The sequence below is a fragment of the Haliotis rubra genome, unplaced genomic scaffold (assembly GCF_003918875.1).
Source record: "Haliotis rubra isolate DU_JTF1 unplaced genomic scaffold, ASM391887v1 Scf37, whole genome shotgun sequence".
In the NCBI taxonomy this organism is placed as follows: Eukaryota; Metazoa; Mollusca; class Gastropoda; order Lepetellida; family Haliotidae; genus Haliotis; species Haliotis rubra.
Window position 1 is genome coordinate 449,042 of NW_025767046.1, and position 288,358 is coordinate 737,399.

General features: G+C 39.1%; 3 protein-coding genes and 1 long non-coding RNA gene across 4 annotated transcripts; 2 read left to right on the plus strand and 2 right to left on the minus strand.

Moving 5' to 3' along the window:
* Window positions 1-53,096: 53,096 nt before the first annotated feature.
* Window positions 53,097-191,735, plus strand: LOC124285799 (contactin-associated protein-like 2). Its single transcript, XM_046722066.1, is given in 37 exon segments — window positions 53,097-53,362; window positions 79,871-80,228; window positions 106,146-106,319; window positions 108,372-108,623; window positions 121,346-121,455; window positions 125,453-125,610; window positions 129,262-129,270; window positions 139,504-139,658; window positions 160,559-160,878; window positions 161,708-161,841; window positions 162,420-162,529; window positions 163,326-163,559; window positions 164,157-164,391; window positions 165,606-165,754; window positions 166,128-166,274; window positions 166,553-166,732; window positions 167,161-167,292; window positions 167,294-167,390; window positions 167,998-168,102; window positions 168,277-168,419; window positions 168,824-169,084; window positions 169,715-169,867; window positions 170,341-170,520; window positions 170,948-171,082; window positions 171,485-171,656; window positions 172,169-172,257; window positions 173,456-173,541; window positions 174,754-174,786; window positions 178,630-178,774; window positions 180,199-180,386; window positions 180,786-180,951; window positions 181,647-181,871; window positions 182,588-182,643; window positions 184,088-184,199; window positions 186,058-186,167; window positions 188,041-188,139; window positions 189,273-191,735. Coding segments are annotated over 36 exon segments (5,658 nt in total). The 5' UTR covers window positions 53,097-53,362; window positions 79,871-79,888; the 3' UTR covers window positions 189,537-191,735.
* Window positions 191,736-198,252: 6,517 nt separating this feature from the next.
* On the plus strand, window positions 198,253-211,639 carry LOC124285912. Its single transcript, XR_006900909.1, has 3 exons — window positions 198,253-198,384; window positions 202,288-202,289; window positions 211,629-211,639. It is a non-coding gene; the product is annotated as an uncharacterized LOC124285912 (long non-coding RNA).
* LOC124285911 lies at window positions 206,148-216,451 on the minus strand. Its single transcript, XM_046722192.1, is given in 5 exon segments — window positions 206,148-206,501; window positions 206,503-207,147; window positions 213,074-213,120; window positions 214,980-215,179; window positions 216,428-216,451. Coding segments are annotated over 5 exon segments (1,188 nt in total). The 5' UTR covers window position 216,451; the 3' UTR covers window positions 206,148-206,228.
* A 3,375-nt stretch (window positions 216,452-219,826) lies between these two features.
* LOC124285909 (midnolin-like) lies at window positions 219,827-266,037 on the minus strand. The gene is made up of 7 exons (XM_046722191.1): window positions 265,699-266,037; window positions 230,086-230,173; window positions 226,314-226,370; window positions 225,541-225,813; window positions 225,104-225,254; window positions 224,441-224,611; window positions 219,827-224,116 (listed from the first exon to the last, which is right to left on the minus strand). The coding sequence occupies exons 1-7, from the start codon at window positions 265,908-265,910 to the stop codon at window positions 223,794-223,796; spliced, it is 1,275 nt and encodes a 424-aa protein (XP_046578147.1). The 5' UTR covers window positions 265,911-266,037; the 3' UTR covers window positions 219,827-223,793.
* Between the last annotated feature and the right edge of the window lie 22,321 nt (window positions 266,038-288,358).

Sequence of the window (288,358 nt, forward strand, 5' to 3'; positions counted from 1 at the left end):
ATTACTATATTATAATGTGATGCGATGTTTTGGTTTAGATTCATATACCGTTCTCAAGCCAGAGTGAAGTACTAAATTGTACTACAGTTATGCTGCTGCTGATGATGATATTTTACGTGCGCTTTCCGATACGATGTGTATTCTGCATACGGAATGGCTCTGCAACTCAGTGAGTGAGTGAGTTTAGTTTTACGCCGCTTTTGGCAATATTCCAGCAATATCACGACGTGACGAGCGAACGCTTTAACCACCAGGCTACCTCACCGCCCCTTCTGCAACTCAGAACAAACCTCTTTACATCCAATGGGGATTAATATAGACATGATGGTATGCATGTCAGTGATTAACAACACCATCTGTGGATATTAGTAACTAATACATCACTACAATTAAATGTTTTGTTTGTTACCAAACTCAGTAATAAGTCAGCTATATGGTCTGTAAATAATTGAGTCTGAACCATACAATCCGGTGATCAACACCATGAGCATCGATCCACACAGCTGGGATACGATGACGTATATCGCAACCAAGTCAGCGAGGCTGACCACCCGATCCCGTTAGTCGTCTCTTCCGACAAGCATGGATTGCTGAAGAACAATTCTAACCTGGATCTACACGGGTCGCTTAACTATGAAATACCCGTGATGGCAGGTGATGGTCGCGAAAAGATGCGGGTCGTTTGTTCACCAGAGTTGAGTTGAGTTTATTTTCACGCCGCTTTTAGCAATATTCCAGCAATGTCACGGCGGGGGACACCAGAAATGGGCTTCACACACTGTACCCATGTGGGGAATCGAACCCGGGTCTTCGGCGTGACAAGTGAACGCTTTAACCACAGGTCTACCCCCACCGCCCTCGACCTACAACTCAGATCGAACCTATTTACATCTAATGGGGGTAATGTAGACAACATGATGGTATGCCTGTAAGTGAATAACAACAACAACAGTGGATATAGTAACTAATACTTCACTACAATTAAATGTTTTCAATTTGTGACCCTATAGTAACGCACATGTCTGTGTAGGTTACATGGTAGACTAACAACCAGTCTCTGAAATGATCATATCTTATAGAACAAATGCTCATAGTAAAAAAAATAAAATATAATGAAAAGTTCCCTGAGACTTTCTTCATTAAGCAGTGGAAATCTAGACTTGCCACATTGTCTAGACTTGCGTGGGCTTTCTTGGATATGTTTGGTACGGGGTCTGTACGAAAGACTAGTTACATGTATAAATGTATAATCTCTTTACTTATAAAATACTTTTCTTATATATATGTATGTGGTGCAGGATACTGTTTACCTAACAGAATATTGTTACTGTAAATACTTACTGATTTACAATGTGTTTGAACAATGTGTCACACAATAACATAATCGTTTCAACGTCGCTTCATAATATGTTTTCAAAGTTGTCATCCAGAAAGTATCCAGCATTTATATGTTGTGTACTGTGTTTCTTAATCTGATCTGAAATATACGATGATTCTTTTTGAGGAACGTTGACCTGATTCCTGCCTATCTTATCGATCCAGTAGTGGAACTAGTTTATAGGGAAACATCTACATACTAAACTATGCTATATATTTAGAAGTCTCGAAGATGATTGGACAAACAGATATGAACATCATAACTTGGTTGGTTGGCCTGTGTTTAACGCTGCACTCAGCAATATTCCCGCTATATGGCGGCGGTCTGTAAATAATCGAGTCTGGACCACACAATCCAGTGATCAACAGCATGAGCATCGATCTACACACTTGTGATATGATGACATATGTCAACCAAGCCAGCGAGTCTGACTACCCGATCCTGTTAGTCGCGTGGGTTTGCTGAAGAACAATTCTAAACCTGATCTTCACGGGTCACGTCATAACTAACCAATTTGGTAATATATTATACACAATTAAATTATGATTACCAAACTTATATTGCATAAGGCATATTTAAATTCCCTGAGCGCATGTACACAAATAGATGACAAAACACTCCGCTCCCAATGCTGCTATACTCAGTAACTTCCCGAGGGACCTGTATCTGAAAAGGTTGCTTGGCATTATACTATGTGGCTAGAGTGGCTAGAGTGACTGAGTTTAGTTTTACGCCGCTTTTAGCAATATTCCAGCAATATCACGGCGGGGGACACCAGAAATGGGATTCACACATAGTGCCCATATGGGGAATCGAACCCGGGTCCTCGGCGTGACGAGCGAACGCCTTAACCAATAGGTTACCCCACCGCCCCCTTTGTGGCTAGAGGTGATACCGGTTTCCATTCGATAAGTAGCAGCAGCAGTTGTAGTGCAACATGTAAAATATAAATTAAATTCATGGCATGTAGCATCCATTGGCTTATGAGAAATACGAAATACGTTTCTACATTGTATGCCGTCTTTAAACCAGTCTAAGTAAACTTAGGATCAGTATTATTCGTTACACTGCTACTGAATAATACTGAGCCTAAGTTTACTTAGACTGTCTCTAAACATCTTTAGAAAGCTGAATGATTTTGATTTTTTTATCATTCGTAAAGAATACAAACCTATCCGTATAATTAAAATAATAAAATAAAGTATTGTGCTCCAGTGCCGCTTTTGAAAAAATTGATGAAATTAATTGATTAAATTTTGTAACCATATTGATTTACATATTGTTGGATAAACGGCATTCATTAGAACGCATTTCGCCCAAACGCCGAGGAGCAAGGCAGTCTGGATTGTCCCCACGTTCACTAAAAATGCTTTGATAATTATATCTTATTTTATTTCACACTCATGTAGATGAAGAAAAATAATCCGTAGAGGATGAAGAACTGTTTATACAAGAATAAATGAGTGAGTGAGGGAGTTTAGTTTTACGCCGCACTAAGCAATATTCCAGCTATATGGCGGCGGTCTGTAAATAATCGAGTCTGGACCAGACAATACAGTGATCAACAGCATGAGCATCGATCTGCGCAATTGGGAACCGATGACGTGTGTCAACCAAGTCCGCGAGCCTGACCACCCGATCCCGTTAGTCGCCTCTTACGACAAGCATAGTCGCCTTTGTGGCAAGCATGGGTTGCTGAAGACCTTTTCAACCCCGGATCTTCACGGGTCCTATACAAGATTAAAACACCATCTCGCATATACGGGAGTCGAGATTCTGTTGATGTTCTTGATTGTAAGTATTGCTCTCATGAGGATCAGGGTTAGACTTTGCCTTGACAACCCACGTGTGTCCCAAGAAGCTACTAACGGGATCGGTTGGTCATGCTCGCTGACAGGGTTGGTGAATGTCATGTAATCTCATTTGCGTAACTTGTCTGATCCAGACGCGATCATGTACACACCGCCGTCATATATGGCGCGACGCAAACAACATAGAAGTACAACTATTTAATCACGAGGTTGCAAGCAAGATATTATTATTTTATGGTCGCTTGTGCAGGTTGATTTTATACTTTGTGAATGTTCAATACGAGGGAGAAAAACATGGAGAAAACTTTATAAAAGAACATTAAAAGTTCGGGTATTTGGTCAATGAACTGTTTCAGAGTTGTTACATTGTACATTGTTTGGACACCACGCCACGGAATCCAAAGAGCCTGTTTTCCAGAGGTGAGGGACAATATTACTTGTGTGAAGCGTACGTACAATATCAGTTACACCACCGGCACATTTCGTGATCATTTTCTGATTTTTGGAGGTGAGGTGAGGTGAGGTGAGGCGAGGTGAGGTGAAATTGGGTTTTACGTCGTGCTTGAGAATTCTGATTTTTGGAATTGGATTAGAAAGAACTGGTAATAAGCGATGAACAAGTGCTGCTGTTAGGGTCACCATTTTCATAAATATCGCCATGTATATCGTTACTTAGAAACATTCTTCAAGTTTTACTAACGGAGTTAATTTGGAGCACAAACTGACAATGCATCACATAATTAAATACTGATTTTAGGTTAGCTGGACCCCTTAAACCTGCAAGTATATCAACCATTAACTTATAATTGTTGAGTGTAAAAGTTGAGTCTTGATTGGTGTAGTGGTTAGAGCGTCCGCCCGGAGAGTGGAAGGTCGCGGGTTCGATCCCCGACCGCGTCATACCAAAAGACGTTAAAATATGGTACTTGTTGGTCCTTGCCTGGCGCTCGGCATTAATGGGTACAACAAGGACTGGTCGGCTCGGAGTCAGTATAATGTGTCTGAGTGGGGTATTCATGCTTCACTGCGGCATGGTATCTCAGTGAGCTGGCACTATAAAACCAGCTTCAGTCTGGGCTAGTACAAGAAGCCACACACACACACACACACGCATGCACGTCGTCATATGAGCGAAATATTCTCAAGCACGACGTTAAACCCAATTTCACCTCACCTCACCTATAACAATGTTATTTACTGTTGAGCGTTTCTAGGACTACAGTCCTGCCCCACAACGAAGCACATGTCATACATGTGGTCTCACCTTAGGCAAGTGAGTTTGTTCAAAATTGTCCCTGTTCACTCAGCAGAAAATGGGTACCCGGTGGGATAAGTAATTAACCTTCTAGCGCCTCACAGGCAGCTTGGGTTATCCGAGGCAATAATGTGCAGTGATTTGATTGTAAGCTCTATGACCTAATGAATGGAGTTTAGCGCAATTTAAATGCACATATTATTATTACTAGAATAAAGAGGAGGTTTTGAGCAGTCTAAAATATAATTTGGTCTGCTTGGTTCTAACAGAGAAATTAACGTGAACACCGGATAATCTGATTCCTAAAAATAAATAAAATACAATTACAGTTTTTATCAAAGAAGCATGTAAGGGGTAACAGCTATGCATGGATGATGACAAGTCTTACGCTACTACAAGTTATCTGCCCTTTGCTCTACAAACCCCGCCGTTAGAGCGGGAAAGCGTGGGCCACATACTCGCTGTAACGCGACTGACAGCTCAATGAAAACAGCAGCCTTCCCTCTTCGGCATGACACCGACTAGTTTAGTCTCAGTGGTTATTGCTTGAGGATACTTGTTATTGTTGCAGCGCTTCGGGTAAGTCTTTTTTAATGAGTCTTTATCATCAAACGACATTGTTATTGTGTATATATTTCAGAATATTGATAAATTTACCTGTGACATAGCAGGAATCACGAGAAATATAGGAGATTCGCTATGCTATCATCCATGGCATTTGAGCAGGCAGGCAGAGATCGATTTTTGAATGGAATCATGCATTGTCATTCCATCATTGCTGTGTCGTGCGCGTGTCCCACTTGCTGCACGCGCATTTCGTTGCATGGTTGAAAATTGCCATTGTCTGTGAGATTTGTTCACGCTTTGCCCCTCTTCTTCCACACCTCGTCGCATCAAAACACGTTAGCCTATTATGTATGCTCAATAAGCTCGTGGACACTGGTATTGGAAACGTTGACTTCGAGGAAAAAATGATTATCGGGAAGGTCAGTTTGGGGCGATATTTTCAGGAATAAATGCCCAAAATACTGTTGGCATGGATAATGGATCAATGCTGAAAAAAATGGAGACTGGTTCCAGACAAAAAAAGGTGAAATTGCAGAATCCATATTCATACTCCAAATCAATGGGCAATATTTAATGCAAATGATTATGGATTTAGGATTAGCGCTGTGTATTGCATTTCAATTAGCACAATAACATTAATTACAGTTACTGGACAGGGTTCGAAATGAATGTTCATCCACAATTCCGGGACCAGTAACATTCAGGAAGGAGTGGCAACATTGCGTAAAGGACTACCAGTTTTACCATTAGGTAGAGACAGCTCAGTAGCATATCAATCAATAATTTTGAAAGACTGGTGAAAATGTACATCTATTTCTAACTCTGTTCTAGTACTAAAACAATATTTTCTTGTTCTTTTTAGATGTCAAAGTTGTCAATCTTAACATGATTCATGATATAGATATTTCATATTTTCAATGAATTCAGTGTTTATGGGGAAATTCTCTTTGAACCGTGGTGCCCCTTTGTGAGGTATTTAGCATGGGATTGTATGCCATGACATATATATATAATATTTCAGCATGGATACTTGTATGACTAACGCATAGTATACTGGTTGTATACAACAGGACTATGCACATTCTCATTCAAGCATGAATAAGCACCCATAACCTTGTTAAGCAATCTCATTCAAGGCTATGGTAGGCTATACACAAAGTGTGATCTGTTTATGAGAGCTTTGTAAAGTTAACACCACCAAATGGTCTGTCAATGGTTACTTGTGAAACAGGAGGCATTGTCCATCGGCATGCCTCAACGACTTGACCACCATGAGTGGACAATCAGTGATACACTTGAACACACTATCGTTATTGTAACATTTGATAAGAGAATGTGCTCTTTGGGGCATGTGTGGTCTCTGAATACATGTATCATTATTACCCTTAAGATAAATTTGTCGAATTCTGATTGGTCGATAGCCAAAGCATACCAAACCATGTTGGTGGATTTGCCAGGGTGTACGAACCGTACACCCCATCAAATCTGTCATGTGACACACTACACGGGTTGTACGAATGACCTTGACCTTATATGGAATGTGGCTGCCAAACGGCTGATCGCTTCGAAATTTTAGAATTGGCGTATACAATTATGAGTATAAACAGAGTAATAAAATTGTTGTCATAATTTCTTATTTGTTTGTGTCAATAAATGTATAAAAAAAATAAAATGCTTCTGTATTTCACTTTTCGTTTAACAAAACCTCAAATTCGATAATTTATTTCATAAACTAAGCCATCCCGAGTTATCTCCGTTTATGACAGTTCAGGAAAAATCATGGCGAAACGTTTTGCGTCTCATTCTGCCGATGATTGAATGTTGTTGTTTAAAGATAAGCTAAATATGAAAATCTTAAGGGTAATAAATTCGTATCAGGAAATACAGAATTTACAAGGGTCTTACAGTCCTATACACCCTTTCAAAACACCGTGTAACGAATAATAGCAAGTTGTCTTATTCTTATAAGACTGTAAAAATATATCTTGTTTCTGGTGTTAAGTCAAGCATAGTGTATGTTTTCAAACCTGCATAACATGTACCAGTGTTGAGATGAGTCAGTATTAGGTTTGCTCGTTTAGTGAATGAGTGAGTGAGTGAGTTTATTTTTACCCCGCACTTAGCAATATTCCAGCTATATGGCCGCAGTATGTAAATAATTGAGTCTGGACCAGACAATACAGTGATCAACAGCATGAGCATCAATCTGCGCAATTGGGAACCGATGACATGTGTCAACCAAGTCAGCGAGCCTGACCACCTGATCCCGTTAGTCACTTTACGACAAGCATAGTCGCCTTTTGTGACAAGCATGGGTTGCTGAAGACCTATTCTACCCCGGATCGTCACAGGTAGCTCGTTTAGTATTTGGGGAAGGGGGAGACCCAGTTGTCAAAGGAGCCATAGTTTGCTGTACACCCCAGAAACCTATAATCATGGGTTCAGTTCCTCGTTTGCTCTGATTGTCGTGGTAGGTTTGTCAGCATTATACTCATTAGGGTTAGCTATCGATATTGATTATAGAAATTGTTAATTATTAAGATAATATTGATTGATTATTGATAAAATACTTGAGAAACTTTGAGCAAAAATATATAATGAAGTCCAAAAAATCAACATGTTTCATGTCACCAAGGAATTGTGATGCATTTATCTAACATATAGGGGCTATGGGGTAGCCCTGTGGTTAAAGTGTTCACTCATCACATCGAAGGCCCGGGTTCAATGTTCCACATGGGTACAATAATTATATGTGGAGCCTGTTTCTGGTGTCTCCTGCCGTGATATTGCTGGAATATTGCTAAAAGCGATGTAAAACCCAACTCACTCACTCTAACATGGATTGGTGGCACAAACATGATTCTGAGCATAATTTAGTAGTTGTGAATAAAAGGTTACTTTAATTTTTTTGAATGTGTATTAAATATTTATTTCCTCACAATAGTTTAAGTAATATATTATTGATTACAGAGTTGTCATTTTGATAATCGTTAATACTATTGCCCATTAATGTTGCCAATTATTGTTTTTTATCCAGTCTTAATACCCATACTGGACGGTGGGGTAGCCTAATGGTTAAAGCATTCGCTCGTCATGCTGAAAAACCAAGTTCAATTCCCCACATGGGTACAATATGTGAAGCCCATTTCTAGTGTTCCCCACCATGATATTGCTGGAATATTGCTAAAACGAAACTCGCTCACTCACTCACTAATACCCATGACAGTCCTAATACCCATAAACGTCTTAAACCTCCACCACCTCTGCCTTTCCTCTCACATCAAGCTGACACATGATATAACCTTAATACTGATCAAAGTGGGTAAACCAACTTACACACTTCATACTGTGCCAATCTGAGGCCCTTTACCATTTTGACATTAAGACAGATAACCCTTGACTTTCATGCTTATTTTAACATGTGCATGTACACTATATCTATTCATAGGAATGTGCCCCTGTCTATCATTGTATTTTGTGCATGCCGACTTTTCAGTTTGGTTTTGATATCATCAGTCTAAGATTTGTTTAAAATCTGTCTCATGAGGTATAATAAGCATTATGTCATGGTCCCAGTATCTTGTGATGTTCTTGTATCCTGACCTCAATGTCAATGAGGGCCGTGGGGTAGCCTAGTGGTTAAAGCATTCGCTCGTCACGCGGAAGACCTGGGTTTGATTCCCACATGGGTACAATATGTGAAGCCCATTCTGGTGTCTTCTGCTGCGATATTGCTGGAATATTGCGAAAAGCACTCAATGTAAATAATAAACAACTGACAAGCTTCCAGTTTACCCTGTGACAATAAAAACCTTTGCATGGATGCATTTCTGAAATATATTCCTGGAAATATGTTCACACTTGTCCATATTAGCAGTAATTAATATTTTAAAAATTGCAACACAGGATACTTTATAAAACCATTTAAGTGGAACCACAATATCTTATTGGCCCTTCCGTGTCTGTATCAGTTTGCATGCTGTAAGCCCAGCCGAAGTGGAGACAGGTGTTTGTGCTGTATGTACAATGACCTACTACACTGTTAATGCCTTGCTACCAAAGTGTTTATGAAATTTGATGTGTCTCTAATACTGGTAGGTGTTAGTGCAATGACTCATGGGCTGTCACTCACACAGATATGTCAAATTCTCCATTACCCTAGGTAGCTTGAGACAGGAGTAAAGCTGGTCCTGCGTGGTTCGTCCTGGTCTCATCAGTGCGTGGCTATCAGCAGACTTATCACAGTGATGAAGGGATATTAGCTGGGAAGGCTCCTTTTACTCTAGCATAACAGGGAAAGATCATAAACATTCGTATTGCTTGCTGGTGCCATATGTGATATAATATGATAGGTATATTCAGTGTTTGTATTCAAGTAAAATAGTAGTAACTGACAGTAGAAAGAGCTCATTTTTGTTTTTTAATGAATGCACTTTAGAAATGTTATGTTTTTCATTCATAAGTACAGGGATTTATTGTAGACTAAGAGCCCAGGCAAATCGGGGGTGGGTGTGTGTGTGTGTGTTTGGGTGGGTGTGTGTGTTTACAGTCATAGGTGAAAATTGGGAAATGTCTTAATATATTCTGCAGGGGCGGTTGGGTAGCCTAATGGTTAAAGCATTGGCCGGGTTCGAATCTCCACATGGGCACAATGTGTGAAACCCATTTCTGGTGTCCCCCGCTGTGATGTTGCTGGAATATTGCTAAAAGCGGCGTAAAACCAAACTCAGTCAGTCAGTAATATATTCTGCATTCAGAATTGTATTTTGAAGTTGTTTCCAGTGCAAGAATATATATCTTGAGTATGGGTCTTAACACACACTCATGTACACACACGTACACACCCGCACACACAGACACTCATACATGTATGAATTCTTTAATTCCAACTTAGGAACTTTTTATGACATTTGCTGCAGACAACTGAATATCGGTCTGAGCTGGTCTCGATAATTGTCTGAAGTAGTCAGTTCTTGAGCTGTTTAACTGTTATTGTATAATAGATGCAAAAGTTTAATGACATGGACATTTATTATAGTATCCTTTTGGTTGATGATGTGAAAAGCCTTTTCTTATGAAGGTGAGCATTATTGCTCTTGAAGCTTGGCAAAATTGTGAAATATTTTAGTGCCATTTTATTGGTTTGAGCCACATGTCTTTCATTTTATGTCTCCATGAAAATTACAAAGCATCTGGAAAACGCCACCTAGTGTCTGATTATTGCACATGTCCGTATATGTGTTTTCGACAGTATGTATGTATATGTCAAATGTGTAGGTGTATATTTATTTAATGCATTGTTAAACATTGAAGGGGCCTTGTAGTCTGTAGTTTGTGATGTTTGAGTCCAGGAACCCCTAAATATTTAGCTTTATACATTAAGGTAAGTAGATGTGCCCTGCGTCTTTCATGATTAATTGTGAATATATACTATTCAAAATAAGTTCAAGAACGTCTGATTTTTTCATATTACTGTGGTGAATGTGTCGTCATGAATTAGAAATTGGTTCATATCCTAAATCATTGGCTAATCGATTTATGAAATGTCCTTTTAATAATAATATAGAGAAATACTGTATAATTGCCTGAATGCTGGATGAAATTATGGCATTGTTGTGGAATGTAGTCTGTCATACAGACCTTGAAGCAAATATATCCAAGAAAGCCCACGCAAGTCTAGAAAATGTGGCAAGTCTAGATTTCCTCAGCTTTAGGGATGGGGAGGCGGTGGGAGCAGTAAATATTCCTGTCACACACAATTAAAGCAGTAATGGGTGATAAGAACCTGTGTACATGTTGTGAAATTCCAAGAAATTATCCCTCTGCAGATTTGTTTAGTCTCTGAATATGAAGAAAGTCTCAGGGCTCCTTTTCATTATATTTTATTTTTTTTACTATGAACTTTTTTCAGTAAAATATGTTCATTTCAGAGACTAGTTCTGAAAATGAAAAAAGTGTCAGGGCTCCTTTTCATTATATTTTATTTGTTTACTATGAACTTTTTTCAGTAAAATATGTTCATTTCAGAGACTAGTTGTTAGTCTATGTGGAATGGTAAGCTGCCTTTTGCTTCTGCTTCTATCAATATCTTTGGAACTTATTCTGAATATGAATCTATCAACATTCAATCACTGACTGAACTGGATTTGTTATGAATTTTTAATTTTTTTATTTTTAAACAGAGGTTTTAATAATAGAGTGTTACTGGGCAATACTATAAGCCTACCACTACTAGATCTACGTTGAGTTTTCCTCAGTGAAACATTTCGATGCATCCAACCTTTTCTTTGCTATGTTGTATAATGATAATTTGTCAGTCTTGCTTAACATCGAGGTGTGCTGTACATATGTAAAGAGATGTCACACACCCTCCAGCCATATTCAAAAGGTGATAATAACCAAAGTTCTATTGAGACCGATCGACAGTGTTATACACGTTAAACTCCCTTCAGTGCTTTCATAGCAGATAACACAGATAGCTTAGGCCTCATATTATGTGTCTTGGATTAACAGTTCTGACCAGGAATATTTGTGTTGATTATTATACAGGTGAGACCGACAGCAAATGTGATATGTTGATACCGAGAGTGTTTGTACCTGTCGCTGAAAGTGTGGAAAATAGGCTTGTTTATGTACGAGTATCATAATTCAATCGATCCTGTGAATGATAAATATATGTGAATGCCTAGTGGTAGGCTAAGTGGAGGAGATGTGTACTTTTACAGGTCAAAGGTTATCTGAATAGTAAAAAGTAAGTACCAGGGTAGCTGCGGAATTCAATTAATTTCGGAGTTACAACCATGCCGGCAATTAGTTGTTGATAATTTTCATTTGAAAAGATTTCAAGTTCAGATGTGATCAAAGAAAAATTTATTCAAATGTACTAATTATGTTGCTGATGTTTGTTACTTGTGTTTGAGTGCTGATACCTGTTTCTTGCCTTCTGTGAAAAGTCAACAAAAGTAATTTATTGTTAATAACTTGTGTATTACAATACCCTGTAAAGACAGCATGGACAAAGTCAAATTCAAGGAAATTCATATAAATGAATCAAATTATGGAGATAAAAATATCAGTGTTCACAGGAATTAAAAAATACTTGGCATAGTATTTTCTCCAGTATTTTACAAGGCTTCAATAAAATGCCCTAGTTTTCCTTCTATTATTTTAAGAGTTTTTTCTTCTAATTTATTTCCAAACTGTTATCAAACAAAGCACGCATACTTTGGAGAACATAATGAGGTACCTTTAACAGCGTAGAAGATTGTATAGATGCAAGCTTCCATGTAACCCAAGCCTTGTATCACCTGGCCACTTCTAGCTGATAACTCCCCACTTTTTAATACTTAGGACTTTACACCCACATCTTTTATTATGCTTCTAACATAAAGGCCTGTATATTGTGGAATTAACAGCCGCAAGGCCAAGTTTGAGGGTACGCTAGCTGTGGTTTACTGCTTGTTGACTGTTTGAGTAAAGCCTGTGTTCATTGTACCGATTCATTGCATTGAAATGCACGGGTGAGAGAGCTGACATTAGTGTAAGATGAAAATAATGTTTGGTGTTATTTTTGCGAAAGAATGTGTTCAGCCTCTGTGATTTTTCGGTCCATGTTGCAGAAAGCAGGTGTTGAATACTGTTGTGGGGATTTATAAGCTACAATGAAATGGTGACATGTCATTGTTGCAAAAAAAGAATACTGAGTTGGAGAATGATTCAGTGTAGTCTTTATAGGTGTGACGATACAGAAATTTCACGATACGATACATATCGCGATATCTTGGAATGATACGATTCAATTCGATGCATATCACGATATGCTTTCTTTAGTTATTTTCTTTAAAAAATCATATTTTAATAGCAAGAAATATTGACATAATCGTCAATATCTAATGAAAATTAACAATTTTAAGGTCAACGATACATATCACGATATGAAAGAACGTATCGATATATTTATCGTCAGATAAAGTATCACGATTATCGATACTACGATATATCGTCACAGCTCTAGTAGTCTTGCACAGTTTTCAGTGATATCACAGTTATGTTTTGGCTCAACTTTTGTCTTAGTCTGTCATACAGACCCTGAAACAAATATACCAAATACAGCCCAAATGAAGAAAGTCTCTGGACTCCTTTTTATTATATTTTATTAAAATAATCCAGGAATGATTTTTGCTGTAAAATATGTGTATGTTCATTTCCGAGACTAGATCTTGTTCCATTCTGCTTAAAACAAGAGGTTGAAAGCATGAGCATATATCAGTGATATCATTGTTACAGTTGATATCATGTGATAGAGTGTTCCCTGAGGGGATGCTGGTTAGAATTGTTCCCCACGAACCCACGCTGGTTTTATTGAGCCACTGTGAGTGTTTGAGCAGACCCAATCACCTGGTAATAGTACACTACAAGGGCAGTGGGGTAGCCTAGTGGTTAAAACCTTTGCTTGTCACAAGGAAGACTTGGGTTTGATTCCCACATGTGTGAATCCCATTTCTGGCATCCCCTGCCTTGATATTGCTGGAATATTGCTAAAGAGTCTTAAAACTAAACTCACTCACACTCTCATGGTAATAGTACATGGGACATTGTTCACAGTATCAAACATTGCTTGATTGTTTTGTCGAGTATTGTTAAGAGTCTGTTGTAATTTACGGGGGGTGAGAATTTTCAGCTTATCTGCAGAATTCTCATCCCTGCATTAGGATCCCTGCAGAATATTGCTAAGAACTGGAATCACTAAATGGCATCTGTTATGGTTCATAGTGACATTCATGGCATCAGAATGACAATATATTGTATCTCTCTGGGCAGGTTAACTGATTCGCATTGTACCATTTAGGTGTTATTGTAAATGTTGTTTTTGACAAAATTGCAAAATCCTCAGAGATGCTAAGGTCATTAAACAAGCTGAAAAGAAGGAAAATAATCGTTCTTGTGTTACAGTTGGCTATTGCCTTGAACCAACTTGAAATAATATCTTTTCACATAATATCCTTTCAAAGATCATTAAGCTCTACTGCAATTTATCACATTTGGAAAAGAGACAGAATCAATTGGAAATGTCATGTCATCTGATGCAACAGCAGACATCTCAAAGTGCCCCACCACTTCTCAAAAACCTCAAATTGTGACCTTTCTGTTGACCTTTGTACAAAGGATAAGCATAAGCTAAGGGAAAACTGATCTTTCTGGAAGCTTTGTCAACAAGGAAAGCAAATAGGTACTGTATCGTAAGATTAATGGCCCATTATCGTCCTCCATCTTGGGGTATGTGTTAAACAAAGCAGATGAGAAGTGGAAGGGGAAAAATGGAGGGTCTTGTTTGTGTTTGAACTGTTTAACCTCCCTCAGTGTTTTTTGGAGATTATCTGGCTGATGATCAGCAGAGTAAGATGCTTTACACAGCCAGATTTGATGGATTATTTCTACTCACACCATCACCATTGTCATGAAGATCTCCAGAAAATGGAGACGTTTTTGCTTTTTGAACTTGTTTGACAGCTGTTGGTAACATAATGATTTGTGTAGCAGTTCCAGTGACTAATTTTATGGATGTATAGATTTTAAGGCACCAACTGAAAATATGGAGAACAAAAATGTTTCAATGTATTTTCTAGCCCAACAGAGTCATTTGTATCCACTGGGTGAGAGTTAGAAAGTGTAGGTTAGATTTTGTGTAAGCAATACAGGGGCAACATTGACTTGACCAACTAAACAAATTGACAAGCTTGCTTTGCATAATCAGGTATGGTCATATGATTGCATGAACCAAATTATGATGATTGCATAAAGAATCACTTCGTGGGGCTTCATTACTGAATCAACCTCAGTCTACATGCAACCTCAATATTAGAACTGGTATATGCATTTGTAGAGTTGTCAAAACACAGCCAGTTAACATAACAAAGCTTAGGTAATGGCTGAGTTTATCAGTGAGCATTTTGGACATTTTAACATGTTCACTTCCCTACAACTGTCATACAGTCTACATACATACAGAGTGTGGCTTTACTCATTAAACCCAAAGCCAGTCAAGTAAAATTGTTTGGTCAAGTGAACTAACGAAATTTATGACTCAAAAGTGTTTGTCACAGACTGAAAGTATCCAGACATACCTTTGCAATCAGATCCATTCTTAGCTTTGTTTGCCACTATCATTAATGTCTTAATTACAGACACATTAGATCCACCTGCCCTTATCACACGTCCAGCTACTTGCTGGTGGTGAATCACCACTGTGGGCAGTTTAGTCCAATGTGTCTATTTTAGAGTAAGCCATTGTGTCCAAATCCTAAGATTGTCCCTAAATATCCCTGAACATGCAACAGAGCCATGGGGGATGAGCCATGAATAGCCAGGTCACAGGGAGAATTTGTCTGGGATTTGTACTGGCGATCACTCCTGGTGTGTACTGTCTGGCTCTGTGTAGTGTCCACTGATTGGCTCCTTGTGGATCCCAGTGGCTCCTAGTATTAACTGGTACTGTAAAGAATGTGACCAGATGGCTTTGAATGGACAGATTTGGGATTGTGGTTGCTCATGGTTTGTTGTGTAGCTCTGTATAGTGTCCTCGGATGGGCTCCTTGTGGTTCCCAATAGGCTTGTGATGGCTCCTAATATTAACTGATACTGCAAAGAATGTGACTAGATTGCTTTTAATGGACAGATTTATGATTGTGGTTGTTTCTGGTGCATGTTGGTACGATGTCCACTGAAAAGCTTGTTGTGGCTACTGATAGGCTTGTGGAAGCTACTGATAGGTTCATGAAAGCTCCTGGTATTAACTGGGCTGATAGAAATGTGGCAAGATAATTTTGAATGGACAAATTTGTGGAGATTGTTGTCTAGGTCAGTATAGTGTCCACTGATTGGCGCCTACTGGCTTCTGAAGCAGTTACAGAACTTGGCAGTAGTCCTGTAGTCCTTCCCAAAGTTTCCAGTAGTTAAGGTATCATAAGGGCTAGTATAAATGTGCCAGTTTTTATGAGTTCTGTTATGTGTTATAATTTTAAGGACTAGTGGACTGGAAATGTTTTTGCCATCACTTGTGATGCCTCTTATTAATTAACTGGTGTAGCTAGAAATGTGGGCAAATTTCTTCAAATTACAGATTGGTGATCACTCTGGGTGTTCATTGTCTAGCTCGGTTCAGATTGGCTGTAGACTGGCTCCTGATATTAACTGTAACTCTGAGAAACTTTGGCATATGGCTTCAAATAGACAGTACAGCATCACCTGTGTGTTGCTGGGCAGGTCAGGATCCGTGGTCAGTTGGCAGGATTAATTGCCATGTAATGATGGCCGGAACTGATAAGAAGATGCCATTCAAGAAGGAAACTCTATTGATTTGTGAGGCTTGATGAGGTGTTTGATATCATATTAGCAAGCATTCAAGCAACAAAGGACAATCAGAGCCATGGGTTTAGGAAAGTCATTTTCAGTTAGACATGTTCAGATTGATTTAAAGCTAAATATGGAATGAAGGATTGGGAAAACTGTCTCTCTAACAAATCAAAGTATCGTCTGAGTCTGTGCTTTGAGTCTTTGTCCGTTGGTATCAGCATCAACTGGAATTGGTGTTTAATGTTCTGTTAGCTGAGTTTACTAAGACACAACAGTCTTAGGTATAAGCAGAGTAGTTATAAGCACAGCCCAGTGATGACAAATCCGCAGATTAAGCCAACGGTCTGAAAATAATCACTCACCTGCTTTGTCTGTTACTTCTGTTACTTGTAAGAAAGATTAAACTGACATGTGTGTTTAATATTCTATGGGTCCTGTTCATTATAATGTACAATGTTTATCGCCATACAGGTTCATATAACAATATTTTGTGTAGATCTGTAGTGCGAGATTATGGCTGGATGTATTGCATGTATATTTTTGTTTCAAATTTTATTAAAAGTATCACTGTCTGTGCTTAATACCGTAGGTTTTACAAACTAAACCAAATTTGAATAGAATTGGGCTTCAGAACAGTTATAGTCGCAGTGATGCCTATACTATTTTCATTGGTAGGCATTCAACCTAACTGTAAATGTGTGATAGCTGATATTATTCACTGTATACATGGAAATCAAGGCTTTTCCCTTTGGCATACTGAACCCATTAATATCAATTATACATTGATAATCCTGGCTGGCTGCCTGTACTATGTAGACATGTATATAGCGTATCATCTTGGTGTCAATAACTTACGATCATCCAACATGCCCATAACCGCCGGCACCAGGTCGCGAGTAACATACTCAAAATGCAAATTTTATCTACTATGTCGACATGTAAATATCCTGTCATCTTGGTGTCAATCTTGTCTCTATCAGTAACACAATTGAAGCGAAGCATTCTGTGACAGTTTCTTGATGTGCAAGAGAACCATCAATGCTACTTCCATCCCATCATTCAACAGTACCTTACGATCATCCAGCAGGCCCATAAACCGCCGGCACCAGGTCGCGAGCAACATACTAAAAATGCAAATTGCTATCAGTATCAGTACTTATCCAATTTTCACTCTCCTTTTGGAGGCGCATTATTTTCGTCATCGATGCCAATTGTGTCTAGAGAATAGAATTGGTAATTGGGGAATAATTGCAGCAGCCCGTTATGCAAGAGTAGGAAATTGTATTTCTTATGTAGGATGTTTACAAGTAGGTTGGAGAGTCAGGGTCATGGAGTAACGAGACCCAGTGGCTGGGATAGGTCATTGTGGACTACCTTTTGTTGTATGAATAATTCAAGGCTCCGAGTACAGGACGGCAGAAAGCATTTGATGTTATCAGACATGCGATTGGTGCCTTGTAAATTATTCGAAAGAGGTCGTCACCAATGAAGAGGTTTCTCTCTCTTTTTGTGTGTTGGAATCTTTTTCTACTTTTTGCTTGAATTTCGAAGTTTTCTGATGATTTTTTTCTATGGAAGGTTTATCTTGTGGTTGCTTGTTGTCGTGGAGTTGGTTAATGTTTTGTTGTGACTGGTTGTCATGGAGAGGGTGAATGTTTGGTTAAGCAGGTTGTCATGGTCAGAGATTCTTAATGTCTCACTACAGTCCATCTCAGCTCGCTACACAGTCAGGCCTGTACCAGTAACACCAGTGATTGACATCATGAGCATCTCACCCAACTATCTGTACTGGAAGGTGACAATTGTTATTGATTATACCAACTGCACAACATGTGGTACAGACAAAAGCCTCCAGACTAAACATGCCAATATTATCGCTCAGCAGTATATTTCTGTTGGTCGTATAGCTGAAAAAGCCAATGCTTACTAAAATGACGACATTCTTACCAGATTTGTGGACATGTATCTAATGTTACAGAGAGCATTTATGAAGTTTATTTACCAGAATGCCACTGATATACACCATTGATCAGTATTTGATTTGAGGGTTAGAACTTATTACTTGCCAACTAGCCTGTGGCTAGTACAAATTGTTCTGGGCTATTACAAATGTCTCGATTGTTTTAACTTTACAATATAATTTTATTTCACCCTGGCTAGTAAAGCCATTGAATTTATTCTCACCCTGATTTATATTAACAACTAACTGACTAACTGACTGAGTTTGGTTTTACGCCGATTTTAGCAATATTCCAGCAACATCACGGCAGGGGACACCAGAAATGGGCTTCACACATTGTACCCATGTGGGGATTCGAACCCGGGTCTTCGGTATGATGAGCCAACGCTTTAACCACTAGGTTACCCCACCGCCCCTGAACAACTAACTTGTTAAGTTGTCATCACTGTGGGCAAACATTAATGTGAATTTTTGTGATAATATTTGTATTTTCAGGGCTTATTTGGTAAGAAATTCAATATTATTTGCTATGATGACAGTGTAATGTCAGATACAGTGTCTAAATTTTAACATGCTTTATATTAACTTCCACATACATCCTTTGTGGCATCCGCTTTCATGGCATACAGGACGCATGAATCATAATCTTTCACCAACTATAAACATGATGATTAAGGGAACATGTCGCCAGAAAATGTTTTAATGACCTACATGAGTCAGATATAAACATAAACACGTGTAGTAGGCTTTACAATATACTGCTCCACTTTTGACAAGGATATTTTTTATCTTTCCATGACAGTGAGTAAGTGAGTGAGTTAGCAATAACACAAGAAGTGGGCTTCACACATTGTAACCATGTGGGAGTAAGTTTTATCTTCGCCGCTTTTTAGCAATAACACAAGAAGTGGGCTTCACACATTGTAACCATGTGGGGAATCGAGCGTGGGTCTTCAGCATTACGAAGCAAACGCTTTAACCATTAGGCTACCCCACTGTACCCTTTCCATGACAGAACTACATCTCATATGTCAAGCGTATATTTAAATATAATGACACATTGTCCTTATCAGAAGTTGAGTAGAATACAATATTCCATTCCTGTTGGGGTCGTATGTTTAAAACTCATGTTTATGTCATGATTATCATGTGGTTGATAATTGTCAGATGATTATCAAAGCCTTCACAAAGAATACAACATGGCCGCCAAAGGTTGGCTTCCCTTCATGCAGTATTGTCAGTTGGCACTGTCATCAAGTCAGTGTGTATTGCGTTAAGTGATGTTATTACTGAGGATGGTGATGATATAACCAGTTTGAAATGTCAACAGGATGCTGATAGTGTGTAATTATTGTCTGTAAATACCTGCATAATTTTCCGATGTAAACAATAGTACTTTGCAGAAGTATGCAGTACATACTGAAATGCCAGGAGCGCTTGGACAGAAAACAAATGTTGGAATTCCATTTACACAGTATGAGAAAACTAACATCAGGGAGTGCTCCCATAGTTTTGGTATACATGGGACTTCCTTTGTCTTTAGCTTTTAACTCTGGCGTGAAAGGGCCCCTCTGACCTTCATGCTTAGTTTCTAACACACTTTGGTGCGATGAGGTAGCCTTGTGGTTAAAGCGTTTGTTTGTTACACCGAAGGCCCAGGTTCATGTCTCCAGATGGGTACGTGTAAAGCCCATTTCTGGTGTCCACTGCCATGATATTGCTGAAACATTTCTAAAAGCAATGTAAAACCCAACTCACTCACTCAAACACTCTTTACACAATTGTTATGGCTATGTACATTTGTCGCAAATAAATTGTTCAAAGTTTGCAGTGGAATAATTCTCCCTTTTATGCAGCTAAGCATTGTTTTGACCAGGTTTAAATATTGCCTTGCTTGAGGCTCTGGTATTTCTGCCTGATCGGCCAAAAAGGAAGCAACACTTCACTGATTGATATAAAACTGATTAATATGATACACAAAATCTAAATATTATATGAATGAACATTTTATTAATTGTTCTAATTATCTGATAATCTGAACATTTTACAGTCTGAGAAGAGGCGATGGACCATGTTTTCAGTTGTCCTGTGTTTATGAGCTGTCTGTGTATGTCTGTAGTAAAATTAAGTAGTGATTTCAGTTGTATATGTATGTAGTCTTATAACTGCAGCATTTCAAGCCCTGGGCCTAGATTTTTGAAGCTCTCTTAGCACTAAGATAGTCGTAAGTGCCTTACATTAACATTAACGCCAAGAGAGCTTTACGACTATCTTAGCGCTAAGAGAGCTTTGAAAATCTAGGCCCTGAGTCACATGATCAAAACCCGACTCGTAGACTCTGAAGGAGCAGATTCATTTGTGAAGTCATGAAAATACTCTAAATTAACGTAGGCCTGATGTCAATGTGCATTTGTACAATTATTGTCTCTAAAACTTTTGAGCGGCAAACTTTTGACTTTGAGCATTTCCAGTTATCCTGACTGAGGAATCTGTGTGCAAAGCCATGTGCAGTTCAAAGGTTACATTTCATTTGGTCTTGTGAGCTGAGCTAATAAAACTCCCATTATTGACACTCAATCTACTGAATATGTTTGAGTTTCAAGTAGAGCGTGTGGTTGTCAAGATTGTGTTTTACAAAATTAAACTGCATGTAAGACTGAAACTCAGCAATTTTGAACTGACAAGCTTCCTACAAGCCTGCTCCTTAAACAACACTTGAGGATCACGTTGCTCCTCAGAAATCGCTTTGCCAGTTAGACTGTGAAAGGTGTTAATTAGGGAAGTAGCATGTCATAAGCTTTGATAAGCTGAAGAGTGCACAGTCAGCATGTAGGTGGTATGGATGACGGTATTAACAGTGCGTGATGAGATTATTATGGATTACATTGGAACTCATTGGAACACATTTGATGTCTCCTGTTGAGCAGTTTGATGAAGTATGTGAAATCGTATGTGTATGATAACTTCTCTACAAAGAGTTACAGAGGCATAATTCTTTTCCTATTCTTTTAACAAGGATTTTGATGATTCTGCTTGATTGTGAGTGAGCTGGGTTTGAGAACTCTTTCACTTTTATTATGGCGTGTCGGCTGTGTGTGTAGAAGCTCGTGTGTTTCAGGTCCTAAACACCAACCACTTTGGGAAACACGTGAACATGAGTGTGGTTGACAAACAAAAATCAGGGGTGGAAATAACCCATTGCCCGTCGTCCCAGTCCAGTGTTTTTTTTCTGTAGGGCAAGCAAATTTGTATATGATGCTGTGTCCAGTTGACTTTCCAATGTTAATTATGTTGCTTATTTAAAAATCAACAAGAAAATCGGCCGGTATAGTGGAAAAATCATAAGGGCTAGTGATTTTACATGTGCCACTGTACTGGAGCATACTAGCAGTTTTAAAGTTATTTCCACCCCTGAAAATTCTTTCAGGGTGAATCTTGGATTTGAACCCACAGTCATAGGAGTCAGTATTATTAAACACCAAGGCACAGCTCTGTAGAGCAGGATATGGTAGCCATGACGATTGGGGCAACTAATTCTGTAAGGTTCAGTGACAAGCTTTTAGACACATCTTTATCTGTGTTAGACAGTTTATGATGTAGAACAAAGGTTACTTCAGAACACTACTGTATGATTCCCAACATGGCTGCATTACATGTCTGGAATAGAAATGGGAATGGAATGGCTGTACTTGTCCTAGTTCATTACTGTCATTCATCATCCGACCATCTTTGGGATCATTGCTTGTGCATTTTTTTTTTTTTCTGGCTCACATAAGATTTGTTACACTTACCGTAACTGTGACTGTTGTTAAACCATATGCAAAAGTGGTCTTTAACTGACGTCCACCCACTTACTTTGTTATGCTTCAATAAAGAATGGTGTTAAGTTACATTCTTAATGCATGTTATCGTCAAAAATATTAATATTTTAGCTGTTTTTAAAGACATAAACTGGGGATATTGACAACATGGATAGATTCCAACAACTTTGTGTAGACAATGCTGTATTACCTCTTGTGAGACTATTTACCTGAAGACTTGAGTTATTAACAATACCTGCTCAACTCATCATAAATTCCTTTAGAGAAGGTAATTACACGTTTATTTTCGTGAAAAACATAACCTTCCACAAAAAATATCCATGTCATATTTCATATCCTGCAAAAGTATGTAAGTGTGTTGAAGGCTCACAGGTTCTGTTCAGTGGAGCAAGCAGCATAGCCAGGATGTGTTTTAGAAGAAACTACAGCAGTGGTCCGTGGGGAGGTACTACACATATTTCTGTTGTTGGATGACTTGATGGAGAGGGAAGGCTGAGGGGAAGGAGACATGGCTGAAGAGATAGAATGTTTATTTTGTTAATGTTCTTGGGAGGATGTTTCTTTGGCAGCTTGTAATGGCTGAGGATTTTTATTTACTCATTTACTTATTTGAGGAGCATATGGTGTTTTTTTGTTAATAGACAAACTGGTTTGGATGTTGTAATGTGTAATCGGATCTGCAGCTTTAATACTTTTGAAAAACAAAACACTCTTTTTCATGACAGACTCCTCCAGCCATCACCACCAAATCAGACAATAAAAATATATGAAGTTACTGACTAATATTTGGTGTCAAACATGTGATTCCATGACTGTCTTGAGTGTAGGCATCTTGTAAATATATCAGTTTTATAGTGGAAGGACTTCAATTTTATAAACTGGAGACTGAAGTTAACATTTTAAAGTAAATTTATCTTACATAACAGTTGTAATATGGCCATGGTATTTTAACCTTGTGGAGAAAGTCTGATTAATTTCTGTGAATTCCTTTAGGAATGCGATTTAAGCTGCGTTATTTTCTAGCCAAAATATATAACTACATCTGTTTGAAAGCTGTGAATTCTGCTGACCCTCAGGATGTCTTTTACAGCAGACAAACTGTATCAAGCTTGTGCCAGGACTAGTGCCAAGTTTGTCCCTGTATCTTGTATATGCTACCAAGGGCCTTTACCTGTGAAAACCATTGGCTAACTTTTCGAAAGATAGGTCAAGGGAATGATAACGCTTAGGCGTGATATATTTTCTTCATGGTTGGAGATCTAAGTTTCCTGGCTATTTGACGCAAGTATGGGTTTATTGGTGCATTAGAGTTGAGTAGAGGTGAATGGTGCCTTATATTTTAGTTCTTTCATGTTAGTCATACTCTGATCTTAGTGAGTGAGTGAGTATGGTTTTCCACTGCTTTATCGCGGTGGGGGACACCAGAAATGGGCTTCACACTTTGTACCCATGTGGGGAATCAAATCCGGGTCTTCAGCATGACGAGCGAACACTTTAACCACTAGGCTACCCCACAGACTATCGCCATATAGCTGGAATATTGCTGAGTGCGGTGTAAAACTTAACTCACTCACTCACTTACTACACTGATCTTAGAGGTTTAGATACAGAATGAGTAAAAAATAATTATGCAGTCTGAAAAATGGTCCAGAATATCACAGCAGCCTGTCTGTATTCAGGTCAGAATGAGCAAACTAATGGTTGACACCGATCTATGCTGTCAACCATACTTTCAACCACTGACCTTGCCTTGTCTCATAACCATCCCTGATAATCGCCACGTGACGCCACGCCACGCCACGCCACGCCATGCCATGCCACCGCACCACAGCGGCGGTGGGGTAGCTTAGTGGTTAAAGCATTCGCACATCATGCCAATCCATGCTATCAACCATTCTGTCAACCACACCACACCACACCATACCACACTTATTTCACATGGATGCAGTCATGTACATTTGCCTTTTTGAAATTTGTGCTTAAAGCTCAGGAAAAGAAGAAAAACAACAACTTTCTTGTTATTTCTAATGTCATTTTAGATGTATATTATTGTTAAAAGTCTCACCACAGTACAAATTACAACTGAGTCATGGTCATCACTTTCACCATAATAGAATGGTATGATAGTTTATTGATGTTGAAGCCCCTTGTGTCAGCCATGTTCGTGTAGGAGACAGCACTGTTGAGGAAGCTGCCCCAGTGCGAGATGACCTCGGTGACATTTAATTGCACAAATTGATGGGCGGCAATCATTAAGGCTTCGAAATCCTCCTCCAGCTTTTGATTGGAAGGTCAAACGGGCAAGGATACCTGCCCTCAGCAGTCTCTGCAATGTTGAAAACTGTAACAGTTTAGGGGAACATTTTGTGCATTTAATAGTGTAAATGGCTTCAATTGATTTCAAACAAGTTTTTTCAGTAGCTCAGCAATTCAGGCTGAGATATATTTTTGGACTTGCTCGGTCATGTTTGGCCACATATTTGTCTTGTTTCATATTAAAGAATTTAATTTTGGAATTTCAGAGAGACATTTCACTTAAAGTATGAAATTTGTGGCTTTGGGATTATTGATTGATTCTCAGATGGACTTTGACAGCACTATTTTTGTAAGAAGGTTGGGAGCAAAGATGGAGATATTAGGCTTGATGCTACTGGTGTCTTGAGGGCTAATGGTTAAAGTGTTTGCTAGTCAAGCCGAAGACCTGGGTTCGATTCCCCACATAAGTACAATGTGTGAAGCCCATTTCTGGTGTCCCCTGCCGTGATATTGCTGGAATATTGCTAAAAGCAGCGTAAAACTAAAGTCACTCACTCACTTTTGTTTAGTCATTTTTGTTAACACTTGCGTGGTCTAGTGGATAGTGCCTGGACAGAGTGGAAGATCAGTATCAGACAGCATAATGCCAAATATAATCTTTTGATGTATTTTGGTATGAGATCGGACCCATGACCTTCCACTGTGCACCACAAGACAACAAGACTTCATCACATGGAAAACTTTTTTCTCTCATTGGGTCATCAGATTTTGAGGACTTTGACCCTCTTGTGGTTCTCGCAAGACATCCTGATATAATGCTCATATCTTTGCTGAAAGTATCTGTAACCTGTTACAGCACAGCACCCAGAGGCCATATTTGGTATCGAATGATGATGGTCTGATGTAAGTACGACTGCTAAGCTTGAGGGTAGCATTGGAGATAGTGGGTGCATAAGAATTAATGTATGGGCTTGAAATCAGTGATGCATAACCTGATACTGTATTTGTTTCTTACTTCGTGTAAAAGGAATAAATCAAAAAGAATATTGATCATCCTGTCCCAATTGGTTGTTATATGCTGACTGTACATCTTTTTTATTGTTCCCTGACAGTTACAGGATTGATTTTAAAAATCGACTTCACATACATGAATTTGGTTAATTGGAACTGAAACATTTGTATGGACAACTATTAAAAATCACTTAACAAAGGACACATGTTTTCTTGTCCTATTTAGATGAACTATTGATTAATATAATTGATTCCTGTGATCGATATTAGAATGCATGAGTTTAAAAATCTCAGTTACAAAAGATTTCACACATTCATTGACCCAATACTGTGGCTTGCACCATCTAACCTGGGTTGTAACCAAGTATTTATTGACCAGTGTCCAAATTATCATAGTAATGGAGACAGTGGACAGTTGACTCAACACTTCAGTATCCATATGCTCCAGCAGACGTCAATTTACAAACTAGCCGTTTGCTTGTGTTTCTGATAGCCTCTGCATACACTGCTGTTGTATTTAGAGGTTACATTTGTACAACTCAGGGCAATCTAGTTACCTTAGACTTTATTGGGAAAAAGGAATTCATGTGATATGTTAGTGTGGATGTGATTGAATCTTTTAAAATTCTTGTTAACATGGGTGTATATTAACTATTTTCTTATGTATTTTTTTTGCCAATTTTTGATGGTTTTTGGTATTTAATTACATTGTTTTTATGTTATTCAGTAAATTAAGAACTGCTTTGAAAATAGCTCCATATTATCGTAAATCTGTCTAACATTTTGGCTATGATTTGAAAAATATCCCATTTTCAATGGAATTGCTGTTAGGATGACATCATCGATAATAATGAGCATTGACTATCTGGCATACCATTCAGTTTTTCTGACTCACAAAACAAATTGACAAGATTTCATCATAGGATTGGCACTTTATTCAGAAGCCTTCTATGAACCTTCTTTATCAGTATCTTTCTGCCTAGGCTGATAATCACAGTCGTAAAAGTCACATTGAGCTCCACATCAATTTGTGAACAGGAAAAGACTTGCACAACCCATCAAGACTTCTCGCAACTGATTACGTAGAATGCTTTAACTCTCCATGAAATTTCAGTAATCGAGTTTTTCATCCCAAGGCGTTCATTCTCGATCAGTAGTTTTACTTCCAGTACAAAACTGATCCAATTAGTGTTCTAATGAAACCCACGAGGTGTGATTATAAATTCAGGCAGACCTGAGCATTCCAAGTAAATGAAATTAGATCATCCAGCTGTTGACAAGAGGTTACGGTTTTATAGATTACCCAAAGGGCTTTCTGCATCTACCATTCCTCATAGGGCCACCATATACCATTGAAATCATTTCAAGAGGTGTTGACTGTTTTAAATGATTTATGGCTCATTTATCATGAGCTTGAGTCATTGTGTCATGCTGATACTTGTATTTACATCACTGGTAGCTTTAATTTACTTGGGTACTTTCATGGAATGGTGTACAGAACTGTCCTCACAAAATTCCAATTTAAAGATGTCCGTCATAGTAGCCATCTTGAAACTGTTGTTCCTGGCTGGCACAAATATATTTCATGGTAGAACTTTTTGTATGAATTTACAACCTTTTTGCTATATTCAAGCAATACCATGACAACAAACATCTGAAAGTAGCATTCAGAATTGACAAGGTTTTGTTTTTTCCAGTTTTTTTAATTAATCGCCATACGTTTCATGTGTATGCCTTTTTGCAGAGCTTGAGTGAGGGAACAGTGAACATGATTCTTCAATATTAATGTATTTTTTCATAGTTTTTAGCATATGCCAGCATTCCATCAGTATTTTTCTTACCTTCATGGAAAATACTTTAATTTCATTGGTCAAGGACGCTTTAACAAGTTTTCGTGTCACCCCTCCGAGGAGGGTGACAACTGGAAAAAATATTACCCACTGCCACGGTAACCGCCAAACTCTCCGCCGAGAAGCTGTATCGCTAACAATTGTATGGCGTCATAATATGACGCATGCAGTGCCCGGAGTTTGAAAACCGTTCGAATAGCTGTTTTTGAGTTCACTATGTAGACATTTATTTCATCGACTTTCACTGCTTTATTTAAACTATTTTATACATGTAGTTGGTAGCGATCTTCAAAATAAAATAGAATGATATTTTGTACATTTAACATGGCAGTAAGATAGATACGTTGTATGCTTTTCCCTACCGGCTCGGGTAACACTGCTACAAAGAGGCGTCCATCAGACCATGTTACCCTCGAGAGAAGCATACAACTTATAGTGTACCTGTTTCTGAGAGTGGATATTAAGTTTTGCCAGGGTTTGCAGTGTGTCGACAACACCCCCAATTAGCACTTCCTGTTGCCACTTTCTCCTCTTTTTACATAACTGAAATGACAGCAGACCAAAGATCTATCACTGTTTACTTGTATGAGATTAAAAAGATTATCAAAGTGTTATCAACACACTGGTAAAAGTCTTGAAATGACCTGGTCATTGTATGATGAACTGAAGAACACCAGGTTCATATATTTGTGTAGTATATCATCTTATGTCTCTGTCTTAGGAACCATTGGCTGTTTTTCATTTTCAAAACTTCAGTTGATAGGTATCCAAGGTGACTATGAGAGCCTCAAATTGGCCTTGAATGCTTAACGATCATTTGATCAACTGTTTGTGATAATTATATGTCTGCCTGTCGGTACACCTCTGATTTATATCTCCAGCAAGTTGCTGAACATGTTTCCAAACTGCATGAGTGTCTGAGAGAGCATGTTGTGGGATGACTGAAATACTGATGGAAAGGTCGGGGCATTGGGGTAAACAATATTCACTTATTCATGGTTTGGTGAAACTGTGGTGTTGTATTGCAACGGATGGATGCAGCACAGGTGTCATGACAGTATGCTGGAGGTTGGATGAACGAGCTGTGCTCTGTCAGCTGCTGCTCTAGTGTATGCACACTAAGGATCCTGGCTGCCGTTGCACAAAGCAACCTTAGCATTACGACTGTCGTAAGGCTGTGTTACGCTATAGGGGCTACGATCACCTTAGGCTAAGATCGTTTTGAACAACAGCACCCTGTTTTACGCAGTGGAGGATAGTTGTATTTTGTGATAATATCCTTAGTAAACTGTTGTCTAGTAACTTTCTCCTTAATCATGCTTGTGTTCCAGCTTCACTAACATGCTGTATAGACGATGTGATGAATGTCATTTGAAGGCTTACCTTGTGTTTACCTTTACTGGTAAATTGTCAAATTAGAAGTGGTTTTTTAAACATGATAAACACTGAGATTTACCTGGGCCTCTTGATTTGTTTTTCAAGTCATGCTGAAGTGGTCAAATGGTTGAAAATGTGTTTTTCAGGGGGAGACAACTTGATCAGCAACAAAGTATGAATGGGCTTTTCCTCATTTGAAAAAAACAATGTCGTGCCAAGATCAAGGTCACCTTTGAGGTTATTTTGAAATATGGTTGTATCATTCATGGCCAATTAATGTTACACATTTATTTGTAGAATCCTGAGATTGGGTATTTGCTGGATATTTAAGTGTGATTTAGGTCAAGACCTGGACTAGAAGTATCTGGTATGCTTAGACTTTTGGAGCTCTAAGAAAATGTTCATGATGCGTCTGCTTCTGTTTTTAGCAAGTGGTTACAAACAGCTATAGTTAATGGCTGAAATTTCAACCCTGTTAGTCCTGACTACCTGATACCTGACTATAACCCACTGACCTTTCGGCCAACTCATCTCGGTGTTTACAGTCTCGATTGTGGGCAGACGGATGACAAGTGACAATGTCAGGCAAACATCAGATGATTATTGTATACCCAATGACCAGAAGTTGGCAGAATGTTTGTAAACCTTCAGAAAGGACCTATTTGACACATACACTTGACATTGGGGTTAATTGGCTTGATACCCCAAGTTGTGACCTGTCACTGGTCAGTAGATTAAGAATATATCCAAGTGTCCACTTACTCATGTTGAGATTCCTTCGGCTCCCCTTGACATTTCAGAAGCAGGGTTGTGTTAGTAGTTTCAGCCATTGACATATGTTCCCCTGGATCAACTTCATGCTTGGCATCCTTAAACAAATTGTTGAAGCACTACATGTAAAAGGTATGGTTAAAAATACCGCTTTCCCTGATTTCTTGCCCCTGCGGGGATTCTTGGTTATAAATGTCTCTGACTGCCTGTGATTGTCATACAAGTGATGTATCAGGTGGTCAAGCTCAGTTTCTTGGAAGATTGCATGTCAAAGTAACCAGATGGTACTGATGCTTGCATGGATCATCATTTGTTGGTTTGCCTGTTTCAGACTGGATTATTTGCAGTTGTGAGTGAGTGAATTTAGTTTTATGCTGCTTTTGGCAATATTCCAGCACTGTCATGGCGGATGATGCCAGTAATGGGCTTCACACATTGTATCCATGTGAGGAATCGAACCCAGGCCTTTGGCATGATGAGTGAACGCTTTAACCTTATTAAGCTATCCCGCCGCCCCTCAGGCAGTCATGACATAGCTCATACTCACAAGACTGTGTTAAAACTAACCTTGTCTGTGTTTAAAACCTTTATTTAAACAATTTCACTACAAATCACTTAAAAACTTAACACATAATTTTGATGTATGCTGGACAAAGCAACCATATCAGAATATTTATTTTGGCATTGAAATCAAAGATCAAATTTCAAATATTCCTTCTCAAACCCCAAACGAAAAGCAGAATAAAGACACTGAACTAAGAGAAATGTGTCTCAGTCCCATGGCTATGTTTGACCCAGTAACACCTTGAACTGATTCCTGTGAAATAGCCACAGAGTGAAATCCAATATCACACAGGAGTGATTCCTACATCAACAGTTAGTTTACACTGACCACTGTAGTGACCATCAGGGTTGTCCAGGGCAGCTTGTCATCAGAGGACACCTGGTAACAGTAGGTTAATGAGTTAGCCCAGTGGTTCAGGTGTCAGGTCATCATGACAAAACCCAGGGTCAACTTCACACATGTGTATGATATATAAACCCATGCTTGGTATGTCATTTGTTGGATCTGATTCGTAAGATTCCTAAGTGTTTTAAAGATATTAAAGAAGGTCCACAACAGATTCTCTCTGATAATAACTTACTTGAGTGGCATTTTAGGAGTTGGGGTGTTTGATATTGAAGATTTTTTATTGATAACAACTTCTTTATTTTGTGAGTGCGACGTTTCTGTACAGATTCTTGTACCATTGTCAAACAGGAATGCTTCAACACAAATTCTTGTACCGTTGTCAAGCTTGAATGCTTCAATACAAATTCTTGGACCGTTGTCAAGCTGGAATGCTTCAGTACAAATTCTTGGATTGTTGTCAAGCAGGAATGCTTCAAGACAGATTCTTGTACCGTTACAAGAATCTGTATCAAAACGTTGCACTCATGAAATAAAGACATTGTTATCCATAAAGTTTATTCAATACTCTCTAATGATAGTTTGCACGAGAGTTTTTTCTTCCACTTCTGGCTGTGTTCTTATTAATCAGAGACCGAATACATGATACAGGGTTTCATATTTGAAAACTGTTTTCGTATACATCAGTTTTAAGCACAAGCCAAATGGTGCCACAATATGTAGTGTTGTGTGAACATGCCAGTGTTAGGGTAAGAAATTGTGGCAGTGACTGGTTCCACTGGTGCGACCTGTATGTGTGTTATCTCTTACCATATAGACAGTACCTAGTCAACCAGCAGACTTCACAACTGGTCTCTTACAAAGCTGCTTAGAACACAAGCCTAACACAATAAGCTGCCTTATGGGAACACATAGGTGTCAATATGTTACAATGTAATGTGTGTGTTATGACATACTCAAGACAGGAACCTAGTCATATTTCACATGGGAAAACAGCTCCTTTGCATATGCCTGTTTCTACCACAGGCTAATTGATACTGCAGTATACAAGCTTGTGTGAACACACTTGTCCTGGGGGTCAAAGTATGGCAAGATTCAGAGCAAATTTACACTTTGGTTTGACCAACAAAACTCCACTAGCCCATAAACTCCATCCATGTACTTAGCACGTGTTGACAAGTTTTCATCAGGATTACAAGGGGTTTCTGTGCTGCCCAATTGTTTTGGCAGAACGGCGCTGGACATTGATCGTGTTGGCGTGAGCCATGTGGGATTTGCACGAGTCCACCAGAAATGTAAAGCAGGGCAGACCGTCTGTGTCACATTCCCCTCAAAGCATGGGCGGTCGATTGTCACCATCACACCAAATGGTTGGAGCTTCTGTGATCATATGAGTGTTGTGTCCAACATTCTGGTGGAGACCGTTGGTCATGCAGGATGGTCATGTTCGTCAAGGACACAGGTGGCCAGCCCTTGAAGCTGGAACATCCATTACCACTATTTTGCTCTTGTGTCTTGGACTCTTTGGTAGTACTACATCATTGTCTGAGATATGTTCACCTGGAGCTGGTGCTGGTGGTAGTTTGATCCGAGATCTGTCTGTTCTTTGACAGGCTAAAACATCAAGGGAGGATGTTTTTTGTTCTGATTATAGGGGAATTGAACCATCTCTTGTTGCAGCTTCAAATAAACACTATAATTGAAATCCTGAATATACTTCCCTTCCTTAAAACACATGTATTTATGGAACTGCTCATGTGAAGTTAATACCTTTTGACTTGATGCAGCTTCTATGTTGCCAGGTAACGGTAGTTATGATATATAGTTCGTATTCAGTTATAAAGTCCGCTGAATAATAATATTGATGCAAAGGAATGGTTTATACACATTCTGTTTCATATTCTGAAAGACTCACATTCCTCAAGGTTAAATGAAATATCAATATATAAGAGGCAAAATGTTAGTTTTATGTCACCTTACTGACTCCAGATATCCCCATTCAGCACAATTTAGCCGCAGTAATATATCTCTGTGATGCTGAATGTAAACCACTTTATTTCCTTTTTTGGCAACAGATAGTGAGGGTTGTCACATAGTGTTTCCTTAAAAGATCCCTGATCCAAATCTACATGGCACTTAATATGCTTTAGCCATGTGCGTGATCTAATGACAAATGCAAACTAATTCACTTCCTAAGACAGTTACCCTTTGAAAACTTATATTTTAGATGGTGCTACAATATGTTTTGTTATATATATAATTACATAGAAAGTTTTATGAATGAAAATAAGTACACATACTTGAAGGCAACCATTTAACGATTCATCTACATTATGGCAAGGTTCAGGGGTGGAAATAACCCATTGCCCGATGCCCGAGTCCAGTGGTTTTTTCTGTCGGGCAAGCAAATTTGTATATCACAATGTACTGGTGTCCAGTTGACTTTCCAATATTAATTATGTTGTTTATTTAAAAAATCAACAAGAAAACGGCCGGAATAGTGGAAACATTATCAGGACAAGTGATTTTACATGTGCCACTGTACCGGAGTACACTAGCAATTTTAAAGTTATTTCCACCCCTGAAGGTTGTTAGTGGGTTATGTTCTGAATCAGAAATCTGTAAGGAAAATTCCTTGAGACAGGTAGTAGCTCTAAGTAGCAATATAACAATCATTTATTGGAGTGAGTGACGAGTATAGTTTTACACTGATTGTAGCAATATCATGGCGGGCTACACCAGAAATTGGTTTCACACATTGTATCCATGTGGGGAAGTGAACCTGTGTCTTTAGCGTGGCAAGCAGCTGCTTTAACCACTAGGCTACCCTACCGCCCCTCATTTATTGGAAGCAACACAGACACATGGTTACCTCAAAGTGCAATGTAGAATGTCATTTCGTGTGATCCATGCCATACTTTAGCCTGGACAATGCACAAAGCTTGAAACCCAACTTACTCACTCACAAAATTGGTGGTACCATCAATGGTCTAGATATTTTTGATAGCTGTGGTCTATATGACTGTAGAATTGCTGACAGACGTGAAACCTTTGCCCTCAGACCAGAACCTTTTCACTGGGCCTGCACCGGTTGACATTTGGCGAACATGTAAGAACTTAAATCACCAGAACAGTTGAAATGCCATATTATAATTTCCTCATGTCACACAACATCTCCATCAAAATAATCAACACCTGCTTATAAGTATTCCAAATATGGATGAGTAAATTTGAGTTGGTTAAATAAGGATTACATTGTGCGACATTTCAATGTATTTGAGTGTCTTTGTGAAGCGTACATGTAACGACAGTGCAATTTCCACCAGCAAGCTGTCGACACGAATTTATTTACTTATCTTGTTGTATACGCTGCAGGCTCAGAATAGCGTCCTTTGTTGCATTATAATAATTAAACTGTGAAAATCAACACACAAACACAACACAAGGTGAAAGTATGAAATATGCATATAAAAATTTCCACACTTCATGTAAGAATAAATGATGGCATTTCGTGAATGGCACATTTTATGTACTTCTTGCGTGCCAAAAGGTTTCGCTTGTTTGAATTAAATATTGTGTAAATATTTGTTTTAATTGCCTCGTGAATTTTTGTTGTTGATACTAGCATGTTTAGGGTGCCGAGTTAACTGATTAACCAAACAAGACCCTTGTGGTTTAGTATAAATTAGAAATGTCAGTTGTTACAAAAACTGGCTTTGTCAAGAAACTGCTGAAAAGAAATTTCATTTTAAAAAATTAATCTCTTGGGCATGAACCATAGAATAAATCTGTGTATGTCAAGTGTATGTAGTGTTTTAAAGTTATAAATCTAAACAGAAACTTGCTATATGTTGATTTGTTAAAGAAAACAAAACAATTGAAGAAGATAATTATCAGAAGAATGATGACTTTTTGATTATTTTAGTGAAAAAATGATAAACTTTACCTTCATGCAAAAGCTAGTTTTATTGTGATGTAAGTTTTTGTACCACCCACCCACCCTCACAAACAAAATGCTTGAGAATAAAAGTAAAAACTTCTTTCAGGAAATCAGTTATTTTCACTTTCTTTAACGGATAATCCTGCTGTACATTTTGCAAAAGTTGTAAACAACCTTAGACAGTAAATAGGATAAAGCGTCATAAAAGATTAAACAAACATGTTTAATATCATAAATTCATTGTTATAAAACATGAAAATAGCTTTGAAAATTATGATCAAACAGAAACAGTGGTTACACAGTGAGAAAACAGCCGATTTTGATATTGATATAAAATGTCTTTCAAACAAAGAATTTTTCTCACCTGTATGCACCTGAAATTCTCTTTGTCTTGTTGCATTCAGGTTGTTACCAGTCAGGCAATAGCTTTATTGATCAGCTGTGGGGGATATTATGAAAACTCTAGCAGATGAGAATATCGAATCAACCATTGCGTAAACCTTTGGGATTAAATACAAGGATGAAAGTGTGGACAGCTTGATTAATAGACATCAAATATTGGTGGTGTACTAGGGCTCAATATTTTAGTCTTCATGGAGCTGGATTGATAATTTTGTTTGTCGATTTATGTTTCGCTGACAAATGGCTTAAAACTGATATGATTGACCTCATCTGGATTGTTTTCACATGTCATCTTGAATTATTCAAACATGCCAGTCGATTTGATTAATGCAAAGTCCGGTTTGCAGTTTAACCTAATTTATGAAAATTGTATTGTCCGTCTGTTGGATGATGTAAACTCAACTCGTGACAGAACAAGTTCATGAATGGAGTTCGGCAGTCTTCATTGATTTAATGTGATGCCATTGTTTGTGTGTCTCTCTGTCGTAATGTAATATCCATGTAGAAGGTATTTTCCCTTCTGATTATTTAAAATCTATTAAATAATATACTGAATCTTCTGGGTCTGTCGGGTAACCTAGTAGTAAAAGTGTTCCTTCGTCATACTGGAGATCTGGATTCAAGTCCCAACATGGGTACAATGTGAAGCCCATTTCTGGTGTCCCCTGCCGTGATATTGATAGAATATTGGTAAAAAAGGTGTAAAGCCTCGCTCACTGACTTCTTCTTTCATTCCATCATGACCTTGTTCAAATTTGCATTGATCAAATAATGAAAATATGATGTCCTATTCAGTTCCGTATTCAGCTGTGGTCTGATAGATTGAGCGGCTGCTTGTAGAACAGAATTTCAGTGATTCAATCCCTGACCACATTGTTCCAAAAGACATTAAAAGATGGTACCTCTTTCTCTGCTGGCTTGTGGTGAATCACTGGTCAGTTCAGAGTCTGTACATTTTGTTTTAGTAGGGTGTGCATGTTAAACTGTGACATTGTATCTAATTGGGCTGGCACCATAATACTTTCCTTAGTCCAGACAATTATAAACAAAATCCTACCTAAATGCATGCTTAATACTGTACAAGGGCAATAATAGTGAACCAACATTAAACCTCACCTGAGCTAATCAGAAATGATTTCATTTATATTCATATATGTCGCAGGGTCACATATTGTATGCTTGTCGATAGAGGCGACTAACAGGATCGGGTGGTCCGGCTTGCCAACTTGGTTGACTCATCGTATCCCAATTGTGTAGATCGATGCTGATGCTGTTAATCACTGGATTGTCTGGTCCAGACTCAATTATTTACAGAAGCCACCACATAGCTGGAATATTGCTGAGTGAGGTGTTAAACAACAAACCAACCAACCAGTCACATACCGTAGGCCTGATTATGCTAGCAGTCAGACAGAAAATTAGACTAACAACTTGTCTCTGAAATAAACATATTTTACTGAAAAAAAAGGTTCACAGTAAAAAAGAAAATATATAATGAAAAGGAGCCCTGAGACTTTCTTCATTTTCAGCTGAAGCTGTGGAAATCTAGACTTGCCACATTTTCTAGACTTGCCTGGGCTTTCTTGGATATATTTGCTTCAGGGTCTTTACGAGAGACTAACAGAAAATGTACAGTCTTGTCAGCCAGTGCAAGCTTACACACATCCAATATCTTGAAGAGATTGTCCAGCCAGAGATCTTGCATGGTGTATGGACGGCACAAGAAAGAGCATGGGTCTACAAGACTGAGATATTGCATCACCAAAACACCCATATAAGTGCCTACACTGGCAGCATCCAGACAGACAGTGCACATTTTCACATATTCCCCCCTAAACCTGACAGGTGTGTGTTGTATCACCTGTGATAATTACCACAATCAGGTCTGATTCTCAAGAAAATATAATTCTGCATCTTGTGAAACTGTTGGTAGTTATTAGGAGTTTGTAATCTTGAAAGTATTTCACAGCATTGCTGAAATATTTGAGGTTGATATTCATGCAGTTGGGTGTTGTTTTATCATCATGGAATAACTCCGGATTGATTTCGACAATTTTATTTGTGGTACAGATAACATCGTATGTAAGTGTACTCGGAGTGTTTAGTGAGATATGTGTTCAGGAATGTCATATAATCATCATTAGTGATCTTGTTATACAGTATAGTAGCCTAGATGGCAGATACGGAGGTCTGTGTTCATAATTGGGCAGTTAGGTCATGTTATTGCTAGTTTGGCTGTGGAACTAGTGAGATTTCCCCATTAGGAGCCCAGCCTGAATAGGTCACCAGTACTCTGTTCTGACACCCATGGTTATAACAAAGAAGGTCCCCAACAATCCATTCGTGTTGTAAACTAACCAAATAATGACTCAGTTGTCAGCCTTTGTTACTTGGTGGTTTGAGTGTCACTGTAACCTGACAGGATGGATCGTTGCTCATAATATCGATCACTGGATTAATTTGTCCTGGCATGATTATTTACAGGTAGTCGTCCATAGGTGGGAATATGACTGAATGGGATGTTGAACAACATGCAAACTAATTTAAGAGCAAAAAGTGACTGATTATGGATGGTGTGGTTTCAGAGAGGAATATTGCTAGTTGTAGATGAATGAAATTCTTTCTGATCTAGGGGTGGTGGGGTAGCCTGATGGTTAAAGCGTTCACTCGTCACACCGAAGACCCGGGTTCGATTCCCCACATGGGTAATGTGTGAAGCTCATTTCTGGTGTCCCCCGCCGTGATATTGCTGGAATATTGCTGAAAGCGTCGTAAAACCAAACTTACTCACTCACTCTGATCTAGAGTTGATTATTAATTAGCTGCCATGGGTTCAAATAGTAGAAAATGAAAATCAATGCTGTTGTTTCTTTGCAGACTTTGAACTGGGGCTTGAATCTGGGTATAACTCCTTATTAAAGGTTAGGGGCGGTGGGGTAGCCTAATGGTTAAAGCGTTGGCTCGTCACGCCGAAGACCCGGGTTCGAATCCCCACATGGGCACAATGTGTGAAGCTCATTTCTGGTGTCCCCCGTCGTGATGTTGCTGGAATATTGCTAAAAGCAGCGTAAAACCAAACTCAGTCAGTCAGTATTAAAGGTTAACGTGTTAGTCTTAATGTCAGTTCCTTGCCTCAGTTCTTAGCCTCCCATACATTAAACAGTGACTTTCAACGTAACACTGCTTGGTGTAACAGAGACTTGGTCTTGTCTTTTGCTGGTTTCGATGGAAATTGTCAACTTCACTCTGTGAAGTTAGCTTCCATGGTTTTGTGCAGGGTTTAAATTACCATATTGGAAGCGTAATTAAGTCTGTTAGTTTTGGTCCAGCAACACCAGATGCAATCGACTTGGTGCCTGAAATCAGGGGTTAGCTATGTCCGATAATTTGCTTCATGTGTTGGGAGAAGCTATGACTAAGTTGACCTCGTCAAGTTTGGTTCATGAAATTATCCAAGAAAACATTAAACCTTGAAAATGATGGTGCAATCAAGTTTTTAATATGCTCTTTTCAGAGTTCTAGTTTTCTTGAAATATTGATAATTTGGGGTAAATCGTTAACCAAAAACATTATTACACTGTGTTATAGTTTAAATTATTGACTGAAAAACTTGTTTCAGTGAGTGCATGAGTCATGCATACCAAGTAACTGATTCAGGGTTTTACAAGATGTATGGTGTGGATGCTGGGAAAAATATATTGCTTTCTGAAGGACGCACAATGATACTCTTGTTCCAATTTCCAGACAACAAATACAAAGGAAGTGTAATAACAGTAATTATCACACAGTACATTATAGTCTGTCTCACAGTCCCTGAACCACATTATTTTCCCTACTGCCAAGCCCTATCTGCAGTGTTAAAGCCCTAAAGAAAGCAAGTCTAGATTTCCTCAGGTTCAGGAATCTGAATCTCGGGTCTCCCTGGGGCTCCTTTTCTATTTATAATAGGTTTGTTTGTTACTATCAAAATTATATCTATTCAGTGACTAAGCATTATTCTAAGTACAGTTCACTACACATTTCAGTGCTTCACAGGACCCTTGAAATAATTGGGTCCCTGACGTCCCTGTTTTGAAATTAAGGTAGGACGGTTTCATCCTTTTACTGTGGTATTCCTGGGATTGACTGTGACCTTGACCTCTCTAGACCAAGGGCAGACAATCAAGGCCACAGGTTCTATTGCATGGGTTCTGTTGCATTGAATCCTTAGTAATCCTTTGCGTGGCTGATTGGATCCTGACAGGGCAGCTTTGAGGGAATTCAGCAGAGATTAATGTTAGGTTATCAACACATCAGGATATGCAGGCACTGAAGCCAACATGGCCCGGCGCGTCATAGCTGTGGGGTTACAAAGGGAAAGAGACGGAAATGAAAAAGATGTTGCATTGAAGTTACAACAGACTGCATTTACCTCTGGGATGACAGTGGTAGTGTTTGGAGCTTACTATAGGGATGGAGATACCAAGATTTATTGATGTGATGTTTGCACTGATGATGATGTGAGGATGATGATGATGATGTTTTGTTATCCCTGATTGATAGAGAGTTTAGACGAAGATGGTGATGATGAAAATGACGAGGATGATAACAAATATGATGGTGATGATGATCATCAGATGATCTTGATATTTAGATTGGAACCTTATAACTTTTCAATGAATTGGTCAGTTAGGTCAAGTTATTGAGTCTGGCAGTGTTCCCCATTGGGACCCCAAGCAAATAGGTCAACATTATTCTTCTGTTATAACATCCACTGGATTCTGTGTTTGAGTTGTAGTAAACCTATGATGGTCATGAGAGGATCGGGCAGTTTGTCCTGGCTACTTGGCTGATGGTGTGTCATCATACCTTGATGGCGTTGCAGTATAGATCACCGAGTGCTGTTTTCCATAAGTTATTCATGATAGCACCAGACGTGAACAGGCCCTTCTTTTGTTTGAGTTTTTGTCAAATTTTAGTCTTTTTATCATTTATAAAAATACAATTTGGTCAGGCATTATTTTGAATTATGGAACAGGTGAGTTGGAGACTCGTGTGGAGCTATTGTTAGTATTGTTCCCTGTAAGACGCATCAGTTGTTCCTGGTTATGAGTCGCTTTGCGATTTCCTGTTAAGAACATTTTATGACTAAGGCATAAAAAAACAGGGCCTGATAGTGCTTTTTCTGATGAATATGGCATGAATTATTTGCACCAATATCATAAAACGCTGAATGATCTTGATAATGGTACAATTCCCTTGTTCGTGGTCATGAGGATATGAAAAATTAAATGGTGCGTTCATTTCCTGTTCTGCGTTTAATTTGAAATAATTATCGATTGAAGAGTTTTCCAATAACATTCGAAGTGATCAGGATTGAGTTATTTTATGTTTGTTAATATTTGGTACAAATTGCATTTTAAGGGTTTTTATAACACAATTCTAGAATTAGCTGTGATGGGTGTTTATCAGTTTTTAAGAATACTCTTGAAAGAAGTCGGTGTGGAGAATGTTCTGTGGATTGATATTGCTGAATTTTACACTCCCATGAATGTGACAGCTAGTCCAACATTTAGAATATAAATCTGTAAATTTGAAAAACCTAAAATAGATAATTCAGGTCATGACATGTTTTACAGAACTTATCAAAATAAAGTTTCAGTGTTTTGTCTCATGATTTTCCATTCTGTTAGTATTTATCAATCATCATTGATCATAATCAAATCAGCCATCATGTTTGACTGCCTTAGTCAAGGACAGAAAAGATGTATGTTGAGAAAAGTGGTCATTTAAGGATTTCTTATTCTGTCAGCAGTACAACGTTATTGTTTTGGAGAGCAAAAGAGTCATGAACAATATTCTTATGTAAAAAAAAAGTGTTTATATAATTTATTTATTGATGAAAATTTTGAATATCATGTGACTTAATTCACTGGTGTATTAATTGTAATGTATTATAAGTAGCAACTAAATGTAGTTTTGTCCCCAGCAGGCTGTGCATGGTGTATGAAGTGACATCAATGAGGATGACTTTGTTGATCACCATGTCGACATGAATCTTTGTTTGTTCACCATGGCGATATGGATATTTGGTTGATCACTATGGCGACATGAATCTTTGGTTGATAACCATGACGGCATGAATCTTTGGTTGTTCACCATGGCGTCATGGATTTTGGGTTGATCACCATGGTGACATGGATCTTTGGTTGATCACCAGGACGACATGGTTGATCTGGATTTTGGTTGATCATCCAGTTGATCACCAGGACGACATGGATCTTTGGTTGATCACCAGGACGACATGGATCTTTGGTTGATCACCAGGACGACGTGGATCTTTGGTTGATCACCAGGACGACATGGATCTTTGGTTGATCACCAGGCCGACATGGATCTTTGGTTGATCACCAGGATGACGTGCATCTTTGGTTGATCGCCAGGTCGACGTGCATCTTTGGTTGATCACCAGGACGACATGGATCTTTGGTTGATCACCAGGTCGACGTGGATCTTTGGTTGATCACCAGGTCGACGTGCATCTTTAGTTGATCACCAGGGCGACCTTGATCTTTGGTTGATCACCGGCGTGGATCTTTGGTTGATCACCGTGCATCTTTAGTTGTGCATGGATCTTTGGTTTAGACGACATGGATCTTTGGTTGATCACCAGGTCGACGTGCATCTTTAGTTGATCACCAGGACGACGTTGATCTTTGGTTGATCACCAGGACGACGTGGATCTTTGGTTGATCACCAGGATGACATGGATCTTTGCTTATGATATCAATAATGATTCAGCTTATTGCTGAGTGTGCATTATGTTCAAAGAAAAAAGGCATAATTTGTCTTGTAACATGTACATTCACAACGAAACCGTTATTGCACATTCCACGGTAGGTCTAATTATCCAGTGATGCCAACTACCACAAGAGTTTGATCAGTCTACAGTCATTGCCAGTCCTACCACAGGCACAATTATCCAGATATATACCAAATATCACAACCTGTTTCAAGAATTCCGGGACAGAATCGTCTCACTACAGATGATTGTAAGAGCTTAATGGTCAGCTTGTCATAGTGGTTGACCCAGCTTAATGTGTGTTACCCTGAGAGCATGGATCGTCCCTCATGTGAAAAGCTACTCATTTGTCTGATGCCCAGACAAGGCTATTTACAGGGTGGCCTAGTTGTTATTGCTGGAATATTGCTGACTTGTAATAAACAACATTCACTCAGAAAATTCAAGGATAAATCATGATGTTCCACTTTTGACATAAGCATGTGACTTCTGCCTTACGTAATCTAGGTTGGGATTTATAAAATCCTTAAAAATGATGAAATTATTATCCCTCCTAATGACTTTATTATATGATAGGATTAGGTCATTAGCCAAGTGCTGTTGGAAATCCTGAAAAATCAGAAAAATATGCCTCTCAATATGAATCTGTTAGGCAACAAAGCACAACTAAGTGCTGTTTTCCCACCCAGGACTAAGAGGCTTATATGGACCCAGTAGTCGCACATAAGTCTGTAACAGGATCGGTTTGATAAGTTAATTATCATCCAGGTTGGCTATGTTATTCCTGCTTCTATAATGACTGGTAATGTCTGGTGTATAAACAGATTAATTCCCACGTGCCACAGGTCATAGGTGGGCCTTTTTGGCAGGAAACTTCATCAGGGATGGGATACTGTGTTTGTTGGAAGAAAGGATTGGGGCTGTTTGTTGTAGGTTTGGAGATATTTTCTTTGTCTATGTGATATTATATGTAAACAGACTTCTGTAGTGTGGCTTGACACTCATTGTTTGGAAGTTAATTGTGGATGGAATTGATATGTCAGAGGGCTTGACTGAATGGCATGATGGGATTGTTGGGTCAGTGTATGGAAGGGGACCGGAAATATGCTTCCTTTGATATATCTGGGATTGAATCACAGATTTTTTACTGCTCATGATCCCGAATTTTTCATGTTTGTTATGAATTTGCAGCTAAAATATGCTGTATGATTTCATCCATTTACAAATAATACTTCAATGTCTAAAATAAATCCACATGGGCACAATGTGTTAAGCCCATTTCTGGTGTCCCCCGGCGTGATATTGCTTGAATATTGCTAAAAGCGGCGTAAAACTAAACTCAGTCAGTCAGTCTAAAATAAATCAGAACAACCTAACCACAATACATGATAATAACGAGACTTCAGTCATTATCTTGAAATAATCTGCTTCAAACATGTCTTGTTCATCATTGAATGAAGTGTATTTATAGTGTTTCATCTGTCCAATCGAGATGCTAAGAAAAGAAAATGTATGATACTTTATGAATGACAACTTCTTTATTATATCATGTTGTGACATTTTGGTATGATTTCTTATACTGTTGTCGAGCAAGAATACACCCTTGCTTGACAACAGTAGAACCTGTACTGAAACGTGACATAATAATATGATAAAGAAGTTGTCATCCATAAAGTGTCATACCTTTTATTATTCATAAATTTCTAAAATGCCATCAAATAAATCAAGATGCTGTGATTCAAATAGAAGGTTTGTGGTAAAAGTAAGTTTATGAATCGCGTGACTGTATGGTACATTAGATGATTCATATTGTCAGGCTTTCCTTATTTCACAGCCAGAGTAGCATAATGAAATACTATCTGTGAAAGTTGGCAGGTACAGACTCACCCTGTATCGTGCATACCCAGAGTTTGATTTCTGCTTTTTGAGTAGTTTAGGTCTCCTTATGTAGAGAAGTTTTATCCACATAATAGGCAAGTTTTGATAAGGGTCAGACTTTCATGGGATCAACTTGTTCTTATCACATATATATTCTAATACCCATGATTGAAACTAACAGCTATTGCCTTAAGGACTACTGCAAGTGTACAAGGGGCCCTTACAATTGAAGGTTTAAATTGCACCCTTGTCTTTGATGTTTAATTTCAATCACTGCCTACCATGTGTGTCAACATCTTCACCTTGTGTCAATGCCATGATATGAATGAACACAGTTTGTGACATTAAAAATCAACTCACTCACATTTGATGAAAGAAAGAATTTGTTGGGTAATTGGAGGGATGGATTGATGGGTCAATGTACTGGGCGAATGGCAGTTCACAAAATCAAAGGGTCCTTGGGGGCTTGAGATTTGCTTCTGTAGTGTTTGACTTTAAAAATTAGGTTATGAAAGACCCTTTGACTTTCATGCTTCGACAAATGGATGGAGATTGATGGATGGTTTTATGGATGGATAAATCAAAATTAAATACATGAAGAAAATGTTTCAATCATTGCCAGTAAACAGGAAAGAAATGAATGAAAGAAAGAAATGGAGTAATATGTGATGGGTGCAGAAAAAAGTTTAAGGTTTTAGAGGAAATATACATGATTGAAAAATGCCTTAAAAGGTTATTCAGGGCAATGGATGAAGAAAGAGGAAGCAGTGAAAGATTGATCAGCCGTTAAAGGTATTGGACTACCTTATATGGCTAAATATCTTAAAGAAAGCACCTTGGTTTTGAAAGATATTTATCAGGGTATCAGATGTTGGTTCCTCTTCTTTTCTTTAATGAGATCGTGACAGATTGGAATTATAAGAAAACCAGTTGAACAGATTATTTGAACGTAGTGAATCAACCCTGTTCTTTGGAACCGAAACTTCTTAGACATTGATATTCCATTACAGAAACATCATTCTGATCATTTATCCATAATGGAATTGCCTTTTCAGTGAAAACACAAATCTGACGAGGAATTTAACACCGCTGAATTACAATTGCACCGATGTCATGGATTGAAACGGAGTAGTCAACAATATATTATCATATTTTACTCGTAAATATCAAATTTACCTTATGAAGTTGCGTATTTCTTGCTCGTTAAAGAGCCGTTATTCTGCCAACAGCAAATGCGAAATCCAGGCTGCAAGAGGATCAATATGCTGTTTATCAGCTATTGGATTTGATATTTTGCTAGAGAACCACGGTTATCGCGTGACCTTATTCGCAGAGATATTTACCCTCCTGGGCGCAGCAAAGTCTGTATCATGTTGATTTTGTGGCATTATTTCTGGAAAATATCAGTGATTAAGCTGTAATTTGAAACCAGTTTGTTGGGTCAGTTTTGCCTGTTTGGTGTTGTTATCTGATAATATGACACTTGTATGTTAATATTAGATGACGATTTCAGCAATCACATAAAGAGAGTTAAATGTCATAGTAGAACATATTTCTCCAGCATGGTATTGGAGCAGGCATACAGTGGTTGATAGCGTGAACACCTGCCCATGCCACTAATCTGTTCACTCAGCAGTTAATGGATACCTGGTAGGATGAGATGGCAGTGTGATTTATTCTCCGTATGTGATGTGAAGTTGGTGGGGTAGCCTAGCAGTTAAAGCGTTCGCTCGTCACGCCAAACACCTGGGTTCGATTTCCCACATGGGTACAATGTGTTATGCCCATTTTTGGTGTCCCTCACTGTGATATTGCTGACATATTGCTAAAAGCAGCGTAAAAATATACTCACTCAGTTATGGGATGTATTTTCTTCAGGGAGCTGAGAATGAAATATTGAGGGCACACTGATCCATAGATCATTGTAATAATAATGCGTTGCTTCAGGCATACATTGCAAATGGAGTGCTGACAAGCTGATTGTGTTTATTGTTTGTAACAATAATAATTCAACCAGTTACAAGTTGGTCTTTACAGTCATCGAGGTGAGGCCTAATGGTTGGAGCTTTTGCTTGTCATACCTAAAACCAGGGTTCAATTCCCAACATGTTTGTCTGGGTTGGTGCCACAACACCAGTCCTTCTCCATATATGCTTATGCTATCAACCAGTTACTTGTCATGCCCTGATTCACCAAGATTAGATTTAATATTGTGATTGTGTTGAAAGACATCATTCGCTCAAACTGTATCAAAATAGATTGAAACCATTGAAATGAATTTGTAACATACTGAGAAATAACTATCAGAAATTGCAACTAATCTAAAGCTAGTTTTAAAAAAAGTGATTTATTGCAGACGTCATACATCACTATTTAACCAGCAAATATATTGTCTCTAATTTATGTGATCAATATCAATTTGCTTTTATTTTATCAGCTGATATTTGTAAGAAAGATATGGCACATTTAGTAATGATGCCACGATACATCGATACTTTTTCTAAGACGATACAATTATCGATACATTAAAACTATCGATATTTAGTTTTGAAAGTATCAGTTTAAATATGTTTATGTATCGTTTATGTTTTGCAAGTGTATCATGTTTTTTATGTTATGAGAGTTATAAATGATTATTTTTCATGCACAAAGATGGGAAATTAGAACTTTTTAATCTCTGAGAATAAAAAATGTTGATCTTTTCATTGACAATTATAAAATATGAAATATTAATGTTCAATTTGTAACTAAATTTATACAATAATGCTGTGAAAATAGGTGTCGTGATGTGTATCGATTCATGAAACTTATGTATCATGACATCCCTAACATTTAGCCCTATTTCCAGAGACTACTATATTTACGAGAGAACCAATTCTAAACAGCATCTGTAAAACTGATAATGCAAATGTGTAGGATCAAAAGGGTGAAATCTAGCATAAAGGACAAACGTTTGTCAGTTCAACCACATATGACAAAGTGTGACAGAGCTGTGTCAATCTTCACCATGTTTTTATCATAATCCAACAGCAGGTGATGAAATATGTGTACATATGTCGATAAATAGGAACCGTAGTGTAGACATCACTGTTGCATAAAACCCCTGTAGTTCTCCGCCAGTGTTATATTGATTATGTCATTAGTTAGTTGTAAGGTAAGTTGTACACAGATGGTGCACCATATGACCTATCAATAGTCGCTGAATCATTCATAAGGTTCTCTAAAGACAGGTAGTTGTTAGGTAATCTGTATTGTCAATGGCTTTCTCCTTACTGGATGCTATTGACTGGCGGAGACTCGAGAGAGTCGGTTGGTCTAATAGACACCATTGTTATAGTATTGGCCTCAGAAGTCTGCAAATTTAGTGGTTTCAAATTGGATTTGAGGGTTGTAATTGAGTTTATTGATGAATCAGTTTTGAAGGAATTGCAATTAATGCATAGATTGATTAGAAATCTACCGACCTGTTCTCGTTGTTAGTGATATCTGTGATTGTGTGGATATTATGTCAAGGAGGTGTATTGATGTAAGTGAATATGATAGAAAATGCGTGTTAGCTACAGAGACATGGCGTCATTGCGTGGCGGTTATTTAAAGCTGGACATTTCCTGCCTGCCGATATGTACACTATGTCCCGTGTGGAAAATTATCTTTTTTAAATTAGGCTTTTAAGTCTTGAGCAGGAGAAAAATGTATTTCAGGGAAAATACCAAATTGGGCTTTGTGTATTTAGGGTGTTTGGGTAGCCTTGTGGTTACAGCATTCGCTAAACACACCAAAGGCCCCTGTTTGATTCCTCACTTGGATGCATGAAGCCCATTTTGGGTGTTCACAACTCACACTTTTCGCGAATCTCAAGTAAAATTGTGCTTGATACGTGATACCATTTGTGAAAACTTCCCTTCTATGGAGGTGTATACAATAGCAGTGTTCAAATATAAGCATAGGAAGGGTTGTTTTTATAACCCTCACATTGAATGTTCAAAATACAATAGGAGCAAATCTCAAGGCCACTATGACACCTTCCTTAACACTGCTCCCTTAAACTCTAAGTATTAAAAGAGAAAATTATTTGTATGTGAAAAGATTGTTGAAATTAAGATGTTTGTCTTTATTATAGCCCCGATAAAAGCTTTAAGGGTCCTTGTATAAATAGTATACCTGCAAACACTAATATGTGACCTAATACTCGTATCTTGTACATAGTATCACAATGATCAAACTGTCAGTGAATCTAACATATGGAAGATGATGAAAGGATCGTAATATCAATACAGACAGCTTTGTACTCTACTCTTGATGGTTTATTAACTATTGATGTTACAGAGAAGATGGTTAACAATAGGATGGAATACTTGTTGAATATTGCAGAATAATTGTCGCCATTTGTGTCAGATGGCAACTCGCTTGTGGGTCAGTGTGGCCCCTAGACGTCTAATTGGCCGTGAAGCAAATCCACTTTCTCCAGGAGTAGCTGTCTGTTCTTGTGAGCATAGCTACGATTGTGGACAAACAGACGCCAATATTTTATGAAAAGCATGGGCCATACACTGCAAACTTTTACCTGAGCTATTCAGCTTTGTTGACAGATTAACATGGATTTTGTGGTGGTTGACTCGCAGGCATGAATGAACTGAAAAACACCAGTGAACGATTTTGTGTGTTCCCAACGGCTGGTCAAAAATCTGTATCAAGTAACCATTATTGTTGGCCTTAATAGGTGTGTTGAGTGAATTGAAGAGAGCTGTTGATGGATTTATGTATTGTACTTGAGTATTAATATTCAAAATGGCTGTGTTGTGTCTGCATGTCAGAGCAGACGGGCAGAAACTAGGATGAGGCAATATCTGTTCGAATGTCAGCTGTAGGCAGGTAAGATGCATTATGTATTTTACTTACAGTGTCATTAGTATTACGATAGAATATAATTGTTTTCATAACACATTACAATATACAAAATACTGTATTATATTACTTAAAATTGTGCTTATTATTAGAGCTGAATTGCTGCAGTAATTAAACTGTCAGTCAAAATCTCAGGACTTATGTATGCTGTAATAAGAGGACAACTTGGTTTTTCAAGATTAGCCTGCAAGTCAGTTAGTGTTAGGAACTGTAATATTCTGTGGTACTGTCCTCAAATTTTAGTGAAAGAATGATATTTTTCTGTAATTGATTCAAAAGTCAAACTACGATATTTACTTCATCATTTTCAATGAGCATTTCTTTTCTGCATGCACATAATATGTGTAAGTGTGTGTCTGTAAAGCCCTTATAATGTCTGCCGTACCATCACTGAGATTTTGTCACTAAATGTTAAGTAGTGTGATACACATATTTCCACAATCATTGACCAAAAGTGGAACATTTCTGAGTGTTTATGGCAGACAGAGAACTTATCATATCATGAATTCATGTGGTCAGTATTTCAGTATGAGTTTGTTTTTCACCTTTCCGACAATGATGAACAAAATGGAGGATACTGTGTCTGGTGTCTTGTGGAAGAAGAATAACTGATTAAATATAAAATCCTCACATAGTTATTAACTGTATTTGTACAAACAATCTATTTTCTGCTGCTATGCTACGTGTCCCCAAGGCAGAGTTACACTGAAGATCAAATTAATGTTTCCATATACATGTCAAGGATTGTTGTAGTGCCCTTCTGCCTGCATTAGGGGTGGTGGGGTAGCTTGGTGTTTTTTTTAAGGGGGATGCCATCATGGTGACGACCAGGGTTTAATTCCCCACATGGGTACAATGTGTGAAGCGGATTTCTGGTGCCCCTTCGTGGTATTGCTGGAATATTGCTGAAAGTGACGTAAAACCCAACTCACTCAATCTTTGTGCATTAAAGCATGCTAAGTTTAATAGTTAATTACAACACTTCTGTTCTAATAAAAATAAAACTACAGATTGCACTTTTTGCCTATTATTTACACAAATAAACTGCTCCTTCACTTTTGCCAAAATGGTGTATTGACAGTTTCTTAAGAGGTGCTATGTCAACTAAATTACTTTTTTAACAAGTTTTGACAATGAGCTGAAGATGCAAGCCTGTTCCTGCATATTGTTGTTGGTGTTATTTTTGCAGAAATTAAAGCCTTCTGAATCAGATATAATCATTGGGCTTCATTGATAAATGCAAGCAAAAGGCTGATTTTAAAAATCGTGTACAGATCGATCTTGTGAAAAGTTTCCTCACCATGACAAACATTTAAAACGAAACTGCTTACAGCCAACCATGTATTTTTTCGCCTGAAAGTAGATAAAATGTCATTCATTACCGGGAACATTTCAACAGAGGGGAAAAAGGCTGTAAAGACACTCGGTCTGTTTACAAACCTGCTATCTCATCACATCGGGAAAGGTTGTATCACCTGTCATTCGGCTTTAGTGAATGGATGTCTAAGTCTAGTGACGTCACCTTTCATCGTAGCAAAGTGAAGCTCCACACAATTTGAGTGTGTGGTTATTGTAGAAGCATCTTGCATCATTTGTTGGTACAGTGGTCATGTTTTATGGAGTTTCTTGTACAGGCAGACATTATTAACGCCAAGTGACGGACATATATTTTTGGATGTTTCATTTTAGATGTGATAGCTGCGTGATGGATGTTGGAGATCTGAAAGTAGATCATTCAGTGCATGGTCGGAAAACAAGTCACAATAAGAATTAATGGAGCCCCATCTAAGCACTTATATTCAGGTTTAGCAGGTGTCCTCTAATCGGGGGACATTAGGGTAGCCTAGTGGTTAAAGTGTCCTCTCGTCACACTGAAGACCCAGGTTTGATTCTCCACATGGGTACAATGTGTGAAGCCCATTTCTGGTGTCTCCTGCTGTGATATTGCTGGAATATTGCTAAATCTATACCTGCTCACTCCCTCTAATCTGATTCAAACATCATTAATTTCTTTGATATTATTTTCAGACCATGATTTAATAGCATCTAATATTATTTTTATTAAATGTATCCTGCAAATGTTTCATAACCTTTGGATTGTATATTTGTAGTTTAATCTTTTGTGGACGTGTTGAACCTGCACCCATTTTAACAGGATGTTCGTTGGCAAAAGTTACTCTGTTCATACCATGTGACATGTGTCTGTGTGTGAAGTAGGTGTATTGTGACGCCCCTACTATGTGACTTCAAGCATTCATTATCCCCCGCCGCGCGAAGCGGGGGATATAGTATTAGGCTCCGTCCGTCCGTCCATCCGTACGAATTGGAATATCTTAAGAACTGTTGACTGGATTCTTTTCATATTTGGTACCTAGGTTCATCACAGTAAAAGAAGTGTCCCAGTCCTTTCCAAAGGTTTGGTTGCCTTGACCTTCATTTCAAGGTCACGAGGGGACTTTAACGTTTTACCCTTGTCAGCGAGATATCTCAAGAACCGTTCAATGGCTTTTCTTCATATTCAACACCAAGCTTTATCTAGGGAAGGCGCAGAGCCCAGTCGATTTTGGTGAACTTCACATAATTTTAAAGGTCATGGTGACACTTTGAAGATTTCAACATGTTAAACTGCGTGTTAAGATTGTCAGCGAGATATCTCAAGAACAGTTCACTGGATTTTCTCCATAGACTTTCAAGACTTCCCTTGAATATTTTTCAATAAGCAATTTCTTTATTACTATCTTTGCATATTTCATACACTTAGACATTCATGTCAAGGTCAAAGTGAGTCTTGAAAATATTTGAACAACTACAGAGCAAGATATCAAGAGAGGTTGACTGGTTTATGTTTTTATTGACATTTAACTTCATCTTAAATTACGATCTTCACTTTCATTACTTTTTAAGTTTGATTTGATAATTTGCGGCGGGGGATTATGTCACCTTAGTGACAATGCTTGTTGAATAACCATAAAATCATGCAATATGTTCAAGTAAGTCTCGTACAGAAGCTAAAATTCCAAGCAAATCTACCATACTCTGGTATGGCTGTTTTTCTTCAGTTTCTGAAAATGATGTGATATTCTGTGATATGTTAAAATCTGTATTAACCTGTCTTGCTGAGAGTTGGTATTCTGTGTTTGCATGGGTCATGTGAAACTGTGACATTGTATCTGAGTGGGCTCATTTCATGCTCATGCCATGGGAACATCTTCCTTATATTTACAAGTGTTTGTCTTTTCTCAGAACATGACTGTATAGAACAGTACATACAATACCTATAGGACTTGTACCAGTTTCTAAACCACACATCCCTTTATTGTGTTGATATCTGGAGTGATGAAGAACGCTACAGGGGTGCTTTAGAGCAGCTGGTCCTCTGGCCCGTGACTGGCTAAAATTGTAGAGGGCCAGTTATTTGAAATCAGTGGCCCAGTTGATTGATATTACACAGTGACAAATGAGTCAGGAAAAATGTGACTCTCACAGCGTAGTTTCATGAACTCTGTTCTTATTGCCACACTTTAATGGTCTTCAGTGTGTTATTGTAGCATCATAATCTTTTTGAGCATGTTAATGATTATAATATTAGTTGGGATTCTGCAGATAACCACTCAGGCAAGGAAAATATTGTTGCCATTAGTTACAGATAAGCTGGGCAGGACAGTGTTTTATCTTAATGGTAGCAATTACATTGTAATTCATGCATCTTATTTCCAAAACAACGCTGCACCAGTCAAATTTGTTTTGTCAGATAACATTGGCTAATTGTCATTAATTGACCATTTATATTTTTCATATTTATACATACAGTATTTATCTATTTGTGGCACACTTGGCTTTTGTAGTCCAATGTGATGTAGTGGTGATGTGTGTAGAATGGGTATTCCATTTTGATGTAGTTATGTCATGTGGTACTTGAGGTTCTCCAGCCTTCTGATATTGCTTGATACCTTCCTTTAAATTATCATTTCACTGTGCTTTTTAATGTATAGTTATCATGATTTGATGAACATCTATAATCTTACAGGTGGTCAAAGGTGGTGAAACTGATCACTTATGATAATAATCGCCCTCCTACATGCAAGATCTTATAACACCCTACACTCCAGCGCGGTCTCTCAGATCTCAAGACAAAAGTCTTCTCAGTGTCCCAAAATACAAGTTGCAAACTTTTGGCAGCAGATCTTTCAGCGTTCACGCAGCTTCCCTCTGGAACTCACTACCTCTCCATGTCAAGTCATCTCCTTCCATCTCCATCTTTAAATCAAGACTCAAAACATTCTTGTTCAACCACAACTAAATCTTATAACACTTCTTCCTGTATATAGTGTACATATTTACTGTTGCGCAAAGAGCATGCCCTTGAGGTGTGGAGTTACTACTGCGCTCTACAAATGTCCATATTATTATTATTATTATTAATAATAATTATAATATTTTGCCTTATTTATCATGCAATAATCATCAAGAATGATATGAAGATGTCAGTGGTTGAAACAAAGGAATCTAGGGTCTTTAGGTTCTTCTATGGTATATTAATCGAGGGACCCCATAAATCTTAAACTGTTTTCATTATATGGGTAAAAGCAAGGACAACATGACTAATATGATAAATATCAAACACTGCAGATGTACATGCATTTAGAATAAAAACTATCTTTCTACACAATGTTACAAAGTTTCAATGCTGTTGAAAATTCATGGCATGCAGCATGTACACAAAGTGTTACGGGAAATTAAACTCTCATACAGCCACAAACGCTATACACAGTTCTGCAATGAATGGAGGTAAGGTTATAGACGCCGATCAAGCCTGGTGCGCTTGAAGGCAGTTCCCCAGGTAAATCGTCAGCCCCAGTCCAACACTCACTGCTTAGCTTGATAGCGATAAAGCCAGCGGACCACTCATCCTTACCAACTAAAATATGTGACAATACCGCGTACTGAAGGGATACACAGAGCGTGTGTAACATCGCTAGATACACATAGATTTCACCCCAGTGGAGTGGATTTTACTCCATGGAGAACACGCCGGTTATGTTTGTACGTTAAGGAATTGTACTTGTACGGAAGTCATGGAAGTGGTGATACTACACGTCTCATGATATGTCAAAATGGGATTTACATTGCAGTCCAGGTATGTTTTTCTCGCTTGTGGAGGGGAGTTTAATGTGTGACAGACTTTGTGGGTATTGATCGTAGTGGATGTCAGGTGTGGAGTTTGTCGAGATGTAGTTAGATGTGTTGTTGGTTACGCAGTTGGTTGATGTGACTGTCCATCTTTCCAATGACTGATAGAGACACTGTGGAGAGTCAGTGTGGATTGGAATCTATTGTCAGGAAGGTAATATGCTGAGGATCTCAAATCCAGTTTCACTGAGAATAATTTGGGTTATTTGCTATGTTTATAAGGATTAAGGATTGGTAAGATTAATTTTGATAAAAGAATGTATTTCCTCGCAATTTAGTTTTCATATATGTTCATTAATTTCAGTATACTACTCAGAATGAGTTAAAGAACTCATAGATGAAATATAGTGATGTTAAAAAATGGCTGCTTTTACTACATGAGAGTTGTATATTTGATGAGTTTAAGGACACTGTGAAAATATCCCAAAGTATTAAAAATCTGTAAAATTTATGACAATAGGGATTTATAGCTACAGTTAATTTTAGAATATCTTTATGTATAACACCTTACAGTTTTGAATGATGATATACAATGCAAACAAGAGGTGCATGTTGACATGTTTATTTGAGGTAGGGTTCACTGCAGTTGTTGACATACTCGTGTCACTTGTGAAATATGGAGGAGGATTAAGATAAGAGGGAATCTTACAAGCAGATCACAGGGTCATGTGTGTGAGGTGTGAGATGTTGGTGCTGGGAGGAAGAGGGCTTAATCTTGAAACTTAGAAACACAGGTGGGCACACAGGCCTGATATGGTTTGGTACTGAACAACTTAGGTTGCTGGACTCAGGCTTATCCCATGGTTTGCAGGCTCTGCTTTAGTGCTGTCACTGATTAGGTTTTGTAGACATCCTCTGTGGGTCAGTGGATAGAGTGTCTGCCCAGAAAGCAGTAGTACAGTGTTTCGATCTCAGGTGCTCGATACTGAAAGACATAACTTATTATCTTACCTCACACATAAATGTCGCTTTCTGATTGGCTGAGCGTTCTTCTATTACTTTCAGTGTACACCACTTACAAGCGAGTAACATTTCAATGTACCCCGCTGTCAATGGCAACTCATTTGGTACTTCGTGGTAGTAATTCTTTATCTCGAATTACATTGAATCACGTATGATGTACGGAAATTCCCGATGTTTTGCGAATGCAAATCGATGGAAGGGAGATAACTCTAAATCTGTTTTTCTTGTCACCAAAATCTAGCAATGACTACAAAAAGATTTGTACCCGTGCTTCAAACAATTCAAAATTAACATTAAGGTGTTCGGTAAGATAAATACATTGTTCACTGGTCCCTTGGGGCCCATGGGTTGATGTATAATCGATGTTTGTTTATGTTCCCCTCGCTCAGGGAACATAACAAACATCAAGGGTACATTAACCCATGTCCCCCTCGTGACCAGTGAACAACTTATATTGTTATCCTGCCTGAATTTTGAGGATAAAACAAGGACAGGTCAGCTGAGTGTCAGTACACAATGATTGAGTGAGTGAGTGAGTTTAGTTTTACGCCACTTTTAGCAATATTCCAGCAATATCATGGCGGGGGACACCAGAAATGGGCTTCACACGATGTGCCCATATTTGGAATCTAACCCGGGTTTTTCGTCGTGATGAGGAAGCGCTTTAACCACAAGGTTAAAATTGTGTGGTTCTTTTAATAATATTTGAGCAATATTGAGCACCAGAAATGGGCTTCACACATTTACCCACGTGTGGAAACACACCCTGATCTTAAGCATTATGGTATCCGTATTTAACTGTGGCAAAGGGATCTACAGAGATAGCACTATAAAACTGGCATTGGTCCAGGTTAGTACAAAGCTACGCACCCACCCACCCACGCATGCAGACACACACACGCACGCACACTCGCACACAACCATGCATGCACTGTGCTATATTTATTGCAGTAATCTTGAATGCAAAGTTAAACCCCATTTCAGCTGACCACATGAATGTTTTATCAACACATTCATATTTCTTCAGACTGAACTCTGATACTTAGGATTTTGTGATTTCATAGTTAGAATGGAGAGTTGCATCCCTCAGTCGTGTCAGGAACTGAAGATAATTATTTGTATTTTGTTTATCTGCTCCATACACAGACACATGATGAACATCCTCAAAGTGGCAACAGCCTGTGGTCTTTATTTCCACATCAAGCTGACACAGTGTGATATGGGGAAATACTGTTCTAAGTAGTGTAAAACCCTCTCACATTCAGATCTTCTGGTTTTTAGACAGTTAAACAGACAACCCCCTAGCCATACTGTCACCTTCTTGCTTGAAGCAATAATCAAGATAAACTGTTATCGCCTGGATACTACAAGTGATTGAACACGGTAAAGATTTGTCCGACACTGACAACATCTGCCACGGAAACCTCGTATCTTTTACCTTGAGAGAGGCCAGGGTGTCTGATGACATCAGAGTGAATTGCAAGTCTTTCTCAACTGGACCTAATCTCATGGGGAAAAAACGTGAAGTACCGGCCAGTTCTAGTGCTCCAAGGTGATGGAGCTATGCTACATTATCGATGGCTCCGGTTTCAAGGATCTAATGGCCCTGAGCAAATATGACGAATTAGCACTTAACATTTCATTTGAAAAAACAATGTTTTTTTGCATATGTAATCATTGCTTCTTGAAATGTCATGTTTGTCAAAAAAATGGATTGTTTATTTGAGGATGGAAATGTAGGTCATCCTGTTGCGGAGAAAGTATTTCAATAATTTCCTGTTAATTCTTATTCTCGTTAGTTGTAGTTTCATTGAAGTATAAATTTATGAATTTCAGGTTAGTCGTCCTATGCCATTGCAAAGTTAGTGTCAAGTTTTGTGTTGTGTTGGTAATATTGATCAGAAATATGACTGATATGCTTATGTAGAATGTTCTAATGGAAGTGTTAAGATCCTTTTCATATTCATGAGAAATCTCTGCGAAAAGCAGAGTCAGTTTACAATTCCGACTATATCATAAGCATGTGTGTTTATGAATCACTATCAGATTATGAGGATAATGGGTGTTCCCGTAAAGGTGAGCATATCCTGCCACAGCAGTGGAACCTATTACAGTCATATGCAAAGGTTGTCATTTGTTCACCTGAAAAAATCACAGAAACATATGGTTCCCGTTAAATTAGGGAATTGCATCACATTATTTCCATTTAGCGACTGATTTTGAAGAAGTCGGTCAATATTTAATGTAGTGTACATCTGTGCTAGGAGCTGTACGTCCCGTATGCACTTCACACAATATGTTGGTTGTGCATGTTCTGCATTGTAATGCCATCGTTGGAGCCTGGTCTGAACGTTGATGCTGTTGTCAGGAGAGTCTGACTTGTTTACAATGATGAGGAGGTCGTTGCAGCCACATCTGCACGTGTGTTACAACTGCAACCTGTTTCATCTCAACGTATCCACACTTACATGTGCAAGATCAGAATGTTACATTGGGAAATACCAGACATGAAATTCTGCAGTGTATGTGCATAAAAAAATGGAAGCAGGCACAACAAATTTTGTGTAGATGTCCAGGGATTGGGAAAGGCAGGGGCCATGGGCCATTTCGCACACAGGAATAAAAAACGGCCCAATAAAATTTTGAAGTTTACTATTGATACAAGGGCAGTGGCCCATTCTAAATTCAGAAAATGGCTAATAATCCTGAAAATGGCCCATTGTGAAAGTTCTCTATCCCAATCCCTGGATGTCTAGCAAAAAATGCATAAGTTGGTAATGATTTAAGAAAATATCCCATGCACAGTTCAAGCCTTATTGATCGTCTAGTTCAGTTTAATTCTAAGCCTAAGTTAAGTAGACATTTAAAGCCTAAGTTAAGTTGACATTTAACTTCATCTAAGTTAAGTTGACATTTAACTTCATCTTAAACTTTCATTACTTTATAAGTTTGATTTGATAATTTGCGGCGGGGGATTATGTCACCTTAGTGACAATGCTTGTTACATTTCTTTCACATCCCATGGTTTTACCTGGGACCCATATAATTGAAGGCCTTTTGTCCCCTAAATAAATACCTTTGGTTTGCCTCTGTTTCTGCCTTTGAGCTGACTTGTGCTAAATATTTGGTCTTCAGCAACCCATGCTTGTCATAAGCTGCAACTAACAGGATCGGGTGATCAGACTTGGTTGACACATGTCATTGTAACCCAATTTCATGGATCGATGCTCATGATGTTGATCACTGAATTGTCTGGTCCAGACTCGATTATTTACAGACCACCGCCATATACCTAAAATATTGCTGAGTGCAGCCTTAAACAACAAACTCAGCTAATCAAGGTATAAAAACGATTCGAAAGTAAACAAAATGTCTAATGTCTTTTCAAGTTACAATTCAACTGAATTTCGGAAATGAAAAAGACGTGTCAAAATGCCACTGGTATTGGAAGGGCAGCCAATTTCCTTCTCTAAATATGTTTAGATGTTTAGACTCACCATGTTGGGCTAGGAGGACCTGACATTTGACTCAGAAACAATAAACTGTTTGACCGGTCCATACAAAGAATGTCACATCCTGTTGTTGTGAGATTAGACCAGTTGCCCGAGATGTAGCACACTGTCGAAAAGGTTATCCTAGCCACTTACAATTACATAGTTATGATTGTGTGTGTGTATTTTACAAATATTTATAGAACCTATTTATTGACTATCTCACCTAGTTTTGATTTTCTCTTTTCAATATGTTTTGACTGTTATGGGGTGTTTTCTTTTCTTTTGAAATACAAAAATACTTGCTTGTATTTATCATCAGCTTTAGGTGTTGTATGTAGAATATTTTTAAGTCAAACAGTTTTAGCTTGCGTCAATCTTACTGAATGCCAAAAAGGATAGTGAAGTATTCATGTCAGCGAACGGAGGTTTCCGAACCTGAAAGGGGCACAGGTGGCTATGCTGTCTGGAGCTGAAATTCATTCTGCAGAGTTGTCACATAGGAAACCTATAGTTGTAGGTTTGAATCCCAAATTTACCGTGATTGTGGTTCTTACTGAGGTTTGTCAGCACAATACCCATACTATTGGGTTTATCCAAAGTGGTTGAAGGCACAGTCTGTTGCATATACTCGACTCGTCTTTTAGGAAGGTCATGTTGCAGAACATAGGAAAAATCTCACTCAAGTTCTTTGGGATGTTAAATATATCAACACAAATTTATAAATTTTGGAAACTCTTGCTTGCCATGCAGTTTGAGAAATGTTGTGGACAAGACATGATGGTGACATTCTTTTTATCATGCTAACCTTTACAGTTTGTAACAGTTATAACCAGTGTCTTAGTAAAGCGATACAGTTAATTAGCTTTATTTGCACAGATTTGTGATGTCATTTGAATATGATGTCATGGCAACTGATGACATCACAATAGTCTGCAATGTATTGTGACACACCCAAGCTTTATCTCTTGCAGAAGCCTCTTTTGGAAGATAGCATTTTGGTTCCCCAAGAAAATACTTCATATTAGGAAGCCAAACAAACCTTTCTAGAAGTAATATGTCCAAAATTAGGTGGCTAGACAGCCAATATATCAGATAGTGCAAGTCATTCTATTAACTAGATTGCCTCTATATTTGGCTGAAATTACTCAGAAATTGAAAGGATACCTAGACAGTGCTTACTTTATCTATAAATATATCTATAATATACCATCAAGGTATACATTTGTAAGCTCCACCTCTGTTTTTGTGTTTTTGACGGGATCGGGTGGTCAGACTTGCTGGCTTGGTTGACACATGTCATCGGTTCCCAATTGCACAGATCGGTGCTCATGCTGTTGATCAGTAGATTGTTTGGTCCAGACTCGATTATTTACAGACCACCACCATATAGCTGGAATATTGCTGAGTGTGGTGTAAAACTAAAACTCACTCACTCACTTGTGTTTTTATGTTGATACAGTAACTTGGGGGCAAAAACTATTTTATCTTGTTGTGTGCATCTTGTGTCTGATCTTTTTTGTCAGTAGAGCATATGCCCTCATTATTAATGGCTGTTTTTATTAAATGTTTTGTTACAGATCGGTATTTTTTTTAAGACTGAAACATCATCTAGTTTGAGCAAAATATCAATGTAGAATTGATGGGCAATGAAAAAATATTTGATAGGTTAACACATTGTGAGAGAACTGAAAACTAGTTGAATGGGTTTCGAAAAGTTAAATTATTGATGAATTCTGCAGGCTTCAACTGGGGGCTGCAAATGCAAATACTCTGTAATACGTCAACTTTTTTCTCTCTGATATTCTTCTTCTTAATAAAAATAACTTTTAGTTTATCTTAAAATCTTATTAACTTGGTTATTGTTGTGTACTTTTTTCTTCTTAAATTATTTTGTTTGTCTGAATAATATCTTTCAAGGGCCAATATTGTATTATTTACTTAAATTACCAACCTTATGTATAGCTTCTTGTATTGTAATTTGAACACTACAGATACTGTGTAAAACTATTTTCTAAACGGTAAGACATTTACAGAAATCTTGATATTGAAAAAGAAATTAAATTGTTTTCCCAATTTAGGCACACTAAGATTGGAATCCTTAATAAAACCTTACTGAAGTGGTTTACAGTTTCAATGCTAATAATGAAATGTGCAGGGAATGTTTTGTTCAAATTGTTAACTGTTGGTGTAACCTGTTTATGTCTGATGGACAAGATCTAACTTTATACTCTCCCGGAATACTTTTGAATGGTTTAAATCTATAATTATTCATCCATGAAAAGTGTCACTGCTTTTTGAGTCATATCTATTTCTGATCAAATTTAATGACCTCTGTGATGATTCATAAAGTTTAAGAAATATTTTTTAAAATTGAAGACTTTGTTTTAATTAATTTCATCTTATTTCCATTTTGGTTTCATCTCTCCAAGTCCTTGAGGAGAGGTCTCTGATTGAATATTTGTCACCAGAATCAACCAGATTTCCTTTTTTCATGCTTTGATAACCTTTGATTGAACTCTGTGGAAGACCCATCCATATCGAGATACAAGTCTGGGAATACAAATCAGTCCAATGCAAACAGAAGCAATGTAAGCATTTTCTTTTCAATGCTTTTAACGTAGAAACGTTCACACTGCCGACAAATGACTAAGCAAATTTTAAGCCAAGCATCATCAGTCCTGGAATGTGATTGAATTTTGATCTTCAGATCTAATCATTCTGTTTCACTTTCCATCTGCAACAAAGCTTGGGAAGAGTTGTTCATGAATCGGGCAGATCGGAGGAATGTCCCATCGACGATTTTCTAACTTGTACAAACAAGACTAGGGGACGGAATGTGTACAATGTTCATTGATCTGTTTTCGCTTATACATTTCTTTTCCAAGGGGGACTTGTTAAATTAAGCCCACAAGTGTGCGATTCAAATTTAGCAGAATGTGGACGTAGTTTAGTTGAGCTTGGCAGGAAATTAAAGTTTGTCCTTATAATGCACTGCATTAACCTGCTGCTGGACTTGAGATGAGGACGACAGTATGAGGGTGCTCTGCGTCTGCCTTTGTTTCAGCATTCTTCGTGTTCAACAGATCTTTGTCATTTGGATCTCCAAGGAGATGTTTATATGAAAACCAGGGAGAGTATTCGGTAGAATTGGGAACTGGTTGAGACTTCCTCATAGATTTGTCATAATTGGTTTTATCTAGTTCTTGAAAGGCATCAAGAAGTTGGACGAACATGAACATTGACATGATCCCTAAAATGTGTCATGTCTTCATGGTTCAATTTAACAGGTTAATGGAAGAACCCTCTTTAACTGTAATTTTAACTTGAGGAATCAAACTCTAAACATGGTTACATTTAAATAGGAAATGTTCACAACATTTTTCTCCACAAGTGTTTGATGACAAAATTTTGACAACTAGAGAGCTGATGAATCATTGATTATAGTCCTTCCGAATATCACTATGCGTGATTATAGTGATATATTCGGAAGGACTATAATCACGCACAGGCCAACTGACGAGCAATCTGATGTATGTGAAAGCTATTCTTTCTGCAAGTCTAAATATTGTGTTATATTTCAGGCAGATGATATATTGCTGACAGTGCAAAACAACATGCATTTGTGATGGAGGTTTAGATTAATCACACAGGTTGATTTGAGCAGCCCAGTCTGTTGGGACTACTGCAGTGCAAGTAAAGGTTGTACAGAATGCTGAAAACTCATACATATCCCGAACAGTATCTGTTTGATGTTGATATAAAGAAATATCATAACTCAATGGCACGACTTCTACGTTCACCCTGTGATCTTTGCATCAAGACTGGGTGATAAAAAGAAACTCTAATGTTATTTTGGGTTTGATTGTTTTTTATTTGTGTGTGTACTGGCACAAAGCCAGAACATAACGGTAAAACAAGTAATATCCATAAAAAATTCTAGTATATATCAACTAGCAGTCGATTGTTGTATCAATGATACGAACAGTGTCTCAGATTGACATGTAAATTCTTCAAAGTCATCCAAGGTTTGACAGCCACAACATGATGACCAAATATGGAATTTTGATTGACTAGCTTTTGCTTCAAGATGACCAGAAGTTTGACACATCAAACTTGATCGCAACTGTGTTTGACTGTAATTTTAGAATCAGTGCAAATGATGAAACACAGCTTTCTTGGGAAATGAAGACACCAAAATGAATATCCACCTTGAAGGATTAGTGCAAAGGAGGGATACTGTCACATAAGTGCAAGGAATATTTGTATGGCAGACGCATCTGCATTCCATGTTTGATTCAAACATCTTCACCTCCTCTCCATATCAAACAGTATTTATTTTCTTCTCCTTTTTATCATATTTCATGCAACGCCTGTTTACTTTAATAGGGCCTATGTATGTACACAGTGTTTCGAGGCTATGGCATACATCGTGAATGATGACGGGGTGATCGCTCACATCTACATCAACATTGCATGTCTTCTACTCTGTCCTGCAAACTCCTGCAGCTTGCAGGTTAAACAATCTCGACATACCAATGTAGGTTTATGTCAGCACCTTGAATGACTCTTGTAGGCTATGAGGTTAGGAAAGATTAGCTGTTTGTTTTCTTCAATATTTCCTTGTATTGAGATGTGTTCTCTTGCTGATCTTGTTTGCAGGATTTCATTTCTTTTTGGAAGTTGGTGACACAACTCCAAATCAAATACCTCCTTGTCATGCAGCCAGAAGAATGTATTCTTAACACGTCGTTGCATGTCAGGAATCAAAACTGACACAATGGCATCATGCAGAACTCTTCTGAGTACCCAAATAACAGATAACATGGATAGGCAATAGTCCTGCCTTCATGAGATAGGGAATTATAGGTGTTATCACCATTTTCCATGGATAGGGAATTACAGGTGTTATCACCAATTTCCATAGATTATCCTAGGTTCCAGTTCGTGACCTCGGCTGTGAGGCTGATAATCACATGGGATCAGATTTTCCAGAAATGGTGAGCTACAGTCCTCATATCTTTAAGTGATGCCATGATATCTTTAAGTAATGCCATGATAGTGAGACAACTTTCTAAATTAATCAGAGGATTACTGGTTAGAATACATCCCAAAAATCTATGCCTCGTGTTCAAGATGGATAAATGGATAGGGTGGTCAGTGATTTGATTGGTTGCAAGTCATTGCACCCCAGTGTTGTGGAACTTGCTCATTGTATCAATCACCAGTTTGCCTGGACTGGGCTGTGAGGATGGCATGGCATCATTTTGATTCATATGACATCATGTTTATAATGTTATCCTGTCATAATTAAACCAGTTCATATTTTGACTCAGCATAACGAACCGCAAGTCAAAAAAGTAATGTCCCCAATCAAACAATGCAAGTTCAAAATTGAAACAAGACGCTGAAGACTCGGGACATTTCCTTGTGGACTACTGCTCTTATCATAAGGCACAAGTAAACACTGTAGAACAAAATTATTATTGCTGAAAATGAAAATGTTTTTCCTACCCAGTATTTTTTCCAAGAATGAAGAACTGTATGAATTCAACCTTACCTTGGACTGAGTCACCAAGAGTACTACCAAGTGACATGGTGAACATGTAAATAATCACATTACTTTTTCTAGAGGTTGTACTACTGACTGACTGGCTTATTGTCCGGTTTGTCCTGAGTAACACACACAGTGCCCTTCAGTATTCATTCACTGATATCGTTGTCGCCTGTAGGTAAATACCCTTATGAACAAAAGTAAAAGGACTGAAGTACTGGGCGCAATCAAGAGTGAACCACATTTCAAACCAGAATCATGGTAATACTGACCACAACGCCAAAGAAAATAGCATCATTACCGTTTCTACACCTTGGACTGTTTGTTAAGATTTAAAGAAGGTTACATTGTGTTTGTAGAAAGCAAAGTTTTTCATTTGTCTTTAGATGGTAGTCTTGAACCTCTCCCTCTGACAACTTCCTCAGCCGCTGTTGACACAGATCCTGCAGATGTGCGTCTCAACAATTACCTTTTGAGGTCGCCTGCTGACAGCCCATTGGTCAATATTGGGATTGTATTACGTTGGGTTGGCAATCTAATGGACCTTGTGTCACTGGCCATCCTTCTTTCGGCCGATCCTTTTGAAAAAGTCTGCATTTATCATGTTTGTGTACTGAGTTACAGGTTGTGTTGCAATTTTTTCAGATTCACAGAAAGGATTCCTCTTCCACCCACTACTCTTGATTATGTACAGAGATTTAAGGGGTATGGGAATCTTTTCTTCCTTGCTATGGATGAGTTGACAGTTTGGATTTTGACATTTGCTTGATGGCAAGTGGAGTACAACAAGGTTCTTGTCTTACTTCATGTGTTTCTTTCTGCTTTTATTTTATTTTACTTGAAGAGTTGTATCACTTAATATTGTGTGTTCTAACAGATATTCAAAGTTTTACTATTCTGTGTAGATATATCTGTGTGATTGCTTTTAAGATTTGTATGTCTGAAATAGGATTAATCTGTGAAAATTCATGGAGATGTTTTTGCTGTTATGAAATTCGATCCTATTTGTTTTTGTAAATATTTGAAAACTTTGCTTAAGGTATTTGAGGCTTCATTTGCTTTACATTACGGACATTTATGGTACCCATGTAGGGGATCAAACCCAGATCTTATCTGTTACTGGTGACTGCACTAACAACTAGGCTAAACTTCTGCCCATTTGTAACAAGGAAGGTTGAAGTTCTGTATAAACAGTTCCATAAAACACAAAATGTTTCTTTCCAAAGTCAACATATGAAAAAGATTTCTGTTGCGCCAATGTGAAAGTTTAAGAATGAGATGTTAGACATATTTTCAAGAATTGCATCATGTTTGGGTTGTTTACAGTTCGTCTGCTGGTTTCAACCAGTGTCACAGAAGTTCTGCCTGTGGGGCAATCTCGCTGTACGGCCTTGTTATAGAAAATCCAGCACTGGCTTGTTCTGAAACAGCTATCTGTGTATTGTAAGACTTTGTCCGGAGGTATAAGATATTCCTGCTTTTTTTATTTTTCTAATGAATAATCATAATTCCTGATACTCGGAAGGTCTGTTCGTGGAATATGTCAGAAAGTCAGAAATGATGTCTGTTGCTAAGGCTACATACCTCCGGACATGTGGTATTTGCTTCAGTGAGTCTAGTCCTGAAGCTTATATATATATATATTGCCAGAGACTAACCAGTCTCAAATAGTTGTTGAAACAGAGTCTATTGGGTGTTACAGGTAAAATGGGGATAATGTTATGAATTGATGGGTGACAGGTGTCGGATGACAGCTGGTGTTCAGAAAAAGGGTTTGCATGTGCTGCATGCACCTCACTAGGTACGGATGTGTCAAAGTTGCTATTGGTTATATCACATTGAGGGTTCATTGAGTTTCTACCGCTTGCATCCTTTGTATGTTTGTTTGTTGTTGCCACTCAGCAATTTTCAATCTATATGGCGGTGGTCTATAAATAGTCTAGTCTGGACCAGACAATCCAGTGATCAACATCATGAACATCGATCTACGCAGGATGATATGTATCAACCTTGCATCCTTCTGAGACCATTTTAAGATAATTAAAGTTGGATTTACTTGAGTTAGTCCAACTCTTAGAAATTGATTAGTGCATGGACATGTATCGGACAAAAGATATGTGAGACAGCCCCTCAGTGAGGAATATAGCTGATTAGTGTTTCCTGACACAAGTAGGCCTAGAAACGTTAATCAGTGGCATTTGTCGTCCATGATGAAGAACGATACTGATTAGTATTGTGCGATTGATTCCCAATATATGGGCTGCTCTGCGTATCTTGCATGATACATGTTTAATGAAAACAGAACCTTTAATGAGGCAGAAAGTTAGCCATGTGGTTAAAGCATTCTCTCATCACGCCAATGACATGGGTTCAAGTCCCCACATGGGTACAGTGTGTAAAGCCCATTTGTTGTGTTAGAATATTGCGTTTGTTAGAATATTGCTAAAAACAGCATAAAACCTCATTTACTCACTCACTCACTGTTATGCTAAACAATGAGTTGTTCACTTCACACTGGTGAGTGAGTGAGTTTAGTTTTACGCCGCACTCAGCAATATTCCAGCTATATGGCAGCGGTCTGTAAATAATCGAGTCGGGACCAGACAAGCCAGTGATCAACAGTATGCGCATCGATCTGTGCAATAGGGAACCAATGACATGTGTCAACCAAGCCAGCGAGCCTGACCACCCAATCCCGTTAGTCGCCTCTTGCGACAAGCATGGGTTACTGAAGGCTCATTCTAACCCGGATCTTCACGGGTTTCACACTAGTACACTAGTCGGAAGGTTTTTGAAATATATACTCCCAAGAAAACAAACAATGCTAATTGTCGCAATGAAAGCATCAGCAGGTCATGTTGGCATTGAGTCTGTTTGCTACAAGTGGAAACGTAAAATCAATTATGAGACATCATTATCTCGCTCTATCAACATATGTGGATCACAGTGGAGTTTAATGCTCCTTGTAATTAATAAATTGTGACAGTTACATCCCGTGTGGTTTAGAAGGGATCTGAAAGTGTGATATATTGTTTGTGAACAATGAACACTGCCAGGACCGGATGACGAACTCTTGACCTTCACATTGTTGGTGTCAGATATGTTGACCAGATGATGCTGACATCGAGGTTAGGCAGACATTGCACGCAACCTTTCAGATTTCATTAATAATTGATTGCATGCCACTTTCCATCATGAATTTCCTATATGATATGATATTATACATTTGAAGCAGAACCACAGTAATGTATTTCAAATATTTCCAATTTTAACTAAATCTGAGTTGGGCTGACTTTTTAATTTTTATTTTACACATTGCAGTGTTTGAGATTTAGGAGGGCCTGGGTATCCATTACAGCTTATTGCAAATACTATTAGCCCAATCCTGTAGCTTGGGTTTATCTTCAATAGAATTTGTGTTAATGTTTGAAAATAGTTAACTTGCTAAATAGAAAGACTTTTTACAAGACTTCGGTTTGTGTTTGGGGCTAAATCACAGACTGCCCTTAGATTTTCGAATACAGTAGTTAATCTCAATATCTCAGAAATATTTATTGTTAAAATCAGCATTATGACAAGGATATTGTACATAAATTGTAACTCTGGCATACCAATATTGACTAGTGAAAGGGTGATATATAAACTAAGTAGTTAAAAACATTTGTTCAAGAAAACTAATTTGTTTTTACCCATGTGGGTACAATGTTATCTGGCATGTATACATCTTCTTGGTTATCAAGAGTGCTGATTATCACTTACAATATGCAGATAGATAATCAGAGCTCAATTATCAATCAGTCATTGATTGTAATCATATACCCCACCACAAAAAGCAAGTTCGATCGACTGACTGATTATTCGATCTCTCCAACTTCTAGAGCTGCTGGTCAAATGATTATTTGATCAATTATTCCAGTACTAGTTAATACTAAATAACTAATGAGTACTAAATAATCTTTCATTACAAGAATCTCCATGTACTACATCTGTTAAACTCCAGAGGGTTCATAATGATCTAGTCAAGCAGTCCTTGGTGATGAAGTTTGTCCTTTATAAACTTACGAGTACCGCTGCGATTTTCCTATATCATCACTAGCTTCACTGCATGTCAATCGATGTAGAACGAGTCACATGGCGCATCTAAATGGTTGGAGCAAAGCTCACAGTTGATGTATTCGTACCTTTGTTACTTCAGTGTTATTACATCAAGTAAACTTTCACTAACAGTTTCCTTGAACAATCTCATTTTTGTCAAATTGTCACGTATTCATCTTGGTTACTGAAATATAGATGGCTTCACTACCATGTTGTATTTTCACCGAGAACCAAGAACATGAATACATGACACTATAATCTTCCATGTAGTCTGAATAATTCTCAAAACTGACTTGAGACCTAACCTTGCTCAAAAGTTACTACATGCAGATAAAAATTGAAAGAATTAACTTTGTAAAAGATCACCAATGAATGGAGCCATTTCCGACGTGAAATATGCATCAAGAAATATTCATGCAAAATATGGACCTGATTAAGGATGTCCTCAAATGTCGATATGACAAGAACTTGGATGACAGATTAGAAGCAAAAGCCAATCCCTCTCCACGACAATAACGAGGGTGTGGGCAACTCTTCCTATTGTTCCAGGGAGTGTCTTGATAATGTCATGCCGACCTCCACTCCTTCGGATCTTCAGAAGCTGTACTGAAGATGAGGGCGTCCTTGCATCTGGGTAAAATGGTGAAGTGTCTCCTCTTCTAATGCCCTGCTGTTCATTTCCGCTGTGAGGTACGGCAGAATGAGCTGCCGTCTATATATACAATGTGACATTTGTAAAGTGGTTATTTACGATGGTAGACTGCATGGGCTGCTTGAGTAATTTGTATTGATTGTGGTGTGGAAAATGGTATATTAATGTCACATTGACATGTAGTGGAGATTTTTTCATTGACAAATGGCTGTGTTCAGCCCGTGACGGATCTGGGCATGACTTGGGGATGCTGTAAGTATGCTGTGATTGTCCCCTGATTGTGCCGGTAAATCGAGATGGGATCTGGGAACTTATGGTGCCAAACTATGATTTCTGTAGGAGAAAACCGCTGGATGTATGAGGATCATCTTTAGTTTTGATTTAAAAGGATAGAACTTAGTAAACCAATAGAACCAATAAACTTAAAATCAAGTACCATTTATCTGATTGTGTTCGCGCTATGGATTATGTCTCATTCTAAACTTTATCATATGAAAATTGATATTAAAATATTCATTATAATTATTTTTATCTGTCAACAGATTCATGTTTTATAAGACAGCCATACAAATATGCCTGAATTTCCTGCCAGGAAATAGAAATACATGGATCTAATGATGAAGACTAGAAATGAGCTATTGAAAGTGAAGGACCAAATTTTTATTATTTGTATTTTGATTGAGATCTATTTTAGAAGAAGCAAAACCTTAAATGTGACATGTTTTTTAGTTCATATCTTGAAATATGTTGCATGGCAAATAAAAGTGGAGACTGAAAAGGGTTTGCTTCTGAAAAGAGAATAACAACTTCTGATAAGAGTTTGTGTCTGCTAAAAATGAGACTTTGGGAGATAAGAATACACTTGAGGACTGGTCTTAAAACCTTAATGGCCATGTGTGTCACATGTTAATTAAACTCTCATTTACACTCGCGTAACCTTGATTCGTGGATATAAGGGAAGTGCGGCGAAATTCATATCTTAAATGCACGATATCATTTTGTATACACACTGCTTATTTTATTCATTGATTCAGCAAACTGAAAATGACTAATATTCCACTCGTGAATGAAACGTTTGTTTACGGAAGTCATTTGGAATCATCACCCATTCATGTGCCCACAAAATGTGACGTCACCTTGTTTTGTGGATTACGTAGTCGGTAACTTTATACCACTATGTACGACAGCCAATTGCAGTAAGTATTGACACCAAGGAAAGCAGACAACGAGAAGTGAGAAGGTTAGAGGTAACGGTATCTTTTTTACTTGACATTTTGTACAAATAATATTTGGTAATGGTGGCATTAGTGATCTGGGGCTATTTATCTCAGTGCTGGACAATTAATTATATTTAGTGTACTTGCGTGTAATGCAGAGATTTGGAACGTTTTTGTCAGCGAGGCATGGCATTGTATGTACATCAAAAGTACCGCTTCGAGACGTCAGTCGAGACTTAATTTACGAGCTAGCATGATAATTACCGCGATCCACGAATCAAGGTCATCCACGAATTTAGGTAACAGTTCAGTATATGTTGCAAAGGTTAGGTTGATAGGTTACCTGTGCATTCAACACTCATGCAAAAACAGGTTGTGTCCATCAAACACTAAGGTTGAGTGTGCTTAGTGTCAGGTAACTCAGATAAGATACAGACATAAATAATGTATGTGTAACCTGAGAAAGTGTAGAAAACAGCATAATCCATAAAAAGAAAAAAACTTTCCCTGTGCAGTTTGATCTTACCACATTAACAGGCTGTTGGTTGATGTGGTATAAAATTTGAAACGGTTTTTTTATGCACAGAATCAATATTCTGTAACAGTTTCAATAATATTTTGTTTCATCATCTCTTGTTTGCATTCAGCTGTATTCACACAAGATACCTTTCATCAAATGTGAGGAGTAGTGTACACATTCCAAACAGTGTGAGGAGCGGTGAGGTAGCCTAGTGGTTAAAGTGTTTGCTTGTCACGCCGAAGGCCTGGGTTTGATTCCCACATTCGCTCAATGTGTGAAGTCCATTTCTGGTGTCCCCTGCCAGGATATTGCTGGAATACTGCTAAAAGCAGAGTAAAACTAAACTCACTCACTCCAAATAGTGTTTTAGGCCTCATCCAACAAAGCAATCATATAACTACAGCAGTCAAGTCGATTTTCAAGTCTGTGTTAAGATCGCCTTAGCGATGTAATTGCTTTGTATACTTGGGCCCTCCTTGTCCATATAAGAAAGTGTATTTCAAATCCCTCCCCACATACTATAGCAAGTGATTGTTTCATGGAGTCTAAACACACATTAATTCAATGCCATTATTCAAAAGCCAGGGTAAGAGCCCTGTTCCCTGTGGACATTAAAAAAAATAAGACAGCATATTAAGAAGATTAAGACTCCTTTTGGAGATACCTGTAGAAAGACATACATATTGCACTGGTAACAGCTGAAGGGATTTCCTTTCATTCAAGGACAAACCTTTTCATGAATTATTCTGCTTGTGGGAATTCCTTTTGCTAACCACCAAAAGATGAAAAAAAGGAAAGAATTTAATCTTTTATGACTTTCATTTAGATGAAAACTACTGGCACATTGGGACCACAGACCTGAAGTATGAACAATAGTTGGTATACACAGTGTGGGAATTTCTTTCATGCACCAGGATCTCATCCTGCCATTGTTTGCAGGTTTAGGCGAAATGGTTCCACTCTTTTTGTAGCATTAGTGCATTACTTGTTCATCAGAGAAATATTGCTGGTATTGCTGGTATTTTGTTCATTGCTGTTCAAGTTTGGGTCAAGTTGATCAGAATTCATTGTGGCACTATGCCAGGAAATGCATTTTTGTAGACACCAGATGGCATTTGGTGTACACTCTAATGAACTTATTATGCAGGTAGCATATGGTTTTCCCTCTGGGTTGATTGGACTATTTTGCCATTAACCCTTGTTTGAGGTGAAAGGGGTCAGATGTATGGCTGATCAGTGCCGATGCCTGGGCAGGACCGTTCCCAGTATCTGTGTGTATGTCCCTTAGGGGATTTTGGAACAGAATAGGTTCCAAGTATTCCATGGTTGTCTTTCCCAGGTTGTTTCCTAGATCAGAATTGGCTGTTGGTACCCCTTGCTTGTGTTCTCCAGCTCGACTCCAGCAACAGAAGTCACTGGTACTGCCAAGCTGCTGTGAAATTTTTGTCAGCATTTGGTTGGTTCCTGCAACAGGCTGCTGTGAATGTTTTGCCAGCATTTGGTTCCAGTGACAGAATTCACTGGTTCTCGCAGGCTGCTCTGAATGTTTTGCCAGCATTTGGTTCCAGCGACAGAATTGTTTCTCTGGTTCTCACAAGATGCTGTGAATGTTTTATCAGCATTTGGTTTACTTGTTCCCACTGTCATCCCATTGGTTTACCTCTTGAATGTTCATGCACAGTGGCATTATGTTATATTAACTCTTTGCAGATCATGAGTTAATTTTATGGAGCAGTGAGCTTTTTCAGTACAGCCAATTTTTAGCTTCAGAAAACTTCTGATGAAAAATGCTGTAAACAACATGTTTGAGTATTCACAAACTGCCATAATATTGCAGTACTCTGGTGTAAAACTGAATTTAACACTGAATTTAAATGAGCAGATGTGACATTCCTATCCACAAGTTAATGGAGTCATTAATCAAGACAACTTTTACATCAACCAAGGGCACATAATCCAGAACACCAGGTGAGGTTATTAATTTCCTAGCATGCACCACTCGATCAACAGTGCATCTTGCATCACCGAATTGTACAGACATCAAGGTGATCGTGTTTATCACTGACAGCTGTTGAAGTACAGGCGGTTTGATGGGTTAATCTGAAGTGAAGGTCAAGGTCATTGCAGCAGATAGAAAATCAATCGTGTTCTGATGAGTTCCGTTTTTGTTTCAGTAAAAGTACAGGGTTTACTGTCAGTATTTTAGATTCTGCTTTTCTTATGGTCACAGAACAAGGACAGTGTTGTTTCCCAGTAACACTTTCTTTCCTTTTCAATTTTTTTTTTTAATAAAGAATGTTGGGTTTTTTTTAGACCCATTTGATTTTCACATAATTAAGGCTTACTAGAGAATAAGATCTATTTCATTGATTATCTGATACTGTAAAAGTGTCAGTGATGATTTTTTATGAAACTTTCCAGAATAAAAGTGGGATGGGATTTTTCCGATGCAAATGGCATGACGACATTTTCAGGATCGTATCAATACTAGCAGGTCTCCATTAAACTTAAAAATATATCTGCATAACATTTTGGATCACAATCAGTCTGATACACTGCTGAATTGGTCTGCTGAAAAATAATATTGAGAGGCAAGTGTGTGCCAGTGGACTGAGGCGTTTTGTTCTGGCTGGTATCAGTTTCAACTTCCCTGACTGCCTCTGCGGTAAAACCCGTGAACAGGCCTACCAAAGAAAACTTTCCCACTGTGCAGAAAAGCCCACATTAATCGTGGAAATAGCAACATAAACACATTACCTCGCTACTGAAACAGTAAAAACGGCAACGAAAAACTATGAAACTGCAACATTTTTATATCAGCGAACTTTGACATCTACTGCGCATGCGCATTATGATCCGGGCTTCTTTCCAATTTCCGAGCAACCGTGAATCGCCTCGCGTAGAAAAAGTATTAAATTGGTCGAAATAATTGCTGTCAGTCGTTTCATACAAATGGAAAGTAAACTAAACAAGTGTGCACACAAGTATCATGATGATAAATGCCAAATAACACAACAGAAATACTTAAAACGGAATGTAACTTTTGTCAAGCTGGAAAATGTCAATATGCGGTCGAGACTTCCTCTTCCATGTGCGCATGCGCAAAATGGAAGTTGCGGGCTCCTTGTTTTATGATGCAGTGTTAGCGATTTAAAGTTGCCGTTTTTACTGTTTCAGTAGCGAGGTATTATTTTTAAGTTGCTATTTCCACGATTAATGTGGGCTTTTCTGCGTTTTTCTGCACAGTGGGAAAGTTTTCTTTGGTAGGCCTGATGAAGGTCCGTGTTAGAATATTGATCTTCAGTAACCCATGCTTGTTCTAAGAGGTGACTAACTGGGATCGGGTGGTCAGGCTCACTGACTTGGTTGACACCATGTCCTTCTATCCCAATTGATCAATACTCATGATGTTGATCACTGGATTGTCTGGTCCAGACTTGATTATTTACAGACCTCTGCGATACAGCTGGAATATCGCTGAGTGCGGCATAAAACTTAACTCACTCACTGTGGTCAGGAGGTTAGAGTAGCCACCTGGAGAGCCTGAGGTCAATATTTTGAAGAAGTGCAATAATGTTAAACCACATCTCACCTCACCTCACCTCACCTCACCTCGCTCAAATTGTTTCCTGTCAGCTCCAAGATTGCCAACAAGTTCAATGTTTCAGTTGTATGTAATCAACGGCCATGTACTGGGTGATCTATTCAACAATAGCATGATAGGTAGAGAGCCATTAATGTGTTGTTGCATGCGATCATCACAAACTCACTGGCTGACTGACCGCCTTAAAGTTGAGGGCAGTGTAGTGCACTGTCCCTGTTTTATTCCTGGAACTAGTTGCAAGGGTAGGTTGCAATATAGTACGTGGATGTTGTTCAGTGCAAGTGATAGGAGTGAGTGAATGAGTTTGGTTTTACACAATTTTAGCAATATTTCAGCAATATCACAGCGGGTGACACCAGAAATGGGCTTCACACATTGTACCCATGTGGGGAATCGAACCCGAGTCTTCGGCATGACGAACAAACGCTTTAACCACTAGGCTACCCCACCGCCCCACAAGGGGTTGGAATTCTGTGTATGAATGTATGATTCCCAGTAGAGCTATGTGGAAATTGTTTATTTGTCATCCAGATTATAAGTAAAGTGACTGATGTCTTTACTGAAGTCACCAAAATGTCTGCTTCATCACCATTGGCACAGTGGCCTGGGGTTGGCTAAAAATACTGATAGTCTGAAATTGTTGATGTTGAAAAGTTACTAATGATTATCAATATGAATATTGGTTCATCATTATGTCCTTCACATAATATTTAAGGTCACGACGACACTTTGAAGATTTCAGCATGTTAACCTGAATTGTCAGCAAGATATTTCAAGAATGGTTCACTGGATTTTCTTCATAGACTTTCAAGACTTTCCTTGAATGTTTTTCAATAAGCAATTTCTTTAGTACTATTTTTGCATATTTCATACACTATGACATTCATGTCAAGGTCAAAGTCAGTCTTGAAAATATGTGTGTATTTGAACAACTAAAGAGCAAGATATCAAGAGAGGTTGACTGGTCATGTTTTTGTTGACATTTAACTTCATCTTAAACTTACATTACTTTATAAGTTTGATTTGATAATTTGCGGCGGGGGATTATGTCACCTTAGTGACAATGCTTGTTTTACTCAAATTTATTTTTCCAATATTTATTGATAATCGACCAGCATCTTTGTATCTGTCATCATTCAGTTTCTGTGGCAACAAGTTATATATCCTTCTTTCTATACACCTCCCTGTAAGTCCGGTCGATATGTATTTCTTCTCTGCTTCAGGGTACTTCTTTTCCTGGATATCATGTCAAGCCCACATCTGTCAACGTAAAACCTGTGGTTCAATTAAGTCAATACATTACTTGGAAATCTTTCAGGTGAAACTGGTTTTAGGTCCCTCTTGTTTAAACAGTCAATTCACAAAGGAAAAGATCAATGTTATTGAGAACACAACAAATTCCTGTTGATTAAGATATTTTTGTTTACCTTTTTTTAAGATTTTGTAACGATTAATTTTGAAATATTTTAAGTATTTTTGCTAACATAAGAAATGTATAAAATGAATCATAATCTAATGTCAAGCTGCAATACATTTGTTTTTCCCCAATAGAATATGTCTGATATTTTGGGTCAATAATAAATAATGTTTAACACAGTTCTTGACTTTATTGGCGTTATCTGGGACGTGCCTTGGAGTTACTGGGGCCAGTTGGGTAGCCTAGTGGTTAAACCATACAGCGTGCATTGGCGTTATCTGGGACGTGCCTTGGAGTTACTGGGGCCGGTTGGGTAGCCTAGTGGATAAACCATACAGTGTGCATTGGCGTTATCTGGGACGAGCCTTGGAGTTACTGCTACATATCGGTTGAATCCAATTTGGAACTATTGATTGTGCACACAATTAAATACAATAAAACTGTAATGCATGGACGGATGCACACACTCTCACTCACTCACTCACTCACTCACTTGGAGTTACTGCTACATATCGGTTGAATCCAATTTGGAACTATTGATTGTGCACACAATTAAATACAATAAAACTGTAATGAACGGACGGATGCACGCACGCACACACTCTCACTCACTCACTCACTCACTCACTCACTTGGAGTTACTGCTACATATCTGTTGAAGCTAAGATGCAACTATTGATTGTGCACACAAGTAAATACAATAAAACTGTAATGAACGGACGGAAGGACGCACTCACTCACTCACTCACTCACTCACTCACTCACTCACTCACTTGGAGTTACTGCTACATATCTGTTGAATTCAATTTGGAACTATTGATTGTGTACACAATTAAATACAATAAAACTGTAATGAATTCCTGATGACTGCCTGCCTCATGTGAAACAACAGTGCTATTGATCCTAATGAAGTATATTATTTTTGTCTACAATATGCTGCAAACAAATCCTAGGCCTTCAATCGATGTCTCAGCCTTTGATAGTGTTTACCTTACCCATTGTGTAACGTTCCCTGGAAGGCGGGCCAATTTACTGTGTCATCCACGGGGAATTCTTCTCATGGTCCCATTGCCCTCTACCTGGTCAGAATCTAGGGCTCTTGGACCATTGCTGGTGATGGGAGAGTATTGAATATGTAAGTATTTTGGGGTTATGTTAGCATAACTAGGGGCTTCCCTTGCAGTCAAGCAAGGCTTATGCTGATAAATTGTGTCATAATACTCAGTGTTCGCAAATAACGTCTGACCCTCTGACAAAGCGGGCATATTCGCCAACGGTCCGATAGAAATCTACAACCCTCAGGCCCCAGTGTCTGACTGTATATTTCACAATAACTTGACTGACATTGTTGTATGTGACATGTTTCACTTGTTTGCTGTTAATAAATCTTATGTTAATAATTTCAATGTCAATTATAAGAAATGTTAAATCTGAAATGTGTGTTCAAGTTTTATTCTATGGGTCCTGTGAAGTTTCGATGGATCAGACAGACATCTGAAACTTACAGGACCCAATGTCCTGTTACTTTGAAACACCATTCGTGACCACTGAATACTGGAAGGTTTCACATTCAACAGTTTCACATTCAACAGTTGGGGCTGCAGGGTTAGTTCACCATTATTGGTCCCCAGGAATCTGTGCATTTTGCTCCTAATATCAATCACCGGTACAGACTTTATATCTTTATGGCAGCATAAGTATGTTAGTGCTAGGCCGAGATAAGCAAGGCTGGTTAATCTGACATTGCCTGCATGACTAGGGTGTAATGTTACACAGAGACAACCACCCTATGCTTGTAGATTAGTTTGGGTCTGAAGAAGCAAGGATGGTGATACTAATGAATTATCTCATATGACTTTATAGTGGCCCAGCTGCCTGGTATGTTTGTCTGCACAATGCCTTGGTTAACGTCTGGGACCTGCACCACTTTCTCTCACTCACTCACTCACTCACTCACTCGCTCACAAGACTAAGCAAGGATGAAAATACAATCCAGATATTGAACTGTGTAATATGATAAGAGGGTACAAGCTATCCAGAAGCAGCTGGCTCATGACAGATTCAATAGGTGTCCTTTAACTCCATGGTGGCAGATTCAATTGAAGCTGCCGCAGCGATGATGGTGATACTGATGAATTGTCTTGTGTGACTTGGGTGTGGAATAACACAAGTAGTCAGGTCATGATACAGATGACCTTGACTCTTTTATGGTTAGTAGTCCAATCATATTGCAGCACAGTGTTGTGCTGTGTATTTCAAACAGATGTACAGAGAAATATGGGTGAACGTGCTTTAGTTAGTCTGCCAAAAAGGTTGTAAAGGCTGTTCTGATGGCTGAATTTTGCCAGGTAAATTTCTGTTCCCAGATGTCTGTTGTGTAAACATAAAGTATGGTTGTGTGACAAAATGTTTGGAATGGAGGTGCCCAATTCTGCTGGTCAGTTTAGTCCCAGGTATTTTTTATGTCAAGTATGATAGTTCATGTTGAAAAAAGGTTTGGGGTCCATACATTTCATTGAGGGTCCAAGGTCATGTATAAATTCCTAGGTATTTTTGATAGCAAGTATAACAGTTCATGCTAAAAAAGGTTTTGGGTCCAAACATTTCATTAAGGTGACAAGGTCCAAGGTCATATATAAATTCCTAGGTATTTTTGATAGCAAGTAGAACAGTTCATGCTAAAAAAGGTTTTGGGTCCAAACATTTCATTAAGATGACAAGGTCCAAGGTCATATATAAATTCCTAGGTATTTTTGATAGTGAGTATAACAGTCCTTGCTAAAAAGGTTTTTGGTCTGTACAGTGTTTTTGAGGGTCCAACGTCATATATATAATGATGGCAGGGTTGGAACTTCACACAGTATAAATTCCAGTTGGTCAAGTACAAGTTTCCCAATATTACCGTTATGTTAACATTATAGGGGTATTTTTATCTTTTCCCAGACTAGACAAGCTTTTACATTTGGTACAAACCTTGTTTTGATAAGGTGAACAATATCACCAGCAGCAGATGATGGGTAATTATCAGGGATGTCTGTAACCCTGACACTTCGTGATACAGATGTGTCTGAACTGCCAGTCAGCTCAATAGGCAGCAATTAGTGGCCGACCATGCTTTTAACCTCCAGGCAAGGCTGAACTTACTCTGTAATACAGACCCTGAAACAAATATATTCAATGTAGTATATGCAAGTCTAGAATGTGTGACAAGTCTAGATTACCACAGTTTCAGTTTCTGTGAAATGAAGGAAGTCTCTGGCTCCATTTTATTGTATATTATTTGGATTTATGAAGTGTTTTTCCTGTAAAATATGTTCATTTCAGAGACTAGCCGTTAGTCTAGACTGAAGTATGTGGGTATGTGGATGCTATGCATTTTCAGCGTTATGATACTTGTCAAAACTGTGACGGAATCCTGCTACAGTTCATGGATTGGAACTTGGTACATGCGACAGTTTATGAACTGTTTTCATGTTTCATGTCAAAACGGTGTTGAATTAAAATAGCGGACTATGACCCAGATAGCATTCGGACGTTGGCCCAACGTTGGCAATGTTGGCAAAACCATTGCCAACATTGGGCCAACGTCTAAATGCTATCTGGGGATCACATGTTTCAAACACTTACGAAGTTTGTTGTTTTTTAATACACTGGGCATGTTACCAAGTCATTAAACAAACCTAACATATTGTTTACATACAGGCGTAGATTAGATGTTGCCTGTCAAGGATTTAATGTGGAAATATGTTGAATCCCATTTCATGCTGATAGAATTACACTGCCTGTTATATTGAGATGTATTCAGGTGGAAAGGTGGGAGAGAGATGAGGTTCTAGTGTTCTGAATTTGATTTCTACCTGAAATCACCCAGGAGCTGTAAAATACCATTAGCATTATCCATTGCCCAGTAGCCCATCTCACACTGGAGTTGTTTTACAAGTGTGACAATGATTAAACCTTCAAACAGGGAAGAGTCTCATTTCTCTCAGCAGTTAAAGGCATGGTATTAAAGTTGGAATTTGTATTTGCCCCATTTAACATATTGTAGACTGTTTTGGGCAGGTGCTCAGGGATGGTCTTTTTTCTGTAATTAGCTGTGGATAATGTATACCACGTGTTACATTGCAGTTGGTAAAAGTATTACCAAACATTATTCTACATCCTGTTTATCTTGAAACTACCCCTTACCAGACCCTGGTAATCTGGAAACTTCCCTTTTCCAGACCCTGTTAATCTGGAAACTTCCCCGTTCCAGACCCTGTTAATCTGGAAACCCCACCTTCCAGACCCTGTTAATCTGGAAACTTCCCCGTTCCAGACCTTGTTAATCTGGAAACTCCCTGTTCCAGACCCTGTTAATCTGGAAACGTCCCCGTTCCAGACCTTGTTAATCTGGAAACCCACCTTCCAGACCCTTTTAATCTGGACCCCGTTACTCTGGAAACTCCCCCTTCTAGACCCTGTTAATCTGGAAACTCCACCTTCCAGACCCTGTTAATCTGGAAACTTCCTATTTCAAACCCTGTTAATCTGGAAATTGAGGTCTATATTGTCACTGATCTTCAGCAACCCATGCTTGTTATAAGAGGCTACCAACAGGATTGGGTAGTGGGGCTCGCTGACTTTGTTGACACTTGTCATCGTTTCCCAACTGTGTATATAAATTTTCATGCTGTTGACCACTGGAATGTCTGGTCCAGACTCGATTATTTACAGACCACCGCCATATATCTGGAATATTGCTGAGTGCAGCATTAAGCAACGAACAAACTACAATTTGTGCTGACTTTGAGTTGGTTATGTCCTTTCCTGTATCATTTGTGGCTTCAAAATAATTAAGATTTGAGCCACAAAACAAATGCTTGCTAGCAAATGTCATGTGGATCCACAAAACTGTCAGGTATTTGACAAGTAATATATCCTACTTTGTTGTTATTTTCAGATAATGGTTTGATACAGGATGCACCCACTGTTAACCCTGTGTAGTTTGGTACTGGGACTACTGGCCTTCAACACACGAGGGGTTAATACTGCCGCCAACTCCACCACCTGGACCTTCAATGGAGTGGCTCACCTCACATTCAGGCCAGACTACCAAGATGACCAGAGCATTCATCTCAAGTTAAGATTTCGGACACGACAACCAAATGGATTATTGTTTTACCATTACCTGAAGAGTTACGATGCCAAGAAATTCCCGCTGTTAAAGAGCTACGAGTTGTTCGCTGAAATACGTCAAGGATATGTGCGAGTTGGGAGTAACTTTAATCAATATTCAGATGTTGTTCCAATTGGATCAGGTGAGTTTGTTTTAAACCATTTTTATTAATCTGGAAACCATTTTTATTTCTATTTTTTTAAACCATTTTATATTTATCGGGATGAAATATTACATTTACATATTGTAGAATTTCTGCTCATGACGTAGTCACAATTGTACATTCGACTCTGCATTTAGCAGAGATTTCTTATGAATGTGGAAAGGTGAGTGAGTGAGTTTAGTTAACGCCTCACTCAGCAATATTACAGCTGTATGGCGGCGGTCTGTAAATAATGAAGTCTGGACCAGACAATCCAGTGATCAACAACATGAGCATTGATCTTCGCAATTGGGAACCGATGACATGTGTCAACCAAGTCAGCGAGCCTGAACACCTGATCCCGTTAGTCGCCTCTTACGACAAGCATGGGTTACTGAAGGCCAATATTCTAATCTGGATCTTCACGGGTCGAATGTGGAAAGGATTTTGTCGCTTCTATTTTCAATAATGGAATGTGATCAATACAGTACAATGGACATGGTTTTGGATGATTAATCGTATCTTGTGCTCAGGGTTCACATAAATCAGTTTCAGTCAGATTTATCTAATTGTCGATGCGATCTTGATGCACCTTTGTAAATGTGAGGTCAGATTGTCTAGTCAATAATATAATATTCTTTACCCAGTTTACTGACCTTAACGATTGATTTTGAAACGAAATGACCCAGTCGTTGAGAATGTCTGGAAGCCAGTTACAGAATTAGATCTTATGCAATACATTTGAGGAGGTAGACACATCGACAGGCTTCTCTTTGATCTGCTACAGACGACTGACTTTTAATACCACATTGATTAAAGAGGGTTTGTATGTATAGCTGAGTGGATGAGGTGTTCATTTACTACTGTAGGGGATTTCTCTTACATGGGTACAATCTCTGAAACCTAATCTTGGGGCCCAGCTAGAGGATTGAAGAATGATGGCCAAAACAGCATGTAACACTTCCTGTATTGGATGGCTCAGGTGGCTGAGTGTTTCTGTTCACTGTTGAGAATTGAATTAGGTGGTGAAGAAACCTGTTTTCAGCTCAAGTTCCATATTACACTCACTCACTCACTCACTCACTCACTCACTCACTCACTCACTCGACCGCCTCCGTGGTGTAGTGGTTAGAGCGTCCGTCCCGAGAGCGGAAGGTCGCGGGTTCGATCCCCGACCGCGTCATACCAAAGGACGTTAAAATATGGTACTTGTTGGTCCCTGCCTGGCGCTCGGCATTAATGGGTACAACAAGGACTGGTCGGCTCGGAGTCAGTATAATGTGTCTGAGTGAGGTATTCATGCTTCACTGCGGCATGGTATCTCAGTGGGCTAGCACTATAAAACGAGCTTCAGTCTGGGCTAGTACAAGCAGCCGCACATACACATACACACGCATGCACGTCGTCATATGAGCGAAATATTCTCAAGCATGACGTAAAACCCAATTTCACCTCGCCTCGCCTCGCCTCGACTCGCCTCACTCACTCACTCACTCACTCCACTCCACTCACTCACTCACTCACTCACTCACATGAAGTAATTGAAATGCTAAATTTCTCTCAGTACACCAGCTATCGACCAGCATGTTTTGCTGTATGGAAGAGGCCCACAATCCTGGGTTCAATTAAGTATTTTTGTTAGCTAATAGGGGCGGTCGAGTAGCCTAGTGGTTAAAGTGTTGGCTTGCCACGCCGAAGACCCGGGTTTGATTTCCGACATAGGTACAATGTGTGAAGCCCATTTCTGGTGTCCCCCGCCGTGATATTGCTGGAATATTGCTAAAAGCGGCATAAAACTAAACTCAGTCAGTCAGTGTGTTAGCTAATACCTTGAGCACATAACCCCCTCATAATGACAGATCCCATTGCCCACTGACAGACACGTCTAAGTTTCACACAACATGTGCCCACATGATGAATACTGTGTCATTTCCACTTCTACCCTCACTGGAGCAGACGTTGTCATATCTACAGATACTACTTCCCAATCAACTACCTCACTGACAGTATTCAAGATTCTTTCAGAAATGTTTACTAACCTCAGAATGAGCTAGATATTAGGCAGTGAGACTCTTTTCATAGATTCAATGAGTCTTTCAAGCTTTGGGTTAAATAACTGAAAATAAACATTGAAATTCAGAAGGCATCATTAGGACACCAAATGATACTCCAGATGTTTGTGGGAAATTGGTTTGCCTACAGCACAGTTGGTATAGCTGTTAAGGAGCAATTAGAGTGGGCCCACAGGCGCTGTCTGACCAGCAGATCCGCAACAATTAGTGTGCACTGGACCTACATTCTGTGGGGGAATTACTTATTCATTGACTGTTTCCATGTATCCTGTGAGGTTTGCAAGTGTTCACGGTTAACACCTGGCTACCTGCCTTGTTCTGCCAGAGGGAGTGCCATTCGGGTTTAGATCATTATTTTTCATGCAACCCATCTTTCAAATTTAGTGTGTGCCAAGCTAACCTTGGTTAGGCCTGTAATGAATATAACTGAGGTCCCATTCAGACTTTGGGTAACATCTAAACTAATTATCCTATTTCCTGTCTGAATCCTGTCGTTTCCTTTGAGATTCACTAGAAGAATTTACTTTTTGTATCCTTTGAGAATGAAACAAGACTTTTATTTAATTCCGTGAAATTTTCTTTAGTAAACTGACCAGTAGCACCTTTCAGTTCACTCTGAGGGAACCTATACGTGGGTGAATATTGATGAACACAGTGTTGTAGCTATTCTAGTGGCAGCTGTCAAATGAAATACCCTCATGTTGTTGGGTAAAATTTGTTCTTTTAAATGCCGGATTTCAGTGATGAAAATAGAAGCCACACGGGAGTAGCAACATTCAACACTATTTGATATGGTTAAAAATAATAACCCCTTTCCTCAGTTCTGATGTCAAAACTTTCCCGGAAAGACTTCCGACCGTATCCCCCCTTAAATTTCATTTACATCAAATCATATCACCTGAATATATATATATTCCTCTTCTGATTAGAATGAGTTTTAACATGTTTATTAAATTGTATCTGAACATACTGAAAACATATCCAACTTCTGAAAATACTAGGGGTAGCCTAGTGGTTAAAGCGTGGTTAAAGCGTTGGCTCGTCGCGCCAAAGACCCGGTTTCGAATCCCCACATGGGTACATTGTATGAAACCCATTTCTGGTGTCCCCCGCCGTGATGTTGCTGGAATATTGCTAAAAGCGGCGTAAAACCAAACTCAGTCAGTCAGTCAGTCTAAAAATGCCAGTCAAAGAAATTTGTCCTCATTGTTAAAATGTAAGGGGGGATACGGGCAGAAGTCTTACAAGCCATAAATGAAGCAAGTCTAGATTTCCTCAGGTTCAGGTCCTGAATCTCCCATCTCACTGGGGCTCCTTTTCAATTTAAATGGGTGTATTTGTTATTATAAAAATTATATATATTCAGAAAGGGTAGTCTAACCAGCTCGCAATGCTGCTGATCTGCTGGAAAATAGGAATCTACCATTTCTAAGAGACACTGTGGCCTTAAACTAGGAAACTTGGTTTTCACCTGCTGACCACAACCCTTCAGTCATCCCATGGACCATCATCTGAAAGACATTCTTTAGTGCCTTGATTGCTCCATTGTTTGGGGAAAAGGTGGTCCATTGGCCTTGAAACCGAACTCACTCACATAATGTCTTTGTGCTCTTTGGCATTGTGCATAATTAAAACACAATTATCACTTATTCGTTACATATAATATACATTGCTGGTTATGAAAAAACATATAAACAAAATTATAAGCGTACAGTGCAAAAGTGCAATATTTTGTACTTGGGTTTACATCCCAAGAAACGAAGCAGCGGGATACCGAACCCAGTCAGAGCGGGTGGGTGTGCACTCAAGTGTAACGGCTGGTTCATTTGCAGATGCCCTCACGGCTCATTGTGTGTGTGTATATAGAGATGTTGGGTTTTGTTTGGTGAATTATTTGGACATTCCAGTGGGGAAATCTACAATCGGTGACATCCTGAAGTCCAAGGAAAATGGCTTACCATTCTGAAGATTCTACTGTGCCCTGTCTCCGGTAAGCAAGAAACGCCAAACATAAAGAAAATGGAGGAGGCTTTTATGGATGAATGATATGACCAGTAAGAATGCAGCTGTTAATACCGACGAGATGTTGATTCTGGAAAGCTTAAAGACTTCGTGACAAGTTGTCAATTAAGGATTTCGCTACAGATTCTCGTGGATGGCTTAATAGGTTCAAATCTCGACACTCGATTTCAAGCAAGTGCTCCAGGGTGAAGTGAGCCAGTGCAGAACAAGACTGCAGTCATCATGGAGGGGAGGAACTGAAGAAAGTTTTGCTTTAAAAGCAATTTTGCGCTTTTATTTTCAACATTGATGAAACAGGACTTTTACAGATTTAGGACCGAATTACACTCCTAGCAACTAAAGCCACATACCGGTGTGAAACGTCAAAGGACAGAATAACTGTGGCATTGTGTGCAAATGCAAGCGGAACTGTAAAAGTAAAGCCATTTGTGATCGCTTAAAGGCAAGAAGACCGAGGGTGTTTTTCGGACGTGATTTTAACCTGCAGAAGTCTATGTGAGATATCGACACAATACAAAGGCGTGGGATGACAAGTGAGCTGTTTTTGTGATTGGTTGTTGTACTTTGACAGACAGATGCGGTCACGTGTGGACGCAAAGTGATTTTGTATTTCTCGGCTAACGCTTCGTAAGTCACAAGTGTGCTTCACTAACTTAAATGTGACCTTTGCATTTTTGCCACCAAACACAACGTCACATATTCAACCGATGGATGCAGGGATAATTTCGGACATTTAAAGCATACTACAAGAGATCGCTTGTGAGACATTACATCACCTGTGCCGGTGGAGAGGCGACCAGAAACTGACTGACTGTGAGACAGGCACTTCTCTTTGTGAAAACTAGCTGGGACGAAGTTAGTGCGCAGACAATTAGCATGTAAATACATGCTCATATTTTTGTGTATAACATTTTGCAAAACAGACATCATAACGTGTCATGTGTTTAAGTATCACACCTGCATGTCTGTGTAATTACATAATGTGACAGAGACCGAACTCGGGCCATTAATCAATGCGTTTTGTTTATGGTGTATAGCCTGATAGGTGTTAAGTTCAAATGGCATGTGGTCAGTGATCGAAGTTGTGTATTGAATATTGTCATTAGCAGACGGGCAGGCAGACACATAGGTGTCAATAAAACAGACATTGAGTTTTGTCTGTGACAACGACATATCTATTTCACAGTTAGAAATTCTGTCAACACTCAATAATGGCATTGCTTTTAGTATCGAACTGAGAAAGTGACTCGGTAAGAAGAACGTGTGGTGAAATAGACAAATGAAGTTATATAAACAGTTAAATCGGTAATCTACTGTCATAACATATGAAGAGCTCGCCCTGTGAAATATCAACAAAACATTAGAAAAATAGCTCACACCAAAGCCTTCACCGAGTATTCACCGGAAAACCCGCTTCTAAGCTGCGCGAACCTATTTCACTGCGCATGTGCTATGACCGCAGCCAAGCTGTTGAAACCACTTAAATTCCCCCAAGCGCTTGGGGAAAATTAGTGAATCGTTTGAATTCCGATTTCGTGCGGGTTTTTTCATCGCGTTAGTTTTCAACTTTATAAGTTGAATTTGCATTTTTGATGATTTGTTTTGATAGGTCCATACCGAAAGCGCAAATTTTTATTTGACAGATTTATATGAGGATATATTTATTCATACATTATGTGACATTTTTTTTTTCAATACATTATTTTACATTTATTCATTTATCGTTTATGTTATTTGATCATAGCCTAGTCCCTGCTCAGCCAATTAACATCAAAGGGGATTAAGTGTTGATCAAAGATCAGGAGAACCAAGCTAAAGATAAGTAGGGGGGATTTAGTCCGTTTTTTGCCAGTTCTATGCCAGTTTACATAGCGAAAACAATCTTCTCCAACTCTTCTGCAAATTTTAATGAAGCTGTTCTATCAAAACATAATAACAAGGATAAAAGAACCTTTAATCTAAAGCTAAAGCTGGGTAGGGGGGATTTTGTCCGTTTTAATGTTTAGGATGGGGGGAATTATGTCCGGGTGGATTTTTTTGGGGGATTTTGCCCTGGATTCAATGACCACATGTTTCTCTTCACATTTCCTTATCCCATTTCCTTCTTTGTCATAACATATTGTGTTTTTAAATAATAAAAGGTCAAAATATTCCATTTGACTTAATGTATAATTGATTACTCTGGTGTGTTATAACCAGTATAGTGAAGCAGATGGTTTGTGTCATGTTTAATATTTCTGAAATATGAGCCTATTCGTTGTGTGCCTGTTTTTAATTATAGAACATATATCTAGTTTCGGTTGTAAAATTTCAGAGGGTAACATGTTGAAACGAATGCCTTTTCAAGGAAGAGTTTGTGCATTATGTTAATTGGGGATTGGATAAATCATTTATGGCCTAATTTATGAGGACATCAGCCGTATGTGAGCTGATCCATATCATGGCATGCAGTTTGTATCGATTACAAATCATCTCAACTGGTGGCACCAAACACAATGCAGCACCATCTGCCCTCAGATTAACAAACATGGATTGGTCCAATGCTTTGATGTGGACAGTCCCATTTGTGATTGGAGGGATGGATAGCAGGATACCTGTTGTTTTGGTTTCATGTTCAGCCACCTTTCAATATAATTCTGCTGGATAATGGGGTTAGAAATTAATGGTTATTTTCACTTCACGGAAAACATGTAATGAGCAGTTATGACACTTACGATCTAGCTGATTGTCAACTAATGGCCTTGGACCCTGAGCCTATACTTATGTCACTGTGACCCACTGTACTATAATATTGGTTATAGAAATTAATGGGGTTGGAAATTAATGGTTATTTTCACTTGTCTGAAAAAAAAATATTGTGTGCAGATATGACCATTATGATCTACCTAATTTTCACCTAATGTCCTTGGACCCTCATCCTACATTTATGTCACTGTGACCCACTGTTTTATAATATCTGATAGGAAACACTTGCAAAACTAATCAATCAGCAGTTATTGCATGTCCTTCTGGCTGTTACGTTGAGTTATTCCCCATGGCCATAAGTGTACTTCAGCATGTAGTGGCTGGATTTACATCATGTTGTACAAGGACGCATAGACTTAAATAGCTAAAAATAGTCTTTTTATACTCATCTATCCATAAAACAATATAACTAATAAAAAAGTTATCCTGAAATGTGTCCTTGACAATTCTTTACTTTGGGAGTTTAGGCAATCTGTACTTGCCCAATTATTCTAGACTTGATTTACAACAGTTTTGAGATGTTTGGTTTTGGGTGAGGGAGACAGACTAAAATACATACTACATTCTCGCATGTTAAAGAGATAGTACCAGCAGTTTCTACTTGTAAATGATTCATTCAGCATAATCTTCAACCAGATAAATCTGTGTGTAGACTTAACATTTTCAAGAGCTAGCCAAGTGGTTAAGGCATTAGCTCGTCACGCTGACGGCCCGGGTTCGATTCCCCACATGGGTACAATGTGTGAAGCCCATTTTTGGTGTCCCCCTGCCATGATGTTGCTGGAATATTGCTAAAGGAGGCGTAAAACCACACTCACTCACTAAAATTTTCAAATAATAGGTAATGACATTATGCACCAAATGATTACTTTGTAACACATTAGATAGGTAATATTGAAAAGAAAATAGTGTGTGGAGGTATGTTTGAAAGTTGCAATTACGATCCATGGACTGGCAGCGCCGTATCCATCTTGGATGTCAAGTTTTGACAACAAGCATTGCATGAGGCTTTCCTCCAATTTTATAATGAATTTCTCCAAATGGAATTATTATTAGTTAATTTGCTCCACAATGACTGACCCAGCTCCCCAGTTCCCAAAGCCTGTAAAACTGCGTAAGGTGCGGTAATGTCACCTTGTGTTATCATGCCCTAATGGGAGGGATTGTTGCTTATACAGTCAACCACAGCTTTACTTCATCCTTTCCAGGCTGGCCGCCTCTGTGGTGTAGTGGTTAGACCGTCTGCCCGGAGAGCGGAACCTCACGGATTCGATCCCCGGCCGCGTCTTATGAAAAGACATTAAAATATGGTACTTGTTGGTCCTGCCTGGCGCTCGGCATTAATGGATACAACAAGGACTGGTCGGCTCGGAGTCAGTATAATGTGTCTGAGGGGGGTATTCATGCTTAACTGCGGCATGGTATCTCAGTGGGCTAGCACTATAAAACCAGCTTAAGTCTGGGCTAGTACAACCAGCCACACATACACACACACGTCCTATGAGCGAAATATTCTTAAGTGCGACGTTAAACCCCATTTCACCTCACCTCACCTTTTCCAGGCCACCTTGATAGAGTTAAATAACTTGTGACTGTGGAGTTTCCACTCACTCAATGACTTTACACCAACAGTATGTAAAGCCACATCACTTCAATTTGTTGTGCAGGGATACATCCCTTTGTTGTACCAGAATGTGATCATATGAGAATTGTCCTTTTAGCAATGTTCCACAAAATCATGGCACAGGACACCCAAAAAGGGCGTCAGACAATGCATCAATATGGTGATGATCATGTGATGTTCAGCCCACATTCGGGGCGGTGGGGTACATACAAAAGTACATACATAATTACTACTACTACTACTACTACTTTGGGGTGGTGGGGTAGCCTAGTGGTTAAAGTGTTCGCTTGTCATGCCGAAGGCTCGGGTTCAATTTCCCACATGGGCACAACATGCAAAACTGGTGTCCCCCATTGCTGGAATATTTCTAAAAGCTGCGTAAAACTGACACTCACTCACTCTCTCACTCTGATTCTTCATGCCTGCATCCCTTCAGGCTTTTCTCCCACATCACAGATACAAAGCATTCCTAGACTTGCTCGGTCGTGGTTCTATGGCCAGTGTCAGTATTGGCTCTCCTCCCACGTGAAGCAGACACTGTGGGATATTACTGAAATGCTATTGAAAGCAGCATTAACTCCCTATTAACTCCCAAATTCTACATGTACCTTCAAATTATAATGGATGTCATCACCATAAAGCAACCCACACCCTTTCCCACAACACATCGAAATTGAAAAGATTTGTATCACTACACCAAATGAAACATGAAAGGAGTTTCTAAACATTTTCGTGAACTTTAACTTGTACTGAACCCTGGATACTGAAAGACTGATTCAACCAAGCCTTGCTTGGTGGTGCTTGAAAACAGCCTTTGTTGTTCGTAGGCAAGGGAACTCCAAACTTTTAGGCAATAAACTGAAGCGTTTCTATGCTGGGTAAATACATGAAACACTTCACAGGGATGCCACGTTAAACTATGTTGTGATTCACCCAGACCAATATGACTCATAATTTAAATTTATTGTTAGATATAAACAGATACAAGACCTTGGGGTTTTTTTACTTTTTTTTTACGTTTTTTTCTCAAGTCTAAATATTAAACATAAAGATGACACATAGGTTGAAATTACATATAGGTTGAAAATACTGAACAAAATAAAGGTATATAACAAAGGATCAACATGATGATTATATTTTATATATTTTTGGGGAAAACTGAGAACACAATGTCATAAACCTTTTCATTTCGTACATTTTTACACCAGTAAACTTGACAAGCAAATGGAAATTTATTAATATCCTGGGTTAGAATAGATCTTCAGTAACCCGTCCTTGTAAAGCAATGCTCATGATGTTGATCACTGGTTTGTCTGGTCCAGACTCGATGATTTACAGACCGCTGGAATATTGCTAAGTACTTCATTAAGCAACAAACAACTCAATTTTGATAAGTAAAATCAGACATAAAAATCTGTTTAAATATACTATTGACATATTATGATCATTAGTTTTATGTGTAATGGAAAGGAAAAACACCCCTTTCAAACATGGAGCAGTATACATATCTGTCTCTTCCTGCGTGAATACAAATGTTTTCTGCAGTATGCCTCCACAATGTTGTACTGTCACAACTGGTAATTAACAGGTAAAATACCTGTCTGAAGTACAGGTGTGTCACCTGTCTCGTTACAGGTGAGAGCCTGAGCACCCACCTCATACATCAGAGTTTGTATGAGAGGATGGACACTGTTGGGGGCACAGTAACAGTGAATGTTATCACCGAGAAACTTTATTGTGTGTACTCAGTCGTTAATACCCTTGTTCATGGAGACTTACGACCATGTCATTTGTATAGAACCTGCTGTCTGTCACACTGTATAGGTGTAAGCTGGGGGCTCACTCAACATGGGGTATATTACAGGTAAATTGTCAATGAATATGTCAGTGTGTTGAAAGGTGCTGCTGATCTTATCCCACTTGTAGCATGCCATGGCCATGGCCATAGTTTGAGATTTTTGTGGGTTTGTTGTTCATTGGGCACTTGGCAGTATTCCAGATATGTGACCTTGTACATGATAAGGTTTTAACTGAACAATCCAGTGATGTTATTATAAGAAATGGTCTATGAATACACAATGCCATTTAGAAAGTGGTCAAATGTAACATATGTTATATTTGGGATTATACTTTCTTAGTAAAGTACAGATTCTAGAACTTTTGTTGGGTTGAGTCCCATTCAAGATTCAAACCCACACCCTCAGACTCAGACGCAAAGTCAAAAGATGTTTATTGTATTTCAGGCCTCAGGCCCACATACATTGGACTAGAATACAGAGATGATTTTAACTCAGGCACCTAATCTTCAGCACACAAAGTCTATGTCATCAGAATAGGGCCTGTAAGTCTCACGAAGGCACCAAGCTGGTTCCCGGCTCCCTTTGAGCGCACCAACTTGTGATATGCAAGACTGGGTCCGGCTTACTTCCGGTATCAGATTTCTGGTGACAAGCATGTTTTCAAAAACCAGTCCTGGTTCCAAATTGTGCAACTGCCAAATTTGACTTACTGGACCGGACCAAGTTTTACGTTGTTTGTCACGGGTTTCGCAAAGTGCTGTGACCCACTTACGGGCCCGTTGGTTGCTGTTTACTGGGCAGGGCTGGGTACAACCTCACTCAGTAATATTCCAGCTATATGGTGTCAGTCTGTAAATAATTGAGTCTGGACCAGACAATCCAGTGATCAACAGCATGAGCATTGATTTATGCATCATGAGGATAGGAAAATCACAGCCATGTGAACAAGTGAGACCTCTAGCACCTCGATAACATGACATGTTATCAGTCAAGCAGACTGACAGTTAGTCCCAGAAATACTTTTATCTTATTCAAAAATATGTCTAAAAATAATTCAAATAGTGCCCAGAACAATCCTTAATTTTAGAGCTAGAGTCTATTTTTCACTGACATATGTTAATACAATCTTTACCACATGATTCATGAAATGCTGGATAAGCAGTTTGCAAAATTAGGCCGAGTGCAAAATCAGAATTTTCAAAGGCTAGTTTTGTAATCAAAGAAAGAAGGGACCTTGTTTGATTTCCCATTACAGCTCTAATAGCAATAAAAGCAGTTTAGGTTAAAAATAGGGGCCAAAGGCACAATTATTCTAAGTACAGATTTGCTTGGTCTTACTAGAAGCATTTGATTTTGTGTTAGAATCCAGGCTCACCCCAAAAGACCTAAGTATTTAGGTTTGTGCTCACTCACTCATTAACTCGCTCGCTCACTCACTCACTCACCCACCCACTAGTTACACATTGAAGCTGATTGCTGAATCTGCATTAAGGACAAACTTCAAGTTTCAGATCTTTATCATTTTAGTAATACAGACGTTTCACTGTTTCTCAAAGGTATTATAAGATGTTGGTCAACACAGAATATTCTTCCTTCACTGTCTGTCTTTGTGTAAGTTCAGATATGTTTCGTCTGCAACAGAACTATTCGTATAAAAACAATGGAGGTATCATACTCCAACTATGGCTTTGCCAACATCCACAACAGACAACTTAGACATTAAACTTTCTTCTTGTATGACGTATTTTCAGCTCACTATGTAAATATATCGTAGACAGATAATAATTGTTGCAGACCAAGTTCGAATTGTTAACATGGAAAGGTGAACCAGTTCCTCCAAGTTGATTACCATTCCACAATCGTCAGTCAAAAGTTTGAACATTTCTCGTCCGTTATTGTCTAGCCTGTCACTGGGGGATTTTTTGTCTTCAAGAAAATGTTTTCCTGGAATCTGTTACCTGGAATGAAGAACTCACCTGAGAGAGAAAACATCTGAAGAAAATACAGGGCAATGTTTTGTGAACCGTAAAAAAACACAGTGACAACATTCTCTAAGTTGTAGACAATCTACTTTGACTCGAAACAGGTAAAACCCACAATGACAACATTCTCCGAGTTGTAGACAATCTAGTTTGACTGGAAACCACATTACCCGTTTCTCTAGTTGCATCAATGATGTGAATGGTCGCAAGACTCCTGGGAACGACCGGTCGAGTGCTGAATTCTAGATCAGGGAAAAAGGGATTTGAGATGTGGCGAGGTCACAGCTGGTGACATATTTAATTGTCACATTTAAACACACGGTGATAGACAGGTAAACAACTGTAACATTAACACTACAGTGCTTTAGATGCTAGGGGATCTATCTAAAGAAGGCTTTAGCCTCTCTAAGCTTTAATCAAGCAGGTTGTTGGTTGCCACTATGTCCAGGTTTGGTTCCTGGTATGCAGAGATTGAAACGTGGATCTACTTGTAATTCTAAAAAAATGAAATTTGTTTGTATTTATTTTCTTGGTGTTCATCTTGTGATGAAATTGTTTGCCTCACAAGTGCTGAAAGATTACATATCACAGGTGACCAAATAAAGCAGAAACAATTAATATGACATGGGAGGGTTTTCTTGTCAATCATAATAAACAAGATCTTTTTCAGGGATTTCATTGAAGATGTTTTTGAAAGTTTTGATGCAGGAAGGTTTCCTTCTTAATACCATATATTTCAATTGTAGAAAGGTTACAAAACAAGAAACATTGAGACTTTTAGCAGGCTTAACTAGCATTTAAAGTATTCTATCAGGCATAATGGACAAGTACTTTTATGAGGCAAAAGAAACAGAATTATTTGATGTGACATAAGAAACGGTTGTCAAACATCAATAACAATTTATTTGCAAACTTGTCAGTGACAGAAAAAAAATAAGGTTTTTGAATGTTCAAACTTGGAGAATAAAAAGTTGTGTTAGCTGTTGAGCTTTAGGAAAATACCGGAGATGGCGTGTCTTGCTGTTGACAGATGAACAAATCAAGACCCATGCTGGAATGCTATTTACAAGGTTCACACTTGTATTTAACACTTTAAAATCTAAATTAGCTTGAACAATATTGGTATTTGCTTAGATTTACTGATCTGATACTTTCACAGTGAGAATCTTTGTTTGAGATTACGATACATTTTACCCAACATTCTTGCCATTTCTATCCTATTTGGCAAATTCCAAAGTGTCAATAAAATTGTATTTTATTTGTGTCAGTCAAGTCAAGGGCAGATGAAGATAAGATGGGAACAATGGAAATCTGTTTGTCTGTTGATGTAATGGAGGGTAAATATGTTCAGATTAAATTGTGCTCTGTCGTGTTGATGAACTTTCTGATGTTGTTTAATTATGTTTGCATAAGACACATGTAGAGGAATGTTGTTTCCTTGTTTCCGCAATCAATATGTGAAATGGCCAGTTGATTACACTCGGGGTTGCCGTGTCATCGTCAGTGACGTGGGTCTGTTTGCGAAGCAGGCCCTCGTGGGTGTTATAGGGTGGAACAGGTCGCTTGTACCCAAATCTTTTTGGTATTTTAGGATTCAAGATTTCCCCAGAACCCAGACTTTGTTGCTGTTCTTGGACACCAATTTTTTTTGGGTCATTCCAGGATAGGATAGGTCCCAGTGACCAAAACCTTAAAGGGCTTTATGAAGCCCCTTTCTGGTGTCCCCCGCCGTGATATTGCTGGAATATTGCTAAAAGCGGTGTAAAAACAAACTCACTCACTCATGGGCTTCAAGGCAAGGTCCCTGTACCTAAACCTTTTTCACATTTCATGAAAGAAATCATTTCTCTCCCACAAAGTAATTTTAAGCACTCTGGAGTACTCATGTTTTACTTTATTTGCTTATAATGAGGGCGGTGGGGTAGCCTAGTGGTTAAAGCGTTCACTCGTCACGCTGAAGACTCGGGTTTGATTCCCCACATGAGTACAATGAGTGAAGCCCATTTCTGGTGTTCCCCGCCGTGATATTGCTGGAATATTGCTAAAAGCGGCGTAAAACCATACTCACGTAGATCACATGCTTATAATGAAGCTGGTTTTGTATCAGTACCTGGTAACACTACTCCATGTTACTCTTAGTGAGTGTTTTTATGCTTCTTTTAGCAAAATTCCAGAAATATCATAGTGGGGGATACCTGAAATGGGTTTTACACATTGAACACATGTGGGAATAGAACACAGTCTTCAACATGACAAGCGTGATCGGTTTAACCACTTGGCTACCCCACCGCAGCATTTGTTATGTGAAATAGTACATCAAACATCATGATGAGTACATGAACAGATTGCCCAAAGAGTTTGAAACTGTTACGTAAACTCAGTTAGATACGTCGTCCTCAAAAAGATTGCTGTGATAAATTTAGAAAGTGCAGAGGAGTAATATCATAATTTGCTATTGTCAAGACATTGATCAAAGACTAAGTGTCCCATGATAACGGTTCTGTTTATTAACTACTTCGTGTTAATGTACCTGTCATAGTTCTTGTCAGCTCTTTCCCTGAAAGGATGATGGCCACTATAGCTGATTCCTATGTGCCTTGAGCCAATTTGGACTGAAGTTGGCTTTCAGGTGGAAATTAAGTTACCGAAGCTTTCACCATTTCAAGAAAAGTTCATTAATCGTGTTTGAGACCCAAGCTGTAGCTTAACAGGCGTTTCTTTGCACCAATGGATGTTTATGCCAACTGCACATTTTGAGCGCTTGGGATGAAAAAATATGCCTTTTCTTTGTTGGTGGATTGCACAAAGTGGTGCATAGTGGTGATTTATTTGGCACTCAAGGTGACAGAATCCTGATGAGTGAATGTTCCTTAGAAGTTCATTGGATCTTTCTGCCGGTGCCTTTCATCACAAGATGGAAATGTATGCTAAAGAATATACATATAGATCATGTAATATAAGGACGAACTTATGGATGAACAGCTTCTTTATTCATGTAGAGTCCGCCCAGAGAGCGGAAGGTTGCGGGTTCGATCCCCGACCGCGTCATACCAAAAGACCTTAAAATATGGTACTTGTTGGTCCCTGCCTGGCGCTCGGCATTAATGGGTACAAGGACTGGTTGGCTCGGAGTCAGTATAATGTGTCTGAGTGAGGTATTCATGCTTCACTGCAGCATGGTATCTCAGTGAGCTAGCACTATAAAACCAGCTTCAGTTTGGGCTAGTACAAGCAGCCGCACATACATATACACATGCATGCACGTCGTCATATGAGCGAAATATTCTCAAGCACGACGTTAAACCCAATTTCACCCTCACCTCACCTCACCTCACCTCACCTCACCTCACCCTCACCTCACCTCACCTTTATTCATGTAGATCATGGATATAGATAAATTATCGATGTGATTATGATCTAAGAATCAAGAACACAGTTCTTGGTTAGCATCAGACAAGTGATTAAAGCTTTGGATCGCCAGACTGGTCAAACTTTCCACCAGATTTTCAGAGGAAAGTTGACCTGATATCGGTGTTAGTTACCCACTTGTTTTGTCTTTGTGACAGAATATGTAGTGGGGAATGGGTTTTATGTTGAGCCCTCTAACCTCAAGTACCAGTAACTATTATGGCAGAATGTAGATTCATCTGAGCTGAACTGGAACCAGTAGTTACAAATCTTGTGATTTTCAGGGGCGCAGGGTTGTGTCCCTTAGCTATAGGAGGATCTTCTGATCATGTGTCTGAATTCACCACTTTAACTTAAGATCATTGGTTTGTAAGCACCGGTTTTGTATCTGAATTTGAGGGGGGTTCCCTTTACAGAATGAAGACATGAGATGGTGTAACTAATATAATGTTCAAGCTGGTATCTTATCTATTTATGGCCTAGATTGACATGACCAACAGAGAACAGGCTCAGGATCTCCTATGGTGACCTGTGAGTGGATGAACATGATATGAGAGCTTAGACATAGGGATTTCCATGAGAGAAAATGTAGGTAGATTTCATACAAACATTGATAACATCACAGATGAAGAGAGATAGAGCCTTTAGAATTCATGGAGATTAACAAAATCCTGAATTTGAAGCAAGGAAGTTAATCTTTCAGTCAATTTCCGCAGTTAAGACTCCACAGTTGTCTAATCTCCTCAATCACTTCACTGCATTAGTACGAGTAAAACTACGACTAGTCCACAGATCTTTTCCAGCTAGTGTTTCATGTAAATAACTACAAGTGCTCATTTCCAGGCCTGAGCACACATTTATTCTTCTTAGTAAATAGCAAGTCAGTATTATTTCTGATCGTGGATTCAGTTAGTAGACTGTTCATCTTCAGTACAGTCTGTAAATATAAACTTCAACACCAGAGAATATTCAGTATCAGTTATCATCAAAAACAGATTCCACTGGGCATACAAGGCAAAATAGTGACGAACAATGAATTGCTGAAAACCAGTAGTGTTTGCGAAAAGTCTGTCTTGAGATTCTTGAGAGGCATTGAGAAGTTGGTGAATAGATATAAGACCAGTATATGGATGGCAACTTCTTCTTTATTAAAAACTTTAAACTGAATCACCTGAAGAAGGGGCAAGAAGTAGCCCAGAAACGTCATGTTATACAATAAAGAAGAAGTTGCCATCCATATACTTGTCTTATATAAATCTGTCTTGATCTTCTATTTTCACTCACAATTCTTGCAATTTGCATAAAAAAGCAAGTGATTACTGCCCAGGCTGCAGAAAAGTACTGCTTCCACGTGATGGCAGTCTGTAAACTCTGTGTTCTTGATCACACAATTTAGTGATAATGACACACAAACCATAGACATGTTAGCAAGTTTACTGTTTTTGTTGAAACTAAATATGATATTTAATTTTTAAACTGCGTCTGCTGCATACAACTGAATTAAGTCAAGGCAGGACAAAAAGTATGGGTGCAATGACACACCACCAGCTTGGCACATGTAGTCACGTGATCACATTTTTAGTCAGCTATCAAATAGAGGAGTCACAACATGGTAGGACCAGGATACGATATGTATCCTGTAGGGCTGCGGGGCAGTGGGGTAGCCTAGTGGTTAAAGCGTTCGCTCGTCCATCCGAAGACCCAGGTTCGATTCCCCACATGGGTACAATGTTTGGTGTCCCCCGCCGTGATATAGCTGGAATATTGTTAAAAGCAGCGTAAAACTGAACTCACTCATTCACTCACTGTAGGGCTACAACGATTCGGTTCGATTCATCGAAAATCGAATCTTGACACCTTCGTTTCGATTTTTGATATCCATCATCACTATTTTAATTCGATATTTGAGAACTTTTCTGTGTTTAGACTTCATGTTTTATTTGTTTGAAAAAGGTTACATCATTTAAATTCATGATTTCCTAGTCTTATGTTTTCTTTAATAAACTCTTAGAATTAAATGAAATCTGATGGTTTTACTTGTATGAAGAATCGAATCAAAAATGATCGAATCGAGGTCTGGGTGAATCGTTGCAGCCCTAGTATCTTGATAATGTGGATGCAATATCAGTGTGCACGAATAATAGTGTCGGACCCTCGGACAATTACGGCAGATTCTCTGACAGTCCGATAGAAGCCTACATCCCACTAGCCCCAGTGACTGACTGCATGTTTCACTATAACTTAGACTGAAGTTGTGCTGTTTATAAATAATATATTTCAATGCCAGTTACAAGAAATGTTAAATCTGAAATGTGTGCTTAATTTTTATTCTCTGGGTCCTGTGAATTTTCAGTGGGTCAGACAGACATCTGAACATTACAGGACCCAATGTCCTGTCACCTTGAAACACCATTCGTGGACACTGCAATATTATGGTATCACAATACAGTACTTCGGTTTCATAAGTGCATATTTCTTTCCCTTTATTGTCCAGAAGACCCACAAATCAAAATCATTTGTAAATTTTCAGATCAATATGACTACTGAAGTGTTATGTAGAATCTCCACAGCACCTTGGTCATAGCACTAAGGTCACATTGTTGAATAAGACCCAATGACAGCTGTAGCAGAAGATAGCTTTATTAATCACAAAGACAACTAGGATATGGTAGGCTGTGGTGGTATGCTGGGTGAACATGGTATGCATGACATCAACATACCTTCACTTCATCTCAGTATCCAATCCATTTTCTGATGAATGGCGTGTTTCATAGATAATACTGAACCTGAAAGGCTTAAGCATTCCTTCAGAGAGCTATTTTGTGGAACATTGGCTTTTGTCTTCAGACTTGTATTGTCTATGGAAGTGTTCGATATAAATTATCATATTCTGTGACTTGAACCAATAGTCAGCATTCAGTCAAATTGCTTTTTGTCAAGTAGGTTCAGCTCACAGTCACTGGTTATGCTTGTCCTTGTAGTCTGATTGCACAGATTGATGCTTATAATGCCAATGACTGTATTGTCGTGTCAGAACTCGTTTACTTACAGACCACCATGTAACTGGAATGTTACGGAATGTGGAGTTTTAAGAAATGGAACACATCATTTTTTTACATATTTTAACATTAAGAAACAGTAGATGTATTTTGACAGGTAAACTCAAAAGGTTTTGTCAAATACTGTTATCAGTAGGATAAAGTTTGAATGGAAGCATCAGAAGAAATGTTTGTCCAGGAGATGGTTGTCATACAGATGACCCAGTCAGGACTTCAGGGTCATTGAAATGCTTCAGACCCATGTCTCTTGCAGGATCCCAATTAATTTAGGATTGAATGGTGAGGATATGGGCTCTGAGTCATTGTTCATCAATAAGCTGGATCAGAGTTCTTTCAGCGATAGATCTGTCGGGCTCTGGTTTTCCCAGCCACTGTGACACAGCTGGAATATTGCTTGTTGGGGCGTAAAACAACGACAACTCACTCATAGCAGTCTGTCTTGCCGTCCTTATACTATAAAATTATTGGCGTAAACGTTTCCCTCTGGGTTGTGCTTGCCATTTCCTCCTCCACTTCAAGGACTATTGCAGACTATCCCTTGAAAAAAATAAATAAAGGGGAGATTATTCCCTTTGGTAGTATCCTGATAAGCAGCAGTTATGTCCCTTGACGAGCTCTCCCTGAAGTCCACATATTGCCACTTCATATGTTCCTCTGTAACCACCAAGTGCAGACATATGTGCAGGCTATCTTTGGAAAATGTTCTCATCTGGGTTTTTTCTATGGTTACACTATACTTTTTGTCTCTTCCACTCAGTCCTTTCTCCAATCGAAATAAAGCCAGTCTCGATATTCAACAGGTTCTGATTCTCTAAACTCACTTGGACTCAAAATTACACATTTTCGTAGATAATGTGTCAGTCCATCACTCACAGCTAACAATACAGTCCCTGTTCATAACCACCCACAAATCTTACATGGATATTAAAGCAATTTGTCAGAATCCCTTGTGGTAAGTGTGGCAGGTATTTCAAAAGCTGCCCAAAAGGCAAGACACGACTTACTTATTACAATCCTACCGAGTGCTGTACCCAGTAACAAGTCTGCACCAGATGATACATGTAACACCTTGTCATTGTGGAGCATAACATCACCCTTTGTGCGGAGTTATGTGTGGTGACGACATGTCGCCTCTGAGGTTTAGATGGCTCACATGAAATCAGTGGCTTGTGGGATATCTTCCAGTCGATCACCCCCTTCTCATTACCTGTCTGACAATGAACACTTGTTCCTTCTTGTCCTGTGGATTAATAGGTGTGAGGGGACCCAGTACGTCATCAGTGTACTCTAACAAGTGTATTGAATATAATGAGTAGACCGGGTGGCCCGGTAGTGGAAGGTGGAGCAATTTGAAGTGCCAGGATATGCGGATTGTGAGTTTGAATCCAAGATTTTTCACAAATGTGATATTCGGTAGGTCAGCATTAAATGGGACCCGTGAAGATCCGGGGTAGAATAGGTCTTCAGCAACCCATGCTTGTCGTAAGGCGACTAACGGGATCAGCTGTTCAGGCTTCCTGACTTGATTGACACCTGTCGTCGGTTCCCAATTGCGCAGATTGATGCTCATGCTGTTGATCACTGGATTGTCTGGTCCAGACTCGATTATTTACAGACCGCTACCATATAGCTGGAATATTGCTGAGTGCGGCGTAAAGCTTAACTCACTCACTCACTCACTCAGCATCAAATGGGAGTCTGAAGTGTGTCCGTTACTACTTTCTGCCCATGTTTGTTAGACATAGTGACATAACTGAATACTGAATATTGGTCAAAGGGCATTAAGACAACTCACTCACGCACTGTGTATAGCATCTAAATCAAAAAGTTGCTGCTGCAGAATGAAGTGAGTTGTGACCTGCCAAACACATGGAGAAAATCTTAAAATAGAAGATACCAAAGCTATCATTCATTTGTGCCATGCAATTATTTCAGGATAGAAGAAGTGCCTTGTTATCGGATATGACTAATAGAGCAGGCAATCCAGTGGTTAAATATCTTACCTGCTGCCCTACGTGTTGACATTATTCAAGATTGCCTCCATTCTGTGTACAATGTGTAATGCCCATTTCTGCTCTAAATCTCTCTCTTTCTCTAAATCTCTCTCTCAAAATCTTTCCAAATTTCTCCCAAAAAGGTTTTTGTACATTTCTAACTTCACGTGCAGCAATTGGTTTCCATAGCCCAAGCTTCATTATTTACAGATGAAATTTTCCTGATTGCGGCATCAAACGTCTTGTCTCTTTGTTTGGATATATATTTTCAGATGAAATATATTTACGTTATAGACACGTAAGTCTTCACAGTGAATATGTGGGTGATTATGATGGCATTTCTGATTGCTGTAATGGAATTACCCTATCTAGTTTACATAGGAGCACTGAAATACACTATCTGGCCTTGGATAACACATCTGACTAGAACATCATGTGCAGAGCTTGTGGAATAGGATATGTTGTAGTCATCGTTTTATGATTAATAGAGGAAGATAGCTTCTGTATTTACAGAACACTCTGTGTATGCAGCAGAATCTACACATACACATGTTCGGTTTTATGAGTTGTTGAAGTTTGCCTCTGTCAGGGGTGGAAATAACCCACTGCCCGACGTCCGAGTCCAATGGTTTTTTCTGTTGGGCAAGCAAATTTGTATATCACACTGTACCGGTGTCCAGTTGCCTTTCCAATGTTAATTATGTTGTTTATTTAAAAAATCAACAAGAAAACGGCTGGTATAGTGGAAACATTATCAGGGCAAGTGATTTTACATGTGCCACTGTACCGAGTACACAAGCAATTTTAAAGTTATTTCCACCCCTGTCTGTTTACCTTGTGTGATTGACTATTGTGGAAATCTTGAGAAAGTTATCTTCCAAATGTAAATATTTTACCTAAAGCTCAGGTCCAAACATTCTGGTGTCCCCCGCCGTGATATTGCTGGAATATTGCTAAAAGCGGCGTAAAACTAAACTCAGTCAGTCAGTCAGTCAGGTCCAAACTAAGCTGTAAACTAGTTGTATCAGACCAGTTATGTTTACCTACGTTTAACTCTTGACCTACAAGTAATACACATCCAGAAAACACTGAGCTATATAATTTAGTGACCATGAATATTTTGGAGAATAGTTTTTGTAGAAAGACTATCCATACAATATCATAAAATGAGTCCCCAAATATGTGTTTTCCATTTCATTTTGTTTCCGTACAGGCAGGCACAAGCTTACAATGATCATGGTGGTATGAAATGTTTGTTGGTTTGGAATTCAAACCAGCTGAGAAACTCACTCATTAAAAACAAATAAGCACATACATTGTCAGCAACAGAGTAGGTTTTGACTGGAAAGGATTTCAAAACAATATTGTCTTTTATTCTAGTTGTCATAACACTATCATGGTATTCTCCTGGTTTGTGATTTACAAGAACTCTTGTAAGGAGTCAGCCATCATTTCACAGTTTGTTTGCTGAAGTGTTCTTCCTGTAACACTTTCTGTTTACTATCCCATGGCATATTTACTACTGCTGTTTTCAAGATATAACCATGGACATTGTTTACGATTATCAGAGAAAACATGGAGAAAAAATAGGTGAGCATTTACCAGACATTAATTTTCTTAGTCAGTAACAGTTTTGTCCACGTCTGCTTCATCCAGGAGTTTGTTTAGCTGCAACTGCAATGTAAATATTGGGATTGGGCTAATGGCTTCAGTTTCAACACACTTTTGATGGTGTTCCTATGTTTTAGTATTGTTGACACTAAACCATAGCCAAGATCATGTACATTATACTAAAAACATCAAAGCTACAAAAACACAGTCAAGTTCATGTGTATTGTTACAAGACAGATCAGGACTGCTAGTTCTAATCAGGCAGATCATACAGCAGAGAATGCACCTAGGCACAAACATAAAGATGGACACAGAAAAATACTATCATTTCATCCTGAGAGAGGCACAGTGATACTCTTAGTACAAAATTCTTCAAAAGGAATATATAGTAAGTTCCTGTTATTAAATTGCTTGATCGGCATTCTAGAAGTTTGTGTGTCAAAAATGAAGCACACAATTTTATGGATGACAAGTTTTTGTTCATTGCATTGAGAAACGTTTCAATATGGATTCTTACACCGTTATCAAGCCGAAAAGGTGTAAGAATCTTAATTGAAATGTCGCTCAATGCAATAAACAAGAAGTTGTCATCCATAAAGTTATATGGTTCACTCCTGTTAGTAAATTAATTATCTAATCTTAGAGTAGTCACTACCTCATTTGATTTCTTTATTGGACCCTCATATTTCCTGTCAAGACCGCCCCGTGAAGATCCAGGTTAGAATAGGTCTTCAGCAACCCAGGCTTGCCACAAAAGGCGACTATGCTTGTTGTAAGAGACGACGTACGGGATCGGGTGGTCAGGCTTGAGACATGTCATTGGTTCCCAAATGCGGAGATCGATGCTCATGCTGTTGATCATTGTCAGGTCCAGACTCGATTATTTACAGACCGCCGCCATATAGCTGAGTGCAGCGTAAAACTAAACTCGCGCACTCACTCCTGTAAGGACCCTAGAAATTAGTATTTTGATGTATAGCTCTCACTCACTCACAACTCTGCAAGATTTGGTTTTACTCATTGTAAGTAATTTCTCTACCAAAAGCTTAAACGTTCACAAGTCTCCAGGATAATAATTTATTTTTTAAATAATAATTTCTAAAAAAAATATAATAACAGACTGCTATGCTGTCCGCCTATCTAGACTTGCCTCTTTAATGGATAGAATTACTATTCATCCATGGGATTAGCATTCAGGACAGCCTTGGAGCAAGGCTACCAAAGCTTTGAGATCAATAGATAATACTAATTGGGATCAGGACCAACCTTCAGTTTATACAAACACCCGAGTTTTTTAACTGGGTATTTAAAGTAGGTGAAAAGTCTAATGAACTTCTTATCCTTATAGTAACTATATAGGCACAAAAAGGCTTCAATATGTAGTGGGACTTCAAATCCTGTTGACTGTGTCAGTCTGTCAGCTGTGACCAGTGAAGATTCACAATGGAGGCAATTTTGCTAGCAGTACCACATTACTGCTGCTGACACTGTGGTGATATATCTCCCTAGGGGGTGATTGGGGGGGTCTAGCTTGTTACTGGAACACACATAGGATCACAGTATGATGTGCTGCGAAGGAATGTCTTTAGCGAGGGCGGTTATGGAATTTGAGATTGTCTGTTCGATTCAATATTACACTTTCAGTGCTAACTCTGGTGTGAAATGATTGATATATAAGTACATATGATAAGGCAGATAATTTGTTGGGGGTTGAATGGGTGGACACAGACTTCATTATATTCAACTTTTTGCTGAAGATAGACGTATTGCGATATGTCATGCTGTGGTACCACTTGGTGCACCACTCATTATAAAAATGTGTACGGTTATTTTAACATACTGCATTTTATACTTCAGTAATTGATTGGCTAACCAAGCGATTTGATTTTGTTTCCAGTTACTAATCTGTACTGAAATGTTTTTATTGTTGTGTACAGTTTCTACTGATGAGGTCTGTTAAGTTAGGGTCAACATATACTACTCAAGAGAAGATAAGGACATCCAATTATCTCATAGCAGTATACAGTGGAAACCTGATAAGTAAAATTTCATGGGACTCGCCAAAATTGTTTACTTATCAGGTATTTTACTTATCCAAACTTATAAAAACCTGCAAATGACAACCATATGCATGTATATGTATGCATATGTAACAATGAACAACTTATCAGGGCTGGCCTCCAGTTGTCAGTGTATTGTCAACTGCTTGACGCCAGCGAGCTGTAAGTAGGATGTTTGTTTGACTGGAGACTGACACGGCTGCCCCTCATGTCGGATTATGTGGTGGTCGCTAATTTAGTTATCCAGTCTCTTTTGTTAAGTAATTTACTTCCAGGGACCGTGAGAAGACGTTTAGTTAAGCGGTATTGTTTACTTATCCGAGTTTAGTTAACCAGACTCTAATAGTAATAATTAATGAAGAAATTTGCCGGGACCAAAGAAAAAGTGTTTACTTATCAGGTCTGTTTAGTTAAGCGGTCTTTACTTAGGCGGTTTCCACTGTACTTCATCTATCATGGCATAACAGTTTAACAATGATAATATGAAAGATTCCAGTGTTCCTAAACTTATTTGGAGTAGTATATTTGCGTACCCAGTTTTTTTCATGTGTCAGCACCTTACTTCTTGTGTGTTATAGTAAATGTGTGAGATGCGTACGACTTTGGGCTTTCTTCCACATCAAGCTGACTACCAATGAAACAAAACTGGATGCTGTTCAAAGTGGTGTTACACCCAACTGGCACTCACTCTGATACTACTGTCTGTACAACTAACTGTGACACTGCTGTAATCTGTCACTATTACTCGGTGTTCATTGATGTTCAGAATGTAAGATATTTACTTCTGATTTTGGTGTAAGGACTGGTGATATTTCTTTTTCAGGCTCATTCAGTCTTACCACTTGCTTCAGGTTGTCCTCCCATGATAAACAGGCCACTCTATAGATGTCTTTTGACCTGTACTTAATCACCATCATACATCATTAGATAAATACAGGGGACACGGTAACCTCGCAGTTAAACCATCATCTTGTCATTCCAGACCTGGGCTCACTTCCTCACTTAGGAACTCAACATGTGGAGTTGCCCATTGCAGGGCTCCATTTAAGAGATGTTAACCTCCTTGCACCAGGTGCAACCTAAGATAAAAACCTAGTTGCACCAGCCAAATTCCAGTTGCAGTGCTTTTATTGCAATATGTAATGAAAGAAATATGCTATTGAATTATTTAGATGTTTTATTCAGAAGTTTACCCACTTAAAAATTGTTAGACTAATAACTACGTTGCACTTTGTACTATTGGGTTGCACAGTGCAAGTAACAAAGCACGAAATCGAGCCCTGCATTGTTGTGTCACTCACCATTAGTCACTCACTCATATTATTATTAACAACAGGGTAACCTAATGGTCAAACCAATAGCTCATGACACCAATTTTGTAATATGTTTTGGAACATAAATATAATTTGTCATGCTCACTTTAAGTGTACCTGCCTTGAAATGGATGGAATATTGGTTGGAAAAGACCATATTCACCATTCTATTACTCACGTGGATATTATCATTTCAAAATGATGTTAATCATTCTCTCTTCTTTCCAGCTCTCAACAATGACAAATGGCACCAGCTTGAAATATTTTTGGATACCCGGTCAGGGGAGATAACTGTGACCTTGGATAACAAGAAGCAAGCAAAAATCCTCGAAGCATTCCAGAGAGGCGGGGCGAAAGATCTACTGAAGTGGTCGGAATTAGATTCAGAGATCACATATGGAGGTAACACAACTGTTTTAGAGATTCACTTTGTTTATATCTGTGGAGTCCAAAATAATAACATAATGACACAGAAAGATGTCTTCCTTTTGAGTTTACAGAATTACCGTATTTCCTCTAATAAGTGCCGGGCCTCTAAAAAGTGCCAGGGGTAAAGCATCTCACTAACAATTACTTTAGTTACACACAATAAGCTCAAAAACGCAGCTGCTCAAATAAGCGCCGGGTCTGGAGGTCCGTTGAAAAAATAAGCACCCGGGCGCTTATTAGAAGAAATACAGTACCGGTACTTTACACCAAATGGTGTATTTACAGGCTGCAATGATTTTGCTGGAGTATTGTTGACAGGGAGGGAAGGAGGGGAAGCATGTTTCTATTCAACCATTGATCATTCAACAACCACTATAATGAGAAAACTGTTCCATAACAAGCCGTTATAGCTTGCCAAAACCTGTTCTACGAAGTTGAAAAAGAAGGAATTGAGATGTACATGTTGCGAAAGTTGTCAGTTGCATGAGCCATGAAACGAACATCCTGTTCTTCACAAGGTCCATGGCTGAGGATGATTTGCTTTGACTGTTGTGACACCGAAACATAAAAACTGTTGTTTTGTGTTTATTTTGTCTGTTTGAAGTTCTGCCATTGATTCTCGGTTTCAATGAGGTGTAGAAACAGAGTTGGCGATATAGAGAGATGGGGATATAGTATGGCTGCCGACACCTTGTTTGTGATTCTTTGCCATGATATGTAGCAAGAAGCTTTGTAGAAGATATGGAATGTGGTTTATGAAGTATGAGAGATTGTCACACCTTTTGTTTGTGTTTGGGTGTTCATGCCCTCAATGCACCAATGAAGCTGAAACATTACATGTTTTACCAATCAATAATGAACATAATTTGTTCTTACTGTTCAAGGGCGGTTAAAGCGTTTGCACCAAGGCTGAAACATTACATGTTAAAGAACGCTTGCTCATCACGCCGAAGACCTGGGTTCGATTCCCTACATGGGTACAATGTGTGAAGCCCATTTCTGGTGTACCCGCCATGATATTGCTGGAATATTGCTAAAAGTGGCGTAAAACCATACTCACTTACTCTTGAGGTTCAAAATTCCAAGTTTGTTGTTTCCGAAAAGACTTCTTCATGGCCATAACACAGACATCACATTTTAAATGGACTGAAATTTGGTACATGTGAATTTAGAAGTGGAGCTCATTAGGTATTTATGTATGATATATTTTGAACTTCATTTGACCATTGCACTTATACTGTACTGCAAGCTGAAACTTATGGAGAGTTCCTTTCAAAATGTAATGAAATGTGGTATGTATGTAGTTTGTGGGTTCTTCATGTGTTGTTTTATATGTCTGTTTTTATTTATTTGTATGTGTGTATTTGTGTAAGTTATGTGAAATTTCATATGTTGACCATACTTATTGGGGACTATTGGAAAGTGGTGCTCATGTTTGCTGACTTCATCGCTGCATGTATTTGGACTGAAATTACTTAAATTGATGATCATGTCAATGACTGGAGTGTGTAAGAAGAACTTTACGAATTTCTGTGTTGTAAGCCTTCACTTATCAATACCATATGACAATATCATAACTCTTCATATCAATTACTTTCCATTAGGCCTGGGATGGGATGGGTTGAATGAATGTTTTAAACAGTGATCTGCAGGATGTCAAGTAGTCTGTCTCACAGTCCCTGAACCACACTATTTTCGCTACAGCTTAGCCCTCTCTGCAATGCTAAAGCCCTAAATGAAGCAAGTCTAGATTTCCTCAGGTTCTGAATCTACCATCTCACTGGGGCTATTTTCAATTTGATTGTGTTTGTTTGTTACTATCAAAATTATATATATTCAGAGAATAAGCGATAGTCAAGATGTCGTGAAATGGTCGGCTATAAGTATTTGAATCTGGACCAGCAAACCAGTGACTTTCCCCCACACAGCAGCAGAGCATACAGTGTGACCACCCAGTTCTAATTTCAGGTGGATCTTACAAACATAAGTGACGTATTCTTCACTCATGTTCCTTGTTTATTTCAGGAACTGAGGAACAGTCTGACAGTGAGTTTTTCTACTTTGTTGGCTGTTTATCGGACATACAGTACACCCGTGAGGATGATATTCTTATAGCCATCCCGGTGGATGAGTCCAATAGCGCCACCGAGGGATGCAGTGACCTGTGCAAGGGAGATAACCAGTGCCTGAATGGCGGAACATGTGTCAATCTGTACACCAGCACGCGATGTGACTGTTTTGGGACTGAATATGAAGGGGAACGCTGTGATAAGAAAGGTAAACCTAAAGTGTCTATCAAATATTTTCTAAATATGTTACAGTTTTTGGTTTTGTATGCAACACAATTAGCTTGCTGTTCTCATTGCTTGTTTGGGTACCATTAACACAAAGTCATTGTTTCTCACCTGAAGGACAGCACCAGAGATAGCCTTCACATCAAACTATAAGGCTGGAACACCTGATGCTACACATGACCTTTTATTACTCACCCGTGGAAGATACTGCAGTGTAATATTTTTACGGCAATATTACACTAGTGTAATACCGCTAGACGTATGACGTCATAATGGTTCACAGTTATGACGTCACAATGCTAATGCCGCTGTCGCAATGGTACTAGACCTTGCTGACCGCCTCCTTGGTGTAGTGGTTAGAGCGTCCGCCCAGAGAGCGGAAGGTCGCAGGTTCGATCCCCGATCGCGTCATACCAAAAGACTTTAAAATATGGTACTTGTTGGTCGGCCTGTCTGGCGTTCGGCATTAATGGGTACAACAAGGACTGGTCGGCTCGGAGTCAGTATAATGTGTCTGAGTGGGGTATTCATGCTTCACTGCGGCATGGTATCTCAGTGAGCTGGCACTATAAAACCAGCTTCAGTCTGGGCTAGTACAAGCAGCCACACATACATATACAAACGCCTGCACGTCGTCATATGAGCGAAATATTCTCAAGCACGACGTTAAACCCAATTTCACCTCACCTCACTTAGACCTTGCTTGACTCACGGAAAGCTGAGAGTCATCACACTGTAGGCAATTTCGCCGCAGTTTCTATCAATTTATGTTGGAGAGTAATAAACAGAATACTAAACTCGCTTCCGTGAAATACAATTTTTATTAAACTCGTTAAAGACTTAGTATCAAACTTCGCTTTCACTCGTTTGATACCAAAGCATTAACTCGTTTAATAAAAATGGTATTATTGGAAGGTCGTTTAGTATCCTCCATATATCTCACAGTGAAATTTCTTTTGCATCCATCAAAAGCACAACATCTTGATCAAAGCTGTCTCAAAGTACTTTTTGAAATAATTAATAATGCAAGCATAGTGTATTGCCATTTTGAAATGGCACTAAAAGCTACCTATAACACAGGGCACATTGTTTCTCGACTTGGCAAAATGCCTGTACATGCTCTATATGTTTAGCTGATCCACATGATGTCACCCTGTATTGTCCTTGGAGTGAGTGAGTAAGTATGGTTTTACACCGCTTTTAGCAATTTTCCAGCAATATCATGACGGGGGACACCAGAAGGGGGCTTCACACATTGTACCCATGTGGGAATTGAACCCGGGTCTTCGGCATGATGAGCTAACACTTTACCACTAGGCTACCCTACCGGCTTTATTGTCCTTGGAAGAGGATTTGAATCTGTTATAGCAAGTCAGCCCTTGCATAGGCAGACAAGGTGAGACGATCTGGAACAATAAACTGCTCATTTCTGTTGCAACATTGTGCACTGTTGAAGAGCTGCGGATGTTGTAAAACAGGTTGTGGGAACAATGTGTGAAACCCATTTCTGGTGTTCCCCGTCGTAATATTGCTGGAATATGGCTAATAGTGGCGTAAAACTAAACTCACTCACTCACTTCTGCACAATATTCAGCAGTTTTTCGAGTTTATATTAAATATTGGCCAAAGTGGCACAGTGTGATGTGTGCAGGGACGGAACAGAGTTAGAGAGTATCCTACCCTGATAGTTTGGTTTGTTGTTTAACAACGCACTCGGCAATATTCCAGCTAGGTGGCGGTTATATGATAGTATTGAATGTTGTTCATGACATGATTCACAGGATCGTCATGATCATATCCACACTTGAGTGTGTTGTATAATCTGAAATATTGATGACAGACAGTGGCAGTGGAAGAAATGTTGAGCATGATAAATATGTAAACGGTGCATCCAATACTTCTGGAGTTGAACTCAGCAGGGTTCATTGTTGATAAACAGTACTCCAGTTTCCTGCATCTCATTAAAATTCAGCTATTTCCCTGTCCCACCTTCCGGTGAACTGTGTTTTATGAAATCACAGGTCGAAACACTTATATATCATTTATAACTTTATAACCTTTGCCTAAGTGGTGTCAAATGTGGGTTTGAGTTGTAGCTTATGATATTTGTTACAATGGGAACATTGCTTGAGTTCACATGTGTATTGATGAGACAAGGATCAAAGTCTGATACCATATTAAATGAAATTAATGCCCCCTCGTTAAATAACTAATCTCCGTTACTACAGTATTCAATATATGTACCCTTTTCACCTTGCCACCATATAGGGGTTTGGGTTCAGAATAGATCCCAGGCACTCCAGTCCTCAGTGTTACATGCATATTAAATGAATCAAGTGTCCAGGCATGGTGATTGGTTGATTGTGCGACATGATGATAATAATAATAACATATTTGTACCCCGCATATATCCATGCCTAAGCAAGCTCAAACCGCACAAGCAATCTGATTATTATTACCCCGGATAACCCAAGCTGCCTGTGAAGCGCTAGAAGGTTAATAGACACATGACTTATCCCACCGGGTACCCAAGCAACAGCTGTTCATAATATCACTGGTTTGTCTGGCCCAGACTTGCCTATGTTTAATTCCATACATGGGTACAATGTCTGAAGTCAATTTCTAGTGTACACCATCATGATATTGCTGTAGTTTTGCTAAAAGTGGAGTAAAACCATATTCACTCTCACTACATCAGACTTAGTTTGTTCCGTGCTTTGGGGATAATTTTAGAAACTTGCTGACTTTAAAACTGGAAAAAAAACTTGTGTTTGCCCACTTATACTGAATTCTACAGAACATGTATCTGTAAAATATCATCCAGTTTTGTCTGAAGCACTTCAGATCACTGTCTTTGTAATGTATTGGGTATCAGACTAATGGTGCCTAATAAACCTCAAGGTTAGTTTCAAAGATATCGCATGGTGGAAACATCAAGCCCTAACTTGTTTTTTATTACTTTTTCATTGTATCAGTAAACTTTCATTCTTATCACATCGATGACAGATATACAGCTTTGCATATATAGTACTGCTTTATGCATGTGTTCTTAGAAAGATACGGATAATATGATTATGTTGTTCAATTACCTGCACAGGCTGCAACATTTTGTTGATTTATTACTGAGATAGGAAAGATATCTAATGATTTACAATGGTACAGTGTAGACATAGGTAGGGACTAGATGCTGATTTATCTCCAGGTAATTCAGTGTTATCAAGGAGATGTTTGACTGTAGGTGCGTAAAATGTGATTCCAAAGGTTGGCGCTCATGAAAGTCTGCCTATTTCTCATTGTTTGGACTTGGTTACTCTTATGATTACTTATTTATTATATGAAGTAACCTCCATGAGAACTCATGTTACAATTGGTCCCCAGCAGTCTGTTGTCATGAGATGGATTAATGGATATGGGGCAGTGGGGTAGCCTAATGGTTAAAGCGTCCGCTCGTCACACTGAAGACCCGGGTTCTATTCCCTACATGGGTACAATGTGAGAAGCCCATTTCTGGTGTCCACTGCCGTGATATTGCTGGAATATTGCTAAAAGTGGGGTTATACCATGCATGCTCTCTCACTCACTTAATGGATTGGGATCAGGTGCAGTGATTTTGTGTATGTCGTGACCTTGCACCTCCAAGGCATTAATGTTCATAATACCGATCGCTCGTCTAAGTGCAGCATTAACAACGAATCAACAAATTGTACAAATGTTAATTTCTTCATTTTGTTGTCACTTTTTTGTCATTCTGGACACAACATCCAATGAAACATGTCCATCCAGACGCAGTAGGTGACTTGTTTATATACAGGACTGGCGCCAAGGATAGGCAGTATTATAAGGGTTTTAGAGTTTTGTATAGTGTGCTTATTGAAAGAATGTACTTACACATAGAATGATATGTATAAAAACGGCTTGTAAAATGAATGCGTCTTGTCCACAGAATAATGAGTAACGACCACTGATCACAGTCGCTGAAAGGCTGAAAAGTCATGGGTGTGCTGGCTTGTACATGAGCTGAACAAACCCAAGATGTTTACCTTACTATATGAGACTAAAGTGCTCTTTAAAACCCTCTTGTCTGTGTCCAATACAGGCAGCCTCTGTCAGCCTATTACCCAGGTCAACTGTAAACATGACACTTGTGCTCACCGATCGCCACAGATAACTACAGGTTACTCCCACTAACTGCTTGCTAATCACCCAATGTCAGTGTCAACAATTACCTGCACACTGCGCTATTTCCGGCAATTTCCCACCATCTACAAGGATCAATGCCAGTGTTTAACGACTAAGCTTACAACATCCTCTTGTGCCAATCTCCTCCCCCTGCAATGTGACGCCCCTTGTTCTTTGTCCCCTGTCGTATCCCCTGTAGGGCTGCTTCTTCCCTAATCTGTTCAGGGGATTTAAGATGGCCGCCATTGTTTTAGAGTTTACTTGATGGTGTTGTTATTCCACGTGTACCAGGTTAGAACTGATCTTCAATAACCCATGCTTGTTGTATGAGGCGACTAACAGGATCTGGTGGTCAGGCTCGCTGACTGGGTTGACTCGTGTCAGTGTCAGTATCCCAATTGTGTAGATTGATGCTCATGCTGTTGATCATTGGATTGTTTGGTCCAGACTCGATTATTTACAGACCGCTGCCATATAGAGGGAATAGTGCTGAGTAAAACTAAACTCACTCACTCACTCACTCTCACTCACTGCCATGCTCAGTCTGTGCTAAAACCTTGCACGTCTATCAGACTTATCTTGAATTTTGCATAATGTTTTTCATTAGAATTTACTCTTAGCATATAGACTAGGATGAGGTGACCTTACTGGACACAAAGGGATTTCACCAGACCAGGATCCACTTGCACAAGCCTATGTTAAAGTATGGGAGTTAAGATCACCTCAGTGCTAAGATAGCGTTGTGCAAGTGGAAACTGGTCTCAGGACTATAAACATCTGGGACAGTGGTCTGTTAATGATTAAGTCTGGACCAAGCAAACCTGTGACTGACATAAAGAGCATCCATATCCTCTGTCCACACCTGATATGATGGCACACAATAATCAACAATGGTTTAGTCAGTCATGGTATACTGGAGCCTGTTCTGCCCTAAAACCACCATAAGTGATCATGAATGGCTGCAGAAGACTGGAGTGAGCACTAGTGATAAAGTTTCACGGATGATCTAGACAGGCAGATGTCTTTCTGGAAGTACTTTCAAGGCATCTTACACAGTTTAAAAAAAAAATGACAGCACAAGATGATCATAGCGGAAATGGCTATGTATATAAACAGGAAACTCATTTAATTTCAGTTTGTCCAATGATATCTTTGCGACTTTTGGGGGTTGGGCACATTTGGAGGAAGAAACATTAAAGCTGTATATTGAATGAAAGGTACCGTATGTGCCATATTAAATGCCTAGTACTCAGCATAATAATCTAAGCCTGTGGCAGGAGGTGTTTTCACAAGTATGTTGTAGATGTTTTATGAAAACCACTGAGTGGAGAAGGGGTAAATATTGTTAAGTGACTATTATCCAAACAGATTCTGTTTTGTCCACTAGAAATACATGAATATTAGCCTGCATTATCTTTGAAATGTTTCTACTAGTCGTGTGTGGTTACAAGAAGTGCCAATGTCAATGTTGTAATTGCTTATTACTGCAAATACAGTTCGTAAATAACATTTCTTTTTTCATAAGTTGGTTTCAATGAGTGAGTGAGTTTAGTTTTGGCGATTTTAGCAATATTGCAGCAATATCACAGCAGGGGACAGAAATGGGCTTCACACATTGAACCCATGTGGAGAATCAAACTCAGGTCTTCGGCTTGACGAGTGAACTTTTTTTATCCATCAGGCTACCCACTGCCCCATGTTTGAATAAAAATTCAGCCTTCTCTAAGTATATTGGATGGGGAACAATGTGTCAAACATCCCAGGTGCCTCCATCAACACCTCTGTTAAGTATTATCTCTGAACATTAAACCAGTCTGGAACACCCACACATGTGCACACATCTACGCACAGCTCTTCTACATATGTATTCACAGTCTTTCGGCCATTATGTCCAACCCAGCTACATGCAGCGCTTCCATTTAGTTAATGACCTTTAAACGAGAACAAGGCTTGGCTGTTTAAGAGATGAGCACATGGTGACGGTATTAAGACAAATTCTTTCCTTAAACTCCCATGTAAGTTTTTTTTTCTGTCTACTATTTCTGAAATTGGTGTGTACATAAAAGTTAATTGCCCATGTCTGAGTTAAGTCAGCTAGTTGTAATTATAGGTTGTATGTTAAAAGTTTAAGGACAACAATTTAACAAATTGTGTGTATTCAGAAAATTTATCCTATAATTATGGGTTGGAGTCAAACTTACTTCAGTGCAGATTTAAATTTTGTTACATTAAGGATAAGATAAACCTTGCTGTCTTGCATTATTAGCCTGAGTGCACAATGACTGTATCTTTGTGTTAAATATGTTTTTCAGTCACATAAATTCAATTAGCTGGTTATTCTTAGAATTTTCTCCAGAAGTAGTTTTATGATTAGGATTAAGTTTACAAACTTAGCAGCAGCTGGACAATTATCCTTGCTCAGAGTTTCAAAAACAAGAAAGACATTTTGGGTTTTCTGTGTATTTTCAAGGTAAGATAATGTGTGATTTCAGTCATTGTTAAAATATATCTTGGAACTTTGGCTCATGTCATTAATCTTGAATTTAGAGTTGTTAAAGGATTCATTGATTTCATCAAAATATTGCATGTAGATTATTTTCAGATTTGTTTTGTTGTATATCTGTTTTCTCTGCACATTTGTCTGCACTGTTTCTGCTGAGGAATCTGTGCCCCATAAACCCAGACAGACAAGCTGTAATTGACTGTCTCCTTTCACTAGATAATATCTTGCACCAGAGCCCCCTGACACAGCCCCGGGGTATAAAGCCTGTATATCCCACCTCCAGTGTGAAGTGCATGTTATATACACTAGGCATGGTTAGGTGAGCGGGTCAACTTGGTGTTGGGATATTGTTGTGTTTATCGAGGCTCAGTCAACCATGAAGATCAGACCCTGATAACGGAGTATATTCACACTTAGAAAGCCAGGAGTCATATTTGTTGTGTAATGATAGCTTAATGATATGATGTTTTGAAGCGATATGAGCCATTTGATACCCCCAAAATGATTTGACAGGATAGACTGGGCTTACACTTACATAGGCTTGTGTGGAGATCTTAGTGGAATCTGGGTTCAGGATCAGGGTTTATTACACCTAGATTATTTTCATTACAGCAGTAATGGAGTCTGTAGTTGTAGTGATATGATTGCCTTATCTCCTTTGCTTCCACAAGCGTTTATGATAGTATGGGGTCATGATTGGTTTAGGCGAAGAGTTCTTTATAGGGTATCTGAAAAACATCCAACACTTAGGGGTGGTGGGGTAGCCTTGTGGTTAAAGCGTCCGCTCCTCATGCGAAGACCCGGGTTCGATTCCCCACATAGGTAGAATGTGTGGAGCCCATTTCTGGTGTCCGCTGTGATATTGCTGGAGTATTGCTAAAAGTGTGTAAAACCTTACTCACTCACTCCTACACTTAGGGTATAGTTTATGCTTGCACAAGTCTCTCTGAAAATGGCTAATAGTTTAAATAATGTCTCTTACATAAAACAAATAGTAAGAAAAAGTTCTAGACATATCCTGATCAAAGACTCAGGCGTCTTTAGAATGCTGGCTGTTCTGTACTTGCTCTTTAGAAGAATAGAATACTATACATCCATGCACTTTTAATACAATACAGACTTCCATCTCACCTCCCAGTGACTGAAATGTGAATTTTTATGTCCAGCAACTAGTTGTAGAGGTGATTAAGCAGATTATACAAGTACTTTCCAATTATCAGTGACTCCGGAAACCATGTAATGGAGCAGAATGCTTAATAAAGTCAATGGTGCATGTAAAGATTAAAGTTCTAAACATATCCTCATATTTGCAGTAATGTGTGTTAATGTGTTCTAAGGTATGTTTCAACATGAAAATCTTGATACAATTTTCTGCTTAAGGACTATGTAATTATTTAAACATTAAGAACGATTAAAATTGTCTGTAACTAGAAACATTACAGCTGTTAGTCATTAGATCTAGACTTGTGAAGGTCTGAGTTTGAATTGGTCTTCAGCAACCCATGCTTATTGTAGGAGGCATCCAACAGGATTAGGTGGTCAGGCTGGTGCATGTCATTATGTCCTTGTGGTGTAGATCAATGTTCACACAGTCAATCACTGGATTGTCTGGTCAGGACTTTCTTATGTGCAGACCACCACCCTATTAACTGTAATGTTGTGGAGTTTGGCATTAAAGAGCAAACATAATTAATTGATAAAAGAAGGGAACATGTGACCAAGTGATCAGATTCACTGGACAGAGTTGCATCCCTTTACAGAACCAGGATTCACTATTCATGGGTTTCAATCCCAGATCACCCTGCTTCTGATTCCTGGTTTGTCAGCACTGTTACTTGTCATTGGCTTCAACAAAACTTTAACTTTAAAGATCTGCAACATTTTTTTACTTCCTCTGCAAAGTTGACAAGTAAACATGTAGTTGAACTGTTGTTTAAAAAAAGCATAAAATGCAACTCTTTAGGATCAAAGACAGTGTAGAACTAAAGAATATACCTGTTGAGTATTAATTACTGTGAGTACTTTAGATAATGAAGGTGCTGTCGTTGGTGTGCCATGCCCCCCCCACAAAAAATAAATAAATATCTGAACAACTTTTTTTTTTTTCTGAAGCTGAACCCATCTATTTCAGAGGTAATGAATGACCACTCAATCAATAAGCATTCTGAGGAGTTTGAAGTTGTACTATATCATGGTTATACATCTGAAGCACAATCAAAACCAAGCTGTTTGTTCTAACTATATACACTTGTCTGCATTTGACCAAAGACAATATCTTTTGTATGGAAATAACGATGGATATTTTCAGCCACCCAAACAGAAAACCAATCAGAAATTCTAATACATTCAGTTGCTGACTGTTGAGCACATCTTGTTTATTAATTGTCATAGAGAGCATCTGAGTATAAGAGAATCTTAAAACCCAATTCTCACACAGATTTATTTCTCATGGTAAGGATACACTATATCCAAATCACAACCCTGGGAAATGAAACTGGCAGCCAAACGGAAAGTGTAATCTCCATCAGTATGGTCACAAAGAAGGTACTTCCTGCCACCAGCCCTGTTGGGTCTTCTCCACCTAATTCGGTACCAAGCACAAAGTGGCCCCGATGAATCCATGGTCATATTAGTTAATGAATTTTGGTGAGGAAATTGATAAAATTACCCAAGAGAGCCTGTCGTGTCTACAATGGGAGTAGTCTACGTGTGTCTACCTGCAGTCGGGCTGAGTGATATAATCCAGGCCTTGGTTGTATCAGCTGGTGGCATGAAGGAGGAGGATGTTCCTGGGAGTGAGTGATGAGGACGGGTGTGCTGGAAGAAGTGTGTAGGTGGCATGTTCTTGGGAATTGTCTGAAAACAAAACAAGTTGCTGATGACGAAGGGTTCCAACCTGCTTCAGTTGTTGTTGTTGAACACCACACTCAGTAATGTTTGTGAACAGTTAAATCTTAGCAGAACCAGAATCTGCTATTTATGGGTTTGAAACTGAGATTCACCCACTCATAAATCTTGATTTTTCAGCACTATGTCAGTTGTCATTGGTGTCGGCAAAGCTTTGAATAATACAGAACTGCATCACTTCTTGCTTGCATTCCTTAATGGGCTGAATGATGGCCTGCTCTTTGTGACATGTCTGAGAATAAAAGTGGCTGATAGTGAGTACGTGAGTGAGTTTTGTTTTATGCCTCTGTATGCCACTTTTAGCAAAATTATAAATAATATATTAATGTCATGATGGGGAACACCAGAAATGGGCTTCACACGATGTACCCTTTTTGGGAATGGAATCTCAATCTTCGGCATGACGAGCGAACACTTGAACCACTGGGCTACCCCACTGCCCGGTTGATAGTGAGAGGTTTTATCCTTTTCCAGTTTGTTGTTTAACACCACAGTCATGTTTTCTAAATAGTCAGATCTGGACCAGACGAACCAGTGATTGGTTGTATGAGCTGTCAGGTTATGCAATGTCATGCAAACAGTATGTCACCAGTCATGACCATTTGTATATCCGGTATGCTGGTGTCATGACCTAACCTGGCATTCCGATGTGAGACAATATCACAACCTAAGGCCAATGTAACTACTGTGATGAAGTCTGACCATGCATTCATTTAGTTACCATGTCAACCCTATGCATGTCTCAGATGTAATGTGCACAACCTTAGTGCTAAGACTATTGTAAGTCTATGTTAAGGTGTGTGATCTGGTCATGGTCCCACAGCCTTAGTGCTAAGACTATTGTAAGTCTATGTTAAGGTGTGTGATCTGGTCATGGTCCCACAACCTTAGTGCTAAGATTATTGTAAGTCTATGCTAAGGTTTGTGATCTGGTCATGGTCCCACAACCTTAGTGCTAAGACTATTGTAAGTCTATGCTAAGGTTTGTGATCTGGTCATGGTCCCACAACCTTAGTGCTAAGACTATTGTAAGTCTATGCTAAGGTTTGTGATCTGGTCATGGTCCCACAACCTTAGTGCTAAGACTATTGTAAGTCTATGTTAAGGTATGTGATCTGGTCATGGTCCCACAACCTTAGTGCTAAGACTATTGTAAGTCTATGTTAAGGTATGTGATCTGGTCATGATCCCATTTTGGGAATTGAACCTTGGTCTTTCAGGTTGAATAGCGAATGCTTCAACCATAAGGCTACATCACCATTCCGATCAGGAGCTGACCAAGAATGTCAACTAGCCCAAATAGAGATAACATATAGCTGTACTCCCATCTTGTCTGATATTGTACCAGCCCTAAGGTTAACTTGCTAGGAATGCCAATTAACCAGAGCTTTGCACCCCTTTTGGAAGGGTAGTAATTGCTAGGGACTTTTCCCAGAAGCAATATTCAGTGCTTTGATGTTGTATACAGAATGAGATGCTATAGTATACATTTACTTCAGTCAGTGCTGAAATAGCATTGGGAAACAAGCCCCTGGACTGACTGACTGACTGAGTTTGGTTTTACGCCGCTTTTAGCAATATTCCAGCAACATCACGGCGGGGGACATCAGAAATGGGCAAAAACAACCATTGTGCCCATGTGGGGATTCGAACCGGGGTCTTCGGCGTGACAAGCCAACGCTTTAACCATTAGGCTACCCCACCGCCCCCAAGCCCCTGGAAATTGTGATAATTATGAGTCGAAACTTTAAAAATAGTTCTAAGTGAAGTTCTTGTTGCTGATGAATTGGTTTCCTTGTGACATTGAATAATGATAGCATAATTTGTCAAGTCTAAATTAGCAAAACAAATCGAAAACTATTTGATGTTATTTTTAGTGTTAATTATTGACGCATTGATCAAACATGATTTCATAAATAAAGGAATGAAAAATGTTGACATTGTGATCCAGACTAAGCAGCAATCCTTCCCATGTTCAGTCTTGATGGCAACACCACTTGTTTATTTCCTGTGGTATAATTAATTATATATACCAACATACATATCTTGTTTCATTTCATCAAGGCCTCAAACAAAAGGCATGAATTTCAGAAAGAAATAGGATCGTTACGTAAACAGGCATTGAGTCAAAGGTTGATGACACCTTTTAATAAGATCCCATAATTTATTGCATACTGTGGGGTTCATGCTCAGCTGAAGAATAGAGTCTGTGTCATGCATGGGGTATGAGTGATTATCGTGTGATACAGGAAACTGCAGGACAACTGATAGGATGTTTGGGATAATGCTGTGATATAATCAGCTAAGGGGAATTGACCATGGCCCTTTGAAACCTGAAGGTGTCAGTGTCTCCTATTGGAAGGGAATATGTTGTGTATTGACAGCACTGTTGTCCTGGGAGTGAAGGAGATCTTATCCTGAAGTCAGAAGTTGTCTGTACCTGATAGGGTACAGATGTTACAATGCTGCAATTTGTTGTACAGAGTTATCTCCCTTGTGAGTGTCAAAAGGCTCTGGCAGTGGGTTTGAATCGCGAATTCATCCTGATAATGGTTCCTGGTTTGTCTGCTCCTCATTGGTTTCACCAATCTGGTTAATGTATAAGCCTGGCACCACTTGTTATAAAGATCACATTATGTTGTTATGAAACTGAAAGACTGCTCAAGACATGTTGAAATTAACTCACTCACTCACTCACTCACTCACTCACTCACTCACTCACTCACTCACTCACTCACTCACTCACTCACTCACTCACTCACTCACTCACTCACTCACTCACTAACAGCCTGAAAAATATTGAAGTAATAAAAGTCTAAGGTTGATAACAGTGGATGAATCTATTGCTCTATACAATAAACAAGAAGTTCATTGGACCTGATGAAGGAGCAAGAAGTAGTCCAGAAACGTTGTGTTGTAATTAATAAAGAACTTTAAGAAGTTGTAAATCCATATCATTGTATGCTTTGTCACCAACTTCTACAATGCCTATCAAACAATTCACCAGAAAAGTATTTAGAGACCTTGATCTGAACATTTGGTCAATTCGAATAATCTTGAACATGCCATTAAACCCTATTTCACAACATTAACAACATGTTTGTTGTGTTATTCAGGTCCGACTGTGATGACATTCAGGGGCTATGAGTGGGTCACCTACCAACTGTATGAGAAGAAAGAAGATAGATTGGTGGCCGACAAAATTCGAATCTCGTTTGAGTTCAAGGTAAGTGATTTAAAGTATTGATGAAAAGTTTTTCGGGTTCGCTTAAGCTGTGTTCATATGAACACAAAGCATGATGGCTGTTAAAGCTGAGGATGGGGGTGTTTTATTTAATAATTGGTCTGGGCGAGGACTGGACTGAACTGGTAATTACTCTTTAAAAGCAGCAAATGTGTAGGTGTTGAACAAATGTTTGTTCATAGAGAGAAGCAAAGGAGCTATTTAATGTCACAGGTTCACATATGATGCCAGAAGTTGACTTGTTTTCCTAAAATTATCACGTTTGTATTGCAAATTTGCAATCAATCAGACTGATGATGATCTGAGCCCAGGAGTATAAATCCTTTCACTTCCTAAAACAATGATTTACATTTGACAGATCATTGATTTCTTAATACTTGAAGCATGTTGTGGTTTGTAGGACCAAACAGGATCAGCTTTTTTTTGAGCTGGGATGTGATTCTACTCACTGAACCTTGAGGAATAGATTGACCACGTGGGCAGAATTTGTTACGGCAGACTGAAAATAGTCTTTATCATGCATGCAGTTGATCTCAATTGCCATCATTCAGTATGCTGATCTGCCGTCTGCTCTTCAACATTTGACGTCTGCTCTGCTACAGACATGCGAAAACAGTTAAACTGATAGCTCAGGACATGCAAGACAAACATTAATGTTAATGACAGTCTGTCTCCTCTGAATATTTATAGAAATAGGAAAACAGAGGGAAAAAACCCATAATATAACCTTAAGGAAGCCAGAGAAACAAGACATTTGTGATGGGGTCATTTTATTGGTTGATGGTTTGAATATGCACCAGTGTGAAGGCTTGGTAGCAATATAAGCCCTGTTAGGGTACATGGAAAGCTCTCACAGACATTGGAATGGTAATGCAGTTCCTGGAAGTAATACAAAAAGAAGTCTTAGCCATTTGAATGCCTTGACAGAGGTGGTATGTGTTTTGTCAATGTCGCCCATTCAAGGACATGGCATTCAAACCAGATTAAATTACTGAGTGTTGGTGGAGTTTCTTCTGTACCAGACCACTTACAATCAATGTCTATATTGTACGTCCCAACTTCTAAAATGCCACTCAAAGAAGTCAGACCGCTCACATTGTTTTAATCCTGATATCAGAATCTGTCTGCCAGGATCAATATATTTATCTGAATTCATATCATGGAACATTGGCTGAGGAGAAAAAATATGAAAAACTGTGAAAGCATGAGAAGTATTTGTGAGTGAGCATGGTTTTACCAGCATTTACTTTTACAAGTAAAATTGTTATTTCTATTAAAAATCTTCTGACTAGAATTTTTAGTTTCTTTCATTGAGTATTAAAACATTCATGTTAGAATTTGCAATGCAAGCATTTTAAAAATTATTTCCTTTCAATATGATATAATCCTTATGAAGTGTGATCACATTACACTGTCATGTGTGGTCCAGTAATACAGATGATTTATAACTCTACACACAAACAAAAAAACAAGCTGTGATCTTTAAGCCAGGTTTATTTTTCCAATTTGCAAGTGTGATTCTCCTTTTATTTATAACACCTCAGAGATAAACCTGAGACTTTTATATCCTGTAGAATTTATATGCTCTCCCTTATCTAACAAAAACTATCAACCCTGCTAGTGAAGAAGAAACACACTTCTCCTCTGAACAAAAGTTTTGGTAAATGGATTAAGCAAATCAATTTACATTGAAATGTAGTTTAGGTTCTATTTTAAGGCATTGGGGATGGAATGATTTTGCTTAATCAGTTCTCCTGCTGGATTTGGAGCTAGATAGATCAAACTGTGATCGTAGTCCAGTGGTTTGAGAATATTTCTTTGTGTCCAGATTAAATAGATTTGGAACACAATTAATTTAAACTTTAACATGAAGTAGAGTATTAGAATGTTGAAAGTTGACTGGCACAGCTGAATCCCATCAGAAACATGAATTATGACTGTTTTGGCTTTACAAATTGTCAAGCATTATTGATCATGAATATGTTTGTGCTGTAATATTTGATCAGTCAGACCATCTGCCTCAGCTTCAGGTAAATGATGTATTGAAAATGCTTTATAATGGACAAAAGTGGTGAACAAAGTTAGATATTCATCGATATGACATTGAAACTTGGATTTTATTTAAATCAAATTCATGATTTTTGTTAATGTTTCTCACTTTACATGTTCTGAGATATAAACGTACCGGTACAAATATTCTTTTCTATAATCATGTCACAAAGAGGCATATAGAAATAAGGGGTGTGTTATCATGAAGCAATGTTATCGTGAAGCAGACCATATTGAGGGTTTATCACTGGGGCTTGGCAGGGGGATGCACTCTGTCCATATTTCTTTCAAGTGTGTCAATAAAAAACCTGTTCTGGGGAGTGGTTTGTGACACAGATGAACCCATGTCGCTGGTGACTGTTCGTTGTAGTCTAGGTGCCGCTACTGTCTCTGATCTCCTTTGTACAGGTTTCTGGGTAATACAGGTCTTATATCACAGTGATCATGAACAATGATTGGATACTTGAGGAGAAGTGATACAGAGCCCAGGGGACAACCTTGTGGGATGGGTATCACTAACTGTGACTAGTTTTCATGATAACACTCACTTAAAGGGACTTCTGATGCTTCCCAGAACTTTGTGAAGGCTATGGATAAGATTACCATTTGATAAAACAATTAAACATAATAGATTTAAAGGGTAGTTTTTTCTCCAGAAATGAAATATTGGGTTTAAATATCAATGTTTTCACAGCTTGTATCAGAAGTGTTTGTGTAGTCTATTGTCTTTGTTCTGATGATTTAAGTTTTTAAACCAAACTAATTTTTTAAAATTAATTATTGATCATAATGCAAGCTCATGCACAAACAATGATCAATGAAGGTAACATGTTGGGGATTTCAAAATCACTTGTGAGAAGACAAAAGTAATAGTGGCATGGCTAGTTTCTTTGAGTGGCATTTTAGAAGTTGCAAAGTACAACATTGAACAAACTTTATGGATAACAACTTCTTTTATTTCTTGAGTGTGCCGTTTCGATGCAGATTCTTGTACCATTGTCATGCAGGAATTTCTTGTTATCCATAAAGTTTGTTCAATAATGGTGTAGTGGGTGCCTGATATTCCATCTCACACAGATCATTCCCACAGCACCTCATTAATAATACAGCTGTCAAATTTTGTTCATTCTCAGCTTCCTGGGGAGAACACAATACATAATAAAAAAAGCATTGTTTGAAATCAAGGGGTCCTAGGGTCCTCAAGTTTTGCTTCTTATGAATCTCAATCTTGGGTCTCTCCCCGAAATATAAATCTAAAATTTTAACATTACGCCTGTGATATGGATATCTAGTATTATGTGTTTGATTTCAAACACCTGACAGTTGGTATTGTAGTTTCCCATCAGTAATAACATAGCTTGTCCAGATTGATCCATTCATTTTTTTTAAAAATCTGTGAAGGATGTAATAGTTTCTCATTGCTGAAAAAAAACAGAACAAAGTGTCCCTTATAGGAAATAGTAATGCTGGAGATTGAACTGTACTATTTTACTTATTCTGCATTAGAATTCTGTGTAATTTTGACAAAACCCAAAGTTGTTTTCCACCATGCACAATTTCATAGACAGTAATCTGTTTGTGAGTGAGTGAGTGAGAATGGTTTTACACTGCTTTCATCAATATTCCATCAGTCAATCAGAGCGGGTGACATCAGAAAGAGACTTTACACATGAGGGAATCCAAACCCAGGCATCTTAACCATTAGGCTACCCCACCACTATTAGTCTTAATGAGTGGCGGTGGCGTAGCCTAGTGGTTAAAGCGTTCGCTTGTCACGCTGAAGACCCGGGTTCGATTCCCTTATGGGTACAATGTGTGAAGCCCATTCTGGTGTCCCTCACTGTGATATTGCTGGAATATTGTTAAAAGCAGCGTAAAACTAAACTCACTCACTCACTAGTCTTAATGAATCCTTTTCTTCTGTTTTCAGACTGAGCGTGGTTCGGGAGTGTTGTTGTACGCAGTTGGGGGCACCCCATTCCACACCCACGTCACAGCGGCCATCAACGTGGGAGTCCTCCAAGTCTCCATCGCCATCTCTGACACTGACCTCGAGTTTGCCATGGGATTGGGGCTCGACAATGGCAGGTAACCTGACGATTGAGCTCTTTTAATCTCTCTGATCTCTCCACTTCATATTGTTTGTTTTGCCGTACAGGTGAGAATAGTGTCAAAGCTCAACAGTTTGTCAAGACTTAATCAGTCCTATCAGAAGGGTGTTCATGTTTGTAGATACTTACTAAGATAATCATATCATTTACAACAGCTAATGTAGATTCCATTGGCATGTAGACACCTAAATCTCAAGCTTTGAAGCTTTAAAGTTCCAAATTTTGTCAAACATGTTTTTAGGGATATTGTACCATATTTAATTATTTATTTTTTTTTACCAAGAATGACCATTAGTTTTGAAGCAAGAAAGAAATGCTTTCAAGTGAATACCCATTTGGTACACAATACAAAAAGTGATTATGTGATTTAGGTGAAAATATTTTGGTTATCATGGCTAATCTTCCTGGCTCCAAACAATCCCCTAGACATTGTTTAGGACAGTGAAAAGAGATCAGAGCTAGTCTTTAGCCAGACATCTTGCTGTGTAAAGATGATTGTTATTATAAACACGACCATAGGATTTCCTTAGTACTGCTGCTTAACACCAAACTGTAAACATGTCTTGGTGAAGGAATCCTTTGTGAATGTGTGTTTTGTCAAAACATGCCATTTCCATTGACTGTGAGATGTCACTTTGTTTGTTCATGATGGAAATATTCAACAATAAATGGTTTTCTGAGTATTTCATGAATATTCAAAGAAGATAACATGGGTCAGATGTTAAGATTTCTTCAGAAAACAAGTAACAAGAGTCTTGTTCAAGTCACTCTGACACCTGAAAGGAACACTGCATTAAGTATACATCACATTTGTAGGCATGGGAATGGATGAGGACTACTGTCAGAGTCATAGGAAGTAAAATATATTCACTTGCCTTTTAAAGATCAAAAGTAGATTTAGATGGGTGGGTGGATGGGGTGGCGCACATACATATTGTGATGAGTTCGTCTGAGGAAATATGACAACACTATGACTTACTAATTAGGTGACTTATTTTCAAAAAAAATTCACAATTACAACATGAATTTGCAAAAACAATAAGGCATCTTGCCTATTTAAAAAATCAAAATGCATCTTTCTTTTTTTTAAATTATTTTGTTTTGTTCAAAAAGCAAAATGTATTCTGTTTTGTTTTAGTTTGTTCGAAAAGCAAAATCATCATAACTCATTTTTATTTTAAAATAAAATATAATTTTAAAAAAAAATTCCCATAAGCAAAATGGATCATTTTATTTTCCTGAAAAACTTTTTGCATGGTTGCTACTTCTTCTTTGATGTACAGGTAGTTTGGGTTTTTTAAGAATCCTATGTCCAGACCCTGGACCAATCTCCTTTCATGACCTCACACAAAGAAATGTCTGTAATTATTTCTTGTCATCCGTATAATTAGAAAATCTTACACCTACTTTGACCATTCCTGATAAGAATAAGGAGGGCTTTTATGATCTGTTAATAATCACATGGTTTATGTAGCCAGGTGAAAGCCTCTGTGCCAATTAGGTGTGATGTTTATGAAATTGACCTGTCCAAGAAATGGGGGTTCATGAGGGTAATAGCCTAACGAGGAGAGAGAGGGGACATAAAACGATAATCATATGAATTGAAAGAGGTCAGGGCAATTACCTCAAAGGTCAAAGAAGGGTAGATAACAAAGACAAATGTTTTTTGTTCCTGTCAGATTAGTTGAGAGATGGCAAAGTTCTATTGATCTAATTATCTGTGTGTTTTTCTGATACTGGTGCAAGTTTTTGTGATTTGTTACAGATCAAAACTTTGGATTTGAATTCTAGAATCATAACTACTGACTGGTAATAAAGTATGGTAATTATAGAGTTAGTATTAACATTAATATCATTGATAGATTTTAAAAATTCTTTCAAATTTTCTAAAACAAATCATATGTTGATATCAACTTCTGGCATAAATATTTGGAGTCATTAAGTCTCAAACAGACATGTTAAATAGGGAAAGAATATTTTTAACTTTATATATTAGGGATGTGTATTAGAACCTGTATCAAATTATGAAGCATTTCCAAGATACTTACGTATATACAGGATACTTTGACATTCAGATTGGTGCTTAACATAAGAACTTGAGCTACATCCTCTCTATGCAGCAAGATGGTGGACTTCTGCTTTTGTTATGATCGGAAATAATTTAGCCAGAAAATACTTATTTAAAAATTCATATAACCTTTGCAGTTTGCATTTAGACATACATGGTCTATTTTTAAAAAATTGGCAGCGTTGTCTTATTTGCTTCAAATTGAGTAAATCAACATCAGAATGATCAAAATGATGCATTTCTTTTCACTGTCAGTATATAAGACTCACTGCTGATTAAAATGGGCAGTTGATCAGAGTTGACCATCATCTGGTCATGGTCAGCTAGTCTGTAGTTCCAACTGTGGAGGGCTGTCACTGTATTGTTTTAACTTAAGGGCTTAGTCTGAAATGATCAGGTTGATCTAATGATGCAAAAAGTGACAAATCTACAGCCATTATGTCAGGGCGGAGACACGTCTTGGAGCCTGGTTGCATGTCACGGACAAATGTCATGCCCATGAAATGTGTACAACAGAAATTATATGTTTGTTTTTTTCAAGCTGTCATATACAATATTGATGTCTTTGTTTAGGAAATGATGTGTAATTATACTTTGTAATTTGTAAGTTATACAGTTTTTATAACTTTCTTTTGTAACCAGTTTGATGTATTGTCATCTTAAGACATTTGAATAATGTGATTCAGCAAAGTTATTAAAATGTGTGAGTTGGTTGTTTTTACATGATATGATTGATTTTGGTACATGATTTGCCTTTGAATATTAAATTTTATATGATTACAAAATTATTTTATGAGGTCATATTATAAATTTTGGTACAGGAGATTCCATATAACCTAATAGTTTAGCCAGAACATTTCAGCAAAATCCCACTGAGACTCGAGTTACAGCAGGTCTACAGCACTTTTCTATTTTGTTGTGAGAAGTAAAAACATTGAATTCGGTAGTCAGGCCCAACTGCTGCTTATGTAACATTGTGCAGTAGTGGCAAGGAACGTTTATTAATACTATCAACCAATGGTTTGTCTTTCCAAGATGCTTATACGAGCAGAAAATGTACAAATCTTGGCTTTGGGTTTGTATTCAAAGGCATAGAAAGTAACTGATCCACACACAGGAAAAGAAAAGATAATAGAACAGACTTGATAAATTCATACCACTAAAAAAATGTCAAGAAACATCTAATTGTTTCACTGTGCAATGGCACACAGAATTTTGAAAGAATCAGACAGTCCAATGGTCACTATTGATAAAGACTTTTTCTCTTTATCTGATATTCAAAATGGCCACCATGGTGTCCATGTTGGATTTCCGTACTTGTCTTTTGTAAGCATAGTGAGTATACAGCACCTAGGCCTGTCAGCATTATATTGTTACCTCGTCTGTTTACATTTAAGGTTATAAGATTTTAAGGTGAGATTTCTGTATTTTGCAAAAATATATATGTATCAATGATAAAATGAAGAAGAGGGCACTATTTCCATGAGGTCTGTAAGTTGTTTAATTTATTTCTTTTTTATTTCATTTGTTTTATGACTTTTGTTTTGTTTTCTCAAACAGATCGAAAAGGTAAGATGTTCATTTCATGTTCCAGCATTGTTTATATTCCCGTTTCACTCCCAGAATAACATCGGCGTTCATCCTGTTGCTCATCCATCCAATCAGTCATCAGTCATGGTTAAATTAATGTTGTGGTAATTAACATGGCCATATTAACATTGTGGGTGTATATGTATTTGTCAGGGTTGGTTTGTTGCTGAGTGATGGGTTAACCAAAACATTTTTTATTTTATTTTTCAAAGATGTTCATATTTATCAATTTAATTATAAATTGAAATATTTTAGTATGAAACAGAAGGAAGTTGTCAATTTTGTTATGTTTAATAAAAACAAATACAATCAGTGCAAAGTCTATTGCTGATCGATATCAAAATAATGTGATAACTTGATGAATTTTATCACCACTGGTGAACAGTGATCCTTTTGATCAGTGGTTGTTTTAAGACCCGGTTCGATTCCCCACATGGGCACAAATGTGTTTTGATATTGCTGGAATATTGCTAAAAAACTAAACTCAGTCAGTCAGTCCTTTTGATCATGTTTTAAACTATTTGAACAAATAATTCCATAGATTTTTGCTACTTAAAAGACATTGGTACAGCTCAAACCTCATAATTAATAACCGTGACTGGCCTTTGATAAAGCCATCATTGTTTAATTATTAGAATCCTTCTAAAATATTCTAAAATATATTAAGGCAGGAGGGTTTTTTTCAATTTGGAATTAATGTTTTTAATTATCTGTTCAAGGCTTTTCTGTCTGTTAACTGTGAATTGATGTTGTTCACATGAAATATTTATGAATGTATGCAGGCTGTTTCTTATTGACGGGTGGGATGGTGGGGTAGCCTAGTGGTTACAGTGTTCGCTTGTCTCGGTGAAGATCCGGGTTCGATTCCCACATGGGTACAATATGTGAAGCCAATGTCTGGTGTCCCCCCTCCATGATATTGCTGAACTATTGCTAAAAGCAGCATAAAACCACACTCAATCACTCACTATTGACAGGCAGTGATGGAAATCTTATAGTGGCTTAAGATTACAGCTTTCACAGAACCCTTTAGCAGATGGATGACAATTTCCGATCTGAAACATTTTGAGATCTCGCTGCAAGATAAACAACCCCATATGTACGAAGAATATCCTTTCCATCAGTTGAAAATATCTTTGAAGTTAACATCATTAGATAGTAATCTGGCCCAGTAAATGAGTAAATTGTTTCCTTTTCAAAAGTATATCCCTTCATCCACCTGGCAAAGTGATCGCTTCACCGTGACCTCATCTGTCCTTCAGTGAATGAGGGAGTATTCAGAACTGATTATTTCTGCATCTGCTAAACCTGTGGTGTCCACGTGTTAAGGAAAGTAACTTCTTTTTCTAGTTGAAACTTCAGTATCTAAATTCAGAACATCGAAGATAACAATCCTGCAGACACATTTTGAAGAAGAAAATAAACCCAGACAGATTTAATAACAGTCAGAAGAGTCTGAAATGTTAAGTGAAGAAGATGTCGATAGATTTGTAAGAAATGTTTGATGATCACTATTCACAAGAATTTATCTCTAATGGATTTCTTGTAACATGCTTTCATCAATAGCTCGGATCTGATATTCAAAATGGCCACCATGGTGTCCATATTGAATTTCTGTACCTATCTTTTCTAATATGTACCAATGTCTACATTTATGCATAAGTTTTAACATAATCACAATTCCAAGATGTTTTATGAATGAATGGACACATTTCATGTAGGAATTCAGCCTTGGTGTAATATATTATTGTGTTCAAAGTATAAAGCAAAGCTTAAGGGAAAGATGAGTGTCTTGTTCGTCCTAATCGCTTTGATCTAATCATGCTGGGTCTGAGGCTAAACTACCAGATTAGTGCTACCATTATATGTCTTTAATAGATTATTTTGCTTGCTTTACAAAATACAATCTTTTGTAGGTGTATTAATCTGGTAGTTTAGCCTTAGTGCTAACATGGAGGAGGCTTTTAAATACCTCATTTATATTTCCTTTCTGAAGTTGTAATGATTAAAGATTTAAGCTTTTCATTGAAGCTAATTTGATATGATCATTCAATTACATGAGTTTAAAGTAAAAGTAACAGTTTGGGAATATCTTAATTTATTTAAGCTGTGAGATAATATTTTCAGCGCAGCATAATGGTGATGGGGCCCCATTTCATTTACCAAACCTGTAATATTATCTTCTTTCAGAGAATTAATACTAAACCTTGTCACTTCTTTTACAATTAACTCGCCTTTTGTGCACCCAACAATGTGCTAACTTTCCCAGTTCATTAACACTTACAAACTTGTTGCACAGAGTGTTTTCCTAAGTACTTTATAAGCATACATGTTGCTAATCACTGTGTGCTGTACTAGAACACGTGGGAAACCTTTAGCCCTTGTTACGGGAAGTGATATTGGCTGAGCAACTGTTGTTACTCCCAAACTTGAACAAAAACATTGACAGTTGTACCGCTATGCTAACCGTGATGATCCGGGTTAGAATTAATCTTCAGCAACCCATGCTTGGCACAAGAAGCAACTAAGGGGATCATTTGATCAGCTTACTTTCTAGGTTTGTCTGGTCCAGGCTCAGTTATTTACAGATCACCATCATAAACGGGAAGATTGATGAGTGTGGAGTTTCACAACAAACTAACAAAACAAACTATGCTGATCCAGAAGATGGGTTATTCAAATGAAGTTAACTTCTTTCATATCCCTGCAATTTGTTATGCCATGACAAACTGATTATAGTAATGTGAAAGGACATGTCATGGCTTGACAAATAGTGAGTGAGTTTAGTTTTACGCCGCACTCAGCAATATTCCAGCTATATGGCGGTGGTCTGTAAATAATCGAGTCTGGACCAGACAATTCAGTGATCAACAACAGGAGCATCGATCTGCGCAATTGGGAACCGATGATGTGTCTACCAAGTCAGCGAGCCTGACCACCTGATCCCATTAGTCGCCTCTTATACCACAGTAATATAAAAGAATCAGTGGTCCTTAATTTGTTTTGAATAGTATGTGATCCCATCAGTTTATTCTTGTGAAGGGGACAGTTGTAGAAGGAAAAGTCAAAGGAAAAAAGTCATGGAATTTAGTAGGAAAAAATGTCATAGGAAAAAAAAGTCATAAAGTCAGTATTGATAATATATTTATTCAACAAGTCATAACGATATCATTGATAGCACCATGACCTTATTCTTAGGACTTATTTCCAATCACAAAGGTACCCTAACACTGCAGATGTTAATTTGCAGTTCAGAGTTGTGTCCCTTAGGTTTTCAGACGTGATTGTTGGTTGCAACTCACTGGTGAATGTCTAAACACCCATCACCCATGTGGGTTTTTCTCCCACATCAAGCTGACAATTCATTATATAACAGATACTGTTCAAAACTCTCGCGTGTGAGCTGTCTGATGGGATTATTTTCACTTTATCTCAATGATTTACTGACCCACGCTCTAACTGAAGTGAAGAGCCAGAAATAGGTCTGTAAAATTATGGCCATGTCTTCAGTAAACAGGGCTTTTATTGGTGGACCAATCATGAAAGATGACACAGGTGCCTTTGCAGAGTTACTTCCCTTAGACATGGCAGAATCCTGTGATTAGAAGTTCAGATCCCATTTCTTCCTGAATAACCTTCTAGGTATTTCACACTATAACCATGCTTGTTGGTTCAACACAGTTGTAATTATCGAAGACCTGGATCGCTTCAGGGTTTTCCAACTACTTCAAACTGACTGGCTGCTATACAGCTGAAATACTGTTCTATGCAAAATTTAAGAAACAAATTGTCCTCTGTTTCTACATATGTTTCAGGAAATTAGTATATTTCTTAAATACTATATTTGTGAGAAACATTTATTTGTAACAAATCCGTGATAACAATGAGGTAATATGACTATTTCATGATATCACACCATTACGATCACATCCATCATTTCCTGTGGTTGTCTTATCATAGCATGACAAGGTTTTAAATGTCCTACATGCATGGTACTGTCAGTTCCAATATACATCCATATATGGTACTTATTTACATATCAGTCTCAGTCAATCAAAAGCCTTATCTGCGTTACACAAATGTCTTTCAAATGCATAAATTCAGGCATACACTGCCATCTATTCTGCTTGGGATCTCAAGAATAGAAGGTGTTAAAAATTCACGAACCAATTATATAATATATCTATTTCTTCAGTATATTTCTTAATTTTGGTTTGGTAGACATTTTTATCAGTCTTGACAGATCTAGACGTTAAGGTGTATCGAGTTGAATATGGGTGTATATTGCGGATAAGGTGTACATATATATTCAGATAAGTTTTCACCACATAGGTTTGAGTGTGCATTGCACAAAACTCTTTCTGAGTAATTGTATATAGATTTTTTCTAGGTGTTTAATTTAGAAATTTGTTTTATTTCATAGCCTTAGTAGGATATATGTTTGTTATCTCATGTGTGTATTAGTTGTGTATTACTACATCTTCCTGAATCTACCCGTGAAGATCCGGGTTAGAATGAACCTTCAGTAACCCATGCTTGTCGTATGAGGCGACTAACGGGATCGGGTGGTCAGGCTCCCTGGCTTGGTTGACACATGCCATTGGTTCCCAATTGCGCAGATCGATGCTCATGCTGTTGATCACTGGATTGTCTGGTCCAGACTCGATTATTTACAGACCACGGGCCATATAGCTGGCATATTGCTGAGTGCGGCGTAAAACTCAACTCACACATTCACTATTCCTGAATCATAGGAGTTTCATGAATATAATATTGCAGTTTTCACCCTTGCTGAACTAGCTTGGATATTTTACATCCCAGTGTGCCACATATACCTCTTTTATAAGTTATCTCCCTTCTATGTCCTTCCTATATTGACCAATCAGATCCCAGCTCATGTGACTTGTATTTGCTAAGAACAAAATGGCAGTGTATAGTCAACACAACTGATCAAGTTTATGAAAGTATTATCACATTCCATGTGAATGGAAGCACAATGCTTGAGCACAGTGATTAAGAAGGGGCAGGTTGAGAGTACATATGCCTTGTAAATCAGGCAGTTGACTGAAATCCACATAGCAGTCTCCATATTGTTTACAAACAGGATATCGATTTTGTTACCTGATTTTGATTGGTTTATATGTAGATTCCTAAGTCCAGCCAAAATACATCTCCCAAATTCCAGCCTACTCAGCTTGGGTGAAAACAAGACTGTGAGAGTGATTGAACTCCTTCAGGAAGATGGTGTTTCTTGTTCTTGCAACTAGGGCCTTTACATACAGGTTGTAATCTATTGGGGCAGTTGGGTAGCCTAGTGGTTTAACCATTTGCACATCACACCAAAGGTCCAGGTTCTGCTCCCCAACAACATGTGAAATCCACTTCTGTTGTCACAGGTGTGATACTGCTTGGATAATGCAAAAAGAAGTGTAAAACTATATTACTTCGAAGTATCTGAAATATTGTGTACTTTGACCCTCAACATTCTTCAACATCTTTTGAGATGTTTTCCACAAGCAGGGGAATCTTCTAAGAACTGCTTAAGAAAATTGGTTGTATAGATTATATTTATTGTTAAGCTATTAGAAGACGTCCGTTGAATTTTCTGACCAAAGTTATTGTCTGCATCTTACATAGAAGTTATCAATATTGACACACAAAAATAAAATATTTCCTTGGTGGAATTCAATGCTTAATTAAACGGTTATCCTTGCATGAAATTGGTGACTGCAAAATTAGCGATCACCATTCTAAAAAGCACTGGTTTGCTCTCACATACTTTGTTGGTTCAAGGCAGGCCGAACCGCAATATATCCAGCTTAAACATAAGCTTTAAGCCATTGAATGATAGAAGATAATGGCATATATATGTTAGACAAACACTATACGATGGTGCTATGATTTGCCTTTTTATTCAGTCAGCTGGCAAATTCTTTGTCAAGCCTGGTTCATGATTCTGAATTAATATAAATTCCTGAGTATATTCTCTGTGGATTGAGTCTGTTTATATTGTATCATGAAATACTTGCACACATTATGATGAAAGCTATTTGCATGAATACTTAAATTAACATGCTCATGAATTTATTCTATTGATCTTAACAATCATTTTTGTTTATGTAATGGAATATTTGATTTTTAAAAATAATGTTAAGGTCACTGCATGTTTTCTGCAAGATGGATGCATATTTCCAAGCAGGTCAGGTAGATTAAACAAAGTAAACAAGAATATATGAATATCTAGACTTTCAAATATTTGTATTGTTCCTGGACGTCTGGTGCAACTGGTACCTGTATTTTCTCACCAAGGGTGACAGTTTGGAGAATTCTGTAGATTTGGAATTTGCTTGAATGGTTGATGAGACAGGTGGCCCAGTGGATTAAGATGACACAGCTTGCTGTACATATACTGGACAAAATAAGTTAGGGATATTGGTATTTTTATGACTGATATTTTATCAGTGTGTCAATGAATAAATAGATCATTATTCATAATTTCAAAATTTTCATATATCCCTAACTATTTTTGTCCAGTATAGTTTAACCCTGGGGCAACATAGAATGACTGTGGATTTGAATCCAGTGGTGCCCAGTTATGTTGCTAGGTTTTTCAGCATCATAGCCATGTCCATCAAGGTCGTAAACTTCTGAAACCCAGGTAGGCTACTTGCTAAAGATGCTGCAGTTCGCTGTACAGAGCTGTGGCCCTTTGACAGCACAGAATGAATGTGGGTTCGAGTCCCGATTCCCCGAGTATGTTTCAGGGACATGTCCATGCATCAGTCCTTGAATAGTTTGATCAGCTAGGTTCTGGTAGTTCCATAATTATTCAGCTAAAATAGTTTTCAACTCTGGGTTGCAAGTAGGGTTGGGTAGGTAGCCCAACAGGTTGTGCATTTGCTGCACATGAGACAGGTTTGAATCTTTACATTGGTGTGTGCAATCTCCATTCAACCCAACTAGAATGCCACATACTGACTCCCTTCATTGAATGCCACCAATCAGAAAGTACCCTGGGCCTAGATTTTCGAAGCTCTGTTAGCGCTAAGATAGTCATAAGTTATTGTTAATGTATGGCACTTACAACTATCTTAGCGCTAAGAGAGCTTCGAAAATATAGGCCCAGAAGATTAATTATCTGCCAATGATGATGGAAACTGATCGACTAAAATTAACCCGAACAATCCAGATATGTTTTCAGAAACATCCCAGTGATTTACTCTAGTGGGAAATATGCTCTCCTTTGAAAGATTCTGTCCATTGAGCTCATATGAGCCATATTCTTCTATCCTTCAGAGAACAAATACATGTCAGTTGAGTCAATATTAAGTATAGTCTAGTTGTTCCTTCCCTAATTATATCACTCAATTTTTGCTTGGGATATTCTGAGTTTCCAGATGGGGAATAAATCTGACTGGATGTTTGAGAATGCGATTATGCGATTAGGATGCAATCCAGGCTGGATGTGATGCTTCATTTTAGCACTATTACACAAAATGTAGCATGGGATCCTGCAAAGTTTTGGAGGATTTTCACAGCATCACAATAGGTCTCACACAGCAGATGTTGGAGACACAGAATGGGCGGAACTTAATCTTTGTTCCCCAAAGACTTCTGTTGTCTTCTCTTACCAAGATGAAGACAAAATTACTTGTCTCAGATTCATGATTTGAAACTACTACTCAACTTTTGATAAGGCTACTGTACTACCTCCCATTCAATCAAGTCACAAGACAACAATGTATGAAATGTGTACTTGTGTTCACTGAGAAATGAACCTTAACATGTGTCAGTTCCAGCCCAAATCATGTCCTATTTGTATGACAATGCATCCAAACAACCAATCAGATTTTTCCCCACCTGGACAAATATCCCTATAAAATGTTGAGTAGAATAATTATATTTACCTACCCCTCATGGAAGGCCAGCAAGGCAATATCCATGATTACCAGGGATGGTGTACAAATTTCCCCACACGTATGATTTTATTTTCCCCCCCGAGGGTAATGGATTATTTCTCTAATCTTTATTCAACAGTTCTTACTGAGCAGGATCGTGTCTGTGATTCCTTGGGGATCACGTACATGCTTCCTTCCCGATTCTGGTGTTCAGGGATTGTTCCTAGTTGGTTTCATCTCTAGATGGGGAGGAGGGTTTTTGTACGAGGCTGGGATGCAGTTTTACGTTTCATGTTTTGGTACAGTGAAGACAGAGTTGACATAGATTTAAACTTCTTTTTCTTTCGGTGCGAAACTTTGATGCATATGCATGTATTGGTACTTTTATCCTACCAGGGATATTATGGATTTCAACGGGTTTATTCGTTCAAAGTGTGGGGCGGTGAGGTAGCCTAGTGGTTAAAGCGTTGGCTCGTCACGCCGAAGGCCCGGGTTCGATTCCCCACATGGGTACTATTTTTGAAGCCCATTTCTGGTGTCCCACGCCGTGATATTGCTGGAATATTGCTAAAACTGGCGTAAAACCATACTCAGTCAGTCGTTCAAAGTGATAGATGCAGAAGCTCTTACCTTGGCAATCAGGTGATGTTAATTGCTAGATATTGGCATCTGTATAGAAATCTGTATTTTCACTCTGAAAGAAAGAAGTTAATGAGTTGAAATCTTTAAGTCTACTATCGTTTACTTGATAAAGGTATTAGCATATGTGTCGAAATGTTGCACTGAAAGAATTAATCAGTTGAAATCTGTTCGTCAACCCAATCTTCTCAGCTTGTAACATGTCACACAAACATGTTACTGATACAGACAGTGTTTGTTCATGTGGAGTATGTTTCTGCATGTGCGGATTGTTACTTCCTGTATTGCTGTGATCATCTCGTACAGTAACGTGATTGTTTGTCACTTTGGATTGTTTAATTATGTGAAAATGCTGATTATGCAAGCTGTGGTGATTAACTTTAAACATCAATAAATTTTTATGACTTTCAATTATGATTATGAAACAGCATCTCAAAAACATTATTTCACATGTCACAGTTGAAATAGTATGTATGTTACCTGAAATCAATATGTTGAAAAGTTTATCTCGAAGAACCTGATTTTTGTTGAGAGTACCTTAATAGAAATGGTACATACAATAATAGCTTCATTTAGATCTTCACATATTGGAGAAGAGTTTTCAGCTTTGACCTTTCAGAGATATTTTGAACAAGAACAAGATGTAAGTTGATAATATGACATTTACAGAGTAATTTTTCAACATGCAGGTCTTCTGTCGCTATATTTACAGATGTCACCTCCATTTCTCTTGAAAATATCTGAGATGGCAATAAGTGCTTTGGTTTGTGTTGAAGAGCAATAATACTGATTTTTGTAAATGTTCTTTAGGGATGTTCCTGTCAATGATTTATATAATTGAAAATAGGTTGGTCGGAACATTACTGAACATGTGATCAGTAAATATTCTATTTAAAAAATATTTATTTCTGTAAAGTATGTTTGCAAATTTACAATGTAATTCTAAGTTTTGTTGATTTATTGGGAATTTTTCTTCATTCCCTCAACGGATGGTTTTGGCCTCATCTTTTAAGAATGATTCAGATCAACGTCTTACTTCATTTCACTTTGTAGACACTTAGGGTTGGTAAACATAAAGTATTGTGTCGTATTGTATGCATAATGTCAATAGTCTTCCTTTTTCCTTGAAAAAGGGTGATATATATTTTGATTTATCATTCTCAACAGAAAGAAATTGACATATGGAAAACAGCGCAATGTTGAGAATGTGGTAGATGCAAGGGCAATATAATATATTTCTGCACTATTTTACATTTCTATTCTCTGGAATAGATCTTTCTTCATTTTAGCTTGACAGAACATGCCATTAATGTTTCTTGTTAAATCTTATCTGTTTTCAGGAAGTCAGTCTGCTACAATACTTTCAAGTTTTGCCTTTAAATATATCCTGAATACACCATAAATTTCCTCTATTTTTTCCTATCAGATCAACATCAAGAAGAATGTTTCCAGGGGTTTTTTTTCGAGGGGAATGTACCTACAACATGCAAGTCAGATACAAGTGTTTCTGTAGGGACAGCATGTTCAACCTACTCAGAATACACTAAATAAAAATGGATGTCAAAGAAACAGGTATAAAAAAGGACATCTTCTGCACAAAGAAACCAATTCCCTCGAACCGTGCCAGGTTTTATTTCCCTGTACGATGTGTGCATGCAGTGTTTTGCTGTTTCAGGTGGCACAACGTGACAATCAGCCATTCCAAGCGAGATGTGGAGGTGTATCTGGATGGGGAAAGACATCACAAGCTCATCAACGGAAGCCAGTATTTCATGACACTCGATCCTAAGGTCTACTTTGGAGGTGGACACAACTTCGTGGAAACCAGAGGTAAATTTAATTTTGAATTGAAAGTGGTTTTAAGTTGCAGGAGAGGATGAAACACACTGTAAGTATTTTCAAATGAGTGTTCTTTTTATGGTGTGGTGGTGTGTGGTCCTGTGCGTAGAGCTCAGGTTACAAATCAGTTGAAGTTAAGCAACGTTGGGCACGGAGTCCTTGGATGGGTGACCGTGTGTAACAGCTTGACTCCTGAGAGTGTCTGACCGCCTCCGTGGTGTAGTGGTTAGAGCGTCGGCCCGGAGAGTGGAAGGTCGTGGGTTCGATCCCCGACCGTGTCATACCAAAAGACGTTAAAATATGGTACTTGTTGGTCCCTGCCTGGCGTTCGGCATTAATGGGTACAACAAGGACTGGTCGGCTCGGAGTCAGTATAATATGTCTGAGTGGGGTATTCATGCTTCACTGCGGCATGGTATCTCAGTGGGCTAGCACTATAAAACCAGCTTAAGTCTGGGCTAGTACAAGCAGCCGCACATACACATACACACGCATGCACGTTGTCATATGAGCGAAATATTATCAAGCACGACGTTAAACCCAATTTCACCTCACCTCACCTCACCTCACCTCACCTGAGAGTGTATAGGATTTCAATCCTGTCCCACCTACGAAGCACACGGGATACATGTGATCTCACCTTAAGCAAGTGAGTTTGTTCATAATTGCTTCTGTTCACCCAGCAGAAAATGGGTACCCGGTGAAATAAGTCGTGAGACTATTAACCTCCTAGCAGCTTGGGTTATCCGGGTTATCCGGGGTAATAATGATCAGATTGTGCGCTTTGAGCAGGATATCTAGCCTGGAAAGGGCGTGTTATAAATATTCTCATTATTTATCTCTTTATTGTCGTCATCATAGACTGAAAAGGGTATTATGTGGATAAAAGTGACTGTGTGAAGTTAATTGTCGATTGTGGCTCATGCTATTGACGACTGGTTTATTGCTCAGACTAGGTTACACACAGGCAGCTACAGTAATGTGGTTGAATTGATGACGAACTTAAAATATCATTAGGGAAGATGGGGTAGCCTAGTGGTTAAAGCGTTTGCTCGTCACACCGAAGCCCCGTGTTCAATACCCCACATGGGTACAATGTGTGAAACCCATTCTGGTGCCTCTCGCCATGATATTGCTAGAATGTTGCTAAAAGCAGCGTAAAACTAAACTCCCTCACTAAAATATCATTCTCTCACGCAAGGTCATGAATAACACGTGCTTGTTTAAAGAATATTTAAAGACAGATTACTTTGAAAGATTGGGCTAAACTGTAGATTGTTCGGGCAAAATGTTGTCTTTTTTGTTGATTGTAGACCATTCTATTGCAGTGGATTGTTACTTGTACAACCTACCTGTGAAGATCATGGTTAGAATTGGTGTCCAGCAACACGTGCTTGTCATAAGAGGCGACTAACAGGCTTGCTGACTTAGTTGACTCATAACATCATATCCAAATTGTGTGGGTCGATGCTCATGCTGTTGATCATTGGATCGTCTGGTCCAGATTTACCCGTGAAGGTCCGGTTAGAATGAACCTTCAGTAACCCATGCTTGTTGTTAGAGGCGACTAACGGGATCGGGTTTTCAAGCAATCTTTCACTCAAAAAAAGATCCTCACAATAATTATTGAAAATTCTTTCTTTGAAATGAACAAGCAAGCAAGACTTTTTAACCCAGCAGGTCAAAGAGAGCACTGTCATGGTCTATCATGGTCTTGTTTTGTTGTGGATGAAATTAGCTTCTCATTCCTACACGTGAAATAACCACCAGCGACAGCATTCTGAAGTAGTGGAGCTGTCAATCAATACAGGAAATGGATTATACCTTACTACATGAAGGAAGAGCAGTACTTGCAAAGAACCAGTTTGTATTGAATTCATGTCGGGAGGAGTATCAAAGTTTTGATTGATTAAGTTCAAAGGATGTGCAATGGTGTTTTGTGTGAAGTCTCAAAATGGAGGATGTTTTGTGAGAAATCTTTAAATGGAGGCCATTTTGGAGACACTAGAGTGATTGAACTTTACTACTGCATGTCTGAATCGTGCTAATAGTTATGGATGATCTTATCCTTCCAGCAATTCTTTACACTCATAACTGATGTGTGTTCTAAGTGCATGTATCATTTGAACAATGCGAAAATGAAATATATTTTTCAGTTGATTGTGGAACGAGAATGTAATGACGTGAGTGTCATTAATAACTCATTTGGCAAGATTTCCTTTCTTTTTCCAACTTTCATGATATCAAAGAGAACAGGGAATTAATTGTTTCAATTTGGCGAGGGAAGGTGACTTTAGTGTTCTATTCATGTAATGCATTATACTCTGAAACTGTGAAGTCCTTGCAACCAGGAAATAATGTGAATTAGGCCCAGGTTACAATTAGACTTTTGAAATCGTTAAAGAAGGTTCATGCTTGGAATTTAAATCTTCTGTTGATGTTGGATTGTGAGGGTTTGTGTGATTCCAATTGCCAATATGAGCAAGTATTTTAGTAAAATGAAGGTACATGTATTTGATTTGGGGTTGGATGGGGTGGATTTGTATTTGTGGGGTGGTTGTATCATGGTCCGTCACTGGATCAAAGCATTAGAGTTCTGAGCCCTGTGCCACAAAGCTTTGATTGTTTTGTAGCTGGTTGGTTAAGGTGTTTGCTTGTCATACAGGGTTCAGTTCTCCACATGGTACATTGTGTGAAGCCTATATCTGGTGTCCCCTCTGTGATATTGCTAAAAGTAGCAAAAATCCTTACTCAGTCACTCCACAAAGCATTTGCAGAGCTGAGGTGATCGTAAATCGGCACTAAAGTATGCAAGTTACGATCACCTACGACTACTTTGTGGAAGGAGGCCCAGGGCAGACGGCAATTCATTTGCGAACATAAAGGCTCATCATCTTAGATGAAAGGAGAACCAGTTTCAGATAAATATTTTCTCCTTCATGTTGTAGGTATTTTACCTGATAGTCCATGTCACAGTTAGTTTTGGTGAAATGTTAGGAAAGAAAAATGCCAAATAACTTATATTGGTATGAGCGAACATAAAGGTTCATCATCTTAAATGAGTGGGGACCAAGTTTCAGATACAATTTTCTACTTCATGTTGTAGCCATTTCACCTGATAGTCCGTGTCACAGTTAGCCATAGTTTTGGTGAATGTTTAGAAAAATGCCAAATAACTTATACCACTGCTGGTGGTTTAACGTTTGCCCAGCCACCAAGTTGTCTTTGTCTTTGGGTGTGTGGCTGGTCGGTGTAGTCCAGACAATCGTCCTGACAATCACATTTGATTGGTCAAACTGTTGACCACTGAATGCACTGGTCAAGAGGCATTGTGCAGGAAGTTATAAATTGTTTTAATTATAGATGAAAACACTCGTTAGTCCCTACAGCTTGGGGAAGACTGGTCCCTTCATGGAGAGAAGTGGTTCTCTTTTGATATTCTGGTGTGTCCTTAATCAGCCATTTGTTACTGGATGTGGATGAGAATCTCATTGCAAATGGACATTTGTGCGGCAGTGGGGACGCTCATGATTCAAGGATGGGGATCTTGATTTGCTCATCAATTTACACAAACTTACTGCAGGTTTAGAAAAGAGCATTCTTATTGTGCAAATGAAAGGCCCAATTATTTAGACGTAATTAAGACACGATGAAAGGAAGTAATTTTTGAAAGTTTTCCGAGGTATATCATTATAAAGAGCTGTTCCTGAAATGAGTTAGTTTCTGCGTCTGCTGGTGATGATTAAATATATTTATTAGACATTGGGACTCTGATTATTTGGTGAATCCATGAAGGTGCCTATGTCTGTTATATATGAACTGAAATGGTCTTTCATCTTAACCTGCACCATCTTTGAAGCGTTGATATTCCAGGGGAATTATAGGTTCGAATATGTCCCTAGCAATCTATACTTCTTGTAAGAGGCAACTAACTCGATCGTCCTGGCGATTTAGCTGATTGCATATCTTCATATTTCAATGGCAATGGGACATTTCTCATATCAGCCACTTGCTTGTCTGGTCCTGGGTGCCATTTTACAGATCAATCTTAGAGCTAAGGTCATCGTAACTTGCAGTGTTATGGTTGTACAACGGCACCCTGGTTCAATTATTTACTGCCCTGATGCACCTGGCATATAAACAGTCTGTTGAACTCTCCACCACTGGAACTTTCCTTAAATTTCCTTTCAATCAAACCCAGACTAATCAACTTCGCTGTGAGAAATACTCTGGGGCATAGCATTATAAAGAAGCATATGACTGAGAAATTTTAAAAAAAGATACAATAAATGCTTTTTTAATTTTCCATTTCAACATCTTGGTGATCATATTTTGATTTGATTGAGCAGAGTGGAACATAATTATAGAAGTGAATCGATTTTGATCAGCTATGCTGCATCTTTCATGTGCAAAATTTCAGAATTCATGTGAGCCTATTGCTCATTTATTGAAAATTGGGATGAGCTGTGTGTCCTTGTGACTTCCACAAAGTTTGGATGCTCTACTCCAAACAGTAATCACATTTTGATCCCAATTACCAAAAAAAGGCAAATTGAATTTCTCAAATTAGTTCCAGAACTTAGCCAGGCATGCATTAAGGGGTTGAAAATAACAATGCATAATTATTTGTTCCAGATGACATGCCCAAGAGTTAATTTATTCAGAGCCTTTGTGCTGTAACATTCTGGGCAAGATTTTTGGTGGTCATGAGCTTCCAATCACTCCCACGATAATGTAAATACATTAGGAGAAGGCTGGTTCATACCTAGGGGGTCGTTTGCAAAGAATATGGAACCTCTTCAGGGGACATGATATCAATTTATGACTAGCACAATGGAGGTTTGGCCCGACAATAACCGTTATCAGTTGGGAAGATGATCAATAGTTCATCTGTAGTCACTTTGCTGATGAAGTGTACATGGATGTTCATATAGACCTGGGTTTGATTACTGTGTGCTGACATGTTATTGATTACACGGGTTACTGAACTCTGTGGCTATTTGTGGCGACTTTTCTTGGAAGTGACTCGGACCAGGCCTCATTCTTTAAAGAGTTGTTAGTGCTACAGTTATAGTAGCTCTGATGCTACAGTTATGCTACAGTTATAGTAGCTCTGATGCTACAGTTATAGTAGCTCTGATGCTACAGTTATAGTAGCTCTGATGCTACAGTTATAGTAGCTCTGATGCTACAGTTATGGTAGCTCTGATGCTACAGTTATAGTAGCTCTGATGCTACATGTACAGTTATAGTAGCTCTGATGCTACAGTTATGCTACAGTTATGGTAGCTCTGATGCTACAGTTATAGTAGCTCTGATGCTACAGTTATAGTAGCTCTGATGCTACAGTTATAGTAGCTCTGATGCTAGTTATGGTAGCTCTGATGCTACAGTTATGGTAGCTCTGATGCTACAGTTATAGTAGCTCTGATGCTACAGTTATAGTAGCTCTGATGTTATAGTAGCTCTGATGTTACAGTTATAGTAGCTCTGATGCTACAGTTATAGTAGCTCTGATGCTACAGTTATAGTAGCTCTGATGCTACAGTTATAGTAGCTCTGATGCTAGAGATAGTAGCTCTGATGCTACAGTTATAGTAGCTCTGATGCTACAGTTATAGTAGCTCTGATGCTACAGTTATAGTAGCTCTGATGCTACAGTTATAGTAGCTCTGATGCTACAGTTATAGTAGCTCTGATGCTACAGTTATAGTAGCTCTGATGCTACAGTTATAGTAGCTCTGATGCTTTAATGTAGAGTTACTACGCTCATATACATGTGAAAGTCCGGGTTAGGATGAATCTTCAGTAACCCATGCTTGTCGTAAGAGGCAACTAATGGGATCAGGTGGTCAGGCTCGCTGGCTTGGTTGACACATGTCATCGGTTCCCAATTGCTCAGATAGATGCTCCTGCTGTTGATCACTGGATTGTGTGGTCCAGACTCGATTATTTACACTGCCGCCATATAGCTGGAATATTGCTGAGTGTGGCGTAAAACTAAACTCTCACTCACTACTACACCCATATAGTTTGCTTTCTGAAATTGATTACTGTGTGCTGACATTCATCTTCCCATCCATTTACCCACTCACTCACTTCTCAACCAACCCACCCATCAACCAACCCACCCATCGACCATCACCATCACAATCACCATAGAAACATTTATATAGTGCTAAAATCAGATAAGCACTGCTCTAAAGTGCATCTATACAGTGGGATTCAGTAGGCTTGGCTGAACAGATGTGTTTTTAGTCTGGTTTTGAAGAGTGAGAGTTCTTGTGTGGCCCGTATGTTGAGTGGGAGTTTGTTCTATAGGAATGGTGCTGCTGATGCAAAGGACTGTTCACCGTAGGACTTGATTCTGGAGGTTGGTACAACAAGGAGATGGCTATCAGCTGACAGCAGACAGACTGGTATGAGCGCCCTAGCTGGCTGCTCCTCAAATGAGCTCTGACCCATCAACCAACCCATCAACCCACCCATGCACCCACTCATCAACCAACCCATCAACCCATCAACCCACCCACACATCCACACATCCACCCACCCACTCACTCACTCACTCACTCAGTATATAAATGCAATGATCTTGAATGCATTGCGTGGCCCCATCTCCCCTCACCTCTTTAAACCACAGCGTGAACCACAGCAGAGCTGTTACATCCCAACTGTTACTGTCTCCAGTGTCATGAAGGCCGAGGTCAGTCACAGCACCAAGGACAGTTACATACAGGATCCTATCTGACTGTACCATGATAAACTCAATTATGGTCAATTTCTGTAGCAACGTGTAATGAAACCTGTCTATAATCCTGATTGATTAAACCATATAAACAGACAGCGTTCAGCTGAGGCCTCCTGGTGAACAGGTTCCAGAGCAGCCGTGTCTGTGGACATCATCTAGGTCACTGTGGCCCTGAGATTCCAATAGACAGAGATTTATAGTCTGTGGAGTTATCTTCCAGTAAGAAGATGCCACACAGTGCTGATAGGCTGACACAAGGAGATGAAGTACGCTCGGTCTCTGTCATTCTGTGACATGTATGTAACTCAGAAGACACAGTGGGCTCAGTTTCTGATTTCAGTGTATACTCAGGGTCATAATTAAGGCAACTATCTGAGATCTGAAGACTGAACAGCTTTTGATCTTTGGGTTGATTTTAATCTGTTGGTCATAGATATTTGTAGCACAAGATGATATTAGATGTTGTTTAATTTTTCAAAGCATTGATACTTCTTTTGTATTAAGGGGCGGTGGGGTAACCTAGTGGTTAAAGCTTTTGCTCGTCATGATAAAGACCAGGGTTCTATTCCCCACATGGGTACAGTGTTTGAAGCCCATTTCTGGTGTCCCCCTGCCATGACAAGGCCCCAGCTGAATGCTGTCTGTGATATTGCTGGAATATTGTTATATGTAGCATAAAACTAAACTCACTCACACTCACTCCTTTGAATTAAAGTATGACAGAATTGTAGAATAAAAGTCATTTAAAGCTCATTTATTTCTCTTGTTACATGTATTTAGTTTTAACCTTTGTCATTTTGTTATCCCCAAAATGTACATCAACATCATTGGCTCTTTCTACTGATCTTTGCAAATTGGCTATATCCTGGTGCGATGACTAATCATGGCATTTGATCTTGTCACTGAATAGCAAATGAAGCATGTCTGTCTGATGGGAAATATGAGGTAGTTCATCAAGTAAAGAAAGAAGAGGACACATGTTCAGCCTTTGAAATTTGTGCTAGTCCACTAGCCTGAGGCTACTAAATTGTGCTGAGGGCAAGTAAAATTGATAACTAAATAGAATTGAAACTAAATGAAATGAAACTGTAAAAAGTACAAAAAATTCAAACATTTTGTCTGGACTCTGAGGACCAATGAAATTAGGTCTGGCCTAGTTTTAATATAGTCTTCTGAGCCTGCACATTGCCATTTTGTCTGCATTAAATTATGTCAGGAGTGATGTTGGAAGGGGGGTGACGCAGATAAACTTAACTAGCTTCAGACTGACTGAGTGACTGAGTTTGGTTTTACGCGGCTTTTAGCAATATTCCAGCAACATCACGGCGGGGGACACCAGAAATGGGCTTCACACATTGTACCCATGTGGGGATTCGAACCCGGGTCTTGGGCGTGACGAGCCAAAGCTTTAACCATTAGGCTACCCCACCGCCCTAACTAGCTTCAGACCAGCCTGGGGTACCTGGAACTCCCTTGGTCCAGGGATCCACACTTGGTCATACCAGGGACATTACATTGACATTACTTGTTGCAAGTGTATCTCAATGTAACTCAATATGTTTACTAAAGCAAACTGACCAGCAGAAGTCCTTGACATGACCATTCAAGTGCCTTGACCAGTCTCTTCTGAAGGTCATTCACAGGTCATAATCAGGGCAACACAATAAGGAATATTGTGGTCAGTAATAACGTGCCAGCTTTCACTTCAGCAAGACTTGAAACTAAGGCCACTAGAAACTGATTATCAGATTTTCATCCAAATTTCTCAGAAGGGTAGGCAAAGCGTTGTAAAGAATATTCTTTTAAATAATGGATCAAGGCATCTTTGTCACACACAAAGCATTATTACTTTGTAGGACTTCAAACATGGTGTAGTTTTTCCAGTAAAGAAGGAAAGAAACATGTTTCTTCATGATTTCATTGAGTTAGGAAACAAGATAATTGTTCTCACTAAGCACATGAAGCTATCTGATTAATAATGACTTCATCATGATTGTGTTATTATCCCCCGCAAAGCGTTTTGAAGGGGCGGGGTATTAAAATGGACTCCGTCCGTGCACATTTGTCTTTTCCGGAGCAGAACTCTAAAACGTTCAATATTTCTTCACCAAACTTGGCACATACATGGATCTGGTGGTGTACTGGTGCCTTATGGTAGTTTTGGAATTCTGAATTAAATATTTTTGGCATTTCCATGGCAACAAGTTCGACTTTGACTGAAATTGGTCGTAGTGCTCTTTTCCGGAGCAGAACTCTAAAACCGTTCACTACTTCATCACCAAACTTGGCACATAGATAGATCTGGTGGTGTACTGGTGCCTTTTGGTAGTTTTGGAATTCTGAATAAAATATTTTTGGCGTTTCCATGGCAACAAGTTCAACTTTTACTGAAATTGGTGGTAGTGCTCTTTTCCGGAGCAGAACTCTAAAACCGTTCAATATTTCTTCACCAAACTTGGCACATAGATAGATCTGGTGGTGTACTTGTGCCTTTTGGTAGTTTTGGAATTCTGAATTAAATATTTTTGGCGTTTCCATGGCAACAAGTTCAACTTTTACTGAAATTGTGGAAGTGCTCTTTTCCGGAGCTGAACTCTAGAACTGTTCACTATTTCTACACCAAACTTGGCACATAGATAGATCTGGTGGTGTACTGGTGCCTTTTGGTAGTTTTGGAATTCTGAATAAAATATTTTTGTCATTTCCATGAAATATTTTTGGCGTTTCCATGGCAACAAGTTCAACTTTTACTGAAATTGGTGATAGTGCTCCTTTCTGGAGCAGAACTTTCAAAACCTTTCAATACTCTCCTTCCACTTTTCTATATACACACCTAAATATTTGACATAATCATAACTCGTAGACATAATCATGAAGAGTATTTTGCCATTGCTGGGGATATTGATGACTTTGTCTTCTTGTTAAAATACAAATGATGCATTGTTGTTTGAAAGGACTACATACAGATATGCTTTTCCTGATCCCATTACTGAATAACAAATGAAGCATGACTGTTTGATAGGAAACATGGGTAAACATCAAGTAAAGAAAGAAGGGGACACTATGTTCAGATAAGACATGCTTACCCTTATCCTGAACAACCAGTATCACCACTAATTTTCAGTTTTCACCAGTTTTGCCTTTAGTACAAAGTGGAATCTGTTAAGACAAATACCTGAGACTGGTTTCTGTTGTAGACAAGTAGTAAAAGAAACACTAAGTTTAAATGAAAGAGTACAGGAAAGAACAGCATTTGGTTCATCAGTAGACACTGGGACAAGAATACAATCTTAGACACTATTTGGGACAAGAATACAATCTTAAACACTGTTTGGTACCAAAGCAGGCATGGATGAAAATATAACTCATTTTGGCCTAATGGCATCTGACCACAAAGTCACTGCTGTGAGCCGGCACACTCCACTGGACACAGGCGCTGTGTTCCAGGCTTAGTAACCATCATCACCTCCTTAATATCTGCTCATTAAGGCCGGTTATTGATCACAGCTTCTTGTAGACAAGGGGAGGATTTGTCAAAATCAGATGTTTATCGGATGGGTGCTTCCATTTTTGAAGTGTCAGAGAATGGGTTCAAAGGTTGGACATAATCAATCCTGTGCTTGTTGGGGCTTGGACTTGACCTTGACTTTATGACACAAGTGACTTGAAATGATGGATGAAGATTGTGAATATTATGTAGCTGAAGGTTTGGAAGCTGTTCATCTAAGTTTGTTTTTGAGGTGGACCCAGTTACACTTGGACTTCAGCAACCCTTGCTTGTCATAAGATTGGGTGGTCATGCTCGCTGACTTGGTTGATACATGTCATCGTATCGTAACTGTGTAGATAGATGCTCATGATGTCAATCACTGGATTGTCTGGTCCAGACTTGATTTTTTACAGAATACTATCATATAGTTAGAAAATTTCTCAATTTGTTGTAACAAAGGTGGAACAATGTGAAAACTTTCAATTACACCAACATGCGTAGTTCATTCTTGGAATACACCCATCAACCATAACGCCTGAGAACACTTTGCCTTTTCTTTCGGTTGCTTATCTGCCCATGTCTTGCCTCCTCTTGTCTTGGATCATGTCTTGTTGAACATTGCACGTTTGTTGAAAGTCATTCACATCTATTTATACTGGACAAAATAAGTTAGGGATATTGGTATTTTTATGATTGATATTTTATCAGTGTGTCAATGAATAAATGGATCATTATTCAAAATTTACATATATCCCTAACTATTTTTGTCCAGTATATTTGCTAATTCAGGCCAAATATAAGAAATGTTGTGGTTCCGATTACACCTCTTTAAAATTTAGGGTAGGTAAGTAGGAACCCTTTTCTTTTTTTAATACATTTTTATTTTAGAAGTAAAGTATGAACTAATAACACATTTATCAATGTGTAATTGTTTATTCAATCAAGTTTGCGGACATCATGTCGATTTTCTCTATCAGAATGACCAATGTCCATTGGTGCCAGGGAAAAAACAATGGTATCTGAAAGCTTATTTTATTCATATCTCTTAAAAATACTAGGGTCGGCACCAGAATTCGAGGGTCAGTCAGGTAATCGGAACCACAACATTTGGCCTCAGTTGTTCTGGTCATCATGAATGACTCTTGACAGCAATCAGCCATTCTGTTGAAGACCTTTCATGACTGATTAACTTAAATATTTGGCTTCCAACAATATCTGGCATGTAAATAGAATGCAAATTGATTTCTGACCAGTACTGTTATGTATCAGAAGTATCCCGTCAACATGAATATGCGAGAAAGTAGCCATCCCTGAGCTGTAATTACCTGTATAGAGTTGCAGCCCAAAGCCATGCCAAGTTCCAGTGGTTGTGGGATCAGCTTTCAGATAATAATAGTTTGTTGTCAGGATGATAGGATGCATGTTGGTTTCCCCAAAGCGATTAATGTCTGTGCAGGGGTGTGGAAAATCAATGTTTTAATAGTTGCGTGATGTGGCTGGACATCCACAAAAATTATCTTCAGTTGTCCATGGATAACCATAAAATTAAGTAGTTCTTTAATGAAATATTTGTAAAAAGTCCTAGTATAGCTTTGAAAAGTGACCGATTCCTTGTTCTGATATTTATGATGCTTTAGTACTCTGATTGGTTGATTAAAATACAAGGTAGATAACTGGGCTGCATGTAGTGAGAAGTTGACAAGTTGTACATGTTACTGGCTGATACAAAATGATAGTTTTTGTGTGATTATGGCCCATCAATAGATATATCATTATTTGTGGTGGGAAAAAACATTGCTATATATAAAACATCCATTGATGTAAAAACTGAAATGTTTGGTTGTAAACAGATGGATTTTGCTTCAAAAAGAACCTTGGTCACCCAAGCAGACACATTATTTGTTACTCCGTACAATATGGGTCTGAGGACGTGTTTTCACACTTCTGTAATGATCCAGGCTTTCTTCCCACAAACATCAACATGCATATAACTTAACTCAAGTTACTCACTCACCTCAGTATGGATGTTACCAAAGTTGCAGAACCACTTCAAAATATCTTGTTTGAGTGGCTTTTAGAAGTTGGTGTGGTGAACAAACGAGGAGAGTTCTATGGATATTGTTTAATATAACATGAGCAACGTTTCGGTGTAGCTACTAACACCATTATCAAGCAAATGATGATTACCAACGATGTTAGTAGCTTCACCGAAACGTCGCTCATGTTATATTAAAGAAGTTGTATATCCATAGAACTCTCCTTGTTTCTGTAAAATATTTAACAAAAATGGTCATGGCAGACGGTAACTTTAAGGTGGCATATCATGACAGAACTGAAATACTGTCAAGTCTGACTGAATCCAAGTCACTCTCTCTAAGACTTCCACATCTCAGATATATATGTTGCTGCTAGAATGTCTGTGTGGCTGTTGGTTTCTGTGGTACAGTGAGGTATGCCTGACTTCAAAAGGAGGCTGCACCTCGTCCATCAAGATGGCTTGCTGGAAAATGCTTTGAAGATGTTGAATGGAGTACGGAATCATCGAAACACTCCTTATTTGAATGATTTACCATTTGAGATACATATGATAATAAACATGGTGTAAAACATTGTATGACGAAGAAGCTTATTTCGTAAGCTTAGGCCAGACCAATTTTATTTTTTGTTTTACAGATTCACCTGTCACATTTCCCTGCTCAAAAAAATATTGGCCAAAAATGTAAACTCAAAAGAAAATCTTTTTAAGATTGCTTTTTACCCCATATACACTTCATTAACTGCCAAAAGTAAAATACTTTTAGAATTTAGAAGGAATATTACTTGGATTGGTGATTTTATTTTTATTTTCTTTCCCTCCTGCCTTTAGGTTTTCTGAGGATAAAAATCCGTAAAACAAGAAATAAAATTGGTCTGGCGTTATCATGGAATCAAAGGGATGATATGCTGTTGCAACAACCAGAGTTTTTAGTGTCATTTTGAAACTCTTATGATTTTGTGTTACAAGTCCCTAATGTGGCTACTTATGGTCCTGTGCACAGCACTTACATCACAAGTCATGTCAAGTTAAGCAATGTTGGTAATGAAGAGTAGTTGTATGGATGACCCTGTTCGTCAGTTTGACTTCTTAAAGGTTCTGAGGCCCTAGTCCCCCTTCTGAATTACATGTAGTAATGTCGAGTCTCCTTGGGTGCTCAAAACATGCTGCTCGTAGCTAGCAGTAGTACAACTGGGTACTAGTAGCATGAGATGGTAATATGGCGGTTAAGCTAGTGCCTGGAAAGGCAGTATGTACTCCCTAGGGAGTTGAGAATGAGAATCCATTGACCAGGTAATAAAGTTAATGCTTGCACATAGTGTATGAAGGCTGGGACAAAAGTACATACATAATTACTGCTGCTGCTGTTGTTACTGTTACTACTACTACTACTACTACTACTACTCGACTAGTCCAGACTTGATTGTTTACAGACTGATGCCATATAACTGGAATATTGCTGAGTGCAGCGTAAAACTACACTCACTCACTACTACTACTACTACTACTACTTCAGGCTCGCTGACTTGGTTGACACATGTCATCGGTTCCCAATTGTGCAGATCGATGCTCATGCTGTTGATCACTGGATTGTCTGGTCCAGACTCAATTATATTTACAGACCGTCGCCATATAGCTGGAATATTGCTATTCGTGCGGCGTAAAACTAAACTCACTATCTGACTCACTATTACTACTACTACTACTACTACTACTACTACTACTACTACTACTACTACTACTACTACTTTCAGCCATTGGAGTTCATGCTCCATTTCTAAGAGAAATATGAGATATATTGTTGAATTTGTGTCCAGCATTGGATGGGTGGTTATGCCGTTTGATGATAATGATGTATCATTTACTGTTTATAAGAACTTTGTTTGATCCAGCAGAATAAAGGTCATGTGATGTTCATGAGCGAATGTGAAATTGGCCGGACGTTTCACCAAGGGTCAGCAAGATAAACATTGCATTAAGTGAGAGCGGTTTAGAAGTGGAGTTTGATGAGCAGGATATGAGTGTTTGAAGATGATAACCTTGTGTATAGATTGTCTGTGTTAGACCTGATGTCAGTAGAGTCAGTGTTCCTGGATGGTTGGAGGTGATTCATGGAAGAAGGAAGTCCTGGATTTGTTGTTAGTTTTAGGCAATCAGTTTTTGGTTTTGTGGGTCACAAAAGGTCAGAATAGAATTGAAAGGATGGATGGATTGGTTGGGAGGAAGTGTGGGTGAGTGAGTTTTGTGCCGCTTTTAGCAATATTCCAGCAATATCACAGCAGGGGACACCAGAAATTGGCTTCACATATTGTACCCATGTAGAGAATCGAACCCGGATCTTCGGCTTGACGAGCGAAATGCTTTAACCACTAGGCTACCCCACCGCCCCAGAAGGAAGTGTGAGGCTGGGTAGGAGTGGTGACTCACTGAGGTTTGATGGGAGGAGATGGGATATGGTATGTCTGGTTAAGATGGGAAGGATATTGATTGTTATCTGTATACAGATATTGTTGCATATACATTTTCTCCATACACTAGTTGCCATCTCATCCATTGAAAAGATCGGAGCACAAATAAAAAACATGTCTGTAGCCACGTTACATAAATCCATAATCTAAACCATCTGCAACTACAACCACCTCCAGCTTCACCTCCTCAACCACAACGTGAAACGGAGTCATCACCAATGCCTGATCAAGACTTCACTGCAGTCAGCTACCACTAAGGCCAGACCAATTTTATTTCTTGTTTTACGGATCCGCCTGTCATATTTTTTAAAGAATAAGAAAAAAAAATATAAATTAATTTTCCCCGCTCAAAAAATAAAATCCTAATGTTTTTATTGGCCAAATATGTAAACTTGCAGAAAAAGTTTTTTTAGATTGTTTTTTGCCCCATATACACTTCATAAATTGCCCAAAGTAACATACTTTGAGTATTTAGAAGGAATATTACTTTCACTGGTGATTTAAAAAAAATTCCCTCCTGCCTTTAGGTTTTCTGAGGACAAAAATCCGTAAAACAAGAAATAAAATTGGTCTGGCCTAATGACAAAATAAAAGGAATGAGTGTAATATAAGTTGGGAATTAACCAAGACTTACTATATTAACGAGAGTCAGAACACAGAGGTTAATAAGAAACATGAGGACGTCAGTCGGCTGCAGCAGAGCAATGGACACATCAAACAGTCAGGAGCTGGGTGATGCACAATACAAGCAAGATGCTTGTCTCTTTAATGTCTATTCCCATACTTTCTGTGGCAAGGGCAGGATGCAGCTTGCTAAGTCTATCTGGATTGCTAATTGAACACAACGCCTAGGAGTTGAAAATATATGTGTAAGAATCATATGACAGTGTTTTAGTGATCTTGATAGACTAAAGCTTAGTCTCTGAATATATGTAATTCTGATGAAAAAACCCAAATAATTACTTTTAAATTGAAAAGAAGCCACAGTGAGATGGGAGATTCAGAACCTGGGGGAATCTAGACTTGCTTCCTTTAGACTTGAGCACTGCAGAAAGGGCAAGACTGAAGGGAAAATAATGCGGTTCATGGTCTGAGACAGACTATTATCTTGAGTGAGACAGTGAGTGAGTGAGTGAGTTTAGTTTTACGCTGCACTCAGCAATATTCCAGCTATATGGCAGCGGTCTGTAAATAATCGAGTTTGGACAAGACAATCCAGTGATCAACAGCATGAGCATCGATCTACGTAAGTGGGAACCGATGACCAGTGTCAACCAAGTCAGCCAGCCTGACCACCCAATCCAGTCTTACGATATGCATGGGTTACTGAAGATCAGTATTCTAACCTGGATCTTCACGGGTTTGATTGAGACAGTGTGAGAGACAGTTTTGTTGAAATTGGGCATCATCAATAAGTTTCAGTACGCTTTTTAATGTGTTACTGCTTATGTCAGTATCATGCTGTTTTCTATTTTCATGTTCATTTTTATTGTGTCTTGTGTTACTTGCAGAGTTCTTGACAAATTGTACTTTATACTCATGTCAGTGGATTTGGATTTCCTGTTTTGGTAGAGGTTTAGATTCATGCGTTGGATGATTGTGATGAAAGATGGTCTTAAATACATTTGAATATGTCACTCGTTCCTTTAGCAGTTGTTATATTTTTTGTGTTTGGATTGAATGCTTTAAAAATAGAAAGTGATCATTGAAAATACAATTGGTTGGTTGATTTGTTGTTTAACACCGCACTCAGCAATATCCCAGCTAAATGGCGGCTGTCTGTAAATAATCGAGCCTGGACCAGACAATCCAGTGATCAACAACATGAGCATGATCTACGCAATTGGGATACGATGACATGTGTCAACCAAGTCCGTGAGCCTGACCATCCAATCCCGTTAGTCACCTCTTACGACAAGAATGGGTTACTGAAGACCAATTCTAACCCGGATCTTCATGGGGTTTCAAAAATAGAAAGTGATGCTTTATTTAACATTAGGCTGAATCAGCTGACCCATGTGAGGATCTGGGTTAGTCTTCAGCAACTCAAGCTTATCGTAAGAATCAACTAATGGGATTGGAAGGTCAAACTTGCTGACATGGTTGATGGATGTCATCATGTCACAATTGTAGATCGATGCTCATTATGTCAATCACGGGACCGTCTGGTCCTGTATCAATTACTTACTGACTGCCTTCATTTATCTTGAATATTTCTGTATGTAAATAACAAAGAATCAGTCTAGTAGTTGACCAAAAAAAATTAATATTTAATCAGGTAAGAGGTCCAAAATTTTAGAACGTTTACAGTCATCTGTTTTTGAAAACAAAAAGCAAGGTATTGGCCAATCAGGTTTTGATAGTGGATCGTGTAGAGTCAGTTTTAAGGCCACCAAAATGTCATCTGCTCCTCCAGGGTATCACTGTCTGCAGCAGACGGCTGATAAAATCAGTATCGCTTTAGGGAATTACAGTGGTTTGACTCTAGGCTGGCAGCCGAAGTTATAGAAATATGCCCTCAAATGTGAGCACTCTCGCTGGTGTGGACCAGTTACGTGATAAGCTTGTGCAAATCCTGTAAGATAAATAAAGGTCAAATTGCCTTTGAACAAACATTTCCCATTAGATAAGATATGGTTATTGTCACAGAGATTCATAATTCTTTAGGGAATGGGAAATGTATCATTGTATTGGGACATTAGGGAATTCTAATGGAACAGGAATTGTGATCACAACTGATTATGGTGTATTGTCAGGAGAAGATGTAGATTGATCATAGTGCCATGTTATTCAAGATGGTCGGCTCTTTATTTTGTATTCCCATATTTTCTATGTCCAGGGCGGATGGTAGAATGCTATGTCTTTCTGGAATGCTAGTTGAATCCTACACCAAGGAATAGACAATATTTGGGGAATAAATTTATTTTAGACAGTATTTTAGTGATCTTGAGAGACAGATATTTTAGTTTAAAATGATCATCTTTAGTGAGCTTCCTATTTTCAACTTGTTACATAAAGTCTGTCTTTGTCCAAAGATGAAATCATTTCGAATTTTGTAAAGAAATAGTGACCATATATCATATATTTATGCCTATTTGAAGTCATTGTATATTATTGTCTTTCAATTTGGTAGTCCAGCCTTGAATGATCCTGAATTTGGTAGTCCAACCATGAAAGACCTTGAATTGGGTACTCCAGTCTTAAAAGACCTTGGATTTGATAGTCTGCCCTTTAATTTTCTTTGGCCGTAAATGTGTATGTCAAGTCCTGAAAAAGCCTTTGACTTGCGTAGTCCAGACTTACAAAGGCTGTGGCAATTCTAATACTTAGTATGAAATTGACACTGAAATATAGTACATGTATGGATGTCCTATCTAGTACATTTGAACAGACACTGGATTCTTTGAGCCATGGAAAAGGTGAGCCATGGAGTGAAGAGGCCTTCATGCCTCAAGTTTGGTATGAACCTTTTACAGTATCAGAGAACAGACACTCAAGTAAGATTGGAGGCTAATGAGATCTCATTGCAGACTAATCTCAGAGTGATACCATCCACAATGTTTCGGTAGTTCAAACCGACCCTCTAATTATGAAGTCAATCACAATAATCACAGAAGATAATATATTCCATGTGAACTGATATTGAAAGGTGATGGTTCCAAAGTGGCAACATTTACCCATTAAGACTAAAGCCTATATTTAAGTTGGACAATAATGGTGTACTTCTCTTCCCTTTGTACGATGTAGCCATTAAACAGGTCTTTGTATTGTATGGACATTCAGCTGGCCATTGAAATACACTGACCACTTAGAAATCAACCATTATGCTAATCTCTAACTGAATGCTTCCCACCCCTTGTCTCAAGGTGTGAACTGTATCAAATTGCGTAGCATAACAAATACAAATTTGACTGATGTTGAATAATTTTATGCCATGCTTCTCAGCACACAATGAGAATAAATCGTATCAAAATTCCCTCAATTCTCATTCCCAAATTCATTATAAGATTAAAATGCAGATTTCCATTTCCAGAAAGCTTTATTCTAATTTTGGCTCTTTGATCTTAAATTAGACATTCTTTTGTCAAAAGCTGAATGTAAATCAGCCCTTAGTTTGTAATCAGTTAAGTGATTGTAAGATAACTTGGATTTCGGGCCATCAGTCAGTCACCTCACAAAGGTCACTGTTGATGCTGAAGGTGAGGTTTGGCCGATCTTACCATTTCGAGCTGTCCAAGCCTCCCAGCCAGGACATAAATTTCTAGCTATCTCACGAAATCATCCCAAAATGACGGAAATCATCCCAAAATGACGAGTGATTGTTAATTTATGACAGGCAGGTTTTGACAGTGATTGAGATCCGTGCCGTGTTTGTATGGATTTAATTGAGCACAGATTTGAGCTCCCATGCAGGTTTCCTTCTTTAACTTATCTCCTGTTGAAATCAGTTGAAGTTTGACTCGGCTGGGATATTAAATCATTGGGGTGATAGAGAAATTACTGGATTTGACAGTAATTGCTTCCAGGGAGTTAAATGACGACATTAAGGTGTCATTTCATGGATGTTCTTCATTCTCTTGGCAAACTCATCATTATTGTCTCCCCAAACTGTATTGAAATATTGAAATTGTTTCTGATAGATTAAATTTCACTTGAGATTAGATGTAATCTTTGATTGTAGCTAAACTAGACTGAAACTTTGTACGTGAAAGATGAGGCCATGTTATCATGAGCTGCTAGGATGATATAACTGAGGATGATTCCGGGAATGGTAAATATTTGAATCAGTATTTAGTGCCATGTATATGTTAATAATTTAATAAGTACACTGAACAAGCAAGTTATGGATCAGGAATATATCGGGGGAGATGTATATGAAATTGAGTGATCCGTCTTCACAACAAATAATAGATAAGTACATACATGGTTCCTAAATATTTTGGTTTGTATATATATGTATGTAACTATGCATATGAATGTTTCCATTCTTTAATGATCATACTAAATTCGAAATGTTAAAACAACATAATAAGCTAATGTAGACAAACTTCCTGTTTTCCAAATGGATGAAAAAATCCTTGAACTCAATATTGGAGTACTTACATGTATTTCAGTATTTAAATAAAATATGTTCACAATACAGAGGAAAATACAAAGTTTGAAGGAGTTCATTGGAATTTCTTAAAGTCTCAATATCCAAATGCTGCTGTTGAGTTAGTCTAATTGTTTGAGCATTAGCTTGTAATGCCATGTTCTTTGTGGGATGCCCTCCTGCCATCATCATCATCATCATCATCATCATCATCAAGCTTCCCTTGGGGTAGTCTAGTGGTTAAAGCGTTGGCTCGTCACGCCGAAGACCCGGGTTCGAATCCCCACATGGGTACAATGAGTGAAGCCCATTTCTGGTGTCCCCCGCTGTGATTTTGTTGGAATATTGCTAAAAGTGGCGTAAAACCAAACTCAGTCAGTCAGTCCCTAAGTGAATCCTCTTGGTTCTCAATTCACTCTCACACTCACTCACTCACTCAAATATTTACTGTATTTAACAGCTCACAATGAAAGGCATGAGCAATCCAATCCTATTGTCATTATAAAAGTAGTGATCTGGCCATTTGCTAATTCAGTGGCTCTCACTGACTGGCGTCAGTGTTTATACACATGCAGATAACTGTTGATAATTACTATCGTAAATTAACGCAATAATCTCCTGCTTCTTGGATAATTGAATCACTCACACTAATGAAACGTGATTGGTAACTGCTGCCCAAACAGATCACATTGGTTTGTATATTAGATTGTGATGATTGTGTTTGCTGCAAAAATAATTTCCTTAGACCCTTTGTTATTTGAACATTGAGTGCCTTTAGAAAGTGGTTAAATGTAACATGGGTTATATTTGGGATTACACTTTGTCATTGGGATCCACAGTGGTTGAGTGGGTTGGATTGCTGTTATTGTGTGCTGGTGAGTAGGTAGGTGCCTTACACTGAGAGTTTGGGTTCCCAAAAGTTTGAAGATTAAGGCACGTAATCAGCAGTCTTTGATTTGATCCACTCATCCACCACAGCTTTTAGTCCTTGATTTACCCAAACCAGTATACTCCAAGAGGACCCTCAAAATGTTGACCATTTTAATTTGTTACAGGTCTCCAGGTGACGCAGACATTTGTGGGATGTTTGAGGAACGTCTACTTCAACGACTTCTCAGTCCTCCACGGCCTCCGGACCACAAACTCTCAGTGTGCATACCATGGTGGCTCCACCCCGGAATTTAAATGTGACCCGACCCAAGAGATTCCTTTCACCTTCCCCAGGTCGTCGTCGATGTTGCGACACAACACTCGTATGCTGCAGAATTTGACAGTGTCGTTACATTTCAAGACAGTCAGGAAGAATGCATTGTTGTTCTACGTGGCACTGATTTCAAAGAGGGATGGTGGCGCTTATGACTTTGGTTTCATCGAGGTACAGAAATGTCACTTTCTTAAAAAGATTAATTTATTTTCTTTGTATGTACCTTTGAAAACTACTAGTATGTGGAGTGAATAGTTTTAGAACTATACACATATTCTGTAGGTAATGGGTGTGTATTTACAAAGGCAGAAGCACTCAACTGTGTTAGCCTTGCTGCCAATACAATCAAGATTGCAAGAGTTATCTCCCCATTTCTGCTTTGCTCAAGAATTAGATAAGCAACACAAGAATCTGAGAGATGTACAATTCTTTTATGACATGATTTGCTGAATGCACAAAGAAAGACAGGGGACTTATTGGGTTGTCCATTGTCTACAGTTCCGTTCTCGGTCTCTTGTACTTGATGCATCAGTCCACCCTCTCATAAGAGGGATTCCCTGCGAAGACCCTGGTTAGAATTGATCTTCAGTAACCCATGCTTGTTGTAAGAGGCGACTAACAGGGTTGGGTGGTCAGGCTCGCTGACTTGGTTGACACATGTCATTATACCCCAATTGTTTGGATCGAAGCTCGTGATGTTGATCACTGGATTATCAGGTCCAGTCTTGATTATTTACAGGCTGACACTATATAGCTGGAATATTGCAGAGTGCAGCATTAAATAACAAACAAATTGGGATGGGGTGGGGGGTTCCAACTTCATTGATCCCGAGAAACAATCACATGATATGCTTCTCTATACTGACCCTGGGTTTGAACAAGCTTGAATACATGGTCACTGATGACATGTTTATTAGTCACTGATGGATATAATGAGTTTTTGTTGTCTCGGTAAATGAGGATGTATAACACTTGTCCCCATATGTTGCTCTTGCTGCAGGTGTGGGTGAAGAATGGCCTGCCCCTCCTGTACTTCTCCCCCTCCAATGACCCCACCCTCACCCAGAACCTCACCCTCCCAGCTCAGGTCAACAATGAACAGTGGCACTCCCTCAAGCTCACCCTCAAAAACAAGTAAGATGCTGTAACACTGAAGAATAATGAGAGTAAACTGATCTATTAAAAAATGTTCGAATACTAGAATATCACTTGTTAGCCTGTTGATATTTGTGGTAGAAAACAATAATTTGTGCACTTAATGATATTTACCTACTGGAATATGTTGAAACACTATAGAAAATTTATAATAAGCTGATAAATATGTTTGAGTGCTGTAGAAAAACATTAGTGTGCCTGTTGATATGAATGTTGAAAGTTTCTTACCTCTTGTGTAATATTCCATGACTGATGCAACAGTTCATTTAGAAGTAAATATTACATACCAGGTAGATATTTTGATGTTAATGTCATCAACAGATATTTACGATCACACTGTAGTGAGGGGCTGAATAATTAAAAAATGAAAGTGGACTTTCCATACAAATATAGGTTTATAAGGCTGATAAAATATGAGAAAACTGTTTGTTTGCTCAGTGTGTTTATGTATTCATAGATGGTACCAGAATATAATCAACAATGCTCAACAAACCAGGACAGACATTTCTTAACAACGCCAAAAAGCATGTCCAATAACATCTGTTTTCTCTCCCCAGCAAAGTCAAGATCAATGTGGATGAGACAACACGGACCACTACCCGATATACTCAGACGCTACGACAGCGTGGCAAAATTGTGCTTGGGTATGGACTCCGACGATACAAAAGTGAGTGACAAAATATGCAGAAGGCTTCTGTTATTCCTGTTTTGGATTCAGAATCCAAAGGCCTGCAGTACCCAGCAACCTTTGCTTAACTTCCTTTAGTGGCCACATGTAGTGGGTTGCTTGACTAATGCTTAGTCCCTGATAAGGCTGTTACGATTCACTCACATATTCGGTGAATCGAACCGTATCCCTTCATGAATTCAATTCGTTATTCGTGGCCACCTGAACCAAATATTACCAATTATTTACGATTAAGGGAGCATGTTTTACTTGAATTCTTATGTCCATTTTCAAACTAAGATATGCAAGAATGGAATATGTACTAGCATATGCAGTCATGTTTGTTTGCCAAGGCCGCGCACGGTACTGTCACCTTTAACTATTACATACCAAATTTGAGTGTCATGAGATTACTGGTTATTGCTGTGACAAATTAAAACTGTCAACATGGGCGTTCCATATTGTGCCTCAATCACTTAACTACAATATTGTATTCATGAAAAATTATTCGTATTCGTTACCCAATATTTGGATACATATCATATTCACCACATAGTGTATTCGTTGCAGCCCTACTACCTGAGTACATATGATTCTGATAATAAACCCATTTAAATTGAAAAGGAGTCCCAGTGAGATGGGAGATTCAGAACCTGAAGAAATCTACACTATCTTCATTCAGGGCTCTAGCATTGCAGGGAGGGCAAGGCAGTAGGAATAATAATACGGTTCAGGGACTGTCAGACCAACTAGGGGGTTACAGATTAGCTGTAGTAATGTGATAAATCTGTTTCAGATTCTGAAGGGTTTGTGGGCTGTATGAAAGCCATCAAGATTCAAGGTGAGAAGATTGACCCCATCACCACCATCGACTCCAGCGCTGCTGTCGGCATCAAGCTGGACGGCTGCCACCTAATCAACTACTGCGCTGCTGACAAGATCTGCGAACACAACAGCGAGTGTCTGTCTGACTGGGATGGAGTACAGTGTGACTGTCCCAAACACTATGAGGGGAAGGCTTGTCACTTCTGTGAGTACACCAGACTCTTGTCAACTGTGTCATGTGCTGCTTCTGGAAAAAGGGAGGGCTGTCTTTAACATTGTCTTCTGCTGCGCTTCACTATGAAGAGTTGTGTCCCTTTACCAGGATCTGCCAATCATTGGTTTGAATCACTGATTATGAGCAGACAGCCTATCAGGTTAATTATCTTTCCTGGGAGTCTTTTTTAAGTGCTAGGTTTCAAAGTGGTAGTTGCACCATATTTCAGTGTGCAGAGTTATGTCCCTTGGTCAAGCTTGGATCTGCTGATTATGTCTTCAAATGCCATGAAATACCCAAAATACAAAATACAAAAATGAGCCAATTCACTCACCCACAAAGTGAACTTTCTCAAACTGTATTTGAAGTGCAAATAGAGAATTGCTCTCAAATGAGTCAAAATCTGTATAGTTGAAAATGACAGACGAAAAAATGATAGACCTTGACTTCAAACATTTTGTGATTCTTGAATTAAGAAGCAGTTTGTGAAGAATTTTGACATTTTATAAACTTTCATTCTGTTTTACTAATGACCTGAAGCTTCCTCAGGTAGAAAGATTTTAATTTTTCCTTTTGTTTTTGTTGCAGCCAAATATCCAAGAACATGTGACTCTTACTTCCAATCTGGTCGCAACACGTCTGGTGTGTACCTCATTGACCTTGATGGCAGTGGTAACCTTGACCCTGTGTACGTCCAGTGTCACATGAACAAGATGCACAAAAACTACATGTACGGAGAAACAGTGATTGACCACAACTTCCGTGTCAACACCACTGTGAGGGGGAGCAAAATGAATGACGTCCGCTTCCATCTTGATTACAGGTGCTGCCTCAACTTGGCTCATTAGTACAATATGAATAAGGCACTGAAGAGCCTAACATTGTCAGTCATGGCTTTAGCCAATAGATGTTTCACATTTGATAAAAAAACCAATTCGGTCGAAAGAAAAAACAATTCGGTCGACAGAAACCGACAAGACCAACCAAAGTAACCACTTTTGATAGAGCTCTTTTCATCTTACAAGACACTCAAAAGGATTCTCAAATGTCTTGTGTATATCTAAAAATTCATATGACAGGTTATCCCTTTGAAAAGCTGGGTAGTATATTCTTTATGTCATCATGTACAGTGTGGATCAGATCAATGACTGTCTTGCCAAGCAGCTATTTAGTTATTTACTGACCAAAATGGCTCAGTTTGTTTTTGTGAATATTTAGTCTCTGTGATTTACAAATATTTTCTCATAATCAAATCAACCCATAGAAAATGCAGAAAATCAGTCATGCGACTAATACTATTTCTCATAAACCACTGATTGCATAACAATGTAAAATGTTATGCATCTTGTGAATCTTTATTGCTTATTTTGAATAATTGAAAGTAAACTTTTCAAAGTAGTGTTATCTTGCATATCATCGTAAAATGGATTGAATATGGAGTAAACATTTTTAAAACATAGCTTTCATTCTACTGTGATATAGTTAGGAATACTGCTGGTACTTAACTTCCTGTTATGCCATGATAACATGATATTCAGTTCCCAGACTAATGCTCTGAATATGTATGATTTTGATAGTGACAAATAAAATTAAATAAAATAAAATTGAAAAGGGGCTCAATAAAATAAAATTGAAAAGGAGCCCCAATCAGTTGGGAAATTCAGAACCTGAGGAAATCTAAACTTGCTTCATTTAGAGCTTTAGCTCTGCAAGGAGGGCAAGGCAGCAGTGAAAATAATGTGGTTCAGAGACTGAGGCAGACTATGTTACAGTGTTCTTGTTGTGTGATGGAAACTGGATTATCTAGATGTCATTAGATTAACTGGTTGATCTGCTCATGTGTAAAACTCCCTGTCCTTTGGTTCAAGAAAAGTGTTGAAATGACCCTAATCACATATGTAAGTCCTAAACTGCCAACTTTCAATGAAAGTTACTTTCAAACTGACTTATACCAAATTACAGAGGTATGAGCCGAGAGCAGCTGAGGACTCTGACACTGTTCTCCTACAAGTGCCGTCAGCACATCGCGTACCGATGACGCCAGTCGCCACTGAAGCCAGGGATAAAGACTTGGTTCAAGGCGGCAAACGGAGAGATTGTGGACTACCTAGGCAACCAGAAGTCTGGTTACTGTGAGTGTGAGGGCAGGGACACGTGCGATGGACAGAAGTGTATCTGTGATCAAGGTACGTTATACAGCTGGGTAGTATGGAACCCTCAACTTACTTTTCTGGTGTGTGCACCTCCATAGGTTCTACATGTTGAATGTCCCCAGTGAAATATACCGGCCGTAAAACAGGAAATCATTCAAATATCAAGGATTGAAATCACTGATGAACAAGAATGTGTTTGTTTTCCAAATGTAGTAAATCTTAGTGAAGTCTAATGAGTCAGCTATTGTCTCCTCCTCCATCTCTGCAGAGATAATGCAGGAAGGTGATTTGTTCATTCAAGACATGCTTTCCTTTGAGAGCAACTTATACATGTTAAGAGCCTGGTGAAAATATTTACTTTGATGTTGTCTAGCTTCTCACAATTTTCATTGTTGGTTGTTATCAGCTTCTGATGTGTGGAGGGAAGATGTTGGTTTCAACGGAGTCAAGAGTCAGCTGCCATTGGTGGACATCACTATCCTCCAGAATGAGATGGAGTACCTTCAAGGGGAGGCAACTCTCTCTCTTGGACCTCTGCGCTGCTGGGGAAATGGTAGGTTTAGTGGAAGAGATTCTGCATGGTGACTCATATAATGAATTAATAATTAGATTTTCATCCAAGGCTGTTGCGTGCACATGTAAAAATACAGATAACATTTATATTTAATTGGTTTATATACGTTACATGTTAGACTTGTAGGTGGTATTGAGTTTTTGATGAGCCTAATTGAATAATAGAATTTAGGATAATATATTTCGCACTGAAACATTCCACTTTGAGCTGCGAAATGCAATACAGCATGTGGTCACTTGTATGCATCTGCTTCCAGTGAACCAGCCCCTGGACCAAGCAGTCACCATCACTCAGGAGAACAGCTTCATCACGGCAGCGGCCGTGGGTTCGTGGTGATCTCTACCTCAGCTTCAAGACGCACCAGACAACAGCACTGCTCATCTACCAGAACTACACAGACACCAATGCCAACAGATTCTTGATCAAGATTGTAGATTGTAAGTTATTCCTTCATTCATATTTGTAGGACAGTGGGGTAGTCAGTGGTTGAAGTAATGTCTTTCATAAAGAATGCCTGGTTTCATTTCCCCCACATGGGAACGTGGGCCTTTTGGTGCCCCCTCTGTGATACTGCAGGATCATTGCTAAAAGGAGCTGAATATCTTAATGATGACACTCAATAGTATCAGCATAAAACAAAACCTATCAGCTTGGAATCGGTAATCATGCTCTTTGTCTGAGTTAAGTGCCCTTATTAAACTCATTGGATTAACTCAATGAAAATAGCATAAGTCAGGAGTTGAACAAGCAGCTACACACATGCAATCATATATCTGTGTAACAGAAATATTCTTCATGCTACATTAAACCCATTCATTTAAGCTTATATATCACAGTAATATTGTGGACTCGCTTCTTGTTTTAGCTCACCAGGTGGCGTTCTACTTCAACATCAACGGTCACCACATCTCCCACTCCCTCTACACAGCAAGTGCCCTGGACGGTGATGACTGGCATACCGTCGGTATTGAGAGAGACCCCTACAACATCCGCCTGACGCTTGATGGGAAGAGACAGCTCGTGGAGCTGCCAGACCCCCTCCAGCAGCAAGATGCCCTGTTTGGTGGGATGCTTATGGTTGGGGATACCAGAAAGGTGCGTTTTGTTGTCATGGAAACATTTCAGCAATTCCTGGAACCATTTTAAATGTAGATCCATATTGAGGGAAGAATGATTGTTTTTTGTATGTATCTTAATTGATGGATGCTCACACAGTTGTTTCTTATCAGTGCTATACATCAAAGATCTGTGCCCAAACTGTGGCCACTGGTATTCCTCAATAAGTGTGGGTGTAATGCTTTCATGCTGGCAAAAGTACATGAGTGAGTGTTCCATTTGAACATGAGCACATGGAGGCGGAGCATTTTGCATAATCACATGACAGAACATTTTCTGTAATCACGTGATGGCGGAGCATTTTGTGTAATCAAATGACAGCAGAACATTTTGTGTAACCAATCACACTGGCAGAACATTTTGTGTAATCACATGATGGCAGAACATTTTGTGTAACCAATCACACTGGCGGAGCATTTTGTGTAATCAAATGACGGCAGAACATTTTGTGTAACCAATCACACTGGCAGAACATTTTGTGTAACCAATCACACTGGCAGAACATTTTGTGTAATCACATGATGGCAAGACATTTTGAGTACAGAGGGTTTCAGGTTTCATGCGTATAACCTTGTGTCGTATTTAGGCTGGCGGAGAAGACAGGGGAGAGAACTCCTGGTTTTACTGGCTGTATCCGAGGTTTTCTGTACAATGGGAAGTTCCAGGACTTGGAGAAAGCTATGGATGCAACGTAAGCTCCTGAGGGGTCTTGCTCTTATCAAAGTAACATAACAGTACAAGAACCAGTATTTGAAAGTCATTTGGACTTTTAGTCTGAAAAATCAATTCATCATGAGACAAATATATCATTTTGTGTGTTGGGCTGTAGACCTGTCAATCATGAATATATTGAATGGATTTGCAGTATGGGTGGCGTGTCCCGAGGGTGTATGTCGTCCTGCTGGCCCAACCCATGTGATAACAGCGGGACGTGCGTCGAGTCCTGGGGCTCATACACATGCAAGTGCAAGGAGACATGGTCCCATCACGGCATCAACTGTGAGATCGGTAGGTGCAGCAGACGTCAGGGTGACAATTTGATATTGAGAGCTGATCTCTTAAGCTCAGGAATGATATTGAATGCAAGGTCCAAACTAAATAAAAAATACTCCTGAAAAATACTAGTATACAACTGATGTAATGTCCATGTTTATCAAATTTTGGACATTTTGCTTCTCAAGAACATTTTCCAGGCTTAAAATCCCATGTAACAATAATTTCAGCATTGTTTTACAATGTTAAACATGTTTAATATACCCAAGGATCATGATTTCCTTCAGTCACATTGCAACAAAATCTTTGTGCTACTGCTAAACATAACTTTGTTTAGCAGTAGTGAGAACTTAGATCTGATTTTGATTTGATGGAATTTGTTTCCTTGGACATGCGGATCATTTATCTCGTTTTCCCAGACATCAACCGTGACGCAGTGACCCTCAGCGGGAACGCAGCTGACAACTCCTTCCTCTTCTACAACATGACTTCCCACCCGGAGATCCTGATGGACACCATCATCCTGAGTTTCCGGACGTTCCAGTCTGATGCCCTGCTCCTGTATGCCCATGACCACCTAAATAACTTCGTCCAGCTCAAGTTGACGGGCGGCAACACCATCACCATCACCTTCAACTCCTACAAGAACATCATCAGCGACTCCATCACACTGAAAAATGGTATGATCAACGTGTTGTACTTGTTGACTTGATTTCTTTAGGAATCCTTGCGTCTTGATTCTTTGAGGTCTGGAATTGAGATAATATGTCTAAAGGCCTCATCATATTTCTAACCAATCGTTATTAGAAGCACCAAGTAAATTGCCTTATAATTCATCTCTTTTCACATTTTCCAATAGTTGAAATACAATAAATTGTTCAGAGGAAACAATTTGTACATGACCTGTTTATTGTCAATAAACAGTAAGTTGTCTCCCTTCTATGTTGAAGTTGCTGTTAAGACCACAAGCACCGAGACCTGTTATAATTGAGCTTCTCGAGGCATTTGAAGTTATCACATACTGTTAGACAAAGCTACTAGTCTTCCAAGCCTAAGATTTAGTGAAAATTTAGGGATGCTTTGCTTTCTCTCCAAATATATTTATTTCACCTGCACCACCAGCCCAAAATTAGCTGTATTTTCATTGAATGGTGACTACATTTGCATATGCAAATTTTATTGGCTAGCTGGTGATTCTTTATCACACAACCGTGAAGAGGGCATGAATTATGTACCTGAAAATCTGTACACACACTGAAATACATGGAGAAAAGGACCATGTTATTAGCCGATGGACATTGTTTTCCCAGAGGTGCTGAATGATGGTCAGTGGCAGCAGGTGATAGCAGAACACTTCTACAACTTCACCCGGCTGCATGTCCACAGCGAGACCAAGGTCATCCAGGTTAAACGCTACAGACTGGACAAATATGCTCGTCGGCCATTTGACAGATCAGAGAAAGGTTGGTCAGATTCGCCACTAGATGAAATCTTGATCAGATGAAAAATGTTCTTATTAAAGTGCAGTAGTAAACATGGAGAGAACATGGATGATGATGATTTTGGTGGTGGTACGTCCTTAGTATCGAGATGACACTTTGAGAGTAGACACACACAGAACATAGTATCATTGGTTTGACTTGCTCTAACTGTTATTAATGGGGTGTTACTGTCGGTTCAGTTAAGACATGATAATGATGATGGTGATGATGATTTTGGTGGTGGTACATCCTTAGTATCGAGATGTGTGTTAAGCCCATTTCTGGTGTCCCCCGCCGTGATATTGCTGGAATATTGCTAAAAGCGGCGTAAAACTAAAACTCAGTCAGTCAGTAGTATCGAGATGACACTTTTAGAGAAGACACACAGAGAACATCTGCTAACTGCTCTCAATGAAGTGTCATTGTTGGTTCAGTAACGACATTTTGATTTTCAGAGGATGTTTTAATGGGCCGCCCCATGACAGAACCAGCACCTTTTGTCAACCTGTACGTGGGCGGTGTCATGGATGGCGTGACCTTCATCCCATCCCTCAAGGGATGTATCCGGGGACTCAAGATCGCAGACAATATCATCAACTTGGGAGAGAAGGCTCGCGAGAAAGGAAATTATTCAGGTACGTCATCTTCTGAATTCACATTAGAACAATGACATTGTAACTGTGGAGTAACTTTTGATCAAAATTATTGTTTGAATGACTAAATGCCATTCTGAGATGTTTTCTGGGTTTTTTACCTGTTTCAAAATGAAGGTTCAAATAAGGTGATGGAATTGCCTATCTTACAGTTTATCCAGTCATTAACTTCAATGGAATCACAGAGGAAAGAACCTGCAATATGTGGAAGTCTAGCATAATAATCTCACTGAAGTTCATTAATGGCTTTAGTATAAAAATTACAATTATATAACCATGAGATTCAGGTTCGTAATGCAAGTAAGATAAGAAAATTGTTCTTTAACAAAAAATGTCATGCTTTATTTTGATTTTACATTTTTGGGGGTGGCTTTTTATGTTAGTTGCTGTAATCGGTTGTTTGCTCCAGTTGTGCATCCCGAGTGTGAGGCTGGTTGTTACGAGAAGACCTGCTACGAGGGCTATTGTGACGAGCACTGGAAGGATGCTGAGTTCAAATGTGACTGCAGCGAGACACAGTACACAGGAACACACTGTGAACTGGGTGAGTGTCTTGCTGCTTGAACAATAAGGGCAGGGGTTATAGCGTTTGCTCGTATTGTCAAAGATCTGGGTTAGAATAGGTCTTCAGTAACCCATGCTTGTCGTACGAGGCGATTAACGGGATTGGGTGGTCAGGCTCGCTGACTTGGTTGACATCGCATCCCAGTTGCGTAGATTGAAGCTCATGCTGTTGATCACTGGATTGTCTGGTCCAGACTTGATTATTTACAGAACACTGCCGTATAGCTGAAATATTGCTGAGTGTGGCATTTAACAGCAAACAAACAAACTTGATTCTAATCCCATCTAATGTAATCCATTATGTTCAGTGATTTCTGGTAGGAAGGTATGTTCTCAGCAATAAGCAGTGATAAATTCTTCTGCACTTACACATGATTTTCAGAGCCGTGTGCCGGAGTTGAGGGAAACACTGTCGTGCAGTACGGATTTACTTTGGAGGAAGCCAATCAGCATACTCGTCAAGAGCAAGTGTCCTTGACCTTCAAGACAACAGCGAGGATGAACGGTGGTGATCAGCAGGCTGCATTGGCCATGGTCTTGGTGCAGAGTTCTGTGTAAGATATAGTCGTGTCATCTTAACATTTCTTACCTCGGACAACCTCGTTACCATATCAGCCTGGTAGCAGGGTTGACATGTTTATCATGTTTATCGAGGTGCCCAACCTCAGATCGGAATCGCAGTGGTTGGAATCCCAAACCAGAACTTGACATTTTGTGGCAGCAACACTGGCACCCAAAGTGGGGCTAAGCACACTCAAATTCGACAAAGTACCCAAGTATGAGAGTATAGCAGTGTGTGATTTCATCTCACCAATGACTACTGTTCCTTCAAGTTTTTTATCGTCACGCTGAATACCCGGGTTCGAAGCCCATTTCTGGTGTCCCCCGCCGTGATGTTGCTGGAATATTGCCAAAAGCGGCGTAAAACCATACTCAGTCAGTCAGTCAGTCAGTCAAGTTTTTTAACTTGGACCATTTTGTTATTAAAAAAATTCTAGTGTATTATAGTGATGTCACTTTCAAGAGATTTTGTCCAGTTTTCTGTCAAAATGTAGTTTTGTTTCAGGACAAAAGACTATGTTTTGGTGTGGTATGAACCAGGCTCCTCACAAAGAGGCTCCATCGTCATAGAAACCAACCAGGCTTTTGGAGTGTGTAAGTACCTGGTGTACTGGACACCTGTACATTTTGATTGTCTTTACAGAAACATTTCAAATTCATCCAGCACTAACTTGAAGTTGATAATTATAGTCAAATATTCAGTAAAACATACTGCAACACATTAGGGTTCTTTAGAATGTCCTCCCACATTTACAGATTTTTACAAGGACGTGAATAAAAATCTTCTGTGACAAGTGGGATAAGGATTATATACCCTTGTTGTCTGGTCACATTTTCATGGCATACCACTGATTTTATCATGGGACCCTCTATTATCGCGGTAGTTAATGTTGTCGCCATCGGGATTATGAACGGCTACTGACATTTAGCATGTTATATATATTTTCAGTTGACTGATGTTTAATCTTCATTTCTGTCACAAATAATGTGACACATAGTCGCAACTCGTTTAATACCATTGCGGCAATTCCGATTGTCTCGTTTGACTCGGAAATTGAAGCAACTCTATTATCGCGGTATTGCTATTTTTTCACTATGGCATGCGGTACAAGCAAATGACACTGTGAAACGTTTACTAAGACAAGTAACAAATCTAAATAGTTTGATCATTAAAAAATATTTAGGAATTTCATTCACATTAGTAATATCATCATGTTTTTAACCCAAACATCTGAAACTTCTACTCATTTGGATACAAGGCAACAATAACGTTACAAACTATTGTTTTTCCGCCTTAAAACGTACCATGCAAGTTGCTGCCATGTATAGAGTGAAGTTGTTTAATACGTCACTTCCTGTTATATTTTTAGCACGGAAAATATGCAAATAACCTTATAGTTGTGGCAGGATTACTCTTGACGTAGTAAGTTTGATTCATGCTAGATGTAATGGCAGTAGGGATCATACTAGTTTCAAAATGTTCCAGAACTTATGGAAAAGATGAATGCTTTACTACTACGATTAGACATGACATTCAAATGAAATACATGACTTTTTCAAGAGCGATGAATATATTTTACATAATTTGCATATGTAAACAGCCAATGTGGGGGCGTGGTGTTTCTGATTTCCCGATGTTTTTGCGTGCCGCGATAATAGAGAGTCCCAATATACAATAAGTTGATGTAAGTTGAATAAGTGTTTAAGGCGACATTAAAACTCACTCACTCATTCAACCCACTCACTCAGGGATGAAAATGTAATAATGAATGTATCATGGTTTTATGCTCAGATCGGATGAAGGTATCTGGAAACTTCGCTAATGGACAACCACACAGGATGACCTACAAACGGAGTGGTCCGGAAACGGTTTTGACCGTAAGTATGCAATACATGTTGTCGTTCTGTTACAGGTATCCATTTCATAGAATGTTTGATTATATAATTTTTCTTGAAATAACAAATTGCATCCCACTTTAATTCCAAATTTGAAAGTTGAAACCCTTAACGCATGGTAAACCATTAAAAACTTGATTTGACTAAAGTGTTATAATCATAATTTTTATGTGATTGCATGATCTTGAGGAATAGTTATGCAAGTATATATGGTGATGATTTCAGAAGGGATATATATATATATAACTATCAAATCATATATGTAGATGGAGGTTAGAGACGATATATTGATAACCTTTTATCATATGTCTTAGATCAATATCCATCATATATGCTTGTTAGGACTCCCATCTTCCTGCATGAATCATGATCCATATTCGTTTCATGTTCATTCCCATTTTTAGTTTAGCTCTGTCAAGAAAATTTCTCTCTGACCATATGCTTGACTGAAATCTGTTTGAAATATTTTCTGCTTTAAAATGACAATGCTTCAGTAAAATAAAGTGAAAGTTTTTTGTTTTGATCAATGTTGGGCTTGCTTGTGAAGTAAAGTATATATGTTTTCAGTTTTTGTTACAGTTTTGCTCCACAAAAGAAAAGTATATTGTAATGAAGTTATTCTTCAACAACTTCTTATATATTTTTTTGTACAAATTGAAAAAAATTCCTTTTAGACTTTACAAGTATAACATTCAGTGCTATTTGATCTGAAAATTGAAAATGATAAAGCTTAGTACTATGGACAATGTGGTCTATTGTGATGCATTCTGTTGGCTGATTGAAAATGCCTCACACTGCCAACAAAATCAAAGAAATGTCCATATTTAGATTTTAGGATATGTAAGAACCAACATCATTTCATTTTCATTCATTTACATGAACACATGTTACCCAACTCTTCATACTAAATAATATTGCCGTTAGTTATATACCTAAATCTGCTCGCTCCTTGTTTGAAAACCCAAATATATACCCCTCATTTAAACACCCAGATCCACACTCCAATCTTTGAACACCCAAATCTACTCTCCTCGTTTGTACCCCCAAATCTGTATGGAATTACCCTAAATAGACTGCTCAAATATTATATCCCGTATGTTATTATCGTTTTACCCTGTATGTTATCGACGTTTTACCCAGTATGTTATCGACGTTTTACCCCGTATTTTTAACTTTGCTTTGCTAACACAACAGGTGACACCACTAGACAAATATGGATATGAAATAGTAAGTACAGATGAGTTATGTCATATATTCATATTGCTATTTGTGCCAACACTGCTGTCAACAAGAGGCCCACATTTGCTTGTTCATGAATGCAATATGGCCGCTGCTCGGAGGTGGGTTCTTTATGGGCTGACAAACCCACAGCATCAACAAAAGATGACATATCTGCTTGTTCAATTTTATCTGTGCGGAAATGTTGCCCCACTTCTAATCTTAACTCCGTACAATCCTGCTTTTGTATCTCACCCTTTAATTGTTCCAAGCAGTTACTGAAATCTGTTGGAGGCAAAATTGTATTTTATTTCTGAATATTTGTTACCAAATTTGAAGTTTATTAAACTATAATCTAGGATATAAATTGTTTAATAATAGATTATATCGTGCACTGAAAATTCAAATATTCAGCTGTTATTTAAAAAACCCATCAGTTATCAGTTCAGTATGGTTTGAAAATGACGATAATGTGCTTTAACTCTGAGTTTTGAATTTCAACTTGCCAGAGTACACCTTCACATGGGGCAGATAGTTTTACGCCTTGTATTTTCATGGGTTTACGAGCAAAATGTTTAGTCTGAATCATTGTATGCAGTGCACATTGTAGCTATGTGTGTACACACCCCTTTGTCCCTCACTGATGTCTTTACCCAATATTCTTGCTGCCTTCGCTTACCTCCCCTGCACAACACTCTCCTTGCTGCCCTGGTCACAAATGTCTAATTCTGCTATCTGTCAAGATTTGTCAAGTTTTAAACTTACCTTAATTCATAAATAAACAAATAAATAATCAGGACCATTAAAATATTTCTATGGACTGGACAGACGAGGTGTAATTAAATGTTTCTCAGGCAAGTAGGAAATTTTACCCATCGGAATTAATGTTGCCGTGATTTTTTGTCATGTATATGCCAACCATCCATTTCTGTCATACTCATTTTCAGCATCATCACTGAAAAAAAAGTAAAAACGAAACTTGGGTAATCCTAGCAATTATGTCACAAAGAATGAGTTTATGGGATTTCCAAAATGACCACCATGGCAGCCATCTTGACAATATCCTTTCAGTCTGTTATGGGTTTACATGAGTCATGAAATACATTTTGAGATGTACCAAGTGGTGATTTGTTACTGTGCTATGGCCAGTTGTTAAAACATTATTTTAACCTTTACATATTTTTCATTTTGGAATTTGTGGTTGTTTTTTACAAAAATTCAGATGAGCCATTATCAAAATTGTGCAAAGGGTAGAATTTTTAGTTATTAGTCATGAAATAATTTGAGGATTAATTGATCTAATCTTTTTAAGATATAAATTCAACAACTACCCAATATGTAGTCGTTACCAAATATACTCAATCTCCTGAATCATGTATTTTGTTTTTATAACTAAACAGACACTTATTTCATAAAAGAATTTCAAAGCCTGTTTTGTACCATTATCATATATAATGCTGAAGTGGTCTTTAATTGATAATTCCTGCAGCCTGAGAAACATTTTTTGTCTTATTACCTTATCAAAACGCAAGTAAGGGATATTAAGAAAACTCACATACTATTCCTTTCCTTGTTTCAACAGTTATGCTTCAGGTAAAATCATGCCTGTGTCCAGTTAAATCTGATTCAGTACCTCAAAAGTTTAAGAATAATCTTTTGATGACTGTTTATAAACATAAGCTGCACCAATCTTCTTAAAATCTGTTACATTACAAATGAATACATGTGATGTAGATTATGATATTCATGAATAAATATACCATCACGAATCTATGCAACTCTAGCCATTCATCATAGTTATCATGTAGACAATAGTTTAGTTCAAGTGCTTCAGCCTTATCAAAATTATTAACAATTCTGACAGTGTTCTGTTGCTTTCTATGTTATATCAGTGAGACAAAATTACTCTACACTGCAATCTAAATTGAAATTTTTGCATAATTTTTTGCATGTTTGTAATAGTTTTGTTATTGCTTGTTATCTGTGACGGTCAAACACCTGAAGGTGAAGTGCTTCTGTTTGGTGAATTCAATCATTTGTTGCACATTGATTATAAAGAAAGCATTGGGACACTGCCTGGTCTGTGAATAATTCTGATGGGGCCTAGTACTTCAAATTGCTGTGCTATCTTGTAGGAGGCTGATTCTGATTGGGCAATAGTGCATCTGTGCTTCAGATCTGATTGGCTGAGCTTCTTTCACTCATCCAGTGTATGAGATGTGGGCATTCAAAGGATTAGATCCTCTCTAACCTTAGGGATGTTGCCATGGTGATTCTAGTCCCTCTCCCCAATGGTTGTAGCAAAAGGCCGACCTGATAATTGGGCAGGTACAATATTGGATGATGTGTGTGATACCCAACATCCTGGAGTGTTCCTACTGTCAACTATGGCTTAATTTTCCAACTGTTGTAAGGTAGCTGTAATATTGCTGATAAAATAACAGCATAACATAACTCTCATACACTCACTAAACATCACTTTATGTCTTTCCGTAAGCTGGAATAGCACAGTGGTTAAGTGCTAGCGCATCATGCGGAAGACCTGGGTTTGATTCCCGGTACAATGTGTTTAACCCAATCTTGGAATCCCCCTACTTGAGATAGCTGGATCACTACAATGGTGCAAACGCACACTCACTCACTCTACCAGCTCATTTAATAATCTCATGTTGGGTAACACTCGGGATCTAGCGTTGTAGTGGCACTTTCATCATAGCCATTTTCCATGGTTAGATCACATGTGTGTGTAGATATGGTGGCGGTTTTTCGGTAGACCGATTTTTGGGCCCTTTGGGTCAGTATCCTACACAGTGTCTGTACCCAGGTCCTTTGTGGACTGACCAAATTAAAACAACTGTCTCTATGGCTGTGGCCATGGTGACCGTAGTAGCCCGTTCCAATCATTTTACAAAATCTGTAATGGACATAATGTAGATGAGTTATATAGTGTGATGACACATGCTGTAGTGCTGAGCTCAACATGGAACATGATTCATCTCCTTCAGGGGTGGAAATAACTTTAAAATTGCTAGTGTACTCCGGTACAGTGGCACATGTAAAATCACTTGTCCTGATAATTTTTCCACTATACCGACCGTTTTCTTGTTGATTTTTTTAAATAAACAACATAATTAACATTGGAATATCAAGTGGACACCGGTACAGTGTGATATACAAATTGCTTGCCCTGACAGAAAAACACAATGGACTCGGACGTCGGGCAATGGGTTATTTCCACCCCTGTCCTTGTCACTTGTTTCTCAAATGTTTCTCTCTTATTTACACATTCAGTAAGACTGGGACTTTCCTACACAATCTCAGTGCTGTGTCCGTCATAATTCTGTGCTAAAGTTTGAAAAATTTACACAATTAGGATTGTTTGTGGAAACGGCTGAGCTTTAGAACCCTTTTTCTCAAGAAACACAATGTTATTAATGAACCTGGGTACATGACAGCGATACTGGGACTGACTTCAACATGGACAACTCTCTTGTAGTGGTGGTTGGCAAAATAGGATGGTTTTATTTTGATTTTATTTGTACTCCATGATTTTTGGTTTGTTTGTTTTCATATATAATTTCTTACAGTTTGTGAAGATGTTGAGGAATTTTGTTTGTTTTTGCCCAAATATTAATGACTAACACTTAAAATTAGGCTTTTGAAACAATTTGTACGTCATTTTAAAGAACACCAAAATAATAAGTTTCATTTTTGATTTTCTTTAAAATCATTCTTTAATGTTCTGCAAGTTCATTTCAGTAATACGTTATCTGGGTGGGTTTTTAATGTTTTTAATGTTTTCAGAATAATGAAAAGCACAATCAAGATGCTAAATGTGGCTTTTTATTTCAGATTGATGGGGAGAGAAATGCTAAGTTTGATTTCCCCGACTTTAATTTGGATAAAATCGACAGGATTTACATAGGAGGAGTAGTGGACACAGAGGACCTGTCGTCTGTCAGTAACAGACTCATCAATTTCACCGGCACCATCTCAAGTAAGAGATTCCGCATGACCAAAATCATTGGGTTCTTAGAGGCACAGTTCCAAGCCCAGCAGTGTCTCAGGCTTTGGACTACCCAGATCTTTAGACCAGCCCTTATTTTGGCTGGTTGAGTGAAACAGGCTGGCTCACTGGTTATACAATAACAACTTCTTTTTATTGATTGTTATCCATAAAGTTTGTTCTATATTGTACTTCCCCACTTCTAAAATGCCACTCAAAAAAGTCACTGGTTATAGTCTGCCGCCAGTTGTGTTGCGGGCTTTGGACTACCCACATCATTAGACCAGCTCTTTGGCTGGTTGAGTGAAACGGGCTGGCTCATTGGTTAAAGTCTGCCCCGTAGTGTACAAAAACATGATCATGATAAGTGAGCACAGTTCTCCTGGATCAACCATGCTGACCAGTGACAGTTGTGCATTAAACAATAAGCGTGGCATTAGTTTGCTTTTCTTGTTTATTGTGGGCTATAGTTCAAAAGTTAGTCATAGATTCCTAATTACACATGTGTTGTAACTGTCAGAGATGATAGAAGTACACTAGTGATCTGGACCATGTTACTGTGTTTAGTATGGTGACTAGTGTTGGGAATTGGTTGAAATCTCACAATTGATGGTTGCTTCATTACCAACGAACAATCATCGAAACAAATTGGTTAGTGTATTTTCCTATCAAGGTTGTTATTGCAGATATGTATAACATGATGCCACTTGCTACTTTAAAGTGATGACTAATAATATCATGAACATAAACTTCCCGGAGTCTTCAAGAAATATTTAGTCATGCCTTTTCAGTTAGTGAAGTGAGTTTTCCAAGACTTAAGCAAGTTTTCAGGCCCTGACAACTTCAAAGATATGTTGCATCGTCAAATGTTTCAAAGACTAAAACAGTAGTTCCAAAATCGTTTGTGTTCGATTATGAGAACATGTCATCGATTGCTTGGTCGTTTTGTCACTGCGACCAATCTTCGATTATTTCAATTAATCGGAACACCACTAATGGTGACCAAATTAGTCCGATCCGTCTTTCAGGGATGTTACTTTGGTGGCGCGCCACCTGGAGGTACGACCCTCAGTTGCTATTGCAGTTCTGCTTCAACCATCAAAATATATGTATATTCTCATTTGAATTCGTTGCCAGGGTTATTATGCAATACCTCATGCTTTTCGCAACTTAAAGCCAAGGTCCTTGGGTTAGAATCGGTCTACAACAACCTACATTTTAAAGGGGCCAAATGGTTGATAGCATGCTATTGTACCCATGGCATGTTTATCATAATATCAATCACTGGATTGTCTGGTGCAGACTGTATGAATTACATGCCACCATCAAATAGCTGGGAAATTGCTGAGCATGCCATATGTATACTCTTATTCTCGATGGGCAAAGTTAGCCAGCCTCATTGTCCCTTGTTTCAGATGTGGTGTTCATGCCGAGGTTTGATGGAGTTGAGAAGGTGGTTCCCCTCAAGGCAATGCTGAATCCCCAGGACGGGGGTGTGGAGGTCCTAGGTGACCCGGTACTGGAGTGCTCCATGTTGCGTCTCTCCCAGACCTACGTCCCCCCTGTCCCAGCTGTCACTCAGCCTACTGTCAAGCCATATGAGGTACTGTTGCAACCCCAGCCATCATTAAGGCAACTGTCAAGCCATATGATGTACTGTTGTAACCTCAGCCATCAGTAAGGCTACCGTCAAGCCATATGAGGTACTGTTGTAACCTCAGCCATCAGTAAGGTTACCGTCAAGCCATATGAGGTACTGTTGTAACCTCAGCCATCAGTAAAGTTACCGTCAAGCCATATGAGGTACTGTTGTAACCTCAGCCATCAGTAAAGTTACCGTCAAGCCATATGAGGTACTGTTGATGCGGCATTAAACAATATTCACTCACTTGCTTTATTTTTTTGCAGGCTGGCATAATTGCTGCATCACTGAAATTAACAACAGTTTCACTCTAGACCAAGACACTCTTAACTGAGACTTATTTAATGTGACATGTTACAGATCCTGACAATGCCTCCATGGGATGTTGGGAGAGCAAGCATGGAGATTATTGGTCGGCGTTCTGGCGTCACCACGAAGCCAGTGACAACTACAACTACATCTCCACCAATAACCAACCTCACCGCGCCAGTCATACAAGGGGGTATGGCGGATGATCTCACCGTTGGTAAGACGTCTTTTTGGATTTAACCGAAACTTACTGTCAGGGCATCATTGGGTCCTCTGCTCCCCATACTAACTGTGTTATACAGCTGACAATATGACCAGGTTTGGAACAATCTGTGCCCAGTTCCACAAAGCGATTTTAGTACTATGATTCTTATAGGCCAATAGTAAAGTATTGGAGTTACAATCTTAGATCTAACCCGTGAAGATCCAGGTTAGAATTGATCTTCAGTAACCCACGCTTGTCGTAAGAGGCGACGAACGGGATCGGGTGGTCCAACTCGCCGACTTGGTTGACACATGTCATCGTTTCCCAATTGCACAGATCGATGCTCATGCTGTTGATCACTGGATTGTCTGGTCCAGACTCCATTATTTACAGACCGGCGCCATATGGCTGTAAATATTGCTGAGTGCAGCGTAAAACTAAACTCTCACTCACAATCTGAGATCTACGAATGTAGAACAGGACCATAGATTTGTAACAACCTCAAAATGGGACAGATTTTAAAAGAAACTGCAAATTCATTTTTGTATTCAGATGCCTCTGCACAATTTTGAAGTTTTTAGCATATTATAACATTCAGATTATATTTCTACGATTAACATCCATCAAAACGTGGGTTGAATATTTGTGAACATTTTTTTTTTTAACATGATGGGAGAAAACATTATTGACCTTGACCCCATTCTCAGCCATTGCAGTGTCCATCATCGCTGCCCTCCTCACCATCGCAGTCATCATCGCGTTCCTGCTGTGTCGCCAGCGGAAACGGCAAGAGTACGACATCAAGAAGGAGCATGACTTTGAGATGAAACAACCCCTGAACCACAACCACTTCACTCCTAGTCCAGTACCTGCGGACCATCTGGCCAAGCTGGATGAGTTCAGCATGGTGTCGGCCACACTCGGACCAAGACGTATGTAGCTGCTTCATTGAAGTTTGTACCTCTTTCAAAGTAGATGGAATGTTTATACTTGTACAGTGAAGCCACATTAACGGATAGAATAAACAGTTTGTGGGAATGGAGTTATCTCCCCTTGAATGTACTTGAACCTCCTTAGAAGAAAAATACTGAAACGTTTCAGCATAGCTTCTTATACTTGAGTAAAATGTGTGAAGCCCATTTCACGGTGTAGCCCATTTCTGGTGTCCCCTGCCGTGATGTTGCTGGAATATTGCTAAAAGCGGCGTAAAACCAAACTCAGTGAGTCAGTCTTATACTTGATCGGCAGTAACACTGTCTATGCATATGCTTGAAAACAGTATAAGAAGCTATACCGAAACGTCGCTATTGTGAAAATAAAGAAGTTGATCATCCATAAAGTTGTGTCATCTCTATACTATAGCAAATGGTTTGAATTGATCTTGCTTGTCATAAGAGACGACTAGCGGGATTGGGTGGTCAGGCTCGCTGGCATGGCTGACACATGTCTTTGTATCCCAATTGTGTAGATCGATGCTCATGCTGTTGATGACTGGATTGTCTGGTCCAGACTGGATTATTTACAGACTCGATTATTTACCGACTGCCGCCATATAGCTGGAATATCGCAGAGTACAACGTTAAACAACAAACAAACCAATCATACAACTTGAGTAAAACCTGACTCTCACACACTTCTCTCATTCCAGCTCCTAAACGTGTCCCCCCACCAGAAGTTCCTAACCGGTTCAGTCAGGGCAGTTTTGTGAGTATGGCAGTGCATCATGTTCCATATCAGTAACTTCTGTTGGTTTCCAAAGTTCAACTAACTGGTTTCCTGTTCTGGAAGAAGCTTATGGTTCCGTTTGTACCTAATATTCCCAACTGTTGGCATGTTGCTTGAAGTTGATTCTGACTTTTGTATGAGTTCCATACCAAGACCTGTTAAAATCATTTACATCTTCCTCTGTGAACTGATTCAATCTGATATCCTTTGACTTACTTGTTTGTGAGAAACAAATATCTGTTCAAACTCAGTGAATGTCATCTTTAGTTGATTGCAAATATGTAGGATCCCTTGAATTGTGAGAGAAGTTCAGGGTTATTAGTTAAGCCTGGTACTGCAGATCATAAGTGGAGCATAGCACTATGGATCTGCCCATCTCACTCCCGATGTGTCAACAAGAAGTTGAGAGCAATACTGCCGACCTGCTTGTCCCAAGTGGAATGCGATACTGCCGATCTGCTTGTCCCAAGTGGAATGCAATACTGCCAATCTGCTTGTCCCAATGATCTGCTTGTCCCAAGTGGAGCATGTTACTGCTGATCTACTTGTCACAAGTGGAGCGATAGTGCTGATCTGCATGTCACAAGTGGAGCATGTTACTGTTGATCTGCTTGTCAGAAATGGAGCGATGCTGCCGATCTGCTTGTTGCAAGTGGAGCATCTTACTCCCGATCTGCTTGTCAAAAATAGAGCGATACTGCTGATCTGCTTGTCCCAAGAGGAGTGATACTGCTGATGTGCTTGTCACAAGTGGAATGTTTTAATGCCGATGTGCTTGTCCCAAGTGGAGCAATACTGCTGATCTGCTTGTCCCAAGTGGAATGCGATACTGCCGATCTGCTTTTCCCAAGTGGAAAGTGGTACTGCCGATCTGCTTGTCCCAAGTGGAGCATGTTACTGCTGATCTACTTGTCCCAAGTGGAATGCGATACTGCTGATCTGCTTTTCCCAAGTAGAAAGTGGTACTGCCGATCTGCTTGTCCCAAGTGGAGCATGCTACTGCTGATCTACTTGTCACAAATGGAGGGATACTGCCGATCTGCTTGTCACAAGTGGAGCGATAGTGCCGATCTGCTTGTCACAAGTGGAGCATCTTACTCCCGATCTGCTTGTCAAAAATAGAGCGATACTGCTGATCTGCTTGTCACAAGTGAAACGTTTTAATGCTGATCTGCTTGTCCCAAGTGGAAGCTGTTACTGGCGATCTGCTTGTCACAAGTGGAACGCAATACTGGCGATCTGCTTGTCCCAAGTGGAAAGTGGTACTGCCGATCTCCTTGTCCCGAGTGGAATGCAATACTGCCGATCTGCTTGTCCCAAGTGGAAGATGTTACTGGCGATCTGCTTGTTGCCGATCTTCCTCTTCAGCGTTTCCCTCTCCCCTCCTGGCATGTCTTTATGTAATCCCCATCCTCTTTCTCAGCCTCTAATGGACGAGGAATTTCCCAACGTCATCTACAGCCGCAAGAAGAAACGTCCTGCATCTTCCATCTCCGAGGTGTTGGAGGAGATGGAGAGGAGACAAAAGGCTAAAGGTATACCAGAAGTGTGGTATAGAGGTCTGAATGTCATCACACTGCCTGCATACTGTCAGTCTGTGGCACATGTATGAAGTTGTCTCTCAACATGGTAGACCTTTCTTGAATGTTGTCAGAATTTCACTTTGAAATGAAATTATTCATTTCACTTGTATAAATGTTCTAGACAATTAGATTTATGCATCTCTTTCACTGATTGTTCTTCACAGATACAGGTTTAATTAATGTTTCTCCTCTTTAGTCAGAATGTCGTATTAACGAAATACTGTTCAAACCAGCATTAAACTCAACTCACTCACTCACTCACTCTTTAGTCCTTTGCCTAAATCTTTATGTAACCATGGTAACCTTTCACCGCTTCATGATTTGAAGCTAATTGACTTGTTTTGAATTTACACACATTCCTTGTCATGATGCATCGTGGGAAATGATCTTGTTCACGACTCATTCCTAACTCATAACCAACAAAAGCATGCAGGAATTTGTCTGAGGTATTGCTGCCATGCTTGTTCTAAGATGGTTTATGTCAAGGTCAGTCACGAGTTGAACGAAGTATCATGCACAGAGAGTATTGATTAACACCACTGCTGGCAATGCATTGCGTCTTACCCATTGGCTGTGTCAGTTACGGTGTGAAACTACTCTAAAGTAACCCAGTTGATGTCCCTTTGGCATGTTGGCATGCAAAGAAAATATCTTAATGGATTCGAATTCCAGAATCGTCGTAATTCACCAGCGTGGTAAACTTCTAGGACCTACATCACCTCAGGTTTCTTCCCCCGTTAAGTTGACCCACCATGACTGTAATAATGTTAAACCCAACTCAGGGCAGTAATTCCTCCATGTTGTGATGTAACATACACAGATGCCAACCCATATGATTTTAGCGTATTTGTTATGAAAAGATAACACAAAATATGCGACTATGATAGCAGTGAAAATATACAAATTTAACAAAAAACATAGATTAAATAGCATACGTACCATACACAATAAATTTTAACCACATTTTATTCAGTATCAAGCTTTATGTGGATACTTACTACTGATTTAGGTGAGTAAAATGTTAAGAACAAGTTCTTGGAATATCTATGTATATTTTTTATTAAATATGAACATCCTTTGGAAAAGTAAATACTAATTTTGCATCAGTTTTTGGCCAAAATACTAACTGGGCTAAATTAGGGTTGCCATGACCAGTTTTAGCATGAAGAAGAGGGCCCGAACACCTATACATGTGTTAAGGTTCTTAGACATCACGACAGTGAGAGTGTGTAACCCGTATATAATTCCGTTGTTACAATTAGAATTAAAATTTTAATAGTCACTTAAGTATGGTTTGAAATTTGATTTGGTACATTTGATTTTGCTGAACCTTGGTCACTGGTTCAAAGTGGTTCATATGTAGGTATCAGAAACAACAGTACCAACATCCCAGAGCCCAAAGTAATCTTTCTGACCTCTCAGGCCTTGGTAAATTCTATCTGCCTGATAGTGCTTGACAATATTCACAGAGGCAATAAAATGTGCCATGTTCCCTCATTGTGGGTTCAAGTCACAGCTTTTTTCGTGATCATTACCATGCATTTTAAGCACTTGTGAACTAAAGCAAGAAACATGTCCTCCCACGCAGTGAAATAACTTTCTGTGCAAAAATGTAAAATACTTTAAATCCCAGCTCACCTGGAAACCCAGATGAGACATTAAACATGCTATAAAACAATTCAGAACCAAATTTTTCTCCATCATTTGCACCTGTCATGGATCCAGTATGGACAGGAGTGCTTAAAAGCTTGTTGACACTCTATCCAGCCTGTTAGCTTTAGCCTAATCATTGCTTTCTTGATATTTCTAGAACAGGGATTGGATCCAGACGCAGAATCCCCGGTCAAATTGGAAAACCGTAACCATGGCGAAGGGGAACTAGACTGGGACCCCACGGCTGATACCACCCCTCTGACCTGTGTAAGTATGCCTCCCATGAAGGTAATGTCAAGGTCGTTTCTCTGCTTCCTTGCATAGTAGTGATAGTTGAGACACTTGTAGACTTCTGTTCTGATCTTCTCAAAACAGCCAGGTTCTATGTCTGAAGCTTGACGAAACATTACTCTTGAACAGGAAATTGTGGGTTTAAAATGTGTTCTTGGTGACTTGTCTTGAAACTTTTTCTGAATTTTCTTTCCAGTTATTATCTAACAATACTAATTTACTAAATTGAAATTAAGAATGATATTAAAACATTACTGTTGAAAAATAAACTGGACAGCTCAACTAAACTGAACTAGTCCTTTCTGGTCATCTTAATCTTCCATCTGATCTCAGATCTGAGTGACCTTGACCTTTACAAATAGTGGATGAAGGACACTGACCTTTGATCATCCATTCTTTGGCTCTTTGACCACTCTTCACTTTTGGACTTGAAAACATATTAAAACTTTCTAACCTTAATTCCCATGTATCAACTGTCTGGCTCAATTACTAACATCTCACGTCTCATTATTATTCACCATCACAATATGAACACACCTCGGGATACTTGTAAAGTTCATACCAATGAGATATTGAACACCTCTTAATGTCAGATGTAATTCTTTTTGTAAAACAGTAGTTTGTGAATCAGTGCGGTGTTACTGTTGTAAGATTGGCCTTAGAATGTCTAGTTTTGAATAATTGTTAAGCTTTTGTTACAATGTACAACGCTTCCGTGATTTAGCCATTTCTGCATGTTTACATCTTTGCTGTATCAGCTATTTGATTAAATGGAATAAAATATGCCTCTTGCTTCAGTGATATTGCGGAAATGTTCACAATCTTGATTTTGCTGCTTAAGGTTGTGTTGAATTGAAATTTTTACAATATTATTTATTATTTGATGCAACCACTGCATATATTGCCTTTTGGAGCTTAAACAAGTCATATATCATTGTGTATGGCATTAATTCACTGCTTCCATTGTATGCAATCAGCTGCAGATGTTGGACATAAGTAATCTCGGATAATATGTTCCAGAAATTATTTCACTATGGTAATGATATTCGATTCATCTGTCAAACAGAATTCACTATTTGTGAGACAATTATGAGATATGAAGCATATCCAAGATCATAAATGTCAACATTGAAATATTGGTATCAGCGAGGCAGATATACATTTCATAGCATCTCCGCCGTGATATCGCTGGAATATTGCTAAAAGCAGTGTAAAACCAAACTCACTCACTCACACATAGCATCTACTATGCAATTTAAGAGTTCTTCTGGTGTACCAAAGGGGGTTGGCATTTTCATATATGTATTTAAAAATGTACTGTTGGATCAACTCCCTATGAATTGGTCAAATTTTGTGTTGTCAATATTATGAAACATTGAGGTTCAAATGGCTTTGTTACAATCTCTTATATCCTATTGAAAGTATAGAAAAAACAACTGAATACTTTGTCCAATGTCTGTGGTTTGTTATGGTTTAATGGATTGAGGATTAAACTGTTATCTGCCATCAATGCTCAGATCAACTTGAAACATTAAACTATGTTGAAATTGTTTTTAAATTAAATCATGTTGAATTTTTTTTTTTAATTAATGAAAAACGAACAATTTAACATGCTGACATTACAAAAAAAATAACTTTCAAGTTATTTTACCTCACAAATTTACTATATTTCAAATTTAGAGAAAGCATGTTTTGAGTATCGGCATTGATGGTTACGGGTTACTATGGTTACAGGGCACGTGCATCACAGTTTGTGCTGGCTACCTCTGTCACTGCAGTATCTTGCTGTGCATGTCTTGACAAATGTGCATGTGTTAATCTATGTTCTGTTAACTTTGTTTCCTTATAGGGAGATATTACGTTTTTCAACTCCCCCCTTTTGTTGAGCATTCCCGATGAAAATGAGGAGCTGCAGGAAAGTAGTACTTCCCCCAGTAGTTGTGCAGAGGTTTGTATGAAAATAATCCATAACAGAAGCGTGTTTTGTCCAATTAAACATTTTCACCATTGGAAACAGACACCATTATGTTCTCAATAAGGGGAGACAACTCTACAAAGGGGAGACCACTTACATTGTTTCGTTTGTGAAGATTTTTGTTACCATGATTTTGTTTCAGGTGAACATTTTAATGTATGTTTATTTGTTTATTCCTTGTAATTTACAATTATTCGCCAAATAGCCAATATGATATCCCATCCTTCCAAGTACAGTAGAATTCTCATCTTCATCCAAATATTGGACATTTTGTTTTATTAAATTCAGGATTACACAGTAAGATGGAGAAATATAAGAGAGAAAGAACATTTTCTCACTGTTTCTGTGCGAAACTGACTTGCTAAATTGAAATAGTGAATGAAAACTGAATAAGTAAATTTAGAACATTAACGTTCATTCTTTAGACATTGTATGAAGTCTTAGGAGAAAGAATGATTTGAATCCGACTGTACCAACAACAAACGTCTATCTGTCCCCCAGTATATAATCCCATATGTTAGACCAGCTCTCTATCTAGAAACTGTGAATCACCTAGATTTGCACTTTCTGTCTCGTCAACTGTGAGGTTGTTTCCGTGAAGGTTTTATGCCGCAGTCAGCAGTATTACAGCTACACTGTGAGAAAGAAACATCCCCACATTGACTCCACAGCTTCAGGTGTCACGTTCACAAGGGTAGATAGGCAGTATTGTATGTGGATGTAATCCTTGCCAAGCTGTATGGTCCGAAATTGTCTTTGCATATTGTTTCTCGCCCTTTGCATGTTTCATTGACTGCACAATCACTGATAAAGAGACTTTGACGTATCTTAATTTTGTATTATTTCCTGTTAAATTTTATCCATATTTAGTGAAAAGAATAATTTAAACAGGGTCATCAATTTGAATGTCATTAAATTGTATGTATCATTTTGTTGAATTTCTTTTGTGTATGATACAGTTTTTAAAATAAAGATAAATCCAGAAGCAACTGATTATAAAACCTATCAAAATTTGAAATAATGGTTGTGAAAAGTGGGTAACAAATACAGACTTATGGGTGAAAATAGAGACACGCGCAACTTATCCTATAATTTGGTTTCCATAGAAACAAGATGAAGTAGATGAGGATGGTGAAAAGTCCCCTGACGATTCAACACATCAGAACAGTACGGAATATAACGGAGACAGCGGTTATGAAGCTGAATCTCGACCTGAAAATACAGAGGAGGATGCCACACCCGACTCAACTGTAGACATCCATACCCCACCTAAGATGTATATGTATGACTTGACCAATCTGGACTTACAGGACTCCCCTAGTCTCAATGATCCTAGTCGACGACTTCTCACGGCAGAGATTGAGACATGATGTCTCTTCATGTCTTTCGTTCTCACAAATCAAACTCCAGTGTCTTGTGTGATTATCTTATGTAGAAACTGGCGTGAGATCAAGACGATGTCATTTCAGGCTCTTACAAAGGAAGTAGAAGCATCCGAGTGACCTTGGGTTTAAGACATTTGGACAATATATTCACTGGTCTTTAGTTCTCAGCGATCAATGTCAGAAGATATCGTGTTTGTTACAGATTGAGTCAGAGTAAAACATCAATTTAGGTCTGTAAGTCCTTGATGTAGGACAGTCATCGTGAGTCATAAATCTCAAACTGAACAAGACGCGAAGAACTGTGATGTTGTCGCAGCACTCGGGAGACTGAAACTGAGACATCTTGTGAACTCTCTAATCATTCCATTCTCGGTGGTTCAGTCGTTACTTTAACATCTGTTGTATCTCGGACAGATAAGATACGAACTTAGATGAGGCGTGTGAGAAACAAAATATCAACATGATTGAGAATATTGCTTCCTTCTCGATTCAGGATACATACTGTCTGATGTGCTGGAAGTCATTGAACAGACCATCAATGAGTTTGACAATCATCTTGATTGCAGGGCTGGAGAGACCTTGTTACAGTTTCAATTAACTTGACTTCACATCAAGAAGATCTGTATTTGTTCGTATCAAACAGCTCTTGGGGAAGTCTTTTATAGTGTGGTGCCAAAGAATAAGGTTTGAAACTTTTGGTATTTGCCCTGAAAACAGGATGTGAGACATTTGGGGTTAAAGTGATGTGTTGATGCATCAAGATTTAATGAATGTACTGTGTTTAGTACATCAAATGTTCATATTTTGTATTAGCACATAATGATGAATGTGTGATGATTGAGACAGTGGTTGAGTAAGATAACAAGAACAAAAATGCACTTGTGATGTGCTAATGCATCTACCAGGTACTAAGGGAGGTAACTGATCTGGTTTTCAAAAAAGGAGGCCAGTAATATGATGAAGCCTTGGCATCAGCGGAACAGGAAGTGAGTGAATTCATTCTTCAGATGCATTCAAATAAAGGACACCTGAGTAAAGAATAATATTAATAAAATCCCTTGCAAGGGATGAACCATGATTGTCTTAAGGTGGATCTTATGTGCTGAAATATGCTTTCAGAATACAAAATTCTGGTTTGATAATATTACAGTTTGGTAAATATTCCGGGAGATGTCAAGACGAGAATGAGCAACTTTGAAAATTATCAAATTGTACTGGGAATAAAATGATCAGTATCATCCAGGAAAATAATTCTGATAGAAGTAGTCATTTATAAAGTAGGACCATATTGACAGGATAGTGTTAGATGTGTATACAGTTATGAATGTGCATGAACAAGGATATTTATAACTTTGCCTGTGGAAGATGAACGGTGACAAGCCACGGACATGGAGACCATTATGTACCCAGACAAGGACGTGAGGGGCCAGTGTGGACAGAAGCAAGTGGCTCCAAGATGGCTGCCCAAGCAATACTAGATATGTCATGTCTGCCATCTTTGTTTCTGTGTGTGTCAATGAGATTGACTGTTTTGTTTCAGCTTACTTGCCAGTTACTCAGTCTCTTGTTACCTCAATATTTTAACGAGTTTTTGTGGATCACTTTGTTCTTTAAAGTGGAAGTGTTATTGTCATGGCGTTCATTGTTAACATATGTTATACTTGTGCATGATGTGTTAATGGTTTTATGATATTCAGTTCTGTGTCATTTATCTGTCTACATTGATCATGTTTTCATACAATCCATACAAAGTTGTATTAGTTCTCCACTTCATTAACATATTCAGGTTGTATGTGTTAGGCTTGCCCTTCGTAGTGCGTGTTTTTCTGCTGGCATATACACGTCAGGCTTGTGTTTTCTCGAGGTAGGATTGGAGTTACAAGGGTTGGAAGAGTTTTCAGATGTCTAGTTGGAAAGAGGATTCCCAGGAGCATACATTAAAATCACTGGATGTTCCTACCTGCATATTTTCCCATCCTCTTTGGCGAGGATACGGTGAAGGATTTGTGAAAGCAGAGGGCAGATAACTCTCAGTTCAGGAACATGTTGATAGTAGAGTGTATCTTGTCGATAGAAAAGTCATCTTGTGTCATCAATATATATTCATTACAAAAATGTAGGTAAACATGACTTTCACATTTTTGGTCATTTGACACTGGGCCTTTTCTGTTCTTACAGCTGAATTGCTGTAATCATATCTAAACTGATTTGGATCGTGTTTTCACTGCTATACCAGTAATTTATTCTTGACGTAGGTCCTCACGTTCTTACTTTGTAACGGGGCGCTGGGGTAGCCTAGTGGTTAAAACGTTCGCTTGTCACGCCGAAGACCCGGGTTCAATACCCAACATGGGTACAATGTGTGAAGCCCATTTCTGGTGTCCCTCACTGTGATATTGCTGGAATATTGCTAAAAGTGGCGTAAAACCATACTCACTCATTCTTATTTTGTAACAAACTTGTAACATTTTATGCTTTTGAAGATATTTGGAAACAATACAGTAATAATTTGTTGGTGAAAATTCTTAATTTAATTAGCAAGATGAATGACTGATGAATAATTAATTTGATGACACCAAAGGTGCCTTTTTTATTCCCCAAATGATGACCACTGTCGAAAGCTATGTAAGAACAGTTAACAAATGTAACATTTTTTTCTGTTTTGTCCTTGACCACGTGTGTCTAGGCCAAGTTAACATTAGTAGTGCACTCTAATTCTTACAGGTTGTGGCTTTGCTCATTGTGACTTACTATTGATCAGTGTTGTGATAAGCGACGGAACATTCCATTGTTAATCTGAGATCAGCGCCATCAGTGATCACTGTTACACCAAACCACACCCATTAAGCCTTGTCACCATTAGGGCTCAACACCTACATAAGCCTTATCACAATTATACTACTCAACGGAAGTTAAGGAGCACCATTTGCTATTACTACAATTTAAGTGTAGTAATAATAAGGATTCAGGTGTCCTTAACTTCTTTTGAGTGGTATATGTTGAGCATTCTCACTGGGATTGGTGGTCAAGGAGGGTATTCTTTCCTTGACCGTCACGTGTCAGTGGGAATATTGCTATGTTGTCTTATCCTGCCTTGCAACATTTGACTAAAGGGTAAAATGTGTGCACTATATTGTCATGTTTTGGTTCAAGGGTGTGGGCCCTGTTAGTGGCGTGGTGAGGAGTTTGATTTAAGTTGACATATAATTTATTCTCATTTAATCATAAATGGCATGATCAGATTGTTCCTTTTTGGACAAAAAATAAAACAGAACGTGCTTTGAAAAAATATAAAAATATTTCTGATCATTATCACAAGTAAAATTGTTGAATAAAATATGTATTCCCAAATTGTCAGTGTTGGGATCTCACACTGAGACTGGGGGCGGTGGGGTAGCCTAGTGGTTAAAGCGTTAGGTCGTCATGCAGAAGACCCGGGTTCTATTCCCCACTTGGGTACAATGTGTGAAGCCTATTTCTGGTGTCCCCTGCCATTATATTGCTGGAATATTGCTAAAAGCGGCATAAAATTAAACTCACTTACTGAAATTGGACAGCTGTCCACTGTTGAAAAAATGTATCAGGCCAAAATCAGAAACCTGGACCATATCCCACCACAAAAGACTGAGCTTGAGTCTGTCATACCTTTCTTCTTCCCACAACAGCTGACACAGTGTCATGTAACCAGAATACTGCTAAAAGCAGTATTAAAAGCCCGACCTACTCACTCACCCTGAGCCACAGAATATTCTCGTCCACCTAGCCCTTACTGAAATGCTATACACTATAGGATGCACATCTTGATTTACACAGGTTTAGGATCTTGCATCTCACTGGGGCGCCGTTCTAATTTAAATTCAGTTGTATGTTTCAAAATTATATATTTTCAGAGCCTTAATCTACATGACTTTGAGCCAGTACTTCATGTCTGTTGTCCCACCCCAACTTGCACTGTTACCCCTGGCAACCCACAGTCCTTGGGTGTGATAGCAGGAGCCTGTTCCCAGTTTCATTATAGTCTCCTGTGTAGTCAAGGTTCCAGCCTTGAGCCAATGGCTGCCACTTGTAGCTGTGTGCAAGCTGCTGTCAGTAGAGAGCCCTGTCACAGTCAAACACAATCGGTCCTTTCTGGATTTAATAATGTAACCATGGAAATCAAGTCTTTCATAGCATTTAGGAACTGGAAGAACAGAAAATGTATTTGTCATACTGCAATGGAAGTTTTGTATAAGTTTGTGAACATGTTTGTATAAAATTTCAGGATCTCTGAAGTAAGTACCCGGTATATATTTCTTGAGTTTCTCTTGCAGTGAGGTTAGAGGGATAGGGAACTGTTGAAGCAGTATCTTGTGACATTGGCACGATGTGTGAGACCCATTTCTGGCATCTCAGATATATGCTGATAAAAACTCACTCCATCCCTGCAGAGTGTGTTGTGGAGTAAATATTAAACTTCTGTATCTCTGTCAGGTAAAGGGACCTACAAGTTCTAGGAAAGGCCCTAATCTCATGTTCTTGTGATGTTTATTTTTGCTGTGACTGGGCTTTATAAAAGTGCCTTTCTTCCTGCAGCTTGTGGTTTGTCTTGTCCAATGAAAACAGTCGTACTATATGCATATGGACACTTCTCTCCATAACCATTGGCTTATAATGGCATTTGCATATTCATGAGTAGTCATTGTTATCCTTCCAAAATGCTAGGAATATAAATATTCTGAATGCAATATCTAAATAATGTTTAGTGTGACTTTTGATGTATTGAGCATTTCATGAGGGTTTTATCTGGATATAATTTCCAACAATATTATCTCACATTGTTGTTTGCAGTATAAAATGACTGAATTAATTCAATGTTTGATACTGGCCAATCAGTATATGTATTTAGTGACAATTTCCTTGATTGCTTCTTAGTGGTTTATTTATTTGTACATCATTAATAAAATGTTTCATTGCCAATTATAGTTTTAAAATATTATTCTACAGGTTGTTCAAAGAATAACTGTTTATGATTGGGAGGGGGAATCTTAAGTGAGGAATAACTGTTGACTTGTTTTCTTGAATTGGTTTTAATGTTGTATCTGAAGAGAAATCTTGAAAAGATTAACCATGTTGGGCCATGTCAATGAATATGTGGTCATACTGACAATATTTTAATCAAGGAGTTTGCGTTCAGTATTTTGTACATCTTTTACGCAAATATCAAATTGTCTTAAATGTTTTTTATAAGAATTATTACATGAATATCCGACTACTAGATCGTGTCTCAATCTCAAACTTGATCAGTGCAAAATCTAACTATACTGTATATATGACTCAATAAATTACAGGACCATTCTTTCATTTTACTATAGTTAATCTAGCATCACAGATTAACAATACTTACAGTTAAGAATTGGGAGGTCCTACTTCTTTTGAGTTGTGTACGATCCCAGCACTTAATCTTTTGTGACAGAGGACAGTAGTGAAGTCCCACACTCCATTACCTTGGCTTGAGTGCAAGTCAGCCATTACAGTTTTATCATCCATATTCTACTCTAGATGCCACTGCCAGTGTTTTCCTCTCATTCGTGTGTGTACAAATGTACAAAGTACAGGGAGTACCCCTGCCTGTAGTTATACTCAAGTGTCTGTCTCCGCGAGAAGTGTACACAGAGGGAAGTTCATCTGATCTACACAAATCTTACACAAAATCCACAGGCCGAATTGAACCCGCCATTTGTAATTCCAGAGGGGAATGAGATAATTTTAATGATTTTCCCTTCCAGATACCCTTGGGGAAAAAATGTCGTCTGGGTACCCTGGAATAGGTGTCGTCTGGTTATACAAGAAAAGGAGGCTCTGTTGTTTGGTTCTTGAAAAGATATAAATGGCTGGCCTTCATATCTTGACTAAATGTTTCCTCCGATTTCTTCCTTCTGTGTGCGTGACTTGCTTCTAAAGCCTTGTACGATGTTGTTCACGTGTTTGTCCGTCTGTGTATCAACAGTGCCATTCTCCCGGTTGGAATGTGTGAATATGTACATTGAACATTGGTATGGTGATGTAAAACTGAAACTGTTAGAGGATAATCATTATTAGAAAAATGGAAATATACAAGCGATGTCTATTCCTACAGAAACTTGAGCGCTAATTTGTGCATCTGGCAGACAATCTCAGATGACACTCTTAGGCCTTTTTCAGCTGTTATGTACTTTTGTCATTTCTGACATTGTGTTTATTTGGGGGGCAATCATAAAGGTCACATAATTAGATCAATAGTTAAAATTACCATCGTCTTTTACACCTTCTTTCATCTAAACTATGCATATAAATTATTTCTATAAAATGTTAACTGTCCATTATTTTGTAGCAGATTAGGCACATGTTTTGTACTGATGATATTTTAAAAAGGTTGGTTTGATTATTGGTTATTTTATTCTGGAATGAATTGTAAAATAGATTCTGTTAAAATTTGGAAAGAAAAATGATTCTACTAAGGAGAAATTTGTAAACAAAAATAATCAGGATTTAATAAGCTGTAATTCAGCAAAGTCCATATTTTATCACTTCTACATAAGTAAATGTGTCTCACAGACCATCCTTGGTCTTCCCAATTCATTAAATATTGCTGAGTGTGACGTCAGACTAAACTCACTCAATTCATTAGAATTACCCAGCATTCCAAATGAACTGAGGAAATGCGTTTTAGTTCAGCATCTGAATTTCATGTGAAATAAAGAAGTTGTTTTGTTAACCTATCAACTCAAGTCAGTCAGGATGACAGAAGTTCACACTTCCATAGCTCACATCTACGTACGACAGTTGTAGGGTTAAGAATGCTATGAGGAACAGCCTGGGCTGGGTGGTATTAAAATTTCCACACAAGTCATCTTTGCATTAAGACGTCCATACAGAAAACAATTATGACAGTGTCATAGGGTTATCAACACCTTATGGACCAAGGCCAAGTAGGTATATCAGAACAGCTCTAAACTGAATTTAGTGATTCACAGACTGACTTGGAGCATCGTCCCTATGTAAGATTCCTCATCATCCAGTCTGCTTCGTTAATGTCCTATAATTTCATCATGGTGTCCCACCTGTTAATATATAACCATGTGTACAAACATCAACATCTCATCCTGTACAGTCAGCTGTGTTCCTGTTAATAACTTAGAACTTTATTTATCAAGTTTGTATGTAGCAAGATTTATTTGTAGATGATTGTTATGATTGTCAAATGAACATGTATTTGGTACTTTTATACTACTCAACAGTTCAGGATCACTCGATTCATTCATGTTACAAATATGAATCTCTCATGACAGATCGACAGTAGTAATCTATAGTTGTTCAACCATGACAGAAATATGAAAGAAGCGGTGATCCCTGACCTTTTTGAGTGGTATATTTATTACAAACTCCTACCTTTCATATGTATAAATCAGTAAGTATTAAGCTATAACAAAACTATTGTCTATGTTCCTTGTGTTCTGCGGTAAGGAAAATTTGGTTTTGGTAGACGAGAGCTTGACAGATAAAGGATGGAGAAAAAATATACAGACGACACTACCCAGGTACACTAAATTAAATTAAGTTTATCTGACGTTTCCAAGGGTTGTTACTACAGCACCATTGGTCAGCTTTGTCATGTTGACCTGTAGATCAACTCATTCCACGGTGGCGTGACCGCAGTATTGGGAAGCTGAATGGTAGGAGGCAGATTTTCCATGATTCAGGGATGCAACATTTACTGTACTATTAGCATTCTTTTTGTTTTGTCATGTTGTCATTTCAAACAATATGTTGAATTAAAGATTACTTTACCTACGCACTTACCTGTTGTTTACATTCTTCTGCAGCTTTAACACTGTGAGCGAGTTCAGTTGTTACGCCGCACTCAGCAATATTCCAGCTATATGGCGGCGGTCTGTAAATAATCGATTTTGGACAAGACATTCCAGTGATCAACAGCATGAGCATTGATCTGCGTAATTGGGAACCGATGACATGTGTCAACCAAGTCAACGAGCCTGACCACCCGATCCCGTTAGTTGCCTTTTGTGGCAAGCATGGGTTGCTGAAGACCTATTCTACCCTGGGTCACAAAAATCGTTTTGGAATAATCCTTTAAATTCATTTGCTTGCTTGTTGTTTAATGCCACACTCAGCAATTTTCCAGCTATATGATGGCTGTCAGTAATAATTGGATCTGGACCAGACTGTCCAGTGAATGACATGAGCATTGATCTTCGCAGCTGGGATACAATGACAGGCATCAACCGAGTCAGCAAGCAACGGAATGATCGTTTAATGCTCAAATATCAGCCTCAAACTATATACATATAACACCTATCACCAAATTTCAATTGAAATAAAAACAAAATCATTTTTTTGCAAAAAAATATAATACATTTACCAGTTTTATTGGAATTTGGCAAATATTGAACACCACCACAGGGGTGGAAATAACCCATTGCCCGACGTCCCAGTCCAGTGTTTTTTATGTTGGGCAAGAAAATGTGTATATCACGCTGTACCCGTGTCCAGTTTACTTTCAAATGTTAATTATGTTGCTTATTTAAAAAATCAACATGTGCCACTGTACCGGAGTACACTAGCAATTTTATAGTTATTTCCACCCCTGCACCATCATGGAGCATCCAGTGCTGTCCTGGAGTATAATATAGATGCTTGAGAATGTATAGGATATGTGGCATATGTTACATGGTAATCTATATATATATTATCCCATGTAAACAGTCATAATGGTTTACGATGTATATCACAGATTATACAAACTATACACTCAACATAAAAATAATGGACCACCCCAACATTCAATATATATATAGTGACTTTCACACCACATTAAAACTGTTGCAGTCCTATTAAGGTCTCAAAACTTACATGAAACTAAGAACTTTGCAGTATGCAAAGTATACAGCTAGTTGGGATTTATACAACTGTATTTGACTTCTACTTAATCATTGCTTGATGTGGAAAGAAATCTTAAACTTATGCAGGTCCTGTACCAGTTTGTAACTCTTTACAGCCTACACTGCATATGAACGCAATGAGGCCCTGGGTATAATATATGCATGGTTATAACACTATAAAAATTCATGCTATCACAACACAGCAAATAATATTCAGCAGGAGAGGTGTAACGATACAATGAGGCAGAATACGTATCCCAATAATATATGTGCGATACAGTTTGTATCCTGAGAGTACAGTTCATATTCTCTCCCTTTTCACAGATAAATCACAACCCTGAATCAATTGTTTTGAAATTTCAGATAGCACTTTTCTGACTGACTGACTGAGTTTAGTTTTACGCCGCTTTTAGCAATATTCCAGCAATATCACGGCGGGGGACACCAGAAATGGGCTTAACACATTGTGCCCATGTGGGGAATCGAACCCGGGTCTTCGGCGTGACGAGCCAACGCTTTAACCATTAGGCTACCCCACCGCCCCCACTTTTCTGAATAAATAGTATATATGTAAAGGACAATAAACTTAATCTTAACATAATCACATAAAACACAACCATGACACATCTTAATCAGCAACCAATGATTTATACCTCCTGCTAAAACATGGCCGACATGCACGACACATGACGGAGTTGTTCGACCTCACAAGTCAAACAACATACATCAAAAACTAATTTGTGTGAACTCAACCCTGCCTCATATTGAAGCCATATACAGCATATGGGCACATGTTGCACAGAAAATATTACTTTTTGCTCTTTTTTAAATTTCCCTTCCTGCTGGGGACAGATTGTGGCTGGGGTCATTGCTGAAAATTAGCAATGCAGACATGTTTTGTTTTGTTTGTTGTTTAACATGTTTAAAATTTTCAACATTATTACAGTGGAAACCGCCTAAGTAAAGACCGCTTAACTAAACAGACCTGATAAGTAAACACTTTTCTTTGGTCTCGGCAACTTTCTTCATTTATTATCACTATTAGAGTCCGGTTAACTAAACTCGGATAAGTAAACAATACCGCTTAACTAAACGTCTTCTCACGGTCCCTGGAAGTAAATTACTTAACAAAAGAGACTGGATAACTAAATTAGTGATTACCACATAATCCGACATGAGGGGCACGTGTCAGTCTCCAGTTAAACAAACATCCTACTTACAGCTCGCTGGCGTCATGCAGTTGACAATACACTGACAGCTGGAGGCCAGCCCTGATAAGTTGTTCACTGTTACATATGCATACATATACATGCATATGGTTGTCATTTGCAGGTTCTTATAAGTTTGGATAAGTAAAATACCTGATAAGTAAACAATTTTGGTTATTCCCTTGAAATTTTACTTATCAGGTTTCCACTGATTATTAATGCCACACTTAGCAATGTTCCATCTATATGACAGCAGTCTGTAAATAATCAAGTCAAGACCAGACAATCCAGGGGGCGACAAAATGAGCATCGATCCACACAATTGGGATAGGATGACATGCCAACTCAGTGAGCAGGACCATCTGATCCCACTGGTCACTTGTTGCAACAAGGTTGGGCTGCTAAAGACCAAATCGTAAAGTCATGTAGTCGAGGTCAGTCAAGGAACACGTGGATTCACTGGCTAATTGCGTCAGATGCCTGGTATCAACTGTGTTCACAAAATTCAAGTCAGAACTATATACATTGTACATGATATCAGCATGATTACAACATGGTCCCATGACACCAAGGCATGAATTTACTGTTACAGTCTGTTTGATTCCATTTGAGACCGATGAATTGCTCACTAACACAAAATCTAGTAATTGCAACAAAACCAACTGTACAGTTACATGAAATCGACAGACCAGCTTAGTCTCATAATTTTGGACACCGGAATAAAAAAGTTGTTTCACAAACTATCATTATTTTGTTGTCACTTATTGCTATTTTTTACGAGGGGGGACCACTTGCTGGTAGAACAGCCAGGTAATCAACAAGTGTGTGTAGTGAAATTTCAATTTCACACGTGCAACTCGCACACCTGGCTTAGATTCCGAACTTAGATGACATCGCACCTAAGTTAGCAGGCCCCACCATGTTCATGACCTGGATGCAGCAAGTGGATTCTACCAGATTCCTCGGTCACTGAACAGTCAGAAGTTAATGACGTTCATGACTCCATTTGGACGCTTTTGCTTCAAGCGAAGTACCATTTGGTATTACATTTGCACCGGAAATATTCCAGCGTAAGATGACTGAACTCAAGGGACAGGAAGGTGATGAAGCAATTATGGACGACATCATCGTGCATGGGAAGAATAAAGAAGAGCATGACGAGACTAGATGATGTATTATTTACACTCAAGAAAGGAGAAATGTCATGTCTCACAGAAAGAAATAGTCTACTTTGGACACTTTGATCAACAAGAACGGTATAAGTCCAGCCCCAGCTAAACTGGCTGCAATCGCAAGTCTCAAACCACCAACAGATGTGAAAGCTTCACCGTACAGTCGGTATGGTCAATTATCCTGGAAAATTCATTCCTGATGTAGCAACTATGCTGAAACCGATGACAGATCTACTGAAGAATGACACAGTATTTGCATGGGGTCCATATCAAGAGACAGCCTTAGCCAAGATCAAGTCAACATTGACCAGTTCACAAGTATTGGTATTCTACAATTCCAAACTATCAACAGTTGTATCAGCTGATGCAAGCAGTTATGGGCTCGGAGCAGCTTTGTTCTAGATGCATGGAAATGAACTGAAACCAGTAGCATATACATCACGCACACTCACTCAGAGTGTGAAGTATGCTCAGATTGAGAAAGAATATCTCGCAAGTGTGTGGGCCTGTGAGAAATTTTAGCGATATGTGGTAGGACTCTCAGATTTCAAGATACTGACAGACCACAGACCTCTAGTTCCACTGATGAATGCACAGGATTTAGACAGTGTTCCTGTCAGATGTCAACGACTACTGATAAGACTTCAACGATACAACGCTGTAGCTGAGTACGTCCCGAGGAAAATATCTGCTTGTTGTTGATGCTTTATCAAGGAGCCCGATGGATTAATCCTCAACACAGAGTCACAGCAAAGGTTGTTGAACAGCATGTGAGTCTTGTGACACTTCCCTAGAAACGTTTTGTTCAGTCTACAAGGGGGCACCAGCCTGCAGAGACTTAGTTGTTGGGACCGACTGACGGATACAGTCCATGGTCCAAGTTTGACCATCATGGCGTCAAAGGGAAGGAAAATAGTAGAAAAGAGTACAGCTCTCTCCCAGTTGAAAAGTCCAATAGTTGGTAGGGATAGACCATCGTCATTTGAAGTGGTCGAGAAAATGTCGAACAAGTCGACAGATCCATTGGGAGATCAAATCTCTGACGATTGAGTTCATGACCAAAACTTCACAAGTAGGTCAAGTGAACAAAGCCCGATTTCATCTTGTTTGGTCAGCGAGAGTAACGGTTCAGTGCCATTAGCCACGCTTGAGGTCATGATGCAAGCAATGATCAACTCGCAGTAACAGCACACTGACCAGCTAATTGCCAAGCTGAAACATCAGATTCATAGGCGAGACTCACTGAGTATGTCTGGAAACAGCTGAAGTAATCCGAATGAAACGGATGTTGTGGTCAATTGTGGCAATGTGCTGTCAATGAAGAGGTATGGGACGAAGCTAAGACATACACTCGATCCCGCGACTTGAAAGACTAACATACACAAGCCCCCATTACGAAAGAGCTAATCCCAGTCATGTCAGCGGCCATGGGAAATAGTAGTGTGAACATTAAGGACTTCTTGGTCAAGTCAATGGACACAATCAGGCTCATGTTAGGGGCCTGCACAGAAGGCGGAGACATGGATTCAAGCCTGATCACAGTTGGACTTACAAAAACCTCTGCCTAACAAACATCACTACCAGTAGGTGGTTGTTCGGAAATGACCTTGGCAAAAAAATAAATACAGTTTCTGGCAGCAAACAACTCAGCAAGATGATGGGTTAAAAAATCACAGAAGAAATTCTCGGACAGGTATCGGCCGCACCAGACCACAATTTAGTCGTGGCTACTCAGTCAACAATACTCGTGGTGGACACAGATTCCAAAACCACAGAGGTTGTAACACCACGCCTCAACAACAGAACAAGTTCAAGATCCCTTTTATACAGACTGGGGAGGGGGAAAGAAAGTCCCAGGAGACAATGTATCCCACATCGGCATACAGGTGAAACAATTAAACAATGAGTATGATTTTATTCATACCAAAGAAAACTTTGTAGCAGGAAAAATTGCTCCTTTCTAATGTTTGGAAAACTCTAACTTCAGACAAGTGGGTAATTTCATTCATTATGGGAGCACAAATAGAGTTCACTGACTTACCAGTAATACCACATCAATCTTTCTTCCAAAGCCAATTCTCTTTAATACCCACAAACTTGAACAAATCAGTAGTGAGATATACCACGTCTCGGACAGGAGTTATTGAAAAATGTGAGCACTCACAAGAGGAGTACAGCTCTAATATTTTCATGCCCTGTATTTAGTTCGAAGAAATTGTTATTTTGCATCTGTGGATTTGAAGGATGCTTACTATACGATACCTGTAAGGTGTTCAGATAGGAAGTACCTACCTTTTTTGTGGGACAATGAACTATACCAGTATACATGTTTGCCCAACGGACTAAGTTCACTAGTGTTCTCACTTAAGGTGAGGTGAAATGCGGTTTAACGCCGTACCTGAGAATATTTCGCTCATATGAGGACGTGCATGCATGTGTATGTGTGGCTGCTTGTACTAGCCCAGACTTAAGCTGGTTTTCTAGTGCTAGCTCACTGAGATACCATGCCACAGTTAAACATGAATACCTCACTCAGACACATTATACTGACTCTGAGCCAACCAGTCGTTGTACCCATTAATGCCGAGTGCTAGGCAGGGACCAACAAGTACCATACAGTAGAACATGGATATAGCGAACACGGATATAGCGTACAAAGGGATATAGCGAACAAATTTAAAAGTCCCGTCAATAGTCCTTTATAATATCATTAAAATTATACGCGTATAACCGGCTATAGCGAACTGATTTACTACCCCCAAGACCCAATTAACGACGTGATTAGCGAACTCACTCAGTGTCAGCTCAGCCACTTAGCGGTATACATCAACCTTGTTGGCGGCGAATCAACATTGTTTGATGGTCATTAATTAATTAACAAAACAAACATGTCGTGTTTAAAAGCTTGACTGGTATACAGGTCTTCGTTCACTCTCGTCACTATGGCAGGCAAACGTAAAGCTATCACTTTTGACACCAAGCTTCAGATAATTCAGGCTGTAGATTCAGGTGTAAAATCTAAGACAAACATCGCTTTCGACTTTGGCATTCCAAAATCCACTCTCAGTTCCATTATTAAGAATCGCGAATCTATTCTTGCAAAATCTGTGTCTTACTGATTTTGGCCCCGCTTGCAAAAAGTTAAGAGCTGCCAATCACCAAGATGTAGAAGTTGCTCTCTACAAATGGTTTCAAGGGGCTAGAAGTGAGAACATTCCCTTAAATGGTCCCATGTTGCAGACTAAGGCAAATGAACTGGCTGAAAACTCGCCTGCCTGGCTATCTTGAAGAGTACAAGCCTGATAACATTTTCAATGCTGACGAAACTGGCCTCTTCTACAAAATGAAACCAAACAGAACTCTTCACTTTAAATCTGAAAAATGTAGTGGGGGAAAAAATTCTAAAGAGAGAATAACATTGTTGGTAGCGGCAAACATGTCCGGGAGTTAGTCATAGGGAAGTCAGCAAAGCCTAGATGCTTCAAAAATGTACGCAGTTTGCCAGTAACGTACAGATCAAATGCCAAGGCCTGGATGACTGGTGAATTATTCACAGAGTGGATCAAAAACCTGGAAAAGAGTATGACAAGACAAAAACGTAAGATCCTGATGTTTGTAGACAATTGTCCTGCCCATCCTGTTGTGAAACACCTGACACACGTCAAACTGGTCTTCCTTCCACCGAACACTACGTGTAAGATTCAACCCATGGACCAGGGTATAATAGCAAACCTGAAACAACTGTACAAGGGCCAGGTAATGAGGAAAATGCTGACTGCCTATGATCAGAAGAAAGAACATCAAATCACTCTCCTTGATGCCATCCAGATGATTCATGCCGCTTGGAGACAGGTCACATCTAAGACGATCGCCAACTGCTATCGGAAGGGAGGCTTTGTCCTTCCTGAGCGAGATGAAGATTCGTCAGACGATGAGACAGACAACATGGTTCTTTCCGACCTCAGAGTTATGTGGAATGAACTGTCAGATAAAGCAGAAGAAATCCCGGCAGATGTCACGTTGGACGACTTCATCAATGCTGACAATCAAGTTGTTACAGCCGAACGCCCTACTGAAGACGAGATTGTGACGTCAGTAGCGCAGCAAATGCCACGACCACTGTCACACCCGCTCCCAACTCGGATAGTGAAGATGATGAACCTCGCCCGAAGCCATCCTTTGCTGAGGCCAATGCAGCATTAGAGACACTACGTCATCTACTTGTTTGTGAAGGTACAGATAGTTCTATCTTCGACTCTCTTGCAGATGTGCAAGTCTGCAAGTCTCTTGAAGTCTGCAAGACGTGGTGTGCAGAGCAAAATTGTGGACTTTGTTAAACATAATTAAGTTATATACATGAATTGTTGAGATTGTCGTGATTGTTCAACATGTTCTAGCTAATGTCTGTGAATGATAAATTCAGATTTTTAATGTTATGTCAATGTACATGTACAAGAATAAAGATTTGTAGCCTCAGCATATACATGTCTCTACATCTCTACAATCCAAGATGGCGGTCAAATGTGAATAACGAACAACGGATATAGCGGACTAAATTTCTTGGTCCCTTGGAGTTTGTTATATCCGTGTTCTACTGTATTTTAACGTCTTTTGGTATGACACGCGGCTGGGGATGGAACCTGCGACCTTCCGCTCTCCATTCAGACGCTCTAACCACTACACCATCAGAGGCAGTCTCTTACTTAAGAAAACATGGCTTTGCCAACACAGGATATATTGACGACTCCTTGTTTGATGGCGAAGATGAACAGTTGTGTAAGAGAAATGTAGAAAACACTGTACATTTGATTCGTTATACTTCACTATCCATCCTGATAAGTCAGTGTTAAACCCAACAAGGGAAATTTCCTATTAAAATTTCAACATAAATTGTGAAACAATGACTGTGAAACTTACAGAGGAAAAGAGTGACAAGATCATTTCACACTGTAAAAATAGGCACCACACTTTGTACCCATGTGGGGAATCAAACCCAGGTCTTCAGCATCATGAGTGAACACATTAAACCCACCACCCCTCACAAAGAGTGGAACGTTAGGCATACATAAAAAATCATCTAAATCATATTTTTATCAAAACATAGATAAATACTCATTCCCATTATTAAATATAAAAGAAAATAAATCACCTTAAGTGTAAATTCTGTAATACTATAAAAGCACATGGAAAAAAACCTCAAATACAGTAAACTATGGCTGTAACAAACTCAAAGGGAATGCGATGTTGCGTTCGTTACAACAGAAGTTCGTCATCAACATTTTGACTAAAATATACAATGGTAGTGACCCCTAAAAGAGTTTCTTCAGTAAGTTTGTTACGAACATAGTTCACTGTATTTAAATAAAGGTCTACCACAACCTATCCACCCTCCTTGTGTATACCTTCCCATATGTTCTTACACAAGAAGCCAAGGCAGAAATATCTTGCGTCTGGCCCATAGAGTCCTAGCTGGCCCTGCCGACACATGTAGCTCTGTATCTTGATTTGTTTCTTGTTGTAACGGTGACGCATGGACGTGGAAAACATGGCGTAGATGACCTGCTGGTCACTGTTCGACAGGCCATCCTTCAGCAACGTCTCCACTGTCCACTTGTACTGCTGGACAAAACCTTGAAGAGTCTGCGTTGATGCCCAGAACGATGCCACCCGACACCCACACCAAGTTACTTCTCATCACAACCTTGGGGTCAATATTGGGGTCGTGAGGCCATGCTTGTGATAATCCTACCTTCTCAGTGTTGAATTTCTTTGGGGGTAGAAGTTTGAAAAACGTTGTTCCCGATTTGTCCAAGTTTCGAAAGTAGCCAATGTCCAGCCAAGCAAACGCTGGTGTTCTAAACACATCCATATCTAGTGCCGTTTGAATAAATTCATACTTGGCATGCATAGCACACGTGTATTCAGGATTCACTGTGTTCGGATAGTGCTTTGGATAGTTATTTTTCGAATATATTTCTTTAATTTTTTCAATAAGGCCGTAAGACCACATCTCGTTTCTGTTAAACTTGATAATCCTTGTATGAGAGGCTGGCAAACAAGACCGAACCTTTCTAAAATATGCTATGGCATCATCGTCTTCCATGAAAGCGATGACAGGGTTTGTCATCTTTCCCAGAGGCCGCATCCACTGTTTGTATTTAAATGGGGTGTAATAAGCACCAAACTCTTGTCCCTTCTTATATATGCCCAGGTTGACGTAAGCCGTTACTATGGTAATCTCATCAGGCTCCTTCCTCAACATATACTCTGGAACCTCCTCATACTGACACCAGCGTTCCTAGGGCAGAAAAGCAAGGATTTTACCTATAAGTGAGTGAGTATGGTTTTACAATACTTTTAGGAATATTCCAGCAATATCACAGCGGGGGACACCAGAAATGTAATTTTTTGAGTAAAATTGATATTTTATACTTATCCTGACTCATGCTCTTTTGCTTGTCCCCTTCCTCTTGCGAACATAGTGGAACACTTGTATCTCCTTAATTGAAGCTCCCTTCAATGTAAAATCACTAATTGGTACTCACCCAAGAGTTGCCTCCCCTGCCGCAAGCGCGGGAACAGGTGTCGCCACCCTCTGGCCTCATGCTTCACTCTCTCCTGATTTGCGAGCCCAACACTTGAATTTACAGGGAAATCCAAAGTGTTATGTGGGGAGGATGGGAGGGCTAACCTCATGAGTCAGGATAAGTATAAAATATCAATTTTACTCAAAAAATTACATATTTTTCCTTATCCTGACTCATGCTCTTTTGCTTGTAGAATCCACCGGAGTGGTGGTGGGCATAAACAGAATACTTTGGATTAATAATTAGTGATTTAAATAACTTATACTGTAATAACCCCTGCGGGAACTTCATAAAGGTATTGACTTAGGATATTTCCTTATAATAAGCCATAGGTTATATATACCATACTGGGGTATTACATTACTAATAGACTGATATACCAAATTATAGATATAACAAGCTACTCTGATAGAGAAGCTGTACAACTGAACATAAAACTCAGTATGAGCTTAAGGTTGAATAACCTAAGCTAAATATATACATAGCCCTAGAACTCTGTGGAGTTATAAGCTAAATAATGTATGTATAATATACATAATAATCTCGTGGGGGTGAATATTAACGCCTACGAGGGACTGTCAGTTGCTGAGCGAGGACCAAAGGACCGAAATGGTGAATGCCAGAGACGTCCTCGGTGGTGATATCTCTCAGATAGTGATTAGCAAACACCATGTTAGATTTCCAGAAGCATCCTTCCATAATTGTATTCAATGAACAGTTACCGTGAAGGGCGGGGTGGAGGCCAATGCCCTGATTTCATGTGGATTTGATGCTGTTGGAGGGTCCAGTCCTGCTGCCTTGTAGGCGCCAGAGAATGACAGTTCTTATCCATATAGATATGGTGGTACGAGAGACTTCTGTCTGATTAGTAGGCTTATAACGGGATGAACAATCTTCTGAGCGATCTTCGCCTTGTTTTGGAACGATGTAAATAGATTTTGAGAGCCATTACTGGGCATAGAGATAAGTCCAATGTATCTTGAGATCCGAGAATCGAGGATAGCGCAGGGACGATGAAATAACCTGTCTGGTTGTCCTGGTAGTTGATTTTTGGCGATGAAATCCCATCTTAATCCCAGGTGCGCTGTGTTTTGATTGTCATCAAACTGTATCCTCTCATAATCTAGAGCGTGAATTTCAGATATTCTGGCTGCCGTGGCTAGTGATAACAGGAAAATTGTTTTCTGTGAGAGAAATTCAAAGGTTGTCGATTCCAATGGTTCATAATCCTCACTTGTGAGGTGTTGTAGCACTACATTCAGATCCCAAGCTGGGGCGTGGAACTTCCGCTTTTGGTCCTCCAATCGGAAAGCACGTAGTAAGGCCAGTAACTCTAGATAAGTCTTGTTGAAGAAGCTCATGTTGTAAATGAGTCTGTATTTCTCCTTGGAGTTTTTCTTGGGTACTAGGAAAACTGGGGAGTAGAAACCTGGTTCGATGTTTCCTTGATCTATTACTTCTATGGCCTGCTTGGTTAGGAGTAATGTAACAGCCTCTCTTAACTTTAGTAGTTGCTGTGCCTGTACCTCGAACTTGGGAGGGTTGACTGTTAGTGGAGGCTTGGCCTGTAGTGGGATACGAAATCCGCGTTGAAGAATGTTGGAGACATAGGTGTCTTGAAGTATTCCCCAGTTTTCCCAGTGTAGTTGGAGACGTCCACCCACTTGTGACGGTTGTACTGGAACGGCTGGGGGTGGAAGACTCCAGTCGTTCCGAACCTGTCTTTCAGCGTTTATAGTTGCGGGAACCTCTGGGTGTCCTGCCTCTTCCTGACCCTCCTCTATAGTTGCCATATGGGCTTAATTTAAAAGAATCTCTTCCCCTGAACTGGCTATCTTCCTGTCTCTTGCTCTTTGTAGGCCCGTGAATTTAGATCTCCCTGAGTATCTTTTGTGAAGTCTGTCGAATGACACTGGCTAGCGTGTCCATCGATTTAATCATCAGGACTTCTCTGGAATCCTTGGTGACTTCCTTGGAGACTTTGTCTATTCCTCCATCAAAGATGGATGGGGAAGACCACGGGCTGTATATAGTGGAGCTGTAAAGTTCTCACCCCAGTTGCAGGAAGCGAGGAGGCCTTGACGACGAAGCTAAGGTCAGTGCTGCTGAGACAGACGGAGATGATCTGTTAAGAACTGCTGGTCCTTCTTTGCATTAGTAGGGCCGAAAGTAAATCATTCTATCATCTTCAGAGGTCGTGGTTACTAAATCTGGTGATAAGTGTCTCATTTATTGTTCTAGATCTATTTAGACCAAAGAACATACCGCCATGGTTTCTATCTGAACCAATTTTCGATCATCAATCTTGTAGTACTTGTTCTTGGCATCAGAGATCAGCTTGTAGTTCTCATCGATGTCTTCTATGCCTTTGAAGAAGGGGTCCATATTATGTGGAGAACTTCTTGGCGTGAAAGTTTGGCAGATGTGGTGTTTGAACCTTCGCGGGCTTTGTTGAATGCTGTATCTAGGTTCTGTGGTACCGCCGCTAATCGGGTCGATTGGGGTAGTGTAATAGCATCTGCATCGCCTTCTTTCATCAGATAAGTCTGCTCTAATTGCCACTCTTGGAAGGTGATGAGAGATCTAGATTATTGACCATCCAATATCTTATCTCTGCATCTGAGAAAATAATTCCTCCATCATCTTCCATTCCATCATCATAAATGAGAGGTTGTTGCTCTTCTGATGTAGGACTGTGTGGCTCTATCTCTATATCGTTTGACGCTTGTGGAGATCTAGTTGTAGGCTTATGTGCAGACCTGTGAGGCGATCGATGTGGTGATATACGTGGAGATCGGCGCGCAGGATCGGCGAGGGCGATCGCCTTGGTGATCTACATCGATAGGTTGATCTTCTTGGCGACCTATGAGGGGACCGTTGGTAGCTTCGCGAAGCTCTTGTGTAGTCCCTCGATGTCCTTTTAGATGATGATGACGATCTGGGTTCAGGTGTCCTTCGCGAACGCCTTCGCAAAGCTTCCTCTGCGTCCGGTCCTGGGGAACGGTGATATGACCTTCGCGAAGGCTTCCGTGAGGTCTGATGATCAGATTCCGTGATCTGAGTATGACGCCAAAGAGGGTGATGATCTTTCCTGCCTGCCGAAGGCCGAAAGGCTGTACATCTGGGTCCTTCGTGGAGGTGGTCTGTGACTTCCTTCGCGAAGGCGCATCGTCGCGGGCTGCTACGCTGACTGGGGGTGCCTCTGGGGTGCTGTTCACGTTGGAGCCTTCGCCAAGGCTCGGACCCTGGGATGGCTGCTTCTCCAGTCTGTAGTGGCCTTCCATCATGATCATGATCTGCTTCATTAGATCGCCTGGGATGATCTGGCGGCGTAGTAGATGGTGCCCCTCTCTGCGCTGATAGCGGTGGGGCCCTCCGCGATCTCGCCTGACATCAGTGTAGAGGCATCAGGCTGCATGGTGATCTCTGCTGAAGTCACTGTCGCTGTCACTGGTCGCTTCTTGTATTATGTCGGGTATGATGATTGGTTGATCATCGTAGAGGCCCAATTCTGCTGCTGGAACGATCTCTGCTGAGAAAGTTCTCGATGACTTCGTAGAATTCCCTTTGGAGGATGACGCTGCCCTGGGGGTACGTAAGTCTGCGTTGAGAAGACGCTGAGGCCCTCTTGGACTTTATCTGCGATGGACGGGATGTCTGGGGAGGCCGGTCGCTTCTTAGAGGTGACGGACTGCATCCCACGCCCTCTTCCGATGGGGTCTCAAGCAGAACACCAGACGGGAGGGGATCGCCGACAGCAGCTGACTGGATGGGAAATCCGATGTATCGGCCATGTCTACACCTAGTTTGGCGCGGACCTATCTGCAACACGCCTCAAGACGCAAAGATGGTATTTATTAAAGGCAGAATTGGTTAAATTAATGCAGTAACTGCAACGTGAATCAAACGCACAAGGCGTAGTACAACTAGGGCATACTACATGGATCCGCGCAGCGGAAAAACGTAATCTACAAATAGTACAGTTTTTCATCAACGTAATACTAGCTGAACAATCACTTAACTCACGCGGAATAAACAGTAGAAATAACGATTAATTATCAATGCAAATTAATGAAGGATACTAGCTATACCTTTATAGTAAACTATAAGAGGTAACTAACTAAGAAAACCAAAGGATATAGTGTGTAAGGAGACACAGGCGCCTCACATCCTGCTCACTGGGCTTAAGAAGGAGAGAGTGAAGCATGAGGCCAGAGGGTGGCAGGGGAGGCAACTCTGGGTTACCAATTAGTGATTTTACATTGAAGGAGCTTCAATTAAGGAGATACAAGTGTTCCACTACAAGAGGAAGGGCAAGCAAAAGGGAGGTCAACTGCACTCATGTGGGTGAGTACCAATAGGCTAGTGATAATTTACAATTGAAGGTTAGCTTCTGACAATACTGTTGTGTAGGGTTGGATACAAGTGTTCCACAATATGCAATATTGGGAAACCAGAAATGGGCTTCACAATTGTGAGGAATCGGACCCGTGTCTTCAACATGACAAAGGCTATCAATAGGGATAATTGAGATTGAAAATCGCGAACTAAATAATATCAGAGAATGAAGTTTGACCAAAAATGATGAGAAAGTCACCATGTTTCAATGTAGCAAGTGGTCAGACATTCATGCATGGAGCACAAATAAAAACAGCATTCTGAATATTATTCAGTAGTGGCACCGTCCATGAATCAAGACCTCATTTTGGTTACTGTGTGTGTAATTAAAACTTTACTTCATCATAAGAGTTCAAGATATTTTATGACACAATTTTTTCCCAATAATCCTTTATCATTCTTCACAACGATGATATTTCTGATTATATATCCTTAAAAGACCCCAATGGTTCCATTGTGTCACACATTGTAGTTTTGTATAACAAGCTTAGATTGCTTGGTACTGATTCTAACCCAGGAGCTTAGATTGCTTGGTACTGATTCTTACCCAGGAGCTTAGATTGTTTGGTACCAATTCTAACCCAGAAGCTTCGATTGTTTGGTACCGATTCTAACCCAGAAGCTTAGATTGTTTGGTACCGATTCTAACCCAGAAGCTTAGATTGTTTGGTACCGATTCTAACCCAGAAGCTTAGATTGTTTGGTACCGATTCTAACCCAGAAGCTTAGATTGTTTGGTACCGATTCTAACCCAGAAGCTTAGATTGTTTGGTACCAATTCTAACCCAGAAGCTTAGATTGTTTGGTACCAATTCTAACCCAGAAGCTTAGATTGTTTGGTACCAATTCTAACCCAGAAGCTTAGATTGTTTGGTACCAATTCTAACCCAGAAGCTTAGATTGTTTGGCACCAATTCTAACCCAGAAGCTTAGATTGTTTGGTACCAATTCTAACCCAGAAGCTTAGATTGTTTGGTACGATTCTAACCCCGAAGCTTAGATTGTTTGGTACCAATTCTAACCCAGAAGCTTAGATTGTTTGGTACCGATTCTAACCCCGAAGTTTAGATTGTTTGGTACCAATTCTAACCAGAAGCTTAGATTGTTTGGTACCAATTCTAATCAGAAGCTTAGATTGTTTGGTACTGGCAGCAGTACATTTAAACTTTCAATCAAGGTTAGCTACACATAAAGGAGTCATATGAAGCACTCAACTGAGGCTTAGAAATGATCACCTACCACATATGGGTCTCCATACATAAATCCCTTTGATTCCAAGATGCGATCTGAAAAGATAAATGTTTAAAAGGCAATGGGTCAGAAACATCCTAATATAACTTTGTTTCAAGAATAAAGTTTCTCATGCTTTCAAGTCAAAATATTGAATTGGAATTCCAGGATGTTGTTTGGTTTATTGGTGCTTCTTTTGGTATGATTCTTTTACACAATATTCCCTGAAGGAATGTTAGGGTCAGTTATATATGTCGTGTTAGGGTTGTCATATCCCTTGCTGCCAACAATGCATGTTTTAAAATTAGTCCTTGATCCAAAGTCTGAACAAAGGATGATTCAGCTCTGTGTTTGTTTGTTTGTTTAACGCCCGCACTCAGCAATATTCCTGCTATATGGCAGCGGTCTGGAATTAATCAAACCTGAGCCAGACAATCCAGTCAACATCATGCACATCGATCTACGCAATTGGGATACGATGGCGTGTTAACCAAGTCAGCAAGCCTCACCACCCAATCCCATTAGTTGCTACTTACAAGTCAGGTGAGGTGAGGTGAAATTGGGTTTAACATCGTGCTTGAGAATATTTCGCTCATATGACGACGTGCATGCGTGTGTATGTGTATGTGCAGCTGCTTGTACTAGCCCAGACTTAAGCTGGTTTTATAGTGCTAGCCCACTGAGATACCATGCCGCAGTGAAGCCTGAATACCCCACTCAGACACATTATACTGACTCCGAGCCGACCAGTCCTTGTTGTACCCATTAATGCCGAGCGCCAGGCAGGGACCAACAAGTACCATATTTTAACGTCTTTTGGTATGACACGATCGGGGATCGAACCCGCGACCTTCCGCTCTCTGGGCGGACGCTCTAACCACTACACCATGGAGTCGGTCCTTACAAGTCAGGAGACAAGAAGGTATATAGTTTTGTTTCTTTTTCTGTTACTGCTTGAAATGAAGCTTGAATGAAGGCTCTCAGAAAACCCATATCAGCATGGTCAAATGTTAGTTTGAGTAGTACATACTGAAACAATCACTACAGAACCGTAACCTAAAATTGTGGATAAACTTGATTTATACATCACGGTAATTATCATGCTATCTTGTAAATTCATGTAAATTAAGTCTTGTATGACGTCACAAAGCGGTACTTTTGATGTACACACATTGCAGTGCCTCGCTCAGAAAAATGTTCTGAATCTCTGCATTTCACGTAAGTACACTAAATCTAATTGTCCACCACTCAGATAAACAGACCAAGATCACTAATGCCACAAAAATGTCAAGTAAAAAAGATACCGTTAGCACCAACCTTCACACATCTCATCGTCTGCTTTCCTAGGTGTCAATACTTACTGCAATGGGCTGTCATAGTGATATATTGTAACCAACAACCTAATTCACGAAATAAGGTGACGTCACATTTTGTGTGCACACGAGTGAGTGAGTTTTGTTTTACGCCGCACTCAGCAATATTCCAGCTATATGGCGGCGGTCTGTAAATAATCGAGTCTGGACCAGAGAATCCAAGGATCAACAGCATGAACATCGATCTATGCAATTGGGATACGATGACATGTGTCAACCCAGTCAGTGAGCCTGACCACCCGATCCCGTTAGTCACCTCTTGCGACAAGCGTGGGTTACTGAAGATCAATTCTAACCAGGGGTCGTGTGCACACGAATGGGTAATGATTGCAAATGGCTTTGGTAAAGAAACGTTTCATTCACGAGTGAAATATTACACATTTTCAATTGGATGAATCAGTGAATAAAATAATCAGAGACTATACTGACTATACTACACTGAAATTGTGCATTTAAAACATGATTGTCTTCCCTTATATCCACGAATCAAGGTTACGTGAGTGTATATTATGAATCAAACAATACCACCACACCATACTCACAGACAGTGTAGATAACTGCTAGGCCAATGACGACAACAGCAGCTCGAAGATACTTTTTAGGCCTGAGTCGGATGAACAATCGAACAAAGCGGATCAGCTGCTGAAGAAAATTCATGGCTGACTGAAGACAGCTGCAAGAGGATTGTTCTGCCCTTGACCTGAAGCTCCAGTCATCTGCAGAAGAACTGTGGGCTGATCTTCTGTAATTAAAGTCAGGTGCTAGACCTGTAATTTCCCTGTGTGCCAGCTATATATGGTGAAAAGTGAGTTAAATTTAAGGCGGGACACCAGACATGGGTTTCACAGTCACACATTGAACCCATGTGGGGAATCGAATACGGGTCTTTGGCGTGACAAGCCAACTCTTTAACCACTAGGCTACCGCACCCCTATATAAGGTGAATACCATGAGCACAGGCAGGGTATGAAACTCCCAAAAATTTCAGCCAGACCAGAGGGCTGGTAAGATTTAAACTTGCCAACTCTGACCAAAACTTACCTGCCCACAAAATATATGTCTAAATTTTAACCTGACCGTCAGGCAGGTGATTTTGAGAACCTGGCAGTCCGTGTTGAAAATAACCTGTCCCAGACGGTCGGGCAGGCAGGTATTTCGAAAGCTGGCACAGGTATGGTTCATAACTTACACAAAAACAGTCCCAGATAGCGTTCGGGCATTGGTCCAACGTTGGCAATGTTGGCAAAACCAACGTCTGAATGCTATCTGGTTTCTCGCATACCTAAGAGATGCAACTCTGCACAATGTCTTGTGAAACTTTAGACACCTGGGACTCCCCACCCACGAGGTATTAGAAAATAGAAAATTGTAAATTAGGGAGGGAGTTTATTGTGGCATTCTACAATTTTCCAACTAGGTTTTTATGACTGTAAGAAACATGTCTCTGGGTTAGGAAAACAATTACCTGATGCCAAACCCCAAACTAAAAATATGGAGCACAAAATCAAACTACTACAGCAGAGTGTGCGAAATAGTTTCCAAATTTTGCTAGCCAGTTGGGCTAGCTATGCCTGAAAGTTACTGGCCCACAAAATAATTCACTAGTTCGAAATTTGAATGTAGACACAGGTTTCATCACATAAGCTGCTGACATTGTGAACATTTTTATCAGGCCATAATCTCGCATGATTTAAAAGTGTGTTGTAACTAAACAAGTCGGAGAGAGTGATATGTTTACAAAATGACCCCATGAAAATCCACTATCCAGTGACTGTGGATTATTAATATTCTGCTTCTTCGTTGGACAGAACCTTTTCGAATGTCTTCTCCTCAAGCACCTGTTCTCACTGACAGTTAGATTATTTGCCAGTATTGTCCGTCCCTAACATTGTATTTTGTTGCTTACAACTCATAGTAGTAGCAGTACGGAAGCCACATCCACTAATAACCCCCCAAATCTACTTTTAAATATACCACTCGTTTCACGCACCTGCGCCAGGCGAAACCGGACATATTTGACTCGTTTACCTCCCTTGAAATTCATTCAGGGGGCATAACTCTTTCAGGACTATCGCTTAAATGCAACTCAAAGCAATCGTCTTTCCGAAAAGCGGGTTCGAATCAAGATAACAAACAGACACGTTAAGTAAATACCGTATACATCTTTTTAGAAATCATTATTATTCCAACATGTTTATTAGAGTATGATATATCTATTTCGAATTCCAATGTTGATGTTTGTTATGATAAATGCTGATATATATGTGATCCATTATGTCGTCAGTAATATCTTAATAGATCTACGCTTGTAATAATTTTGCTTTTCCACCCTATAATGTTTTTGACCCAGTTTTTGCATGGATTGAATAACCAACAATTTTTGCTCAGTCATTATTTAAAGTGCATGAATAATAGGTTAAAGTTGTTGCGTCTACTTTAGCATCCATTGAGTATTTCTGTTATTTCATTGCTAATAATGGTGTAGTTCCTGTTGCTGGTTATGGTGTTGTTTCCCTGTTATTCCATTACTGGTTATAGTGTTGTTTATGTGTTATACCATTACTGGTTATGGTGTTGTTTATATGTTATACCAGGGAGACTCTATATCTGTTGTAGAGTATCCCTGGTTATACCATTGCCGGTTATGGTGTTGTTTATATGTTATACCCTCACTGGTTATGGTGTTGTTAATATGTTATACCATTATTGGTTATGGTGTTGATTATATGCTATACCATTACTGGTTATGGTGTTGTTTATATGTTATACCATTGCCAGTTAAGGTGTTCTTTATATGTTATACCATCACTGGTTATGGTGTTGTTTATATGCTATACCCTCACTGGTTATGGTGTTGTTAATATGTTATACCATTATTGGTTATGGTGTTGATTATATGCTATACCATTACTGGTTATGGTGTTGTTTATATGTTATACCATTACTGGTTATGGTGTTGTTTATATGTTATACCCTCACTGGTTATGGTGTTGTTAATATGTTATACCATTATTGGTTATGGTGTTGATTATATGCTATACCATTACTGGTTATGGTGTTGTTTATATGTTATACCATTGCCGGTTATGGTGTTGTTTATATGTTATACCATCACTGGTTATGGTGTTGTTTATATGTTATACCATTATTGGTTATGGTGTTGATTATATGCTATACCATTACTGGTTATGGTGTTGTTTATATGTTATACCATTGCCGGTTATGGTGTTGTTTATATGTTATACCCTCACTGGTTATGGTGTTGTGTATGTTATACCATTACTGGTTATGGTGTTGATTATGTTATACCATTACTGGTTATGGTGTTGTTTATATGTTATACCATTACTGGTTATGGTGTTGTTTATATGTTATACCATTACTGGTTATGGTGTTGTTTATATGTTATACCATTACTGGTTATGGTGTTGTTTATATGTTATACCATTACTGGTTATGGTGTTGTTTATATGTTATACCATTACTGGTTATGGTGTTGTTTATATGTTATACCATTACTAGTTATGGTGTTGTTTTTTATATGTTATACCATTACTAGTTATGGTTTTTATTGTTTATATGTTATACCATTACTGGTTATGGTGTTGTTTATATGTTATACCATTACTGGTTATGGTGTTGTTTATATGTTATACCATTACTGGTTATGTGTTGTTGTTTATGTTATACCATTACTGGTTATGGTGTTGTTTATGTGTTATACCATTACTGGTTATGGTGTTGTTTATGTGTTATACCATTACTGGTTATGGTGTTGTTTATATGTGTTATACCATTACTGGTTATGGTGTTGTTTATATGTTATACCATTACTGGTTATGGTGGTTTTTGTGTTATGTGTTATTCCATTACTGGTTATGGTGTTGTTTCTATGTTATACCCATTACTGGTTATGGTATTGTTTTCCATTATGTTATGTGTTATGTTATACCATTACTGGTTATGGTGTTGTTTATGTGTTATACCATTGCTGGTTATGGTGTTGTTTATATGTTATACCATTACTGGTTATGGTGTTGTTTATGTGTTATACCATTACTGGTTATGGTGTTGTTTATATGTTATACCATTACTGGTTATGGTGTTGTTTATATGTTATACCATTACTGGTTATGGTGTTGTTTATATGTTATACCATTACTGGTTATGGTTTTGTTTATGTGTTATACCATTATTGGTTATGGTGTTGTTTATGTGTTATACCATTACCATTACTGGTTATGGTGTTGTTTACCACCACTGGTTATGGTGTTGTTTATGTGTTATACCATTACTGGTTATGGTGTTATTTATATGTTATACCACCACTGGTTATGGTGTTGTTTATGTGTTATACCATTACTGGTTAAGATGTTGTTTGTGTTATACCATTTCTGGTTATGGTGTTTATGTGTTATACCACCACTGGTTATGGTGTTGTTTATGTGTTATACCATTACTGGTTATGGTGTTGTTTATATGTTATACCATTACTGGTTATGGTTTTGTTTATGTGTTATACCATTACTGGTTATGGTTTTGTTTATGTGTTATACCATTATTGGTTATGGTGTTGTTTATATGTTATACCATCACTGGTTATGGTGGTGTTTATATGTTATACCATCACTGGTTATGGTGTTGTTTATGTGTTATACCATTACTGGTTATGGTGTTGTTTATATGTTATACCATCACTGGTTATGATGTTGTTTATGTGTTATTCCATTACTGGTTGTGGTGTTATTTATGATTTATACCATTGCTTGCAGTGATATTGTTACAGCATTATTCTATGACATTAATGACAAGCCACAGCAAGGCTGTTACATCCCAACGCACTCATGTTACATGACAATGTCAGCATGGCCGACACTCCTGGTGTCATTGTAACTACAACAACTGATGAGTGCAGAATGTAAACTGGCGGCATCCACATCTAACTGATAAACCCATGTCCTAGTGTTCTACTTTGGTGACACAGCATAGCATAACCAGCCATAACAACAATGGAATGAAACCCAGGTCTGAGGTTTGACAGTCCAGCACACCAACAACTGTGCTACCTCACTACACCCATAAGAGGCACAGGTAGTCCACTAACCTAAGAGACCACAATTATTCTGCAGAGTTGTGTCCCTTTGGCAGTAAGGAACCTATGATTCTAGGTTCAAATCCCAGTTTGCCTAATAACCTTTTAAGGTTCGTCAGCATCACCAAAATGGTAAATGTCTGAGGCCTGCATCATTTCATCGTCATTTCAGGCTTTCATCCCACTGCAAGCCCATGTGCATTGACATAAATGAAATACTGCCTACAAAGGCGCTATAAAACCAACTCACTCACTCACTCACTGTAATCAAGTCCAAAGAGAAGACAACTCATCTAATACAGCTTGAGTGATATTTATTGCTAGGTAAATTAATATAATATAAAAGGTTCCTACTGGGGAATCACATTAACATGTCATTTGCCAACCTTATTCAAACCACACACATATACCTTCCAACAAAAATAGTTTTCTCAGCATAGTGATGAGTTATCATCCACTAAAAATGGACAAATAAATTCATTAAACACATTAATCTAAAGAAAACCCACAACTTAAAAATCCACTTAACACGGTAATGTTTGACCGTATGTTCAACTTCTCAAAAGTACAGTTGTATATGAAATGTAATAAATAACCGTTAATATTTACCAAGTAATATATTTAAAATACAATTCCTTTATCATAGCTTATTGTTTTAATTCAGTAAACACTGAAAAACATTGAAATCAGAACTTGATCAGTTTAATGTTAATTAAAGGGGGACAACTCTGGTTTACAGCTTTACCTGTGTAAACACATGTTTTACTTGCACATGTTTACAGACTCACAGATAATGTCAACCAGTATGTCTAATTCCCTTTGATCTCACCACTGGAATTTTCTTACTATCCATTTGTCTGAGAAATAATTTAATCAAGAAACGATTCATCCTTCTTCTGAATAAAACCAAGAAGGATCTAACTGGCTTTAATAAAGCATCCCGCACAGAATCAAAACTAAACATAAAATATCAGTGATACACGTCATAAATGTTTTTGAAGTAATATGAAGTATTCAATTTCATCAGTTCCATCAAACAAACATATTTTAAAGAAATAAGTTGAACAAAAATAAATCAAGGAAAGGGTCACCTCTGTTTTGAAACACTTTGCAACTGCAATATCGCTAGAACAAATATGATTCCATTATAAGAACTATATATCGTGATTATGGTTATCTGAAGTTTTACGTATCATCAGGCCATTCTATAGAGAAGTAAGAGCAGTCTGCATAATGTTACAAAACACAGAATGATGCAGCAAATGATTCAAAATGATGTCATTATCATTTTGTTTTAGATATTTATGCACATAATATTATGTCAGGTCAGCTGACAAATAAAACCAAATAAATATGAAAAATCACCACTCTTTTGTAAATCAGTCAATCATTGGGACTAGTCATTTATTACAGAGGGGGGAGTCAGAGAGGATCAGGGTGGAGCAAACCAGCCCCCACCCCTTACTTTCATTCATTAGGTTTTTAGGTGTTCACCAAACACCTCATACCCTCCATCTCTGTAACAAATGACTGGTCCCTTATTCACACCTGACTACGTGTCCTTTTCCAAATGTAAAGACAGGTAAATATTGATTGAAAATTGTAATATGTCATTTCTAATAAAGAAAACAAAACATATATCACCCACTGATTTTACCTTGTGGGAATTGACAAACTGTCTGTATGAAAAGGGGATAATGTAGATATACATGTGATGGTTTTTATTTAAAGATAATCACAATTTTAATAGAGGAACTAATATGATATGAATCATATCATTATTCGGAATGAAAAAGTCAAAAATATTTTTGATTTTTGTTTCATTGCAAAATTCTTAAAATTTAAAAAAAAAGTTGCACATACTGCACATTGTGATTAATAATCAAATCATTTTTTCATTCACTGTAATTTGTGCAACCTATTTTCGTATTATTCATTAAAGTTTCATTTACAGATTGGAATTGGAGATATACATAGTATATCTATGAAACATAAATACATTGTATATTTTTAGCATTTCTATCATTACACACATGCTAAATATCTATTTTTCTTAATACAGATAACATTTTTTCGATGGATTTTGGTCACTGACAGCATATCTGTGTGTGGCACATAAGTGGTGTGGCGCGAGGTGGATGTGCACACACGATCGCAACAACAAATACCGAAACAGGAACACGGGTCACTGAAGCAATACTAACCATATACTTTTCCTTAATAGTGGAAGAAAGTCATTAATAAAACTCAGAACACTGAAAACTAATTCTCTTTCACATGTAAAACAATATTGTATCAGAAACCATTCCTTGGTAATATTTCATACAAATGTGTCACTTACATGCTATAATTAAATTGTTAATATTTATTCATTTCTTTTTCTTATTATATGAAATGATATATGCCTCGGTTTTATGGAGGCATTGAAAAAGACTCATATAGAACAGTTATTGATATTAACCAAAAAAATTAAATTGTAATTTTAATTACAATGGTGCTATACAGGATTATTTTAGAAAAAAGATAATTACTTATTGTTACAGATATGCCCATTATGACATGCACAGTTGAACGCAAATTACCTTGATTCATCCTTTATCAAGTAAGGTTTTCCTCAAAACTACCTTCATATTTTTAAAACAAATCAAATGAAATTTGGAGATAACTTTCTGTCACTATGGAAACCAAACCATTAATATAGTAGATTGCTTTCGGTTGCTGAAGTAAGATATATGTTAAGAATTACTTCCAGTTTTCTATATCTGATAATCCATTCACATTCACTCCTTATTCAGACTTTAACAACAACAGTGAATACATGAACACTACAATATGATTTCATAAGTGAAGATCAGATAAAAATGTGTAAAATGTAAAAGTAAGAAATGCTGTTTCAACAATATTAAACACACATCTTTTTCTACATGTCACAGTGACTAATTGAAATTTGTGCCAGCACAAACACCAATAACTGTTGTACAGATAGTTCAATCTGTTAATGTGATGAAGCTAACATAGCTAACAAATAATAGTACATATTGAACAGAGTGATGTTTTCCACACAACTTATAATATTCCTTCATCATCGATCCATATTTGATTCTCTGCTCCATCATAATCGTGGTACGTATTGCATACATCATTTATAACATTACTAATGAGCTTATTGTTCTATTTAATAGTATGTGTAGATCATTCTTGTAATTATGTTAACTAATTAAATCATACTAGAATTGTGAACAGTAGACAAACAGCAGCATCTTGGACTTCATATTTTTCACACTGGAACTTCCAGTTTTGAAAGCTGTTAACTTCACTGATGGATAAAATTCATCGTGGAAGTAAGCACATTCACGGAAACGGTTTATCTTCCTTAGACATATAAAACTTATTTAATCTGACCATAGTGCTTTATATATATCAGACTATATATTTTGGCAGGCCTAAATATATCTTTCTTTTTGAGTTCCCTGATTTGACTTGGTATGGAGCTTGTTTTAGATGGGAATTTCTGTTCAATGTATGATTTTCATGAGGAATACATCACTCAAGGTCTGGATCTAGAGTACGACATACAGCTAAACATGTCATTAATAGCACTGATAAACATCAATATATACAGGAATTGACCAAAAGTACACATCCATACAGACCGACATGAAGTCTTGGAGTTATCAACAAATCGACACGAGTATAACCATATACAATCAGAGAGCTTGCAGTCATGTAACATACCCTCTGTATAAGCAGGTGAGTTGCACCATCAGATAACAACAAAGAAATAGTGAAAACAAGAAATGTCCATACCATGCAGAAAGAGATGAGAAAACGAGTCAATGTACAAAGGTATGTCAATATATGAACTACACTGATCTAACCCTACACAATGATACAGGGTATAGCCTCTTTGTGAGGAGTGTCACCAGACTAAGTGACAAACAGGCGTGACGTCACTTCCTGTCACATGACATACACCGAGATGCGGAATCCAGCAGCAGATTCTCAGCTTTTTTGTCAGCCACGCATCCATAGCCATCCCATAATCCACCTGGCAGCTAACTTCCTGTCAGATCCGTCAAGACATTTGAACCAATCAATGGAGAGTCTCTTTCTACCATTTACGATACGTTCCCATTATGGCTCATGACCTTGAAGGTCAAGCCAAACAAAGGCTCAAGGGCCATCCAACAATGCCGCTAAGCACTTGACCTTAATTTGGGTAAAGGTCAACCAAATTTGAAACCGACCAATCATCTCAGAGCTTTCAGACTGCAACAGTCTCCTGCTCCAAGTTTGGGTTTCGGTACGTGGAAGACTCCATGTTATCAGGGATGTCCATCTTGTTCGTGTCCGAATGGCCAGCTGAGGGAGTCGGAACATTGTCTCTCGTGTTGCCCGCTGCATGGTGGCAGTATGTGGGTGCATCCTCACTGAGTGACCGGCTATTTGTCCATTGGTAAGGAGCCTTCATTTCACGTCTGGCCTTGCGACGCAGACGTTTCTCCTCCATCATCATCTGCAGCTGCCGGACCTTCCCACGAAGAGCAGTGTCTTCAGACTTGCCGTGACTCAAAGAGCTAGACATACCTAAAACAACAGAAACATACATCTTAGCTGACAATCACAAACTTTACGTTCAACTACACAGTAGATTCTAAATCTTCACAGCATAAAGAAGGAGTTTGGTTGAATATTCTTAATATTCTCAAAAAGGCAAATTAGAAAATGATCACACTTACTATTAAGTATATATTATCTGGCAACCTTGATCAGCTGTCAGAAGCATGAATTTCATGAAGTATTTGATGCAAAATGAAAACTTATGAAAAGCAACTTAAAAAAGCATCAAAGGTTTATCAAAAGGAATGTGACTCGTATCTTCGTCTGGGATGTCAAGTGACCTTGACCTACCTGTGGGTTCTCTGTGGTAGTGCCGCCTGGGGGTAGGATGTTGAACTAAAAACGGGCGGCAGGTATGAAGGTGTGGTGAAGCTCCTAACAGATCGTTCAATATATGTACAATAGTTGCAATATCTTTCCTAGGTCGACCTTCAACATCTTGTAAAGTTGGATCAAGTGTTCCTGAAAGATAGAACACACATCATCAGCCATGATTATCAAAACACAAAATGAGACATTGAAAAATCAATGTCTAATACATTTAACATAATTAAGCAAAAGCATGTAATGATATAAGTAGAAAGAATTTACAACGAAACGTCGCATGTATTGTAATACAGATGTTGCATATCCATAGAACTATCCATCCCGCCAACATTCAAATACCATTCAAAGAAGTAGAATGAATGAGGTTCAATTACAGTATCATGCAGGGAAAGAAATCTTTCAAAATTTCCCACTAGACCAGTGAGTGGACAATCTGTACTCACTGGTCCAAAATAACATTTACAGATTTACTTAACAAATCAATACAAAGTTCACTGGCCACCAGGACCACTGCAAGTTTTTGCTATCCGGGGACCACAGGACCAGTGTAGATTTCGCACACTGGGTATGAATCACATACAAACTTCAAACACCAATGAAAGTGTGAGTACAGGGGAGACAACCCACCTGAAAACGTTCCCGAGTACACTCCCTGTCCAAGGTGGTGCATGCTGTCTATCACTGCACCAGGGCTTGAGCAAGGGGGATGGGGGGTGGCAATGGGGTTGGAGGGAGTTGGGACTCGAGAGGAGACAGTCACTTGGGCAGACTCACCAACCTGAAAAATAATCAAAATAGGATAAATTCTTATAACATCAAAATAATGTAACTTTTATGTCAACACATGAAAGAAAAGGATTGTTTGCTTTTAATTATTATTATCATAATATAACAAAACAAGTGATCAACAGCATGAGCATCGATCTATGCAATTGGGATACCATGACATGCATCCACCAAGCCAGCGAGCCTGACCACCTATCCCATTTGTCGCCTCTTACACAAGCATGGGTTGTTGAAGATCAATTCTAACCCAGATGGTGTAATATTTTTTAACTTCCTACCTTTGCATGGCCTGTAAGTCGTGTCAGCTCTCGCAACTTCTGTGAAAGATTACGGCTCGCTGCGGCCAGCGAAGCGCGGGTGATGGCAGCAGAGTTAGGGAAGACAGGGTGAGTCGGGGACGTTGGTGGTGTGGACATCGTTGGTGTAGCGTGACCACGTGATCGCCGACTCACACATTGTGATGTTGAAAGTTGAAGCTGAACAAACATCATGTGATCGCCCAGTCGCATTGCTAGTAAGAGTGGTGCACGGCCAGAGAGGAAATCATTTACCTAAAACAAAAACTTGTTACGTGAGCAGCGAAATAAAAGACTAAATACTAAATTATGGAATTATGAATGAGTTTAGTTTTACGCCGCTTTTAGCAATATACCAGCAATATCACAGCTGGAAACACCAGAAATGGGCTTCACACATTGTACCCATGAGGGGAATCGAACCCGGGTCTTTGGCGTGACCAGCGAACGCTTTAACCACTGGTCTACCCCACCGCCTCTATGAAATTATGAATTAAAATGCATATGAAAGCTGTTTGAACAATACACAATGCATACTACTCAAAACATGTTAAGGAACACCTCATCTAGCGTGACAGATAAATTATAGACATACAAACAAAATTAGCACTTCCATAATTTCTTTTGAGTCTTGAAGCATTCCCAACAATAATTGTTTATCTAGCCAATTTGGCTGCTTTCAGCTCGAACATGAGAAGCAAGAATAATTGATAGTCTTATCAAATGTTTAATAACATAAAAGTGGTTCCTCTTACTTGTGACTCAGTCAGATTTTCTAGTGCTTGCATCACTCCATTTTCTGGTCTTTGAAACTGGAAACAAGAAAGACATGGTTAAATATCACTTGAAGAAAAATGACTAAATCTTTCCGTGTGTTTCTGGCATGATAATATTACAGGATATCCCATATCATTGTATTTGTCTCCATCTCTGGTATCAGGAAAGCAACCATTAACAATGCAATATTGGAAACCACACAATATAGCTCAGATTTTATTTTTCAGATATCAATTTGGAAATAATATATATGTACTATGGAGAGTAAATGCGAGTCTAACCACACAGCCACAGGTAACATATCTGTATCAGATTTTATTAAATTGTATAATGTTTTGACGATGCGTGTTAAGCAATTTTTCTAAAATTCTAAAGTAGGATTAAATTATACATAAGGTTTTTTCATGATCATATTTATTTGTCATTTGTAATGTTTTATCTTTTTTAAACAGTATTCTTGACGTGTTTACATAAACTGTCATGTGATTTGCAGGAGGTGAGGTGAGGTGAGGTGAGGTGAGGTGAGGTGATGAAAGTAATTAAACACAAGATTCAAAATTACTGCACTTAAATAACTATGTGCCTGCACATGTGTGTGCATGTGGCTGCCTCTCCTTGTCTGGACTACTGCTGGTTTTATAGAGGCAGCCTACAGAGATACCAGCTGAACATACCCCTCTCACACAATATACTGACCAAGCCCAACCAGCCTTTGTTTTAATCCCTTGATGTTCCAACTGGGAAACAGCAAGTACTGTCTTTTTCAACGTACTCTTAAATATATTTTGGTATGACACTGAAGATCAAACTCCAACTTCTACTCTCAGTAAGTACTACTTTTTCAGTATGTTTTGTTATGCCACTGTTGGGAATCAAACCCCAACCTCTACTCTCCTGGCAGACACTCTATCCACAAGGCCATGGAGGTGGTGTGCGATTCAGACCAAGTCTACGGTTGGATGAAATACATGGTGAACGTCACCAAGGAAACACAATAGTGAAAATAACAGTTCTGCAGAAAGGATGAAAATCTAACAATGAATTTATTACAATAAACCTTATCGAAAAAGTAAAAAATTATTGCGAACAAATAACTTTCAGAACAAGAAACTATTTTCTCAAAGTATTGTTTTAGGTTAATGGAAAAAAGTCACTGTTTCTGGTATAAATTGAATTAAAATTGATTATTCTTTGCCAACTTCCATATCATGTTCAGTTTCACCAGCATCATATGCCTGATGTTGTGTTTGGATGGAGTAGAACAGGAAATCAGCATTGGCAAGTGATAATCCCTATTGTTTTGTGTGACACTCGCAATACCAGTGAGTGGATTGTTCGCGTGCGAGGATGTAGCACTACATGTGTTGTCGTCGAGCCTGATGTGGATGTGTCAAGGGATATAATCATGTGGCCAGCTATAGCATAACCCTCAATCAACTCTTTTTCCTGCTTTAATTTTAGCCATGAAATTACAGATCAGCCACTAAATTTACAATACTGTTGCTGCCATTGTCTGTCATTATGAACATATTCAGAAATGTAGGTTTCAGTGAATATATTTAGTTTACATTTTGGTAAACATTCTCACAAAGTGTAAGACAGCATTCTCAGCAACATGTTTTTAAAGTATTATTTATTTAGTTACCTATAATCCACTCTTGTAAGTTTATTTTTTATTAAACAAACAAAACCACACCCATTTACCTCCTCACACACTAGCGGTAAAATAAGTCTACTTTCAGCTGTCGGCAATTGTACATTTAAGTATATTTTTCACCTGTCTTATAATTTCATTCTAAAACATTCTCACCACGTGCAGCATTCAGCTAGTTTATTTAGATTTGACCCCAAATAACAAGGTCGCGTCACTACACATGTGACAAGTGACACAGATGTGGGTCACATTCCGGCCTTTATATTCCCATATAAGGACCGGAGTTGATGACTACGCACCACACGCCATTCGATGCTGTTTACAATAGCCGTGTGTTAGTCTATCTGTTATTGATAGTGGGAAGTGTACGTCATTGCCGCACAGCTGTGAAATCCAAACCGATCTGTTTTAGTCTGCTTTGTTCTTATAGCCAGTACAATCAGGGCATACAGTACGGGGTGAAATATACAACACTGTAATCTTGTCTATATCATTCAACCACTACTACTGTTGAATGATAATGTGGAATATATTCCATGTACAGGCTAATATGAATCGTATCAATCACTTTAGCTGGAGTGACATGATTATTCTTTTAAGAATGTGGACTTTGACCTCATTTCTGATAACTTTGATAATTACCGGTATGAATTGTCATTAATAATGAACAATTACATTTCATTTTGGCAGAAAATCATGAATTATCATTAATAATTAACAATCACATATCATTTGGGGAGATTATTTGATATAATAAAATGAACTTTCGTAAGTATTTATAAACTTTCACATAAATGAATAATTTATCTAAAATATAAAAATATATAAAATATATGCAAACACTTAAATATATTTTTTAAATTTGTATTGGTTCTGTTTCATTTATTTCATTTGAATGATCAGAATATTAATCATTTATGTATGTCTTACAAAATGTTTATGTAGAGTCATTGAAATGAATGACGTACATGCAAGATTGTCTATTTCACATCAATTCCAGACAACACCTGCCAATCAATAGGTGACAGGTTTCGACCAGCAGGAAATATACTTTCACAAAGTAAACGCATCTTCATGTATACAACCTATTCATTGTTAGGGTTCTGACTTGCCAAATCAGTCCATCTTGCATAGGTTTTCATTTTCCCACATGAAATATACATACAGTACTATTCATGTGTCGATATTTGCATCGTACTATGACTGAGCAGCACTCTGAGTTCATTCAAAGTGTCATCACTACACTGAACTTTATTGCAAATCTATACATAGTTTCCATAGATAGATACTGGCGCTATGTGATTCATTATTAATGATTATCCTACGTTGTCTGTAAAGATATTTTTAACAAGATGGGCATCAGTTTTAGTGAATACCATGCATCTATGGGGATTAGTGAGTGAGTTTGCTTTTAAGCTGCTTTTGGCAATATTCCAGCAATATCACAGCAGAGGACACCAGAAATGGGCTTCACACTTTGTACCCATGTGGGGAATCGAACCTGGGTCTTCAGCATGACGAGCGAACGCCTTAACCACTAGGCTACCCCACTAGCCCCCTTTGGTGATGAACAAAGCTGACTTTTTTCATAAACCTGAAAATGGTAATCAATTTATAATAATAATGTCATGACATGATCCTACAGAGCTGTTTTCAGCATAATGCATACTGCATGCATGGGCCCGCATGTGCATGCATTTATGCACATGTGCATGCCTGACTTTGCCAGCAGCTGTGTACAAATATGCAGACATCCAACACACCCCCACACACGTCTAAGCATTGTATAATAATTAGATGCTACTTTGGAATTCACTAATGATTCTATAAGGAGTTGTTAACATGATTTTTTTCTTCGTTCTGACAAAGTCACAGAATAAAAGATATGTGAATCATGACTGTCACACAGGATTCCAATTACAGTCAGTAAAAGTTCCCGAATCAACCCTAAACGACCGACATTTATGCTGAAGGCCTGGTCCAGTTTCTCATTTGAGCTCATCATCCATCATTCTTTGCAAGCAAAATAAGTGTCTAACCACTTACAGCGGCTGTTCATTCATGAAATGGCTGACCGCAATTATGTAAACACTCACCGTCATTCCACTTGCCATATTAGGTAACAGAGTAATCCTGCTCTCCGACACAACTTGGTTGTCAAACAACGTTCCATCTTTCAAAATCCTGGAACAAAAATAGAATTGTAAGCAAATTGTCTTTACAATTTGGACATGTTTATGCTACAATCATCATCATCATCATCATCATCAGTAGCAGAAGCATCAACCAAACACTACAATCATCATCATCAAGCACTACAATCATCATCATCGTTTTTGTCAGTAAGGTCTGTGTTTTTGCTTAAGTAAAACTGCAAAGAATGTAACTACTGATTTACCTCCTCTTCCTCAACCACCAAAAAATCATCATCATCATCATCATCATCATCATCATCATCATCATCATCATCATCATCATCACCTAATTAATTATTGTCAATAAAGTCTGTATTCTTGCCTAACTAAAACTACAAAGAATGTAACTACTGCTCTACCTTTCTATAAAGCAATGTGGATCATGAAAAACTGTTTCATATACTTTCATGTAATACTGGACACAGGATGGGCTTACCAGGAAAATCGAACAACCTCGCAAGATCAATTATCAGTATAAAACATCATTGTGAAAAAATATTAATGGAAAATGTGTTTGCAATAATTGACTTCCTCCTGTGTGCCTATTTCCGAGGAATACTACATGCTGGGACTGGCTGTACCTAACGCTACGGTTAGGATTATATCGAAAAGCCTACGTCACACTGAAAGTGCTTCCTTGTAAGTACACATACTCAGACTGAAGCGGAGGCATAATTTGAAAAGCCTGTATTAATCTGTTACATCATTAACTGCTTCAGCTGTATGTGAGGTCACTGTGGAGGACTTTGTTTGTGTGTATGACGATTACAGGCAGACTGACTCGCCTATGCTTACATCAGGTATGGGAGTAGTAACATCCTCACTTCTTGCAACAGGATATGGGATCAAGTTCTAGGAATATAGGAACACTGTCGCTGAAGGTCATAAAAACCCATTTCAATATGAATAAATCTGTGTTTAATAAACCCTCCTAACCTAGGATGGGATCTCATTAGGAGGCTCTACTTATCTGAGCTATTTCTAAATGATTTCATAAAGATTTAATACTGGTGATCTTGATTCAAATTTTGTGAAACCTTGATTGTCCTTTGTTAAGTATTACAATACAGGGAAGGAACACTCACCTCATGTCAATAAATCCTCAGTGGTCAAGACTATAGTATCTAATTACTGTGGGCGACATCTAATTTTCATAATATTGGCTGCCTCTTAAGCTTTTATAACTTGATTTAATAAAATGAAAACTCATTTCAATAAATACTGCTTGATAATCTAGATGCTACACAACCTTCTCCAAAAAAAACAAAGCTTGCGTAACTTCTGCAGAAAGACATCTTTCTGCATTAACGTGAAGAGATAACTCTCAATGGTGCCATGTAAGGACAAATGATCTCACAAAGACCTCCAAATCTTCTTAAACTTGCTCTAAAAATAATACTCTAGGATTTCACTCCAAGGAATTCCAGAGAGAAGTATTCCTTACAATGAGGAAGTTGGTTGTGACTTCTGATTGGCTGACATGGACATCAATTATTCATGTTCTGTGTAACGTCTCGGTCACAGTCTGGTGATATGATGCTATACTTATCACTGAATCGTAATCAAGATATTCTGATAAGTAGAGACGACTAGGGCTGTATGGGGCATTTCATGGTGGGAAAAGGGTAAAAGAAGTTCCTTTGAGGGCTGAATGTGTTTGGTCTATTGCGTTCCAGAAGTATAAAGGTTATTCATTGAATAAAAGTTGCTGTTTGGAGTCACTTTTACATCAGCATTATCTGCAACAGCAGCAGCAAGAAAGTAGCTCTTAGTTCATCGAGTCAAACCTAAAGCAGTTTAATCTCTATTTCATTTTCCACATTTTCAGGAAATATTGGACATGGGTTTAGTTTGTAGGGCATTCAGTGTAACACAGTTTATCTGCATAAACATCATTGTGGACAAATGTCACAGGGGAGGATGTTTTTTGTAAAACTCATTTCCTCTGGAGTGCGAATTTCCGAGAAACATTACCAGCCGGGATTGACAGGAACAAGTAACAATCATCATCACCATCATGATTAACGATCATCATTACTTCACCACAACCACCTAATCATCATCATAATTATCATCATCACTCCACCACTACCACCTAATAAATCATCATCATAATTATCATCATCACTCCACCACTACCACCAAATCATCATCATCATCAAATCATCATCATCATCATCACTCTCCACCACTACCACCTAATTAACAGCAGTAGCATTGTTACATCAGTCATCATCATCATCATCATCATCATCATCAAGTTGAATCATTTAGGGGGATGTATTACTATTAGTCATCCCCATTGTCACAACTATCTTTATTATACCCATAATATAGTTGGACAGCTCCTATCCTAATGCCTCGGCAGTTTACATACATGTGTTGCTGTGTGTCATTGTCACCAGCTGGCCTACTTCTTAGTGGCCTGGGTTACCGTAAACAAATCAATAGTTGTCCTATTAATTACACAAGCTGTGGTGCACACGCCCACACAACATCATGCTTGAAATGTTACCAACACGATTATTAACAACTATGTTCTAATTGCTCTGACCCTGTTTGTGACAAAGCAAAACTTGCATGACACGACCTCAGTGTTCTAAAGTACAACTTGACTAGTACAACCAGAGGGGTAGGTGGTGGAGGGGTGCACAGTTCCATCTCTTTGGACATTGTTCAATCTTTGTCATTCCCTCCATGTATACATGTTCCCTTCATGACTTGGGTACTGTGAGGTTCCATCCTTAACCTTCTACCCACAACCACACCCTGTGCTGCTTGGAAAAACTTTTAAAAGAGTTACTTCCCTTTCCATATTGATGTGCTTCACTGATTGTGCTTAAAACTTGCCAATTGATTGCCTGCTGGAAGAAATACACTCTTAAGTTACACAATCTGTCTAATTCTGCAGAAACTAAGTTCCCAGAAAGATACAGATATAACCATTAATGTGGTACAAAGCATTTTCTTCATACACAATAGTTCGTATAAGTGTCATAAGGGCTAATACTTTACAGTCCTCAAAATATATTAAACTTTTAAACTTAAAATAAAATAAATTAAAAAGCAAAAAGAGTGAGCTACTGTCTGCACTGATGTACCTGAATATATTCTTAAAAGAAAAAGACAGAACAAACACAAATCCTTGTATGACATGAATAAATTTCATCATACAATGTATCACAGCTTTGCACTAGACCTAGATTACTAAGTAAACAATGTATATATCCATGAAACCTAGACATAATACCTTCACCTGGTACTTTGCATGTGGGTATACATGTTCATACGTCAAGGAATAGCGTCAATTTTTAACCCCAAATTTTGATCTGAAATTGCTGCCATGAAACAAACATGAATTACTTTGTAAACACCAACGCCCACTAGCTTGTATAATTGATTAGTGGCCTTGGTGACAGCGGTCATCTCCGCCTCCCACGCATATTGACCGAGCATGACCTTCGGTCACCAATGCATCTGCAAACTTCACCGCACTGTCAACAACCTCAGCTGACCTCCAGTACTGCATGATGTCTGTGCATGGAGTACAGATGTATATCTCCCTATCAGCTGTTCACATTAACATTATTATATTGTCAGATTTCTATCAATAGTCTCTTGGTCGTAATGTATTTCTGATTAACTCAAATGCAACTATGTGCTCTCTGATTGTTTACTTGAGAGTCTGCTATTAAACGAACTAATAAATATTTGTTTTATACTGTATAACTTTTCCATGCAAAGCATGATGGGAATACAGTCTATGCAGCTATACATGCACTCATAAGTTTGAAGGAATCGGAAAAATGTATAATTATTTCAGGTTATAAATAACTTTTTAATGTGATCCAAAACTTGATAGATCTTTGCATGTTCATGAAAACCTTATCCTTAACAATACCAATTTTGTTTACACGTTTTCAACTGAAAAGTTTTCAAGTACAAAGTTTCAACTGAAAAGTCTGCAACTTTTTGTATGATTCACCAAATTCTAAAAACTGTTGCAATCTGTCAATAGAAATCACAAACAGTGATACAAAACCCCCACCACCCACCTACCCCTTATGTAATGCTCACATGACTTTAGTCAGTCAAGTCAAGACCTGAACCACTGGAGGGAGCTTTATTCCACACAATCCTACTGTTATATTCTTCCTGACGTATGCTTGCCACATATAGTTGTCACCCAGCCACCTCATGTCCTCAGCCACCCACTCCTTCATAGCAGTCATATGATCGTCACATGTGAACATGACCTTGAATCAAGCCTGACATTCATTGTGCATTTATATGTTTAATACCTGTGAAGGTCTCACCATCAGGGACGGTGGGCCAGCCCAGTGGATGGTGTGCTTGCCATCATGCAGCTTGGTGGGTTTAAGTCCAAATGGGCATATGTTCAAAGCGATCTATGGTGTAGTTTTGATATGGAACATGACTCATTACAAAAAATGTATCGAATAAAATAACAAGTGGTGTTGAACTCCACTTTCATCAACATTACAGCACCTACATGCATGCACGTGAGAAGAGAACAAGTGATTTGCTCATTGTATGCTATTGTTTGTTCCTATGTAAGGAATTGAACCTGGGTCAATGGCATGACAAGCCTCCTGTATAGAATAAGTGAGGAAGTTTGGTTTTATGCCGATTTTAGCAATATTCCAGAAATATCACAGCGGGGGACACCAGAAATGAGCTTCACACATTGTACCCATATGGGGAATCAAACCAGGATCTTCAGCGTGACGAGCAAACACTTTAACCACTAGGCTACTCCACAGCCCCCTCCAGTATAGAAACTAGGCTATCCCACCTCAACTAACATTCAACCCTCTGAATATATTTGTTGTTCTATCTGTAGTTTACCCATTGCTTGTATTTTCATATCACCATTTGCTCTGACATCAAACTGTGCAGCACACAAAAACAAAGTGGTGAACTGAATGATTAAATTAATCCCTGTCGGTTCCCTACACAGCAGTATCTCATCAACTCTGCCAATGAACACCATTTACAACCGCTATGTAATAAATGCAACCTTGATCCCAAAGTGAGTGAAACATATTGTGACTAAGTATATCAGTAGGTTAAGGGGTATTTTATGTCTTCACACACCACACTAGGAAATAATGCATCTCACAAAATTGGTTGTCGACTCCATTTCCCAACACTTTCAAACTGAGATGATAGGAAAACCCAGTTGTTATAGATTCTGATCAAGGACAACAGCAAGCAATGGGCTGTTTACAGCTTCAAACAATATTCACGGTAGAAAGCCACCACAAGAAATCATTGTCAAATCTTCAATCCAAACTGACACTGTGACAAACTACAGTTGCATTGATTTTTAACCATGCTTTGGAACACGACATTTCCAAACTGAAACAATCCTTCAGCTAAAGTTTAAGGATGTTTTTTACACAAAATAACACCATGAAGAGGAAGCTCAATAACAGACATCTAAGAGGGTGATCAAATATATGATAACACGTCCCTATATAGCAGTAACATCTGATCGTCTTGATCTGATCCTAGACTATAACATCTGATCATCTTGATCTGATCCTAGACTATCAGCATGCATAGACTACAGTCAACTGCACCTCACTGCACTGTTGGATTTCTCTAAAACATCAACCTCACGTACATCACAATCAAATTATCTTTGTGAATAATTCTGATCAGCATGAACTGACTGACTGACTGAGTTTAGCTTTTAGCAATATTCCAGCAATATCACGGCGGGGGACACCAGAAATGGGCTTAACACATTGTGCCCATGTGGGGAATCGAACCCAGGTCTTCAGCATGACGAGCCAACGCTTTAACCACTAGGCTACCCTACCGGCCCTGATCAGCATGAATAATGATGAGGATGTTTAAGATATACTACTTAAAACAAGTTCAGGATCACCTGATTGTTGAATATCACTACAGATTATCATGGCATGACAGATTAACTATGAAATAATGTGGTGATCCTTTACTTCTTATCAGTAGTATATATAGAAACAGGCTCATTTCCCACAGGTGTAGCTCACGCACAGGTAGATGAAAGGTGACACATCATCGCTGAATGTTTAATGGCAGCAATTCACTCGTGACTTAACCTGTACTAACCTTGAATGTTGAATATTTACTCCATCTTAATGCATTATGATTAGGAGTCTAATATGACTCATGTTTATTGAGCAAATTCTCTTATCGTATCATTTATTTGGCTTACATTCCAATCCAAATCTAATCCAACAACTACTGATCTTGAAATGGTATGTCATAAACAACTAAAGGAATATAATGTTATGAATTAATTATTAATTCTGCCAATTTTTGCAAAGGGATCAATCATATTGCTGAACATCCGTAATTTATTTCTTTGTTTAAAAATAACCATCAAAGTTCATTTTACACAACCAAAATTTTCTTAATTGATCAGCATGACGAAGTTTAGTTGTCACAGAATTTTCATAATAATGTTATGTTTCCAATGAAGATTATTGGTTATCAGGGGTATCAGCTCTCTCAGTAGTATACAGTAAGACTTAATCAGTTACGTCTGTGACTTGAAAACATCCTTCGATTATTCTCAAAGTCCAAACTCATACACAAGATCTCCGCCTCTATAAGGCATCAATACGATGTCTCAGATTATACACAGAGATAGAGTTATGTTGACATTTATCTTGAAATCAGGCTCATGATCATCAATTTCATCTGATGACTTCCTGGTATTAAGACATTACATAACATTAGTTGTGAGAAAGCCTACTGTAGTGGAACCCTAGAGATTATGCACTGACATGTTAGTTAGATCAAGCACTGGCTAAAATATGAAACAATTTTTGGTTCTGTTAATCTTACTGATCCCATATAATGATGGGACTGCAGTTTTCATTGCTATACATTCTTGTAAATATATCTATCGACATGTTATCCAAATCTTACATTCGTCCACCATTGTTTTTCCAATCTATATTATATCGTTTGAATAAAATGAATTAATATCTAGATCATACTGATGCAGTATCTCATTTAATAATACATAAAACAATAAACATGGAAATGCATTGATTATTTTTTTGCAACAAATGACTATACTTCACTTTTTATAAAAATTGTTTTATCACATAAGCACTGGATGGTATGCCATGTAACTATTTACAATGTATTAGATGGAAAATTATATATGCAATGCTGAAAGGGTGGGTGTAGGGGATGGATGATATAATGAGAAACCCTGGCCCCAAGTCTCCACCCCCACAAGCTCTGACCCTCTCCCCACGCTTCATGTATGACTAAATGCCCTTGATTGTGAGTAACTTTAACAAGCACTTACTAACCTATGTACTTTTAGTCTAAATACTTTGTACATTTAAGTCTATCCAATTATCCTCACGTTTCATATGATAGTGCCACAGGTTATCAGAACCCGATCTCAAAAACAATTTGATGAACCGCCATCATATGAACAAGTTATCACTCACAAGTAAACAGTCAATCCAATTTCATGAGCTTCCCCATTGAAATGATATCTGTCTGGAGAGGCGTTCAATGTAGGCATACAAGGTGTGCGTCACAAAGCCACGAGCTCTGACAGTATATCGGTCAATTCCTGTGCTGATGTTTGACGACGGAGAGATACGAAACATCTTCTAGGTGTCACCAGGCCCTGACGTACATTCAGCTTTACCTCTACTTACATGTGTGGGCCTTCAATTGACATTCAATCAGAGAAAAACATGTTTGTGTCAAGATGCATAAAAATCAATTTAAATCATGGCAAATTTCAAAAACATTTTTTTAAATATTTGTTCTTTTGAGACAGGGAATAAGGAAGTTATTACCAGTTTCCGTTTGATCTCCACCACTACCAAGTCATTCAGTAATAATAATAATAATGAGAATATTTATAACGTCCTGTTCCAGGCTAGATATCCTGCTCAAAGCCACAATCTGATCATTTCCAGTAGAGAAAGTTTACCTTAAAATGAGGCATAAATATGCTATTGATATGTGTGTCCTTGCATTTAGACAGTGAATTCATACATAAAACATGTAATAACAATGCAAAGTGTCGGGAATAATGGTTGGCATTGGTTGACAGTTTGAGTTTGTAGAAACGTGGAATGTTATAACTTTCAAATGTTGCTTATCAACAGAAAAGGCAGTTATAGATTTCTTGCACAATGCTGTACTGGTCATTGTGCTATTGCTTTGTTACATTGTTTAACTACACTGTCCTATTGTGCCAAGTTGTTAAGCTTTTTTCTACCCATTACCCTGTTGTGTAAAAGTAAACATCTCGATGGTACTACATTGTTTTCTTGCCCTGTACTGGTCATTGTGCTATTGCTTTGTTACATTGTTTAACTACACTGTCCTATTGTGCCAAGTTGTGATGCTTTTTCTACCCATTACCCTGTTGTGTAAAATTAAACATCTCGATGGTACCACATTGTTTTGTTGTACAAAGTTGCACTTCTTCAATGCTGTTGTGCCAAGTTTCATGACCTGTTGTGTTGCTGACACCCCACTGGTCTGTTGTGCCATCGACACCCCACTGGTCTGTTGTTCCACCGACACCCCACTGGTCTGTTGTTCCACCGACACCCCACTGGTCTGTTGTTCCATCGACACCCCACTGGTCTGTTGTTCCACCGACACCCCACTGGTCTGTTGTGCCACCGACACCCCACTGGTCTGTTGTGCCACCGACACCCCACTGGTCTGTTGTGCCATCGACACCCCACTGATCTGTTGTGCCATCGACACCCCACTGGTCGGTTGTGCCGAACTTCTGTGTTGTTACCCCACCCTGCTGGATCATTACACTTCCATTTTGTCATGTTACCAATAAATGTTAATTGTACAGAAAGTACCCCCAAAACAACTCCTTTAGACCTTCTCAGCAGTCTAGTGTCGGAACACCTCAGGAGACTATGACTCACCGACAACCATAAATGTCATCGTACAAGACAGAAATAACAGTAGCACACTAAATACCCATATATTAATATGTCTCAGAAATCATCCTTGCTGAAACCCAGTCCTCAGCCACAGCATAACTTGAAACATATGCCATAGTTTAATCACAGCTGAGGGCAAAAATATGCTGCCGTGTATCCCATGATTCTCTGACTCAGTTCGCCATAGACACATGTAACCTTGGGTATAACAGTCTATATCTCTTTGTCTATACCTTATTCCATCACTCGGGCAAGTGCGTAACATCATTTTGACAGATTATGGATAAAAAGAAAAATGCTGTACTTGCAATACTGAGATTTACAGTTTGTAGAATTCTGTTATGAAACAGGTGTTTTCACCACTTAGAAAGGTGTAGGGTGTCTTTCAATGAAGTGAGATCCATCTAGCCTGCCTCCATAACAATCAAGATTCACTAATTATATACCTTTTTCATATTTTTCCACATATAGATCGACAAACTGGAGCCAAAAGCCACGGACAAAAATAGATTATTAAAATTATTCATTTCTTGCTGTCTGTTCTATTTTAATTGATTAAAAAGTAGAAAGATACTTCAAAATACAACAAAATCGACTTAATTCCTTTACGCAATACCTAAAATCAAAAACATGAGAAATTCTATCTGAACAAAACACCTCACAATGGAAAACAGTTCTTAAAGTTCACAAAGTGTACACAGGAAATGTGATTGTTTTTATCTTTCTTTAAATTATAAATGAAAGTTCATTCAGTGGTCATAATTATTGAAAAGAGTCGTTCCCCTACACTCCCCCCTCCATTATCATGTCCCATGATGCTTTGCTATGAAGTGCTCACAATGCAAGGACAGGAGTGAATCTGCTGTACTCAATGATCCCCAGAACTAAAATAACATAATGATTTTCATTTCCATAAGCAAAATCAATCAGGACTTTAGACAAGAAAGATCTCAATGATCATAACATTTCTCCACAAGGAAATAATATCCTCGAGTATTAATTTTTCAGTGAAACATTCATTCTAAGTATTTCTGTTTGAATCTGTGTAGTTCATCTGCAATAAAAAAATTATTAGGATATCCATGATTTTTAATGTCTGAATTCAGTTGTGTTGTGCAAAATCATTGGTATATGGCGATGATGATGATGATGATGATGATGAATGACTGACTGACTGAGTTTGGTTTTACGCCGCTTTTAGCAATATTCCAGCAATATCACGGTGCGGGGGACACCAGAAATGGGCTTCACTCATTGTACCCATGTGGTGATTCGAACCCGGCGTGACGAGCCAAAGCTTTAACCACTAGACTACCTCACCGCCCCTGATGATTATGATGATGATGACACGGCATATCTTCACTATTAACAATATCAACAACTGTTGACAAATTAACGAAGAGCTGCTAACAGTACAAAGGTCCCATAATGCATTGTACATGTCATATCACTGGCCTTGTATGGAACAATTGAGCTGTCATCCTTCACATCAGCTGATGAAATGTACATAGTGTGACTGGTTCATCGACAACAAACCAGGCAGGTGTGTTGAAAGTCAACGCAATGTAGAACTCTACAAGTCTCTCAGTACATTTCAAAAATTAAATTGTGTTTTAACACTCACCCTACTGAACTAGTTATTATGTAAGAGTAAAGGGGTTGAGCAGTTAATGTGTTTCAAGAGCATAACCACCTCTGGGTTTAGCATGTGGGCGATACGGTTTTTAACATGAAGAAGGCCTCGCCTGCACTGGATGATCAACCTTAGTCACACTCCAGTGAACCTCACTGCATGACTAACTCGGATATTTTTACACCTTGTTGAATTATATTTTTTACATTTTTTCTTTGAAATGAAATTCAATTCAACCAATCTATATCTACTGTATCTACAGCTAGACCGGATCTGGCAAATGAGAGAAGCTGAATCTTGCCTACAATTGATCCGTTGAATCTTTAATTCCTACTTTTGGTTATTGTAACTAACAGTCAGACTGTGGGGCATTGACCCTTGTTTATTAACTTTGAAAATGTGTTATTTTTATTGACATGTTTTTGTTTTTCAACAAATTGTGCCAGTATTAAGTTCAGGCTTTGTCACAGAAACATACTAAGACTGTTTATATACTCAGTTATTCTCCTACTCCCCCCACCCCCATGAATTCAGTATCCCCTTACCACCCCTGTAATGTCTTTACCACCATTACTGCAATCCAACCCCTATCCTACATTTTTCTTTGTACATGTAATGTCACAGGCATCCTGAAGTGAAAACAACAAAGTTGTGCTGGTGGTGAGGACATGGGAGAAGGGGTAGGGTCTAGAAAGGGTTGGGGTGGATTGTGTCGAAACTCAACAAGGGTGGAGTCAGAGATAGGGGTTGAGATGCGAGGGGTGACTGTTGGATAATAGGGGGTGGCTGTTGGAGAACTGGGGGAGGAAGTAAGTAATAGTATCAAGGGGGAAAAGGGGTTCGAGATACTAGGGGTGACTGTCAGAGAATGGGGAGGGAGATATAAATATCAAAGGGGTAAAGGGGTTCGAGATACTAGGGGTGACTGTCAGAGAATGGGGAGGGAGATATAAATATCAAGGGGTGAAGATGTTCGTTGTTCTAGGGGTGACTGTCAGAGAATGGGGAGGGAGATATAAATATCAAGGGGTAAAGGGGTTCGAGATACTAGGGGTGACTGTCAGAGAATGGGGGCGGGAGATATAAATATCAAGGGGTAAAGGTGTTCGAGATACCAGGGGTGACTGTCAGAGAATGGGGGAGGGAGATATAAATATCAAGGGGGTGAAGGTGTTGTAATACTAGGGGGTGACTGTCAGAAAATGAGGGGGGATACAAATATATAGGGGGTCGGAGGGTTGTTAGTAAGGGGTGACGGTCAGATAATGAAAGAGGGGAGACATAAATATCAAGGGGGTGATGGGGTTCTTACTAGGGGTGACTGATCACTCAGGAGGTAAATAAATATCAAGGGGGGAGAGGGGATTGCTAGATAGGGCAACTGCGAGAATGAGGGGCAGGGACAGTTTACTCAGATATATGAGGCAGTTGGGGAGGGAGGGGATGGGTGAGAGATAATACAGGGTGACTGTCTGAGAGAATCTGGTGGGGAGGGGCAGCGTGGAGAGATATAAGTAGCAGGAGTGAGAGAGTGCTGAGTGAGTGTGATAATGTGAGGGGGAAGGGGTAGAGAGCAACAAAAACAGATACAAGGGATATCGAGGCTGATGGTGGAGAGAACGAGGTACACATGGCAGGGATAAGGGAACCAGAGAGAGGGAGTGTTAGAACAGACGAGCAGATGAATTTGATCTGGAAGAGACAGAACGTGACTCACTCACACATGAACATGCACTCCAGCTTCTTTCTCCACACACACATCCCACCACTCTGGGGGGGTAATAGGAGCAAAAGGTCAGACTGTCTGGTATGCCAAAACCCTCCACCTCCAAGTCTAGCAGTCACATGATTGAGAACCTTATCACATGACATGTCACATGACCATGAACTTAGGACAATTGATTGCCCTTCCTGGTCTATGGTTCTGCTGTAAGTGTATGTCTTCAAAGTTTAAGATCTCTAAGTATTCATTCTACATATCCATGTATTGCCGAACGAGAATGATTTTGAATCTTTTTGGGGTTGATTGGGTTTTTGTATGGCTAAGTTAAGTATACTTTTTAACTTTAACACCATGAATCAAATTATAAATTCACTCAAAATATTCAGGGCATCATCAGATCAAACATTGAGTGTCTGCTATAAACAAAGAACCGACACAACATCTGCAATACAACTGTGCCATTGCAACATCTCCGACAACATCAGACAGTAAACATTGTCGCCAATGTATCCACCGGCGATGTTCTGGATACACATCACCACCAACAACAATCAGCAGAGGTTACAACAGTAGTCACATCATTCAGAAATAGCACCACCACCAACAACAACCGCAGCATCAGCGACATCAAAGGACATCACAACAACCTGTCGCAATGATGCACACTGCAAAATAGTAATTGTCTCACATCGCTTCCTCTGCGAGTCTGACGACCAAATTAATGTTCTTTGTTTCGAGTTATGACGTCAAAGCGTTCCCCAAAATATCAATTTACCAATTATCCTCCTTGATCGAAGATCCTACTCCCCCTGGTGGTCAATGGGTGAGTCACTCGCGTACTACTAAACACTGGAAGTGTCTTCTGGCAATGTGTGTCATCCTCTCTCTCCACCTCCTTTCCCCAATAGCAGACGTCTTCCAATTACTATTGTCTGGCCTGCTTCGCAAGTACTATGGCTATTTCCTATGGTCAGTTTGAGAGAACTTTGACAAAAGGGACTGAAAATTACTCGATTCTTTTTTAGTCCTATTTGATTGAGATAAACCAAATTCAGAAATCTCAAAAAAGGAAATATGGTGTATTTTTAAAATGTCTTCACTAGCAATGTTTTATTTTTGTTTGTTTGCAAAAGACAACCATCTAGAAGACTACTGTTTTCTGATTGGTTAATAATAGATGGGCGGGGCTTGTTTTTCATTATTGGTTGGATATTGTCACTAATTGTCTGTATTTGAATGTTGTATCAATGATGAAATGAGCATCCTTGTAAGCTACAACAGTTGACATGTTTATCTATATGATTTACGTCAACATATTTTGATATTAAAGGAGGAATAAAAGTAAAAATGGCATGTACAATCTGCGAAATTCTGCAAAACTTCCGCAAATGTAAAAGAATATTGAAGTCAATACTTCAATATGTTTCTAAAAAAGCAAGAACTCTTCTATAATCAGTGTAGGATAACATGGATTGTTTTTGCAATTAGTATCAATGTCATAATTTTCACTGAGGCAATAGTATTTTTTTCTGTCTCAATTTTACAAAATTCACGTGTCTTAGCACACGTAGTGCAGTTATTTGTCATGAAGAACACCTCAATTTAGAGTGGGAGGGCTTGCTGAGATGACCTGGCTACAGAACAACTCTGATATACAAACGTAGATGAAACACAATGCTGATATTGACAAGCTAACAAGGTAGTGAGTCATCAGCGACAGGGAAATGTCATCTGAGCTATGTCAGTCTTAGAGTAGGAAGTCGTCTCGCGTACCTCTCACCTGACGGATGTACCGGTACATGTTAGTGTTGTATATTGCAAATATCACATGGTAGGTTAACATAATTTATCAAGTGTTGGATATTGCAAATGATACAATGTAGATGTAGCATAATGTATGAAGTGGTGTACATTGCAAATATCACATGATAGATGTAACATATAAGTGTTGGATATTGCAAATGATACAATGTATATGTAAGATAATGTATGAAGTGGACTTGTATATTGCAAATATCACATAGTAGATGTAACATAATGTATCAAGTGTTGTAATTTTGCAAATATCACATAGTAGATGTAACATAATGTATAAGGTGTTGTATATTGCAAATATCACATGGTAGATGTAACATATAAGTGTTGTATATTGCAAATATCACATGGTAGATGTAACATATAAGTGTTGTGTATTGGAAATATTACATGGTAGATATAACATAATGTATCAAGTGTTGTATATTGAATGTATGATGGTGTGTGTGTGTAATATTAAACATCCCAACAGATATGCACACAGAATCCAGGCGATCTACACTGCTTATAAACACCTGTCACTTGCAACTATCACCACCCAATCAGCTGGTCACATTCCAGCACGTCATGCATTATCACAACATGCATCATTCCTCAAATTACAACAGTCATAATTCAAAAATAAGAATTATATTTATCTCAGTTAAAAGAGAACATCACCGTGTCAGTAGCTTGTCATGTACATGTGTGTTTCACTATGTAATCATGAAATACACAACCTCTGCAGATCGGATTTGATACATCACGTACATAGCAGTTACACCATATTTATTTCTTATTTGTGATGCATTATACAGATCCGGATCTTCTATAGTGCGTCGGTTGCAACAAGGTTAGCCCTGTTACTGATGACGCAGGTAGCATTCCAGAAAAACACAGCTGTCAATCAAACCAAACACTGGGTATTCTACACCACAAGTTCAGCTCGCACACAAATGTACATTTCAAGGGAGAATTCTATTGCTAGGGGTACAGGTTTATGATGATAAAACATGTGGACGCGAGGGCTGTGGGTTGTTAGTGGTATGGAAGGGCAGAGAGACACAGCTTAATCAAACTTCACTCAAACTGCACTATAGCTAGATAACAACACGTCAGTCTGTGACATGCGCTCATGTCAGTATGGATTTCATGGTCAGTCTTAATTCATGAGTGCAATAAGGTTCAACATGAAATGTTGTTTTCACATGAGAGTGAAATTGCAATTGATGGGTTGATTAGATGCTCAACAAGAAGGCGGCTTCAGAGACTGAATGAGGGAACAATGTTACATCTAGATTGTGAAGGGTTTCATATGATTAACATGGTGCTTCAAGGAAGACATTGATTCATGGAGATAGTGCCACATTTAGTAGGCCATGTTACATTTATTCTTTCTCCAGTCCATCCAGCCAATATATTAGATTTTGTGGGTCCACAGTCCACAAAGGATTTACATACACTCTGCCAGTTGAAAGTCCTATACTATACACAGATATAATAGCTGTAGCAGCAAACATTTCTTGGATTTGAGCCAAGAGCTAACCCCATTCTTAGATCTTTTTATCCCAATTATTTATTGCACAATTATTATCAATCCTGTTCAACCTTGCTCAGCCACAACCCAAGACCCATAACACTGCAGTAAGTTGGTCAATGTTAACAAGGTGTTGTGTAAATCCCACCGCCTTTGTGAAAAACCCATTTCCCTGCAAACCACAAGATGACCCAAATTTCATAGAGGCACGCACTCTGAGCTGATAGTCAGCTGGTTTAGGTAACAGGCAGCGGTCCTTACACACCCACACACAGCCTGTCCCGGGCTGCTTCAGTTATCAGCAGTACACAAAGTATATCTGGGTCCTGGCAAGCTACCACTGGGCTACCTCCTACGATAAGTCAAGGTCCAACTAGCTCGACTAACCCGACCACGAGCTGCTGTTGCAAGATCAACTTCTGAAACTACGACCCGAGAAACCTGTCACCCTGAAATAACTTCCCTGTGAATTTCTATCTGAAAACTTTTGCTTTTTCAAGCTCATATTATTCACACTGGTGAGTGAGTGAGTGAGTGAGTTCATACTGGTAAATGAGAGAGTGAGTTAATACTACTAGTGAGTGAATTCATACTGGGGATAAGAGAGTGAGTTGATACTAGTGAGTTGATACCAGTGAGTGAGTTGATACTAGGATGATAAAGGGGGCCAATGTAGGTTTCGAATCACCTTGTTTAAAATGGGTGTCATTGGTGCACTATGTATTACAAATCCACAAATACACTCATTGCCTTAAACATGTTACAATATACTTGATAAAACAAGCCTCCAGGGAGGCTCAAGTACGCGAGTTTCACTCAAGCATGAGCACAACAGTTTCCTTCGGTAACACTGAGGCCGATCTGTGAAACTATTGAACTGCAGTTTCAATCTGTATATTTCCCAGTCTATATATTCACTAGTTGTGCGGTACAGTCATGTTTGAATCAGCATGCTGGATAATTCAAGACACAAACAATATCTGAATTCCCTGTAGACGCAGGTTATGGATCTTGTCATATAAACCTGTAGTGTTGCAGCCACAAACAGGGAGTACATTTACTTCTCACAGTTTAGGTATGCAAGCACTCTGGGACTCTATGAATAGGCCTATTGTTTAAGAAAATCAATAGGCCGTCTATCATGGTTTTAGAAGCACTGTAGAGAAATGCAAATAGGATGCCATTGAATTGTTGCATTACGATCATATTTGCTTAATATTTCCTAAAAGAAAATAGATAGATGACTCAGTTATGTTAAGTTCTTTATTCTGTTTGAAAGTTTCAGTGAAATAAAATAATTTGACTCTTCAAACATATGACTGAAGGCCTCAGATCGATTCACTGCAGTTTCACGTCTGCTTTGATTGTGAGAACGCCAGCAGACGCAGGATACCATAAATGGGCTTACAACTGATTGAGGTAAAGTTGCATGGTTGGGAGTATTACGCAAAATCTTTGTTTTATAGGAACATAGATATGCTGCCATGTCAAATACACACAAAAACATAGAGAACATCGCATATTACCAGCAAAACTGGTTTTATCATCTTCTTGCACTGCCACCCAACCTTCTCTTTCACGTCATCACTGCCCTGTTTTCTACATACCACCCACATTCTCCACTATCACCCCTCCCCACAACATGCTTCCTCCCACCATCACATCACCTTGTCCTCTCACCATCCACCTCTACAACCACCTTCCTTCAAATCCGTCACCTCTAGCTTACAACTCCCTCACTTTTTGAGATGTTCTCTCCTTGCACTCACTAAGGTGTAGCTCCACACATCAAAGCCTCCCCCTCCCCAGGCCTCTAACACTTCCTCGTCCCACTCAAATCAGGTTCAACTGATGTACAATGTGCAGTATACTCCAACTGGTGTATAATGTGTACTATACTCCAACTGGTGTATAGCGTGCAGTATACTCCAACTCATGTATAATGTGCAATATACTCCAACTGGTGTATAATGTGCAGTATACTTCAACTGATGTATAATGTGCACTATACTCCAACTGATGTATAATGTGCACTATACTCCAACTGGTGTACACATGTACTTTCCACACATCTTGTATTGATCAGCTGTTGGGTAGATGAGTCGTTCCTGATCGACCTACGCAGAGTGACATCATTCCATATAGTCACCAGACCTTATCCACTGAGTTCATCACAACAAATGGACAAAAAAACACTGCCTGTGCTTCCATATCAATTGACTGACTGGTTATGTACACTGTTCTCTTTGTGGGTCCACTAACCATGAGCTGGGGTCCTCTAAACACGCTCTGAATACAAATCATTGAACTGAACGCACTGCAGGCAGATCCAGCCACCAGTACAGAAGCTCTCCCACACAGGGACATCATGACGTCATGAAAACACACATCATGTACTGAAGCAATATTGAGCTCGATGAAAGACAATAAAGACACAAATTTACTTTTACAGGAATACCCAAAATCTGCACACACTGGCTTTCATGGAAATGACAAAACAGTTTCCGCTCATCAGTTTTAATGGAAGTATCTAAAAATGTCAGCACAAACTGTCAATGAGAATACCTAAAAGTGACCATATATCAACTTAAATGGCACAAGTAGAACTGAAATTGGTAATGAAATGTTTCACAAATCTGCTTCTACAGGATATTGTGTAACAAAACAATACTGAAAAGTGTATATTTCTCAACAACGAAACAGGAGCCATTTCTCAGCTAACATCATGTGTGACTGGACAACTTGCTTCTCTGAAGAATAGGTTAATCAGGACTGTCAACTGATTTATGGCCGACGAGGTACATGACCAGAATGTGTATCGCCTGTTTGCTCAGAAACAGTGGAGGCCGTATTTGTTCTACTTTTCAGACATTACTATCAATATCTATTATAAATTACTGTATAGTTTCTTTAGAAAACATCTGTCATGCTAAGAATTTTAATTCTGTTCTAAAAAAGAGCAAGAGATGTTGCCATAAGATCTGTGTTTAGAAATGGACTTGGGTCTTGTCTTCTATGAAAAGAACAAACTTTTTTCCAAGGACAAAGGAAAAGCTTTGCTTCCTCTGTCCCTCACAGGCATCCTTATCTCCAATCCCAAAACCAAAATATTAAAAAAATATATCATGAAGATCAATTCTTATGGAAACCCCTCATTCCATCACTCTTCCTCCAACATGAATAGAAATGAATCCCCCATCCAAAACTGATTTATGTTTCAGATCCTTTACCGCACACCAAGCTGATAGCAAGTTGTTGTGGGAAACAATCTTATCAATCCCATCCACCTCTATCCCTCCTCCTCCACCTTATCCATTCATCACACCCTCACCCTTACCCCCTAGGCTGAACAACAACTATCAATACGGTGTCAGTCCCTTCTCCCAGCCCCCAACCCCAGCCCCAGACCCTTCAGGAGGAAGCTGCAAGCATTTCTCTTCTGTCATAAACACACATCAAACAGGGATCAATTCCCCAAGCTTGACCAATGCAGTGGTCAGCAAGCAACAGCCTCAGTGGTCACTAATCAGCAGAGGTTCACCTGGGTTGCCTCGAAAGGTCAAATTCCTCCAGATTTACGTCAATGGCTGTCTACGGAATCAATACCTGTCATTGAGGACAATACCAACACACGCTAAATCCTTCAACCTCAAAAACAAGCTGAGTAAAACCCTGTATGGCTGTACTGGCTAGACAATAAGCTGTTACAAGCTCAGGTCAAGCTTGAAAATATATCCTTTGGTTGTGGTCAGCTTGTTTGGGTGGACCAAGTTGGTGTTTGGCACTGATTCGAGACCTCCTCCTAGGAGTGCATTCCTGAATCGATTGTCCAAATTTCCCCTCGTTCGGGTCGGACTTAAAATATTCTGGTTACCTCCAGGTCAACCATAAAACAAACAGTGACCTTTTTCATTGATGCATCAAGACCTTGAGGTCCTGCACTGCTTTAAATATTCGACCTTTGTGGTATGCACTTTAATAAATCAATCCAAGTACCTGCGACAGGCCAAAGAGTCATCGGAAAATCCAATGTAAATCTGCTGCGGTTCAATCTGTTTGAATGTAAGTGTTTACAAATTTTGATATTTCAAAATCATTTAAAATTGGAGTAAATGTTCAAACTGCCCTGGAGAAAACCTGTGAGTTAACAGAACACTGACATCAGTGACATTGCGTCTTGTATAATGGCAGTTTCATGTCACGTCGTCCTTTCCTCATCATTGATTTACACACAGCAACAACTGTGAAAAAATTAGTCCTTTCAACAAATACAAGATTTGGTCTTCAGTAGCAGAGCATCTCCAAAATCAGAGTGAACAGATCAGCAGAAAATCTTGAATAATGCATCAGCGTTGTAAAACAGTTATCAAACATTCATCACTTATGACAGAATCATTACCAAAATACACACAAGGCAGTGCCATGACAGCAGCCTGCCACCCCTCCATTCTTTCCTTAGTGGACTCAACCAAATCATTATCATGATGTGAATGAAGGCAAGCCTTGGACAAAGGAACAGAGGCAGGGGTCACAGGACACAGTGCAATCAATACTCTCATCAAGTGCATGCTATGTGTGACTGGCACCACAGACAATGAACAATGAAAGTGACCATTTTCAAGACAAGCTCCGCGATGTAACACTGAAATGGTGCTTTTTAAACTGATTATGTATGAATGAGTTTTGTCGTAGTACTATCAATGTCAAAAGACGGACGATGTTACTGTTATGCCTTCTGCTATGTATTCTTATACGAATACATACTAACCTGCAAATATTACCAACTATACCTATCACACACAAAAATCATAGGCATTCTTCTTAAAACAATATATAAATTGTCTTCCACATAGATAATATAAACTTGTTAATCTACATGTAATATATCTCCATATCATTACTGAATCATAAAATATAAAAAAAGTGAACTTGAAAGCAAAATACTTAAACAAAAAATTAAGAGAAAGGCTTTTTAATTATTATTTTCAGAGATACTGAATATAAACATACTTTACTTACAAATATTGAAAAAATGTAACTCTTATTTTCAGAAATATTTATTGTTTTCTTCAAGGGAGACATCATGATTGGTACAAGGCATAGTGTTTTTAACTTTGACATTCAGACAAAAAATCAGATGGAGATTAGGTGATAAGAGATGAAACACACTTGTGCCTCTGATTGTATACCTTTCATATTGTTGTCGTTTACTCTGAATAAAAAACAGTTACAGATGATGCAATGCAGTAACAAGTTGACACACCAGTATTAACTATATTCTCAACGATTCAAACCATTCTCCACCCAATATGTACAAGAACTCACAAATTCTATGGAAAGTGGAAACTCGAGCTCATCTTATGGTCGAAACCAATCTGCAAATTATCAACAAGAACCCTGAATCATTGGCAATTTTCTTGCTGAAAATGTCAAAAGCCAAATGATTATTCAAAACAGTCAGCTTCTTGCGAAATGTGCACTATGTCTCTTGTTTAATCATGGACTTGTCACACAAGCATCTTGATGACCTATCACTTATGTGCACTTTATGGAGCTGGTCCAATAAGCCTATTTTAGCAGCCAATCGAGGCAGCAGGACTCACTTGCCTCAGGTGGATGCCAGTTGGCTGGGACGGATCCCGACAACACTAGGTGATCTTGTCATCCATTCTGGGTCAGTGCTGACGTAAGCACAGCCTGAAAAGTGTTATGAATTTCACAAGAAACTTAGCCCAGAATCTCTGGGTCTCACTTCGCTGTGGGTAAGGCGGTAGTCAACAATTCAATGAAGCTGTCTGTTTCTCGGAAGATCGCCCTTCACTGCATCAATTTTCTTTCCTGTCCACCTTTCCACTCTGCCAACCCAAGCACTCCTTCAGACTTCCTCTTGTGTAATTTTGCCACTCAAGTTTTCCTAACATTTCTGCCGCCATGGACATTATCCAGTACTTTTTAATGGGAATTATGACCTTTGTGTATCTGTGTGATCTCATACAGAAATGAACACACTCCTATAATCTATTTTGAATCACTTCTATCTTGATGGTTGTTTTTTTTGTATTTGTATTATGTACAACGCTGCAATGAATTCTTCAGATCCTAAAGCAAATTTTACTGTCCAAAGTTTAGTCAACCCAGTGACCAAGTTACATTATACAGTCATTCCTTGCAATAACACTCTTTGCGATACCGCTGGATTAGGTTAAACTGAATATATATGACACAAAGCATCCCTCGCAATAACGCTCTTTGCGATACCGCGGATTAGGTTAAACTGAATATATATGACACAAAGCATCCCTTGCAATAACGCTCTTTGCGATACCGCGGATTAGGTTAAACTGAACATATATGACACAAAGCATCTAGGGCTCCTTTGCAATAGTTCCAGATAGTGTAACAAGGGTAGATTCAGTGTCCTCAAATATGTTTGCCATCATGCAAACAAAGCCTATATCCAAGAAAGCCTATGCAAGTCTAGATTATGTGGCAAGTCTAGATTACCACTGTTATGAAAATGAAGACAATCTCTGGGCTACCTTTCATTATATTTGGGACTATAATTTAGCTGTTGATCCTGTAAAATATGTTTATTTCAGGAGGAGGAGATGCAGGAAAAACTGAATTTATCCAAACAATGATCTTATCTCTATCCGATAACTTATTTCCTTTCCATATCTACCTGATAACACGCCTCCAACCGTGTGGTCCCTACGTTGTCCCTACCTACGTCACTTGTAAATAAATATTCAATCACTGATAATCTCTGACACAGATAATCTCTGACACAGGACTTATGACGTTTTGAAAATGACAAATTCATATCACATGTACAATATCAATAGGATATACTAAAAATAACTCACAGACATCACTGACATTCTAAATTATCAAATTACCCAAAAACCCAATTTTTGATGGCACATGCGTGTATGATTTGGTAAAAAATCCCCAAATTTCATTCTGACATTCTTCAGTGTCGTGTTTGACGTCAAAGACATATTATTCCGTCATACAACCATTAGCTTCAGGATCTCGCTGAGTGACACTTCAGTAGTAGGCTTCCTCATGAATAATGAAACAGACTATAAGAGGATCGTCCATCAATGAAGCCTTGCTGAAGACTCTGACGTCATACAACCAGTCTCAGTGGATGTGTAGAACTCTCAGTCACTCACTGTTCCAATGCTGACTCCATTAATAACAGGTAAACACTCTGATCATAAAACAAGGCATGTCTTCAGGGGGTAGTTCAGGGAATGACGATTCGGCATTTTTTAGTCGCATTTTTAAAGTGCAACCGAAAACACTGGCTCATTAGGCACGGTGTCAAAAACAAGTGTGACCTTTTATGTCTCCAGGACTGATTTGACGAAATCACCACACATTGATCAGGACATTAAGAATTGGAGAAATATCCGTCTGCGTTCAGTTACAACCTGAATTGAATTAGTTTTGTAACATAGTAATGTTTTCTTTAACTCAATTCACATCATCTCACATATAACATGTCAGTTTTGATTACCACATAAAATATCTCATATTTGATAAGTTAAAAGTCCTATTGATTGTAAAATATCATGAAAATCATATTTACGTAGCTTACCTACATTGTATAACAAACCATATATGGTCATACTACTGCCAACAGCCTATAGGCCTGACAGCTGTCAAAGCTGGTATGTCATACATACTGTAACACCAAGGTAACACATGACATGCCCTGAACATGCGTAACTAAAACATTATAGACCAGAGCATACCATTAAACCAGTCGGTGAATCTGTTGCTGCTTGTAAACAGTTTAGTGAGGCAAATTTAATCGATTACATCCAGAATAATATTGAAGAAATGACTACATTTTATGACCTCAAAGTGACTCATACACTCTAGCAATACGATGTGACAGTAGATCAACAGAGGGAGTTAATTTCTAAATCATGATGTTCATACAATGGAAGAATGCCGAGCAAAATATTGACAAGTGCACAGCGTGCGTCATGCACTTACTCTGTGCAACTCAAATCTGATGAGAGGTTTGACATATCAACGGACACAAAGTCTAATTTTGTTCTTGACAGGTTTGTTATCATGGTATTTTTGAACATTTACTATTCAATAAAGATTTATAATAGTTGGATTGTGTTAAACATTAGCGCTGTAAAGATCCAGGTTAGAGCTGGTCTTCAGCAATCCATACTTGTTCTAAGAGGCCACTGACCGCCTCTGTGGTGTAGTGGTTAGAGCGTCCGCCCGAGAGCGGAAGGTCGCGGGTTCGATCCCCGACCGCGTCATACCAAAAGACGTTAAAATATGGTACTTGCTGGTCCCTGCCTGGCGCTCGGCATTAATGTGTACAACAAGGACTGGTCGGCTCGGAGTCAGTATAATGTCTGAGTGGGGTATTCATGCTTCACTGCGGCATGGTATCTCAGTGGGCTAGCACTATAAAACCAGCATCAGTCTGAGCTAGTACAAGCAGCCGCACATACACATACACACGCATGCACGTTGTCATATGAGTGAAATATTCTCAAGCGCAACGTTAACCCAATTTCACCTCACCTCACCTCTAAGAGGCAACTAACAGGATTGGGTGGTCAGGCTCGCTGGCTTGGTGGATGCATGTCCTCTGAGCTCAATGGTGCGGATCAATGTTCATGATGTCACTCACTGGACTGTCTGGTCTAATGGGGATTATTTACACACAGCCTTAATAGACATGGAATATTGCTGAGTGTGGTGTAAAACCACAAACAATATATCAACACATATACATTATTTTTTGTTATTCATTATGCTTTTATTTTTGCGAAAATCCTGGATGCCTAATAAAAACTTAAAAAGAATAAACCTATACACATTACAGTTATTTGTATCAGAATCTGACTTTTTAAGATATGAAATGCTGGCCTTCCATTCTTGAGACAGCAAGAAGAGTAGATCTTTAAGCTCAACAAGCTTCTATATACACATAAATTCTGCCATACGCGCTATCTCACTAGTTTAGCTATGTTACGCCATAGGCCATCTACTAAAATAACATAAGCTTAGGCTGGTGGAACACAAACCCGCTATTTATCTAAACACAACTGCGGTTTCACAATCTTGGCAATGTCAAACCACAATCCTCACTTGGAGGAAAAAGTGTTTCGGAGTACATCAAGATAATATTGGACTGGGACCGGCAAGTATAGCTGGATGTGTTTGTTAATAAATTTGATAGCCTTCCATGTTTGTATTGAATTTACTAGGCTGAGATTTCAACATATAGGACACTTTACCAAAGATAACATTAAAGAAACTGAGAAGATAGCGTAGGGCTGAAGAATGTTTACTATGTATTGAGCATAATTTTATTCCCTTTTTGGCAATATTCCAACCAGATCATAGTAGAGGACACTAGCGCCACTTATTGTACCCATGTGGGGAATCGAACATGTCTTATAATATTAGCCAATTCTGTTTTGCTTCTTAAAACAAAATATAATAATTTCAAGCTAAAAACAAATAACTAAAAATTAATAACAAAAAGGTCTGTGTATTAGAATCTGTAAACTGTAAAACACTGATTTGATAAATATGATAATGTACCAGCTAAAATAGATGAGAAACACATTTTTCAACTTGGGCATGAACAGTTCACTTAAATTCCTCAATGTCAGTCATTCCCATTACCAACACAAAAGCATATCAAATTCCCATATCATATTACTAATACTCTGTATCATTAAACAGAGGATGCTTGACAACTTATACATTAAACTGATGAGTTCAGTGTGGGACCAATTGTATTTGTTGGTATTCTTGGTTGGATGAAAATATAAAGTGCTTGTTCTGCCTCATCTTGTTTCAATAAAATAAAGTCATTCTGCCCTTATAAGAAAAGTGTGGCAAGAAAGACACATGTAATTTCATGAAGCCCCATACAAGTAACGAAGGTAGTGTGTCAGCTGTAATTGTAATTTTTCTCAATTTCTCAAACCAATCAACATTGTCAGCATATGTTTGTATCATATGTACCCGTCCCATCTGTTCAGGTGTATATTAATGTTCAAGGTGTAATCGTCCATACCTGTCAAGGTGTAATCGTACATACCTGTCATTTACAGGGTGTGTCAGGTACGAACAGGTGAGGAATATCACCATGACAAATCCCCCCGCCCCACCCGTACTGTCTGATCACATAGATAAACATATGTCACCTGTGTGAGTGACAGCTTGCATGGACAAACATCTATTTCATTGTATTGTTCATGCAAATACATCTCAAGACACGTGTACTTTTAAATGTTGATATTAATAAAACATGCCAGTGAATGTTCATATCTGCTGTAAATTATTAATTTCATTTCTTAAGTACTCATTCATATGACAAATGCATCAGAATCTATTGCACAAAATAGATATGTTCATATCCTGTATCCTAAGTCCTACTTGTATTTGAAATACCATTATATTTCCTACTGTATCAAAATGGCAGTTCCGCTGAGCTCTTCAGCCTCTCCCAGTTTTCACCTAATCAGTTCATTCAAAGTTTGAAACCATGTTCTAGTTCAGAAATAAACTTTCGTAATGAATTCTTGCTACTCCCACCCAAAGCCCTTGTACCACTTCTAAAGAATTGCTTCTTTTGTACCGGTTGAAAGAAGGTCATTATGAAACACATCATCGTAGCTTTTAAAAGTCTCGCACATTGATCTTGAAATAAATGCCATCATCCCACTACTCCCAGAATATATTTCCAATACCACCTTCTCTACCAGGAATAAATATCCTTATCCGCTTATCTTGCAAAACTATATATAATTTTGACCTACATATTCAAGATTGCAAAAATTCTAAAATCAGCACTGCTCGTAGTCATTACGTCTTCCCCTTACCACCAAGTGCTTTAACAATTTCGGATCAATGAAAAACGCTCACACCAGGAAGATGTTTTACCATCTCCTGTCTCCATCCCATTTGTGCCAAATCAATGCTCTATAAATGGTCGTAATCCGCATGACCGCCATTGTGTAAATAGTAAGGATGGGTTTTCTATTTCGAAACTTGGCTTGAATACTAGCAGAACAAGGGATCTATTCCAAGTGAGTATTGATGAACCATCCTCGCTCTATAACCATTTAAGTTATAACAAAACCCTCATATCAATTGATTAATTCTTTTTTTTAATCTTTAGCAAATAATGGTGATGAAGGATTATCATGCGATCCTTTCGACAACCATAGGAAAATTATTGCCTAACTTTGTATTTCAATCAAGGTCAAGGTCAAAAGATATCCTAGTTTTCTTCATCATGTCAAAAAGTGATTCATAAATCTAATAGGAGGGGCACTGCAAATTGTGTTGCTGAGTTGTGTCCCTTGGCGTGAAAGAGCCTGTGATCATGAGTTTGAATCCCAATTTGCGCTATAATGTCTCTAGGTGTGTTGGTACCATACCTGTGTTTGTTGGTTTCACCACAGTGAGAGATGTCTGAGACCTGGCATCACTTCCAACAAAGACGTTTACGTATATACATCTTTGCTTCCAACTTCCTTCCACCATAAGCCGACACTCCCGGGATATATTTGGAATATTATATTATAACTGGTGATAAAGTCTCCCCCCTGCATATAAATCAGGGGTGTAATTACTTACACATCGATCTGTGTCATTTGTACAGATTCTAGTGATTAGTACCTCACCTAAATCGTTACAAACATTCCGTTTGTTCCATTTTTCTCAGTAATGGGAAATATTGAACCTATCGATAATATCTACCTAACCACTTTCATTAATCATGATTTCTTTTACCACGCGGTCCTGGAACAATGATCGTATCTAAGTTAAAATCAATTTGGGCCGTTCCATACAACTGGGTCAATCTGTATTCTAACACTTGTAAACTTTTTACGAGTCCAGTCCACCTCTATTCCATCAATATACACTTGATTTTGGGGGGTTACCTCCCTTTTTGCGCATTCGGAACAGTCCTAACCCCATTTATCTATCGCTGACATTTCGGTAATGAATTCTTTCGGAGGATTTTACCATTCTCCAATAATCATGCGGGCATTTTATCAACTTTTTCTCCCTAAAAGTCAATTAGAGTCACGTCTGGTATTTTATCCGATCGAATCTGGTCCTAGCATTTACGTTTCTTCTAAACTATAGGCCGACTTACGTGATTCAAGAATCGTTTTTATTGATTGAAGGACACTTTTGGTATTGTTTCAGAGTAGTGACCTTTGATCAATTTTTTTGTCATCAATGTATCTTCGCTGGATTTCTTTTCGAGTAATCAAACTAAATGAATCCTGTCGCGTTTCGTGAGCAAGGGTTTGCGATACATTCATTATAAAAAATACTTCGGGGACTTTTTTATTACTCATAAGAAACAGTCAAGTTCAATGAATACTACTTTTAGGAAGAATCGTGTCACTGAGAATTAGATACCTCTTTATCAGACACCAAATCACCAATGGTAAATTACCAATTCGTCCCACGTCATCGGTGTCTAGAACAACTACGTAGTTACCAGTCTTAACCGCATTCTGGTAAACCGAAGGAATATTTCACTCCGCGACTTACGTTTTATTTGAAGGTCTTTACCTGTTTTCGCCCATCCAAATAGTTACGTACAACGTCTGCAAATATATGCAACACTTTTTATACGCCCAGAAGAGACCTGAAGTACGGGGAATGTTAACCCTTGCACGCTCCACCCTATACAAATCACTCCTCCCTGGTGATGGGTCGCATCTGTCTGTGCTCTCACGAGCTAAAAAATACACCTCGTAACTTCAAATGTAAAGACAGGATACAAGTCTAGTAAACCCAAGGCAGACGCTCCACCGCTTCTGCTTGTGTACCTGTACCAGAAAGTAGAACTTTCACATGCACTCGGCGAGTTACTAAGAAGGGAGGAATGCCAAAAGGTTGTCTGTCGTCTGCTCAGGGGGAGAAAAACCAGATTTGTTCCTGCAAACCGCACCTCGTAAAATATGCAAGACTGCATCAGAAGTAATTTTTATAGGAACGAAAGGTGCAACAGATTTATCTACATCAGCCGCTTACGTCCTCTGGCGTAAGAGCCGACCAGGGCTGTCATGTATATCATTATTGTTTGAAGCTATTGCCATGGGTTAGACCACTAACGTACATGAGTTCCTGCGGTACTCCATCATCTTCCCACGATGGCTATACTCGTCGCATCTGCGTTACATATGTAGACACTCGTGGACTTCTTTTAATATTCTTCAGCAACCGTAACTCAGTGTGGCCAAAATAACACACTTTTCATTAGCCCACATGATCATAATATAACCAAACGCCTGAGGTCGGCAAACGCGGCGTGTTGAATTCACAAGAAGGATGTTTTCTCATAACAATTCACCATGTGGATAAATGCTTAGGGCGTACATATATTTCTTTTGTCCCAACGCGTGTCTGACATACTAACATTATTTGGAGAATACGTGTAGAGAAGATATGACTCCCTTCAAAGTTTAAGGAAAATAATACTAGCACACACAAACAAAGGTATAGGACAAGTAATACAGGTTTAAAATTGGTTTTCGTGGATGACTATTGAAACCTACTATCACACAATATCTCCTATTGAAGACAGGTGTCAAATGCCCCAGAAGACACCTTGCGCTTCTCACAGGTGCGAAGGGACTGTTGACCGCTTTTAGCTTAAGGAATGTTAAGACGCATCGTCTGTTGCGTGACGTGGCGAGGGCGTTCTTTACCTGCACCGGAATAGACCCGTTGTATCCAGCCTGTGTTTGACACAGGTAAATGGCCGGTAGAAGGAAGCATTGCGGTTTTCTGACGCCTTGTATTTCACTGACATTTTACACGGCCTTCAAACTCCAACACACAATAGACGACGCTTCAATTTGAGGGAATTCTAGCCAAACGTGAAAGGCTTTGTCAGGGGTGATCCTTAAGAGCAGATTAACTGGAGACTGTGTCCTTTAAGTTGTGGTAGTCAGCTTGATCGGATATCGTAACATCATACATCGAAATCAATTCTAATGTACGTATTTGTGACGTGACACTCGGACAAAGTGGCACTCCTTTTTATATATACTGACTGACTGACTGAGTTTGGTTTTACGCCGCTTTTAGCAATATTCCAGCAACATCACGGCGGGGACACCAGAAATGGGCTTCACACATTGTGCCCATGTGGGGATTCGAACCCGGGTCTTCGGCGTGACGAGCCAACGCTTTAACCATTAGGCTACCCCACCGCCCCCTTTTTATATATAGCTACTGGACATACGTGTATTTGATAAGCGTTTATCTTGGAATTGCGCTGCCCTGGGAGTCTATCCGGCTCAGTATAGAGTTGATACCCTGTCGGGGGCGTCCCTATCAGGGGCGTCTTCCGGCAGTAACGCGTCTTCGTCGGCCGTCCAGATAACAGCAGTTTAGGGAAATCTTGTCCAGGTGTTCGTTCACCGAGTCCCAAGCAACATGTTCCACATGAGCACCGACAAGAACGATCGGTGGATATGTAAGGACCATGTATTATACTTAACGTACCATTAGGCATTCCAAAGAAATTAACACCACTGACGAAGATCGTTTTCATTACGATGACATGTAATACCACATTTTAGTCACACAACTTGAAGAAGAAGAATACTCTTACAAATGGGCTTTGTCAATACCGTCACATAAAACAAGTTCTAAAAGTTTTATTTAACCACAAAATTGTAAAACGTCCAGAAACGAGCGTACAGAATGCAACCACAAGTAGGTCTGGATAGCCCAGATGTAATCGAGAACATTTCTGGCCGCGAAAAAATGGCAAGCGTGGGCTGTTTTGTGAGTGTATTTTGGGAGCCGACCCACCACCGACACCTGTGCGGTGCCAAGGCACTACGAGAGGACATAACACTTTGGCACGGAGCTTCTCGAACATGCCCCGAGCGGTTAAACAACAGGCAAGACAACATTAAACCAAGGTAAAGATGTCCGGTACTTGGTAGCGGACCCACCAGTCTCGGAAAAACTCATCAAACACGGCCGTTCACGTCGTTGCCACGTACCTAACGGCGAGCCAGGGTCATCGTGATCTTGCGAAGCCATCATCTGGCTAATGTATCTGTAAGTTCATTAGTTCTGGGAAGACTATTAAAGACTGACCGATGTTACCGCTTCAAAGCTTGTCACCGCTGTAATTACAAAAGATGGGAGCCTAGCGTGACACGTCGCGTTATTAAGGCTGAAGAATGGGACGGAAGACTTGACGGGAAAACGTGCACGAAAAACGTAGAATGAATCAGCGCTTCGGATGTGTGATCACTGACTAAACATACCAGGGCCAAATATAGACCCAGCTACACTTTCTTGAGATTGCATTAACTATCTGTTTCACGTGGGCCTGATCGCTGCGGGAGGTGTGTATGAGGTATCTATACCCCCTAGGCGATCACGATTACTTTACTACAGTTTGCCAGGACACATCAAATGCATTGATTAGCAATATACTCCCGTAACGGTACACTACCGGCCATGCCTCACCTGGTGTTAACTATATGCTATGTGCACGTCATGGTTAAGCTACATGAACCTTCTCACACAACGGTACTACAGCAATGGTTGCGAAGGTTATTACGAAAACACGTGAGCAATGTTACGACCTAAACTACTTAGAGGAATGCACTTCAAGAACCACAGCCTCTAAATGAAAATGAAACTCATATGCCATTACTTTAGTTCATGAGCAGTGGATGATAAGAGTCGGGGAGAAGTTTGAAGGAGGTTTAATATGACATCCAAACCAATAACACATTTGAGACCGAATAATATTGACTGGGAAATAGTTTATGAAACATTTTACACAGCATGAGTGAGTGTAAAGTTTTGTGGGAGAAAAAAACGGGGGTGGTTCTGTTCCTTGACGTTCATTTCACTTTAGTGACAATAATTCACTTAGGTATGACACTGTCCAACCATGAATCATAAGCGGCGAATCTGGAATTCGAACCCGCAGGTGTAGTTTATATAAAGGGACATAACTCCGTGCAGCGAAATATGGCGCTTTGAAGGCTGACCGCTTTGTAGCGCTAGAAACAGATAAACTATAAAAACGTACTTTAACTTAGAATACACATCAAGTACATGCCTGAACCGGTCACAGTTACTAATCTAACGCCCACGTCCATTCAGCGCAGTCGTGCCATACGTATCTAACGATAACTGATATATACCACTAATCTAAGTAAGTGTCTATCCGAAGTCCACTAGACGATATACATGTTAGGCATTTTACAACACATACTCTGAATACGGGCGAGACAAAAGTCAGACATTCAACAAATGATAATGTGTACATTCTATAATACGAGGTTTCGTCACTTGCAATACACTCGCTGTAGTATCAATGTACTTCTTTGGTTTCATATAATGGCAATCTGGTGATCGAACTCCACATCTAAAGTGACTGACATATCCGATCAATACTTTAAGTGACATTGGAAGCTGTTGTATTACCGAAACAAAGCGGACATGGATTTCAATATTCTTTCAAAGCGATATTTCGCGACAGGTGCTTGTACCATTATCAAGCAAGTGATATCTATATCGAGCGTTTCACTGAAGGAATAAAAACGTTGAAAATCATAATTCCACTGTATGTTCAGGTACAATGCCATGCAGCGTCCGGTCGTTTAGGTGCTGCAGTTCGCCGGACAGAGTTGCGTCCCTTGGGCACTCCAGAAACCTGAGATTGTGGGTTCGAATCCCGGTTTGCCGGATTATGTTTCTATGTTTGTCAGCATCATACACGTGCTCGTGGTTTCACCAAAGTGGTAAACGTTCTGCATCGCTTCGGGATTTACTCCCACATAAAACAGATCGCAGTGAACTGAAATATTGGTAAAGGCAGTGTTAAACCCAACTCACTCAATCACTCATTCACTCATATTCGATAGATGAGCACGGGACAGAAAATCATTTTTATTCTAAATCCAAGGATATATTTTAAATTAAATCGATTAAAACATTTACTCCACTGGTTTTTGCCTGTTCACGCCGATGACGGGTGCATGCCCTTCTTTTCACTCACTGAAGCATTCTCAAAGTTCATAGCACTTCAATTAAATACTACTACCCATAAGACAGGTTCGGGTTGTGACCTACCAACCCGTAAAGTAATGATAAGCCTTGCTCCAAGGCTGTACTAGTGCATATATATAGTAATTTCATCCTTTAAAGAAGCAAGTCTAGATAAGCGGACAGTACGCACTGAGGACCCCAGTCTGTTATTTATATTTTTGTTAGAAATTATCATTTAAACTATTATTTATTACCCTGGAGACTTGTGCAAGTCTACGTGATAACGTCTACTGCCATATATGTAATGCGCCGACAAGCCACAGCTATGAACGTCGTACCTATAACGGAACGCTTTCGACACGATTTGACCTACAAACCTGACCTACATTCGAACGTACATTGACTACAGTGGAAATCGCGCTGATATCAGCCGTAAGACAGCACTTATCACCCACCTACACGAAGAAACACCACCAAGATGTGTCGCAAACAACGGAACACCTGAGCAATGACGAAAAACATCGTATGACGCACCGAATTAAAGGGGACCTTGAATCATACTGCATACGTATATTGCAACATATATACTCATGAAAACGAATAACCGAACACATGAAAGTACTAGTGTATAGCGTTCCTTTATTTACTCCCAGAATTTCACCCACAGTGCAATACATACCCTGTGAAGAAACCTGGAAAAGACTGAGTTTTGGTTTTACGCCGCTTTTAGCAATATTCCAGCAACATCACGGCAGGGGACACCAGAAATGGGCTTCACACATTGTACCCATGTGGGGATTCGAACCCTGGAAAAGAATAAAGGAGCACTTGTAGTTTAATGTGTTCCCTTATTCGTTTCCATGAGTATATTACGGACCTGTCCTGTGAAAAGACCGATTCGTATTTCGATGGGTATTCTTTTTAGCCGTGTTAGTTTGGTGGTTCTATTCAGACTGAATTCGATTCTGCCAGTGAATATACCTTTCAAATGGTTGTATGGACCCACTTTGCCATATTTTCTTTCAGTGTGAGTGAAGGATATAACGCTGATTATTAGGTGTACCAGTCATTGCCATCTCATCCGATCGGGTACCCCTTCATTGCTGTATATGTACATGTATATGTGCGTGCTTCCTACAAGCGTTTGTGCTGACATTATTGCTAAGTCATTAACAGTAAGTGTTCCGTGTGAACTACGGGGTTGGTCGATTAACTACAGCTGAAACATTCCCCAGGAAATCGAGACGCGAAGATATACGATATAAATAATGCTGTAATTGTATAAATGCCAATACGTTTTATACAAGTGATGACAGCGAGCTCCAGTACCCACGCAAGCCTGTACGCGACTTCACAAAGACTGTCTACTCCAACGTTTGTCGTCAATTACTATACAGAGTACTGTCGCGGTCTACACAAAGACGTCATCACACGGGGAAGTGGGTCTAAACGCTCTAGTTTAACTTCATACTGCGCAGTTGACCATCTCGCAGCCCTACCCTGCAACACACCCGTTCAGACCCAAATGAAGTTGGAGGTGTGGCGTCAAAGCCGCCCCACACGTAGATATGGTACAATTTCCAGGAAACAGTATCTATTACGTAATAGGTGTTACCAGTGCATACACTTTGAACAAAAGTTTACTACATTTAATACGATTGTACTTATGAAAACCTTTCCCGCGAATTGAAGTCTATGGTTGTTCAAAAGTCAAAGTCATGTTTGCCCATTTCTGGTGTTGATATTGCTGGAAATTGCTAAAAGCGGCGTAAAAAGAAATCTGCAAAACGAAAGAAATCTGCAAAACGTCTGACAAAGTGAGAACTCCATTCTGCAGCTAATGGTATGACGTCAAACTAAGCATAATCTGTTATTTTTGTCAATATTTGCGAAATCGATCAATTATTGTTCCACTTGCATAAATTACTCGATATATAGTGGGCAACACGTGCACTGACAACAGCTAAATATCAGCTGGTGCTGTGACATCACCCAACCATCCTTAATTAATCATTAGCGTGATTAACAACAAACGAGTTCGGAGATACGTCAGACACTACACCACTGTAAAGAATCCATACTAGCCGCCTACAACGCATCCAGCTTCGAGTGCAATGACCCGTATCCGTGAGGTCTGCGCTTTGTCATTGTGTATGATCTCAACGTTCATTAACCGCCTGCTCAAGTTCCATCCCTTCCCAGGGGAAGCCGAGATCTTGGCACGAGGGGGTGGGGACGGCAGATGCGCCTTGGCTTTCTTCCCCATTGCCAATATTCTTCACAGGCGAAAACTGGGTGGAGTTGCTATTCCCTTTGCTTAATTTGTAACAGTGGGACCGATTGCCACATTGAACCATCTGCAAACATAACTGATATTTTTAGGGGTAATTCTGTATTTGTTCCATAAGCTTAGCGCATGTAGTTCCTTGAGCGGATCGCCGTTTCGACTGGTGCTTTGTTAGCTCGACGCAGCGACGTTATATAATGAATGAAGTTCTACTAGTGACTGTGTCATTGATCTATCCCTGTTACAACTGTTCAACGCATCGTAGTAAAGTAATGCCAAGCTGGGCGCAGGAAGCGGGCAGAGAAATCGCTTGCAAACTTCTCGCGTTTGAACAAACAGAATGGGGAGACTTTCCCCAAATTTACACACACACGCCCATGGGTTACTGGTGTACTCACAGGGCTGTCCCCACAGTGTTTGCAAGGGAGGTCAACAGTGCAAGCGAAGAATGGACACCGAAAACTACAATGGTGCCAGTGTGGAGATATTGCAAACATGCATGTAACTTACTTGTTTTTGAATAGTAGATTAATCCTCTCCGGCGGAATCCGTATCTTGCGAGCTATGGCCACTTTCAGTCCATGCACAGTCTCAACTGTGGGCACAATCACTCGAACGGAACCTCCGGTCGTGGGGCAAATATATAACTTTAGTTGACCAGGTCGAGCGTTCACGCTGTTTTGATTAGCCATTCGGTTCACCGTTATTTCCTCTTCAGCCATAACGCCACTTATAAGTACCAGAAATATGCAGGAATTAAAAGAAAACGAGAAAAGTCCCTTTTGTTGTTTTGTTTTCAACAATACATTCGAGATATAAACACACCCGCCCCCCTTCTATCAGTGACGAGCGTCTGACGCCTGAGTGTTCATAGCGAAGAAAGATCTTTATGTAGTCGGGCGATCGACCAATCAGAATCGGGCGAATCCATTGTGGTTGCGTGGGACTCGTTGATATGAACAGCTTATAGCACAGCATATACATCAATGTTCTAACTTATTTCTAAGTTAAAAGCGACATATTTTCATATATTTAAAATATTGTCTTGAGAGGAAACTATCTAACGAATGTTTCTGATTAATACAACGTTTGTAGTCCTTTTTGTAATCGTCCGAGATCGTTCCTCGAAGCGCGACACGGGTTTCCTTCCGTCAAAGGATGTAATGTTTACATTCGCAACTAAATAATTTCCGAGAATAACTGTCTCAACTCTTAACCCATCTGACTTCACGCGATACATATGCAACTTGATAGGTTACACATGTCAACAAATAAAAGTGCAATCTTATCCTTGACGATTGTTTCAATATTTAAATCATATAAGGAAGGACGCTTTTCCGTAAACAGGTCTCAGGAGGCCCTGTGGAAAAAAACATTTCTTGAAAGTACAAAAACTCTTTTTTAAAAAACCAAACCTTGTTAACTGGAATCAAAATCATGATTATCGGAATAAACGCATAAATTAACATCTTAAGCTTCATGTTACTGATTATTCACTTAATAATAATAATGGCCATTTATAAAGCGCCAGTTTTCACACACTTGTGCATGTTCAAAAGGCTAACACATTATTACCCCGGATAACCCAAGCTGCCTGTTATGCGCTGGAAGTTTATAGAGTCATATGACTTATCCCACCGGGTACCCATTTTCTGCTGGGTGAATAGAGGCAATTTTGAACAAATTAACTTGCCTAAGGTGAGACCACATGTATCACATGCGCTTCGTTGTGGAACAGGACTGAAGTCCTAGAATCCCTTAGCTACCAAACACGGTCACCCATCAAGGGACTCGCCGCGCCCAAAGTTGCATAACTTCAAATGATTTGTGACCTGAGCTCGATGCACAGGACCACACGCCACCACTCAACTGAATGTTAAGTGAGTCAACGATATTGCTCAGTCGATGATGATAGGACATTTGATAACAAATCCATAATGACCAGAAATTATGAATTGTGCATGCTTGAAAGATATTTAACATGCAGATACGGCACTGGAGTTTCTGTTCAAGATATATTTATATTAATCATTCCTGTTGTATTTTAACAGTTAACATAAACTGACGGACAAAAGAAAGTATATAACTATGTTTGACGGTGGCTATAAATATAACAAACACAAAATGGCGATTCAAAGGTGGTGTATTTAACACGGGTGTCATAATGGACCTTATGTTTGCAGTATGCAGTGACTGTTTTCAGCCTTGTATCATTTTGATAACCTTTGTTAACCTCTGATAACGGTTGACCGCCAGTTCATAATCATAAATAAATGAGTCGGTATTGGTCATGATGGTTGTCGTGCTTTAGATTTTAAGGGATCATGATCGGGCATGGCGTAGGGTTCAATACTATACATTGTCGTGCTGTGTAGATTTTAAGGGTTCGTGCGTGCGTGCGTGCGTGCCCCAGGCGATGCGTGCGTGCGTGTCATAGCATTGGTTAATCCCCAGGCCTGTCATTTTATCTGGGCTCCTTAAAGTCTTCACCAAAGCTGAACTGGGTTACACTCGTACTAGCCAGATGAACTTCATTGAATATACAAGGAGTTACTGATAAGTTCTGATACGTTCATACAACATGATGTACATTTCAACACAACCCCTTTAATTGTTGATACAACTTTGATAACGGTATTGGAGGGATTTTATCCTAGTTTCGTAAAGACCTTCTCTTGGCTGTCCAACTTGTTCTCCGCGGCTGCTGTGACGTAAAAAAAATTAGTCGAAATGGGTTCCGACTTCAGAGCTTTCATCATATTTGGTAACAGATGGAAGTTTGACAGAGCCAAATCAAGAGAATACGACGGGTGCTGAAGTAGTTCAAAGGCGTACTCGATGATAGTAACCATGGTAATGACTGGTTTGTGCTTTGGTGTTTTGTCTTGATTCCCACGTCTTTTAGTCTTAATTTTACAGCGCAATTTCCTCGGTAGTGCTGCATAGTATGCTCCATTTATTGTCTGGTCTTTCGTCCTGTTTTCAGGCCGCCATTATGACAACTTCGTTATGCCCAAATAGCAACGAGTCCATAACCTTTCCAGTTGATGGAACAATCCTTGCCTTCTTTCGTTGTTGTGATGACAAATGATTCCACTTTTTTATTGCTATTTGGTCTAAAACTGACAGTGATGATCCAAGGTCCCATTCATTGTCAAAATCGTTGAATAAACATTTATGGATTAGCTCCAAACAGAGCTAAAGTGTCATGAGACACGTTGTGCTTTATGTTGTTGGTCAGATGTCAGAAGCTTCAGAACCCAGATATTTGCTTCAGTGTCGTTTCTGTGATAATGAAATTTATCATCCAAAATTGTGTTCCGTGGGAGATATTGCTTGTGTGAGATCAAACGATATCTCCTGTTTTGACAGTAGATTTTGTACAATGCCCTGACAATGCTATGACGTCATGAACTTAATGACGTCACAAGGCTATGACATCGCTGCACTGCAAGTCTGATGGTAGTACGGTCTTCAGAGATGTACATTTTTCATCGAAAACTAATGAAGAATGATTTTGATGATAAATACAATCTCACCCTCATGTCTTCTGATATCAGATGTATCAACACTGGTTGATAAAAGTAAAAATATCTTCGGCAAGCCTCGGACATTTATAACTTTATCAACTCGTGGTGATATATTTGATATCAGAAGACATGAGACTGAGATTCTCTATATACTGCTGAATATACCAGCAATCATGACGCCCTCAATCGCAGGTCGGTCTTCTCTAGTGCTAATGACGTCAGAGGCCTACTTTTCAGTGTTGTATACATATCTTCATGGATTGCTTTTGATGTTAAGCCCGTTATCGCAAGTACTTGATCAATGCACGGTACTCAAATTGATCTCTTTTCCAAAGGTCACAAACCCATATATATTTGACTGACTTGTAACACCTCTTTGACATGATGCAATGTCCACAACTAAGGAGTTCGCTTTTACGCAATGTCTTCTGTAATGAGTATCACAACCTATCAATCAAGTAGTAGCATCAGTAGTAGTAGCAGCAGCAGCTGTAGCAGTCGTAGCAGTAATAGTAGTAGCAGTTTCAGCAGTAGTAGTAGTAACAGTTGCAGCAGTAGTAGTAGTAGAAGTAGTAGCAGTAATAGTAGTAGTAGTAGTTGCAGCAGCAGTAATAGTAGTTGCAGCAGCAGCAGCAGCAGTATTAGTAGTAATAGTAGTAGTAGTTGAAGCAGCAGTAGTAGTATTAGTAGCAGCAGTAGTAGTAGTAGTAGCAGCAGCAGTAGTAGTAGTGGTAGCAACAGCAGTAGTAGTAGTGGTAGCAACAGCAGCAGTAGTGGTAGTAGTAGTAGTAGTAGCAGCAGCAGCAGCCGTAGTAGTAGTAGCAGCAGCAGCAGCAGTAGTAGTAGTAGTAGTGGTAGCAGCAGCAGTATTAGTAGTAGTAGCAGCAGTAGTAGTAGTAGTGGCAGCAGCAGTAGTAGTAGTAGTAGTAGTGGTAACAGCAGCAGTATTAGTAGTAGTAGTAGCAGCAGTAGTAGTAGTAGTGGTAGCAGCAGTAGTAGTAGTAGTAGTAGTAGTGGTAGCAGCAGCAGTAATAGTAGTAACAACAGCAGTAGTAGTAGTAGAGGTGGTAGCGACAGTAGTAGCTGCAGTAGCAGCAGGAGTAGGAGTAGTAATAGCAGCAGCAGCTGTAGCAGTAGTAGAAGTAATAGTAGTAGCAGTTGCAGCAGCAGTAGTAGTAGAGGTGGTAGCGACAATAGTAGTTGAGGCAGCAGCGGTAGTAGTAGTAGTGACAGTAGTAGTAGTAGTAGTTGCAGCAGCAGCTGTAGTAGTAGTATTTACAGTAGTAGTAGTAGTAGCAGTAGCAGCAGCAGTAGTAGTAGTAGTAGTAGTAGTTGCAGCAGCAGCTGTAGTAGTAGTAGTTGCAGCAGCAGCTGTAGTAGTAGTGACAGTAGTAGCAGCACCAGTACTAATCACAGTAGCAGTAATCGTATTACTTGTAGAACCAGTGAGTGAATGTAGTTTTACGCTGTTTTCAGCAATATTACAGCACTATAATGGCAGGGAGCATGACACCAACAAGGCCGCTACAGCTGACGCATTAACACATGCTTCACGGAAGCGTGCACAGCACCTCTAGATAAGGCTACTCTATCTCTCGCATTTCCCCGTATCTAAATACAAACAAACTTGCAAAATACAAACTTGCAACATTAATCCACACATATACTAAGATAAACACGAATGCTGTGACAGTTCAAACAAGACACCAACCCCTCCCTGCCCTTGTCCCAATATCTGTCATCACATTTGAAAAACGCTTCACCGAATGCACCTACAGGCCTGTCCGGTTCAGTTGACAGAATAATGCGAGCGTATCATATGTATGTGTCGCTAACACGAGGACACATAAGCGGCAGAAATAGTTTGTTTGTTCGAGGGCCCTCTTTTTGTCAACGCCCACTGGCGTGCGGAATAGATTCCACGATATGAAATCAATGCGGGTTGCAGTACCACCCATGTAAATAATAAATCTCCAGCTGCAATCAATAGTAAAATTATAGGATAGTGAAGCTTCAGGTTAACTATTCATTCCTGTGTACACTAAAAAACAGTATAAACTGTTTCCCTTTGAACTTGGGCGTAGCCGGCATGAGAGCTGCGCGGAAAGTAAATAGAAGAGTTTGCATTGTTGGTGGTGATACTATTGGGTATTGCTACAAGGTTTTAACATTTTGAAAAAAAACCACCTGGATGTCGTGATCTTGTTTTTGTGAATTGTTTGCATCAACCAAATTTACTTTTCAATCATGAAATCAGCAAAACACATTGTGTATGTCATGAACTCCTTATAGAGCAAATTCAGTACTTTATGAAGCCCCATGGTTAAGTCTGACACCCATGTTCCAGGCTTACATATGGTATTTTTCCAAACTATGCTTATATCTTATTTAAATAGACAACTCAGGACCACTGTAGGCACGTCATATAATGGTGCATGACTAATGCCGATGTACTCTATATTGACAGCCCATGATCCAAGCATTGGCACTGTTTATGCAAGCCTGGGTAATCTATCAGAACGATCCAAGCATAGAAACCCTAAATGCACAGTCCATGAACCAATCATAAGGACACTATATGGACAGTCCATGATCCATGCCTGGGTAATCTATATGGACAGTCAGTGAACCAAGCATAAGGGCACTATATGGACAGTACATAAAGACAGCATAATGACACTATATGGACGGTCCATGATCCAAGCATAGGCAGTGTATATAGACGGACCATGATCCAAGAGTACACTTTATATGGACAGTCGAGTATACAAGATATAACCTCCCCATGTATATGAGGGTCTTTATGTACACATCATGTTAAATGTCCTTGCTTCATTATATACTCTGACTATGGACTGTCTGTGTAAAGACACAACACATACACAGTCAAGAAACCAACCAGAAACAACATCTACATTATCTTCCCAAGCTCAACCGTTCAACCTGGATGCAAAAATATATTTCGTTGATTTCCGATTGAATGAGGTCATATATACTATATATGCTCCTTTGTGTGCTGGCGATTCGGTTCCTTACTTTGAGCGCGTGGATTCGAATACCGTATGGGAATCAACCGCAATAAGTCCGAATCCGAACTTTACTGATAAATTATAATCCTAAATATAACATTTGTTACATCTGACCACTTTCTAAAAGGCATTGTGCATTCGCAGTCTATATACAGCCGACAACAAACACACACAAAGGGTAACACACGTCTCGGAACTACGATGGTATAGAATAGGCCTGGCCTATGTGTATCAGTACACCATGTCATCCTTGTACGGTGCAGTTAGCACGGCTTGATCGAGGTGGAGATATAGTCTGTGTCAGCTTGTCACATCACAGGTTGATGATATCAGCTTCTTTTTATACTCGTGACGTAATCTCAGCACAGGTACGAATCTCGCCCACAGTCAGTACGAAATACACTGATGTCATCCCCAGTGATATCTCTCAGTCAGGGCCCGGTTGTTCAAAACTCGGTTATCTTTAACCACTGGTTAAATACTCTTAACCGGCCGTTAAAGTAACCGAGTGTTAAATTAACCGAGTTTTGAACAACCGGGCCCAGTACGATATATACAGGTATGTCTGTCACATGACAACTGGAATAAAGTATTTCATGCTGATTGGCGAAGGGCGGACGAGGCAAAAATTACCCAAGCATGCTCTACAACTTGAATTCATGTTGCATTTGTGTAATGTTGTTCTAATAAAAACAATATAATGAAATACTGCTATGAATATATGCTTATCAATATACAATGTTGTATGTTAATTAATTTAGAACGGTGTATGTAGAATACTATATGTTTATGGTGAATACTGTGCATCTATGCATGTAGAATACAGTATGTTAGAGTATGTTTATGCACATAGAGTGAGTGAGTTTAGTTTTACGCCGCTTTTAGCAGTATTCCAGCAATATCACGGCGGGGGACACCAGAAATGGGCTTCACACATTGTATCCATGTGGGGAATCAAACCCGGGTCTTCAGCGTGACGAGCGAACGCTTTAACCACTGGGCTACCCCGCCGCCCCTTATTCACATAGAACATCGTATATCAATGCATGTTTGCGTGTGTGGACTGGTATTTCTATGTATACAGATTGCATGTTTATGTGTACAGAATAAGGTGCATACAGAATGTTGATGCTTGTTTGCGTGTGCAGCTTGAAGTATTGTTGTGAAGCTGAGATTGAGTCTCTTTGTTGATAGGTAATCGATGGCTAGACTGATGTACGTCATCATATTTGACTCAAACACGACAAGTTGGTTTTGCATTTATCAAGTTATTCTTACTAAAACTTCCATCTCAGCACGCCGGTGCCTGTATACGCCACAGGAGTTGTATCACGAAGTCAGGTGACACCTACGTCCATACTGGTAATATATCATGCTGTTAAAGCTTAATACGCTCGATAGGGTCTATGCCTCACGATATACCGGACCGAAACGAGGATATGGGGTTAATACATTTAAATTGACCCCACCCACACGTATACCAAAGTAGATACAACTCAATCACGAAGCCATAACGCTGTGGCCCAACAACGATTTGAGAAACCACAGTCTGACCCACATTAAGTAACTGTCGAAAATATGACACTGCGTGAATGTTTTTGTCCGTCACGCGGACACTGCACCCTCTCCTCAACATATCTCCTCCTCCTCCTCCCCCTCCCCGGTCTCCTTCTAGTCAGGTGCAGGAGTTGTGTACCTGATGCTATGCTGCATCCCTCCATACCTGTAGTGTGAGTGCCCCGACTGCCAATTGTTGCTATGTACGCTAGGTCGTGCGTCATACTGACTGACTACACTATGTGTAGGAAGTATGGATCGCTCGATCTGATAGCACCCTGTGCGTGTGACTTACACACATTTGGGGCCGTACGTTGTCGTTAACAAGCCCTGATCGAATGTATATAACGTATGCGTGTACAGCTGATATTGACCTCCTCGTCATGTACTATTGCACAGGTTATTCTGTTCATGTATTCGTAGTTAGGGTCATGTGGAATACCATCCAGCCCTGACTCGGTATATGGCATTGACGTAATAGGTTTGCAATCTCGCTGGATAAGTATGTTCGTTGTTTTGTTTTTATATATTACCGACCCGGGCCTGCGTTGTGGCACTTTGACCTGACCGAGGAACAGGGGAATTGCTTGAACATGCATGTACATTTTTCAGAACAATAATACACTCATCCAATTATGTAATCAACGATACTAATCAGTCAGCCATGTATGTATGGAGCAACACATTGCTCACAATGCGTCGGTCTAGACATACCCAGCGTTCGAAATTAACGTCGGTCCTTAGGACCGAAGCCCACTGAAAACCACTCGGACCCACAGCTTTTGTTTTCTGCAGGTCCTTATGGCCGACAGGTTTTTCATCCCCATTAACTAAGAGTATTATTTTTCAGAAAATATCATTCAGTAATTTCTAGTTTTTAGCTCGATCAGCAGCTGTGTCTGTAAGAGAAACGGATAAAATTTCGAGGAAGCAATTTAGACTGCTGAGATGATCTTTTAACCTCGAACAAGTTGCTGGAAATTACCAACATAGTCTGTCTCACAGTCCCTGAACCACATTATTTTCCCTACTGCCAAGCCCTCTCTGCAGTGCTAAAGCCCTTAATAAAGCAAGTCTAGATTCCCTCAGGTTCAGGAATCAGGTTCTGAATCTCTGGTCTCCCTAGGGTTCCTTTTCAATTTAAATGGGCTTGTTTGTTACCATCAAAAATATATATATCCAGAGACTGAGCGTTAGTCTAACGACCATGGAATACAATGATTGTGCCGTGCACCCACTTGTACATGACTCAGCGCAGAATTAGATTTGATCGGGCATAGTGCGCCTGTACTAGGACTGACTGACTGACTGAGTATGGTTTTACGCCGCTTTTAGCAATCTTACAGCAGTATCACGGCGGGGGACACCAGAAATGGGCTTCACACATTGTACCAATGTGGGGATTCGAACTCGGGCCTTCGGCGTGACGAGCGAACGCTTTAACCACTAGGCTACCGCCCCGCCTGTACTAGGAACTGTGAATACGTTTAATGTGAAGCTATACAAGACCTCACTGTTTGTAAACTGGATGCTTGGTAATTCACCTGTATATAGTGAGACCCGGTTTAACGTTGCATGATTAGCGTAATACTTAAAAACAACAACACCCCCACCCGTAACGTAAATCAGCCAATCAACATCTACGTCCACTCTTTGCACCACAAACTACTTCATCCATTACAGAAATCATTTACAATGTTTCACACAACCCAGGTCAATAGATTTCCTTTGAAGACATTAGGAGGGGGACGTCGTTCCAGACGAGGGCAAAGTACCGCAGCCTCTCTGGAAGATCAATGGTACAGTCCAATGCTCATGCTCAAACTGCTTCCGTTACTGCTTCCATGTGCACTGTTGCTAATTACGCAGCATATACCAGAAAGAAAGTATGACCTTTTCATACGTGAGGAGCTTAGGGAAAGATCTTGCAAAACAATAATAATTTATTTTCAATGTCCCTGCATTTCAATGAAACTTTGTTATTGTAGATGTTATTTGTTTGTATTGTATTTCATTGTAAACTCCCTTGACCTGCAATTACTAGTAAACATGATCAGTACTGGCCTACGCAAGTCGACGACGACATCTGTTTGTAAACAACAGCGACTTGGCATACAAAGCATAAAAACTCGCCTCTGGAGAACAGGGGAAATCCCAATAACTCATACTCTTCACATCGCCTGTCACTACAATACCTGGCGAATAGTATCCCTACGTCAGTGTGTGGAGTTTCAATGACCAAGTACATCAGTTGGGCATTGATGTCGTGAATGACGTCAATGCAGTCTGGGCACTGATTGGTGCAATTGTAGGGCTAGTAATTGCATCACCTGAGGCACATACACACCCAATAAAGAGTTATCTCCCTTGCCATTGACGAGGTATTCACTAGAACAGTGTTACTGGCAGATGTTTGCGAACTTATTTAGGTTGATATGATCTCGTTGTGAACGAAGCCGAGCCGAATGTACTTCTTACAACTGAACAAATTCGAGCGAACATTTTTGTAAATCCAAGCATGCAAAACCTAATAAATCCTGATGCATTTATACGACAAATTCAAAGAAATACCTCTCGAAATGAAATGATGAAGTGAAAATAAATGCATATTGATGAATCGGCTTATTGCAGGGAGGTTGAATGAGGGGAGAATGTTTCACAGGAAGATTGATCTGACGACTGAAACAGTGACCAAAGGTGATGGAATGTTACACATTTCCCCAGATGCAGGGCTTATTAACGGGGTTTGTCTTGTTGAGACGATACCGCGGTCTAACCGGCTAGCAAGCATGTTCATGGCCAGTTCCCCGTCCAATAAGCTATTTCTGGACCTGCTTCGATTTCAGCATTGTTTGGAAAGGTTCCAAACACGAATCTGGTTTCGCGCATGCTGGTGGAGCCATAGCTTGGGACATACGTTTGTGTGGGGTTATATTGCTAATACTGCAAAATAGCTTGAAATATTTTAAGAACTTATTTCAACTAAATGGGTTATATAAAAACTGCGATGAGAGAGTATTGAAATGTGTTTGTAGTTTAACGCCGCATTTCCAGCTATTTGGCGGTAGTCTGTACTGACTGACTGAGTTTGCTTTTACGCTGCTTTTAGCAATATTCCAGCAACATCACGGTGGGGGACATCAGAAATGGGCTTCACACATTGTACCCATGTCGGGATTCGAACCCGGGTCTTCGGCGTGACGAGCCAACGCTTAAACCACTAGGCTATTCCCACGCGCCCGGTAGTCTGTAAATAATCGACTCTGGAACAGACAATCCAGTGATCAACATCATGAGCATCGATCTACGCAATTGGGATACAATGTGACAACCATGTCAGCGAACCTGACCATCCGATCCCCATAGTCGCTCCTTACGAGTATGGACCTTTCTCCATCATTGCGTATTTACAACATTCGTGTGTACATATATTATACTTACCATCAATATATGGCGTTGGAAATCAGAGTAAAAACATATGCTTGATCTATTATATATTTAGATGTATCAGTAAATAATGAATACAAAAACAGAGCCGGATCTTCCTATAATCTCAGACAAGAAACTCCAAACCTATTATCATTGGACTAATTGTTAGATTGTTGAAACTGAACGAAGATATATGGCTTATGTCACTACCGGTTGGTAGTTCGGCGGTTAAAGCGTTCGCTGGTCACGCCGGTTCGATTCCCAACGAGGGTACAATGTGTGAAGCCCATTTCTGCTGTTCACATGCCTCCGAGATATTGCTGTAATATTACTTAAAGCAGCGTAAAACCATACCCACTCACTGAATGTCATCTAGGTACAAAAGATGAATGAATATCCTTTTGATAAAAGTGTTTACCGAAAATGTATTTTCACCATCCAACGCAGCCATATAGCTGGAATATTGCTGAGTGCGGCGTAAAACTAAACTCACTCACTCACTCAACCATCCAACGTGAATAAGCCTAAAATGCTTTTACAGGGAAATTGTGAAATATTGCTAAATCATATGCAACTTCGTTTCGCAAAGCTATGATAATAGAAAATTATAATTGCAGGTTCACCAATATGCGTTTAACTTTGGTGTGTACATCTATTCAAAATATAGTTTGTGGCTTTCGTATGAAATAAAGACTTCAGCGCTATAAGCATGTAAGAGCAGAGATGAGCAATGACGAAACGTATTAATGCAGTCACACACAATACACCCACTGCAAAGGGTAAGCACTGACAATGAAGAGGGAGACGTGATCATTTTCAACAGAGCACTTAGGACGGAGTGGAGGATAAGAGTGGTGGAAAGTGAGTCGATGACACAAGAACTGAAGAGGATGGACAAGAACGAAAATAGAAATATTCAGCTACGACATAGCATTAAAGAGCAGCATTAAAATGGACAAAAAATATTCAATGACGGCAAGACCCTTGTACAGCAGTATCAAAAATGTGGAAAGGCGAAAGAACGGCACTTCAAAAGCAGGGTTAAGGGGAAAATATATATTCTTAACGTTGACATAGTAATTGCAAAGTAGGGTTAAGGGCAACAAACATCGACACAGTAATTACAAAGCTGGGTAAGGGAGGACAATTATATACTTAGCAAAGGATATCCCACGTGCAGAGCAGGATTAACGGTGGACACAGATATACTTAGCAACGACATACCACGTGCAGAGCAGGGTTAAGGGCAGACAAAGAAACACTCAGAAATACCACAGTACTTTCAGACGATGATCAGAGCGGACAGACATTTTCACCCAGGACAGAGCTCTGGCAGAACACTGTCAGACAAGAACAAACAATAAACATCTCTATGTTACTGTTTATTAACGCCGCTCTCAGCAGTATTTCAACTATATAACGGCAGTCTGTCAATAATCGTGTCTGGACCAGACAGCCCAGTAACTACCATTGTAAGCATGGATCATGGAAACGGCAGGAACCAAGTCAGCGAGCCTGACCACCAGACCGCGGCCGTTCGCCCCCTCTTATACGACAAGCATGAGCAGCTATTTTAAAGACCAATTCTAATTATGGATGTATTAGACAAACCCATAGTCTTTGAATATATATAAATTTGATAGAAAAAATACTTTCTTTTTAAATTGAAAAGGACCCCCAGTGAGATTGAAGATTCCTGAACCTAAGGAAATCTAGACTTGCTTCATTTAGATCTTTAGCATTTCAGAAAGGGATGGGAGGAAGGGAACATAATCCCGTTCATGGGTGAGTGAGTGAGTTTGGTTTTACGCCGCTTTTAGCAATATTCCAGCAATATCACGGCGGGGGGATACCAGAAATGGGCTTCACACATTGTACCCATGTGGGAAATCGAACGCGGGTCTTCGGCGTGACGAGCGAACACTTTAACCTCCAGGCTACCCCCACCGCCCTCCGGTTCATGGACTGTGAGGCAGACTAATGCGTGAGTAATGCGTGAGTAATACGTGAGTAATACGTATACCGACGTATAACAAGCACCACACCGCTACAAGTGACGGCACTTTAGACGTTTTGAAGTCTCGCTGGAGACAACACCGAAGATGGTGGGCATTGATTCACATCTGTAATCAAACTGTAATCGGCAATGAATCTCACAATTCAAAAACAAAGTTTGATAAAGGAAAGAGAAAAAAAGACCGTTGCCCAGTCTGTTCTGGGTACGCAGTAGCAACAAGTATGTTCTGTATTCAAACGGAGTGCATTGTGAACCTTGAGAGCAAGCAAAGGCCAGGTCGTGTATAATAAGCGACGCCAATTAGAGCTCAAATACCGACCCACGGGGGTATTCGGTCACACAGAGCCGCTGACCTGCCTGTATCTTTTGTTCAAGCCTTGCCGCAATAAGCGTAAAGTCAGAGGTGACAGCTAGACGCCAAGAAATACTGCAGGGGGGTCAAGCCATTTGCCCGGAAACCAGCGCCGGGTGTGTGTCACGCATCCCCTATAGTCTTACATTACTGTGATGCGCAGACTGGTTTGCTGTGTCTATATAACAACCACGTGTTAAGCTGCAGTGTAGTCTTGGGCATGCACGAGGTCAACCCAGACGGGAGAATAATCCCCCGTTGTGTGGGAGTGGGAATTGGGGTCGGGGATATCTTGGACACTCCTGGTTCGGAATGCCAATGACCGACCTTTGTTGCAGATGAGAACCGAAGACGGACGAGACTGGGATCTGTCTATAACGATTGGCGCATTCTCCAAGGCATCCTTTTCTTGGACAATAGGGCAAGGTCACTGACGTAATCATTTGTCTTGCTTTAACTACTTTCTACGATGTTGCCTTTAAACAAGTGCCCTTTATTGGACGAAATATGCCAAACTATGTCCTTTTGAATTACACAGCACAGGGAGATATGATGCATGTGATGTCTACCCATGTCTCCGTTGTACCTATGCTATATTTGAAGAAATGATAACCCTTTGTTTAATCAGGGGCGGATACAACTTTTGAGAAAACAGGGAGTGGGGGTGCACAGTTCATTTTCACCCGTTTTCACGAGGGTTTCAACGGTTATTTAATAAAACTTTCAGCACAAAAGGGGGAGTGCGCACCCCTGCAACCCCCTGTGGTTTAATTAAGGCCATTAGCAACTTCAGGTCTGACACAAGTGATGCAGTTAGGGGGACACAAAGTGGGTTTTGAATTACTTTCTGAGACATGTCATGGGCCTCAAAAGAGGATTTCATGGTCATGGTAATGGATTGGGAACAGTCGAATGTGAATGTGAGGTCCTTATGTTATTAGGGTAGACTAATTCTTAGTCTCTGAATATATATAATTTTAATAAAAACAAATAATTCTATTTTAATTTAAAAGGAGCCCCAGTGAGGTGGGAGATTCAGATCCCTGAACCTGAGGAAATCTAGACTTGCTTCATTTAGGGCTTTAACATTGCAGGGAGGGCTGGGCTGAAGGGAAAATAATGCGGTTTAAGGACTGTGGGACAGACTATTATTAGGGCTCTTGGGTCGTTGCTAGCAGATTAGTTTCATAGTCCCTGAACCACATTATTTTCCCTAATGCCTAGCCCTCCCTTCAATGCTAAAGCCCTAAATGAAGCAAGTCTTGATTTCCCCAGGTTCAGGCTAGGGTTCCTTTTCAATTTAAATGGGTTTATTTGTTACTATCAAAATTATATATATATATTTGTTACTATCAATATAACATATGTACCCTCGGAAATTAACAATAAGGCAAAATCAAAATAAATCGTTTATTTCATTTTCCGACGAGGAAGGTGTTGCTTGTTAGACAATGGTATTCAAACGTCCTCGGACTTCCAAATAACTTTTCTTCAGACTCTTGAAAACAAACTTCACTTGTTGCAAGGTGTTTTACTAAAATGTCTGTACGTAACTGTCTTGGGTGTACCGAATCCTGTCTTAGGCGTGCTTAATAGTTCTGTACCGAACTCTGTCCTGGGTGTACTAAACACTGTCTTGGGTGTATCGAACTCTGTCCTGGGTGTTCTTAACACTGTCTTGGGTGTATCAAACTGTGTCCTGAGTGTACTCAACACTGTCTTGGGTGTATCAAACTGTGTCCTGGGTGTTCTCAACACTGTCTTGGGTGTATCAAACTGTGTCCTGAGTGTACTCAACACTGTCTTGGGTGTATCAAACTAGGTGTCTTAACACTGTCTTGGGTGTATCAAACTGTGTCGAACTGTGTCCTGGGTGTACTTAACACTGTCTTGGTGTGTATCATCGAACTGTGTCCTGGGTGTAGTTAACACTGTCTTGGGTGTATCGAACTGCACTGTGTCTGTCTGGGTGTATCAAACTGTGTCCTGGGTGTAGTTAACACTGTCTTGGGTGTATATCCTGGGTGACACTGTCTTGTGTGTATGGGTGTATGTGTCCTGGGTGAACTTAACACTGTCTTGATGTATCGAACTGTGTCCTGGGTGTACTTAACACTGTCTTGGGTGTATCGAACTGCATGTGTCCTGGGTGTACTTAACACTGTCTTGGGTGTATCGAACTGTGTCCTGGGTGTACTTAACACTGTCTTGATGTATCGAACTTTGTACTGGGTGTACTGAACATACACTGGGTGGTCGCTTTATGCGTGTTCTAAAACCTAACAGTTCGGTATACTTTACCGTGTTGAATCCCATCTGAACCATCGGTTTTCTCCGGCTCGCTCTACAAAGTCACGCACCCCGCACCTCATCGCCGCAACAAACAACAACACAAACCGCGTTATGGCGAGTGAGCACGGGAAGAGACAATCCAGACGCTGGTGGAGCTCGGCATGTCGCCCCTGTCACCAGTGACCCCGCCACACCATTAAAACCACTGCAGCTACAGGTAGCGCGGGCAATTATACCCTCATGCCCATCCTCTGCCATACTCGCATGCGAGGCCGTCCCATCCTCTGCCAGACTCGCGCTGGAGGTTTTTCTGCCCTAGTTCCTTAACCCAGGGGCATGTCCCTTGTAGTCTGAAGGTTGTCAAGCACGCTTGTCACACCCGTGTTTCCGTCAATATTGACGTTAGGCCTTGTTTCTCTGCGGTCATCACTCTCTTAGTCTGTCTCATCCAGGTAATTATGTATCATGTTGTTTCATATATATATTAAAGAAACAAAAATAATAATAACAAACATAAAAACAAGACCGTGTATATTTCAATCAAGATTAACACGGGGAATTTTAATTCTGTCTCAGGTTATGATATACCAAAAAAAAAGAGAACAAAAGTTGTTCACGGAATTTCCTAAAAGTGTTTTTATTTTTTATTTCTTCATCTTTGAAACAGGGTCAGAACAAAACGTGTTTAATCCATCATGCTATACTAGGGGTGTCACAATAATGATGGTAAAACTGTGCATACGTCGGGTTCTATATCGATTGGAGTGTTATTTCTGCCACATCACGAACCGGACCACCGAGAATGTGCTACACACAATGAATCAATTTCGGGAATCGAACCGAAGAACCCACGCCTTGAAGGTGCAATGACACAATACAACACAATACCAATACAACACATCTGTTGTAGTTACCCGATCTTCATTTAAGTGTTGTTCTTGCATATATTGAATATACTACGGTCGATCATCATCAGTCCGTGTCACAGCGTGCAATGATCACTCACGGACCGGCAATGTATTACAGAGGCTGCTGGGGCGGTGGGGTAGCCTAGTGGTTAAAGCGTTCGCTCGTCACGCCGAAGACCCGGGTTCGATTCCCCACATGGGCACCATGTGTAAAGCCCATTTCATTTGGCCTGCTGTGATATTGCTGGAATATTGCTAAAAGTGGCATAACACCCTTCTCATTTACTCACTCACTCACTCACTCACTGCTGGGGCTGGCGTTTTGCATTCACAAATGTAATGTTTGTTTGTTGTTGTTTGTTTGTTTGTTTGTTATTTCACACACTGACACTATGAGCAATGATTTTAGCATTTGGGATACGATGACATGCATCAATCAAGTCAGCGAGCCTGACCATCCGATCTCGTTCGTCGCCTTTTACAACAAGCAAGGGTTGCCGGAGACCCGGATCTTCACGGGTACACAAATTTACTCAAAAAGCCCTCCCATACAGTGATACTGCTTCTTATATTCTGGATCAACTGCTTTTAGATAGTTTGGACGACGTTCCCGTAAAGGATGAAATACAAAAACACCTCCTGCTTAGACATTAATTATCAACTTTTATGACCTTCCTGAAATAATTATGTACATCTTGTTTTTAGGCCCTCATTAGAGACTGTCACATATTGGGGTGACCCACCCCTGATGGCCTTTGTCCTACCCCACCTTTCCTACAATGGATGACTGGTCCCTTACATAACACTATAGAACTATAACTATAACCAGAGACCATATTATTATTATATGGTCTCTGCTATAACTATATAGTCTCTGAATATATATAATTTTGATGGTAACAAACAAACCCATTTAAATTGAAAAAGATCCCAAGGCAGACCAGAAATTCAGAACCTGATTCCTGAACCTGAGAGAATCTAGACTTGCTTCATTTAGGGCTTTAGCATTGCAGAGAGGGCTAGGCAGCAGGGAAAGTAATGTGGTTCAGGGACTGTGAGACAGACTGACACTATTAAGGGAATGCACGAGTTATCTTGAAATCCCATGTGAACACCCCTAGGCCTGTACACATGTTCATCAGCATATCCACGCATGAAGTCGATGTATTTGATGCTTGACGGGTGGTCGTTGGACATAACTCCCAAAGTGTTACAACAGGCTGATCTGTTACTGTAAATATCCGGGTGTTGCCAAAGTATTACAAACTATGTAAATACGAAGCACGTATGGTCACCACATATATTCTTTGAAAGATAGGAAACCAGGAACGATAAATGTTATGATCGGTCGTAAGGAGAATGATTAGCTTTATATAATGACTGCCAGAACGATTTCGGAACGGAAACCTAACGCCCTAACCCATCCCAAACGTTACACGAGGACCGTGCAAGTCCCCCGAGCGCTGACACTTCGTCATATCTCCCTGAGACGTAAATATTGTTGAGTTCCATGTTATTCAAACTATCTAGCTACTTTTAAGTTTGATGTAGTATTTTGATGAGACTGGCAATGTGTAGTCTACTGACAGCTACTGTCAACTAGTAGAGTGAGTGAGTGAGTTAGGTTTTGCAGCACTTTTAGCAATATCCCAGCACTATCACGGCGGGGGACAACAGAAATGGGCTTCACACATCGTATCCATGTGGAGAATCGAACCCCGGAACCTCTAGGCTACCCCCAACGATCTTCAAACTGGTAGAACTCCGCAAGAGGTAGCTACTATGTTCAATGGGCCTCAGTCTGTGATTTGCAGACTTTGGAACAGGTTTCTGCAGACACAAAAAGGATGATGAACAGACTTGCACAGGGCGACCTAAATCAACAGTAAAGGTTGAGGATCATTAATCAGAAACAAGACTCGCGCCATGTCACCGGAGTTTCTGCAAGTTACCGACCAGAAGATTACAAATCGGCCACCACCTGTTATACCACCCTTCACAGATAGATACATTGTAACCAGACATCAATGATGTTTAGAGCGGAGAAGCCGGGAAAATAGCCCACGGTCTCATAGAATGTTTCTAGATGTGTCACGATTCACCGTGGACGTTCTGGATAGTCGTGGATGTGTCATGAGGCGTCCTAACGAATGTCATGCGGGCGTTAATGTATAGGGCAACATGACCGATTTTGCGAGGGGTCTTGTGAGTCAGTGAGTGAGTTAAGATTTACGCTGCACTCAGCAATATTCCAGCTATATGGCAGCGATCTGTAGGTGATCGAGTCTAGACCAGACAATCCAGTGATCAACAACATGAGCATCGATCGACGCAAATGGGATACGATGGCATGTGTCAACCAAGTCAGCAAGCCTGACCACCCGATCCCGTTAGTCGCCTCTTACGACAAGCATGGGTTACTATAAAGATCAATTCTAACCCGGATCTTCACCCGTGCGAGAGGTCTGTAATGATATCGGACGGGACAACTATGACTGCCAGATGACCACTGCTTCTTGTCCATGGAAGGGTCACTGGGCAGTACTACCAAAACAGCACAAGAGCGCCTCGAGTTCCGTTTCCCCACTATACTAGTTCTCGTTTGCAAGACAAACGCTCATGCAACCCATGCTTGCCACAAAAGGCGACTCTGCTTGTCGTAAGAGGCGACTAACGGGATCGGGTGGTCAGGCTCGCTGACTTGGTTGACATGTACTCGGTTCCCAATTCCGCAGATCGATGCTCATGCTGTTGATTACTGGGTTGTTTGGTCCAGACTCGATTATTTCCAGACCGCCGCCATATGGCTGGAATATTGCTGAGTGCGGCGTAAAACTAAACTCACTCACTCACTAACGCTCATGCAACGTATGTTAACTGACTGGTCCCAGCAGCAAAACATAAGCAGAATGCAATATCCAGTCATGAATTCTTGACTTGCCCCAAAAAGAGCATTTTTGGGACATAACATCGGGACGTCAAAAGCCACCCGCTACATTAACTTGGCCAGGCGCTGCAAGGGGAGTGGACATACTCAATGAAATAATAGTGTCTCGCCACCCTGTATACAAACGGATGTTTTGACCGTTTGTGTGGCTATGCACATGTATCGCTAAAGTCATCTCAGGCGCTCAACTTCTGTCCTAGTTTTAAGTTGCTCGCACCCTTAAAATACACCGCCAATATTCATGGTGCTTTTCATGATACACCGAGTCTTCCAATACTATTTATTTACAGACCGCCGCTATATAGCTGGAATATTGCTGAGTGCGGCGTAAAACTAAACTCACTCACTCACTCCAATACTATTACTCCTGCATCTCTGCAATCTTTTATTGTTACACAGTATTATGTCATTTCGGAAAATTAATGTTCACGAAGCACAAGCCTTTGGTAAAAAAATGCGTTGGTGGTGCGTGTTGCACAGCTGCTATACAAGGGCTTTTATGCGTGAATACCGGTTATTTTATCAAAGCAAATAGTAATAAACATTGACGGCAATATCAGATATATCTAATATAGCCTTAACAATATATTGTACAATGGTGCTTGTGTAGAACAATGGATCGCTACTTGTCCTACTTTGCAGTAGGAGTATGGTTTAACGCCACTTTTAGAAAGGTTTCAGCAATATTACGGTAGGGGACATAGGCTGAAATAGGCTTGACACGGTACCCGTATCGGGAATCGAACTCAGATCTTCGGCGTTACGCACGTACGCTTTAACCATTTATAGGCTGTCCAGCTGCCACGTGATTTCAGAATTTAAATGTTTCACGATCTTGAGTGTATGACCGAAAAGAATCTTAAATTTTAGAATTTTAGGACATATGTTTAGAATATCACAGCAAGGGTCACTAAAAATGGGTTTCACGCTTGGTAATTATGTGAGAACAGAACCAGTCAGTGGTGTCATAATCGAACGCTTTAACCGCTAGGCTACCCCGATTCTTATGTGAGTGAGTGGGTTTTGTTTTATGCCGCTTATAGCAATATTCTAGCATTTTCAAGGCGGAGGACACCATAAGTGGGCTTTACCCATTTTACCCATACGGGGAATCGAACCCCGATCCTCAGCGTGACGATCGAACACTTTAACCACGAGGCTACCCCACCTCCCCTGTAACACATCCAGTGTATTGTCCAACTATTTAGTCAGCATTTACCTCTGTGGAAATTATGTAACGTATACAGTGGGTGAGTATAGTTTTACGCCGCTTTTTGCAATGTTCCAGCAATATCATGGCGGGGAAAACCAGAAATGGGCTTCACACATTGTGCCCATGTGGGGAATCGAACCCGGGTCTTCGACATGACGAGCGAACGCTCAAACCACTAGGCCACCCCGTTCCTTATATACAAACTCCGTGTAATTAGTCAATAAAACCAACTCTGCCTCTGCAGCTTCATTGATATTGTCATCTTGCAGCGCCGTGATATCAAATATCGACCAATGACGTCACGCCATAATACAGAGCCGCCCTAAGTCACCGAGTATTTGTATGACGTGTTGATGAGGTCAGTGGTTTGCCATTCACCATGTTTATCTCATCAAATGAATGAAAAGTTACACATACACTGCGACTTTCTACTTTTCCACTGTACAACCATATGATAATAGTTTCCGAATGAAAAAAATCGAATGACAACATCAGAGACTGGGTCTATAGAATTCCTTTCCTAACTGGGTTTTGTTCAGGGGAAAACATGACATCAATTCTGAGATGACGTCCTTGCATTTTAAAGTGACCTCGGAGTGGCTACACGTGATATTTAATTTTCGTCATCCAGACATGTAGGTGTTATCGACTAAGTGTGTAATAAACGTATGCATATGGTTACCTGTCAACATAAAAACACATCAATTTCACCATCCTTTCCCAATTTCATCTTCTCAAAACACCTACTACATAACCATGTACTTCTGAAACTCAGCCAGTTTAACATTTGTTGTGAACTTGGTGAGATTTAAACATAAATTGTTGCGTATATCACATATGGTTATCGAATATCTGTTATAACACCTATGGTTATCGAATATCTTTTATAACACCTATGGTTATCGAAAATCTGTTATAACACATATGGTTACCGAATATCTGTTGTAACAAATGTGGTTACCAAATATCTGTATTAACACATCTGGTTATCGAAAATCTGTTATACATGGTTCCAAAATATACAAATATTCAGTTCTTTAATCGATTTTTCTTTTGCAATACTTTCTTATCTTCAACAAGGACACTGTAGAATATATTCTTTTGTTTTAATTCCTGGACGTTGCAAAGCGTGCATTTCAGACAACTGTTTTCTACTCTTGCAGCTCTGAACTGTGAACTGTATTGTACGAGAATCTGTCACAAAGTACAAGAATGATGTCACATAAAGTATCGATGAAGTTTGAAACAATGTTTAGATCGCTTTGGTCCAAATAGGTCGAATTTAGAATAAACGTTGGCTTTCAGTGCGATGTAATTGTGAAAAAATGGGAACGTGATGGATATGCTATAAAATACCAACTCGCTAATGTCAAAGTATTTCGACATCCTCAGCACACACACTGAAATGAAGTCACACGTCTCTCCTAGGTAACACAAGACAGAAACGGTCTCATGCGTCAGTCTGCTTTAAATTTTTAATTCAACAATTAACGTATTGAAAGTCATATGTGGGGACCAGCGCTCGCTCTCCTTTCCCCCCTATCTCGGTGACCGGCTTTACCCGGCATGCATTAGTGCAGGTGACCAGTGGATGACCCAAGCCTTCACCACGCACTCCAAGAAGTCAATAATCAGAATACCGGCTCCCGCCCGTCGTTCAAAACATCGGCTTCGAATAGGCGCACTTTCCTCTTGTCATGAATAGTGTTGCACTTCGTTCGCGATGTAAATGCCGCCAAATACGTCACTGCGGCCGGAGATTCACCAAGCAGTTTATGGACGTGTTTGGTTCAGATCTGCTGCTATAGACAGTCGGCTGATCATTCTTGAGCCCTCACCTCGTTGCAGGCAGCCGATATATTTGTTTGCGCGCTACGTGGAGTAGTTATAATTAAT

What these genes read in the sequence shown, in the direction of transcription:
- LOC124285909 (XM_046722191.1), bottom strand. Translation starts at nt 265,910, where the DNA reads ATGGCTGAAGAGGAAATAACGGTGAACCGAATGGCTAATCAAAACAGC. An exon ending in GACTTACAGGCCATGCAAAG is followed by an intron (nt 225,255 to 225,540) that starts GTAGGAAGTTAA and finishes ATTATTTTTCAG; the next exon opens with GTTGGTGAGTCTGCCCAAGT. An exon ending in GTACTCGGGAACGTTTTCAG is followed by an intron (nt 224,612 to 225,103) that starts GTGGGTTGTCTC and finishes TCTATCTTTCAG; the next exon opens with GAACACTTGATCCAACTTTA.